This window comes from Corvus hawaiiensis, chromosome 13, assembly GCF_020740725.1.
Source record: "Corvus hawaiiensis isolate bCorHaw1 chromosome 13, bCorHaw1.pri.cur, whole genome shotgun sequence".
NCBI lineage: Eukaryota > Metazoa > Chordata > Aves > Passeriformes > Corvidae > Corvus > Corvus hawaiiensis.
In genome coordinates, this window is record NC_063225.1 from 7,002,949 (window position 1) to 7,287,604 (window position 284,656).

Genomic DNA, 284,656 nt, shown 5'->3' on the forward strand with positions numbered 1-284,656 from the left:
CACAGCTGGCCTCTCCTCTCCGGGCACTGGACTAACAGATAACAGGGATATAGGGAAAGCACCTCTTGGTGGGTTTTTGGGGCTTCTTTGGTCCAGCCAGTACCTTTTCATTTTTCCCAGCTTTCACACACTTTCTGTGTAGAAACTGCAGCTTTTTCTCTCCGTAACAAAACCCAACGGTGCCTGTAGCCTGCAGGAGGATGCTTGCAGGGGTTGCAATGTGGCTGAGATGCAGCCAAGCACCTCAGAAGCAGAGCACCTTCCTTGCACAGTTTTGTGCTTAAATAAATTCTGCCTGCTCAAACTCCAACGGGATTTAGAGTCGTGGCAGGACCAGTGTGGTTATGACGGTCAGTATTTATAGGAGTGCAAGGGATCATTGTTGCTAAAATAGCAATTGATAGTAATAGAACTGGTGTGATGAGTTATTCAGCTTTTTTTTTAACGGAGTGTTTTCCATGCCAAAAGCTCTGTTATTGCCCGTCCCTCGCAAGGGAGGAGAAGGTACAGCCACCGCACCGCGCGCGGGAGTTCCCGTTGTCTGATTTTATTACAGTTTTTGTCCTTTCGGGGAGAAGCCGCCCCGCCTGCGCGGTGCCCACCCCCTCCCCGGCCAGGACCGACCCCGCCACACCGCGCGGTGGGCGCAGGGGAGGAGACGCCACCGCGGCGAGGAGCGCAGCCGGCTGGCAGGGCGCTCGCAGGGGGCTCGCAGGGGGCGGCGGCTCCCGGCCCACCGGGCTCACCCCCGGGACGCGGCGCGGGCGCTGCGGGACGCGCGGGCCGCGGGGACGCGCCGCAAACTTTAGCGGCGGGGGGCGGCGGGGCCGAGCCCGCCCCGAGCGCCCCCTCCCCGCCCCGCCCGCCCCCTCCGCACCCTCCCCGCGCCGGCGGGGCGGGCCGGGGGCGCCGAGGGGCGGAGCGGCCCCGCCGGGCGGCGGCGGCGCCGAGCCGGGACGCGGCGCCGGGCTCCGCACCCCGCGGAGCGGCGGGGAGCGGCCCAGCCCGGCCCAGCCCCGGAGCCATGCCGCTGCCGTGCCGGGGCTGGACGCTGGCGCTGCTCACGCTGCTCGTCGGTTTCCTCATCTTCGCCGATATCTCGGAGATCGAGGAGGAGAGCGGGTAAATCCCCCGTCCCCGCGCGGAGGAAGGGGCGCGGAGCGGAGCCGTGCTGGGGACCGGCGAGGAGGCGGTGGCGGCGGCGGAGGGGGCGGGCGCCCGGACAGTTTCTTTGTCTCCGGCTCTCCCGGCTTTTGCCGTGCCCAAGTGGGAAGGGAGCGCGCTGCGCTCCCGCGCAGCTCCGCGGGGCCGGTGGCAGCCCCGGGCGGGACCGCCCCGCCGCCGGGCAGGACGGGGCAGGATGGGGCACGGAGCCGGGGGGCAGCCACGCCGGGCCGGGCAGGGCTGCGGGAACAGGTACCTCTCCCGCCAGAGACGCGGGGGTACCCGTCCGAGTAGGGATGCTGGAGCAGGTACCGGTCCCTTTAGGGATGCTGAGATACCTGTCCGGATAGGGATGCCGGAGCAGGTACCGCCCCGTTACCGACACTGAGGCACTGGTCCGGGTGAGAATGCTGGAGCAGGTACCGCTCCCATTAGAGATGTGGAGGTACTGGTCCTTTTAGAGAGGCTGAGGTACCAATCCAGGGATTCTCGATGAGGTACAGGTCTGGGTAGGGATGCTGGAGTGGGTACTCGTCTGATTAGAAATGTTGGAGCAGATCCTGGTCTGGAGAGAGGGATTTTGGCACAGGCAGTGCTCAGGTGCTGGTGGACACATGGAGCAGGTCCCTAAGTGGGCTATTGGTGTGCGTGGTCTGCTGGACAGAGATGCTGAAGCAAGTTGCAGCTCACGGGGCTTAGGTGCCACTGCTGGTCCAGATGGGTGCGGTGGAGAGGGCACCAGCTGATGGGAGTCATGGATAATGGACCAGTCTGCAGGTGGATAAGGGACCAGTCTGTGGGATGGGAGAGATTGAGCAGGGATCAGTTGGGTGGGGGTGATGGACCAGAGAGCTTAACCCATTGGTGTGTCCCTGTGGGATGCATTAGGGGCTTCATAGCCACCCCTTACTGATCACTGTCATGGTCGGTGTTTACCTGCAGGTGCCATGTGTGGCAGGGGCTAAAGCAGCCCCTCAGTCTGAGGAACAACACCCTTTCCACCCCATAAACCCCATCTCTTGAGGTCTGCTTGGAAACTTAGGGGATGAAAAGAACAAATGGAGAGAGGAGGGTCTGCATTAACTTAAGGAACTTGCTACAGCAATTAATTTTAGTAATGAGGTGTGCACTTGGGGTGCCCAAATGACACAAAGGTCTTTCTGTTTGGGACCAGCTGGTTTTGCCCACTGTGTTACACCAAAGCAAACAGCTTGATGAAATGATACATGAAATGCAGTAGTGCTTGTTTATTGTTTCATTGTTCTGTTATACTGGGTGCCACAGGCAAGAAGTGCTTAAAGATCAGTAGTCTTGTCCAGAAACATCCAGCACCAGACTGTAGGTTACCACGGTAGATGAATTGTTGCTCTGCGATGAGCTGGCACTATCTATATAATAATAAAGGAAATTAAAATCTTCTGATGCATCCTCCCCATTGGACAGGCTGCTCTGATCCCCTTGCTTTCTTCCCATCTCCTTTTCCAGCTTCTATTCTTTCTTCTGTCTCCTCACCTATCTGCTAGATCTACCCACTAGAACTTGCTGTGCCCTTCTTGAAAATCTATTCTGTTTTGTTACTTACTTGTCCTGTTTTTCACCCTGGTTCATTAGGGATTCCCAGTATTGTGTCTTTTTTCTCCTCTCTTTTCTGTACATTGTATGGAAATTGGCTGTTTGCTGGCTGCTTATCTCCAAACCCTGGCATCTGAGTTTGTTGCTGTAGTTCCTCCAAGGAAGTACTGCCAAGCGGTGCGGCGGCAGAGACGGCAACAGGGTCAGATGAGTTCTGTAGGAACAGCGAGCAGCTTGTTCCACACAGCATTCAGAAATGGTAGTGCAGGAGGGAACTGGCAGAGGAGAGGAGCACCCTGCATCCAGGGGGTGAAGGAGAGCCCTGCATCCCTTGCCCTCTGATACACATGAGCGCCAGACCTTTCACACATCAGTGCCCACATCAGCCGTGCTTCCCATGCAGGGATGAACAGAGCAAAGGTGGGATCCTGCTGTATTAATTATATATCACTTAATCATGAAGTCGGGCAAACTGAACCTTTCTCTTGCTTTGTCCTCTCCCACACACTCCCCATTGCATCTCTGGAGCGCTTTGGGTTTGATGAGCTCCTGCATCCCAAACATAGTAAGGGACCAAACAAAGCTCACCTTGTACAGAAGCCTGGCACAAAGGGCACTTCATCCTTGTGTGCTGCCATGGTGCCAGGAATGGTGAACACAATGCTCCAACCTGGCTGAAATGGATTGCTGGGGTGACATGAAAAAACAGAGTGTCTGTCTCTGCAGTAGGTCAGGGGATGACAGAGGGTTTTCAACTTTGGGAGCCACATAATAGCATTTTTTGTTAACAGGTCCTGTAGGTAAAGGGAACTGTGTGACAGCAAAAATGCACAGCAGTGTAGAGAAGGGACCCTTCCAAAGTTTTCCAGGAGCTCTCTGTGTGTCCAGGAGGGAACAGCTCCTCTCTGTGAGGTTTGGGAGATGCTGTAAATTTGTGCAGCTTTCCCCCACACCAGGAATATTCGGCTGTTGGATTGTGTGGCTCAGCATCCTCCTTCACAACCCCACAGACCTTCGCTTTGGTCAGTGCAGCAGGGAAGGAAGGAGCTGCCCAGCTGTCCCCTGGCAGGCTCGTGGCACTGAGGGGGGCTGGGAAACATAGGCAGGTGCCACTCTTTTCTTCTTTTTCCTTGGCATCAAAACACTCTCTAATTACTGTGAGGAGCGAACAGCTTGCCCACTTCCACACGTACCCTGCCCCCTGCCTGTGATTTGGATTGTCTTTGGAAGAACGTACCTCGTACGGGTGGCAGCAGGGTGGGAGGGGGCAGATTTCTCTCACCTACAAACACTGAGAAATTTCCCAAAGAAAACGCAAAATGTTCATTAGGTAAAAGGTAAGAGAGTATATTATACTACTGGCAAAAGGACAAAAAACCCAAAGCCATGCTGTTTCTCTGGACAATAAGTTCCCCGCATCGCAGGTGAAGGGAGGTAGGAGCTGAGGGCAGCTGGAGCTGCTCTGCCTGCCAAAGGCTTCTGAGAAAGATGTTTGTGCCTTACACAGTCCCATCTCACTCCTCTAGACATCCTTGTACCACCTCCCACAGCCAGGAGATGCTGAAACAAAGAGGTGTTTGGGGCAAGGATGAAAATTCAGCAGTTTGTTGCTCCTGATGCTGCGTCGCTCTTGCTTAGCCTGTTCCTGTGCTCGGGTTTTGCCCCTGCTACATCCTTGTCTGTGTCTGGACGTGTCACCTACGGGTGTGTGGCTCGGGTCTCGTGCCCGGCAGAGCTGTGGCATGCCGGTGGGATGCTGGTGGGATGCCGGTGGGATGCCGGTGGGATGCTGGTAGGATGCTGGCGGGCAGAGACACGCTCGCCCTGCTCGCCAGCCTGTGCTGCGCCGTGAAGTATTGCTGTGGTGAGTGGTCTTGGCACTTTGTTTCCAAGCAGCCACCTGGTTCCGGGCTGCTGAACTTTTCCTGCAGCCCGGTGGCGCCTGTGCTTCCATGCACCGCTCCCGCTCTTTGTCTCGCTGGAAGGAAACAAAAGACACGCTCCCGTCTGTCTTGGGGAGCGCTGATGCCATCGCAGCCATTTCTTCATCCGCACCGGGATAGGGGAGCGGGACGGACTTGTCCCCGCAGAGGAAAACAAAGGGCTTGGCATCGAGTGGGGTGATTATTGCCGGTGATGAGGAGGAAAATTCTGCTCCGGTTTAAGGGGATTCTCTTTGTTATTCTGCGCCTGCTATTGCAGTTCTGCAGGGGTCCGGCTGTGTCCTGATTGTCTGTAGAGGGAGCTGGTGACCCGCTGCCACCAGGTGACTTCTCGAATTAGCGTCCGAGCCATCTTAGGGAGCACTTGACACTTGGTAATGGGTTGGTCTTAATATGAGTCAACCTTTTCCCTGCTAGCCCAGACCACATGCCTTTCCATCCTGATTACAAGAGGAGTTATATTCTGCTCTCCCTAAGTGACGAATTGGAGGCTCTGATATTGCTGGCCTGCCTGCCTGGGAGCTTGTCAGTAAATTGGCACTTTCTCCTCATGTGCCCTTTTCTAAGGCCTGCCTTTCAAAGGCTCGGGAAGAGAGATTTTGTGTCCTTTATGGAGGCTGCTGCGCTTGCTATGAGCGGTCTGTAGCGGGCTGTAGTCGTAATGCTCCTTGTCAGGGCTGGTACATGGGGTGTAAATGTCCTGCTTACGTCTTCCAGGCTGTGATTTACTGCTCCTAGCCCAGAGTTAGTCTAAGACTTGCTCTCCACCAGAAAGTTTTGCTGGAGAAAGTGCTGCATTCTATCAACAAGAGCTTTTGTGCGCTCACACAGTGGGTGTGCACAAGCCAACAATTGTCCAGGTTGGGCTGGAGGAGGAATAGCTTTCCGCAGGACAGGAGCCCCCAGACATCCTGGAAGTATTCATATAAATGGAGCCAAAGGAGACCTTTGTACTCCTTGGGTATGGTAGGGCTCTAATAAAAGCTCCCTGACACATCAGGCTGGAAAATAAAAGCAATGTTGGAGCACTGATTTGAGTAACAAAATACTCAGGGTAGGCTTTGATTGCAAGTCTTCTGACAATAACCGGAGCACAAGCAGCCCATTTCAGGTTGGCTGTGCTCCCCATGAAACACTCCCTCACCTCCTGCTGCCCTGCAGGAGCAGGGCAGGCTGCCACAAAGACATATCCAAACCTCTGTTCTCCTGCCTGGAGCAGGCTGAAGGAGATGAATGTCCACAGCTTGTTTTCTTAAGCTGAGCTCTGAGGGAATGTCAGGAGCAGTGGTACCTGCAGGGACGGCTGGGAGCAGCAGGATGGGAAGCACTCACAGACCCCCAAGCAAGCCAGTGGAACAAAAAGAAAACCCAGTGCTGGGAGCATAACCTGAGGGATTTCAGGTGCATCTGTTGAAAAATTACTTCTCAGTCCAGTTGTGTGTAGCAGCTTGTAAGACCACCAAGGAGGGAATTTCTGAGCTTGCTGGTGAGGAGCGCTGTGGCAGGAGGATGCAAATCACCAGCCAGCCCATCTTGGATGCAGTACTGCTGTAGCCAGGCCAGTTCATGCGACCAGAGCAATGAAGACAACAAAGCAGTTCCCAGAAGTGCTTCAAGTTTCCTTTTTGTGTCCCACCTCTAACCCTGCAAGTGCACAATTGCAGTTGGGAATGCAGAGGAAGCCCTTCTGTCCCAGCAGAGAGCAAGGAGCTGCGAGTGTTGGCTCGTTTAGCGAAGGCTTGTTGAGCAGCTAACGGTGAGTTCAGCGATTCAGCCTCAGCAGTGCCGGCGCTGCTCCTCTGTGCAATGCCAGCCAAGCCCTGGGACCTCGGCCAGCAGTGACACAGCAGATCCTGCCACTGCCACCACCTCTCCCAGCCTTTCCCAGGCATCACCAGCCCCCCCAGCCTTTCCCAGGCATGGGTGAACTGAAGGGGTCAGTTTTCTCTCTCATGGCAGATGGGCTTTTGATCTTCCAGGAGAAGTATTTAACAGGAGTGCCTTTATCTTTCCTTGAGCTTTCAGGCTGTCCTAATGATAAGACAAGAGGAAATGGCCTCAAGTAGCACCAGAGGAGGTTTAGATTGGGTAGTAGGAAAAAGTTCTTCACGGAGAGGTCTGACAAGCATTGGCACTGGCTGCCCAGGGAAGTGGTGGAGTCATGATTCCTGGAGGTATTTAAAAGATGTGTAGCTGTGGCTCTTAGGAACATGGTTTTGTGCTGGACTTGGCAGTGTTGGGTTAATTGTTGCACTCCATGATCTTAAAGGATATTTTTAATCTATATGATTCTATAATTCTGTGATTCTACAGGTATTTTGCTTTTTCATCCTTGAGAATAGCATTACTTAAATACATCCACAGGCACAGTTGCTGTAAAAACCAGTTGTTCCAAACCAGACTACTTCTAATTGCCTCCTTCATTTGTTTTCCCTGGGCCTGGGTCATCCTCAGCAGCAAGAAATAAGCCCAAAGTACAACATTAGACAATAATTATTTTGCCATTTCTCTGGTTTCCATCCCCAGTTGCCTCAGGAAACAAGGAAGTTCCCTGACAAAGTAAATTCACTGGAGGTGCAGAGTTTCAGGTGTCCTCCAGCAAACACCATGGCAGAGTTGGTGTCAGCTGCTCAGTCCCTCACAATGCAATAGAAAAAGAAAGAAAAATGAAAAGAAAAAAAGTAGAGTATCTTTACAGTTCCTTTTTCTTCACATTTGTACTGTAAATCCTTGTCTTGGCAGGCAGCAGCCTTGATGGTGGTGGCAGCCTTGGGAGATGCATCTTCATCAACAGCAGCAGCACTGGCTCCAATTGGGAAGTGAAAGGGCTGAGCCAAGGCAATGGGCACAGCACTGCTGAAACCTGCCAGGGCAGTGACAGTGGTGTGGGCTGAGAGCTCTTTCCAAACTTAAGTCTGAATACTTCTTGCTACTGCAAATCAAGTCCTTGTTATTGCATGCAGAAACCCCCTGGGAATATCCCAGACAATCACAAACCCCACCCCAGGCTCATGTCTGCATGCTGAGCATGCTGTCCCTCCCTGAGCAGCGCTCTCCACAGGCAGGGCTGCTTTGAAAAGCACATTTTGTCACAGTTTTGAAGTGCTCTCAAGGCATCCTCAGTCAAACAGCATCCCAGTGGGCTCCAGGTATCACCTGTGTGTCTGGCAGCTCTGAATCCAAGGATGGTTCTTACTCTGTGACCTGACACCTCCAGCCCAGGCTTTGCCAGCACCTTCAGGAATATCAGAAGTTTATATGAAGTCTGATAAACTCACTGATACATGAATATCAGTGAGTTTATCAGAACTCATGTGTTAATTAAACTTCTTACTGCTGCCTGGATTTCCATGGTGTAGCTTTGTGAGCAGGGGAGGAGAGAGGAGGTCAAGCTCTGAAACCACTATGGGCTCTTCAATATTTGTCAACTTGACATTATGATCTGGGATCTACATCCCTCTGAAGGCCCTGGGACTGCTCCGTTGCTGGTTGTGGGGTGTAGCTCTCACCCAAGCACTCCCAGCCCTTTTTGTGTAGGCACCAGATGTTGTTTTGAGGATGCTCATACAGAAGAACTGCACCAGGAGGATGTCTCTGCCCAGGAGAGGTCCTCAGCATCCACATCAACAGTGAAAGAAGATACCACATGAGACCTTCAGTATTCCAGTATGCTGCACAGAGCACTGGGAAAAGAGATGAGAGGGCTGTAGGAGGATAAGCCCAAGGGCCCACAGCCCCATGTGATAATGTTTCGTGTTGTACCATTTCCCAAGGTATGTGGCATCCAAGATGCTGCAGGAGCCGCTGGGATTTCTGGCTTTTGGGACACAGATGCTCAGGGTGACAGGTTCTGCTGAAAGACTGATGCCCTGCTGTTTGTGTTCCCTGAGAGCTCTGCTCTGTTAGAAAAAATTATCTCAGGACAAATGTGTAGTGTAGACATGTTTTGTAAGGAGTGAAGCTTTTGTCTCAGCTACTTCCTGGGTCTTCCCTGGGCTCTTGGGGTTTTTACCTTCTCCCTTCCAGAAGGGAAATAAATTACACAAACATGCACAAAATACACAAACACACGCACTGCCCAGTCCCAAGCCCCTCACTGCATCCTTTTTGCCTGCTTCAGTGTCTGTTTCTTTGCTGGCTATTTCATTAACACAGCCAGAGAAAAAGAGCTGATGCCAGGAGTAATGTTTTAAAGATGAAGTAGGGAATAAGGTCCTGCCAGTATGGAGGGTGGGGAGAAGGGAAGTGTCTGACATTTGAGCCCTGTGAGCATGTGAATATTTTGTCCTTAGAGCAGTGATAAAACAAGAGCTTCTTGAGGTGATTGAGTCAGGACATGCTGACGTTATGGCAAATGCATGTGGATGTGAGAGCTTGCACTCCACAGGTGCGAGAGGCACTTTTCTGCTTCAGGAAAAGCACAAACTGGGCTGGGCCCAGAGCTCAAGGCAGGGACAGGGATTTGGTTATCCCAGTGCAGAGTGACCCCCAGCAGTGTCCTGGTGACAGGCTGCCACGGGCATCCCTCCCATTGCCTCGTGTCCATCCATTGTCAGAGCTGCACTGTTCCTGCTGATTTGTCACTGGTTTTGTCTCATAAGTGTTTCAGACTAATTGGCATATTCCTTATTAAGCAATAGCTGTCTGTTTGCAAACTCATGTGTCTTCACTCCATTGTGTCCTCAGCAGACACTTGCAGTGATTACACACCGTGACTTGCAGCCAGACAGAGATGTCAGGGTCAAACCCTGCTCACATTTACTCAAGAGCTGATGTGGAGCCACTGTCACCACCTGACAGGCAGGGATGCTGAGCACCCCCGACCTTCCCATCCTGTTGTGGTCCCAGGAAGGAGCCTGCAGGATGGGTGATGTTGTAGAGGTGGGGTTGGAGTGTGGGAGGAGGTGACTAAATTAACAGGGCTGCTTTGCATGGGACTGACAAATCTGCATTTCCCATGACAAATGCCATGAGCAACAGTGAGGCCATTGGCTGGTGCCTTACTGGTGCTTGCTGGAAGATGCTGCACTGCCAGGCTGGCTGCACCTCAGGTACCAGACCTGCACTGGGACCCCAGCTGGACCAGGTGGTGCTTCTGAAAGCCATAATATGGGCACACTTTCCCAAATGTGATTGTATGACTCGATAGAATTAAGCTTGGAACACTAAAAATGGCACCTGATATTTAGGAAGTTTTTGACACTTGGGCTGCCAAGCTGTGACAATATAATCAAGTGAGATTTTTTAAACACATGGAAGTGCGATTTCGAACATCTCATTGAGATGTATTGCAGGATCTTCCATCCTAGCAGACAACTGCTTTAGAAATGTCTTCCCAGTTAATCCCTTTGCTCACCTGGGGAGTGTGGGTACCACAGCTACCACTCAGCAACCACCACTTCTCTTCATCACAGTCTCCTCCACATCCTGGGATGAAAGCCTCCAAAGACACTGGTGAAATGTTACGGGAATGATCTGTAAGGGTCTGATGTCCCAGCTTCCCCCAGTGTGTTATGAGATGGGATGCAGGAAAGTGAGATAATGCTGGATCCCGGAAGAGCGGCGTTCCTGGAGGGGGGAGCAGTGCCAGGAGACTGAGTGCAGGATCTTAAGCTTCAGAAATGCATCTCTGATCCCATCGCTTCTCATCTAGCTTTGGCCTTTGTTTCTGATTTGCAAGTTGATTTACATGTGGGGCTAACCAGCCCTTCCTCTTTGAATTTGTCTCTCTTGGAACAGCAGAGCATTTGATGGTTTTGGGTGGATCTTGACCTAAACCCCACAGTAACCACTTGAGTGTCTAGTGAGAAGCCCACAAGGGGACTTAGCAATGAATGTGTCCTTTTTCCATCTTTTCAGCCACACCCTGATGTGCTGATGGAAAGCCAGGACACAAAACCCAAGGAATCCTGGTTCGTATTCTGGCCTTGGTTTCTTCTCACTTTGGGCTCCTGGGATACCTTTGCTTGTCCACCCTGCAGGGTAGGGCTGGACAGGTTGGCATTTGGAAGCCAATTATTTCTCTTTCACAGACAACTTGGAAATGTGACAGTTTTTCCCCAAAAGCCCTGAAATGCGTTTGCTGCTGTGCTGCTCTCAAGACAAACCCTGAATTTCAGGGAAGGGGAAGGGAGGGTTGAAACCTGTGTCCTGATCCATATTTCACAGCACTATGAGCATCAGCAGGAACAGATCTATAAAGTTTGGGAGGAGGAAAGCCATCTATATCTTCATTTCCAGTGGCTGGGCAGTGTATCCTTTTCCCCAGAACTGTTAGTTGCAGTGACTGGGTTGCTGGCCACAACACAGGATCCTGCAGAGGGGCTGTGAACATCCTGCTCTGCATCCCCTCCACACGTGGCTGCCTCAGGGAGAGCCCCTGGGTTGGGAGGACAGTGGGTGGTCTCCAGCCAGGCCTGGCATCATGCTCATGTGCTCCTCAGATAGAAAACAGCAATTCTGATCTTGAGGAAAACATCAGAGCAGTCTTTAAAAAGCAAAGTAAATATAGGTGGTAATTTTTTTTTTTTTTAAATAGATACAGACTGCCTTAATGGGCACAGTCTGCAGCCATCTTAGGAGACTATTGGCTGCCTCTGCTTCTTGGCCCAGTGAAACCTTTGCAGATCAATTCCCGTGGTCCCCTGGGTCCTCTCACCCAGCAAGAGCCATACCCGCTCTCAGCAGGTAAAGAGCAGCATTTTAAAGAGGACAGGTCTTCTGGAAGCTCACAGTGCCTGCTTCTGGCTTGTGGAACTCATTTTTTGGTGTTAAGGGCCAAGCTGCTTCACCCCCAGTGTCCCAGCTGTAAAACAAGGATCATAAAATGCACCTAACATAAAAGCAGGTTGTGAAAACCTAATTAGTAGGTGTTAATCTTTTGAACCCCTCAGGTAAAAATTGCAGCACTCTGAACTCTCTTCCTGAGGAATTCAGGTGGATAAATTCAGCTTAATAATCCCCCAAGGGACTATTACCTAACTTTTATGTGGAGGAGAGAGAGGAGGAGGACTTGGGTTGCCCAAGGTCAGGAAGAGGAAGAGGTTTTGTTCTACCAGGAATGAGCTTCACAAATGTGGTTAAATGGAGGAGGATTGGAACGAGATGATCTTTAAGGTCCTTTGCAACCCACATCATTCTACAGTCTATGAAGGGGGTGGTTGGGTACGGCTGAAATTTCCAGTTAGTTCCTGTCTCTTGTGCCCGCTTCCTGTGCCTGCCACAAAGGCTGGGGGGAAGCAGGACTTGGGGGTGGGCATTGAAAATACCCATGGAAAACACATTTTCTAATTTGTGAGCCTGGGAACATGGACACGTGAAGTCTGCTCTTAAGAGATCCGCTCGCCCAACGAGGCTCTGTGACCTACTTGTTCAGTCAAAGCAGCTTTGATTTCACGTGTCGAAATTGCTCGAAGCGAGACCAGACTTTCCTAGCAACAATTAAGAGAAGCATTTAAGAGGCGGGAAGCGATGAAAAGGGAAGCAAAAACCCTAAACAGGCCCATTCACAGGGGGTGAATAGAAGAGTCTTTGCATACCTGATTTGTCAGGAATTATTCATCCAAGAAAATTTGGACCTGAACCATAAGATAATTTTTCTTTTATATCCTCTGATATATGAATCAGTGTCACTTTACATCTGAGCACAGAATGTTTTTGACCTATATAATATCCTAGATAGTGGCAATGCAGCTTGAAAATCTCGGCAGAAATGAGAAAAGATGGCCAAGTCAGTAAGATGGCATTAGCACATATAGATGCAACTTATCACTGGAAAACATCCCAACAGAAGCCCAAAGAAAAATGTTTTGTAAATAATAGGATTAGGAAGCAGGTTGGTACTTTGTGGAGCTGGCTATACAATCAAACTGATAACAACTAGATTAATAAGGCAATTCAATCCAAACACAGTGTAGCACTAGAAAGCTTTTCAAAATCAATGCTATCTGTGCTATTTTAATCGAGGTTGGTCTTTGCCTTTTGAAGCAAAGAGATTTGAAGCTCCAGCTCAGGAAGGTATAATAAAATGGACTGGGTTCTTTTTAACTTGTTTTTTTTTTTTAACATGTGCTTCTTAATTAGTACCCTCCATTTCTAAATGCTTTCCTCTTCTCAGGTGGGGGAAGCGAAGGCATACAGGGGTACTGGCTTGCCTGTGTCAGTAAGGAAGTATGGCAGACCCTGGAAAATACTGTGCTTGGCTCAGTTCTGGGTGTTTTGAGCAGCTGGTTTGTCTGGCTGGGACCCACCAGTGGGCTGAGCTGAGCAGGATGGCTGGACAGGGCCACACACCCCACGACATCCTACAGCACACGCTGCCTTCCACTGTGCAAAGGGAGATTGTAGGGAAAACGCCCTGAAGTTGTAGTGTGGCACACAAAGCACCCAAAGACTGACAGTTTTGAGCATTTTAAGATTCACTAAACCAGCTCAGATCTTCAGCCAAGTATCATGTCTCAGCTTTGAGCAGTCTCCCTGTGTTGGAGAGACAAACCAGGGCTGGCACAGGGAGCAGTTTTTGCCGGCATCTCAGGTGTCCACGAGAGCATCGTGTCTGCTGCTGGCCAGCAGAGCCGTGATCCCAGTGCCATGGGAGGATGGTGAGATAGCCCTGCTCTCCTCCACCAGTGAGCTGCACCCTCTGTATTCATTAATGACAGCAGAACACTTTGTGCCTCTGTGTTGCATTGCAATATTTTTGCTTTTCACAGTGTGCGAGGGGGAAAGGGTAACCCTGACACTGTCCTTGAGGGGTTCTCAGCTGTCAGCCAGTCCCCTTCCCCACCAGGCTGCACACAGGCAGCTGGGAGAGGTGCTCTCGACTTGTCTTCCTCATGTCCAGCATCTCCAGCCCCAACACCTGCCTCAGTTCAGGAGGAGACACACGGACCTGTCGCTGGGGGCATGTAAAGCCAGACTGGATAAATACCTTCTGATGCTCTGAATCCTTCCTGCTGCAGCCACAAAACATGGATGAGGTGGGAACTAACACCTAGGGAATAGTCTTCTCTACTTCCTAATTTCCCTTTTTTCCTTTCACAGAGATTGTGAACCAGCACATATTCAGGGAAAAATAACATTTCTTTCTCTAGTCTTTGTCTGTCCTACAGCAAGTGTGAAGGAGTGTGAATCCCATTTGGAAGGCTCCTTCAGAGGAGATGTCTCTGAGCGGGTGCGTGGTTTGCACACTAATCCAGTCTGCTCCCACACCCCGCCGTGAACCCCATTAATGTGGAGGCTTGTTAAATGCCAGTAGGCTCCAGGAATGAGCCAGTCCTGCTGTTCCCTTGATGCACCAAAAAATGAAACAGCTCGCAGGCTTTCAGGTCTGTCAAAGGGAAGAGGAGAGTGCCGGAGCAGGAATCGCTCCGACTTGGCCGTGGATGGTCTCTGGCAGGAGAGAGGGAAGGGAAAGCCATCGTGGCATTTCCAAGGGTTTGATGTTATGTGGTGCAGAGGCCTGTGCTCAGCCTAATGAGGGGATTTATGTCGCATCCCTGCGAGTCTGAAAATCCTTTTTAATGGCACCAAACACGCTCACACACGCTCTTTCTTTTTTGTCTAATGCATTTGGGATTTTTTTTCAGAACTGGTAGAAATACATTCTCCTGAGATACATTTTCATTAAGGTATATATTTCTGGGTAGCAATATTTCTGCTGGAAGAGAATTTGGTTCTCTTTATGAGTGTGCTCATTGGGATATCTTTGCAATGGGAACAATAAAACAGAGCAATGAGTACATAGCAGTTAAAATGTGCCTGACTGGGAGCCCAGCTCCCTTGACATCACAAGGTGGGTGGCTTGTTCTTTGTGCCCCCTTTGAAAACGGCAAGCTAAAGCAAGAAGGGGCTCTGCAGCCAACTAGATGCAGACTGATACTTGTATGTATTTATTTTTAAGTGACGATTCACAGCTCGTGTGAATGGTGTTTCTGAAGGGGTTTGGTCCAACCTGTTCTTCAACATAGCATCACAGAGGTGCTGAAAACTTTGGCTGTTCATTCCCACGGCTCTTGCTCAGACTGGTCTGGCATCTGTCCTTGTGTGGTGGTGTCAGGCCGTGGGAGTGACACTGCTGTCACTTCAGGTCTCAGCTCCAACATGTGAATGGCTGTGGTGAGTTGGCCTTGTAGCTTCAGCCAAGTTACACCAAAGGTGGGGATAAGTGGGCTTGAAGGTTCTCACAGGGTTGGAGTGGGCTGGAATGGAGCTCTGGGTCTGGCCTGGGTCCCTGGGAGCTGGGAGAAGGTACACTATGAGGTCTCCACAAGTCACCAGGAGGCTAGTTATTCAATCTGGATAAAATAGAGATATTGGATGTTCTCAACTAAAAGCCCAGGTGAAGACAGTGTTGAGAATCCTGTCCAAATCATTCAGTTCAGTCCCTACCTGCAAAGGACAGGGAAAGTCCCTTGGCAGCCTGGAGATGGAGGAGAGCTTCTCTGTGCACTGCTAGCACCTGACTCGTAAAGAGAAGTAGAGCTGTATTTAATGCAGCTGTGGCAGCGAGACCAGATGTCTGTGATGGTGTAAGATCACACAGGTATTATTAATTGGGGTGGCTCGGGGCGTTCTTTGCCAGAATGATGACACGGTCACAGCAGGGCGGTGGTGACAATGGATGAAAAGCCCTTCAGAGGCATCAGGACATCTCCCTTCTGGATGGGGTGGGACACAGGTGGCATGGCAGCGGCAGTGTCTCTGCTCAGAGCCCTTCAGAGCAGGATCTCTTGACTGTTGAACAATGCTTGGCAAAAAGGAGCTGGATTTATAAATAATGCATTTCCTTTGTCTTGCAGGAGTTCTGGAGGCAGAGGTACAATCAGATCAGCTGTGAACAGCTTACATAGCAAATCTAATAGGTTTGTAAATTAGATTTTGTGTTCATTTGTTTTTGCTGTAAGGCAGCTATTAATCTGCTTCTCCTCTTTGCTGGATAGTGCTGTTCTTATTTGGCAAATGTATCTGTTTCTTTTCACTTCTGCTTTGCATTTTCTTAATCATTTCTCCCCTTCCTTCTTCCAGCTCAATGCAATAATCGTTTGCAAATAACCAAGGATCTGGAAGTTGCGGTGATTGAGAGAATGAGAGTTACTTATTGTGAAAATAAGTCAGTGATAGAGTTGCTATTTTCCATAGTTTTAAGTGCTATTAGAGGAGAGATCAGTGTGTTTAGGATCAGAACTCCATTCAGTTTTATTGCAGTGCATCCCTCCATGGCAGAGTCATTCCCTGGCATCCCAGCGCCATTCAGTGTCCCTCTGTGTTCTTTTTACAATGATTCCCTGTCAGCCCAGCATTGCCAAGTGGCACGTTTGAACAGCTTAGTGACACCATGCAAGAAAGAGTGATATCATTCTGTGATGATGTCACCACCCGTGATCAAAACACAGAAAATGGACAAAACCAAAAAAATCATAGTTATTCCCAGGATTGCTTTACCCTACTTCCACTATGATTTTTGACACCTTCTAGGTAAGCTTTCCAAGACATGAGTGATGCAGCAAAATGCAAGAAGCAAACAAATCCAACAGACTGGCAGCCTCTGGAGAGGTACTGTACACACACACACACCAGGACACTGGCAGCCAGCATTTATAAACACATTTCCTTGCCTTTTTGAAACATTATACAGTGTGAGCCACTGTGTGTCCTGGGGAGCTCTTTCCGTGGGCTGGAGATACAATCCCAGGAGCTGAATGCTTGTCCATGAGCCTGGGCCACCACCTCTGCCCCATCTCTCACTCTGCTCCCTCCTTGGGGTTTACATGCTTTATACAAATGCATTTATTTACAAAGCATTTCCCAGCTAGAAAAAGCCCTTTGCAGTAGAGAGGGAGATCCTCTTTAGCTGATAGCGAGTGCTTTGGCTGTGTATTTTTCAGAGTGCTCTGAAGTGTGAAGCCTTTTTCAGGGCTGCAGAGACACACACAGCTTCTTGATGAGATGCTTGGCTTTTTTTTTGGAGGGCAGCTGGCTGGAACCAAATATTTGGAGGCTCCTTCAACTCATGCAGTTTGATTTAAATGGCACAGAGGTGCTGGGGCTGATTTGCTTCTTAGAGCAGGGATTAAACTCTGGGGTCTCCCAGTGATCATCTCTGGCTGCTGCTCCTTTCTTGGTCTGGAACAGGTGATAGGGATGCCAGCCTGCCCCTCTTTAGTACAGGATGCTCACAGCCCAGTCTCACAAGCAGCACCAACAGCTCAGCTGAATTAATTTGGGTGAAGAGAGGGTTGCTCCTCTCTGACGAGGATTTTTATCTTCTCCAGGAGCTGAGCTGGCTCCTCTTTGGGATGTCCGTATGTGACCACAAGGCAACAGCGCAGCAGCCTTGGCTAGGAAGTTTCTTGGTGAATTTTGGGGGCATTGGGGTGTCTTGTCTGCAAGTGCCCATCCGTCAGCCTGTCAGTGTGTGGGTTTTTGTGCATGCCTTCCTGCAGCTCAGTGTGTAATAGTGTGTTTTCTGTGGAGCTGTGCCTGGCTGTCAGTCTGTGTTCGTGGAAGCAAGCGGGTGTTTAAGGACCTCTGTCTGCCTCCTTGAGAGTAGCAGAATACGAACAGGCTTTCAGTTCTTGTTTAGCTAATAACTACAATTTTGCTTTTCTGGTGAAGTTTGAATTCCAGCAGCCAGAGCTGAAGATGGTGATTAGAAGTGCCATTGGGATGCTAACGGATTCTGTCTCCCTCTCCCCGACTTTCTTTTCTCTAGAGCTGAAGTAGTAATAAATGACTCCTCGTCTCCAGCTGTTGTTGACAGAAGTAATGAAAGCATTAAGCACAACATTAAACCAGCCTCATCCAAATGGAGACACAACCAGACACTCTCTTTGAAGATCAGGTACTGGTAATTACCTATAGGACAAGAGACAGATTTGGTCCTCTCCGGTGCAAGCTGGCAAATTGCCTCCGTGTATCATCTAAAGAAGTCAAGGAAGAAATAAAAAGACTTATCTCCTGCTGAGCTAGGCTTCATATCTGTAAGCAATCGCTTGGAAATGAATTCCCAGCTGAACCAGCTGGCCTGGCAACGACGAAACAAGGAGCACTTGAGCCCCTGTTCCTCAGGGCAAGTGGAATTTATGTGTGCAGGTGATGGGTCACAGAGGGAAGGAGACCTTCTTCCCCAGGTAAACTTAGGGACCCTCAGTAATGATGGGCTGACTACGGGACCCTGCCCCGGGCAGGAATGAGTGGAGAGAGAGCAGGCAGCGAGATGGAGATATCCTTTTGTAAGCTGAGTGTAAGGAGAGCATCAGTCAGAGGGACAGGCCAGAGAGTGAGAGCAGCCAGGAGGCAAGAGCTCATCTTATGTCTCTCACCCAAGTTCTCTGTACCTCACCTGATAAGGCTGTTTTCTTCCCTTTCCCTCAGGAAACAGATCTTGAAGTTCCTGGATGCAGAGAAGGACATTTCAGTGCTGAAGGGGACGCTGAAGCCGGGGGACATCATCCACTACGTGTTTGACAGGGACAGCACCATGAACGTCTCACAGAACCTGTACGAGCTGCTGCCCCGCACCTCTCCCCTCAAGGGCAAGCAGTTCCCCACCTGTGCGATCGTGGGCAACTCGGGGGTGCTGCTCAGCAGCGGCTGCGGCCCCGAGATCGACGCTCACAGCTTCGTCATAAGGTACGAGGGGACTGCTCCCTGCAGCACAGAGCAGCCACGGGGGCCTCAGGGCCTTTGGAGCAGTGCAAGGGGCTGCGGTCCTGGTCACCTGGGGGAGCACGGCCTCACAGCCCCATAGAGTTCACTGATGCGAGTGTCCTGCTGCAAACCCTTCCACTCATCTATCTCCAAGTGCTCCCCATGTGTTCTTGCAAGTGCACCTCATCTCTTCTCATGGTGCACCATTAACCCCCCACAACCTCCTCTTCTCTCAGGTTTGCCCTCTTGCAAACAAACCCTAACCCCAACCCCATCCTGGGCTCTCACAAACCTGATTCTTCCCCAAATCACTTCCACCCTTGAGTACAGGATGCACCACACGATGCCCTGTGTCCCCTCTGTCCCCACCACTGCTGTCCCTGCGGCTGCACTGCCCCAAGGACCTGCAGCAGCACATCCTGAGCCCTGCTGGGACACACCAAATTCACTACTGGAGGTGTCTGAAGTGGAGAGGAGGAGCTCCTGCCCTCCCAGCCCGCTGCCCCTGTTAGCTGAGAGGCTGTGGAATCCACGAATGATTTATGTATGTGTAGACATTTGTTTTCTGGTGAGTCTATTATGAGGACAGGCCAATCCATCAGCAGCTCACAGAGGCGGTGCTGGTGTGACGTGAGAATGAGGATATGTCACCTCTGCACCCTGCTCACACCCTGCTGCTCCAGCTGCCTGGCTGCTGGCAGCTCCAGCCTGTCCACAGGGGACAGAGCATTTTCCTCAAGTGGAACGTGAGTGAGCAGAGGGATAAACTGCTTATTGTGGTCTGGCAAAGTTTAGTGAGGGGCATTCGTGTCAGGCAGCAAAATTGCAGGAGAAAAGCTTTTCTGGATGTGAGGATGGGGATTTTGAGTGACTTCTCCGCAGCCATGTGCTAGTGCAGGTCTGGCACAGACACACTTCCCACCTTAGGTTGTCTAAGCCACTCCTGGAACCTGCATCTTCCTGAGGAAGATTTGCTCCATCCAGGCAGCCTTTTCAGCAGGGTTGGCAGTGACCAGTGGTTGGGTCTGTGTCCAGGATACAGGTCCAATGTTTATTTTCAGTGAATTTACTCCTGCAATGAGTCCATCAAAGGGCCCCCATGCCAGCAGCTGGATTTTCTTCCCACCATTCCCTTAATTTCCCCGTCTGTAAAGTAGAGAAAACAGTAATAATAGCTGATTATCAAGGCAGATGGTTAGGATGCAATTCCTGCTCGTTAAATACTGTAACTTCACTGTCAAACACCACAGCAGAGCACTCAGTGTGCAAACACATGGGTACCCTCTGGTTTTTTGGATGCTGGGGGAGCATCTCTCTGCATCCCCCCGTCAGCTGGCTCCCGGTGCCATTTGCCCTGTGCCATGTGTGTGGCACAGACACAGATTACCCTCCTCAAGGAGCTGTAGGAAACCACTCTCTAACAAGGGTGATTGGTTGGCAGTTTGTCCCACAGGCCCTCAGCCCTCATGCTGGTGTGACACAGGAGCTCATGGCCCATGGCCCATGTCCACATGTACACCCTGAGAGGAGGCACCACTGAACACCACAGAAAGAGGTGTTTTTTGAGGGTCACAGGCTCCAGGCAGCCAGGCCCTGTGGTGACCATGTCCTGGCATCCCCCTCCTGCTGGTGTCATTATCACCACCGGTGCCACCAGGTCTGCTGTTTGCAGAGACTCGCCAGGAGGAGAAAAGGCATTTGGGATAATGTTACTCCAGCAGGGCTGGAATCAAGAGGCAAGCACGTTCCTTGAGTGGAAAAGGCTGTTCTGTCTCAAATCTGCCGTGGGAGCAAAGACTGGAGGTTTGTTGCTGATGTTATTTTTGAGCGGCACCAGAAGAGCTGCTGCTTGCTACAAACCACTGACGAGGCACCACAGTTATGGCTGACATTAGCCTTGTCCCAAAGGGGCACATGTGCACGTGCCATCATGCCGAGGGATGGGGGCCTGAGATGGAGACAGCTCATCATCACCGATTTATTGCTGAGAATCATTCTCCCTCCTCTTCCTCCCAAAAGCGAGGGCAGATGGGCACATTGTCACCAGCCCTGGCTTTTGGCATCACACCCCCCTCGTGCCTGTCACTGCCCTCTCTCAGTCCACTGAACAGGGCTGTTGGGTGTTTCCCCTTGCAGGTGCAACCTGGCCCCTGTCCAGGAGTACTCTCAGGACGTGGGCATGAAGACAGACCTGGTGACCATGAACCCCTCGGTGATCCAACGCGCCTTCGAGGACCTGGTGAACGAGACCTGGAGGGAGAAGCTGCTGCAGCGCCTGCACAGCCTCAATGGCAGCATCCTCTGGATCCCAGCCTTCATGGCCAAGGGGGGCAAGGAGCGAGTGGAGTGGGTGAATGAGCTCATCCTGAAGCACCACATCAACGTCAGGACTGCCTACCCCTCGCTGCGCCTGCTGCACGCTGTCCGAGGGTGAGAGCCTCTCTGGTGTGCTCTGAGCCAGGGTTTCCTGAGCTGGAGAGAGATCCATGGGTTTGTGCTGGAGGAAAACAGTGCAAGTTGTTTCTGCAGACCCTGAGGAGTGGTGCATGGTCTCTAGATAAGAACTGGAGACCACCTTGTGAACAGGGACTCCGCACTGTGCTCTTTGAGTGTGAAGGCTTTTAGCAATATCCAAGCCTCAGTCTTCCAGCTTTCCTGGGGTGTCACTGTAACTCCCCAGCCTGTGGTTAGGGCTTTCCCTGGAGAAACATGTGTGCACTGAGCTAGCAATGAGATGGTCACCTTGTGCTTGAGTGGCACATACAAGTCTCACGCAGGTCCTCAAGGCAGGGAGCTCATGTACCAGCCTGGCTGGGAGGGGAGTGATGTGCTCTGGTCCTGCTGGTCAGATTAACAGGACCAGGTGGTGGTGGTTTGCTGTGAGGGAATGAAGGGATCTTTCTGCTCTCTGCTTGCATCTTCAGGTGTACAGGAGACACAGGTGTGGTGGGGATGGGGAGGGTATAAAGAAAGAGAGCCCCAGGGTGAGACTTCCATGTAAATAACTTAGGAATGGGCTAGGTTCCTGCTTCAGTGCTTTATTTCTCTAGGAAGATTGTGATTCCTTAGGCATTTAGAGAGTTCAGGCAGACTGTGACTTTTGCTGGAGATGACTTATGACAGTAGTTGTCCTCTGATCCTGACTAGACCCTGTTAGTCTCGCAGGATGGGAATTTCCATGTGTAGCTGGTGCTCCCACTTCTAAGCCCCAGCATGAATGTTCCTTGATTTCTTTGAGCACTGCTCCCCTACACCTCTGAGCCTGAGCTCTGCGGGTCAGTGAGTCCCTGCTGAGTGTTGCCTGTCCCAGCTCAGGTTGTGTGTCAGTGCTGGGGGTGGGTAGGAGAGAGGTTTTGGGGTCATTTCCACAAGGAGCAAGCCCAAGGAGGCTCCAGGGCAGCCTGGGAGGTCTGGGAGGAGTGGAGTGGTGCCTCACAGGCAACAGTAATGAGCAAGTACCACATCTGCCCCAAGTGCCTGTGTTAGAAGCTTCTCTGGGCCAGAGAGGCATCTCATAGAAAACACTGGCTTTGAGGTAAAGAAAGAGAAGGAAATAATACCACAACTCACAGAAAGGGAAGACAGGAAGAAAAAAAAAAATCCCACAACCCAAATTCGGAGCTATTTCTAGCTGTAATTGACTTACTTTCATCTGTCAAAATAGAATTAAGCTCCTGTAATAAGCCCTCTAAATCAACAGGCTGCTAATCCTGTGCTGGCAACCATTCCCAGTACCAGAAAGTTCCCATAGGAAGCTTTGCAGAGGAGTTGGCAAGGGTTGGGCATCACTTTCCCACAGGAGAGGAGGATGCCTCCACAAGCCCAGCTGCTGAGCTTATCTTCCAACTCACAGCATCGTCCTGGCCTTTCTGTGTCACAGCCCTGCGGTCCAGCTGGACTGGCTGGCACGCTGCTTGTCCCTGTGCAGCTCCAGCAGGGCAGTGTTGGAGCCACCACTTGTGGCTGGCAGTTCCTGCCTGGCTGGAGGAGATGCAGGGATTTGGGGAGAAGCCCAGGGGTTCAGTGCTGTCTCGTGCATGGAGCAGTGCACCCGCTCTCCGCCATGGCTTGGAGCAGTGCCTTCTTTTTGCATGTGTTTTAGTGTAACCATGGACTTTACTGGGGTCCTGTGCAAGGAATGTGGGTTTGGGCTTCTCAAAACCCCCTGGGGCTCAGGGGGGATGCAACCAGTCAGACCAAGCAAGTGAAGTGAGCTGGTGGTGTTGGGGATGAATATGGCACCAGCACGTGGCTGGACAGGGGCTGATGCTGATGGCAAACTCCAAGGTCCTGGCTGGAAATACAGCCAAGACCTGTCCCTTGGGCTGGTCACCATGCTGGGGGCACTGGAGAAGGTGGCTCCTGGCAGCACTAATTCAGTTATAACCACAGAGGCCAGTGCTAATCCTCGTCAGGAATTGCCCTCTAAGCCGAGGGAGCTGTTGCCTGACCTGCCCTTCTGCTCTCACACTTATCAGCAGGAAAACAAGGATGCCTACTAATTAGCAATTAATCTAATGAAACCTGCAGCCCCCTCAGAAAGCCAGAATTGATGGGAGCACTTCAACACTGACCCAGCGTGTTGTGGCCTGGCCCAGGAGCTCGCAGAGGGATCACCTGGGGCTGGGGGGCAAAGGGCTGTGCAGTTCTGGGGGAAGGCTGGAGTCAGTGTTAACCCTTTCCTTGGTGCAGCCTCCTCAGGTTTGGACTGGGGTGGATTTGAGAGTGATTCAGGCAGAACTGAATGACCTGGGCACAGCTGAGGGAGGTGGCTGATGCTCCTGGTGCTGTATAGGAAGTCTCTCAGGTACCAGTAGGGTTGTCTTGACCATCTGCTCAGGGTAATTGACAATATGTGGTTTGGGGTGAAGGAGTCCTTCCTCAGGTCAGACTGACCAGAAGCACTAGGAGTTTGCTTATTCATCTTCTGTGACGCTGTCCAATTCCTGTAATCATCCCATATTTTTGCTTTATGAGGGATATGGTCTCCAACAACATCCTCTGTCTCCAGCTCTCTCTGTGCCAGTGCAGAGCACTACACTTTTGTTTGACAGATCTGAGATTTGTGAAACAAATACATTTTGTGGCATGTGGTGTGCAGCAGAGAGTCAATAATCCACAAAGCCCCACAGCACATCCCTCTGTGCTGCAGTGGGCTGCTGTTGCAGAGATGTCCCATCTTCTCCCTTTTTGGATAAAACTACCTTTTATCATCTACCCTGAGTTGATTTGGAAGTCACAAAGGAATGAGAAATGAGGGAGGTCTTTCAGCTAAGGCACCCCTTTATATTTTTTTTTCCCAAGGAATAGCACTTTCTACAAAGGCTGACATCTCAGCCAATTTCAATTTGGCCACAGAAGTGTTTCCTTTTCTTTCTCCACTACCAGCAAAACACATTTGTGAGCCCTTGACTCCTCCTTGAACCCCAGTATTTATTGTCCTGCTCTGCTTTCCCTCAAACCAAAACGCATTTCAGTGGCAATTGAGCCACTTTTTTTTTGTTTTCCCTATAATTTTCAGTGGGCATTTGTATAGGGTGCACTGCTGAGATAAGTAAAAAGCATTTGGTTTTGTTGTCCTTAACGGCATCATTTGAGACATCACCTTTCTAGCTGTGAGAGTGCTTTAAATGTTTGCTGATACCTTTTTGTGTTGTTGATTCTGGGTAATCAGTGCAATAGGACAGAGACTCTTCTCACACGGTTCAACTCACACCAGGAGGGGAGAGAGCCTTCAGCATTCCAATGGAGGAGCTCAGAAGGAAGCACAGTCACCCCTGGGGATGAAGAGGGGAGTTGTTTGGTGGCAGGAGCCAGCTCCTGGGGACAGTGTTGTGTGTTTCAGGGTGTGTGTGCAATTCCGTAAAATGTCTCCTGAGCGATTCATCTGGTGAGCCCCGTGCTCCTCACCTGTCTGGGGAGCAAGCAAGCCCCTTATTAGTTGCCTGTTAGTGTGTCCAAAAAGCCTTGTAATCCCTACTGCCAAGCAGCTTTCGTTAGAGAAATAACATGAAGTGCAGGAAGAGAGGGAAAATAATTGTGTCTGGAGGTTTGTCTGTCACTCCTTGCAGCGAATTCATGGGCACGTTTCACTTTGTCTAATCTGGTCTAGCATTTCTCACTGTGTCCATCACAAGGGTCTCTTGGCAGTAACCAATTCCAATCCCATAAGATTTTGTTAAGGGCTTCTTGAGAGGAAAAAAAAATTAAAAATCAATAAACCTCACAGCTCCTTGGCTTGGTCTCCCATTAGTTTTAAGATCCAAACAGCTGTGACAGTTGGCAAGCACTTGTCAGGACAGTGATGGCCTTGCCCAGGGCCCAGGGTGCCACATGCACTCAGTAGTGCAGCCTGACAGGCCACAAGGTGCATTCATCTTTGCCTTGGATGTCTGCCTGGGTCCTCACACCCAAACAGGTTCGCTGAGTTTTCAGGGCATGATGCCTTTTCCATCCATCAGCCGTGGTGGAAACCTTCACCTGGTCCCTCCTTGCCTTGTGACCCCATTATGCCACATCCATTCCATTATGCCACATCCATTCCAGCATCCTCTGCCTCACTTGCAGCCACACAGGATGTGTGCAGATGATTGTCCTGACGTGTTGCTTTGACTGAACCCTTTTGCATCCCTCCGCAGCCTCTCCTTTTCTCTAACACGTCAAACCTAAGCTCCTGCTTTTCCTTTCTGCAGCCCTCCCAGCTCAGCTTTTCTCGCCCTCTGTCTCAAGATCAGTTCTGCTGTGTCCAGCAGTGTCTGGCCAGCACCACCTACTTGTGGGTTTTCTAATCCAGCTACTTCATGCTTCCTCCCTTATGGTGTTTCATGTGTACAGGGGCTCCTCTGAAATACCTGCTCTGGGGTCCTGGGCCTCAAAGCCCTTCCCCTGTGGCCCCACAGATGGTTTAAGGACAGTGGTCCCATGCTCAGCTGAGGGAAGATGTCCAAAGGGTGTAGGGGAAGAAAACAGCCATTCACAAGTGTGTGATTGGGCTGGGATATAGGGGGAACACCCCTTTTAGCCATGTGTGGGTTAGATCTGTGCATATCCCATAAAGAAATCCTTGAGTGAGCTATTATTCTCACCCCTTCTGCACTTAAGACACGTTGAACCCAAGCTGTGGTGTGTCTGCCCTGGGGCCCCAAGAGAGTTAATTTGTTCCTGTTAATCAGGAAGATTTAGTCTTTTTCAAAAGAAGTGAAGGGGCATAGAAAGGAAAGGTGAAAGAAATAAGGTTATTCTCAATTATTTTCCTTTAGTGTTTGTTTGGAAATGCTTTAACTTGAGGGTGTTGAGTACCATGTGTGTTTGAAAGGGCATCGCAGAGCTCAGGACCTGGCAGAGAAGAGAGTTTTTTATCTGTGGCTCAGAGTTGATTTGCTTGTGCCAAGTCACCAAAACCAGAGCCAGTCCCACATGGATCCAGTCTGGACAAGGAGGCTGGGTTTGGTGTTTGGGCTTTGCCCAGCCTGCGGATAAAGCCTGACTGACACCAGATTCAGTTTTTGGAGTCAGTGTTAGCATCTGGATGGGGACATGCCCATTCCTGCTTGTCCAGCACATCTCTCATCACTGTACATGGCTCTTGGCTGTTCTGGTGGAGGTGACAGAGGAGGAGGCTCAATACCTGGACAGAAGAGGGCTGGAAGAAGCTGAATGGGGAGATAGCAGTTGCTCTCTGGGCTCCTGATCCCCCCAGCACTGGGATATGTTCTGTCCCCTGCCAGCACCAGCGGGTCCTGTCCCCACCTGCACCCACATCAGTCGGGGCACTCTCTCTGGTTATCTGTGCCTGGTTTTTCCTGGGTATTACTGGGAGCAGGATGTGTGTGGCAGACTGATAATACACTGCTGCCAGTCAAGGACTAGCAGCTCCACAACAGCTTGTGTTTATATCACACTTTTATGAATTATCTCTTTTAAAAGAGTCTGAAATTGCATTATTTCGGCTATTCTGATTTGTACCACTAAATAATGCAGCTGATACTGCTGAAATTTGATTTCTTCATTGACCTAAGTCTTCATTTCATCAGGGCAATGGATTTTCTGTTAATTTTATCCTGTGGATTAACCCTAACGTGGAGGGTACAAGTTATTTTAGGTTTTTTCAGGCATGTCAGGAGGTGATTGGTAAGCAAGAGCAGGGCCCTGCCCTCTCTAGCAGTCCTTGAATTCAGGGAGGAGTTTTGCACCCAGCATTCCAGCCCAAATCCAGGCCAGGCTCTTCTCCCCAAATTCAGTGATGCTGGAGGGGGATGAGCTCTGTCAGTGTGGTGGGGCATGTACTCCAGCTGTGCAGTGGGGAGGCTGCCACCTTCCCTGGCTCGGGTGGCAGCTGTGGCTTCCTAGGGGCAGAGTGTTGCCTTCTGAAGGATTCCCACTGGGCTTTAAGGTCCCAATACAGCAGTTTCTTTCCCTGTGGCTGCAGAGCAGCCCCCTCACAAGAGGCATACACTGATGCTCAGGCACCTGGCAGCAGTTCTGCTTAGAAGACTTCTAATCATCTCCAGTTGATGGTTAGGAGATGAGGAACAACCAGAACCACCTCCCAGCTGTAGGATGAGACACTCTGAGCTGCTCTTCTTAAGTTTCAATTCAAGAAAGTGTTAGGGCTTGTGTCTAGGCTGCCTCCTTACAAAAGATGGCCTTGAAGATCTGATGGCATTTTCCATCTGTCACTATCATGATCTGAAACCAGAGCTGTCTCAGGCAATTTTTCCCTGACAGCATCATGGTTCCTGTTCTGAGCCACATCCTGCTCAGGCTCCTGCTTATCTTGGGAGCTGCATCCACACCTGAGGGTTTATTTACAGACACAGCACCAGCTTCTGAAGGAGGTCCTTGCTGGGAGAGCAGCTCTGAGAACAGAGGTATTGGGTTTCAGGACTGCTCTTTGCTCTTCTCTTTTAATTGCTGCCTCTTCCCATAAAATGTTGCGGTTAATAGTTATGGTGATTGGTGTAGCCAATGTGAAAAATAATTACTGCCTGCTTCGAGATTATCTTTCCTCCTAATTAAAATCCTGGACCTCACATATTAAAGGTGCGCTGTTGACACAGCATCCCATGTGCGCCCAGACAACCTCATTTGGATTTACAGAATTAATTAGGTTTTATTTCCATCCCCAGCTGTTCTCTCCTGCACCAGAGTTGTGGTTGCTATCTCAGCTGGACAGTGGTGGGAGAGATAAGAGGAAGATCTTGCATAGCTCCAACACTCCCATCATAAACCAGTCATTAAAAAGTATTTCCCAGACCTCACCAGAGGATTTCCCACCTTCACCGTCCAGGAAACAAATTGCAGGAGCTGTGTTGTGGATTGGGCATTATGTGTTATGATATGTTATGTTATGTTATGTTATGTTATATGTTATGTCATGTCATCCATGTGGGTGGGTTGGGACAGCCTGGAGTCCATCACCCCTTCTCAAACCTGTGGTGAGAATTTATAATGCTGCATGAGCGAGGTTTTTGCAATACCCTGCCTGCAACAAAGGAAAATACAGATGAAAGAGCCAGGTTTTAATTTTCATTTTCATTATTAAAAAAATGAATTGTCAATGTTCCCTACCCCTATATTGCCAAGTGAGTGCTCACTAGCTGCATGTGCTGAGGTGGATATACTGGGTTGGTTGTGGTAGGGCTGTTTTTGGGTGGTGGCTTGTGCACATTTTTTGGTCTTGGTAAGGTTTTTTGTATGTGCTGGGTTGCAGAGTACAGCATGTGTCTGTAGGGTGCTTCAGTGTCTGACCCAGGTCGTTTTTCTCATTGTTAACATGCATGAAACTGGTGGTCACTCTGTGTGGAAGAGTCACTTCATCTTGCTGTCAGGGTCCTTGGACATTCATAGAGCATTTACAGCCTCAACAAAATACAAAAGTTAATATTTTGGGAGGGCAAAAGGTCGCCAGTATTTTTCTGTGTGCTCCAGCTGGTGAATTGATAAAAGGAGAGTTTTAAGGCTAAAGCAGCTGCAGGACAAACCCAGACAGTTGTCCTCCCCCAAAGCCAGCTGGTTAATACGGTTTGACAGTTCTTCCCAGGTGGCTTCCCTGCTGCATGAGGATACCCTAATTCACAGTGTTAAATGGTTGTGGTAATCTCCCATTTCCCTCTGCACACAGGGGGTCTAATGTGCTTACCCATAAACTCATCAAGGAGGCTGCTTTATGGCTACCTGTGGGAGCAGGCTGCCGTGGCACTGCAGTGAGCTCTGCTGGCTCCCCACAGCACAGCCCTGTGGCTGGGCAAGCGCAGAAAATGCTGATGCTGTGCCACTGAGATACTGCTTTTCCCCCAGTTTCTTGTTCCTTTTTCATGCTGGATGCCAGCATGAGCCAGGCAAAGACGTCCTTCCCTAAACATCATATTCATCCTTTGCTAAAGCCCGATGTGCTTGAAAACCCCTGGCTGGCACCCCAAAAAACTGTCCCTGTGCTCTTCCTGCACATGCCAGGGCAGCCACTCTGCTTCCAGAATTTGATTCACCAGAAAAGTCAATTTTTTCTCTTATCTGGCTGAGAACAAGCAAGCACGTTTTGTGCTGGGTTGCTAAATTTTAATGGCTTTCGTGAAAAACTAATTTGCAGGATTAAGGCTCAGCTCTCCCAAGGGTTCCTGCCATCTGAGCACCAGACCCTCAGGAGCCCAGCAGAAAGTGCGAATGAGGAGCAGGACACTTCCTGGGGCTCCACTGCGACAGCAGGACCCGGCTCAGGATCCCAAATGTCTGGTGAGAGCACAGAAATGCCACGTGCTCTGCTCTGCTTCCTTCTACCTTTTATCCAAGGTGCTGCCAGTCACTCACCTGAGCTCAGGCCCTTGGAAATACCTCTTAAAAGTAATCCAAGGGCTCAGACAGGCTGTGGCACAGCAGGATGTGCTTGCTGCCTGCACCAACCCTGCCTGCTCTGGGGCAGTGCTGGCATCAGACACTCTGGGGGAGGAGGGAGTGTGCCTCATGGGGACATCTTCTACCTCCCCAAACCTTTTGCTTTCTGATTTTGCTCCTCTGACAGTGTTTTCCTGCTGAGTGAACCAGATAAGTTGCCTTTGCAATAAATACGGGGCGCTGGAAACATCTTACAGGATGCTGAGGCTGCAGTAACTTTTATCAGCAGCCCAAAATACCACGGCTGATACTGTTTCTGCTCTTGCATCACTACATCCTTCCCCTGTTTGTTTTGCTCTCCCTCATAAAAACTAATGTGCTTCCCAGCAGCGAGCACAGCTGACCTCCATATCTCACATTATATATTGCAGTGTGCCGTATTGTGTGTCTGATGGACTCATGCTGCCGGGTGTGGTGATGTATCTTGGTCCAGGATCACAGCAGCAGTTGCTGGGTGTAATGGGAACTCAGCAGTGCATTTTAACTCTCTCAGCCTGGTGACCCTTTGTTCCAAGGCGGATGCTTTTCCACCCCTGTCGTGTTTGCTATCAGAGTAAAAATCTTCATCAATGAAAGTCATCAGCATGTGTTTGACTGTGCCTGCTTCAAGGGGTTGTTGGAGTCTACTTGACATGTGGGTGCTTTGGTCTGTAGTATTGATCTCTGGGGCTGATTCGAAGATAATTGTAGACTGAAGTACCGAAGGCCACTGTTGCAAGCAATTTGTTTTTCATAAAGGATTGTCGAGGCATGAGATGCTTCAGTGCCATGGCAACAAGTGTGATGTAACCAGCAGACAGAGAGCAGGAGGATGCAGTCCCTAGAGAGGCTTTCTTGGCGTGGAGAACTCTGCTAGTCAGAAACCTCTCACTTTGAATCACCAATACATCTCAGTCAGAGGCCAGAGAGAGAAAACGTGCAGGACACGAGCTCGGTGTGCAGGGTGAATAACAGGCTCCACTGTCCTTTTGCAGGTACTGGCTGACCAACAAGGTGCACATCAAGCGACCCACCACTGGCCTCCTCATGTACACCCTGGCCACCCGCTTCTGCAACCAGATCTATCTCTATGGCTTCTGGCCCTTTCCCCTGGACCAGAACCAGAACCCGGTCAAGTACCACTACTACGACAGCCTGAAGTACGGCTACACCTCGCAGGCCAGCCCGCACACCATGCCCTTGGAGTTCAAAGCCTTAAAGACGCTGCACCAGCAAGGAGCCTTGAAGCTGACTGTGGGGGAGTGCGATGGGGCCACGTAGGGTGGTCCCTGGCCACGTTCCTACACAGCCACGGGAGGAAGGGGAGGGGGCGGAAAGGACGAGTGGTGCCTGGTGGGGTTGGTCGTCTTTGTTAACGCGCAGGACAGCGACACAAATATATCTACGTGGTACCTATATATATTGACCTGAGTATTATAACTGTTCGGTGTTCACCAAGGGAGGGGCAGGAGGGATGCAGGAGCATCTGGCAAGACTGGCCTGGGCAAGACCCCTCGCCATGGGGCTTGCTGGACTCGAAGGGTGTTTGCCTTACATCTGAAAGGTGTGAAGGTGGCCTTGGTTTTTGAGGGTATGTTAGGTGATGGGTAAACGTGAGCCGTTTGTCGTGACTGGTCCGAGGTTGGTAGTTAGTTTGTTTGGCCAAGGGCGCCGGCAGCGAGGCGCGTCCTTGGCCCCGTGCTCGTGGCGGGGAGGGGAAGGGGCAGGGAGTGGGGTGGGCAGGGAAGGTTTGTTGGCGGCTCTCACAGCCCAGGGACTGCCCCGCAGGGACCAGTGCCTAGATCCATCCGAACACGGGGCACCGGGCTGGGCACGGCCTTCGGAGCAGTGAGGGAGAGGCCTCCGGGGCTGCAGCTGGGTCTCCAGGAGGTGGCAGGGAGCAGAGCTAAGCTGGTCCCAGTGACACTCACACACACGAGGGCCTCCAGAGAACGAGAGCGTCAGCGTTGAGCCGATGAGGATGCTGAACGTGTATTTCTCTTCCTTTTCTGAGGAGCAATGTGGGAAGGAGCAGAGATGCTGGAATGTGGCAGGAAGGAGCTTTGCTGCCACAAACCAGCACCATTAGTGTTGAGTGTCTCACTGTGCCACAAAGACACTCAACATCTGTCAGGGCTCGTGGAAACCATAAGTACATCCAGGTCTAATTCCTCTAATTCCCAACTGCTACCTGCTAAGCAGCCTGCCTTCTCTCCCCCTCCAAAAACTGCCGAGATATGGGTGATAGGTTTAGACCCAGCCAAGCAGAAAGACCACAGGACTTCAAGGGACTTTTTCAATCCTAAATAATTTATTTTCAGTTTCTCCCCAAAGAAGCAGCACACAGCGCTGAATTCCTGGAGTCCCGCTCTGTCAGTCCTTTCAAGCCCTAATTATCTCTCACTCTCAACAGTTAAATAGGATGTCAGATGGATCTTGATTGGATGCTTGCCTAGAAATGAACATCACAGAAATAATCTTTTCCTTTTTTCTTTTCTCCCAGACAGAAACCAAAATATAAAGAATTTGTCATAACTACATTTGCTTTTCTCTGATTTTCGGGGGTTTTGAAGGAAGCAACTAGATGGATCTGATGATTCTGTTTCATTTTCTGCCTCTGTAGCCTATTCTGTTTGTCTCCTAATTAGCACTCAGTGCAAGAATGCAGGTGAGTCCAGGGTTCAGCGAGGGCTCTTTGGGTTTAATTTGTGGGAGAGTAAATAACATTGCACAGGCAGACCTCAGGCATGCACTTCACTGCTGCCATGGCTGGGTGTCATCACCTTTGGGCCTCCTCCTGCTGCTGTGTTTTTTGAGTTACAAAGTGTGCAGTTTGGGGCTGAAATACTTGACATTGTCTCTTTAAAAGCTGAGTGCTTCAAGTGGTAAAAGGAAGAGCTCACTTTCATGTTTTGGGCTGTAGAAGCTACTGTACCCATAGGAGCCTCCAGCCTGCTAATTAGTGTCAGATGAAGATGGCTAAGATTAAGGTATAAGCAACATTATAGTGGATAAATGTGGGCTAATCTGCCACTGAGGGGATGTTTCCTTCCAGCACCAGAAAATTATTTCTTTCATGTTTTTTTTTTTAAACCTGGTGCTGCTTTTTTATTTTTTTGCGTCTTATTTTTACTTGGCTTTAGTTTCACAATAAAGCTAAACCTGGCTGTGAACCTCAGCTTAAGCTGAGATAGAAAGAGACAGAGAGTAAAACTGCCGGATGGAAGTAATCTGCAATCCCAAGGAGTTTCCCATGATTCAGGAGTGGTTCTTAAAGCCAGATAATTCCCAGGTTTGTCCCCAGCACGGGGGAGGGACAGAGCAGGGATGGAGCTGCAGGGACTGCTAAAGCCAACTGTTGTATCAAGGGGCCTGGGCCGTGGTACTGATTGCTGTTAGCAAACCTTCTTTTTAAATAAAAATAGAGGAAATGAAATAAATGTGCAGGGGTTTTATTTTTATTCTGTATTTTCATTGAATAGAAGGGCAAGAGGGGAGGCAAGACCATGAAGTGCCATGGGATTAAATGGGGAAACCCTGGGACCCCCCCTTTGCTGGTGAAGGAGAGGGGAAGGCTGGGCTTGTTTGCCCACGTGGGGTGGATGTCAGTGCTGTACCAGGGAGACATCCAAAGCCATCAGGATGTCCTCGCTGTGCCTACAGAGATTATTGAGCTGAAGCTACAGCAGCACAACAGGGGTGTGCTGGGGGCTGAAAAGGGGATGGGAGAAGGGTTTTTTTTTTCTGGTGCCCTTGAAGCAGCTGCTGCATCAAAGCACAGGCCAGTTATAAGCGAATTATTCAGGGGGATGAAATTGCTGGTGATGTTTCTATTCCCAGAATGGGTCCTGTTCCACCCCTGTTGTAAAAATGCATTAAACCATGAGCAAGACCCTGCAGCTATTGAAATCCCTGGCTGAGCTCCCATTTCACCTTGCTGCCATGCAGGCTGGTCTCTGCTGTGTTTATATGCACAAAAACAACTAGAAATTTCCCATTGCTTTAGTGTTTTGTGGGAAGCCCTCTGGTCTGGTTCTCTGAGCAGGTCCTCAGGTTGGAAACATAATTTATCATTTCAGTTTCTAGCAAATAGCTGAGACCTGGCTCCACCAAGCCCCAGCGAGCCATAAAGTCCTTGTGCTGTTCATGAGCAGCAGGAGCAGAGATTCAGATTTGCCTCCTGCAGCAGTGCTTGGGGTGGGTGGATGATATTTGGGCTATTTTGGGGCAGCCGCCAGCCCTGGAGCAGCACAGCAGCTGCCAGATGCTGTGGGGACCCAGCGGCTGCACCAAGCTGCTGCTTGATGGATTTCTTCATGCCCAATTAAGGCTCTTCTGTCATCAAGAGTGAAACAAAAGAGAGTATTGATTCTACTTAGGCAGAGATGCAGGTGCACATGTTGCACCATGGATGTGGTTAACTGCCCTAAATGGCAGCAGCAGCTCCCCTTGCTCTTCCCTCCTCATCCCACCACTCCCTCCAGCAGTGAGGCCGGTCCAAACTGGTGGTGCTGGTGGCTCTGGGATGGGGAGCTCCCTCCCACGGGTTAGGCACATTTGTGCCAAAAGGCCTCTGGATGGTAAGAAGTGACCTAAACTTGCAAAATAGAGGCAAACTTGAGTCTGCAGCTTGCTAAGCCCAGAGTTTGGGGCTGTTTCCCCAGTGTGGCTTTTTGGGGCAATGCTCTAAAAGGTGCTCCTGGCCAAACACAGTGCTCTCCTCACCGTGTGCCCCTGGGGCATTTTCCATGTACAACAGCTTGGGGATAAGGGTTGTGTGTTGCCTACTCCCCACGTCAGGGTGAGAAGCTCAGCTGTGTGAATGGCTTTTCCTTTTCACCATGGTTTGCTGGGTTACATCCCAGCCTCGGAGTCTGCCACAGCTCTGGCATGTATACATATATACACAGGGTGACATGGCTCTTGCTCTGCTGGGGGACATCATGCCCATATCTGTCCCTGGCACTGAGCACATCTCCTCTGGTCAAACTGCGGAGTCTGCAGGCTCCACTGCCAACATCCTTTATAATTAATACCTGTGCTGCCTTGTTTAAAGCTGACTGGGGTGGTTTGAGTTGCAGCAGCTCCTCTGAACTGCAGCACAGGATCCCCTGGCTGCTTCCCACACTCCCCAGCCCCTCACCCAGGCAGGGCTGCCTGAGGAACCACTTCCCTCCCAGCCCCACAGGCGAGGAATGGAGGAGGGACAGTCCCCTTCCCCCAAACTCTCCATCAGCCAGGGCTTGCTGCAGGTCGATAACCAACCCTCTGCTTCAGTCACAGCCCAGATAATTAGCGAGCAAAGTGCAAATAGTCACTGTGATTCAAATTACCTTTTAATTTCTTTTCAAGCTGCCTGAGGGGTTTCTTTAATCCTACGAAAAAAACAGATTTTCTTTTTTTTTTTTTTTTTTTGAGACACCAGTCTTGCAAACCAGAAAGACACAATATTTTGTATTCAAGGTGTAATGAAAGTTGTTTGCACTTTTACATTGCTTTTTGGATACTTCATGGGAATAACACTGAGTACTTCAGTCAGTCTCAAATGATACAAATTATTTCAGTTGATCCCAAAACAAATTAATTTTTAATTTTGTGCAAAATAGTCTCAAAAAGGTTGCACCATCTACAAATCATGACATAGATATTGGGTTTTTTATCCACCACTCCTTTTCAAAATTTAAACAATCCAATTTCATGCTAGAGAGGCTTGAAACTATGGAGATTAAAGCTTAAAGCTTTGAGAGACCCACAGGGGACAGCAGGGAAGTTGTTTGGTTTCCTCCAGAGTGCCCCTCAATGTCAGGATGTAAAACCAGGCACATAACCATGGTCACCAATGTAATGATTTGTCAAACCATACATTTTTCAACTCTTTTGGTTGCTTTAAGTTTTAAATTTTAGTTTACGAATGGTTTATTAGCACGTGTTTTCTCTAAGTGCTATCTCTTAGAGATATCACTATCTCATTTATCTCTAAGTGTTACTCTATCACCCTCAGCATCAGACAGCAGAATTTCATTTTGGGGTCACCTTTTTAGCCACATTAAACACTTTCTAGCTGTCATTGTCGTTGCCGTCATCTTCTCCTTCTCCTTCTTCTCCTTCTCCTTCTTCCCCTTCTTCTTCACTACTACTTAATCTTATTTTACTCTGTGAAAACAATTGGGCACCTACAAGCTGGCAAATCTGCTCTGCAACTCCCCTAGTGCTCATGTCCAAGTTCTACATTGGGTGATCTCACTGTGGATACCACCAGCAGCAGGGAATGGACTCCATGCCTTATTTGTGCCCCCCCAGACGGTTGCACATCTCCCACGTAGGCAAGGAAATTACTGAGAAAGGCCTTGGACAGAGGCCTGAATGATAACCAAAAAAATCATCATCCACCCAAGAGGATGGACTTCTTTCCCAGTATTAGCAACATCAAGGCATTCAACAATAAGCTCCTTTTCCAGCTGGGATAACTCCTGTCTGATGAACTCCTGTTCATCAAACCCAGCCCAATGCACGAGCAAAGCCATCACAGTCCTGTTCCCTTCACAGCCCAGCTGGAAGCAAATTCATTTGGCTGCTTAACATCCTCTCCAAGCAAATCTACCAGTGCCCCTATGAGAACCAGGATCAGCACTCACTGACCCTTCCCACTGTGGTGACTATGCAGGAGTTGAGAACAAACATGAAGTAACAACATGGATGGAAATATCTCCTGCTTGGTTAATGAAGGAATCTTCAGCCATCTCCAGGCCCCTAAAGAAGGCACAGGCAGGAGGAGGACAGACCCCGGGGATGGTCAGAGAGATGCCATCCTAAAGGAGATAACAAACTCCTTGAAGACTGCACAGTGCGCTGAATTTACTGCTCACATGCTGAAAACAGAAATGAGCTGCATATGTTGTATTGTATCCATGAGAAAAGCACAGAGTTTGAGCATGGGTTAGGAAAAAACACTGTCCTTGGAGGCCAGAAAGCAGCCAGGACCGTTGTCCCCTCTCAAAGTGCCTGGCCAGAACAAACCCACGGCACTGCTGGAGGAACGTTGCCAGCAACACAAGTTAAGTCCCCCTGTGCTGAGATGGAGGCAGGCCATCTGACACTAATCCTGTGCCTCCAGCAAACAAAGCCTCCCAGGCATTGTGAAATACCCTCAGCTATTTGCTGGCTTGGTTGCCTGGAGAAGCTGCTCCAGTGAGGGCTGATGGAGCACTCGGTGTTCTCGCACGACCCAAGCAGCAAAGGTTAAAGCACATTAGAGCAGCGTAATGAGGTTTTTAACCACTGCTCCGGAAAGCCTGATGTGCCGCTTTCTAGAAAATGTTGTAATTTAGGCTTCAGCAGGAACCACAGAGCAAGGAAAATATTATGCTTGGACCATCAGTCTTGCAGTGTCTTGCTGCACTGCTTCCAGATGAACTTGCTTAACTCGGCTTGTGTCTGGAAAGGACTTTGGATTGGAGATTGCTAGGAAGAGGAGAAGAGGCATGCTCTATTCCTGGACTGCATATTAGTGTTCCATATGGGTGCAGAGCCAAAGCATATGGACCTCCATCTGTTAGGCAGGCCTGGCCTGGCCCCATGGATGGTTTATAATGCGCGTAGATTCATCCAGATTTGGGATTCCTCCAAAGGAAGACGAGAGCCAATGACTCAAATATTGTGCAAAGCCATTGAAACTAATGGCACTAAACAACAATCATTTGTCTCCTGTTTGATTTTACTTGCTGTAAAATAATGAATTAGTTACGGGGGTGGGTGAGTATTGTGCTGTGTATGGAAGCTTTGAAGGAGACATGGTTAAAAGAAAACAAAACAAGAATCATCCTAGTGGTTCTGTATCAGCTTCCTCCAATGTATTATTCCCCAGAAAGTAAGCTGTGTCCTTCAACTTCAATAACATGGCATTTATGCTCCATCTGTGATCAGATTTAAAGAGGTTTGCAGGCATAATTCAGGCAACTTTCAATGACAAATTCAAGGAAGCTCGGGAAAGATCTCTTGAAGCTCTTCCATGACTAAAACAACTCTAGGGAAAATGAACTTTGCTCCTACAAGCTCTTTATTAACCACAAGCTCCAGACTTGGATGTTTTCTTTTCTTTTAAGACAAATAATTAGCCCCAAAAGACTCCAAGTCTTAGCATGCTGTGCTGTTTCTTGCACTGAGAAGCCAGCGTGTGGTGGGACTTGTCCTGACCTCGCTGAAATCAAGAGGCACTTACAGCCCAGCAGCACCACGATTTCATCTGCTTCTTCAGGTCACATTTCTGCTTTGAAAGATGAACCCCAGAGGCTGAATTTCAGGGACCATGCTGGAAACATTTCTGCTGAATTTTTCCTGCAGAACTGTGTGGGACACATGATTAAAGCCATGGGATGACCGCCAAGGAGATGGGCTATTGTGACAGCCCCTGGGAGAGCTCATAGCAGAAAAAAAACCCTCTCTCCACTAAATTAATTAATTGCCATGCATGTTAGCTCTGGGGTTTGGGGAAATTACCGTGGCCTGATTTCCTTCAGCACTTTTATTCCTGGCTGGAGACCAGGGGAGTTGTTGAGGTTGCTGACTTAAGACACCATAACAAATGGCTAGAAATGACTGGGCAGGCGTTGTGATTTGTAACCTGTGCGTCTCACCTGCCTCGAGCACGGGTTTCACGGCACCTTTTCTCAGGATTTTATGGAAGGGGCAATTTACAAGCATGCCAGCCTCCTCCTGGGCTTCTCAGGAGAGACCAGGAGGGCACAAATTTCTTGGACAAAAAACATCTGAGAAGCAAGGCAGCTCTGAACATTCTGTGGTTTATTTTTGGAAGAAGCAATTTCGGTAGTTGTATGTGTTAAATGAAAGGCAATTAGGGTGGAGAGAAGGTGTTGCGTGTGTGTTGGAATAGGAGCCAGTTCCGAGCCAAATGGTCTGTTAAAAATGTGGACCCCTGAGTGTGCCACAGGCCAAAGGGGGCTGGGAGGTGCTGAAGGGGTGTGTGGGTATTTATGGGTGTTTAATGCGAAACAGGGCATGGAAGCACTTGCATCTGTGATGTGCCTTTTATGGTCTTCCCAAGGTTTTAATTAAAAACACAATAAAAGCACGACTAGAGGAAACCAGGATGTTTTAACAATCATCTGTTATAAATTGTTTTGTAGGGGGGGAAAGAAAATCAAAGAACGATTGTTCGTGTAAAGGAGTTCCGGGACACTGAGTTCACATGGAGAAATAAACCCTCTGGGAAAGGTTTTCCTGTCAGGAAGCACATGCTGCACAGACAATAAAGTGCAGGGGGGCTTCCACACTGCTGTGGGCATCTGCCAAGTGGCTGTTTCCCCATCAGGTACATCTGTCTGCCAGAAACACGGTACATGCCAGAGGATTGGGAGCAGGATCACACGCCAGGAGGTGGGATGAGGAGGATGTTGGATTTGGGCTGGGATGATCTTTGGATGGCTCAGAGGAGTTTCAGTTGTAATTTCTGAGACGACAGAGCATGATGCATTTTGTGCTTAGTGACAGGCACACTAAAATCATTTTGTGCAGCACCTGTTGCCTCTGACAGAGGTGACAGCAGGAAAACATGGAACAGGATGGAGGGGAGTTAATGAGGCCCAGAGAGGCAGCTGCAGGGCACTCAGACATCATCTCTGGCTGTTTTCAAGGGATTATGAGGGTTTGGAGTTGTTCCTGGCCTTGGAAAGGATCAGAGGTTTGCTGCCTACTACTGGGGTGCCCAATCCATCTGGAGATGAATGCATCTGGACATGTCTGTGAGCTGGTCCCCTTCCTCGTGTCTCTGTGTTCACATTCTCAGTGGAGAAGGGAGCCCTGGGCCAGCCACCACAACACTCCTGGGCTTTTTCTCCATCTCTCCACGACCTTGATGCCTTTAGACTGTTTTCTCCATGTGTGCTACTTAGTTTTTTGCAAGAAGAGAACTGCCTATGCCCCCAGCTGGTCCTCACTGCTCCCACAGAAGCATTCTGGATGGGTTTTCTCTCTGCCTTCCAGAAAAATTCAATGAAAGTCCACAACAGCCATGGCTCCCAGCAGCCCCCAAGGACCACAGTTCCCTGAGCTTGTAGTTTAAATGGAGATTAGCTTCTAAAATTTAGCAAGGATCTCTGTGAAAACAGAGTCCCAAGGATAAAACAACAACCAAAAAAGGGAAGCCCATTGAATACTCATCCAATTAAGGCTTCCAACTGATCCTCATTAAACATCCGTTCCTGACATTTGACAGCACGGTTTAGATTAGAGCAGTGAAAAATCCCCTTGAAAAGGCAGATTGACATTTTGCAGAGGAGTGTTTTCATAGTAATACTAATGGCTTCAAACCCCCAGCTTACAACCTAGCATGGGAAAAAAACCCAAACCCAAAACAAGGCATATTGGCTTGGCAAGGGGGTAAGGAACAGCCAGGCTGGCTGGCAGGGAAACTCCTGGTGACCAAACTCCTGGCTGTAGTGAATGCGGGCAACCCCTGGCCTTGGCTCTCCATGTGTAGGGTCCTCAAAAGACAGCATTTAATAAGATACAGAAGCTGGGTTTTTTTGGCTGAGCTGAATATGAAATCACCATGGCAACCTTTCTTCCAAGGTGATCTGAGCCAGGTAGCAGCAGCAGGGATGAGTTAAAGGTCATCCCTGCAGAGGAAGATGGGCACTGATAAAGCACTTTAACAAGTCCCAGGGGAGGTGGCATTTAAAAGCCACTCAAAGGGCTCAGCCAGAGCCATGAAGGGAGAGAAATCCAAGAATGGCAGTGATTTGGAAAGCTCCTGGCTGAGAAGGCAGCAGCACCAGCAGTGCCCAGAGGTCACTCCCATGAGGGCACTGGACCCATGAATGTGTGTCCAGCCTCAGGCCTCCAGGACCTGGAGAAGGGCTTGTTTAGCAGCTGGGTAGGAACTGGGGAAAACCTTTGCAAGCAAAAGCTCCCGTTCCAGAGTGAAAGCAATAACACCCTCCAGCAGAGAAATAATAATTTCAAAAATCATCTAAGACTAATTGCAAACTGATTTTCACCAGGACTTATGCTTCCAAAATGCCTGAGGTTCTTCGAGAAGCATCCCCTCCCACCTCAGACGAAGGGCTCAATGTGATTTATGACAATGAGCCAATGCTATTATCCTCATGCCACAGAGAAGGAAAACAGAGGCGTGGAGGGGGGTGCTGTCATCTCCACAGCTAAATCCAGGCATTTTAAAATACAGCTTGGAGTGACAGCAGCTGCTCTGTAGTTTGGCCAAGTGCTGGAACATGACATTTTGGGCATTACAGGGTTGGGGTGGCTTGGTCTGAGCAACCCAACACAGATCAGGCAGCAAGGTAGTGGCAAGGAATTCTGTTGGAGTAATATCTGTGGGAATCTTTCTGTATGCCATCTATTTTTAATTTTACTATGTTTTTTTTCTGGTTCTCAGGGTCTCTTTTCAAGTTTTTCCCCTGTAACCACGAGGGCTAGAAACTCACAGCTTTTGTTGTATTAATGAAAGCTGAGCATGCCAAATAATCTCAGGTTCAAGAGCTGTGACTTCAAAAAGCCCACAAATAGCATGCCCTGTGAAAAAAAAAAGTAGTGCAAGCTCACAGCACCCCTTTTCCCCATTCCTGCAAAGCTCAGCTTTTACCTGGAGCTCACATCCCACTCTCACCCACAGCTTACTTTCATCTCCTCCATGGCTGCAGCTCCTGGGTCAGGACCTTCACTCTTAGAAGCCAGGGAGTAAGCCTGATGGCTGGGAGAGAAACCAGAAGATCAGGAGATCTTAAGGGCTTGTTCTTGCTGCTGTACTGGTGGGAGCAGAGACCCTGACAGCCAGAGCCTCCCACAGCAGTTTTAAGCAAGACCCAAATGGAAACTCCTGCCCCACCCTGCCCTGTGGTCTCTAAGCTGGACGCTCACATTGCAAACCCCTCCACACAAATCACACCACTGGATCTGTCCAAATCTACATGTATTTACTTGCAGGAAAAATGTCTCCCTAGCTTTGTTTTGAAAGGAGAAGATGAGGAAAGGGTGGATCTGAAATGAAGCCCAAAGAAAGGATAATGGGGGACCATGGTCTGCAGAACACGTGGAAGTTCCCGCCCTCTCCAGACCCCAGGAGTTTGCTGGCTCCTGCTGAAATTTCTGCTTCTCTGACCAAAGCCACGTGCTCACTGCTGGCCCCAGCCCTCCTGGCTGCCAACCCATCTGAACACAGCGTTACGCAAGTGCTTTGTGCCCTTCCTCTGCTCAGAAATTGGGACAAAACAAACCATTCTGCTCTGCTTGCAAGGAGGGTCAGCCTGCACCTTGCTCAGCCTTTGGAATTGCCACTGACTTGTCATCTGAGCGGCTCTAATTTGAACTAATGACTGGGAAACTCATTGCTGATTACAGGGCACTGCCAGGCTCCGGCTGCCAGCACACAAAAATCCAACTGCCCCCGCAAAGCCTGGTAGGATAATATTTCATAGCATTGCCAAAATGGACTTCAGCCGTTCATTTTGACAGCTGTAGTTGTAATCATTTATGATTAGGTTTTGCAGTGTGCTGGTAAAAGGACCACAAGGCATTTCATAAAGAAAAAAAGAAAGAATGGGCCTTGTAGGCCTCGTCTCAGGGCTGTGATAAACCAGGAGGGAGGAATGGGGAAAGGCTGTGCCAAAGGACTAAGACTGGGAATCTTCTACAGATGACAAGGAAAAGCTATCTCCCTTTGGACACCACAGTAATTATCATAAAGCTGAGCAACTGGGAAGTTCAAAACTTTGAGAGAGGGCACAAATTTGCAATTTTTAGACCACGGACTTGCGGGAGGCAGGGGACCTGTGAGCAGGAAAATCTGTGTGCTCCATCCCTTTGCCAATTCAATACCATTAATACCATTCTACCACCAGGCAGAAGAGCATTTCCACTGCAGTGTCTCAGCATTTGCCTTTTTAGGGAACGGGAAACAAAAGCCACACACTTCACAGAAGAGAAAGTGACACAAATACACATAAGGGAGGGGGAATTTGGAATGACTAAAAAGGTTCCAGCCTGTCCAACATCCGCCCACATGTTGGAGAAAAGCCCGACTGGCACCCCAGTTTGGATCCAACATACCCTGGTGCTCCTCTCCTTCTCTGTGGGGTCCACAAGACAGCTGACAGATTGGATAAACATGCCTGAAATGTGCAGTTTGGGTCATCTTGATTTTTTCCCAGTCAAGAACACCTCCAAAAATCATGTCATTCCGATGGAAAACTTCAGGCACGCAGAACTGAAAATTTCATCAGAAGTATATTTAACGGGAATTATTTCCCCAGTGGTGCTAGGCAGCCCTTAAAATGTGTGAACTTGAGGACATAATTTAGTATCTCTGCTGCAGCTCCTGATTTTCCAAAGGAGGAGAGAAACAGTAGTCCACCTTGTTAAAGCTCTTGGAGGGATTGTTGGAGAACATTAAATAAAAGCTCCCTGTTACCATTGTGCAAGGGCGTATTTGAGGTCTTGCCATTCTCTTCTGAGGTTGAATTTGCACCATAACTGGTGCTTGATGAATGTGAGCCCACGGCAAAGGCTGTCCCAGAGATATTGCAATCACCACTTCAGTGTTAATCTAAGGAGACTCACCACTTCAGAGGTGATTTTAAAGGGGAACATGAAATGAGCTGAGACTTAACACCCACACATGAAGAGGAGATAGATGTAAAAAATAAATCAGTTTCTCAGGCGGGAGGTCAGGCTAATCACCAGGTTCTGTTTGCTTGGGTGTGTTTCTGACACAGCAACCAGACCAGACTTTTGCCCATGTTAAAAATAAAAGCAAGTTAGGATGTCTGAAACTTTGAGACAGGATGCAGGGGAAATCCTTGCTCTGGTAAGTGCCTTCTGCCATGGTTTTCCTCACACGAAGAACAGGACGTGGCTGTGCCATCCCCACACTGAAGGGCAACAGCCACTCCATGGCCACTAAGCCATCCCTGACCAGAGTGTGCTCGTCTCTGCTGCCCTCCATCTTCCATGGTCAGTTCCATCAGTTTGAAGTCCCAACAGGTCATTTCCATGGTCACGTTGAATTGATACAAATGACTGCAGAATATGCAGGGCAGAAGAGACTCAGCTCGGCTCTCGGCAGAGCGTTTTGCAAAGAGGATTAGCAGCTGTGGGGGATGATTATTATCATTAATGATGTCAGAAGGGAGGCAAGCAGAGAATTCAGTATTTAGTGTTTTGACAAAAGCCACAGGGTTCGGATTTGCAGTCAAATTCTACAAAATGTTCTGCACCAAAGGCTTAAAAAACAAGTTAAATGTTTATTATACTAATAATTCTTCAGTTAACGTCAAGGCAGGTGAACAGGGGATCTAACACTTGATCCCCTGCTAAAGCTTTGGCAATTGCAAATGCTGGAAAGCCAGATGAGGCTACACAGGTTGCACAGAGGTAGCAGCACACGCTGCTGGGGACTCAAAAGGGGCTGCTAATTGCCCAAACCTGCCAGAACACTGTTTGTGCCCTGGCTCCTGACCTCCACACAGCCTGAAATCCAGCGTCATCCAGCTCTACAGCATCAAGCACACCCCAGGAGGATGTATTTGGAGCAGGCAGGATAGCACTGGCTCTCATGTGGTGCCCTTACAACCTGAGCACACCTCTTCAGAAGACTGTGATCCTCCTCTGAGCCTCATATGCCTTCAAAGAGTGCTTTTTTCTGCAGCTCCAGCTCCTGAGTCTGAGTCCATGCTCATTTTTCACTTCCAAACCCCAAACTAAAAGACCTTGCAGGTGGCAGGGTGTGCAGAGAAGTGTGTAAATAGATGTCCACTGAGACGTTCAAGTTAATTAGGAGACAACATTATATAAAACACAATAAAGCACTAATGAATAAACAAACAAGCCTCATTTGGGATCTTTTCAAATGCTTTCAAGCCAATGTTTTGACTTTTGGATGCTTGAGAGCCTGAGGAGTGGCAGAGCAGCAGCAGGGCAGAACATGGGCCTGGAAGAAATATGTGGGAAGTAAACACAGAGCTGCGATTCAGAGAGTGGAGCAGGACTCAGCATTTCATGATCCCTGGGGAGAGATCCTGGTTCACTTCTTTGTTGTGATAAAGACAACCAGCTTGGCCTAGGGCAAGACTTTTAACTTTTCCCATAGTAGAGAGCCTTGATTGTTGCTGGAAGGATCAGGTGGACAACTCCCACCAAGACGCTGGGTTCCTCACAGCCCTTTCAGCACAAACACAATACAGGCTTACAAACTGTAATTCTTTCAAACCAGCCCAGTGCACCTCAGTTTTCCCTAAAACAGGCCATGTCCCTCCTGTTCTGGATCCTCAAGGCTGGTCTCCCCCATGGCAGGGACAGTAGCAGGATGTTGTGGAGCTCGACGAATGTGACTTTCTTTATTCTGCAGTTTCAAACCTGGGAAATGTAGGTCGCTGATCTTCAGCATGACCTACATTCACAGCTCCAAATAAGCCCCTTTTGCCAGTGTTGATGCTTTCTAGCCTCAAGTTGAATCTGGAATGCACACACGAGTGCCCTGCTTTCCCTGGGTGTCCAAAGAGGGAAGTTATAACCGTGCCCAAGCAGATGTTGCTCAGACCATGCATGTCCTGCACACATGGCTGCAGCAAGGCCCTGCCTGAGCCAACAGCAAACTCAAGTCTCTGTAAAAGCATCTCCTTACTCAGGACTAGCTGTACTTATGCCCTGCAGGGGAAGGATGGACAACAAAAGGACTTTTAGCATTCCTGTTGTCTTTCTAGTGTGCTGGATGGGGCTGGCACGAGCAGAGGAAAGTGCACTCACACATGGCACTCTGGGCAGAGCCTTGGGCAGGCAGCAGCTCCAGCAATGATTGTGGAATCCCAGAATCACAGGGTGGTTTGGGTTGGGAAGGGACCTTAAAGATCCTCTCGTTCCAATCCTCCTGCCATGGGCAGGGACACCTTCCACTATCACAGGTTGCTGAGAGCCCCGTCCAGGCTGACCTTGAACACTTCCAGGGATGGTACAACCCTGTGCCAGGGCCTCAGCACCCTCACAATAAAGAATTTGTAAATCTATATCTCTGCTCTCTAATCTATACCTCTCCTCTTTAAAACCGTTCCCCATTGTCCTATTGCTATCTGCTTCTGCAAAAGGTCGGTCTCCCTCTTTTTCAGAAGCCCCTGTTAGGTACGGAAAGTCTCAATGAGGTCTCCACAGAGCCTTCTCTTCTCCAGGCTGAACAACCCCAGCTCTCTCAGCCTGTTTTTGTATAAGAGTTGCTCCAACCCTCAGATCATCTTTGTGCATCCAAAAATGTCCTGCCTTGGTTGCCACTGGCAGCAATCCTGCTGTTGTCTTCACTGGAGGCAAGTTTTTCACTCCAGGTTTCTTCTTTCTTCACATAGGTGAGGAAAAAGAACCTGTCAGATGCTTTTTGTGCATAAGGGAGTTCTTTGTATGCCTCATCTGTCTTTTACAAAAGTGCCACTTTCACTGATCCTTTCAGACCTTGTCACCACTCCATCCATCACATCACCTCTACACCTAGGACACCCAGAAAATATGAGTCATACTGACTGGATTTTGTGCACAGGGAGAAAGGAAAAGTTCTCATATGCCTGTTACTTTCCCTAAGTTTGGGAGGATATTTCAAATGGTTCTTGATTATTATTAGCAATTCCTTTCACAAGCTAAATATGAAAGAGAAGACAAAAAAATCTGAAGGAGGAGGAATGGCATGAGAAAAGGGAGAAAGAAGAGGAAGCATCCTTGTATGTTCTGGAGACAAGGCATGGAAAAAACCCATTATTCCTGGTGCCTACACGCCCTGAGGAAGGCATGTGATAGCTCACAGCGGCCACCCAGGTCACCTAGCTGAGCTTGGCGGCCTTTCAGTGACACAAAAGCATCTGAAAGGACAATGATGTTCACCCTGGGAATGTCTCCAAATCCTGGATAGCCTGGCATCAGGGACACAGCATGGCTTGAACAGCTGGGGGAACAGAAATAGCCCCAGTTCTCTCCTGAACTGTTTATTTCAAGACTGAGGCGCTTTGGACAAATCACTATCGATGCTCCTCTTCCTGCCTCCCACAGCTTTCTGAGGCTGGCCAGGGAGAGCCATATCTGTCACTGGTTTCATGCTGTTACTGGCTGATGGGGAACAGGCCAGGCACCCCGGCTGGGTTCAGGACCAGCACACTTGGCGCAGCACTGATCCCAACCCTGAGGGTCCGGCTCCGACCAGCGCAGCCTCCCAGAGCCTTTCTGAGAATCACACAGCACTCCTGCCCTTCCCCAGCTCTTCCATCGTGTCCTGTGTATGTTTGCATCCCATATATCATGCACAAATGTAGGTCATTGCAAAGACCATGCCTCAGCAAACTGTGAAATCTCAGCGTGGCCTCTTGCCTTATGTGCAAGAGGATTTTCTCACCTCCCATCACTCCGGGCTGCTGCCACACTGAGTTCTTCCTTCTCAGCGAGTCCCTGCTCCCCAGCAAGTGTCAGGAAATCTCCTGGCAGCAGTGTGGCAAACACCTTGTGACAGGGTGAACATTGCGGGCTGCAGGCTGCCTCGGGCAGGAAAAGGGGGTGAGGGGTGACAAACTCCAGCACCTCACCTGAATATCTTCTGTGCAACCACCCATCCACCACCCCCACTGCCCCTGAGACCTCTCCTAGGTGTGTCTCTCCTCTGTGCACTGGAGTGAAAGAAAAATCAGTTTGTTTTGTATACACAAGGCACTGAATTCTTGCAAGCAGTGGGGGAAGCTCCATGTTTGTGCTGGTGGCAGCAGGAGCAGGGTCCACCCTTCTGGCTTTTTACTGCTGGGTGGGCAAAGTCAAAAAATCAAAACAACATGTCCATGTACTGAGAACAAAATAAGGGCTTGTTGGCTGGGAGCTGGCAGCACAGGAAATCCTCCTTTGTGTTGTCTCAGCAGAGCCACAGCTAAACCAGCTGCATTTTTGGCAGGAACCCTTCCTCCTTCCCTCACTTGTGGTCAGTATGTGCTGCACCGAAGCCTAACGCAGGCTGGACACCAAGCTGTGACATCCTCTGGGTGCTTGGAGGTGCCACACCACATTTCCAATCACCCCAGTGACGAAAGCCAGCCAGTGGAGTGTGATGGGGAGAGAGCTGGAGCCATTGAGCCAGATGATTTAATGTATTGGCCGTGTCAAACATGCGTCACCAGGGGCTGAGCTGACCTCCACAACAGCAGGAACAGATTCTTCCCTCAGTGCTTCAAGCCAGGCTGTGTCCCCTGCACCTTCTACCTCCATCCCAACAAGGTTTCCAAGCCAGCAGAATTAGTTCTGCTAAATAAAGGTAGCTCCTAACAAGGGCTGTTGGTCTCTGACCTAGCAGCTCCTGTTTTTTGGGGAGGGTCACAGACATGGTGTACAAAAGCTCAGTGCAGCACCAAAACCACTGACTAGCTCCACACCTGCTGCACACTTGATATGTGTGAGCTGTATAAAGGTTTCCTCTGTTTGTACACATTTTTATTAGCCCTTAATAGGCTTCAATGAAGTATTTTCAGGTTCTGCACAAAAAGAAAATGCCAAAGGAAGCCTAAAATTCCATGTTCTTTATGTCCTTCCTCAGATTTCACCTTTTTAGACAGCACATCAAAACAGGAACATAACGGAGCTGCTATTACTGCTAATGCTTTTCACATTATTCGAAGTGCAGGGAACAATTTTATGGCATTAATGACAAGTTGCTACACTCGGATCCGCCACCAAACTGCAGCTCCATTCACCTTCTCTCCTCCACTTCTGTTCATCCCCACCTGTTCCCCGTCAGAAGGTGATGCACAGCCGGTTTGCTCTGCTTCCTCTGAAAATCCTATTGAAAACTCCAAACGCTCCGAGTTCCTTTCAGAAAAATAAAATAAAATGAGCAGAGGAAATGTCACCTTTCAGAGGCTTTTGCCCCAGAGCAGCAGCAGCACCTTGATGCCTCCAGCACAGGGCAAATTGCACAGCAGCTCCCTATGACGGGAGCAGACCCACCTTGTGCCCGACTGCCTGTTCTGCTGATGAAGAGCCTGGCAGGACTCCTCAGTTCTCCTTCCAAGCTTCTATGAGCCAGACTCATTAATCACCTCTCCCTTACCAAGAGAGACCTTACTACACACTCTGTGCTTGCCAGCTTCGGAGCAAAAAGAGGCAGATGCGGTTCCCAGGCTTTTGACCTGAGTTTGTGGGAGCTTTGGGTTCTGCAGCCCTCTGTGCAGGGTGGTGATGCCCTGGCTGACTTGTGGAGCCCTGGTGAAGGGATGGAGCTCTGAGAGGTCTTTCCTGTGGCTCAGGCTGCCCAGGTTGGCACAAGCTGCCAGCCCAGCCTGATGGAAAGCCAGCCAGCCGTGCAGTGATTCCAAGCCCAGCCACACAGTTAAATGGCTGAATAACCCTGCCCTGGCATGGGGGAAGGAAGTGTCATTCATTTTATGGCTCGAAGGAGCCAGGAGAAAGCATCTTCTAGGGGTAAGAAATGCACACAGCACCACTGAAGCTGCTGGAAGGTTTTGTATTGGGAAGTTCTGGACACACAGGTTCCAAAAATGACATGTTTCCCCAGAAGCACAGCCACGGTGCCATGTAGGGCAAGTACTGGGGCAGCCTCAGCATCTTTGCACTTAAAGGGGTGTGATTTGGTGAATCTGAACAACCAAGAAACTTTCAGCCCAATGCTATGTCTTTACACAAGCTGCCAGCTCTATTTTGGATCAGCAGCCTTGTGCCTTCTTCATCGGGCTTCCTCCTCCACCTGGGTCTCATGGATAATGACTGGGGTGGGAGGAGCAGCTTTAGGAAGGATAGCACTTGGCAAGTGTTTGGTCACTTGATGAGATGGGAGGGAGGAAGGGTCAGGACCAGAAAATGATAAAGGGCACAGGTGGAGCAATCACTGCAAGTGGTACAAGGTGGCTGGGAGGTGTTTTGTTAGCCACCAGCTCATGGAGACCAGCAGAGCTCCACACCTCACCAGAGAGATCTCCAGAGGCTTCCTAGAGACAGGTAAGGTAGAAAAAGTAGCTCATATTTGTTCTGAGCACACAGAAGGTGTTTTGGTTTTAAGTGAAATAATGGTGGTATCAGACACTACATTTGTACATGTACTTGTTTGCTCCTGGCACCCCTCTCCAAGTGGTTTGATAATGCTCAGGGTGAAGAGGGGATGCCTGAGACATCCAGATTTGAGACTGGAAATGGGTGAGGGATCGGTGACTTCCAGTAGTAGTGAGGTGATTGGTCACCTGTATCTGATCTTCAGGCTTGAACCCACCAAGGTGGACATCAGGACTCTTCAAATTCCTGAAGCTTAAAATACCTGGAGGTGGTGTGGCCAAAGCACTAATGTCAGCTTGGAGAGTGAGCTCTGGGTGTACTGAGCCAGTGATTTCACATGACTGAAGGGCTCTGCTATGTTCTGGTGGGTTTAGAGCAAAGAGAGCAGGAATTGACACATCTTGAGTGCTGTGTTCTGTATTTGATATCTCCTTGCGTGCACCTCGTGTGCGTGTATTCATCCTCACAGAGGCTCCTGCCTGCTTGCTCTCACACTAATGAGATATTCTCACTCATTTCTTTGTTACGCTACCTCTAATTTCCAGCTCTTTGACACAAGCAACCATTTTTCTCTAAAAGGCTGAGATCACATGGCAGGATTATAAATTTGCTCCTGAAATGCACCATTAATAAATAATAAAGTGTTTATAAATATGCAAAATAGATTATTAGTCAATTCTACAAAATCTTGGCTACAGGAGCATAAAAGTGTGCCCTGCAGCTTGTATATCTATTATAAAAAAGAGGAAGGAACTAAAAAGAAATTCAGATTCCCTTTTTAACTTCCAAGCAGTAAATGCTGAATAACTTATTTCTGATAGTGATTATGTTAAAAGCAAATCATTTGTTTCCTTGAACAGCAATGAACAATGCACTGCAAATATGTGATTTTTAAAATATTGTGTATGAGCAGAGGGACAGAGCATGTCCTTCATTTGAACAGCTCATTAAATAGAAGCTCTTCAGCAAGAGCCTTGCCCTGTCTGCGAGCATCCTGAGCAGTACCATTCTTTTATTTAAGCTTAGCAAGCTTCAGGAGTGCTAAGAGCACCTAAATATTCCTCCCTCTTAACTACAGGAGCTCAGATTGGAACGTTGAATCACAGAATCACAGAGTGGTTTGGATTGAAAGGGACCTTAAGATCATGCAGCTCGATGGGTGTGTGCGATGTGTTCTGTTGATGTATATTCGATGGGTCTGTTGAGTCAGACATGGGAAGTGGCAGCTCCTGAGGATCTCGGCATTGTTCTGGATAACACCTGCCTTTCTAGCAAGACCCATCCTCATCAGTAGGTTGTTGCAGCAATGTTTTGCCTCATTAGTCCAAAATAAACAGATTTCTTTCTCCTTTGCCACAGCTTTATCCACAAGGGCGTTGTTAATCTGTACCACAGGTAATGCACAGCGGGGATGAGAGTCAGGAAACTGGGAATTTGGTGGCAGAAATGCCACGGGAAGCTGGATGGCAAAAGGGGCAGGAGGGGAAGAAGGCCAGGGACCACTGCATTCACTGCTGAGCTCTGAAAGCATTGCTGCACCATCAGCAAGAAGAACTGGTCTGACCCCAAAAAACGTTATAATACACAGTAAAGGAAATAGGGGAAATTGCCTAAACAGACTGGAGTTTTTTCTGTTTAACTGAGAATCATCTCAGTGCCACTGGGATCTGCGCTGTAGGAGTGCTTATGCAAGGAGATGGAGAGAACCAGGTAATTTCACACACTGCCCAAAAGGCGCTACTGAGACAACTCTGCTGACAGCCACGCAAAAATGAAGTGGGGAAATGTCAAATGTTCTTGACCTGAGCTTAAACCTTTATGAATTGAGGGCAGAGGGAGAGAAATGTGTCTGTAAAGAAGAGCTTCTCTTCAGATAAATATGTTTGTATCGAGTCACAGTCTGGAAATCCGTGGAGGGGAAACAGCTGGGGGAGGCAAAGGATTTGGAAGTGATGCTTCAAGGAATTGATGACAAAGAGTTTATTTTTGCTCAGCAGCAGCACAGTGGTTATTCTGGGCTGGCATCAGAGCTGATGAGGACCAGCCACATCAACACAGGCCCCTTTAACAGACTTGTTCCCTGGCAAGAAATGCACATCTGAAACTCACAGCTGAGGATTCACTGTGAGCAGGGAAAGTGAGTCTGGAAGGGAGGCTGGCTTCTGTGATCCTACAGCCTGGAGAGAGTCTCTTTCCAACCTGGATGTAAGAGGGAATTTTGCCACAGTTATTTCACTGGCATTTAGACTTGGCAGAGGAGTCCCCAAGGATGTTCTGTGCTGCTCAGCACAGGTCAGAGAAGATGTTTAAACTGCCTCATCTGGCTTTTGGAATCGGTAAAGGTCCTGGGCAGGTATCTGGTGCTAGACTGTTGATAGGCCACAATAACAACATGTGCACTGAATTAAATTATCTACAAAGAGCCACTGCAAGAAGGCCAGAGGAGTCAGGACGAGCTGTAAGCAGGTGATGTGTTACCCTTCACAGAAAAGCCGTAAAATAAATTGTCCTGGCTGAGGTGGTGCAGTAGGTCACCTAATCCTTATCCCTCCTCATCCTTCAAACCAACAGTCCCCATCTGCACATGACAGAGCTGCCCTGGCCAGGGAATCTGAGTCTTTGTTTCACACTCAGATCAGTGGGTTCCCTCCATCACTGGGCAGGATGGATTGGGCAGTGACAGGCAACAACCAGGAGTGTGTTCTGAAGCCAAGGCTGGCAGCCTTTGAAGTCTGGCAATTAGGATTGTAACATCTTCCAAGATAGAGATTAAACATGCTGGTTGAAGCTTTGAAGCAGCTGCTCAAGCTCCTCAGGACCTGCCTTCTCCTTCCTTGTCCATATGCAGCCTAAGTGGGTTCTCCCCACAGAGCTGGGGGGAGCTGGGCTCCCCTGTGCTGCTGGTCCCCCAACGTGGAGGCAAGGGAGGGAACAAGAAGGCTGGAGACACCAGGATGAGGGGAGAGAAAAGCCTAATAAACAGCTTTATGCCTCCTAAGCCATCAAAAACTGCATCTGGATTTTTAATCCCCGTTGCTTCTTAGCTTTAAAAGCAATGGCCACGCCTTTCATGCTGCTTTCTTGAGCTGAAGAGTTGTTTTCCATGAATTACAAGTACTGTTTTGAAATATATTTGGCTCATCTAACATGCTGTGAGCAAATGGCCACGGGAGAACCGAGCCAACCTGGAGTGGGTGTCTGTTTGAAACCAGAGCTAGAAGAATTTCTGGCCTCTTCAAAATTGGTAATTGCCAGCTGATAGGGAGTTTAACTATCCTCAATGTTTCTGAGCAGCTTAGTTACAGACTACTTGGTCTTAAGCAATTAGAGCTGTTGCTGTTTCATACTCTTAATAGAGCTTGTTGTCAGGCATGATTCCCATCATCTCAGTGTTCAGCTCCTGTCTCCAATAGCATTTGCCACACATCGCTGACAATTTTGCAGTTATCAGTATCAAGGCATCCAGAGATCACTAACACTGAGACACAATGAAGACACCCCCCGCCGCCTTTCCCAGGGTTATAAATGTGAATTAGCTCTGTTCACTTAACCTCACTCTTGCACACAGACTCACTAATAAGAGCAGCAGCTTGTACGAGGGTGGTAACAGCCACCCACGGGAGAGGGGAAGCTGTGTTGTACACTGGCCCATGCAGAACTCTCCTAGATACTGCAGAAATAACCCTTTAATGGGATCCATTTAGAAAAAAAAAAAATTATGAAGACTTGCCTGAGAAAACCTTTGTTGCAGCTTTGGGCTTCCCCATGTCAAAATTCAGACAGGGTTAAGCTGAGTCTTGTCCTTGCCTCACACAGCCTCAGCTGCAATCACCTTCATCAAACTCAGCTCTTCAGCTCTTACTTAGGTAATAATTCCCCCGAAATTTTTGGTCATTTGCTCATCTTCCACTTGAGACCTCATCAGAAAGGTAAGTACCCCAGCGATTGCAGCCTCTGCCTTTTGTTCTGTGCCATCCTCACTCCTGCAGCCTGTGCTAAGAGCAGCCTGTCCTGCTTAGCCAGCATTAGGCTGGGGCTCACCTTGAACGGTCTTATACCTTCCTACACAAACCAGCTTTGCTGCTCAACAGCTGACTCAAGGCTGACAGCATTTTGTTGGGTATTTTGAATTAGACTGAGGTTTACTTTACTGGCAGGACATAATTTAAAAGGCAGAGATGGAACAGCAGCTGCCTCTTGTCTGCAGCACTGAATTACTCTTAGACTGTTCCTGAAGAGATGAAGACATCAAGGCAGAGGAATCATGTGGTACGTGGCAGAGGAGAGAGGCAGAGCTAATCCCTGCACAGGGTGCTGGACCAGTCTGTCCTGTAGCTGCTCCAGAGCCCAGGAGCATCTGCTCTCCATAACCAGGAGGAAAACAGTCCTCTGAGAACTGCTAAAATGGATCACACAGGTGCTCTCACATGCACCTCACTCCAAAATGCAACACCCCTCTCCCATTGCTGCTATAAACGTAACACACAGCACAGGGGTTTCAAGAACATGTTTAATGATGGCAGTTTCTACTGAAACACATGAAGTCCATTCAAACGCAACCAATTTTTTCTTAAAAAGAAGCTTTGGTCACAATGACAAATTCTTTTATAAAAAAAAAACTTCAAAGCAATTGCACAAAACTGAACACATGGTCCTGATACCTCCTGACACACAAACTGCAGCAGCAGAAACTCATCTAACAAGGAAAAATCTTTAACAAAAACCACAGCCTACCACCCTGCAGAGATTATACCATGTACATGGAATTAGAGGGAACAGTTATAAACAAAGTGTTTGAGTTAATTAGTGTCTATGTGTTCAAGCTTCATTAGTGCCTGTAAACTCCTACACGTAAATTTGGCCTTAAGATAAACACTAGGGGATTACAAAGTCAGTGTGCTAAACAAGTTTTTGCAGTCATCTCTGCAACTTCCAGGGAACAGAAGGGGAGAAAATGCAAATACAAAGCTATCTGTGTACTTAGTTCTGCAGGTAAGCATGGCACACTGACTTCTGGCTTCTCAAGTGTAATCTCTGGTGACAGGGCTGTGCCTGGAGCAAAGCAGCTGCAATTCTGTGCAGGGTTTTCCCTCCACATGCACAAAGGAAAAGCCTCTGACTCACACACTCTGCCTCAGCCAGGAGTCGGTGTATTCTGTAAGCAGTAAGTGAGCTACAGGCAGACAGCTGTAATAACATTTCTGTTTTCATTTTCTGTAACAAAAAATATGCCTTTAAAAATGCTCTTGAACAAAGCAAGTTTGACTATGCAACACAAACTAGCAGCAGAGACTAAAACATGTTACAGTCACAATCAGATTAAATCTGCAGTGTGAGATACACAGAACATTAAGGTAAAAAACTCATGTAGTGGTTAATGGCTATTTCTTCTCTGATGAACTCCTTCAACTACCTGAACCGAACAGTTCAAATTATTAAAACTATGTTTTAAACTGATTTCTACTATTAAAAAAATATTCATATATATATACTATTAGATGAGTCACATCAAGTGCTCTTAAAATCTTAACTAAATATAGCTATAGAATATTTAACCAGACACTTTAAATCACATACAGCAAGTTCTGTAGAGGTAAACATTGCCTCACATTTGCAACAGCAACTGAGTATCAGAAAGAGCATTCCAATTATTTTCATGACCATGAGCAACTGGTCAGGTTGACCCTTTATTTCCACCAAGCAGCTGCTGTTTTCCTATAAGCACTTTTTAGCTTATGGCACACAGTTTGGGACCTCCCCGAGGAGCCAGGAAATCCCAGCTGCCACTGAGCACCTCCATCTTCAACATCTTAAATACCTGGTCCCTGTCCACCACTGAGATTTGGCCATGTTGTGAAAACAGTGGGATTTTTTTTTATTTTTTTTAGCTACAAGCAAGGGGAGCAGAAGGCCTTTGCCAGCCTAACTCAACAAGTGACCTGAAGGTGCTGGAAAAACTGGTATCAAGAACTGACTTGCCCTCAGAAGGGAGAAGTGCCCTTCATGCATCTTTTCTTCTCATCTCTCTCCTACATAACTTGGTCTTGCCTTTCTTTTGTGCAAAGAGATGGTTTCACTCCCTGTCCCCCACTCTGAGAGTGCCTGATGCTCAGTTGAATGAGCGTGGCAGGACAGTGGACATGAATATGTTGCCATGGTGCCTGCACAGACAGGGCAGCCACCTCACCCTGTCCCCTCCTTCCACAAACACCAACAGAAACTTTTAACCTCCCTTTCTCCTCTCAGCATCGCCACTTCTCTGACTTCAAAAGGGCTTGGTCTGCCCAAGAAGTTCAATTCCAGCCTTCAAAGTCTTGCAGCCCTGAAGAAACTCAGTATTTCCTTCTGAAGCATCCAGCCTAGAGTCTGAAACCTGCTTTACCGAGGTGGGGAGAGAGCTCCAGACCTTACCCCAACCTGCAGCACCGTTCCACTCTCTGCTCTGGTTCCTACCAGCAAGAACAACCTGCCCAGCCCATCCTCACCTCGCAGCTGACATGTCAAATATTGCTTGGTAACAGTGGCACAGAATGACTCAAACTATTCCATGAATGAAAATAACAGAGCATTTTATATTGCCTTGATGACTAATATTAACACAACAGTCTGCTTTGGGATTTTTCCATGCAGGCTGAGCTGGCTGTCTGCAAAGCCTTTGCTGAGTCACAGCTAGGGAAAGCAAGCTGTGGTATGGCAGCTGCTGGGATGAACGCACAAGGCTGCTGGAAAGGAAAAAAATTCCCCTTCACCTCCTTTTACTGACTGAAGGGCCAAGGGGAACCACACAGAACTGGCGCAGGTCATGACATCATGACAAAGCAGTTTGGTTTTCTCAACAAACCTCAAATCTCAACAGGGCTTTAAAAAAAAAGATAAAAATCCCAAAAGTGGCAGCCTCCTGCAAGGCTGGTGCTTGGCCAGAAACTGCAGTCTCCTTGAGGGATTGCAAGGCTGGGAGAGAGTCAAGCAAACAGTGGGACAATCCTAAAACAATTGGAAAATATGTGTTCCCCAAGAAAAGCACAGTTCCAGCCAGCTTAAAAACCCAAAATAGAAGGTGTTAAGGAGGGCAGTAAACAGTAAGGTCTGAACTTCATCTGTGGTTACTCTAAAGGAAAACCACAAAGTAGAGAAACTAACCCAGTTAGGTTTGCCCTTTCTACCGCTGGCCCGGCTGCCTGGATGCCTGTGGTCTCCCAAACCCGACCTTTCCAGATGCAGCAATCTAATTCCCCCAGTTGTCATCCCACAGCTCTGACCTCTGCAGCACAAAGCACAGCAGGGAGCAACGGGTAAAAATGTGTCCTTGGGTTAAATGAGCTTTGTCAAGCAGGTAGTAAGGGAAAATTTCCAGTTTGACAGAGAATAAGATCACTTACATGAAGCTTCCATGAAAAATAAGACATGGTCTCTCTGCAATCCAATCATTCCACATGAGGACTTACTTTGCTTAGAAAAAGGTAATATAGATGAATTGTAGACAAATTACAGTCAGCACAGAACAGTACAAAACACTGGTTTTACTCCCAGTGGAAGGGCAGAAAATTACAAAAATATATCTTCTTTAATCCAAGATTGTTGTAGTTTAGAGCATGCCTGATTCTTCCTATTTCCCTGTGGTCTCACTTACTGAAGTTGGTCTGATCAGAGCTCCTTGGGACAATGAGAGTGTCATAGTGAAAACTTAGTGCAATTGTTGTTAAAAAAAAAAAAAAAATCAGTAGCAAGTCAAGAAAATTTCCTACATGAGTCAACGTCCCAACCCCTTCCCACCCAAAACCCTACACCAAACATAGTGTGGCATTTCAGCATGGCTTACATTTTTACCATCTTAAAGTCCTAAGTCACCTCTGTAAGGCCCAAAAATACTTCCTGATTTTTTTTTAAACACATGATCTGTTTAACAATGACCAAAGTTTAACAGTGACTGAGGTGTTGAATTAGGATTTCAGAAAATAAGTCCTTGGGGCAGCTCAGTTTAATTTTCCTTGTCTTCCTCCTTCTGCAAAACTTATTTAGACCATAAGGAGCTGCACCTTGTCATGCTTTGGTGACACTACAGCCCTCCTAAAGCAAGAGAGCCGAGTTTGCAAAGAGGAACTTTGGCCATTCCAACGCAGGAGTCGGGACACCAGGGAACCAAATGGTGCTGTTTTAGTCAGAAGATCCACAGCCTGCTGTACAAACAGCACCTCGAGGAGGTGAGGCTTGGTTTGGTTGTAATGCTGCAGAGATGAAAGCCTCCCTTTCACAGTTATGGGTTCAGCAGGTCCCTCGACAGCAGAATGACATCTTGCAGGGCACCGACGCTCCACGGAGCTGCTTTACCTGGAAAGCAGAAGAATTAGTACAGCTGGAGATTTGCAATTAAAGAGCTCACAGGCAGAGATGAGAACCCACGTGTGAAGTGGAAAAAAAAATCCCAACGGCCACAGAGGAAAAGGCAGCATCATTCACTGGGATTGCCACCAGTCCCCTCCAGCAGCTCACGTATCTGGTGGCACCGATGGGATGTTAGTGCCATGCCAGGAGAAGAGATACCAAGGGAAGACAAAAGCAGAATTAGATGAGACAAAGCCCAGACGCTGGAAGATCCTGTGGCCAGTCACTGTGCAGAGCAGAGAAGGGAATGTGCACACGGAGGCACATGGAACCCATTCTGGACCTCACAGCTTTTTCACCCCTTACCCATCAACACACATGGACCATCCTCCTTGCTATGGATGCTCCTCCTGACACCCTACTGCCTTAACTGCTTCAGGGTTAAAAAACAATCTTAATAGGAACTTACTACACTCCAGGAAAGCGGTGAGAGCCCTCCGGTAGGACTGCAGAGCAGCAGAACAGGGTGTGCTCTGCAACAGCTGTTACAGCAGCATCAGGGACCAACTGGCCTTCAAAACCCAGCAAAAATTGCTTTTTGACTATCTCTTTTTCTCCCCTGCTGTGAAACCTCTGGGAAATCCTTAACAGCAGCACCAAAGCTTTGGCAATTTGTTGTATTTATAGTCAGCTGCTGCCTGTGTTGGTGATTTGCACCCCCTTCAGATGAGGATAAATGATACCCCTCCATTTACACACAACTTGTCACTGCTGCCTGCTGGGGAAAAAAAACAAGCTGCTATAAACCCCAGTACAATTCACCTGGCATCATCCAGAATTGCCTGCAGCTTTCACTGGAAAAAAAATCCATTAGACCTGCTCCCTTGAGAGTGAACACCTCGCAGTAACAAACGGAACAATTCCATGCTCCATTCAGAGCTGCACAGGCAGTCAGGATCTGGAAAGGATGTAGTCCTAGAGAAGACACCAACAGTGTAACCCGTATTTTACAGACTCCCAAGACTCAAGTACATCAAAGGCTGAACCCTGCAACTGTGCTGAAGATGTCTCTATCCAATTCAATGCTATCAGTGCCTGAAAAAGGGATGAATCCAGAATCCAGCCCTTACATGTGGTGCATCTTTCCTCTAAAACATCCTGCACTCTCTCAAAAGCCCTTTAGACCCACGATGGTTGAATAAATATTCCTGTCCTCTTCCCTCAGCTTGCCACTGCTCCTTACACATAAATCTTTCTCCTTTCAAGAGCACTTTGGAAGATGCGTTCCTAAACTGCTTCTGCGTTCTGCTGCTGCTGCTGTTAGAGGGAAAAATGACAATCCACAGGGAAAACAAACTGAGGAATTTTACTCAGCCAACAGGAAGGACAGAGGCTTCAATCTGCCCCAAGAAAAACTTTCTATCAGTATTTATTTAGGAGCCTGACATCAGGACTAGCATTTAAATTCCAAGCTCCTTCCCCAGCTCTGGGCTGTCACATGGCACATATCGCCCTGGACAGTTGTGAAATTCCCCCAGCTGGGCTCAGCAAGCAAAGCAAAAGCAGAACTTGCTGCCTCCAACAGCTGCAAGTCAGCAGGGAGCGGAGTCACTGCTGATATCCCAGATTACTGAAGCACTTTCAAAGCCTTTCATGTACAAGGTGCCACAGAATTTATTCAGAACTTGTTTTTGGTTTCCTATTGAAGCTGACAAGAAATCCCCCAATGAGCTACACTAGAGTTAATAAGCTTAACAAGCTAACAATTTTATTTACCTTTTCAGAAACTGGTTCTCTTTGCAGCTGTTTTAATCTCTTTTCTCTTATTACACAAAACAAGCAGAGTGTTCTGTGGTGGGGGATGGACACCAGTTTGTTGGGGACATTTGCCTGTAACCTATTTTACGTCACTGCTCTCTACTCGAGTATCACTCAGTGCCAAATGATGAATCAAAGGCTTAGCTCCATCACAGAGATCACAGAACCTGTGCAAATTCCCCTTGCGTTCTTGAAAGAAAGTTCTGAAGGAGCAAAGAGGAGAGGGAAATCTTCAAATCAAGATCTATTTATGGGATGAGAAAGAGCACATTTGGAGGATGGGATTTAGCTTTCCACTAACTCATTTTTGAAGATGTGCAGCAAATCCCACCATAAAACTTGAAAAAACATCTGACATCTGGGAAATTATGACCAATACAGTTCATATGGTTCAGGAATCAACTGGACAAGGATGCTTTTCAGCCTCCAGCACAGATTGAATTGGTTATCACGAAACAAACACTCTTTCCATTGCTCAGTTTGCTTTCTTTGTGTAGCTCTATAATAATTTCAGAACAATTCCTGAACTTTTTATCCAAATGCCTCTCTCAATACTAGAGCAAATACATACAGAAACATACATATTAAACCAGTGGTTTCCATGAAGCTTTTTAAGGAGGTGTCAATGTCCAAGTGATCTGGCACCTTTACTCTGCGACAATCTTTGATTTATACTTTCCCCCTCTTGGCACACAGAAATTGTGCCTGCAGGATTAGAGAGGCCATTGACAGAGCTGCTTCCCTGCTGCTGGAATGAGGTTGCAAAGAGGGGATCTGATCCAGCACACATTCGACAGAGGCAGCAGTGGGTGGCTTTTATATGCACGGAAAGGGCTGTGTTTGGGTAAGATTTTGAAGTGGTCTCATTAGTCTGCCTTACTGGAGGAAGGTGGTTATTTCTTGTTGCTCCACTGCCCAAAGGAATCGGGGGGGGGGAGGATCTACCGGGAGCTAAAACCTTAAAGCCTCCTGAAAAAAAAAAAAGGAAAAAATAGCAACAACCTTCACCCAACAGTCCAGTTTACACTGTCTGCTGTTCTTTGATGCCTCATGTAAGACTGGAAACAAATCTGCACAAGGACAAAGCACTAAAGGAAAGAAAATTAACTGCACAAGAACAATTGGAGAGGTAAATGTGGCTTCTCCCCTGTTGCTGCTCCACACCAACTGCCTTTTAATTAGAGAGCTATTTGCATTACACAGGGAGAGACCACAGAATCTCAATTACTCCCCCAAACACAGATGCAAGTGAAAGCACAGGTCTTTCAGCAATGGGAGGGGATCTCAAACAAACCAGCCCAGAGCCTCCCACACCATGAATGCCAGTTTGGGGGTAGGGGAGGACTGGGGCAGGCATCCCAACAGAAGACCTGTTAAAAGTTTGTTCCCTGACTCACTGTGGGCAAGTCTGAGCTGCCCTTTCTGCAGCTCTATCCCTCTCCTCCCATCTGAACACAAGCACCTACAAAGAACCTCCTGATTAGTTTAATGGGATTGTCAATGGTCAAACTCAGCAACAAACTCAAAAACAAATTTGCAAAGAAGTCTCTTTACTGGAGACAGGATTTGTGAACTGTTTGGGATATACTCTCCAAGCTGCACAAAAAACCAGAGAGCTTGACACCTTTTACAGCAAATGTATCCCCAAAGAAGCTTTCCCAAAATCAGCACTGCTAAGGGGCTGCCTGTAAGATGATCTCCCCCTCTAAAGTGAGTAGCTCTGTTTGAGCTAAATAAAAGTATGCCTGAAACAGCAAGGACTGCAGAAAATGTGGAATTTAATAGCTGTTGCACTGTGGCAGAAAGGAGGAATTCCCACAGCTGAAAAGAGGACTGGGTGGCCAAGAACAGGGAGCCAGGATGAGCCGATACCTTCGGTGATAGCAGTGGAGTGCCTGCTCCAGGGAAGCAATGTCAGATAACACGAACACACCTCTCAAGAGACAAATGGTTTCCAGAAAGCTCTCTTTGTTCATCCAGTATTTTACTATTAGACATCTTGTCCTGAAGCACTGCCATGATTGAGATTCTTCTGTTCTCACTCTTTGGGAAAAAACCCCTCTGATTCCATTTCCAAAAGTTCACAGAGAAAGTAGGAGTTAAAAGGAAAAGGGTGGGAGATGTTGGCTATCTGAGCAGGTCATGGTGACTCAGATCTCTGCACTCTGGGTTTAACAAAGCTCGATCCCAAAGTACAAACTGCACAAGCTGAAATTATTAGAGCAAACACAGGGCAGCTACAGGGAACAGCAAAAGTCAGGTAAGGACTGATAGGAGTCTTCCAAATCAAGAACTAGTTGTTTACACATAAAGGCTTGACTCACACCCTTCATTGTTTCATGGCTCCCAACTATTTCCTGATTTTCACAGAGAACTAATGCAGTGATTTTGGAAACAACCAATGGAGCATACGGTGGTGCGTGGTTCAGATGTTGGCACGCATGTGCTCAGAGCAGATGTGGTGTTCCCCCTTTTCCAAAGCCAGGAGATGGGCAGTGTGAGTAAAGTCTGTAAAATCTCCAGTTAGAAGTTCTCAAGATCTGCATTTTTATAATTAGGAGAGCTTACTTCAGCCAAAGTAGGACAGATTTTAGAGTAGGCCTTGCTTGGATGAGAACACAACTCGAATAGTGTGGATGGCTTGATGCAAATAAAAATAAGAGATGCAGATACCCTGATGCCATAAATCAACAAGCAGCATCTCTGTGTGCTGAATTGTTGCCATAAATCTTCAGGCCAAGAATAGGCACCCGAAGTTTTGGGTTGTCGCACCACTTCCATCTCAAAAAGACAAACATATTTAAGGAAAGTTCGTTGCTAAGGGATAAGTGCTAACAGCATCAGTGAGGGCCCACAGTCCTCTCTGTGTCACAGACCAACACGGGAGCACGCTGGTACAAATCTCGTGCAGATTCATTCTCCTTTCTCTCCCAGGCTCATAGCAACGGCAGTGCCTGGGAAAGCAGCCCTGGATCCACGACCCTTGATCCACAGCCCTCCATCCACTGCGAGCACACAGAACAACTGCCAGCAGCTGCCCGAGAGGGGAAGTTCAGTCCGTCAAACCCTGTCAGCTATTTGGGACACGTGTATCCCGTTGTGCTGCTCTGCAGGGGAAAGAGGAGGGCAGACAGCCCGGGGGCAGTGACAGGGTTATTGCAGGAGCAGGGGAGGACAGAGCCGTTCGTGCTGGGAACAGGCCAAGGGGCTGCAAAGGAAAGGGATAATGCTTGGGGCAAAGAGGGAGACTGTGACTGCCGCATCCCTGCCAAGTTAGCACAGCAGAGAAATAAAGGAGCTGTCTCGATTAACAAGAGCTCAGTGAGCAAGTCTAACTGGATGGATGGCAGCAGTACCTGTATTTCACATCAAACACTGTTGAATCTTCATCCTCGTCGTCTTCTTCGTTCAGAGGAGCCATTTCTACCCGCTCGGCCGGGGTGGTGATTATGTCGTACTTCCTGGTCTTCTTAATCCTCTTGCCAGACCTGAAACACAGAGGTGGGAAAGATTGTCTTTATACAGTATTCCTTGGAGAGGCTGGAGCTGTTCCCACCAGCTCTGACTCTGATTCAGACCCTCCCAAGAGGAACACTGCAGAACCAGCCTCCGTCCCCTCCTGCTGCCTTTCCAAGGCCACCGTTTGTGCCTGTCTGTGGAGCAGTTTCTCGTCAGCTGCAATCCAGATCAACGTCAGTCTTTCCACTGCTGACAAACCCGAGATGCTCTGGCACCCAGGGCAGGCACACGAACGCTGCAGCCACCACATCCTCCTGCTGCCACACTCAATAAGTGAGACATGGGCTTAATCAGCTGAAGCAGCCACTGGTTTAGTGAACATGTTCAGATGAGAAAGCACAGGTTAAGCCCTGCTGAGCCACGGGAATGTTCTAGGCAGGATTAGGAGCAAGGAGGTGATGATGTCTGGGTACAAATAGCCTGCTCTCTTTCCCAACCAGGCCAAGCTCAGGATTCCCACAGCAACAACCTTGAGTCTCATCTGAGCAGTTTCAGGCTCCATGCTGTGTAGGTGCTATGAAAAATAATCAGCCATCATTCAAAGCTAACAGTACCTACCACCCCTCCTCCCACAGACACCAGCCTCACCTTCCTTTGGAAATGGAGATGCTCACACACCTGCACATCCCACGGTTTTGGGAGATCTATTTTCTAACACTTTCAATTAACAAACACTTGGTGTGTGGCTTTTCAACTTATTCTCTGCCTCTAGCTTGAACTGCATGGGTCCTTTTTTTTAATTTCACCTACTGCTTTCATGCAGACTAGGAAGGTCACACTGCTCATGCATGAATGCATTTTTGTGATTATACATTCAAGAAGGTGTTGTGTACCCAGCCAGCCTTCGGGGAGAAAAGTGGGTGGTTTTGGTTAACAAAATGCAGAATTTTCCCCTTCGCCTTTTATAAAATAAAACTCGCACCTGCCAAGCATGAGAAGGGAGCTAGTGCAGGCACAAGCAAGCAGCCCTAATTTCTGGTAATCACAGCTAGTGCTCTGAGCAGTCAGCACGTCACGAGTGCACTTTCACCAACAAGAAGCCTTGCCCTGGCATGTCATGCGAGCTGTGCTGGATTCAAAAGCACAAATTTTGCCTCAAGATGTCTTTAAAAGAGTTACACAGCCACAGGAACTGGGGTGTGAGCATTGCAGAGACATTGGGACTCCAGCCCTGAGTGTGCATCTCTACCACAATGGTCCCTTCCAAGCTTAAAGTTAAGGAAATTTAAATCAGTGATGAGCTCTGATGTGGAAATCTCAGTACCTCTACCAAGCACTGCTTTTGGGCAGTAGTCCAAGGCTGAACAAACAGGTCCCAGCCCTTGGGATGAAGCAGTTTGCATTTCCTCCCTGTTCTGAAGGCTGAGGTTGCATCAGGAGTGAGGAGAAAGTCACATCCTGGTCTAATCTTTAGAGCGATCTGTGCTGCTGTGTCACGCAGAGCACAGGGTGGTTTGTTCTGTTGAAACAAGCAATTTTATATCCAGGGCAGCAGGACTCTTAACCCAAACACTTGAAAATCCTTTTGAAACCACTTCTCTGTTACTCTGCTTCCCTGCTAAAACCTAGCAGCAAAGTGATCCAGGGAGGTCTCCTCTTGCAAGTAATGCATTGTTTTTACAAGAAATATTTACTCATGCTGGGAAGCCTAAATATAGACCAAGACTAACCTGTCAGAATTAACCAAGCACAGCTTTACCACTTTGCACTCCCATACAGGCTACAGGGGGTTTCCATGGATTCCTCTTAAGATCCTACCCGAGTATCAGGCCCACTTTACTGAGACCCATCCTCCCTCATTTCCTCCATTACAAAACATAACTTATTCCACAGACTTCATCTTAAAACAGTTAATAAAGGAGTGGTTGAAGAAATTACTGAAGAACAGATATTTTTAGAAAGGGGAAACTAGAATCCTTTTGCCTTCAGCCATTCATTAATCAGTCTATTTGGGCTACACTTTCAAGAGGACCTGGAGAAAAACTCACTGTACAGTGACCTATTAATCCCCACAACCTCACTTAATGATGGTGCTCATCCAGGATAGGGAGAAAGCTCATTTTGCTGCTGGTTTTTGGCTAAGCTGCTACAACCAGTTTGCCATTGATAAGGCAAAAAGGTCTTTCCTTGCCACCTCTTTCTCAATCCATTCCACCCCAGATTATCTAGCTAATTTGTCATTAATCTGCTTTCCAGCTGTCCGTTTTCTCATTTGCTCATTTGAACAACTCCCCCAGGCTTCATAAACACCAGAAGAATTACCCGAGCTAACTTTGCAGGAAAGCCTTGGGAGTTTCCCCACATGCACACATAATAAGGCTGCCTGTCAGGAAACTGTTTCACATTAAAACTCCTGAACCTCAGTGGGATCCCTGTAACCATCAGCAACAACAGCACAAAAATTAAAAACCATTTTACTCAGCAGGTGGGACCAGGCAACAGAGTCAGCGGAGCAGCACAGGGCAGGAACTACAGAATACAAATGTTTCATGAACTTTGGAGACCTCCTGGACAGGATCAGGACACACGAGACCTCATGGGCAAACAGACCATCTCCTTTCCAGACACATTCATTCTGTGGGGGTTTTTAAAAGCAAACAAGAAGCATGCTGGAAGCTGTGGTCAGAGTGTGGCCCTAGCACAATGACAATGCACTCCTCAAGTGGTTCAGCCAGGGTAGAAGTGGTTCTGGGTAGTTTAGCAGAGAAAACCATCTTCTACTTAACAAAATCCTGTTGCTCCTAGTGATTCAGCCACCCCCTGTAATTAGGAGAGAGTGCTACAGCTCTTGCCCAGAATTCTGAGGAAAGAAAACCCAAATTAAGTGGAAACAGGGATATTAACCTTTGACTGCAGACCCAGTGCTGAGGCACCACACACCACAGCAGGGTCTGCCTGGTCCATCCGAAATCAGACGTGCATCCCTCTCCAGACTGCAGGGAAACACAACACACAGAAACAGAACGCTGACTTTGTGTCTGTACTTTGACCGGGGGCTATTTTGATCAAGCACCAGTCATATGCAGCACTTCATCCTCCTCTCTGAAGCATCATGTGGTGGGGTAAGTGCTCAAATCAACTCACTGGTTCATTGTATTATTTACGCCTCTAATCTATTTTAGTCCACAACCCTGACATTCAAGGATTATTCTTTTCCTGACCCAGAGAGAGAGGTCTCTGCATTTCTTACCTCCTGCTAAGAGATGTAGAAGGAAGGGACCATCCCCTGGAAAAAAAAACCAAACCTCAAAAAACCCCTTATCCCCTCTAAGTAGAGTGCTTACTGGAAGTCTGATTAATCCAGTCCCTCCTAGAACTGCAGCAATGTTTTATCTGGAATGGAATTAGGACCAGTTTATTTCCTGTTAATGGACTCACTTAACAGTTAAAAAATATAAACCTCAGGAAACTCCAGGCTTCCTACCAGCTGATGAATTAGATCAGCAATATCTCATTACTGTTGATCTCTCTGGGCATCTCTGCTCTCTGGATGGTGCTGAATACAGCAAAGTTGAAGCACTTAGCCAAGTCCTCACGTGCTTTCTGGAGATGGGGCATGTAGTGACAGGACAAGGAGGAATGGCTTCCAACTAAAAGACAGCAGGTTTGAATTAGATATTAGGAAGATATTCTCTACTGTGAGGGTGGTAGTGAGGCCCTTGCACAGGTTGCCAAGAAAATCTGTGGCTGTGCCATCCCTGGAAGCGTTCCAGGCCAGGTGGGACGGGGCTTGGAGCAATCTGGTCTAGTGGAAGGTGTCCCCACCCATGCAGGGGGCTTGAAATGAGGAGATCTTTGAGGCCCCTTCCAGCCCCAACTGTGATTCCACGATTCCACAGTCAATGGTGCTGCCTGCCCATGGCTTTCAACATAGGTCACAAATATGTTTTGGGGTTGGATGTTTGGTTGATTGTGTTGGTTTTTTTTTTCCCTCTCCATTTAATGTAATTTAATCTGAGTTCTTCTTTCCTGTTGCTGGCAGAAGTCTTGTCTTTGCTGGAGTACTCTAACTGGTTATAACACAATTAATTTTAAATCAGTAAAACTCTCTGGGGTTAAGCCTTGGATGGCCTGAAGCAATTGTCCAGCTCACAGAACAAAGGGTCTTGTATGCTACGATCATATGCTTGAACCTCTCTCCTCAATCTCAGTCATTTATACCAGTTTTGCTATTACTGGAAAACTAAGCTAAAAATGGTATTTGAGGAAGAAATCAAAATTGAACAAGTGGCAAAATAACAAAGCAAGGAGATGCAAAATAAGCAGGTAGCTTCTCTCTAAAAATCTAGATATACAGCAGCTTTTCCACCCTGGATTCTGTTTGTTCAAGGGCAGGTCAAGACATGAAGCACACACTTATAGAGCAGACTTTTCTGCAACTAAAGCTTTGGGCTGCTCTCAGCTGGCCCACTGGAACAAAAGCAACTTATCAGGTTTCCCTAGAAGGCACATGGTCTACCAGCACAGTTGGCCACATCAGAAAAATTGTGTTTCCTGTGAGCTGATCCCAAGAGTTGCATTGCAATGGAATGAACCGAGCTGCACCAGGAGAGAGAAACAGGGCAGAACACTGAGGTAAAAAGGCAAAATCCAAAACACAGATCAAAGAGTGAGTTCAGCCACACACAATCTGCTGCAAGACACTGGGTTTCTTAGTAATGCGAACTACCCAACTATTTGATTGAGAATAACATGGAATTTGGTTTGTTGTGGAAATGGTTTTGGGTTGGGGGCATGCAGAGCCCGCGGGTACAGGAAAGAAAGCAAACCCAGAACCAAGCTTGCAAAAAAGAATAAATAAATAAATACTATAGCAAATTAGACCTTGACACATGCAGACAAATAGCAAAGTCTTGGCTGGCCTTCATAGACCCCAGCAGCCACAAAGAGAAAGGAAATTCAGACCACTTTGGGTGATACTGTTGGGGAAGATGAAACAGGAAAGCCTTGGAAATATGATTGCCTGACAAAAGATTTTGGGAATATGAAAACTACAGGCAACATCGAAATGAAAGCCACTTTTGAAATACCAGGTCTTAGTTACTGAACAACTGGAAAACAATGGTATGGCCGACTGAAGTAATCCCCTCTTGATGGAACAATACCCTCTGCTTGCAAACAGGTCCAAGGGTCAGAGCAGACCCTACTAGCTCAGCAGAAGGGGTCCAAAGAGTAGTTTTTAGAAGTTAAGATGTAACACTCTATGGTAATATAAGAACTCTTATAGGCTGTATGTAAATGCTATAGGATTTGTATCTTGTATTAGATTGGTTAGTGACAATTAGAATATTCAGTGCAGAAGATGATTTATTGTATTGTAACCAGGACTTCAGACATTCTCATTCTCACTCTCTCTCTTCTACTCATTCACATTCTCATTCTCTCTCTTCCACTTCCACTCATGCTCCTACTCTCTCTCTCTCTCTCTCTCACCCGTTCACTCTCTTGCTCTCTTGGGCCTGCTCAGAGCTGAGTCTACCAGCTCTGAGCAGTGCCCCAATACCCACGCCCTTTACAATAAACCGGCTGTGTCCCAAGACCTGCCTATAGAGATCTCTCGTCTCCATCCGTCACCATCTACGTCCGGCCGTCCCGACTGGACCCCAGAACCCCAGTAACCTACATGATACCACATTCTGAACTAGAGAACCATCAGATGAATTCAGAATATAACATTTCGAAAAGGAATGAAGAGGCATTTCTGAGTGTTGCCTTAAGAACTGAGCTGAAAACTGGAGAAATATATCTATTCCTGCTCAAACAAAAAAGGAAAATAATATGAACAGAAAAATATGTAAAAATGAGATGTATATGAAAAATGTATAAAATATTAATCCAATGCCTGTGATGAGTATCTGGCCACTCATTGGTTTATTTCATCTTTACAACCCATACATAAAAGGATAATTTACTTCCAGCAACCCAGAACAATTTCAAAGTGAAAGTTTAATCAAAGATCGGATTTCAGCAAAATCTCTTTAATAGGAATCCATGACTCTTCAGAAAAAAAAATAGCAATGTTTTTGACTAAGTGTGAACAAAGCTCTTATTCTGATGGAGAAAAGCTTTACATTTACTGAGAGTAAATCCTTTATCTCTTCTGCAACAGAATCTCCACTGATCTGTGTTGTCAGCTACGAGTGTGATGCTGTACAAACATACCTGTTGGTATTCTTGTCTCGTCTGCAACTGGGATAACTGTTTACAAACAAGTGCTCTGTCAGATAAAGAAACATACTCAGAAAGCCAATAGCTTAATTTTCCACTTCCCCAGCAGGTTCTACCAAAGATATACAAGACATCTCAGAGGGTTTTAACATATTTTAACATATCCTTAATGCTGCATTAACTCTGATCAGCTGTATAATGACAACTTTGGCACGGGAGAATTAATCCATCTTTCCCAAGGTGACTTTAACCTGGACCTGTTTTTGCTGATAATGGTATAGGGAAGGCCTTTAAAGGTTATACGTTTGCCCTCTTTGGCTACAAATATTCAGCCTTACGCCAGGTCTCCTTGACACAAGATCTTGCTTTATACTCTGGAGAAACTGTGGCAAAGAAAATAAACTCTCCAAGATGACACAGAACTAGGAGTAGAAACTTAGCTCAGAATGAAAAACCTTGGTTATAGACTTCCTAATTCTAGCTCATATAACCTCTACCATTTCTGCTGTTTGTCTGTGACAACATTGTACAGCTGCGAAGCAAATATATTGATTAAAAAAAAAAAAATCTCTTCAATACTTTATTGGGCTCTCCCAAACCACCTCACTTTATGAGCACATTTATTTGCGTTGCCTTTGCCAGCTGCTGCACACACTTAAGTAGAATACAGTTAAATGTCAATTTCTTCATAAAGTACCAGCCCTGATCATTTCGGTTTATAGACCATACTTTGGAATACTACCATCGAGAGCGCTGCCCTTCCTTCATGGAATTAGTTCGAAGCAGGAGAAGCAGAGCATTCAGCCATGCACAAAGGAGCTGCCTGAAGACAGAACAAGGAAGAATTTGCCAACTCCACTTGTTTAACTGCTTCTGTCACCTGAGCCATGGCTTCGCCTCCTCCCGATGCCGAGCGCCAGCTGTTCCCGTCTCTTTCCGGCTGCCCCTGCCCAGCAACCGGACACTGAGCCGTGACACTTCGCCATCTGGGCCTGCATCTCCGGCTGGGCTTTGTGTGTCTCCATGGTGAAGCACCCTATGGCTCCCTGGGCACCCATCCCAGTGACCCACCACCACCACCACCAGCCCCACGCATCCCCAAATGCTCCAGCGGAGTCTCACGCGTTTCGCTCCGTGCCCCCTCCAGTCCCGGCGCCCACCGCGGACGCACGCAGCGGGTGTACCCCACGCTGGAAAATCCCACTTGGAACCCAACTCCTGCCCTGATTTCCTGCAGGAGCGGAGGAGGGCGCGGGTCTGCCAGGCCGGCAGCCCCGCACGGCTCCCCAGGGGCTGCTGGGCCAGCCACACACGCTTGGGGCCGGGCTTTGAATGCATCATTAGCGGGCAGGTCACGCTATTATTATATAATATATGATTATATATGATTATATATAAGATACGTATTATATATATAAATAATAAAATAATAAAACAGGAGGAGCTTCCCCCCTCCGGCCCTCCGGCCGGTGCCCCCCATCGCGGGTGTCCCCCCTTGCCCCGCCGGGTCCCGGGTTGCCACGGGCGGTCCCCACCTGAAGACGCGGAGCAGGAGGCAGGCGATGAGCGCGGCCGTGAGCGCGCAGGCCCCGATGACGGCGGCTTTGAGCGCGGAGAGGTCGCGGAGCATCCCGGGCACGGGGCTGAGCCGGGCCCCGCTGTGGTTGCCGGGGCCCGGCGCGGCGGGCGGGCGGCTGCCGTTGCCCGCCGGCGGCTCCAGGCTACCGCGGGCGGCGGGCGCGGCGGGCAGGAGCAGCGGCAGCAGCAGCGAGGCCGCGAGCAGCGGCAGCGGGGCGGCGGCGGGGCGCATCCTGCCCGCTCCGGCTGCTCCGGCTCCGGCCGCACCGAGCCCCGGAAGGCAGCGCCGGCCGGCCCGGCCCCCGCCCCCCCGAGAGGCACCGCCTCCCGCCGCCGCCGCCGCCGGGGCCCCTCGGCCGGGCACGGCCGAGGCCGGGGCCTCCGCAGCCTCCGCCCCCGGAGCTTCTCGCGGCTCCGCCGCTGCCGTGGGCCGCGCTGCTGCTGGGGCCGGCGCTGCTCTCTGGCTCAGCACGACCAGCTCTTATTAGAGAGGATCCAAGGGGGCTGCGATGGTGGGGAAGGGTCGAGAGGGGCCATAGGAGGAGCAGCTGAGGGCACTTGGTTGTTCAGCCTGGAGGAGAGGAGAGGGAGCGCAGAGTTCACCGCGGGCTGCAGCTTCCTCGGGACGGGCAGCTCCGAGCTCTGTGACCAGCGACAGGACCCGAGGGAACGGCTGGAGCTGGGTCACGGGAGGTGTAGGATGGATATTAGGAAAAGGTTCTTCACCCAGAGGGTGGTGAGCATTGGAACAGGCTCCCCAGAGCAGCGGTCACGGCACCGAGCCTGACAGAGCTTAAGCAGCATTTGCACAACAGTCTCAGGCATAGGGTGGGATGGTTGGGGTGTCCTGTGCAGGGCCAGGAGTTGGACTTCGATGATCGCAGTGGGTGCCCTCCATAAAGTTCTCTGTTTCTGTGATTCCGTGGCCACTTTTAATTACAACACACAACATCGGCCCAGCTGCAAAATGATCACAGGGTTCACACTGCCATCAAATAGGGCACGGACCTCCCGAGCTGCTGGGTCAGCACAGCCCAGCTGCTACATCAACAATTTCTACATCAGATTTATGTCCTTTTGCCTTTCCACCGATCACAAGGGCTCTGCTTCCAGGGTAATGTATTTACAGATATTTCACATCTTTAAAAATGTAAGATTCATGGAAATCACAGCCCTGGTCCAGCAAACCATCCTGGGGCACTGAGCATATGAGTGGTGCCATCAGCCATGCCAGACAGGGAGCATAAATCATAGAATTATAGGAATCACAGAACATCCTGGGCTGGAAGGGAATCACAAAGATCATCCAACTCCTGGCCCTGCAGAGGACAGCCCCCAAAATCCCACCCTGTGCCTGAGAGCATTTTCCAAATGCTGCTTGAGCTCTGGCAGGCTCGGTGCTGTGACCACTGCCCTGTTCCAGTGGTTGGCCACCCTCCTCTAGATCCTCCACCATCTTCATATCCCTCCTTTGAACACTCTCTAAAAGCTTTATATTCTTCTTACATTGTAGTACCCAAAACTGCACACAGTGTTCGAGGTGAGGAGTAAATGAGGGAGCAAAGTGTCTGTGCCACAATGCTGCCAAATACAACTTATTTTTGCTTTCCATGTTCAGTATTGGCAAGAGCTTCATAGCTGCTAAATAATTGTATGTGGGGATAGGAGCACATTGGCACTGAAATGACGTGAAACAAAGAGGGGAAAGATGAAAGAGCTGATTTCTGTTCTATTAAACTCTGTACTTCAGGGCTGGCATGGCAAGGTATAATCTATAGAACGCATGACTAAGCTGTGCAGGAGATGACAGAGGTGTATTCCTGCAGGCAGTGTCCCACTCGAGAGGTGGCAGTGAAATAATGCCTGGTTCATTGGCCTCTCTGGCCAATTGGGATGCTGTATCAAATGCCACCCACTCGGTAATAAAAGCGTCCTCTGTGTTTTGCAGGAAGTTCTTTGGGATGAGGAAATTTTGACGTGGACACTGTGCAGAAGGCCCCCTAGACGGTCTGAATTGGGCATTGCTCCGGCTTTATTTCGTTGCTGACTTTTGTGCAGTTTCCTGGTTTCCAACATGGGGCCTCGGTTTATTTCTGTTCAGAAGAAAATAAATAAATCAGTAAAAATTCCATCTGGGCAGGAGGTCAGATTGGTGGTGCGGGCTATTTCCCAAACACTGGTGTGAGCGCTCCTTGCATGAGTTATTATTTGTAAACACTGACCCTGTTGCTGGCCCTGCCTGTTCTGAGATGTTTGCCAGCTGCTGCCTGGCCTCTGGCAGATCTCTCTGGCAGAGCAGTGCTTCCCCATAGGATGAGGGAAGACGTGTAAAGGACTTCCAAAACAAGAACCACCTCCCTCAGTTTGAGTGAATATATCGGAGGTGAAGAGCCATTAACATGACAGTTTTGGAGAGCATAATTTTTATCAAGCGGCTTCAGGATTTCTTGGTTTGGTTTGGTTTGGCTTTTTTGTAGGTTTATTTTTTTTCTCCTCAGATGCTTTACTGATATTTCACATGTAATTTGCCTAATTTGGGAATCATTCCTGGGTCCTGGTCTGGAATGTGGGATTGCGCAACTCTGTTCTTCAATGACATCATGTGGTTTGTTCTGAACACAGCAGTAATAAATGAGAGCAAGGGGAGTTTACCAGCCCTTCTATAATAAACATTTAATCTGAACAGTCTTTTTTTGGGGATCTGAACTAATTTGTGGGGTTTAGATTTTTCCTAGTAAGTCTTGTTTTCCATGTATATAGGACAAAGGGTCCCACTTGGATAACAAGGAAGCTACATCTTGGTTTCATCTCCCCTTTAGCAGTGGCGGCTGTGAAAGCCAGTGCTCCCAAGAGCTTTGGTAGAAGAACACAACTTTGAGAAGTCAAGAGGAAATTCAGTCAGTGAAAAAGGCAGAAAGTATTTGGTTTCCCCTCTGATGAAGCTTGTGTTTCATTCCTGACACAAACACACTCCTGGAGGAGAAGGCTCTGCGGGCTGCAGGGCTGGGAGTTGGTGTAGCTTTTCTCCCTGCTGAGCTTTCTTCCCGTTTACACCTGTTTGGTGTTGGAGCTCTCAGTAGCAATTGCACTTTCTGTAGAAGAGTCTGTGCTGGCTAAATAGAAGGAGTGAGTGTGTTTCTGTATGCAATTGCTTCTGGGAATGGCAGATTTCTGTATTTATGGATGCTTGTTGCAGGAGCAACCCTGTTTGTGGGGAAGGCTCTTCATGCACTGCTTAGCAATGCATATGAAGCTTGAGCTGCCCCTTCCTTTGTGCTCTCAGATGGCCTCCAGGCAGCACCCAGATGTATTTTTAGCTCTCAGAATAGGGAAAATTTGCAAGAAATTGTGCAGAGAAGAAATAAGCAAAGGAGTTGAAGCTGGCTCAGTCATCAGATTTAGGCAGGCTGGATTTGCAGAAATAAATGTTTCTGTGAGAGAAATGAAATGTGTACAAAATGAGGCAAACTACATTCCCAAGGATTTGTTGCAGAAGTAATACACCTTCTGGAAAAGACAAGGGTCCAGCAAAGAAGGAAATAAAATGGAACTGGTAAGATATCAGTGCTCCATGAGCACACCTCTGACATCTCAAAACCAAAAAGCCAGGCTACTAGCAGAGATACAAATTCAAGGAGCAATCACCTCTCCATCAGAGGGTGTTTGAGCTTGGATGTCAGACAAGAGAGCACAGGGTAATTGCAAGATTTAATCATTCTTCCAGTGACTTGATAGATAACCTCAACCAGCAGTGCAGTAAAACTGCAATGCCTCATCTATCACGAGTGGTCCAAGGGCTGCAAAGATGTCCTATTGCTAATTAAAGACCAGTGATGTAGAGAAACAGGAGCTTCAGATATACTTGGACAAGTCTTTGCACATTCCTAGTTAGCACATTACATTAGCCTGTTACTTCTATAACCCTCTAAACCATTTATGGCTTTTTACAGACATTAAAAGCCAGTGTTACTGCTGCAAAAGGCTTGTAATTTAAGTCTATGATAAGCAGCAGATTCCTTTAAATGAGGTTGGTACAGTCATTAAGCTGGGGTGCAGAGATTATCTCTTGAGCAGGTTCTACAATATTGCTAATACACATGACGTTGCAGTGCAGCAGTTAATCTAAAAAAAACAGGGAAAGGAAGGACAGCAGTAAACCACAAATCTTTGTTTAGTTTGGATAACAATAATCAAAGAACACAAAAGCCGATTATGATTTTGCTTCTCACTGCTTCACTGCCTATTCATGCAGTCTGTCCTGGCTGGCCTGCTGAAGTGCAACCTGAAGAAAGCTGACAAATAAGTCAAGCCTTTTTTTTTTTTTTTTAAATAATTTTCAAATGGTGTCCTTAGACTGGTTTTCTTCATTTCAGCTGCATGAAATAAACTCATCGGGGTGGTAGTAGCTAATCTTGCAGCCTCAGATGGCTTTAGAGGTTCATTGATGATGGTAAAGTGATTGCCAAGTAGCAGGACTCCATCTAGAATTGCAAGTGACTGGGATATGAAATAAACAGAACTGGATTTAACCTCTACACTATCTCCCAGTCCAGCTGAACCATCGTCAGACATGGCACTTATTTTGTCATTGCAGGAAAATAAGTCAGACCAGCTCAAAGGGGAAATTTCTGTGCTGTGATAATGTTTCTCATCCATCAGTACCTACTTACCCATGTCTTAGAAGTCCTGCACAGGCAGAAGAAGCAGGGAATCCACCTGAGCCCTTGTAGGATGCTGCTCTAACACATCGTGGCCATTGCCGCTGTGAGAGCAGCTCGGGATGTCTGTACAGCCCTCAGCAGCAGACATCCCTCTGGAGTGTGCAGCTGGTCTCCAGAATGGCTGAAGGGCCCAGAGGTGCCCTGTCACTCAGCTGTCCATCCCATGTGGAGCATCTCACCCTGGCAGTGCCTCTGGAGGGGTGATGCACTCTCCCTGTCCCACACCCTGCCTGTGATTTGGGGCTGCTGCTCCTGGGTGCTCTTCTGTAAAGCATGAACAACCCCAAAGGGCTACAGAAGAGGGAGTTGTTGGGAGCCACACATCTGGCCAAACATCTGTTTGCAGCTCCCAGGAATCCCAAACCCAGCAGAACAGGGAGCAGGGATGAGGCAGACTTTGCATCCTGGCTCTCCAACACATCCCCCTTGAAGCAGACTGTAATCCTGGTTTAACTGAGCAGTGCCTGTAACTGTCATCCCAGCACCGGCCTTTTCCCTGGAATGACAGTGATCTTGAGTTGCCTGGAATAATTCTCTGTGTGAAGCAGCTCCCCTGGAAGCTGTGAGATTAAATCCTTGTGGCATCTTGTTACGGGGATCAGCTCATAGGGGATTATAGATGCACAAGTGGCACCCACTCTCTGGGGAAAGTAGGGAAACATCTGTTAACATCTGCAGCCAGGCTTCCAAATCCCCAGCGTGAAAACCACACCTAAGACCGTCTCATGGCAAGATAGATATTGGGGGAGGGCATCCCAAAAGGTGTGCTGACAGCAGGAAATCTGTGAGTTCTCACTATGGTCTGTTGCTTTCTAAAAGGGCTGAATCCTATGGTTTGTTAGTGGAGTTTTTGTTTGGTTGTTTCTGTTGCGATTTCCAGAGAAGGATTTTTCTGTTTTTACCTTAGCATCATGAAGCCTTATCTTTGTGTGGCTGGAGGGTCTCTATGGATGAGTGAAGAAATAGTAGGATTATGACTTTACTAGTTCCAAAGATAAAAGATAAGCAATCAGGAAAGGAAGGATTATTTCTTAAATTGCTAAAAATTCGCTGTTGCTTGTTATCATCTATTTAATTCAAATATCAGAAAGACACCTGGGGTAGGAATCGAGCTGCTCAGAAGATTCAGGTATCTCATCACTTCGAGAAAACCTCACGCCTACTTCCCACTCCATTTAAAAAGCAAAGCAGAAAGGGAAAGTGTCTTGATAGTTCTCCAGTAGCAAACCTGTTTTTTTCAACTAAATTTTGACACAAGAGGAGTGGGTGTAAAATATATTTGTTTCCCTTCAAACCAACTAAATAAATGTCGCTTCTACCACACAAATTGTCACTTAAACCTGCCTTTGTGAGCTGCAGTTTCTACCCATCTCTTGGTTTTGCTTTTAAAATATTTTCAGCATCACCCCAAATACAGCTGATGATTTTTGGAAGCAGCACTTCACATGAGGTTGGCTGTGAAGAATTTGCCTGGCACTAAACATCTGCTGTCAGTGCTGTTATCAGCAGAGTGCCACAAACCCTTCCTCACCTGTGGGATGCTAATAGGTTTACTGCAGTTCAGATGAAAGATGTCTAATCCATAAGCCTATCCTGTTTCTCCCAATTTTCTTCCCCCAACCCAAACACCTGTGAAAGAATGTGGTGTTTATGAAGTTGGAGTCTGATACCACTATTTGGAGCCAAACATAACATATAATCCTCCCTAAGGATACACTGGGGTTCTACCTATGAAAATTTGCTAATTTAGTCCCTCCTCCAACTCTTGTCCCTGCCAAATCTGCCATGCCTCTAAATCCTGAGCACCAAAAACCCTATGAGCCCTTCTCCTGAGCCAGATGTACTTACTGTCTTCCAGTGTACCATAAACTTCATTTCAAATCAAGCCCCTTAAAATTTCAGTCCTAAATTCAAATCCTTACTGGTAGAGTGAACCCTGTTAGAGCATGAAGCCTCACCCAGTGCAGGGAACAGCGTGCCCATTCTCTAGGAGAAGAGCTGATAAAAAAATCAACTCATTTGAATTCAGCTCAGAAAAATTTTCTGCTTTATGTCATGCTTCCTGCCACCAGAATGCAAAGCCTTTTTAATCAGACTAAACATTCTCCAAATCCCTGGGCAGTGGGTAATAATGTCTACTTCTACAGTGTACTTCAAAGCCTCTCTTCAAAGCCTTCACTACCTGCGCAGCACCAAAATGACCTTTATTTCACAGAGAGATAAAGCCATGCTGGGCAGCAGTGCCAGCCAGGGGAGGATGCAGCGATGGCATGGGATGCTCTGCACATGGATCTGTATCAGCTTCAGTCAGTGGCAAAGTGGGAAGGGCCTGGAGGTCACAGAACAGTGAAATCATGCAGACAGCTTTTCCACAGGCAAGTGGGCTTTAGCTAATGCCAGGCAGAGTGGTGTGAACCGACAGGCAAATGTCATTCCTCTGCTCCCACCTACTCCAAATCCTTTAGCATTGGGTGCTCTGGAGCAATCTGGCATCAGGTTCTCTTGTCCCAATTCCCTGGCTGCACTCCTCCATCCTACCTATCCTCCAGAATGCCCTTCCCTGGCTGCTGGCACAGTGTCCTGAAGGGAGGGATGCCACAGCATGGCAGGGACACTTGCACAGAAGAGCTCCTCTAACTGGCTACATTTGCCCAGTTTCCCCAGGGCTTACAGATCAATGATTCATTTGCAGTTGAGAGTGTCCCTAGGAGTCCTGTCCCTGTCCTAGCCCCCTTCTCTTCCAACCAAGAGGTGCTGGGAGATGGGTTAAGGGAACTCAAGACTGCCTGCACACCGTGGCAGGTACCAAAGGCCTAAACCTTGTTTGGAATCTCTAGAATCCCTCCTTAAATCCAACCCCAAACACCTAAACCAAAGGAAAGGCAGTAGACTTCTTCACTTCTAAATTTTCACCTGCCAGCAGAGGAGCGAGCATAGATTTCAGGGAAATAGAGAGAGTTAGTTACGCTTCCCTGAATAATCCACTCTTGTCAATAGAGGTGGCTAATAGAGGCTCTGCCTGGGCATTTGGATGGAAATTAATGAATCAAGGAGACAAAGCCATGTGCAGTTTGCAGGCATGACACCAGCTCGGTGAAGGGAAACGATACATCGAGTTTTGTTAGAGAAGATTCTTGGTAGACATCTTTATTAAATGACCTGCCTCCCAGAAATGCTGAAGGACCCTTTGTTGTTTTTCTTCTGGCTCACTGTATTACATCTCTAGGGCTTCACATGGAGCATCTCCCCACACACTGCACTTTTTCGGCTTTTCACCCCGTGGTGTGATCCTAATGAGCATCACCTTTAAAGCCTATAGGCATCTGCAGAGATGAAACTTTCAGGCTGCTCAGGTCTCAGATTCACTGCACTGGGGAATTTTCACCCCAAGTTTCTAGTCTGCCCAGATTCCTTTGCATTATCTTTCAGCTTACCCTGGTGTTTGTGATCCCTTTCAACTTCATGTCACTGTCTGAATGCGTGTCATCCTTTTGTTTAATCCTTCCTTAGAGTCATCAATAAAAATGTCAGTAAAGACCAAAGACCTGATCTCTGTGATGCTCTAATAAACATAATTCTGTAACAGAATCAGTCCCTGTTTAGTATTCCTCTGTCTGCAGCCACTCAGCTGTGATTTGGTCCATGGATTACTGCATTCAGATCATCCAAAGAGGTAAATTTTGTGATATGTTATCAAGTGCTTTACCAAATCCAAAAAGGCTCACAGATTTTTAAGATCAGAAAGAAGCATGAGAACATCAAATCTGCTCCTTTCAATCCTCGGGTGAGCTTGCTAAGGTCACTTAAGGGATGCACTAAAGCATCTCTTCCAGAATGGCCAGAACTGGAGACCCCTTGAGGTGAAAAATCAAACACTTTGCTTCATTAACCACACATATTGCTTTTTTTATTTTGTTTTAAAACACTTATTGTTAACCTTAATCAGGCTTTGCTTTCTAGATGTTGGGTTTGTGTCCTTTTTTTCTCAGATTAAAGATTGCCTGGTATCCTGTTGTTTCTTGCTGTGCTTATTGATGTTTCATGCAGTGATCTTTGGTGTATTTTTCTTTTTTTTTTTTTACTAACACTGCTCTTGATTCTACAAACTCTTCACATGTGCCTGTGTGTAGAATTCAGTCTCTGTGATGAGGAGGTGCTTCTTTCATGGGGCAATTTGCAGACTTTGAACTAGAGCTTCTAATTCTCCCCATAAACAAATACCTGTCAGCTTTGGCAAGGCTCGCTGTCCTGCACATCTTGCTATTGCCTGGGGGTTCCCTGATGTACTTTAATTTTCGTGTCTCCATACATAACTCATTTTCAATCATTTCAAAGTTTAGGTAAGTTTCAAGACTATCTTTAAACAATGGTCCAGATTCTCAGCTCGTTCAAATGTGGGCAAATGCAGAGCAATTGCTTTGAAGTCAGCATTGGAAAACAGGTATAAATGTCAGGGGAGACAGCCACAATCTCTTTTGATATCTCTGGAGCAGGTCATGCAGAAATAGAATCCCAGACAATATCTGTGACCAGCTGTTCTGTTCATCCTGTGCCTCCAGTCATTCTCCACATACATCAGATCCCATCTCCCAGCTGACAAGAAAACCAACTAATCCAAAAAATGGAATTACCTAATTTTCTTCCCCATTATCTGAGGCTCATAATAGAAATGTGAAACGACCTGCTCTATTTCAGCAGCAAAAGCAAAGATGCCAGTTGACTCTCAGCTCTCAATTCTCACTACATCATATTTCCATTTGCAAAGGTCAGGGTCAAACCTGGTGGGGATTTTTGTTCAGGGAAAGCTCCCTACAGATTAAATGGGATTCTTTCAGAGTTAAAGAGGGAAGGGGGAAAAAAAGAAAGAAAGAGCTGCAGGATTTTTTTAATGGAAAAATCCTACTTCTCAGGTGGGGGCAGTTCTGCTGACAACACCAGCTGAAGACTGGGAGCATCCTGTGCCTGTGCTCCACTGTCTCATCCCATAAATTGTGGCCAGAATGACCTAGGCTTCACTCTGTCCCTTCATTTCATCCAACTAGGGCTGTGCCATGCCATTTTCCATGGGAAGGACAGTGACTTACCCACCATGATGTGGATTCAGGGATTCTCCAGAGGCATCGGTGGAGTAGAGACGGGCAGCTCCATCCTCACACTCGTACCTGTGATGGATAGTCATCCCACAGGCAATGAATCAAGAGGAGGGAAAGATATTTAAACATTTCCTTTACTTGCTCAACTTCTGAGCACAAATATACGGGTGTCTAGGTCCAGGCTTCATCTTGTGAGCTGTAAATAAGGACCTGTAAGCCATCTTAAGCTTGCAAATCTCCCTGTCAGCCTGAGAAATCAACTGACGTCATCAGCCAGACCCGGCAGAACACATTTCATAACACTCATTCCTCAGGGCTCAGAGCAGAACCGGCGCTGCCTGCGGAGCTGGGACATCACAGAGCACACAGAACAGGGAGAGCATGGACCTGTGCAGAGCTGCTGTCACCACCAAGGCCACCAGCAGAACTGGGCTGCTTCCTCTCCAGGGCTGGAGCACTGGATGAACGTGGCCAAATGCCATACAGAGCCAATGGCAGGTTCAAGGTCCTGGCATCGAGGTTGCCAAGGAAGCAAAGTCGCAGGATCTCCTCCACGACATCTGCATTGTCTCATAAGGCATCAAATATGTCAAGGACATTTCTCCCCTGGGCCATCATCTAGATTGGTGGCATGTTTGACTTGCATGGTAGTGAAGGTGAGAAGCTCTGTGCTGTGAGCTCAGTGCCACAGCAGTAGGAAATGATTTTGCTCTTGGGTTTGAGTTTCAGTGTCAGAAAAGCCCACACTTTATGACCAGACCCCTACTCCCCATTTGTGTGCCTAAAGGAGTGTCAGCCCCAGCCTGTGAATTCAGACCAGGTGGTTTGGCAGGGCCCTGCAGCAGCTTTTGATAACATGTTGCTCTCAGAACAGCTTCCTCAGCTGCACGGCTCCAGGGAGGTGATGGATGAAAGGGAGCAGCTCCCGCAGCTCCCGAGAAGTGAGGAAGGGGGCAATGAGTCAGGAGGGAGCACTGATCCACGGTGAAGCTGCTGTACAGCACATCAGGGGCTTTTTGGAGAGAGAGGCCAAGCCCTGGCTGGCAGAGTCACATCCAGACGGTAGCGGTGATGAATGGGATGTGATTCGTGCAGCAAATGTGCTCCCGTGATGGAAATCACTTTGCTGGAGGATTGATGATGCTCAGCACGGGGCAGTTCATCTCTCTCAGCTCCCTGTCCTAGATCCTGCCAGACACAGAGACCACAGCTCACCCTCCACCAGCCCCGAGCATTGCTCACGTTGTAGGAGTGACTCGAGGCATCTGCAGGGGATTGGCTTTTTGGATGGAAAATTTTCCAGATCCATTTGCTGGGAGCTTGGGCAGCGCAGCTGAAAACAGCTTTGCAGCCCCAACTGAAAGCTCCCCAGGGCTGCAGGGAGGCTGCAGAGACTATGACACGGGCTATGCAGTCTGGAGGAGATAAGCAGATTTTAAGGTATCAGAGTAGTCTAAAAGATGGTGTTTCTTACTTTCTTACTTTGGCTTGCAAATAAGAGTGGAAGTTGAAATAGGACAATTCCTTGGTGGGAAGCAGTAGGAGGAATGAAAGCTGAAGACTTCTGTGCTACCAAGTGAAATGGTGTTTGGGACCCCAGGGATAAGATGTTCCTTTTAAGATCCTACTTAATCCTGCATCAGGACTGCACTCAAGAAACGATATGAGGATGGTGATATCACCTGGGGATGGGACTCCAGTTCCCAGTGAGAAAGTGGTTAAATCCAAGCAATTTTGTAACTTTGTTTTCCCAAGTTCAGGACCATCTTGCAGAACCTCTGGGGACAACAGAAGGAATTTTTCCTGCTCGTTGGAAGCACCATTGCTGTGTGATGCAGGCCAGCTGGGGAGAACCGTGGAGCCGCATGTGGTGGGAGAGCAATGCCAGCCTGCCTCCAGCATTAAGGCTGCTGCAGCTTTCTCTCCTGCTGTATTTCAAGAGGGCTTTAGTAACTCTTGGGACCTCTTAAAACAGATTGTCTGATTCTTGGCAGTATATTTTGAGCGCCCAATTTGTTTCATGGCACAGAAGCATTTGTGGACCATGATGTTTCTATGTCAAGACGTGCTTGAGAAGGTTTTTTTTTCACCAGAAGTGGCAGGTGTTAGAATCCAGATCAAATCTCTCCACATCATTATTTTTAGGAAAGGATTTTTTTTTAATAAGACATGTTGATATGTTTTCTCTGTGTGGGATTAAAAGCACTTCAGGCTCATGCACGAAATTTTGCTTTATAAATCTGTGGGAGTGCAGATTTCCTCCACTCTTGTCCACTCTTGTTATATTGCCTTTGTGAAATGGGAATAATAAACCTTGTCTGCCTCCTGAAGGGGCAGAGAATTAACTCTTTGAAGTTTGTAAGACCATATAAATGCCTTCCTATTATTAAACTTACTACTGCTTGGGGCTTTTAAACAGCTGCCAGATTTCACTTCAGAGGAGGTTGCCTTGAACTGGTAGGTGAAGTGAACACAGTATATCAGGGTGTTATGCTGAAAAAAAGCTTTGGGATCTGTTAGATTGAAAGGGACTATATAAATATGAGTTATGTGTAGAAATAGATTTTATAACCCTATCATTCTCCTCTGGTGTACCTCTTAATCTAAGGGTTTCGCTATCTTTTATGAACACTTAACAAGACCTATATTAAGCTTCAAGCCTCTTCAGAGCACATATTTTACACGGAGTCAAGGCAGAGGGGACAGACCCATTTTTTTGCCCAGCTTACCCAGCAGGTCAGTGACGGACCCGCCTGGCCTGCTCTGGTAATTAGTAATTCATAATGACCTGCTGCACAGAAAACACTGAGAGAAATACAGGAGCTTTAGGAAAAGATGGCCTCTAACACTGTCATGTTTTGAAAGATTCACTGCCTTTTCCTCTCCTTTCAGCTTTTCTAGGAGTAGCTGAAGACTGATGGTCTCGTTTAATAAATGTAGGCTCCTGTTAAGTGGTTTTGGATTACAGGCTCAAGGGCCAGTCCCCGAGCCTGGTGTCTCTGTCTTTGATCTGCAGACACCCATTCCCATACTGTTAGGATTGCTGGGACGAAATAGTAAGTAAAAGCTTGTGATCATCCCAATTAATGCTGTTCTGGAGACACAATGGGGAAACTGAGGCATTTCTAGACTTTTCTATATTGAGAGCGCCAGAGTTTGGATTGACAGAAGATCAATCAGGAGAATGGCATATAAGCCTTTATTGAAGAAAGATGCATGAGGATTTCACTGCTCTTATCTATTTATTTTATAGTATGCATTTCTTGCTTTGTATCTTCAAAGTACTCCACAAGCATTAGCTAATTAATCTTTCTAGTGTGGCCTGTAAAATTGGTAAATATTATTCTTGCTGTAGAGCCAGATAAGTGAAAACAAGAGGACACAGTGGCTCCACTGAGCTCACCCAGAAAATTGATGTTAAGGCCAGAAGTGAAGGCTCCTGACTGTTGATGGCTGTCATCATCTCTGCTGCCATGGGTGTGCCTGTGTGTGGCACCTTTTCTAGAGGAATTAACAGGAGAGGCCTCATTTGTTGGCATCAAGATGTGCTGAGGTGCAGCACAAATTCTGATTTCCAGCCCTGTCAGCCACACAGGCTTCACCAAGCATGGGGTTCCTAGAAGGGACAAAGCAGAACATGGTCTAATGCTGTGCATTAGATGCTCAGCACCCTGTGCTCAGTTGCATTTACAGGTGCCATGTGAGTTAGAAATTACATACTCTGAGACAGCCCCTTCTTTTACAGCCGCTTTATTTACAGCTGCCAAGTAAATTGGATTTAGAAAAGGCATCTGAATTTAGGATGTTTCTTTCCACCAAACCACTGAAATTCCCAGGCAGGTGAACTGTGGACTATGAGGGTACACTGGATGTGAAACATAAACCAGTTTCCTCTACCTGTTCTCAGTTTGAGCTAAAGTTTCCCTATTAAAAATAAGCAGGCAGCACTATGCATGGAAATTATTTGCCTTTTCTGGGTAACATAAGTCGTAATTAAAAAAAAATAAATAAAAAGCACAGCCTAAGAGCTTCACACCATTTCTCCCAGTTTGATGATCAAAGGTGCTTTTTGTTCTTTCTGCTGCCCCTGTTGTTTTACACGGAGAAGATCCAGTAAACAGGGAGCGGGGCTGCCCAGGCAGCGGCAGGGAAGAGGATTAAACTCCAGGAGTGAGGCACAGACGGTACCTGGAGGTGACACATTTTGTTCTGAACATTTCATTAGCTCCCACAAGGCTGACGCCTGTTCATTAGCCACAGACATCCCAGCCCAATTGCCCATGTAGCTCTGCGAGGGATCCCATCGCTTTATCCCAACGGTGCCGCATACAAAGCAGGAAGGCTCCAGATTTCAAGCCAGCTCCTCAGTAGGAGACGTAATTAGGGACCCTGGTCCATCAATATTTCACCACATCTGCTCCTGATCTGGCTGTGGGATGTTTCTCTGTAGCTCATGTGCTGCTTAAACTTATCTCCTTGACAACTCTTTAGTTTAAACAAAGATTATTTTGGAACAGGAGCTGTCAAGAAACCCAGCAGCTCCAGAAGCTTTCTTGTTAAAATATGTTGGCTCGGCAGCACCATCTTCTGTCCTGCCCTTCAAACAGCCTGGGATGTCACACTGCGAACCGGGAGCGTGTGCCTTGGCTAGCTTGGGGCGAAGGAACAGTTTGAGTAAGACTGAGTTAATGTTTTCCGTGCTGGGAGTCGAAGCCATAAAGCAGTGATAGCACAACAGATGGGGAGCCCGAGTCCAGCTCTGCAGGGACCGGCGAGCCCTGGAATCCACCGACAAATTGCTCCCAGTCAAGTGCTTTCCTGGGTGAGGCACCTTGACTCCGGTGGTTGTACTCCTGCTCAGAGGACTTATCAAGGGCTGTGATGCCCTCGCTGCTGCCGTGGCTTCGAGGGAGCAGGAGCTCAGTGCTGCTCGGCACAATCCATCTTGCACGCTCGCCGAGCCACGCTTGCCCTGGATTTCTGCTGTTGGGTTTGCTCACCTTTGAGGCCATGACATTCTTTCTTGCCAGAGAAGTTGCTTGATGGTTGGTCTTTGCTGGTGCTGAGTGAACACCACTCAGCAAAGTGGCATTCACTCTCCACTCAGCAAAGCCCAGGGAGATCCAGGGACAAGAGAGGAGGGAGGACTCAAAGGAGCCAAGGCAGACAGTGAAAAAGCAACAACAGTGAAAAATCAGGAATTACAGAAAGAGCTGCTCCTTGTCCCACTCCTCCATAGCACATTGGGATTCAGGCAGAGATCTGTGGCATGAAGCTTAAATTAGGAGGGCAGCTACAGTCATTTCTCATATGTTCCAGCTGGCTGCTGTCTCCTCTCAGCATCCTGTGCACATACTCTGGGCTGGCAGCTGACTTTAACTCCAAAACCAGTTCTGCTTCTTCATCCCCACTCAGGCAACACCCATGTATATCACTATAGTGTGTGTAGGAGAAAGAGAGGCAATATCTGTATTTACCTTTTACTTTAGAGTATTGTTGCAGGCCCTAAGTAATTAATATCTGAGCAGCTCAGATCCTTGTGTGACAATCATCACACAAGAGAAAAGAATTCTTATGAAAAATACAACAAAGCCCTTAAATCTAAACCACAGCAGCTCTCTTGTAAGAGACACTCTGTGGCAGGATTCTGCAGCACAGCAATCAGTCTCACTTTAATATACAGATCAGGGGAATGTAAGAAATACTTGGAGAGCAGCCACAGCTTTCACAGCAGCTGCTGCTCCGTTTTTGTCGGGATTAAGTTCATTTCAATTATAGAAAGGCTTGTGATCACCTGCTAGGAGGGTTTCAGCCATTCAGGAGGCCGAGGGTGTGTATACAGCTATATTTAAATGGCAAATGCACAGCACACTCTGGTACCATCCCATTTGCAGAGCACTCTGCACACATCCCTAACTAAGTGGTTAAGTATAGATTCTTTCTTCCTTTATAGTGTGATATGAGTGGATTTTTTAAGGAGGCAATTTAAAGGAAGTGAGGAGAGGGACTAAAATGTACATCATGCTGTGCATCCCTTTGTGCTGCTGCATTGCTCAGGCTATGCCAGGAGAGGGCTAAACACCATCCCTTTTGGTGCTGCTGCAACCCTTTGCTTCTTACAAGGCAGCCATGGAATGCTCTATCCCAGCATAAGCCCACAGACCCACAGCAAACATTCAAAATGACAATTTTATTTTGCACAGACATTGATGGACAAGATGCTGAGAAACCCATGTGGAAGCTTGGAGGGAGAAGAGGAGGGGACTGGAAGCTGGGACAGAAGATGGATACCCAGGAAGTGGTCTCTGGTGGGAGGATATGCAGTTTCACATGGCCCTTCTGCCACCACTGACTGCAAAGGGCTCCTCCACGATGTGACTGGGCCCAAGCAGCCAGAGCCTCATGGGTGCAGTGTGAAAGGGAAGACGCTTACAGGGACTGTTCCAGGCTTAAGTGTGTTTCACACAGTACTTCCAGCCTGTTCCATTTCCTTCCTCGCTCCAAACCAGGTACAGCCGCAGACCTCTGCAGCTCCTGAAGTTTAATCATAAGATTTTGTCCTTCTGCACCCTTATGTGTAGGAGGTTTGCAGAACTAGCAGCAGATGGTCCCACAAGAAATTCTGGTATCCCTGTGTGACTGCATGAGAAGGCAGGCAGGGAGAGGGGCACCCATTCACCTCCCACTCCCCATCAGATCAGGTAGCTGTAAGGGATGTCACCTTGCTGAGCTGGCCAGCAAAGTCACCACTGATGCTCCCCCATCCTACTGTGTCTGTCTTGCCATCATCAGACCCCACAATCACTGTGAAAGTGGCAAAAAAGGGACAGGAACAATGAGGCCAAAGGACTTGACTGCTCAGGCAGGAGGGAAACATTTCAGGGTGACAACAGCTGTGGGAAGTGACTTCTGGTGAGGAGGTCTGGCACCTCGTGTTCTCATAGCACTGCTGGCAGGCAAGTCACAGCTCCCATTTGACCTGGGGAGCAATGTGGCTTGATTACCCTTTCAAAAATAATTTAGGAAATGGCTAATGCCAATTTTTAACAAGTGTCAGAACAACAGAAGCTTCTTAGCACTTTCCAAAGTGATGCCAGAAGGTTGCTCTCAAAGGAATTAATTTTGCCTAATTAAGTATCTTCACAGAGCTCTCCAAGTATCAAACCACAACATCAACACACAGCACTTTGCAGACTAATCGGAGTCACACTGGAATTGGCATCATGTGCTGAAGTGTCAACAGATGGAGCTGGTCACGATGGAGAAGGAGTAGGACAACAAACTTCCCTTTCCACTTCTGCCCCAAATGACACACTTCATCCCGTCTCAGCTCACCCATCTGTTAAATCCATGGAAAACACTTCCTACAGCACAGATTTACCCAGAGGGCAAGCTTGCTATGGTCATGGAGCAGGGTGGCAGAGGTCTTGAGGGAGCTGAGAGCTTTGGATTGTTTGGATGAGGTTCAGATGAACGGGGGTAGAAGCCCTGGTGGGATCTGGGGCATTGCATCTCACTCTGCACTACAGCAATGGGACCCTCATTGTTTGCACACCCCGAGCATTCAGACCTGCCCGAGGACTCCCAAATCTCCTTGTTTTGTTGTACATTGTAGCAGAGACAGCCCGGAGGGTTGAGCTGCATCCTGGAGGCAGAGGGCTGCTGCCAGCCCTGCCCTGGAGCATCCTCTTCTTGGATTGCTGATTCACACCAAAAATCAACCAATTTTCCTTCCAACCTGATTCAGTTACTGTCACTGGCTCCTTTTTTCCCTTATTAAAGCCCCTAGAAAGTGAAAACCTTGTGTTACAATCAGCTCTGTTGCTACCCCCAAGTTGCTGTTCTGAACTCCTCCTCTTTATCGAGGAGGATCTACACCTGTGGCCATGTTTTGGCAAGCTGGAGAGGTTTCTGACACTTGGAAAAGAGAACTTTTAAAAATGTTCCATATGTCAACACCTTCCATTTTATAAAACCAGGACTATTAATTACAAATCAGGTCAAATGAAAAGAAAAAAAAAAGTGGGCAATAGCAAAGTCCTCGGAGGAGTATAAATAGCCAGTTGAAATTGCTGGTGCAGCCTGGTATAACACAGCCATTCCATGCAGGCCCAATTATTTCCCCAGCTGCTCTGAAATCCTACTCACTTTGCTACCTATTATGAGCATTAACCCTATTTACAGGAAACATTTGTACACAGTGCAAACTCTGGATGAGATTGGATGTGGATGCTCCTGGAAAATCCTCCCTGCGTCAGCTGCAGTTCGCAGTGCAAACCTGGTGCCTCAGCACTGCACGGGGTCACCTGCCTGCAGACAGGAGCATCTCACCTGCTTAAAACTGTCAGATTACTGATCCCTTGCAGCAGACAACATGATTATTCCAGGGTATTTTGGCTTTTTTTTTTTTGTGAAGTGACAGGTTCTCAGAGGAATTGTTTACATGCTGGATGATTTCTGTTGACAGGGATAATCTTGCTGCAGTAGAAAAGAAAATAAAAAAATTACCTTTTCTCTTGCAAATAATACAGGAGGTGAACAAAATTGTCAGTGCTGTGTCTCTGTGTCCATGTAAATGTTATTATTTATGGCATCTCACACTGCCACAGGCCTGATCCCTGTAAATGCTGGGTAATGGAACATCTCCCATGGGTGGACAGGGGCTAAAGAGGATTTTCAGCAGGAGAGGGAGCTCTCTCTGCACCGACTGCTGGGCAACCAAAGCTTGCTGCAGGCATTAAAAATGCCAGGGAAAAGCTGTGCTCACCATTTTGTCCTCATGTGTTCTCTCATATGTTTGCAGGAATTTCACAGGCTGTTTAACTGCAGTGATTTGGGGTTATATATCTAGTGATGCTCTATAAATCTAATAGTAAAATGAGCTTCCATATGGGGTGTGCACTCATTTGGTCCAAGAAGAAATAACACACCCACTTAAACGCAATAGCTTTTGGAGGAGTTTGGCATTGGACAAGGAGAGCACACTTGTCACATCGCTTAGGGATCTGCGGGTGGGAAAATTTCCTTTATTTCAGGAAGTTTACAGAATGCTAAAAGCTGTGCAAGACTGCCACACTGATACCGAATTTCACATTAAAAAAAAAAATTAGATCAGATGAAAATATTGTTGCCCTTCTGATCTAGATACTTTTTAGGGAAGGGAAGGGAAGGGAAGGGAAGGGAAGGGAAGGGAAGGGAAGGGAAGGGAAGGGAAGGGAAGGGAAGGGAAGGGAAGGGAAGGGAAGGGAAGGGCCACGCCACCTGGCATCCTGCTCTAGTGGTCAGGGAGGTAGGAAGTAGATAGATAGATAGATAGATAGATAGATAGATAGATAGATACACAGACAGACAGACACGTCCTTACGCCCTTGAACTCTCTGAAGCCGGAGCTTACAGACACAGCGTACAGCCAGGCTCAGCCCCCCCTGCCCTGCGACTCTGGGCTCGGAGGGAGCCGGGATGTTTCGTTCGCCTCTCCTGGTGCCCCGGCCCGGCCGCTCCCGGAGGGAGCCGGGATGTTTCGTTCCCCTCTCCCGGTGCCCCGGCCCGCTCCCGGAGGGAGCCGGGATGTTTCGTTCCCCTCTCCCGGTGCCCCGGCCCGCTCCCGGAGGGAGCCGGGATGTTTCGTTCCCCTCTCCCGGTGCCCCGGCCCGCTCCCGCCGCGCGGGGGCAGCAGCAGCCGGTTTCCAGCGGGATGGGAGCAGCGCCGCATCCCGGGAATGGCTCCCGCGGCTCCGGCGGAGCTGCCCCTGCTCTGGAGTCACAGAATCACGCATGGTTTGGGTTGGAAGGAATCTTTAATGAGCTGGGACACCTTCCACTACACCAGGTTGTTCGAAACCTCATGCAGCCTGGTCTTTAATGTTTCCAGGGATGAGGCATCCACCACCTCTCTGGGCAACCTGTGCCAGTTTCTCCACCCTCGTTATAAACCCCCTTCCTTATAGCTAATCTAAATCGACTTTCCTGCAGTTTAAAACCATTCCCCCTTGTCCTATCCCGACAGGCCCTGCTAAAACGTTGGTCCCCATCTTTCCTGTGAGCCCCTTTAGGTACTGGAAGGGCGGTACTAAAGCATCCCTGAAGCCTCCTCCAGGATGAACATCCCCGCTTCGCTCTCCCTGTCTCCAGAGCAGAAGTACTTCAGTCCTGTGAGCATGTCCGTGGCCTCCTCTGGACTTGCCCCAACAGCTCCATGTCCTTCCTGTGCTCAGGACCCCAGAGCTGGAGGCAGATCTGCAGGTGGGGTTTCACCAGAGAGGAAGAGAGGGACAGAATCCCCTCCCTCCCCTGCTGCCCACGCTCCTTTGGATGGAGCCAGGGTATGTTTGGCTTTGTGGGCTGCCAGCACACATGGCTAGGTCATGTCCAGCCTCTCATGTCCAGTCTCACACCCACCAGCACCCCCAAGCCCTTCTTGGCAGGGCTGCTCTCCATACACTACAGAGAGGTGCCTTTTTATCACTCCCCCTCCGTGTGCTCCATGAGGGCCCTTGGCTGTGCTTTGCTGGGAGTGGGTGTGAGTGTGGTTGGGATTTAGCTCCAGTCACTGATAAGGCAGTGCCATGCACAACTGGCAGGGTGTTAAGGTGGATTAGGGTTTCATTTAGGGGTGTTAGAGTGGATTAGAGTTTGATTTAGGGGTGTTAAAGTAGATTAGGGTTTGATGTAGCAGGGCCCAGATTTAAGGACTCCACGCTGCTCCTGCTTGGTGGCAAAATAGGTCTCTCCTACCTCTGTCCTCCAGGATCCCCAAATGGATCTGTGGTGGCTTCGTTGTATTTTCTCTCATATTTTTTGCTTAATTTCATCCTGAATATTTAATCTGAATATCTGATGTAGTTCAATTCTCCTGGCTGTTAACACACTGAATAAGGCAGATTTCAGCAGCCCTTTCATTACTTTATTTTTCTTGTGGGTTTTTTTTTTCTTGGCAATAGGAAAGTCTCATTTCCAATTTACTGCTGTAGACAAAGCAGTACATGGCAAAGATGTATTTTCTTTTCACACTCTGTGCTGGTTTTGGCTGGGTTTCAGAGCTGACCTCTCCCTATACACCAGATGTTTGTGCCCTGTTGTGGTTGGTGCTGGACAGAAAACATTGCCAGACAAGCAGATCTTCTTTATTCTCCTTTTTAAGGAGAAAATCCTTGAAAAAAATCCTTATCCTTGGCTCAGAACAGGAAGGATTTAAGTCTACTGGTATCGATTTGATTAAGAAAGCTCAACATTTTTCCTTTTCTGTTGTTTCTTCTCTGTTGGGATATTCTCAAACACTGGGAAATTGCACAATCCAATGGCTGCTTAACTCAAAACTGCAACAATTCGCAATTGCAACAGCCTTTAGAATGAGCTCATGCCTGAAACAGTTTATTCACTGATTGAATATTTATGTTTAAAGAAGAAAGCCTACAATACATACCTTAAAGCCATGACTTACATTTCAATCTCATAAACAGATGAGGAAAACCATAGGGTTTGTTTTGTTTCATATTCACCTCTCAGCTTTGGACACAAAGTTCATGCCAGAGAAATGGCAATTCAGGAGTGATTTAATCTCTCTGTATTTCATAGTTACTTCCACGAGGCACACAGGGGACCTCAGCATTTCACAGTGACAACAGGACTGAGTTGTGGACCTGCCTGTGCAAATCTCCCCAGCCAGCAGCAGGTAAAGGTTTAGGGGCTGGAGCAGTCCCAGACCAAACTAGAAGAAGGAAATGGGACCAGTGGGCCACATATGAACCAGTTCTTTAATGGAAGTTCTAACAGAAGCTGGAGCAGCTGCGATGAAAACTGAGGCAACTCTCCCAGGAGGTCAGTGGTGTCATTAGGTACATATTTAACAGGAATAAATTCCAGTGCTGAGCCATACCACAGCATCAGAGGTGAAATCAGAGTCCCCAGGGAAACCCAGTGTCCTCTCAGCACTACTTTAATCTCTCACCCACCTTTGGTATTGACATTCATTTCTCCATGAAAGGGTTTTTGTTTACTTGGGATAATGTGTCATTCTTCCCTGGGGAGCTGGAATTTTAGCCAGGTGCAAGTCCTAGCAGAGCTTTGCCAAATGCCCCATGCACTACACCGGGTGGCACAGGGAAAACTGCAGTTCCTGGGTGGAAGAGGAGAAACCGTGGTGCTGGCATTCACCAGCACAGCCATGCTGGCAGCAGGGTAAGACTGGGGTACTGATGTTTGACCCAGCCTGCTGGGGGCTTGAGATGGAGCACAGCAGCCAAAATACAAGTTTCCCCTTTCAAGTGTTCTCAGGGGTGCTAGTTCGTCATTATATGTGTCCTGCAGTGGAATGTGCACCCATTAGCATATTCCTCCAGAATTAACCAGACAACTGGCACGTGATTCTCCATGAGCAGGAAGTAAAGCCTCATTTCCTGTAAATCTGTGTCCTGTATTACCAGACTCCACTGCAAAAAAAAAATCCCTCTCCACAGCAAGCAGAGTGTGTGATGCAATGACATGCACACTAATGAGTGGGCTGAAAGGCAGCTGCCTCCAAGCAGGATGGCAGATGGCCACGCTCACAGGCTTCCCACCCCGGCTGTCTGGAGGTCAAGTGGGAGAAGGAGTTTTCAGAAGACACACAGAAACTTCTCTTCAGTTCTAAAACACATCTTTCAGGGGTGGTTGGATGTGGCATTGGAGTTTAAAGTGGTGTAAGAGGCACTGCCAGAATGTGCAGCAGTGCATTCCCATAGGAAAGCAGGATGGCAGGGCTGGGCGGGGCTGAGCTGGCTGCTGTCTCACCTGACTCCACAGAACCTCTACCTTCTGCATCTCCCAAACATCCTCAGCCAGTCTGGAGCTGCGATGTCATCGCACCAGAACAAGCTCCTGTTGGCTGGAACCTGAGCTCTTTCCAGGCTTTGCCTTTTCTGGGGTAACACAGGAATATGTGCTATGCTTAGAAAATATGTAAATATTGAAACCAGAAGTGGGGTAACTTCTTTGTAAGAGTGAAAGAGTTGGTAGGCTCCCTCTTACAGGTTGTCTTCCTGCAGTTCCTCTAACGTACCCTGGGATGGTCATTCACCCTGGCATTAAGGCAATGCAGACAAGGCATGGGTTCTTTCTCTTCGCCTGCTGAGTTTGTGGTGCACACACTGTGTGCTGTGTGCTGGATTCGGAGAGACAAACCTCCCCAGGTCCTTGGTGCTGCTGGCTGGAGGCATCTTGCCCTCCTCTGTCCCAGTCCCCTATCTCCACTCTGTGCGTGCTAGCTCTTGTGCACAGGGAACTGATCCAGCTAAAAAGTCAAGAAGAAAGGAAAAAAATAGAGTTTGAGTCTGGATGAATCAATCAGTCTGGCTGACGGCATGGTGACTCGATAGCAAGCATCTCCACAAGAGAAGGGGCTACTTCCTCCTTGAGCAGCAGCTGATCAAGAAGCCAGCTATTGAAAACATGTTCCATGAGCACTCCTGCTTCCCTCCAGCCCCATCTGCTGTGTCCCAACCCAGCAGTGCCCCTGCTCTGCTGTTGGGTGGTTTCAGCCAGCGCTGAGCTGGCTGGAAGCTCCTGGTGAGCTGTCAGCTAAATTAATTCCTGCCCCAGCACCCTGGGTGGCTGTGTGTCACCAAGGGTGGTGAGAAGGACATCTGTCTCTTCCCTTAACACTACAATGGATTTGTGCCCAATTAAAATGACTATTAACTGTGGCCTTCATTAGTAGGACTGACAATAGAAACTTTTAATCAACTGTTTGGCTTGAGGAAGAGGCAGAGGAGGGCGGAGGATCACTTCTCCATTTACCACAGATAAATTATGAAAAAAACCCCAACCTAAAAAAAGTTCCCCATGAGTAATATGAGTGCAGTACAGCTGGATTTTAAAATTCATGATTTAGGCGTGGGAGGGAGAAAAGATATTTTAAATCCCTGCTTTCTCCGCCCAGCCAGTTAAGTTTAGCAAGGATCAGATTAAAGTGGTGACTGTTTTCCTTGTTGGCTTGAGACTTTCTGCCAGAACTGAATTTTTATGTCCCACTTATAAGGGGGCTGGAGCAGGGGAAAGGAGCTGTAATGGAAGTGCTGACACCACTTCAGCACAAGGCAGCCCTACTAATGATGCCCAAAGATCTGGGAGCTCACTTGGCAGCTCATACGGGGCTAAGCCTGACAGAAAGGCTCTTTGAAAATAACTTACTGCTCCAAAAATAAACGCAAAAAGCCCAACCTTCTACACACTGAATGGGTGGCAAAATTTCTCTCAGCTTTATGGGTGTTCCCAGGACATTGTCCAGGGCTTCCCCAGCCAGCACTGCCATGGGATGGGGTTAATTTCTTGAGGTGTGGTGGGAATTGTTGGATGTGATTTAATTACACTCTACATCTAAAATAGGAGGGAGGAAAAACTAGCTAAACTGGAATAGTCCTGGCCTTACTGTGGGTGGAGGCCAAGTAGGGTGCAAGGGTAAAGGTGTCTTATCTATGCCATGTCCTTCTGTCATGGAGAGCTACTGGCCACTAAATGTCCTCCCAGCCCCACAGCCCACCCACCCAGGACTGTCCCAGGCTGCTGTGGTCCCACTCTTGGCTTCCTCACACATTTTTCATGACTGAGATCCCTTTTGCTTGTGTGGAGTGGAAATCCGTTCCCAGGGAGGAGGAACAAAGGCTGGGCGCTTTAAGCCACCAAGCTGTGGGATTCAGGGAGTTTCTGGTGACGTCTCTGGAGGAACTGCCTTTCTCTTTTCTCCCGTTCGAATGCACGTTGTGCCACAAACCACAGGGCAGAGCAAACCCATTGCAGGTGTGGGCAGCAACCGCCCTGCTCCACACGGCACAGACCCAGGAGAGCTGGGCTACAGAAAAGAAGTTTAACACCAGGTGAAATTGCTTCAGCTAGGAAACACCACCATTTGTCTGATTTTTCCAGAAACCAAGTCCAAAATTGAGTTTAAAGCAGTCAGCTGTTTGCAGTGGGGAGAACTGTGCAAAAATCAGGAAGTTCTCAGGGTTGCTGAAGCAGAAATGCTCGTTCAAACCACAGAATCTAAAGGGAAATTTAAGGGAGCCTGGGCCTTTCAACAAGAAATCGTTCTTTATACATAATGAGTGTTTCAGCAGGGAGGTGACACTTTGCCAGCAGGACTCAGAGCACTGGGAACGCAGGGGATGCTCAGGAGCTGGGAGAGCAGTGGGGCTATCACAAGAGCGGGGAAAATGAATTCAAAATGTGTATTTCAAGCAAACTTCTGTAGTTCAGAAAAGTGTAGGGGTTACTTGAAAAGCAGGCTGTGAAGAGATGTTTTAAACCATGTTAAAGTGAAAAGCCCCAACACAGGGTTATGCTCAGCAAGGCTCCGGCACGGTGCAGCACATTGCTCACTGCCTTGCCCTCCCTTTCTGTGTAAAATGTGTTTATTTAGTGGTGGCCAGTGCTGTGTTTACCCATTCCCCTGTGACAACAGTGTCCACTGTGTGGAAACCTAGGTTGCATTAGCAAAGCTAACAAAGCTGGGGCATCTTTGCACTCCCTCCCTTGTCTGTGTTGACTGAGATGAAACCCTTTTGCTTTCTTTGTCTCAGAGCAGAACCCTGGAAATGCAGTAGAAAATTCCCTCAACTCCGTCCAGCCAAGCAGAGGCTGCCACATGGGCAGGCCCATGCCTAACCACCAGTCCTCTCTGCCACCAGATGTCTTTATGTAACCCCAGCCTCAGACCAAGATTAGCTTTCACCGGAATGCACGTTTGCAGCTATTCCAGGGAGGCTCTGCAGGAAGCCTTGTGTGCTGCTGGAGGGTTTGATTTCATTTCTCTGTACAGCTTGTAAAAGGCTTCTTGGAAACCAGATCTTTGCATTTTACTTGTGTTCACTTATCTGCTAAAAGCTGTTTCAAGTTACTCTTTCCGAACCATATTAAATTAATCCTTAGGTAAGAAGGAAACAGCAACAAGTACTGTGTATCTTTGTTGAGAACTCACCGCTTCTAATTATGTGTCCCCCTTATAAGGTTTAATATCGAGGACTACAAAATGAGGTCAACCTCTATGAAATATAATGACTTTCCCTGTGGAGCTTGCAATGAAAACAGCTTCACAACAAAGGTTTCTATTTAAGGGAGAGGAAGTTTCTATTACAAAGTAGACCCCTAACTTGGTGCAGGGGCTTAATTTTCATTGCTGGCTGCAACAAAATGAAAAGATTTGGGTTGAGGCTTTAACCAGTGCTTATCTAAGAAAAAACAGGCGAGTTAATACATGAAGATAGGGAAGAACAAAAACACGGTGGCTGCAGGAGCTGACCTAGAACCAGTCTGGCATGCAACATCTGTGATCCCTGCACCACGCCAGGGCAACCAGGAGCTGCATGCAGTGAGCAGAAAGGTAAAAGCAAGAGGAGAAGGTCTGCCTTTCTCTTTTTGTTGCAGGCTGGACACAGTTCCCCACAGGTACCTCAAGGAACAGGCAATGTGGTCTGCTCCTGTAGGAGACAAAATGAAACTTGTAAGGAGTACAGGAGCTACTTTTGAAGACTGGGAAGAGCACCGTTTAGTGCTGTGCCCTGTTGCTGGGCAGCTCCTGTGTGCCGCGGCGGCAGATCCTGCCGTGCCCAACCAGCCAGTCTGCATATCCCTGATTTTCAGAGGTGCAGTGACTCGAACTGGCTGTTTGGTGCTCCTGTAGCTATTTGCCTGGCTTTTTGGCTTGGTATTAAAAGCTAGGTAAGCACAATGCTGTCTTAATAACTAAATTCTCTTTGACACCAGAAATGGAGGTAAACATGGCCATAATTTTTAAAAAATTGCTGTTGTGCTAATAGCAGCTTAACCACTGCCAAAGTTTGCTCTTTCTTTAAAGGTATTTTTTTTTTAACTCCTGCAGCCTTGCAGGCAGGAATGTGCCAGGCAGTTGTTAAAACACGGCGCCTGCCAAGCGCAGGGCAGAGTTATTTTGGCATCAGCCCGCAGCCCGGACGAACTGGTTGCCGTGTTTGAGCCGCGTCGAGAGCAGCTCGCGAACGGCAGCCGCGGGCTGTTCAGCTCTGGATGCTCCGCTCCCCCCTTCCCTCGCAGCTCAGCTCGCTGCTTAACACTCCTGATCCCCGCAGCCGGCTGGAATAGCATGCAAATGATACTTCATTGTATTAATGCCCCGGCGCGCGGTGACGCACCGCAGCCTCCTCGCAGGAAACGCAGGCTGACCCTGGGGCGCGCTGGGAAGTGGGATGCGGATCAACCTTCTCCGCCAGCGGCGGTGCTCGCCCTTTAAGAAAAAGCCTGCAGTAATTTTCCATTACCCTGCACGGTCCTGTCTACGTGGCAAGAATTGTTTGTGGAGGCTGGAGCATCACGGGTGAGGCGCAAGCTCCAATCCGGCTGCCGTTGCTTGGCTACGCGCTCGACATGCCGGCAGCACGCCAGGCTCCTGGGAAGCACCTTTGTTCCCGAGAAGGGATTTGAGTTGTGTTTTCATGCCTAAAGCTGGGGACAAATGCTGCTTTTCTCAAGCAGCCCGGCATTACTGGGCTTTCCAAACAGCACGAGCCGGCCAAAATGCTCAGTAGTAGTAGTAATAATAATAATAATAATAATAATAATATGCGTGGAGTCCATCTCTTCCTTTGCACAAGGAAATATCTTGTAATGAGCTCGTGATGTTTGTTTGCTGTTGCACTGATCATAACAGCCACTTAATCAAGGCAGAAATACTGTTAGTGAAATCCTCCCCTTCTCTTGTTCTTTCCATCTAATAAGCCAGACGGATCGCTGTTGTTCTGCAACTTGATAAGCAGGTTATTTTCTTTTATGTAAGCTCTGGAGTCAGACAGGAGAGTTGTCTGAAATGCCTAAAATATTTCAAATGCCGCCAGCAGAATCTGCAGCAGCAGGAAGAGCAGGTCTGTGCGCTGTCCCTGCTTGCTGGGGTTTAGCTTTAAGTATGGCAGCAGTGTTAGTGCAACAGGCATTTCCACGACGTCTTGAGCACGGCTTCAGCTCCAGGATAGCTTATTTTATCTGTTTGAGGCTTGATACTGTCATTAACAAGAGTTCTGTGTTCCTGCTAGCAGCCCATGCTGCCAAGGTCTCTCCCAGCATCAGCAGCCAAACTACACTGGTAACTGTCACACAAACAAGTGTCCCACACCACAAGTCCCCCCCACTTAGGTAATGCTGCCACTTCCCATCTGCAGCAGCTCCAGGAACACTTAGGAGTTGTTCCCCAGGAGGAATGAATGAGCATATCATTTTGGGGTGTCTGGCTACCACTGGAAACCTGAGAATTGAAAAGTTTGATATAAAGTGGAACACACTGAGCATCAACCTTAGTTTTGCTTCATGGAGTATGCAGCGAGAGGGGATTTTTGTGCTGGCATTCTGGCATCCTGCATTTCACAGATGAATAAACATCACCCAACAGAGCTACACAAGGGACCACCTACCCAGCCCCACTCCTTGGGGAGCTCCACATGGATCGTGGCTTTGAGGCATCTCTCCTGGGCATAGGTACAGCCTGCCCTGCAGCTCTGTCACCCTGATGTGTGTCTCCTAACCACAACTTCTCTGAGGTTTACAATTCAGAGATGTTGGTTTCCTGCAGTTTCTCTCGCAAATTAGCAACGTTCTCTGTTTTCTGGGCTCCTTTTTGGTCCTGTTTCCTCACACCCAGCCTTTCCACCACCTCCTCTTCATCCTTGCTGCTGATGGCTCTGTTGCTACCACCCGGCAGCTCAGTCGATGCCCCGACCATCTGGGGCCCTGCACGGCGTTCCCCACCTCCGGGAGAGCCATGCAGGAAGGGTGGAGCAGGGCAGTGTTTAGCAGCTTGGCTACATGCCATCTGTCACCTGGAATATGCTTGTCCTCCATCAGCGAAGTGTGCCTTGTCTGATGGGAACGACTGAGCAGACGTTTAGGAGGGTGAGTTTCCACATCCCTACGTCAAATTTTCCCATACGGGTGACTTGATGGTTAGAAACAGCACCTTATCCACATCACACACTGCTCGGCTCTCTGCTCAGTGAACTTTTGGACTTGTTTTATCTGTCTTTGGATTGGTTTTTGTTTGTTTGTTTGGGTTTTTTAAAGTAAACTGCTGCCTCTTAGTACTAAAAAAACGTATCTAAGGAAAGATGGGTTTGGCTTTTGAAAACTGGTTGTTAGCAGTAGCCCTTTTCCTTTTTCAGTGTGTTTTCAGAAATGAAAGGCAGCACTTGAGAACTCTTTATTTTTTCGAGAAGGCACATAAACACAGAGGTGTGCAAAAGAGGGTCCCTTTCCAAAATACATCTGCTCTGTGCTGTGTCTTGCTCTAACACACCACCACAGCCGCCTTTGCTTGGGATTTGCTCCACACAGGAAAACGCGGAGGATCCTAATTGCCAGGAGGAGGAGGGTTTGCCTCCCTTGTTTGCGCTGTTAGGAATGTGGGTGAGTCACTGCCTCGTTTGAGGAATGAAACCTTCCATCCCAGCCCTTTATGCCTTTGTTTGCTTTTAGAACTGCAGTGCTGTTGAAGGTAACTCACGCTCCTGTGGCTTCTCTGAGGCTCAGGTTTAACATCTGGTTTCACGTTTTGTATTCCCTTCTTAAAAGCACAGAGATGGGACTACATCTTCCCACGTGTGCTCCAAAATCCATAGGATCCTGAAGACTTCAGGAGATCAAAGCAGGCGAACCCCCAGTCGTCTCCAGTGAGCAAAGCTGGTTTCCAGCACAACCAGTGCAGCGGGGTGTGGGTCTTGAACAGAAACGTCCCTAATTAAAATAGGCAATTTCCAACGACAAAGTTGGAACAGTCTTAGAGGTCATTTTGTGTCAGGAAGGCAAGAAAAACAGAGAAAAAAAATTACACAAAACCCAGAGCACAGTTTTCTAACTTTTCTAGCTTTAGGGACCTGTGGCCATTTTGTGAATGAATTATCTGCTTTCAAAGAATTTTAAATGCCTTAAACGATATTCCTACTTTACAAAATGAAGTCCTTACGTTATGGAGATGCTTAAGTATGAATTTCAGTTCTTTCTTTTATGCTTTGTAGTTTGAAAAAAAAATATAAAAGACTTTTCATACATAATTGTGCCATTTTCCTCAACTGCAATTTGACATCTAAACCTGATCTTTTTTCCGTATATAATAGATGGTTTCATTCTTGGGTTGTTGTTTTTGGTTTTTTTTTTCACACTTCAAGCCTGCCAGTTATTCCCAAAAGCCCAGTGTTTATATTTATTCCATAGCAAGCATGTGACTGGTGTGACTGCATAATTATATCAAAATGAATTTGAGTTCCTTTTGTTGCAAAATGTTCCAGGGCTACAGATACGTTTCGAATGCATAATAAGCTCCGGGTATAGAGGTTACAAGAGGAACTATCTGCAAAATCCTATGGATTAAGGTCATGCATGACATATTTAATTCTCCCTGCTGTGAGGTTTGATTGCAAGATAGTCTGCTCCCACTGACTTCTTAAAATGAGAAAGCTTGAAAAATTGACCAGATTCTGTCAAATTTGCGTCACTGCTAGTGGAGCTGGAGGTGTTGAAGAAACGGAGAATTGTGAGGAAAGGAAGAAGCAGAGACCAGGAGGGTCAAAATCCCTGCTGGTTCACAGCTTGGAAGTGAGGAAAGACACCAAGATGACTTTTTTTTTCTGCCACAATTTGATCCACTATAGAATTTGCTATATCAGAAGGGGCAGCTCTTCCCTCTGTTGCTGTGACTGCAGCAGTGTCTCAAGGCTGCATTTGCGACCAAGGCTCTGTTGTGCCGGCCCAAAGAATGTGTCCTTGATGGTAAAGGATGCAAAGTGAGCATGGGAGAAATGCGAGGAGCAGAATGGAGGTCATGGGGGGAGCACCTCAGTCCTACAGAAATTCACTCATATCTTTTCCCCCTGCCCCAAGATGCATGTATGATCAGGCAAAACACAGAGACTTGATGGAAGGTAAAACTGGGTAAAACTCTCTGGGGAACAGCCAGTCCCCAAGACCACTGCTCTCCTCCACATCCGCCAGGAGGTGGATCCAGTGAATTCTTTTTTAATAGAGGTGGCCATTCTTCTGCTTTTTGTTTGTTTTTTTGGTTTTTTTTCTCTCCATAAACTATTGAAAATCATCTGATGGGAATAACTTCAAGTAACTGAGTTTGTCATACAAATGGGGTGTATCCTTACAAAGAACAAACTGCCCTGGGTTTAAGTTAAGTACGGATCAGCTGCGTGGACTGATGTGGATGTAACAATTTCACCCGGTTGCAGACATGGTTAGTCACTCGTGTCCTTCATGCTGTCCGTAACTAGGGCATCACTGCTGCCTCACTGCCTGTCCCAAGGGACCTGGGTGGTGTTTGTGCAAACACCATTGGGCTGAGGAAGGGGTGGAGAAATGCGTCTCTCAGCGCTGGATATATTTAGTGAATGCAGCTGTGGGAGGCAGCAGGAACAAGAGAGCTCTTGTGTTGCCTGTGCTCTGACAGTTCACATGCCTAAATAATCTGCTAGTTTTTTACCCATATGTTTCCTCCCCCCCGCTCCACAATGTTTTTAATTTGAATGTAAAGTTACACTTCAATTTAGTCAGAATCCTTCCCGGAGCTTAAAAGTGAGATGTGTTACAGTGTCAGCCTTGGTACAGCCCTTCAGACAGGGCAACCCGCAACGTTCAGGGGCACTGGCCTTTCTCCATGGCGAGTGGGGAGATTTGACTTCATCTTTTAGGGAGGGTAGTGATAGCTCGAATATGCCTTTCATGTGCACTGCAGAGCTTTCATGGGCTGGGAGCAGGCCTGCAGCACTGGTATGGCCCCTCCCAAGCAAAGCCTGCTTCTTGCCAGGGCTGCTGAGCTGGGGTGCAGAGCCTGCTTTTGGCACGCTGGGCACTTCATTGAGCTGTACAAACTCTGCTGGTCCTCCTGGCATCCCTGGGAGTCTGATCCAATATTCGCCGGTACGTCATGGAATAAAAAAGGACGACAAAAATAGGTTTACTGACCTGCTGGGTCAAGCAGGAGCAGGTTACTGTTGCTGTGCATTAGGACTAATTTGTCCGTGTTCTCTGGCCATGTTCAGACTTGCCCCCAGAGAAAAAGTTCGAGGCTGAGAATGCCCTGTGCGTCTTCTTCCCTGGCTTGTTCAGTGGCACACAACAAACCATGAGCTGGCCTGCCTCAGGCTTTAAAGGTTTATGACAAATTAAACTGCAGAATATAAAAAAGAACTTTTTTTTTTCTTGTTTTGATGTAGTTAAGGGGTTGAAAAAACAAGACTAGTGTAGGGAAGTGATGATGGAGACGTCACTTTTAGAGGGAGACAGACTCTGCCATTGTTTTCCTAGAGCTTGTCCCACCTTAGGGTGTTTTTCCACCCACAGCAGCATTGCTGGGAGTTGTAGTGACACATCCGTTCTTTGGCAGAGAACACTCTGACCCTTCCCACTCATCCATGGACAGCATGGATTCGCTGTTCCAGTGGCAGGGACCTGATATCCGTATCAGAAATGCAGCTCCTGTGGGTGGCTTTTATGGCTCCACTACAGGCTGGCACTGATCCTGAAACACATCCAGCTTCTCTTAAAACTGTGTGGTGTACGCGTGCGGGATATAGCTGTCCCACCTTTGCTGTGATCTAAGGGAGTTTCAGTGGCTAGTTTGTCTATCGAAAGCATTTATTATTAAAGTGTAGAAAAAATGCATCCGTGAAAAAATCTGTACGAACTCGATGACCTGGGAGTCCACACCGTCTTTTCTGTCTCGAATCCCGCGGACTCCGTGCCCGGGACTGGCTTTGTTTCAGCAGTTAAATGGTTAATTGGAGAGCTAATTGGCTCTGAGCGCTCCAGCCCTTTGCAACAGATTATTGGCATGCTGGTAGGAGCAGCTCCCTTCCTTCCCTTCCCCCTTCATTATAAAAACATGTACTGTAGAGAAACCAAATACCACATGGCGCCCTGCGCTCAGCCCGTCATCGCTCCCGCTCCGTGTTCAGCACAAAAAGTCCTTTTATATTTGGGAAGCGGAGGGAGAAAATTCTGGAAAGGCAAGATCGTGGCGATAGCGGCTGAATCGGCACATCTATTTACACTGTGCAAGGGCTGGAGCCCGCAGCCCCACGTACCCCGCGCCCCGGGGGGGGCTCTGAAAACGGAGGGGGAAAGCCTGTTCCATGAAGGAGAGCGCTCCCCGTCAGGTTTAGGCTTTGCGGAGGGCTCTCGGGAGGTACCGAGGGGCTGAATGTGAAGAGAGAAAAATAAAAGATTTCCTGGGGGGTGGGGGGGAAGTTGCATTTCTGTTTTCCCGAGGAGCCGTGGGCGTTTTGAGACAGCTGTCAGCAGAGGCAGGCGCCATTTCGTGAGGCGGAATTAATGCAGCGGGAGGAGACATGTTGTGTTCGTTCAGTTTGGATTTTAAGGTTTTTCTCCTTGATTTGAAGCAAGAGGCTTATTCATCCCGCCTTTACCCTCGTTCAGTCCAAAGGCTTTAATTGTTTTAAACTTGAGGGCAAATAGTAGTGACAAGCGGGGAAAACCAGGGAAAAGGGGAAGAGTTCTCCTGAGGGGATCACAGTGTGCAAGCAAAATCGGATCTCTCTCCAGGAGACAAAAAATCTTAGAGGTGTAACATGGTCCCAAAAATGCCACCAAGGGCATAGGGAGGATAACCAGGATGACAGCGTGGCTGCGGATCCAGTCCAGGTGTGCAGGGAAAAGGGGGTACATCAGGTGCGTTTTAAATAGAGGATTTTTTCCTGCTACAAAAAAAGGTCTGACTGGTCTGTGCACACACAAAACCAGCCTTTTGTGATTTACACGAGCTGACTTGACTTCCAGGTATTGAGATGCTAGATTTTATCTAAAAGCCCACACTATTGCTAGTGATGCAGAGCTGCTCTTTTGATCAAAGGACAAAATAGGAATCGTGGCAGGAGCGGGCTCGGGGTGATCCTCTTCAGTGCAGAACTCCTGGAGCAAGCTGCAGGATTTTGTTAAGTGCCTTTGGTATGGGAGTTGACTTTTTACCACTCTGGGACCTTTCACTTGCAAAATGCATTATAAGGCTCATTTGTTTAACAAGTCTCTGGGAGCTGGAAGAGGGAGAATTAATACTGGCATTTGGGAATACAACTGGTAGTGCTGCATTTGATTTTGGTTTCATGTCATTATTTTCTGGTTTCAGAGTCAGGAAAAGCTGCTCATTTATTTTTCATGTAGCTGTATTTTTTTCCTGGCTTCTTAAGGAGGCAGAGCTCATGAAATTCTGCTGTTAAAGGCCTGGAGCTTTTGATCTGATGTGCAGTTTCAACAAATTTCTGTTCTAGAGATTCTGCACTTTGGGGGAAGCTGCAGGTTATAGAGACAAATCAGTGCATCTGCTAAAGGAAGAACTACAAAATGAGTGCAAAGGGTCTCCGTTCACATTCCTTGCTAACCCAACAATGAGCATCTCATTGCCAGCTGACCAGTCTATAATGTGTAGCTTGGAAATGTCGCAGCCTCTACTGGAATATGGCGCGGGATTGGGAATACTGCAGCAATGCAGTGCACTTGGGTGTGGGGCTGCTGACTCCCAGGAAAGTAGCCATCATTATTTTAGCTGCTCACAAAAGACTTGAAAACTTTCAGCCACAGTACTCAAATACCAACTAGGTTTGCGGGGAGTATTAGTCATATTTAAGATTCCTCCACGTTACGTGCAGTTGAATTTTGCGAGGTTTTGATCTCCTTGCGCTGGTCTAAAGGTTCCTTTTCAAGCTTGTCACCTGTGAAGATTTCTCTGAGACTGTGATTCAGAGAATTTTCTGATTACAGAAAAGCCTCTTTGCCACCTCAAGACCATTATTTTCTTGATTGCCCTATTTTACTCTGCTAAGGTTACATTCCATCTGCAGTTCAAACATAACCTGGTTGCAGTGCACCGATCACCAGCAATACACGTAGTGAAGAGCTCTAGTGTGTGACATTCATGCACATCCTTGGTTTGTTTAAGACTGTGCATTATAATGATAATATGAAGCATAAAATAGTTCCCATATATAAAAATTACTTTTCTAGCATATATTAATGTGCCTTTTGGAACCTCTTAGTTAGGTTATGTTTTCCCCTTAATTCCATATTGTTAGCAACACTTGAGTAGACTTCAACATTCCAATTTTGATTCTAATTTTCATTCTGTTCAGTGTGTGTGTATATATATATATGTATATACAAGAAGATAATCCTTTATTAATCTTTTGAGCAGAACAGTTTTCGTTTGTGCAACAAAAGTCCTGTGCCTGAATGTTCATTATCAGCACCTGATATGCTAGCCTGGAGCACAATAGCCTAATAATTAGAGTTAAAGGAAAAAAAACCAACTCAGTTATTAAAGTCACAGTGTTTCATTTTTGTGCATGTTACGATTGTGAATTATTCAAGGATTTGCCTTTAGCTCCTACATGTATGAACTTATGCTCCCCACACATTTTTTTCCCCCAAAGTGCTCTATGGTTTCCTTTGTCTTACACACTAGGTTGGAGTATTCAAATGTCCTGTTTAATTCCAGTAGCATGTGTGGCTTGTTACAAGAAAATCTGAGATAGTTTCTCAATTAAAAGCATTTTATTTTGACTTACTTGCTTCTACTTCTGTCTACCATTTGGTCTCTTCATAGTCAATATTCTGTTTTATGGAAAGATTTTAAATGTGTATTGAAGGAGAGGAATAAGAAATGGCTAGCCAATTTATATTATTTCTTTTGCCACTACTAATAAAAATATGAAAGAAAAAGAAATGTTGGGAAAATAAAAGGAATGGTGATACAATTATAGCTGTATGTGCAAAGCTACAACGTGCTTGCTCTTCCTCTTGAAATTTAGACCTTTGCTTCAGGTTCTCTTTCCCTTCTACAGAGTTGATTAGTTAATTTCAGTTGCATATTCCAAGTACTGACATACATGTTCATCCCTAAATTCACTTCATGTGCTTCCAAATCCTTAGGACAACATTTGGTTTAGACACCAAGAAAAAACTGGAGGGATTCCATGGGCCTAAATGTAATTACTCAACCCTGAATTAAAGGCATAGGCACATAACTTATATCCCACGTGTTTGGAGTAACAAGAAGAGATCAAAATCTCTGCTTTTGTCATTGAAGTAAATGTTTCTAGACTTAAGACACATTTGTAGAGAGAGATGATAAGAGTTTGGTCAGATGCATGATTAAATCTTGAAGAAAATAAATCTTGTTTTGGGCAAATAGAACCTTGTTGGGATCTTCCTCTGGGTGAAATGGCAATGAAGGTGGCAGTCAGATTTTTCAAGTGGTGATCAAGCACTGTGTGTGTCTCAGCCAAGACATCTTGTGTTTCCTCTGCTGCTTTAATTGCACAAAAAGCCATTGACCTAATTTTGTGACAGGACTGTACCAACAGTGTTTTCTAGGGCTGCCTATGTTTTCTCACAGCTCACCACCTAATACAAACTTTGACTATTAAAAAAAAGGTGCACTGTGAATGGTTTTAAGCTCAGACAAGATTGTCACCCTTAACAGCTTGGTCAGAGAGAGGGGGAGTATTTGTTTCAGCATGAAAATCTCATCTGCAACAGTTAAAGCTGGTAATTCCAGAGTTTAGGTGCCTGACATGCCCAGAGCTGCTCTAGTCCCTGGGATGCTGAGCTCTCTGAGCTGGGTAAAGCTCTGGCAGGAGCCAGTTTATAATGAATTACTGTAGGAAGAAAATATGAAAGCTCATGGGAAACATCAGCCTGACACAAGAGCTGTTTCTGTTCAGGTGGCATTCTAATCCAAGTGTGTCGGTGCATCACTACAACAAAAATTGATTGGACTGCACATCTAGCAGGTATTGACAAATATGAAGAAGTTTGTTTTGAGCTACTAACATAAGGGGTCTTTTATATATATGGTGCATTACAACAGGGTGATTCAGTGCTTTGTCAGACTGTCTATAAAATAAAAAAAAGTATATGCTTGTAAGATTTCAGAAAATAAAGGTACCATTTCTTTTCCCTGCATGTGGCAATTTACTGAATAATGCATCATTTTGTCAACTTTTATATAGCAATCAGTAAATGCCCTATGGTGCTACCTGCACATGGGAGACAAGAATGAAGATTGTTATGGAAACAGGCTTGAAACTTGCTTGAAATAAAAATTCCAGTTCTATACTTGTGGTTTTGGAAGCCTGGGCTGTTTTTCTTTTCATTCTAGAGTAGCTGTAATTTATCTTGTTCACTCTGAGTGAAATTCCTCATGTTTGCAAGGCCGGTATGAAACCCTTTGCCTCCAAAACTCCAAAGAGGTTTACCAAGAAAATGGACTTGTTGTTATAATCATCATCTAAACTTTCCAAAGTCTCCATTAGAACTCAAATGGAGAGTTAGTAAAAATAAAAATTAGAGCTTATAGTAGGGAATTTTTTTCCCCTCGATTTTGACGTGTAAACACATATTTGTGCTAAGCCCGTTTTCCCTTTTCTGGTTGTATTCCTCAAGCACTTATGCAATCAAGCTTTACTGGCTTACATTTGCAGCAAATAAATTTCAAGAATGGACAGGTAGATGCCTTTGGAAAATGAGCTTTAAATGTGCATAAGGAAGTAATCATGCTAGAATTTCAAATTATCTGAATTTTTTTTTAAAAAGTAATTTCATTATCTATATCCTCTAAAAATATAATTTTGAAGCTACATTTAAAATCCAAATATTCTGGAAATTTGGCTTAAAAATTATAAAATGTTCTAATTCTTTATGTAACAATTCCATAAGATATTGGAAAATGGGAGAACAGTATCTATTTTGAAATGTAAGATTGGGCAAGACTCCCTTAATCATGCTGATGTTTTGGGGGTTTTTTAACAAACTCTTGATAAAACAGTGACCACAAAACACTCCTGTGACTCTGCAGATTGTATTTCCAGCCAGAATGGTGACATAAAGAACACTGCTTGCAGCTTCTACCTTTTAAAGTGATTTTAAACCCTACCACTATGGCTAATTGTTGTATGGTTCCAGTCCTGCAAGTTTCCTAGCAGGGAACTTGATCAGTGCAGAGCAGTTCAAGTGTGTAAGGCAGGTCACAGCACCTGCCTTGGTGTGCTCTACCTCTGGCATTACAGTCCCTGGGAAGGTGCACTTTAGTTTCTTATTTGCTTTCAAAGGTGATTTCAGCAATAACCAAAGCTGCATAATTGTTTTTCATGTAAGGAGATATGTAATACCTTGTTAACACTTTTATAAATTCCAGTGTCTAAGCAGGGACAGGCAAAATGGTCAGTATTTTTCTACCATCTCCCAGTCCTCTTATAGAAGTTTCCCAAGCCAAGCAGAATAGTTTATTACCTAAAAGGTGACCTTGAAAAAACAGAGCATTGCATACAAGAAGCAGGGGCTAAAAAACGGGGTAAAGAAACAGATTTGTTGTTCCAAGCTCCAGTGGTTTACTTTAAGAAGCAATTAAACATATTATTATCCAATCACTCACATTGTTTAAGTTTGAAACAGTCTGGAGTTTTAAACTCTCGTAAGATTTCATCAAAATAAGGACTACTGCATCTTTCTGACTTTTTTTTATACCTCTAAGGCTGCCATTTAAGGCAATAGCTGTGTGTTAGGCATTGACCAAATACAGCATAATACCTTAACTGAGATGGTCTCTACTTCTTACATCCAGTTAAGATGGCAACAAGGGATAGCTTGAAGATGATCTGTAATAACAACATAGAACTTCAAATTTCAAACCTCCTTAAGAAAAGTGGATTTGATTTCCCAAGAAAAAATGTGTGTATATTCCCTAGTGAAGTTAATATAAAGCATAATAATTAATCCTCTCACTAGATAATAGTTGCTGGTCTGTTATTTGCTTTATTGTATAAGGAACTCATGCAAAACTGAAACAGTGAGGTGTGTCCATTGTTAAGGAGCTCTTAGATCTAAAATTTGAGCTCAGGCCACCACATCACATATACAGTAACAGTACTGATTCTTTGATGCATTGTGACTAACAAGTAAAAAATCTGCATAGGAGAGACCGTTGAATCCCACAAAATATGTTTAATCCATTTCTGACTTCCATTTCATCTTTATACTTTTTATTAATAACTTATTTTTCTTTGAAAGCAGGAATGGAAAGCTGAGTCTTGGTTAAAATTGCTTCATTTGAATAAATTGAAAAAACACTGGGGTTTGGCTTAGACTGAAAGATTTTTTTCTTTACCATATGTTTATGACACTGATAAGAATTTGTTTCTAATTATTCATGGTAATAAACCCTTTTACTGCTGCTCACAAGGTTCATCGTTCTGAACATGAGCCCCATAAAAGTGCCAGCAAACCCCTCATATTAACATAATCTCAGTTTTCAGTGTTAAATCCTAGGAACAAAAAGGGCATATGTAGAAGTTCTCTCTATGTGTGTAGATGTGTTTGCAATTATTCATTACCGGCTGGAGCAAAAGTCTGGATTTCAATTCCAGTTCCAGATTTGGAGCAGAATGAACAGCACGAGTTCATTGCTAGAACTGAGTTATATCCTTGCTGCTGCTGGGTCTTGTGACAGTAGCAAAAAGCTTTAGCTGGGATCAATACACAGTAATCATCTTCTCCAGTCACACAGGGAATGTGGTTCCATGCTTGGAAGGTGAATTTGTATCTAGCTGAGCAGTTACTGTGATTTTAATAGTGAATTACTGAGGAAGGAAACAGAAGGGCGGGGGGGGGGAGCAGATTGTTTGTTTGACCAACATGTTACAGGTTACATACAAAACCTGAAAACAGAGCCCCTGCTTGATTCAGAACAAAGTGACAACTTCTATAAACACCCAGTTTACAGGATGTTAAATGCCTCCCACAAACAGCTCGCTGTGCTCAAAGGGCATTCCATATCCTGTTTGCATATTCTCTGTCCAAGTAATCCAAACTATTCTGTTTGGCCTAGGGCCTAGGAAATTGGCATTGATTTCTTCTGAAAAGTGAGAGTTTTGGTTGAAGAAAAGTTTGGTGACAATGCACATCTCTCAGTCTTGTTTAGACTCCTGTTTTCTACTTCAAAAGGCAGATACAATGTTTAACCTTTGTCCAATATTTGCCTTTCCATTGTATTTGTGTCTCCAAAGATCTGTGGGCTACACTGTACAACAGAGAATAAACTGCTTCACCCATCTTTTGGTGTCGTCTGGTACAGAGGGCAGGTTGGGGCAGGTGGGGAAGGGACACTGGCCTGTGTGAGATCACAGTGTGCCTTTGTATGTTGTCCCTAAAGGATAATAACATGGGGCTGGCTGGGGGAAGGAAGAAAGGTTCTAGAAGAAAATAGAGTACCAGAAAGTTGGGTTCTGTGCCTCCATCTGGAATTCCAGCCACAGATGCAATCTCAGAAAATAGTTCCAAAATTAGTAATGGAAACATTAACTTGTCCCATTATTATTAGACATGTGGTTCATAAATGTGCCTGAAGTATTTGGTCTAATGATACACGAAGGAAGAAAGTGTGTCATCTGAAAGAGAAGAAATGAACTTTATAGAGGAAACTGCAGTGTAGAAATGCTGAATTTAGAAAGAAAAAAATGGTATAACTGCAGAGGCAGTAGGAATGAAAATTTTATTCCACTGTTTTGTTAGGGAAAAGAATGCAAAACAGACTTTTCCTGGTAAGGAACAGCAAAGCTGTGTGAGGGGAGCCACAGCTCTGTAGAGGGACTGTACTTGTGCTTACCTCCATGTAACTCACTTGGGGCCAAGGAACAGAGGAGGTCATGGATTCTCGTGTAAGGTTTTTTGGAGCTGCTTCAGGTCTTGGTGCCCAGGAAGCAAAAGAGGAGCACTGCATTTATTTAATGAGGATAGTAGACTTTGAGTAATTTTTTGGTTACAAATAGCAGCAATAGATTAAGGGACTTCCAAAAACATTTGTCTATAAATTACATAGGTAATTTTTAAAAGAGGATCAGTCTATTACACTAGACAGTCTGGTATAGTTAGAGAAAATCAGATAACAGTCTGAGCACACAGCTTAGGTCTTGTTCAGTTACAATCTTAAACTCTCCTGGCTGGAATCACACTACTCTTACAAAGCACAATTATGTCTAGAATGCCTGATCTCTTTTCTCCCTTTCATGTGGTTATTGCAAGTGATCACAAATACTTTTTTCTAGAAACATACTTGTGTTTTGGGAAGAAACAAGAGAAAGGCTGGAAATTGTACGTGGAATTTCTAATCTTGGGCCTTGCTGTGAAGTTTTACCATGCAAGATCGGCTGAAAATGCTGACATAAGTAGAAGTGCTGTTGCTGCACCCCACTTTCATCTGGATCCTGCCTCATTCCCCCTTTTTTGACTGCTGGTGGTTTTCCAAGGAGGACAGCATCTGGGTTCTGTCCACGAAAGCACCTTTACATACAGTTACATGTGAGCAGTTCCACTGAGAGCAAGAGGATTGGCCTTTGCAGGAATCTGAATGGGAACGAAGTTGCAGAACAGGCTTTCTGCTATCCATAGTCTCCATAGACCAGAACTTCAATAATTCTTCTTGTGAGGGGAAAAAGAAAAGGCCTTTTGCCCTTTTTCAGTGAGAAGCTGTATCAACTCTTTTGTACGACCACTGATTACTTGACTGTGACACCTGTATGTGGGTCACCACCATCCCTTCTCTGAAGATGGTAACACCTTATCCCCTTGTCTACAAGTAGTAGATATCCCCTGCTATCCTATACACGAGGTCAGCTTTTCTCTGTATTTTGAAAGGAAATACATCTCTTGGCTCAAAATCATAGGGATTGATTCTTTTCAGCTGGCCACTTCCTTGTAGCTTTTCCAGGACTCAGCTACTCAGCTCAGGAGAGAGCTGCCAAAGTCCAACTGCATGATTTCAAGTGCCAGACTGGATCCTGAGACCTTCCATAATCATTTGAAGCATTGTTAGTTTAATTCTGTCATAACTACCTTGCTTCATTACTATGAAAAAGGAAGACTTAGACAATTTGTTTCTGCTTTTAATGGAGTCATCTGGGCAAATGAAAGAAGGTGAAAGGTGCGCATAACATTCAAAGTGACTGCTGAAGTATATAAATATCAGTTCTGCCATGTTTGCTGCATGTGCTTCTTGGAGAGGAACATCATAACTGGGGCTGGGGACAGCATTCGTGGCAGTGACCAGGAATGCGAGGGATGCCTTTCCATCTTGCTGATATCTGAAGTGGTTTCCATGGCTGTAGTCAGAATAGGAGACAGTGTCATGGTGAGGTTGGCACACCAGACAACTTCTATGATGTTGGCTAACAAAAGCAGGATATCTAGTTTTATTTGGGTGTCTGTGCTGTTTCTGAGCCGCAGTAAGGAGGGATTGATGTGGCAGACGAGCAGGTGACAGGATTGTGGTGGCTCTGTGCTCCAGCCGGTCTCTGCAGCTGAGGGTGCCCAACACAGAGGTGTGAATTCCATCGGAATAGAGGGTTCGTGGCCCCACTCTCCGTGGGGTGCTTGGCGGGTGAGCCGTACCTAGGCCCGGCGCATGTCAAGGGCTGTTAACAGAGGTCGTGTTTGTGGAATGGCGGCAAACGGGGCCGTGAATTGCGGGACGCCAGCAGGCAACTCAGGGGCTGAACTCCGCTGTGTGTCAGTGCAGGCAGGCGGAGGCATGAGGGCATCTCTGGAGTGGGGTCTGGCAGCGCTCGGAGTCAGGGCTGCGCTGGGCCAGTCCAGGTAGGAGAGCCCGGCCAGGTGGGGCTGCGAGGGGGCGGCGGCCGCTCCCGCTCCCGCCTCACCCTGAGGGGCGGCTGCTGCGGCCGGCGCGCGAGGAGGCGGCGGGAGCCAATGGGGAGCGGCTGAGGCGGGGAGCGCGGGCCAATGGGATGCCGCGGCGGCGGAGCGCGCGGGGCCCGGGGTGGGGGGAGGCCAATGGGGAGCGGCGCGCGGCGCGCGCGCAGCCGAGGGCGGGGAGGGGCGGGGCTCGCGCGCGGTGCCGCCCCTTCCCCGCCGCAGTGAGGAGCGAGCGGGCGGCCATGTTGTGCGGGGGGAGGGGAGCAAGGAGTTGAGAGGAGACGGCGGAGGCTCCCTCACACACACGGCACAAGATGGCCGGGGAGCAGCCGCAGCTCCCGCCCGTCTCCCGGCGCTTTCCGCGCCGCTCGCGCCGGGGAGACCCGGCGAGCGCCCTGGGTGCCGCTCCCGGGCGCCAAACCGGGCCCGGTGCTCTGGGGGCTCCGGGGCTCCGGAGGGCGCCGAGCTGGGCTGCCGAGCGGGGCTGCCGACGGTCGGGCGGCAATGGCGCCGGGCTGCGGAGCGCTGCCCGCGCCGCTCCCTCGCCGGGCGGGCGCGGGGCCGCCCTTGACCGCGGGCAGGGAGAGCCGGGAGTAGCGCCCTGTCCTCGGGGCCCCGGGTGCCTGCCAGCGGGCTGCTCTTCGCCGGGTAAGTGCCGGAGTCTCCGGGCTCCTCATTGTCCTTTGTCCTTGGGAGGAAAAACAAAATGTCCTTGGAGCCGGGAGGGGGAGGGGGCGCTGCCTCTCCCTGCCTCCCCCCTTTCCCCCCCGCCGCTCGCTGAGGGGACCTGTGGGTACCCTTGGGGACCCCCGCCCGTGCCCGAGACCGGGCTGGGCTGAGGGGCAGCGGCGGGACAGGGGGAGCCCCGGTGATCCTCGGCGGCTGCGGGCGCTCCCCTCCTTCTCCTGCAGCACCCGGGGGACTCCGCACGCCCCGTCCCCGATGCAGCCCCGGGGGAAGCAGCGGCGGGTTTTGGCTCTTCTGTGCAGCACCGAGCACAGGGGGGGCTGCAGACCAGTTCCCCCCAGCGCAGCGTGCAAGGGGGGTATCTGCAAACCAGCTTGGAACTCCAATGCAGCAGTGGAGGGAGGGGGGAGAGGTGAAGGCTGTACGACATCATCACTGAAATGTTTCGCCCTGTGTCTGTGTAAAGAGCTTTTCTTGCCCGTCGCTGCTCGGATGAGGATATGTTTTCGTAGTTTCTAAGAACAAAGACGCCATGTCCTTTTCTCTTAAAAATAAAACTTGGAGTGGTTTTTTTGTGGGGTGTTGGCTTTTAACTCTTTGTAAACCAGTATGAGAGACACAGGCTGCGGATGAGATAGATTGGTACTTTATGAAACAATAGAGAGAAACTGACTTCACTGGAGTAACAGCAATTCAGGTGCAGAACTTTAAAATGAAACTGAGGAATTACGTGCAAATTTGATTTTGCAATTAAAACGGCAATGTAGAAACTTAAAAGCTTGAGAAAAACAAAGCTCGGTCATGCCAAGTCTGCAGTTTAAAGTTGGCAAAATACTACTAGTTGTGATTTAGACGACGCTACAAAAAGAAAAGAGAGTTACTTAAATACGAATTACACGATAAGGAAACGGATGAGTTTGTGTCTGACGTGGAAAGCTTTTAAAAAACATTTACTAGGTGTCAGGTTTGTTTTTAGTATTCAGTTTATAGGGTTTTCGGAGACCTCGCAGTTACTTCTCTTTACGAAACATTTTAATAGTTGTTTCGGTGTTCTGATAATTTAGAAGTTGTATAACACCTATTGCAAGACTTTCTAAAAATGCAAGTTTAAATGTAGTGTCTGACGTTTGTTTTGGCTTGGCTCGCATTCAGCAATTACCAATTTACGGGTAAAATTATAATTCTAACTGTATGAAAAGTCTCTGTAGCAGAGCAAGAGGTAAATACTAAGAACTTCAGTTTTAATTGGAGGTTGTGTATAGCCATATCTGCTGGATTTTAAAGGTGCAAGCTTGTGCAAGGTTATAAAACCCTGTGCAGGTTTTAAATACTGCAGTTGGAGGTAAATCTACGTTTTTCGGTACTTCCTCTGAAAATTGGAATCTGTCATTGCAACAATTGAAGTTAGCCCTTTTTTTGGAAATAGAAATACAAGTTTCAGCAACCATTGGACTTCTGTCACCTTTATGCAAAGGTTTTGGTGTCTTTATTTTAGATTTGGATTATGGTGGTTTTATAACCCCAGCAACAGTTCTGCAGTGTAGAACAGGTTCTGGCATACACACTTTGCCCTAAAGAAAGTTCTAGCTTTAGGTGGGTGTCTGCTGGATTTCTCTTAAGTATATTAGAGGATAATTTTTTGGGTAGTTTTGACTGGTTTCTTTCAACAGCTGAAAATAAAATAGCAGGTAATTGTCCAGATAATAAATCGCTTGTAATTCATAATGTGTTTTATTCAATAGTTTTGTGGTGGTTTTTTGTATTTAAGGTATAGGGGTTTGAATTTATATATCTTTTAATCCAGCATTAAAATGTTTTTAAAAATTGTGTATTTACAGAATGATTCCACACTTCTAGCATATGAAGTAGTGGTGGTGATACTTACAACTCCTGTAAAATAAAATGTTATGGCTTTTCACAAAAGGCAAGAAAAGTTGGCTAGAGGTAGTGCAAATATGGTGTTCCTTGTGTTAAAAGAGCGTAGTTTGAGATCTGATTAAAGGTTAAAGAAGCTGAAGGCTTTAATGCTGTATTCTGAAGGGCAAAAAAAGATGTTTTTTTGGGAGATGAAGTAACTTAGGACTTAAAATTCAGAGAAGCTGATGACAGAAGCCATTTTAAAATAACCTTGCTATCAGTAGAGGTTTTATTTAATTTTGCATAGCCTACTTCTAAAGACTTTAATGTGAAAAAAAAGTAAAAGGGCTGAGGGGTATTGTGTGATAAATTACTCAGTAAAAAAAAAAATCTTAAATTGGCATTTTAGCTTTAAGTCTTTCAAAATTAAAGTAATGGGAGACAGAAGACCAGACTACAGTTAGTCATGAAAAACACAGATCATGCATGTTGTATGTCAGTCACTCATCTCCAGTGGGTTTTTCTTCAGCCAGGAATGTACAACCACCCATACTTTTATTTTTAGAGTTCAGTTTGAAAGATACAGTTACTGCTAACACAAGTTTTTCCCGACTTAATAATTACCTAGCGATCGATAAATTTCAGGCATATGACTTAATCTGCTTTTCTGAAGCAAAATACTGAAAATTTCCATACTTTGTTTTTTCAGGTAGAATTTTGTGAACAAAACCGTATTTCCTGACTGGCTTCCAGAGGATTCGTTCATGCCTTATTTTTCTTAGGTAAGAATGGTTATACCTTGTGTTAATGTGCTCCTTTCCTTGTTATTTTTTTTAAACTGGAATTTGCCTTTTTGCTACTGTGCAGGTGGGAAGGAAAAGAAGTACCATTTTTATATGGAGGAGACACATTTTATAAATTGTCTGGACTTCTAAAAAGCTTTTCTTTGCAGTTAGAGGTAGACTGTCTCCAAATAACGTCGTGTTTATGTGCTGCTTGGGCATAAATTTTAGTTTACTGAGGCTATTTAATAAGTGGATTGTTTATTTTTTATAATATACGGGTATGGATAGATACACATTGTATTTGCTGGGAAAGGACAGTATTTGCATATAAACTGAAGTTTTATATGTCCTGTTTCACCTGTGAAAACCTGCATTAAACTTTGAAAATGGTTTAGGTTTGGTACTTAATGAGTTTGTAGCATTAATGTTTGGCGGTATTGTAGAATATGTATATGAAAGTAGTAACCCGAGACTTCAGGGATTTGTAGAAGAGGAGATTTTTGGGGCCTGTTTCTTGGTTTTGGGCACCCGGAGGCTAGTGCTTAACAACGATAGAATATTGGTTTTGTACTGTCAGTAAAACTTTAATTTATTCAAAGACGTCTCCTTAGGTGTTTTCAAAAAGTTTGTTAGTCAACAATGTTAGGACTTTGCTCTCTGTACCTTGTTTTCAGACAAACCTGGTTTTGTTGTTTTTTTTTTCCTTTAAAGGCTCTTACTGGATATTGTTCTTCCAAAGATTCAGATGACTGGTTGGGCAGAAGACCTTGAGCAAAATTCTGTACTGTGCGTGCCAGGTATGTAACACTGTGTTGTGGGTTTTTGTTTGTTTTTTGTTTTTTTTTTTTTTTAATTATGCTGGAAATATTTTTTTTCAAAATAAACATTAAACATTTAAGATTCAGTGTTTTACCTTGTTGAATTTATTTTCTTTCGAGCTCAGTGCATATGGAAACTTTTAGTGTATGCATACTACCGCAATGGTATTGTCTCCTGCATCTTCGAAGACTTTTATGGTCACTCATAAGTACAACTTTTTAACAGTCTGCAATGACCATGTTGACACGTGGTAAAGCCAAAGGATTGTCATCTCCTAAGGACATTGTCTAATCCAACTTCAGAAATGCTTTTCCTTAGTTCAAGGTGTTGGTTCATTAGCAGGGGACGCTCAAAAGCTTTTCCTTTTCAAGTAATTGATTATACAATAAACTTAAAAATTCTGGTTTTGGTGTAAATTGTATTCTGAAAGACTAAAGTGGGACCCAGTTGTTATGAGGTATCTTGCTCTCCTCCTTGCAGTGTAAACAAAGCAGCTTTTTAATGTTTATTATTTGTTTTTACACTTAAGATTCTGTATTTAGGATCAGAGTAACATGTTGCCTTTGAGTCAGGCTTCCACCACTCTGTAATTAAAAGTTGGGGATCCTGTTTGCCTGTCTTAACTGCTTCCTTTTTGCAGCTTCCCATGCTCATGTACTTCGGTGCATACCCAGGATGTCAAAGTGTGAGGCGTCTTCATGAAGACACATGTATCAGGATTCTCAAAAATACTCTTTGCTGATTTGCTTTTTAAAATTACATAATTTGTCATGATAACTAAAGGATAGAATTGTGAACCCCTACCTGAGTGCAGCTGTTCTTTTTGGCTTGGATGAAGCCTTCAGTCTGTTAATATAAAAGAAATTGTATACAATTTTCCATAAGATTTAGAAAAATGTCTCCTTGGGCTTAATAACTGCTTATCTGCAGTGAGTCACTGCTGATGTGCAAGGTAGAGTTCAAATTATATTTATAGAGATTGGACATGTGCCACCATCATGGATGTCCTGCAGCAAACACAGCTAACAAGCAAGGTGATATGTCAGTATGTTCCTGCAACTTCATCGTATAACTGGCTGATGGGAAGTGTGAGAACTAGAAGTTTGTGTTAGAAATGATCTCATACCTTAAGAATGACAGGGCATATCTAAAATCCCACGTGAATTTTCAGTTTAGAGGGTCAAAAATCACAGATACTGCACAGTCTATTACGATAAAGGCAAGACCAGCCTGAGTCACACAGTTCTGGTAATAGTGATGAGATTGAACCCATCAGACTCGCCTTACATTCCTAATACTAAATTCTGAAATGTTTGAATCTGCAGTTTCTAACTGACCTGCTCTTAAAAAAAGTAGAAAAATAAAAATTAAAAAATACAGTGCTCAAGAGCAGATGTTGGCTGACCTGAGAATTTTATGATAACTATGAAATTGAGCACTTTGATCTTAACGGTCTTGCATCTTTCCGGTATTGTTCTGATGCTGATTGTGCTGAATAGACATTACAATAAAAGCAGCTTTAACTGTCCATTTTGTGAACTCTTTGGAGCTGCCTTTTCTTGCAAGAGCAACTTGTTTTCATCTAACAAATGGTGGATTCACCTTTAGGTTAAGTAGACCTCAGTGGGTTAGAAGTGCGCTCCTGGGACTTGAGGGAAGTTCCAAGTTCATGGCTACGCTACAGCGTGCTCATGAGGATTGAGGGTGGTCCGGAGAATGTCTCAGGTTGGATCCTAACCTTTTCAGTAGAGGAAGCTGTTCCTCTGTGGGGATACAAACCTATATTAAGTATTCTCATAGAATTGATTTTTGTAGCATTGACAGCGTACATGGATGAACATTGGTGTGGTGATACACATCATCTTTGCCAAAATACTTGGTTAATTAAATAATAAATACAAGAGAAAATGTGGTATCAGGTGATAGCTTTTGGGTGGCTGACCTCTCCTCTTACTGTAGAAGGAGGTGCACTGTGTGAGAGCTAATGCCAATCTTTGGGGGAAGGAGCCATGGACCTATGAGGCCAAGCATGTTTTGTGTGGTGTAGGCTGTACTGTACCTCAAGTGTCTGTAATTTTAAAACAAAAAGAAGCCACAGCTATTAGCATGCCTTGAAAAAGTAAATTTATGTTTATTTTTAAATAGGGGATGGATTTTTTTTTTTAATCACCCAGGCTACAACACTTACGGCAAGTAGTTTGATTAAAAGATTTTGACATCAGATACAGGAAATAGAGCTGTTAACGTGAAAGGTTAATTTTTTTCAGCCAAGACTTGTATTTCCAAGCTCTGGTTTCTGGCTTGTGGCATTAACTTGCAGCTTTGGTGATTTATTCTGTAGTTTAAGAGTGAATGTGTTTTGGATGTTAAAATTAAGAACTCGAAATACCGTGCTATATTCTATAATAATGGGAAAATAACTCGTGTGAATGAAATGTAATACATTATCAACATCCTGGTGCTTTTTTTACAAAAGTCATTGTTTGGTTCATCCACTCACTCCAAGAAGAGAAGTGTCACTACTGCTACGTGATACCACTATGCCAAATGTAAGATTCTTTTGCACAAGTGTGCTGAGGTCAGAGAACACAACTCCAGTGGAGTCTTTGTAACACTGTCATTAGGGGAAGATGCTTTGTGGTGACAGCCGTATTAAATACCCTCATTAAAGTTTGTGTCAAACTACCGTAGCTGTGTGCTTGCTCTAGAACTAAAGAAAACAAAAACTAACTTGAAAGCAATGATGGATGTGCAGCTGTGCCGTGAATTACTGAAAACGGCTGAGGGCTGTAAATTGAGAATCTTCCAATCATTAACTTAACCTGTCTTCATATATTAGGCTGTAGTTTCTAAGTGGCCTTTTTTGAGTGAAATGATTCAAAGGGCCTAAGTAACTCTGATTCATTCCCTGATTCATTTTTCATGCCTTGGATGACTGGTGCATGCCTCATGGATGATCAGAGTCCAGCAGCCATGTTGTGTTTCTTCTGAAATGGTGGATGGGCAGTTCACAGAAGTTCTGTGCTTTTACTTAATAGCAGCTGCTTGTGCACATTCAAATACATTTTAAAATGTCATTTATATATTCTTAAACCTCTAAATTTCACATTCATTAGGATATTCTACATGCTTCTGCTGGTCTACTGCTATATTTTTTTGTCATTTCCCTTTTTAAAGGCTTTTTCCATAATAATAGTTTCAAGTAAATTACATCAACAAAGAAATTACAAACCTGTTCATCCCATATTTCTTTCTACACATCTGAGTAGCTATCAGATGGAAGAGGTTTAGAGGATTGCACAATATGCTGTTACTGGATAGGTTCATTAATTTTTATGTATTTGAGGCTATATTTCAATATAAGTAGATTCTGAGAGATCACAAAAGAAGTGGTTTTGCTTGTACATGTCAGGAGCATAAACTTGAATGGCTCATTTCATTTAGTTGAAATTTACAGTAAAAAGGGAATTCATTAGTTGTTTTAGAATTTTGGGTCTTACTTTAATCTTGCTACCTTTGCTTGAGGTAACTGTGATTAAAAAGTTACTGATACAGATTGCCAATAGGCATTTTCAAAGTCAGATTTTCACATTTGGACCTTGCCTATGCATGAGTAACTTTGAGATAAAGTAGATAATTTGCTCCAAATAAATGTTTTATGTAACTGCCCTGCATCCAGCTGATACTTCCTGTCAATAAAAAGAGCATTTTATTTCCTATTGTGAAGGGCAAGTCAGTTTGCTTAAGCGTACTTCCACTTGATGCCTGATTGATCTTCTTCAAAAATTTCGAAGAACTTTTTTTTTAATGTTGTTTCTCAATGCATTTGTGTATAGGACTGGATCTGAAATTCTTGGGTGGTTTGCAGGTTCTTTAATAACAGGTTCCATTGGGGTACTTAAATTTTTTTTTTATAAAAATACCTTTTGTAGCACATGCTGTGACCTGGGAATGCTTGGGATTTTTTTGAGTTTTCGTATGAGGGGTTTTGTAATAAAAGCTAGTGCTTGGTCTTCTAGACCTTAAGGTCTAGATCTCTTTTATTTTTAAATTTATTTTAATTCAAGTGTTTTAATATCCCATTTTTCCTACAGATGTGTTGAGGAATTGATTTACTCACTGTAAGCAAAATAGCTGCTTTTGGTTGAAGCACTGGTAAGTTGTTATTCCTAATAACATTTACTTTTTAGCTTTAAAAAACCCCCAGCAGCCACACATGGCTATAATGTTTAAGTGGCTGAAGGTTTTGGCTGAATACATTCAGAAGTTAATTAGTGTGTGGCCATGTGTGCATGTGTGTTTTAGAAAAGCTTAGTTAAGAGGACCCCAGGATCATTCCTGCTGGGCTCTTAGGAAATGAGCAGTACTTGGATAGTGCTCTCTCCCTGTCTGGCTGCAGAACAGCTTTCAGATCTGATTGTAGTTCTGGGGGCTTCTGTGATTTGACTCCAGATTTCACTGAGAACTTCTATATCACAGTTTTGCTTGTTCAGAAGGGTTTTTGGTATGCAGATGTCTGTCTCTAGAGAGGTACTACACACAATTTGGATAACAAATGGTGTGGAAAGTATAGCAGGAAGAACGTGCCCTACAAGCATCTTGTGTTGCCCTTATGCTTCTGTCAGGATCAGTGAGAGCCTTTTAGCAGACAGTACTGTCTCCTGTTCTACAATCGTTCTTTTTCTGTTCTTCATTCATAAAGCTCTGGCTTTGCACAAAACGATAAATGCTACTACAGTTTCCTGTATTTTTTTAAAATTAAACTGCTAGCTGATAGACTTGAAATCATTCCTCATATAGTCAAAACATAAAATTGGCAGGCTTGAGTAGATAAATTAATTCAGTTCTATACTGGATGAATATAGGGACAGAATTTTTTCCCATTTCCTTAACTAAAAGGAATTTGGTCTTGACCTTTTGTTGTCTCTGGCACATTTTGTGACTTTCTTGGGAGTTGCCTGTGGAAAGACACAAGTCCTTTTGTCTTCCTGTCTGCTTAAAATTCAGACTCCTTGATTGTGCATATTTAATTAGGGCATCCATTGCATTTTGTGTACATGGATTAACTTTTTTTTGTGGGAAGCTCTATTCCTGTAGCACTGTGCTTTGGAATATATGCTTTTCTTTAAGAGACAGTTTCTTGGAGCCACTTCTTTCAGTCTGACGTGCTACCTGATTGAGCAAGGCCTTCCTTAAGCTTCAGATAGCTTGGGAAAATGTTGTTCCAAGATGCAAATCCACTCATTTTAGTGGCTAGATGACAGTGAATTTTAGCTGTCCTGTGGCTGTGTTTGTTAGCAGAGCACTCCAGCAGCCACTGCCTTCTGCACTGCCTCAGGTGCTGGGAGAAGCTGGTTTTGTACTCCAAAGTCCTGTGCTTCTCATCCGCTCCATGGTGTGGAGACTAATGTAGAGCTCTTCTGAAAGGGAAAAGGAATATGTGGGGGTAAGGTGCAAACCTTGTGAGGCTGTGTTACTCTGGCCTCCTGCTGCTTCTGGGTCTTTTTCATTTTGGACCAATTTTATCACTTGAGGTTTCAGTCCTGAAGCAAAAGAAGTAGCAAAAGAGTTCATGGACTTTGAGGAATTAAGTTTTTAATGTGTGTACATGAGCTCAGTTTTGATAAGTGTGTAATCTCTGTTAAGTTCTATTGCTTTGTTCTTTCAGAAGTCTTAAGCTATTTTTCCCACTGCAGGTGTGTGTAGAGCAGCCTATTTCTTGATATGTTTCTTCTCTAGCTCTATACTATCCACTGATGTCTTCCTAGCCCCAATCACCTGCTAGAATCTCTAAACACATGACTCATGTTCCATTTTAATATTAATCTCCATGTGATTCCTACATCTTTCTATGTACATTCTTGTTTTTCCATTGGGTTGTAAATTAGCTATTGTCAGATCTGGCTTCTTGAGTAGAACTTTGGCTTTTCAGTTACATACCGAGTAATTCTTCTGTCCTTTTCTGGTTTACAGTCCCTACCTAAAGGAAGGGGTCAATGTGAAATCCTTAATTGACTTAATTGAAACTGTTGTCTACAAAAGAAGTTGCTTCAAAAAGCAGTTGTGAAAGCATTCAGATGGGTGGATCTTGATTGCATTCTCTGGTTAATGTGGTGTTTAGTTGAAGCACTGATGTTTATTTTTAATTCTTTTTTTTAAGAAGAAGGAAAATACTTGAAAAGACCAGGAGCTTTGTTAAACTTGGCATACTTTGCTTAATGCAATAAAATTTATTATTTAAAAACAATACCCACAAAAGAGTGCATGTGTGAATAAAGTCAAGTCTTATTTGGAATTAACCTTGAAATCTGACAAACCTGGCAAATAGCCTTTCTTACCTAAAAATATCCAAACCTACATGAGTTGTGCTTTTGCTGCTCTGCTTAAGGAACATCTACTGGTGGTAAAAGCAGACTTAGAGCTGTCCAGAGCACTTAGTTCCTGCTAAAGACTGTACAGAATAACATGATGGACTTAGCTGTCAATAAAGGACACCTCTGTCCTTTCCTTCAGTGTAAGAATTACCAGAGATGTCTTTGAGAATAAAACCTTGCTTTACTGAACTTTGAAGTGTAGAACTTGAGGTTTGGTTTGCTCAGAACCTCCTTCTGTCCATTCAGCTCCCTCTGTTGGACTGAATTCCCTTTCCCAAGTAGGTCACCTCAGTTGAAAGTTTAAGCCTCAGATTTCATTCTGGAAAAGTTTGTAAATGTGTTGGTGTCTTATGCATGGGTGTTGTACGTGTTTGGCTTCAGTCTCGCACTTCAAGGAATGCAGGGTTTCAATGCCCCTGAAATGGCTGAAGCCATGGGTTTGGCCATGAGGGTTGTCTTACTTCTGTGATCTTTTAATGTAGCAACAAATAATTGCAAGAAAAGTTGAAGAGAAAAACTTTGTAAACTCAGATGTTTTGTAATTGTTGCCTTGAATCTTTAGGCAGGTTGGGAATAGATGGCAAGGAGTGTCAATGTGTTGCCAGTGGTTTGAAGAAAACTTTGTCAGTACTACATGACTACCCAGGTCCCTGATTTGTCGTGACCAAAATGCAGTGCTTGGAAACAAAACCAGTAACTAGTAGATGATAGAAGCTTGAAAAATGGGTGGATGCCTAATGCATTTTACAGAAGGAATGGAAGACTCATGTCATCTAGGGAAAAAAAATGGGTTTTTCAGTATCTACCTCAAGTGTAGGATCACTGCATATGTCTTCATGGAGGAGTGTATTTTTGTAACATTATTGAAATTTCTTAGTAAAATGTGCCTTAATTCATAAGTAAACAAGTGCTGTGTAAGCTTTTAAAGCAAATGTAGATTTCACAAGTGTAGAGGCTGCTATTATTATTTTAGCCATTCCTATGGCAGCTTTTTGATGTATAATAACTTGGAGAACAAGGATGTGTTCTTAATTATAATACCTCATCAGTTCTGTTTACTGCTAATTATTTTACAAGGTTTAGAGAAGAGTTTAAGATGAACATCATGGGGTTACTTGAAAAGTTTTTGGTCCAACCCAATGTAGGTGAACCCAGTAGGGAAATTTGCCCTGAAATTGCTTTTGGCAGGTCCTGTGAGTGTCTGAGGCAGAGGGCTGACCCAGCTGGAAAGAGCCTTTTAGGGGTGACTAATACGTAACTAAATTACCTTTTTTAGAGGTGGGGAAAGTTGATGCCAGTAATTGGATTTCTGTATGTTAAGCTTATTGAAAATAACTACAGATTATTTTAATGGTCTTATTTATGGGTTTCCACTGTACTCATGTTAGTACTTCTGAGTGTTTGATTGTGACAATAATGGACAACTTTGTGGTGGTCATTTTTTTCATGTTTTGATGCCTCGGTCAAGGCATTAATTTGAAAAAATACTGAAAATTTTAATTCAAGTGCCTAAATATATTTGAAATCAGGTTAGTGAGAACTAGAAAAAAACCCAAACCAAACCCAAAGCAACCCTCAAACCAGCTTAGTGTGAGAGAAAAATACCTTTCAAAATATTTAATACCTTATCTTAACTGAGGATGAGTTGAATGTTAGAAACAAAGCATTTCTTTAAACTTGAAAGTTCAGTTTCTGAAAACTGAATGTCCTGGGGTTGAATATTCCTACAGCTACACACGTTTCACAGTGGAAAGTGAATTACCAGATCCCTTATCCCACTTTGCTGTGCAATACATTGTGTTTAAAACAAGGGAGTCTATAGAACAGCATAAAACAGGACTCATGGGTACTTGAGAAAGCCAGACTGGGGCTTGTTGCACTGCTTCCAGTGCTCTTTGCTTTGCTGTAACTGGTTATTTTGAGATGAGACTGGGGAGACTGGGATGCTGAGGCGGAGACCACTAGATGGCCCCACTAGATTTTGCTGGGCTGTGGGTAATTTCTGCATCATTTGTCAGAATCTGCCCAGGATTATCAGGGAGCAGACTGGTGGTGAAATTGGCTTTCTGACTAAAACAAGGTTAAACCTATACATATGCAAAAGAATAAATTGATGTTGGAGTGCAGATACTCAAAATCATGAAGGCATTTTAAAACCCTTTTTGCATGTCAGCCCTACAGTCAGCATTGATTTCAAAATAATGTTCTTAACAGTAACTTCCTGTACTTAAGTTTTGCATGTGAGGAGAAGTAGGGGTTTTCTTGAAGTAAATTGAACTTACATTTCTTGGAAGAAGATAGGAAGATGGGAACATTGGGTTTGTATTTATCCATGTGGATGTTGTTTGCTCAGTTTGGTTTGTCACTCACTTGTGGGCTTGGTTGCTGTTACATGATGAGTACGGTTGGAGTATGGAACAGGAGCCTTGCTAAAGGCAGCTAGTGTGACATGTGACCATTTTCATCTGATTTCTGATGTGTCCTTTCCCACCAGTAACTAAACCAGTCATTCTATTTGCTTGTGTGTTTGCTGTTGCACTCTGCACCTTTCATGAGCTGGAAAACTGGGTTAAGATGGTGGAATGTCTTGTCTCCAGTCACCATCTGTCTATAAGAAACCAGTTTTCATTGATATTGATGGATCTTTGTCTTTGAAGGAAGGAGCTTCAACAGTATTTAAAAATTTTGACTTGTTAAAAGAACCTTGGTCTTCTACTAAGCAGTGTCAGCTTCAGAGGATGGGCTAGTGCAATGAAAACGGTTGCAAGAGCAAATTTCTTAGATTTCCCACCCCAGATTTCTGTAGTAGTTTAACACTCCTGAAGAAATTTCAAATGGAATTCATGGATCCTGAAAGGGTTCTTGGACTTCTAATAATTTCTCCTGGTTTTTTTATAGTTTTGGTTAAACTTCCTGTGTTTGATTCTTGAAGTGATTGTTTGACATTGTTTCTGATAAAAGTAGATATTGTGGACTGTGTAACATGGAATGAAGCATGAGTTACATGTTTAAATTATCTTCAAGGTACAGTAGTTGAATGTCTTAGTTTAAAGCTATGATGTGTATTCCAACAGCATCTTTCTTCTAATTTTTCATAAAGAATCCATTCAGATGAAGAGTGTCAAAAGGAGTCTGCGAATGAGACACCAAGATGGCAGTTCCACTGGGGATTGAGAGGTTGAGGAAATGGACTAATGCATGAGTGCTGGGATGTCTGTCCAAGAAAAGGATGTTAAAACGTGGACTCTCATGTTATTAAACCAGAGAAGATCTGGGTTGTGATCATCCTCTCAAAATGGACTTTGCATTTGAATTAATCAGTGACTATCCAATGATGGATCTGTTTGAGGACTGGGTGGCAAAATTTTCCTTTTGGGTTGTGTTTGCATGACAGGCAAATTAATTTGGTACAAGATCTGTTGCTACCCCTTTTGAGAAAATGTAATTTTTTCAAGTGACTTTAAATAAAAGGTTTTGGTTTATTTCACACTTTGTGTTTGTCCTTTCTGGCTGAATTTTTTTTTTTATTGTGTTGATATTGAAGTGGGTTACATTTTTGGTTGCTATTAAACTGAGAAATACTTTAGCTGAGTACTGAAGGCAAGGTAAAATTTTGTGCTATACTTGATTTCAAATGTGGTTTTCATTCGCAAATTATGTTCACTTTGCCATGACTTCCAATGAATTTGTATTCGCTGGTTTGTTCATTGAGGTGCTTAGTATGAGGGGTTTTCAGTACTTGGCCTACTGTCAGGACACTGCTGCTGAACTTTGTGAAGTTATTTTAAGATGGAATTGATACCAGTTGAAGGCTGAGAAAATATCACAATAAAGGAGTACTCTAATGTTTTGTGTAACTTTTTTAGGTATGTTCTTGGGTTGTGTGTGGGTACAGAAGCTTTTCAACAGATTTCCTGGACTACAGACTTCCTGAACAGTCTCTTTGGTCTTAAAAATTGTTCTGTGCGAGTGTCCAATCTGCTTCACTGCTCTTGCATGTAGCCTTAGTGTCGTGATACTGTGCCATGTGTTTGGTGAGAAAAAACTGAGTTGTTTTTGATAGTGCTACAGATTACATGTTAACCTTTGCAAATGAATTGTAAAATTATTCTAATGCTCGAAGTCATGATTTCCTTACAGGTTTCTAGTGGATCTAATAATTTAATGGTAGCCATTTCTTCTCCATATATTTCACCTGAAACTCAAAGTTGTCTTTTGTTTTGTGCTGGAGGGCCAAGATGATAAACCTGGTGCTGAGATAACCTTGATATTATCTTTGAAAACCCAGGCAAAATCCTGTTCATTGTCTGTGTTTAACCATTTGCCTTGTTCAGACTTCTTTGGAAATACCCATTTTTGCCCTGATGAGTTGCTCATACCTGTTCCATTCAGCCATTTTAATGGTACACACTTGCTCCAGTTTGGTTTTGCCATGTGTTTTTATGGTGGAGTTGGATGCTGGGACCAACCTGAAGGGTTTCTCATTCACATGAGTGGATTTTCCTTAGTGTTACCCAGAAATGCTTGGAATGGTCTTGCATTGTGGTTTTTTCGTTCTTGCAGTTGAGGTGCAAGGAGTCTTCTGTGAATAATTGGTAAAGTGGAATTTTTTTAAATGGCTTGTGGCATTGGAGAGTTCATTGTGAAACCCCTGTGGAAAGAGGATAGGTGGTTGTAGGAGATGAATGGCAGGTCTGTGGAGGAATTAAAGGGGGACTGTGTTGGTTCTACTGGTTGAATGGTTTTGAGCTGTTGGGATGCTGTGTCATGGATGTTCCCATAGAACCCCAAAGTAGCCCATTGCCCGTTTGTCCTCTGGTGGTCCCCCAGTGGCTGATGGCTCTGTCTTATTGTGATGCTTATGAATATGCAAGATGTCCTTGTGCTTTAAGGAGTTGGTTTTGCTCGTGGAAGACAACTGGTAGTCAGTATCAAGCGGTCAGGGGCTGCTTGGATCACCTCCATTCCCTTGGTGATACATCTTCCCAATTCCAGGATGTTGTGTTTGGAGGTGTCCATTGATTGATTTGCAGTTCTGCAGCTTGGTTACTGTGCAGCTTTAAAATTAATTCGTTGTGTTAAAAATCTGTTAATGACCATGAATGGGTTAAGAAAGTGCATTAGAAATAAGCAATTCGATGGTGTTGGACTGACTTGACCGCAGTGCCTTGGCATAGCTGGTAGAAATGGTGTGGCTGTTGGATTTGAGTTGTTGGGGGAAACCACTAGGGAGGCGCTGTGGAGCTGGAGGGCAATCTCGGCTCTGTGGGGTTGGTTTGGGAGTGGGTGATGCTCCTGTCCCCCCCTGCCAGTGCCAGCACTGGGGGGCAGAGGGAACAGCTGTTGTCTGGGGATTCTGCCACCGAACTGGGGGGAAGCTAAGCTGCCCCTTGGGTGGGGTGACCCCCAGAGTGGGCTGTTGCTGCCTACATGGCTGTGAGCTCCAGTTCCATGCCTTCAAAATGGCTTGTAACAGCACCACTTCCTGTCCAGGGAGGAAGTAATTTTAGCCCAGGCACTGAAATATTTAGCAAATCTTTAAAACAAAAGGCACAAATTCCATTTCTTTCTGGCTTCCAAAGGGTGCCTGAGCCACATGGGGTTAAGGTGCCCCTTGAGCTGGGGTAGTTGGAAGGAGTCAGGGCTGTGGGGTAGCAGGCACCCTTTAGGTGGAGGCTCTCTCTTTTTTTGGTAGAAATGAAGGGGTGGGTCTATGGTACATCACCTGAGTTGTGGGGTAAATGTAGAGAGTGTCAATCAAAGGCAGAGCTCAGAGCTGGGAAGGAGCTCTAGATGGCGGCTGTGCCTTAGAGAGAGCGCGCTCAGCTCCGTGCCTTCCCCAACACTTTACGCAACTTTCCCTAACTTTCGGGCAGCCTCAGGGGGCCCCCACAGCCCCTTGCCTCTCCTAGGCACTAATCGGGGGCCGAGCGGACCTTTTTCGGGCAGAAAAGCAGCTTTTGAGGGCTCCTTTTTCGTGCCTTGCTGGAAAGAAGAAGCCGTGGAGAGAGCCCAGGTCGTTGTTTTTCCAGCTTAGAAGCCATGGCGTACCTCCATTTTTGTGCGCTCTCCTAATGAGCTTTTTCCCCCGGACATTTTTGTACTAATTACCGCTTCTTTTGCTTTATCGGCAGCATATTTTTGGGATTAGAATATATATTTTTTTTTCATTTTCTGAAATTTGTATTTTATCGGTATAATTCTAAATATTTTGGATCTAATGTTTTTCCACTACCCGAAACTAATATCGACTTGGTCCTGGCGGCGGTGCATGGATCAGGTAGGTGAGCAATTAATAATAATAATTTTTAAATTTCTGCCGTTTTGAGTACTTTGATTTTCGACCGATTTGTGCTGTATTGGGATGACGCAATAAGATACAGAGATTATTTGCATCCAGTGTTACTTTGGGAAAGTTTGCAGGATGCTCCTCTCCTATGTTTATTCTCAGGTTTTTCTTGTAAAAATGATTATTTGTTTTAAATCTCCGGTTTGCCGTGTTGATCAGTGTTGTGTATTGTTATAACAATATCATTGCAGCGTCAGGACTTTGTTCCTGATAATGAAAGCCAGTGAAACGAACTGGGACCTTACCTTTCTTTCAACTTTTGACAGTAAATACCTGGGCACAGGACTTCAAAGCAAACAGACACCCCTGACCCCCTTTTAATATTTAAGAATAAAAAGATGATGAGAAATAAGGACAAAAGCCAAGGAGAGGAGGGTTCAGTCCACAGCAATGCATCGAGGTATGACCTATCAACTTTCTTTTTTTTTTTTTTTTTTTGTAAAACCTGTGAATACCCTGTTTACTTTGACAGCCTTGGGTTACTGTCAGTGCTTAATAGAAAACATTTTACTGATTTTGCTTCCTTTTTAAGGAATGACCTTGAGATTGTTAGCATGCCACACCCTAATTTTTTTTGGTAGCAATTTCTGAAAGTTGTGTTGTGACTTAAGGGCCCATGTCCTAGGCAAAAGGTATTGTACCTTTATTCAGGGCAGCCCTTGCCCCTGTATGATGTTTTTCCAGCTTTTGAATTTCAGTTTTTAGGTTTTTTGTGCTGTGAAAAATGACCTTGTCGGTTTAGCCATTGCTGCATTGCACCATTTTACATACAAGGCAAATTTTTCTTTGAAGAATCTCAGAAGTCTAAACTTTAACTGAGGGCCATACAGAAGCCTGGTGTAGTAGTAAATTATAGTAAATAGGCACAAGAAAAAGTTACATGAATGAAAAAAAGCTTATTTTGAAATATAAACTGGAAAGTGCCTCTGTCTCGGATACCTCTTACTTCAGATTTTATTTTAGCTTGTAGAACTTTGATTCTGTTGAGGTATTTTAGAATATTTTTATACAATTTAACGAGACTTTGTCCTGCTGGTGATGGCATTTTGTATTATAAAATATACCCTGGGACTGCTCACAAGAGGCACCAGATGCTTTGCTTGTTTTGTTTAACGTATTTTTGCTCAGAGTATTTTTATTTACTTTTGTCGAGTAATGAGATTCTTTACAGATTTTTATAAACTTAACCTTGATGTGGGAAAAGTGTGAAATACTGAAAATGTTTGTTTGCTGGGAATGCAGAAGTGCAATTACCAAATCGCTCATTTTGTATTTAAAGGGTTGCCTCCTCCAAAAATTGGAAATTAAACTATATGCATTTTTGTTTTCTAGTTTGTAAATATTACTGAGTTTTGCATTTTGTTAATTTTAATTGAATCTCGGTCTGTTTCTTTTTCTCTGGTGTTGTCTTCCTGCATTTTAAACCAACATTAATAAAAAAGAACTCTGAACTGTCTGTTGTATCACATGTGCTCTATGTGATGTTCAGGTGTTTGAATAGTATTCTTGATGTCCAGTATTTAACCTTCCTTAAGCACACGAACTTGAAATAGTGTGGTAACACATATATATATTATCAAGTTACTGTAACCTTCTGTTATAAACTTGGATGCTGTTCCGGGTGTATTAAAATTGCAGTCAAATTTTAAATTCTAAAATGGATATAGGTAAGTTAGTTTAATTTGAAATTAGTATTAACTAAATTAGCCTCAGGGATATTTGAAGCATTACATGTAGCACTTCAACAGAGCTTTTCTAATAATGCCGTTTAAAAACACATCAGATTTTCATATTGTGCTTTCTTTACTGTAAATGCTGCATGCAAAATATTGTGGGAAAAGTCACCATTTATAAAAAATTATTATTCGGCTTACATAAATTTTTATGCTTTTTTAAAGTGGAGATTATCAACAAGAACAGCAACAGACATAATTTGTTGAGGAAATTTAAAGTATTTTATCAGTTTTGGAAAGGAATAGGAGCTAAAATCTGAGCTATGTAGCAGGAGTCCCACAGGGGGTTTTGTCCTTAGGGGTATGAGATTTGCATAGTGTCTCGTGTGCTTTTGGGGTTTTCATTGAAAGGTTATTTATCATAATTGATCCAGTTACATTTAACACCTGTTGTGTGAAGTTACCCTTCTCCCCCTTCACATCTTTTTTTTTTTTTTTCAAACCTGCTGTGTGTGACACCAACACACCTGAAGTGTGGGAGCAGTCGAGCACAGGATATTTGCAAGTGAACCCTGTTGAGCTTATTTGTGAGCTGTGAGTCAGCTCAATGTCATAAAATGGGCTTTACTTCCTGAGGCTGACCTGAAGTAGGGGAAATGATTTCTAGGAAGTAAAGCCACCACTTTGCTGTATTGTAACCCAGAAATGCACCGGTGTCTGCACTTCACGTGCTGGTGAGGCCAGCTTGGCATCCATGGAAGTATTTGAACATGGAAGTTGCACGGTCCTGGTGGGAGCCCTGGGTGCTGGAAGAGGTGGATATGGCTGGTGCCATTCACCTGGGCTGGAGAAAGGTGTTAAGAGTGGAAGAAAATACAGTTCTTGCACACCACTGTAGTGCCCTGAGGAATTGAGTCCCACCTTTCCAGCTCTAAGGAAATACAAAGGCCTGTGCTGAGTAAACAAAAATGCCTGAGAATTGTCCCAAAGCAGATGATTATTCTTGGGGAGAGAGATGGTGTTAACTCTTTACAGTTTGTAAGCTGAGCATTGTACTCCTGCCTTTGTAGGTGCCCAGCAACACCTGTCCTTTGTGCTTTGACAGTAAATCGAACTTGGAGCTGAGTGATTTCATGCAACTTTCCCCAACGGGGGAAAAGTTGCTCTGGGTCTGCTGCAGTTCCTGCTGACCCCCACCTGTGTGCCTGGGATTTGCATAAGTAATTGAACACAATCTGCTGTATTTTCTAGCATCCTCTGTGCTGCACGTCTGAAGGGCAGGTAGTGTGAAGGTACATCCATGGTCGGCCCTCATGGGAAGTGTAGAGGCCGGAGGTAGGCTGGGGCCCCCTTAAAGCCCAGAAGTGAGTTTTGCAGGGGTAGCAAAAATACGTAGTTTTCTTTTCCCTCGGCCTGTATCTGTTGCGTTTGCGCTCCCACCTCTGAAATACCCGGCGTGGGAACGGTTTGAGCTGCAGACCCTGCAAGGCTGGACAAACGCCGTGTCTGTATCCAGCTCTGGGCTTCTCTAGCATTAAAACATCTTTTTTGGGGGGGAAAAATAGGTTGCGGTCGGTTAGCTCCCAGGCCGTTTTCTGTGCCGAGCTGGAGCTCCGAGGTCTGAAATGGCGTGTTTTTGCTGAGCAGCCACCTCCCAGCGCAGGGCTCTGCACAGCACAACACCCTCGCCTGACGTGGCAGCCATTTTATGGAGATGTCGGTACACACGAACCAACATTTGGCGGAGCGGGGGAGGGGAGGGAAGCGATCGCGTTAAGCACAAGCTGCCCCCCTTGTGTGGCGCTGGGAGCAGGGGGCAGCCCGCTGTCGTTGGGGCAGCGGTGGGGCCGGCTGGGGCGGGCGGCGGCGGCCGGCGCTGTCACAAAATGGCTGTTCTTTGTGCCGCACTGCTCGGGCGCCGCGGGAAGCGGCTGCGGGGTTCAAAGGCCGCCCTGCGCCGGCCGCGCCGCCATTGGCTGCGCGCGCCGCGCGGGCCCCCGGGAGCGGCAGCGGGATCGGGATCAGCGCGCCGGGAGCGGGCGGCTGCCGCTGCCTCCCCCCCGCTTCCGCTCATCTGCCGGGCGTGGGCTTACAGTGCTTTCATTTTAAGGGGTTTTCATTTTAATAGTGCAAGCTATTTTGAGAAGCGACTTGAAAAGAAGCAAGGCTATTTTTGCTGCGGATTTTTTTCCCTTTTTTTTTTTTTTAACTTCAAAAGGAATTGTAGAATGCCATAGTATTCCTGGAACATCTGTCTTCTTCTTCTTCTTTTTTTTTTTTTTTTTTTTTTTTTGCGTAGAGGTACAGCTTTCAGTATCTTTAAATCACCAAAACTCACTGTTTGCTTTCAGTGTGCATTTTGCAACTGATTTTCTTTCAGCCGAGTAGAAACACTGAACACATTTCTTAAAATGTTAAATTGTGGGTTTCAAGTTTTTATCCAGTTGACGGGTTACTTTTTCGCTGTTGTGGCCATGTGCATGTGCCGAGGCTTTCAGTTTCATTTGCACCGCTGCATTCTTCAACAAGGACTTTTTTCCCCCCCCTCTTTTTAAGCTTTAACCGTTTGTGAAACTGTCCAGAGCCTTTTTTGAAAGGGAAAAATGTTTGATCAGTGCAGGACACAAAAGGAATAATGTGCAAGGAATTCATATGAATCGTGATGTAATCTCTGTGCAGCACAAAGGAGATTGTTCTTGTTTTGCTTTGTTACTTCTGTTTCACATTACCCTCGTGAAGGAAGTGTCTCATCTAATTACGCATGCACAATCCTGAGGCTTTCAACTCCTCTGTTCCCTGTTTTGTGATTGCTGCCAGAGATGGATACAGTATATACAGTGCTATAAAAAGGGCTCACAAACTGCAAGAAGCTACATTTAGCTGGAATTCATTGTCTTCTGGATTGTTCTTTTTTTAGTTAAACATCTTAAGCTAATTAACCAAATTTTATAGATTCTCTAAAATGCATGACTTTTACTGAATAAAAATTGAGAAATGGGAATAAAGAGCTCACCTGGCTAATTCTGTAACCCTGTTTCTGTGGCACAGCCTGTGCTGGGGCAGGGGCGTTGCCATGGCTGAGTGCACGTGTGTGCAGGCGTGTTCCCAGCTCAGTGAATGCCTTCAGCCAAAGGAAGGTGATGTGGCTCAGATCGCAGATTAGACCCTGTTCCCCTTTCTGTTTCACCTGCCACACACTGAGGGTAACAGTTGCCCTTATCTGCACCTTCCCCCACTTCCTCCAGTGCTGGAGACGAGCTGTGGCTCGGTGGTGGCATTTCTGAGAACGCGGATCCCGGCTGTGCCTCGGGAGCAGCGCTGGGGCTGCCATAACCACATTTGTGCATTCAAACAAACACTTCCACTGGTAGCTTTGACAGGGCTCAGAAGGAGGGCCAGCAAGGCATTGGTGTTTCATTTTAATCTCTCCAGTTTGGTACAGGGATAAACCAGTTCCTGTCTTTGTTTTCATGTTTCACTCCTCAGAAAGTTGCTCATACCGTTAACAGGTTACTGAGCTGCCAAACTTGTCTCTGATGAATTTTTATACTGGCACATCTCTTAATTCAGGTTTATCAGTGCTGGTTTGGAGGAGCAGGTGAGGGTACCAGTGGCAGATGCAGACTGGCCATGAGGTGAAGTACCTGAGACTGCAAGCAGGAGTGTAGGGACTGAAGCTTCTGATGCCATGGACTGGCTGCTTTTGAACTCAAGATGGCCAAAGTAAACCTTCTTTGGGTGGGTTTGGCAGCTTATGCTGAAGTTGCATCTCCATATGACCTGGTGGTGTGTGTATCCACTGTATTTTGTTTCATGTTGCACACAGCATGAAGGACCCAGCAGGAATTGCAATGTTAAATTAGGCTGCTAAGTTCTGGAGGTGGAAAAGGCTTCTAAATCTCTACTTGCCCCTAGCTGAAATCCAGCTCAGAAAGGAGCTGGTAATGGCTGGAGAAAGCTGCTGTTCTGCTTTATCTCTCTTCTCCTTCAAGGAAAATAAATACCAACAGCACAGCACTGGGGGAGGGGATGGCCTGGATTACCATAATTAGATAGAAGCAGCCTTCTGGCAAAGGTTGTGCTGCTCTACTGACATGGTGTCTGACATCAGTCTTTCTGGTGTGCTTTTATTAAAAGATGCGTGCTGAAATGCCATGTGAGGATGCTCTTTCAGTAGGTGCTGGTGTGTGTGTAAAGCCCACCTTCACATCCTGTAAAGAAGCCTTGAAATGAAAACAAAAAAGCCCAGAGGAAAAGTTTACCCCTAGTGACTTGCAGTGAAGCTTTTTTGTCACACTGTTAATGCCTCATTTTCTTAGACGGATTATTTTTTGGATATTATGAGCCAAGTGTTGCTGAGTCTTTCTAAATGCACAGCAGCTCATTTTACATTACAGCTTGTGCAGCACTGCTGCTAAATTATAATTTTCAGTCTCCACCTTGCTTTATATTTACCTGTGGGCTGAAATAACCTACTCCGTATTACATGTGATTTTCTGGCCTTGACTAATAGGGGTTAAAAATTAAAAAGTTTTTAACAGTGATCTCAGACTCCTTTCTGGTGTTGTGCTGGAAGTGCTGGCATGGCGTTTAATCCTGGCGTGGCTCAGTGCAGTGTGTCTGCCAAGCTCCACAGACGGGATAGGATGCTGAACACTTCATTGCTCACCAACCTTTACCCCAGCTATGAACAAGTGTGTTGCAATGTCAAGAATCCACTGACTCCAGAACACCCGACTCCTTAGGAAAAAGCTGTGTTGTAACTATTTATGTTTCTTGCAAGTGTTATTGTTGGGTATAGATGACTTAATAGAATTGCTAATATGTTAATTATAGGAGTCGTTTGCATCTCTCTCATGGGGAGGAATCTCTGTGCTTCACTACAGAGTTGTCACCAGCTGAGATTTGAATGCCATGTGCTGTCTATAAAACTTAGGCTTGGTGATGAGCCTTAAATCTCTTGGTTAAAAACAACTTTTAAAAGTCACTTGGAATAACCTCCTCAGGTTAGATCAGGCTTCCTTTTTCTGAACTGCAGGTCACCTGGAACCAGAAAGGAATTTCTGCACCATCATGTTCCTGTTAATGGGGTTTGGGTCCTAATTTCCATATACACTGCATGTCTTTAATCTCAGTGGTTTTAAAGGAAGTTTGCCAAAGAGAAAAAGCATCCACCTTTTCTGTACTAATTGTGTGTGCACGCTCCAGCCCGCATGCGTCCACACGTCCTTTGCCAGTGGGGATGCGCCTGTGTGGAAATCTCCTTTGTGCTGCCACTGAGCTTCAGCTCAGCTGTCCCCGGTGGGAATCGGCACAACGGTGGCTGGAACAGCGGAGGGCACAGGGACAGCCCTGCCCGCTGTCTGAGGAAGGTGTGCGCCCCCGGGCTCCTACTCTTCTCGTTGCCTGGGGCTGAGGAGGAGCTGGGAGCTGCCAGGAGCCAGCGGGTCCTCCCGCTGAAGTGGGATGTGGAGCCCGGAAACGCTTCGCTGCCTCCCGGGGAGGGAGAGACGGGGGCCCTTTCAAACCATGACAACTGCAATTGTTCTCCCCTTTCTGTGCAGGGAAAGGGAAGGATGCTGCCTTGGAGATTATCAATGGTGCTCCTTAATCAAGCAGACAGGTTTTGACTCCTTTTGTCCCTCTGCTGGTTTTTTTTTCTTTTTTTTTCTCTTTTCCCACTGAACATCCCAAGCATTTTCACCCTCTGGCTTAAAGATCAGAGAGTGAGAGAGCCAGCTCTCCCCATCATGAATGGATTGCTCCTTTTGCTTGCTTATGCAAGCACGACATAGTGTCTTTGTAGTGGAGAAAAAAACCCCACCAGCTTTTGGAAAGTCTTTATCATTCAGGGATAGCCCAATGTGCTTGGCTGAGCTGCAGCAGAGCGGTGAGGGATATATTTAGCTCTGCCTTTGGCATTTGGGAGTCCTGTGCTAGGGTAAGTAGAAGTGGCCAGAATAGGCTGGGAAGCCTCATAGCCCAGTTCAGGTGGATATTTTGGATAGATACCTGCTGGGTGCATAATCCATCAGATGGTACAGCAGCACCATGGCCTGGCTCTGCCTACTGCTGTGTAAATGTAATGAACACCCAACCCTGCAAGCCACGTTTGCAGGCACAGGTGGGAGAAGTGTGGATTCTCCATGAGAACTTCTCACATGCCTATTTAAGGGGAAAAAAAATAAAAGTTGCTGGTCACAAAGTGAGGTTAGGGAAATATTTTTATGCTGCTTTGAAGCATGTGTGGGTAATCGGGACGGGGCAGCCCTGTAACCATGGGAGTTTGTTGTGCCCCTTGAAAGCTAGCCCAGAGTTGGACAAACCGTATTCTGAGTATTCAGAGTTGTTTGAGACCCACTCCTAAACAATATGAGGAGCCTGGTTGTGTTTAGGATATTCTAGTTTAAGTTTCTGCTTGGAAATAGATCAGTGTTTTAAATACCATTCATAGGTATGGAGAGTAGAGGAGCAGGAGTATTTTTCTTCCTTCCCTTCCCCCCATTTCTACTTTTCCCTGCAGGAAATAAACTGGAAAAGCTCTTTCACCGAATGGCCCTTCTCAAGGCTTCTCACTTAGAAAATCTTTGCCTTGGGAGACAGGCAAGCACCAGTCATTTTTCAGTAGACTTGCAGAGGAACTCAAAAAGCTAGGAATGAATTTATCTATCTTCAGTATCACAATCTGTCCTTCACTTGGCTCTCCTGCACGCTCCATGTGCTGTGTCTGTATGGCCTTGTCTATGATTACTGCGGTAATTTGCTCATTTCCTGCCCCCCCCCCCCCCCCAACAAGGGATAGATCCCGTGCAGTTTTCACTCCTCTGTGGTACCTGTATTATCTTCTCTTTATCCAATGATCTATAGCTAGAATACATCTTGTGTTCCTCTCCCTGGCTTGTTTAGGCGAAAGGTTAAATTTAACATGGTTTAGTGCCTTTTTACAGCCACCCTGTGACTTGAGTGCACATATCAACGTTGACGGTGCTTGTTTAGACATTTCATATATGTTTATATAGAAACATAGAATGGTTTGGGTTGGAAGGGACCACAAAGATCACCTCATTCCAACCTCTCTGCCATGGGCAGGGACACCTTCCACTAGAGCAGGTTGCTCAGAGTCCTATCCAACCTGCCTTGAACACTTCCAGGGAATGGGATGTTCACAACCTCTCTGGGCAGCCTGCTCCAGTGCCTCAGCACGCTCACAGTAAGGAATTTTTTCCTAATATCTAAACCTACTTTCAGTTTAAAGCCATTCCCCTTTGTCCTGTCCCCACATGCTCTTGTGAATAGTTTCTCTTCATAATAGGGAACATCACATTTATAGATAAGATATTCAAAGGAAATGTTTAACAGCAGCACAATTGTCATGTCAGTCGGTGTGTTTGTGCCTTCTGTGGTTTGTCACCGTGCCTGTGTGTCCCACAGTTTGTGCAGGCCACTTTAGGAAGACAGACCTCTTAAAATAGTTTTAAGCTGGTGGCCTGCACCAGCTTTGCTGCTCTGTACTTTGGAGTAAATCTCAGGTTGGTTCTGCTGGTGGATGGGAGCGGCTTGGAGCAGCTGGCAGCCTGAGCTGAAGAGCTGTGGGAGCCCAGGAACCCCTCTCAGGTAGAGCTGGCTCTGCCAGACACCCCTAGTCTGGACCCTGCCGTGGTCCTGCCAAGGCCAGTGGGGCTGTGGGGACAGGGCGTGAGGCTCAGCTGACCCAGTGGCTACCCCCGGACCTCAGGCTGCTCACCCCTTTCTCAGGATCTATTAGGTTGGAAAAGACCCCTGGGATCATTGAGTCTGACCTATTACTTTTCAACTCTGCAACTTGCCTGCCACTGCCAAGTGCAGTTTATTTCCACTGTTCCCAGTTACTGGAAAGGCTTGGTCTGAACTTGGCTTAAGCCAAGCCGGCGGTGACTTGCTGTTTCTGTGGTGTGTTACCAGGAAGCCTGGCAGGTCCAGCCAGTGCTGGGAACATGGGCTGCAGGGTGAGGAGGGATGGGAGTGGGGAGGGGCTGTCCCAGCCACCTGCCCGTGGCATTTTGGTGTCAGTGAGCTGTGGATGTGCACCTGGGTGTCAGTTACCCACAGCACTCGTGAGGCTCTGGCCAACAGTGCACAGGAGTTAAACGTAACGGTTCCTGCTGTCATCCAGCCCCTGATGTTATATCCAGTCATGGGATAATCTGCCAGGATCCTTCTCCAGCTTTCATGGACTGGTTTTGCTGGTGCTGAATCCTTGCAGAGCTTGCCCAGCTCAGTGGAATGTTGCTGTTTGGATTCAAACTTGTTTAGATTCAAAACATTCACAAACAGTTCTTAAAGCTGGGAGGAGCTTTGCATGTGGGAGGTTCTTGGGTTATTAATCCTCCTTTATTCCTCTGTCTGAATTCAAGTTCTGTCCCTCAAAAGCCACATTTTAAACACTGGGGCAGAATGGTCCCAGTTAGAGCTATTCCCCGGTCAGTTCTTGGTTTCACAACTGCTTATATTTTTCAGCTGTCTCACACCTTCTGGAAACATATCTACTGTTTGTTCTTACTGAGAGCTTATAAAATGATTTGCTGTTTGCAAAGATGATCCCCTATAAAATGAAGTCATATATGAAATACTAAATGCAAAGTCTGGAGGCTTCAGGCACGTGGTAATTGCCTTTTAAACTCAGATGCCTCACTGTAAAGGGTCTTATCACTGCCTTTCAGCTACTTATTTCTTGGAAGGAACATATCCTTGGTAAGGAATGATTTAGTTTTGCTCCCCCTCAAGTCCAGGAGCAGGCTCTTAATTAAAACAGACTTACAGCCTGAAGTATTTCTTGGAAACCAGAGGAATGTATTTGGCTGAGTCTTTGCAGATCTCAACTTCTTTTAAGAGTTTCTCACTTCAAGGAAGTTACCAATGGTCCATCTGTTGCTTTCTTTTAATGTTCATGGGTGTTTTTGGAGGAGGGTGGTCTGGTTGAGTTGTGATTTTTGTGACAATTAATTATAGCTTATCCCTCACTTACAGTTTAATTGAAAGTAGGTCTTGTTTGGATGCTAACTTAAGGGCATTTAACCAGGACAAATTCCAAAAATAACTTCTGAAAAGAGGACTTAGGTCTCCAGGTACATACAGTGTTAGACCTGATTTGACATCTGATGTTGCTAATACATTATATTCTGTTGGCAGGTAGAAATGCTTTCCTGATTGTTGCAGTGACAGTTAGAAAGGATTATTTTATGGAAATAGGCCTTTCAGTTATTTTTTTAATCCGATCAACATAGAAATGAAGACAAACACATATTTTGCCTCAATAACAGGTTGTTCATTAAAAAAGAAGAATTATTTGCAACAGCCTTCAAAAGGATGTAACCACTTCTCATCTGTGTTTCTTTCCTTAGTAGGGCAAGCAGGTGTGCAGGCAAATACCTGCACATACAGATGTGTATGTCACCAGAGAAGTCTCCCTCTTTTCAAATGACACAGTTCACAGCCTGAAAAAAAAGAATTACAGTGTTCAGATAATGTTGTGGATAAAGCACGTGAATTATGGCTATCGATGTGCAGAGAGCCTGTGTCCCTGTGTCTTTGAAATAAAGCTTAGGGCTTTGAGGAACAAAGAGCTCCAGAGTGGGAGGAGGACATTAATTAGTGTTCTGCCTCTGAACAAATACTGTCAGAGCTGTCTGGCCTCAGTCTTGCCTGGGCTGTTAGAATTCCTTCCAGCTATTGCTAATAAATCTGATTGAAGGAAAAATTGTCCTCCTCTTCCTGTGTGGAACACAGGATGCCAACAGGCATGCCATCAGGCAGAGCCTGATGTTGCCACTTCTGTCATGACAGCAGAGCTTCGGATGCCTGCAGATCCCGTTCCTTTGTGGAGGCCCAGAGGGATGGTGTCCTGCCAAGCCCTGCCCATGGCCACCATCTGTCCCCAGAGCTGCTGGAGTGCCATTCCCAGGAGCGGTGTGGCACCACCACGGGTTATGGCTGTGGCACCACCATGGGTTATGTGTGTGGCACCACCACACTTTATGGCTGTGGCGGACAAGGGGGGGGGACTGTTGTAGAGCCTGCAGAACAAGGGGTGTAGTGGGACACTGTGTGTGGGGCTGCGTCTTGGGTTATCGTGGATCACCGCCATCCATGGACAGGGACAGGCAGGAGGGACTGGGCAGCCTGGAATAGCCGTAGTTCAATTTCCAGCCCTGCTTGGAGGAAGCATTATAATAACCCCGTTCCCTCAAACCCAGGCTGGGACAGTGTAACAGCAGCCATGGGTGACGGCTGCCCGCGCTCCTTGCGGAAGGGGCTCCGTTTGTGTCCCCTCAGGCTCGCACGGCCGCGCTCCCTGCGGTTCCCCTTGCCCGGGGCAGTGCCAGGAGCCTCCATCCCAGGGATCGGGCACGGCCCCGCGCTCCCAAGATGGCGGCGGAAGGGCGGCCGCGAAATGGCGGCGGCGGCGGCGCCGGAGGGCGCGCGGGTGCTGCCCCCTGCCCGCCTCCCGGCCCACAGCCGCGGATCCCGGGATTTGTCCTGTCCGGGAGCGGGCCGGGCCCGGCTCCATCCGGGCATCCCCAGCTGCCCATCCCTGTGGAGTCGGATGTAAATGTACACGTGCACATGCTTTGGTGGTGTTTGTTTTGTTTTTGTTTGGCTGGTTTTTTGTTTGGTTTTTTGTTTGTTTGGGGTTTTTTTGCCTAATTTTATTGTTTCTTCCTTGAATCGTGAGATCTGAGCAAAGCCTTTGATGTACTTTGTTACTTTTGTACAAAAGTAGAAAAAAAAAAATAAAGATCTGTTTTCCCTCTATGGAGTTTTCCTGACTCTTCTTTCATAGTGTTCTAAGTAAACCCTTAAATATCACAAACACATCCAGCTGCCAGTGAAAAGCTGACTGGGAAAGGGATGCTCCTTGTTCGAAAAGTTTGTAGCATCACTGTCACTGGATTTTTGTTTGTGACAGCGAGGTTTGAGTGCTGCCTTACCAGCGCACGTATGATATGGTGTACTGAGATTTCAGCTTGCTTTTCTGGATTTTAAAATAAAAAGAGTAGATTTTGGGAGTGATTGGGCAAAGGTATTTGAATGTTTTGGCCACCTAAAATAGTTTGGCCTCTCACTGTTTTGTTGAGGAGCCTTTATTTAAGGGGATATCCTGTGTGTTAACCCGTTTGTATATAAAGATACTAAAAAAAAGAAGAGGGAAATACACTACTTGGTCATCTGCTCTCCCATTATTGGCTTGAGAAATGCGGTCTGCACAGCACTGGTGTGATCCTTTAAACAGGAGCTGCTCCAGCCACAAGCCCATATAAGATTCTTTCTTCTGTCCTGTTGCTGAATTCATTTTTTTTGCAAGAAACATTATATTTAATATCATTCATGGTGTTATGGGTATAGCATTTGATACTGGCCTTTTCCAGAAAATGGGTATCACATTTATTTTGAACCACTGGCCACACTAGGATGCAGTGGAGAGCCGTGCTGGAGCAACTGCTTATCTTTAATACAGCCGGATGGTCTCTGGATGCTGCAGCTCCCACTCTACCTTATTCTTCCTCGCTCCAAGACAGCCACATCCTCCCAGTAGTACCTGTGCTGCTGGTACTGCTAATGCTTCTGTTCACCTACCACCAGTGCTTGTGTTCTGGTGATGAGCAGGAGATCCTAGACAGGGACTTCTGGGGCTGCACTCTCACCTGTGTTCATTGTCAGTCCTGCGAAGGAACTGCCCCTGCTGCAAAATGCCAGTGCAGGGTGTCTCTTCAGGACTGCAGGGTCCACGCTTGCATTCATGCTTTTCCAAGCCTGTTGTTGTGGCTTGGATGTGTCTCAGGTTTGCTCGCTGCATATTTCACAGCTGTGTCAGTGCAGTTAAAATGTAACCTCTTCTTTCTCTACCACTAGTCACTCGGCATCCGAAGAAGCCTCTGGCTCTGACTCTGCAAGCCAGTCTGAAAGTGAGCAGGGCAGCGAGTCAAACAGCAGCTCCGAGTCCTCTGAGAGTCAGTCTGAATCCGAAAGTGAATCAACTGGTTCCAAATCCCAACAGACCCCTCCTGAAACCAAAGAAAAACCAGCCTCTAAGAAGGAAAGGATAGCAGATGTTAAAAAGGTATTGCCCCTGCTGCTCTGCCCAGACACATTACTCCTGTACCACCACCAAAGGTCAGACAGCAGGACCTCAGTGAAGCTGTGTCCAACTTCCTGGCCACGTTGCACATGGACCGAACAGCCTCTGACCTCCAGTGTCCCCAGAGGCTGTCTGGTCTGTGTGCTGGAGCCCTGCTGGTGTCACCCTTGAGAGCAGGAGCTGCTGTGTTTGTGGAACAACCCCTGAGGCACCAGGTAGATGATGACAGGGCCGACTAGTGTGAATGAGGGGTAGGTGCCTGCCATCACTACATGATCCTGTCATTTCATCCTCTCCCTCTGTCTTTCCACTCCTCTCTCCTGTCTCTCCTCTCCCTCAGAAGTAGTAAAGCCTCCCCATGAGAAAAATAATCAGGGAGAAGGTTTTGAAGTTTGAACCACTTTGGGTTTTTTTACATCACTCTTCCTCTGAAAAAAGCATAGGGAAAAAAAAAAGAGGAAGAATGAAAAAGTGATTCCATTATTTATTAAGTCCAGAACAGTGCTTCTTTGTTGTGTTTTTTTTTCCCCTCACAGCTTCCCAGCACCTCCCTAGCAATACCCCTCAGATAGCCAGGTTTTCCCTCTACTTGCTGTCCAGCAGGAAAGGGGATTGTGGATGTTACTGCACATAGTGTCCCTCTTCATTCCCCGGGGCAGAAGCTGCAACTCAACCTGCTTTGCCTGAGGGATGGAGGCACCTGACTAACATAGGGTAGTGTGAGGTGAGAAAGAGGAGCCCAAACACCATTTGGAGACAGGAACTCAGTGAACTGAGTTCGTTTGGAAGGAGAAAATTCTGGTTAGGTCAGCTTGTTTGTTTGTTTGTTTGTGGTGTGTAACTGTCCTGTTGTTCTTAGCCATGGGTTGCACTGAGCACAGTTTGCTCCTGAGAGGGAGTTTTATGGAGAAAGTTGCTATGTGTGTAAAGGATAAGGAGGACGGACCGTGGTTCCAGCCTGCGCTCCCTATGGACCTGCTAGGGAGAAGTGAAGGATTTTGTTACCAGCTTCTCCCTCTCACAAAGCTCCAGGCTGCTGGCTCAGGTTGTGGCTAAATGCTCCAGTGTTCGGACTGCCAAGGGAGGATGAGTTTATAAGGCAGTTGTGGTAACACTATCTTAAAATTTGTGCTTTATTGCTGAAAGGTGGGCACCAAAGGAACTTTTCTCTCCCTCTGAGGGATTCAAAGAGCATGTCCCGAACAAAAAGTGTTAACATTATCCTGTGAGGAAGTGCATTCATATACAGGGTGATAATTAGTATGGATGAAACATGAAAAGGTCAGGGCACCCTCTAATAAGAAAGCCTCTCCCTTCCTTAATTTCTCTGTTAATGGGTGTCTTCCTTAGCTAGGGTCTAACCTAGGCGTGTTGATACCAGTTCCCCTTGAATAACCAATGCAATTAATTATTATATTATTGTTTATTTGGCATTTGTCTAGATACACCCATGAAGGCAAGGTTAATCTGTATTAGGTGCTATTAAGATTTGTCATGGAAGTCGCTCCCACATTCAAAACCCATGCCATTTAATAGATGAAAAGACAAGTTCTTCAAATGGTTTGGGGAGCATTTTGATTTATTCTTTCATGTGAATGTACCTCTGTACTTGCGTGCCCAACAGATACACACTGTCACAGTCTGTTCCTTATCCCATTACTCCTTTAACAGAGGCAGAAAAATTGCTGGGCTGCAGCCTTTTATCCATCATGCTCTCAATCCCAATCACTGCTGCGTCTGGCAGTGTATTTTGATTTCCTTTTCCTGCCAGTGGCTTGCAGAGATATTTGAGGACTGGAGACAGAGAGAATGAGAAGGAAATGAATAGATGTAGAGAACTAAGAGAGTAAGCTCTGCTGAGGGAGAGAGGAATTGCTGGTGTAGGATTTTGAGGGGCATGGTGGTGGTTTGTGTCTGCCGTGTAACTCTTGTTTCCTGTGTCACCAACATAACTCTGCATTCATCCCCCTCAGGGCATCCATTCTTGTCTCCCCCTTCTCCTGTCCACCTACGAGAACAGTTGCATGCTCTTATACACAGTATATTAAACTGGTGAGGTCCTCGTTTAACAGCAAAGAGCACAACCATTCCCAGCAGTGACCTCTGCACATCTGTGTGCCCTGCGCTGCCAAACCACGTTCCTGTCAGTGCATTCAGGAGAGGAACCAGCAGCCACTGCCTTGCCTTGCCAAAGGACAGGGTATCTTGCTCCATTTGCCATCCAGGCTGGGCCACAGAATTCACCTTTGAAGTTGCAGCTGGCAATGTCTCCAGGCAGCTGATGGGGCATTCCCTATGGAAAGGAATTGTGCTGGAAGCTGTTAGTGACAGAGAATTGCCCTGTTGACGTGGTAGGTCTGTTCATTCCACGTCCTCCATACCTTTGGTTGCCTCCATACCTTTGGTACCAGTGCTGCAGAGGGCTGGTTACCTCAACACTCTGTCCTCCAGCCTGAAGGAGCTGGAGAGTGATTTGTACTTTGGTGGAAAGATGGACCACTGTAAAGATGACACTGAGATAAACACATGCTGCTTTAGAATGGTGCCAAATACCCCAAAATAATAATAATCTCTTTCAGCCAGTTTTTTTAAAGTGTCCATCTACTGGTTGCTAATTCCCTAATGGTTTTCTGTTGATTTTTTTTTTAAACACCATCAAGCTTCTCTAAAATGTCAAAAATAATTGGGGTGAAGCAGGCCTTCTGATGGTCTGTTTATTTTGCAGATGTGGGAAGAATATCCTGATGTTTATGGGGTTAGGAGGTCAAACCGAAGCAGACAAGAACCGTCACGATTTAATATAAAAGATGAGGTAAGGAAAAAAAAGGATGAGGGGTCACTGAACATATAAAACCAACCAAACCCAAAGAGCAAAGGGAGGTCTCATCTGCATTGCCTTGTAAACACTGAGTCCCAGCTTGGTGCATGGATGTTGGAGCTCACAGTTGAGGTCCCAGTCCTGCATCTGGATCTGCTTGGCCTGAGACTTGTGGAGTGAGCGGGGACACTGCCTGGGCTGAGATCTGCATGCACTGATCTGATTGCTGGAATGGGGCGTAATGCAAGTCATGCTCTGCTGTAGGAACATCCTGGAGAGGAGTCTGTGTAATAAAAAAACCAGAACAAAACCAAAACGCAACACAAATCCAACCGGGAATAAAGGAAAGTTCCCAGAAACACCTCATAGCAACAAAATAGTCATTGCCTATCCTGGAATGGATCCCACTAATAAATGCATTTGTGTGTGTGCTGCTTTATGACCCATCAATTTTCTTTGGTTGAATACTGGGTAGTCTTTCATGCTTCAGTTGGAGGTGGCAGTGGTCAGAGCCTGGCAGCCAAACCTTCTAATTGTTCCTGTTTCAGAACGCTGTTGGTTTTTTTTTTTTTTGAAGATGTAGGAATTAGGTGCCACCTTCATTTGCATCTGACAGGTTTTCTGCATGGAGCATTTCATCTGCAGGTCTTCAGGAAGGTCGAGTAGCTATAGCAGAGGGGTAAGAGAACCAGAGAGAGGCTTTCGTGGAGAGCTTGGGGCTTGGGGCTGGGAATCTGAAGATAAGCAGCAGACTTTGAGCAGAGCAGGAGCCCAGTAGTGCTTTCTGATTCGGGCTGTTTGTGCTTCACCACCAAGATGTGCATTTGGATGCTCAAGGGGTCACATGCAGGTCTCCAGCTCCTTGCCCTGGTGTGTTGTTGCTGAGCCTTGTGGCACCCCAGTGCCACCAGCTGCCCCCCCAGACTCCTGTGCTGGCTGTCCCGCAGAGCAGAGGTCAGGAAGGGGCTCGGGGTGCACCATTGACATAGCTTTTGTTTTCCTTTTCAAGTTGGCAGAGGCTGGGCTGGCCGGCCGCCCCTCTGTGCGATGCCCCGGCATGCACTGTGCCGGCGACCTCACACCCACCCCAGAGCTCCGCTGCACACCCCCCTGCCCTCTTAGGGGCCCAGGTAAGTCCCTTCTTTTTTTGTTTTACAATATTACGTGGTTTTGCAAATGTTGTTTTCTTTTTCGATATCTTTATTTCCTACTACTTAAGGTACAATAAAAAAAAAATTAAAATCTGAGATGCAAAAACTTTGCTATACCACAAAATATTGTAAAAAACAAAAAAACTCCAAAGGTCCTCCAAATGACCCCCACTGCAACTTTTGTGAAGCAGCTGAAATTAAAAAAATTGGAGCACCCCCTCACCCCTCTCTCCGCAAAGAAACACTGACTGGTCCCCACAGGGCAACTCCCATCTGCAGTAGAATCCAGTGGAGGGTGTGACCTGTCAGGAGCACAGTGCTGGGGCCTCGCAGAGAGCAGGAGGAGATGGAAAGTCTTGCTTTTGGAAGACACCAAGCGAGAGGAAATAGCATAGCTCAAGTCTGCGTGGTGCTGAGCACTCCTCGCTGCTGCTGGAGGTGGCAGAAATCCAAGGCACGTCTGAAGATGGTTTTTGCCTTCGCAGGGTCAGTCCTGTCGCCAGTGACCTGTGCCTGTTGCTTGCTGCTTGGGACTTCCAGCACAGTGTCTGGGGGCTTGTAACTGCCTTCTTCCCTAATGCTTCTCTGCAGATTAGCAAAGAGCATCGTGCAGGCAGCGTGGCTCAGAGACCAGAGCAAGGATGAGCCATCCCAGCTCCCTGCACTGCCCCGTGACTCACCTGTGCGGGGGAGATGGCGCACAGGTGGAGGTGGTTCTGGTTTTGGGGCCCTTCTCAATCACCATGTCCTCTGAGAGCAGCATTCTGGGTAGGGTTATTTGTGTGTTAGAAATGGTTCCCTTCTGGGGATTTCTGGGCTCCTTGTGTAGGTGTCCGAGGTGCGATCAGGGAGGGTGATAACTCGTGATCAATACCCAGGCGTGGGCTGAGCCATTGGGGAAGTGAAAGCGCAGCTTTGCATAGGAGCACAGAGCTGCTCAGGGGCCCAGAGCTGTCTCCAGGAACAAGAGAATGTGTAAGGTTTTTAGTAAAAACACTACTTCCCCAGGCATTTTCTTTGCAGTTAATAAATCAGCTTCAGGTTTCAGCCAGGGGATGTGAGGAGTACAGAACCAAGTGCCTTTTAGAGTATTCAAATTGAAAGGGGGCAGATTTAGGTTAGATAGATAAAGGAAATTCTTCCCTCTGAGGGTGGTGAGACCCTTGCACAGGGTGTCCAGAGAAGCTGTGGCTGCCCCATCCCTGGAAGTGTTCAAAGCCAGGTTGGATGGGGCTCTGAGCAGCCTGTGATAGTGGAAGGTGTCCCTGCCTATGGCAGGGGGTTGGAACTGGATGGACTTTAAGGTCCCTTCCAACCCAAACCATTTTATCATTCCATCATTCTGTGATTCTGGGGCAGTTGAGAAATTAATGTGCCCCAACCAGACACAATATTTTTACTATAAAAAGAATAGCTTCAGATTGAATTTGGTGACAGATGTCAGTGCATTTTTTCTGTCAAAGAGACGCCTGAAGTCACGCACCAGTGTGTTCTAAAAATACAGCTGGTTTTCCTATTGGAAAAAAAAAAATCTGCTCATTTGCATTTTGGTCAATGCTTTGCCTCATGTATTTCAAATGTTACTAGTCTCACTGAGAAAGAGAAGTTCAGCAGACATAAAACTAACCGGATGAGCTGAGATTCTCCAGCTTTTCTGAAGCACTAGAGCTTGGCTTGCTCTGAAATAAGCAAGTCCTTAGTTTGACTTTAGTCTGAAATACTTACTGGCTCTGTTCAAGCAAGTCATTGTCTCTCCTAATAGGTCCAGAGGCTCACCTGGACCTCCTCTCCAAAAGGCCTGGAATCTCCATTTCTCCTGCCCTGGGCTAGTGGCAAGGACACTTGTGGATAATCTATAGGAGCAGAACTTTGAATTGTTCCGTGTTGCTCTTCTTGGTGCTACATGTGCAGCATCATTATGTTTATCCGGCTTTGCTCCACGGCAAAATGCAGTGTAATTAATTTAGTAAAAGTGTGTGCACTTTATGTGCTGGGAGAGGGAGAGAATTGATGTGAGGAGTCAGTGAGGCATGGAGAGGGAAGGCTGATCCCTTAAGCTGGAGATGGGGAAATTGTAAGTGGCCAGATCCTAGTCCAGCTGGAAGTAGTGGTGCAGGAATAAGTTAGGTAGATTTGTAGTGTTTGATAAAGGGGACCTAGGGAAGACAGGTCATCTTTCCCCTTGGCCACAGCAGCAGCACCCCAGCGGGGCAGCCTGAGCCCAGCACTGGCACTCGCGCTCTGGACCGAGCAGCGTGACCCGAGCACCTCCTGCTGGGCTGACAAAAACCCCACTGGGGACTGGGGACTGGGGACGGACTTTGCCAGTCTAGCTTGTGTCATTCAAGGAGGTAACGTTACTAAAATTCAAGTTGCATGTGATTTCCCAACCAGTCTGTTCCTGATGATGGTGGTGGTGGGCAGACAGGGCCTCAGGTGCACACTCTGGACCTGGCGTGCCCTGGCTCTCTGGCTGTCCTCTGTCCTTCCTTGAACAAGGAATTTGTCACCAGGAGACACGATGGAGCAGGGAGGAGAGGCTAAGGAGCTGCAGTATGGCACTTCCCAGCACTCCATACTGGGATGGGGAGGATGTGGGAGCGCAAGGCAGGCAGGTGACTCAGGCTGGGGACTGGCTGTGTCAGTGGAGATGGAGCTGGGCTTGACATGCATCCAAAACACACAATGGTGTCTTTGAAAAGTGTAAGAGAAGGCGGCTGAGCTGCAGTCACAAGTTACATTTTTCAAGGTGGAAGAGGGGAGGAAAAGTCGAGTCATGAAGAGATTGTCATCAGCTTTGTAGACCCAGCGACAGAGCAGGGAGAGAGTACAGGCATTAGAAAAATGGACACTAGAAGCTTGGAAAAGGGGATTTTGGCACAGAAGTGGAGTTAATTTCAAAGAGCTAAAGATTGTATTTGGTTTTCTCCCAATGTGATCTTCTCTGATGCAGGGCAGAACAGAAATCCATCTCTTTTTACTTGTGGCTTGCCAAAATACAGCAAAAGTAAACGTGCACTGAGGGACAGCTGTTAAAATCATGCCCAATTAGAATGGAAAAGCTTCAGAAAGTGGATAAGAGATTAAAAGAGAAAAGGAAAATTGAGGACTTTTGGATTCTGTGTGTCAAAACAAATCTGTGGAATGCTTGGCTTGTGTTGCAAGGGTAGGTAGGGCTCTCCATGGTGTTTGCCAGGCACTTGCTTCATGCTTGGTAAATGAGACAGGGATTTCATGCAGGCCCGTGAAACAGGTGGATGAACACGTGTTTGTAGTAAGATATGGTGCAAAAGGTGTTACTGTGCCACATGCAAATCTGACACCAAATCCAGGAAAGCTCATGGTCAGACATGGAGTCCAGTATTTTAGTGGATTTTAATGGATACACTGATGCAAGTGAGACAGGCCTTTCTATGGGTGGAAGGAAAGCTGGAAAATGGGAATGAAGGATGCACGTTGCAACTCACACCATTTCACAAGATCCTTGTGTGCACAGCTGTGTGAGCTCTGTCCAGGAGGACAGTGGGGGTGTCAGAGGATGCAAACTGTGGTGATGGACAGACCTGTCCATCATGGCCTGGAGCCAAAGCTGAATACTGTGGCAAAAAGCAGCTAGAGGCGGAAGATTTCTAGTAAGTGTGTGGCGCAAGCAAACTTAGAGGCTACTTCTGTCATTTTAATACTTCTCTAGAAATTTCACATGGGTTTCTTCAGTTTTGTCCCTGCCTATTTGTGTTTTCTGGGGGAAGATAAGAAGTCATGTTGTCTGTGTGGTGATCTGTTTACATGGTTGACTAGTTTTTATGAAAATGGGGTTGTGTACAACCAGCATAAAGAGATTATTTTAGCTATCTTGGTCTGTGGGAATTAGTGACACCCACTTTTAAAATAGTACAGCAAGTAGTTAGAATAACTCTAGATATATTTAGCCACAGAGACTTCACTGGTGGAAACTGTAGGACTAGGAGGAAGGAAAGCAGCAGGACACGGCTCTGACCCAGTTGGGTCCTTGGGACTTTTGCTGTGGCAGAAAAAACCCAACAACAAGACAGGGACACTCTTTTGATGAGAATATTGCCTTTTTATGACAATATTTTTATTTCATTCCTTGCAGGAAGTTTGTGCAATGAAGGCAGAGATCATAATGCATTTGTTGGGATAATTTCACCCATGGGTTTGCAATCCCTGGGGTGTTGCACACACTGCAGGTCTGCCTGCCGGCTGCTGCCATGGTGTCTCTTGGGCACTGGGGGTTGATGCTGAGGGGTGGATGGGTCCTGAGCTTAGGGACTCCAGGATAGGTGATGTTGTAGAGCTCTCCAGGCTTCCTGCAGAGAGTTTCCTTCCTCACATTGAGAGCAGAGCAGCAGGACTGTGCAGCTGAGGTGGTGGTGCTGGGAGGCAGCTGCTCTGCACCAAAGCGTCCTTCAGGCTGCAGGGGAAGGAGCTGGGCTCAGCCCACGGGCACGTGTTTCACTTGCATCCTTGAGAAGACAGTCCAGAGTAAAGCCTACAACCTGATTTTCTTTCTTTTCAATTAAAGGCAAGTAGCGAATCTGAAAATGAGAGCCCAAAAAGAAGACGCCAGAAGCAGTTGAAAAGAAAGTAAGTTTCTAAGGAAAGGGTTTTGAGTGGTGATGCTTTGGTTTATTTCTCAGTACAGTAGCACACTGGATTGTTTGATAGGAGCTGTCAACATGGAGAGCTTGTAAAATAAATAAATACTTCAATATTTCCAGTAATAATACTTTGGATTACTAAAATTGAAGCATGAATATGTATCTATTGATGGATGCAATTTTCCAACTTTTGTTTGTATTTTCCTACTGTGCCTGTGATGGAATCTGAATGAGTCAGGTTCACTTTCTGTTGTCAGTCATTCACTCTTCCATCAGGTTACTGATTCTCCTTCAGAGATACTTAAAACTGTTTAATCCCTTCTCCTCCCACCTTTTTGATTAACTGAGAATAAAATGCCAAATTATTATCCTCTTTTATCTTTTATAACCCTCTATTAAAACAAAAGAACTTCCATAAAGAATGCTTTGGATGTCTGAGCACTGTAAATGAGTGCACTTACAGTCATGTTTTACTGTCTTTTTCCCATCTAAGAAGTACCTTTTAGTTTTTCCAAACACTGAAGTGAAGTAGGGAACCATGAGCTGCCTGATGGAGAAAATCTAAACACAGCCACATGATCCTGCTCACTTTCTCCTGCATCTTGTTTTTTAACTCTTCATTTAGTTGTACCCATCAGTGCAGGAGGGAAGGTGATAAAGTAGAGGGAGGACTGTGGTAATATGAACCTCTCCTGGTCAAGGAGAATGATCTTTGTGGACCCTCTATGTCCCCTTGGAGAGAGGAGGGGCTCCTCCAAAAGGCATTTTGGAGCTGCAGCTTTGTTCTGAGTTGCCCCCAGAGAATGTGCTTCCTTCCACTAATGGTGCAATGTGACTTGGCTTCACACTTGGAAACTTGAATTGACAGGAGAATTTAGATGTCTGGACACTCGTTGTTCCATTTTCTGGGCTCCAAGGTGCTCGTGTAACTGTGCACATTGTGGCTCGTGCTCTGTGACAGTGAGCACTTCTCTTCAGATCCTTCCAGCCCATCTCAAAAATGCAGAGGTAGAGAAAAAAAAATCAATCAAAGCCCTTGCCCACCCAGGTTTGAGCAGTACAGCTCTGCCACCAGCACGTGTTTGCATGTGGTAAGAGCTGCTCTCACTCAAGGCAATCCGGCCTCTGTGTGAACAAAAGCCCAGGTGACTGAGACCCCCCAGGTGTTTGTTCAGGTGTTTGTGTAGAAATATCATTGCCCTTCATGACCTACATTTCTGACCACAGAATTAAATGGAAAAGAGAGGTCTCTGCCGGAGAAGAGGATGAAGATGGAGGGGAGCAAGGCACCAGTGGAGAGAGTGAGCCTGAACCGAAGAAAATTAAAGCAAGAAGGCCTGTCCAAAGGAGGTAAGGAATGGTTGGTTCAGTCTCTTTTTCTGCCTGTGCTGCATGGAGAGGAAATCCCTGTTTGTCACTAACGAATGTGTATTTTTCCTGCAATATTACCCTTGTTTACGGCCTAGTAAACCTAGGGCCTAGTTACTCCCTCATCTCCCCATCTCATGCTCCAGTGAGCAATGGAGTGTTTTCCATGATAGAGCAGATTAAATCCCTTAGGAGTCTAATGTTTGAGACTCGTGCTTCCTTAAAGACTTACTAAAGCAGGTATTTACACAAACCATGCTGTATTATGGCTTTATTAACTCTTATTTTAGAACAGTGGCCAAAACTGGTGTTAAAAAGCCCCACAAAATCCAGCGTGGGAAGAGGAAGAAACCAGACTCATCTGAAGATGATGATGATGATGAAGACGATGAGACCCCCAAGAGACAAACTCGGCGAAGAGCAGCCAAAAATGTCAGGTGTGAAGAAGAGTGGGGTTGCTTGGGGGTGAGAGCTGGCTGGGGAAGGGGGAGCACTGGGGGCCCTGACTCCCTGTGTGGTCCTGCAGAGACCCTGCTCTGCCCTGCAGAGACCTGTGGTTGAGGTGTGGCTCTTTTGACAGGTTCATGCTGGGAACATCCTGGTTTACCTCGTTTTGCCATCTGTGAAGGAGGGAATGTTTACCAGTCCCTCTTAGAGAAACGTGAGGAGGTTTGCATGATATTTGTAAAGCACTCTCAGATGAGATTAATAATTGCAAATAATAGATGAAAATGAGCAAAAGGGAGGAGCTGTGCTGGACTGGACCAATTGTCTCAGAGTGGCTGATAGGTAACGCCCTGGGACAGAGTGTTGAGACAGGGTGGAGGTAAAGCTTTATCCATTCCCCAGTGTACCTTCTCACCTTTCGGGCAGTCCCAATAAGGGACTTGCAAAGAGCCGTTCAAATGATATTTTGTGGTGGTTAAACATTCATCAAAGATGAGAAGTGCAGTTCCTAGGGCAGTGTAGGCACCCGTGCAGCCTCTGCAACCTCCATAGAATAATCTTTCCCTCAACAGTGGAGACTTTCTCGGTTATGGCCTTGCTTCTGCTGCAGAGATTGTTCCACCTTATGAATCATCTGATGTTGGCCACGGTCAGAAAAATTATATGGGCAAGATAGAGGATTAGTCTGATAAAGTGTAGCTGTTTAAGTGTCTTGGGGAAAAATAGTGAATGGATGAGTTAAGGCATGCGTGTGCTGAACGTGCACTGAACCACGGGATAAATGCTGGAGAAGGTGCTCCAGTCTGAGCCATTCTCTGTGTTGGTGGGCTGGGAAGAATTAAGGGTTTTATATCAGTTTGGTTTTGATCTTATTCAGCTACAAAGAGGATGATGATTTTGAGACGGATTCTGATGACCTGATAGAGATGACTGGGGAAGGTGCTGATGAACAACAAGACAACAGTGAAACTATTGAGAAAGTCTTGGACATCAGGCTTGGAAAAAAGGGAGGTGCGTGGCTCTGGAAGAAGCCTTTATTTCTGATGGCAATCGCACGTGCTCATGGTTTCTTTGAGCTGGTGCAATGCTTTTGTAACTTCGAAGTGGGGCCAAGGGTTGTTTCAGTGCTTTTCATCTTTTCCTCTGTGCCTCTTATTTATGTCTTGTAATATGTAATAGCTTTTGTAACATATAATATTTAAAATCCTAAAATCTCTATAGTTTATGTACTCGGCAGCTTTCATTTAGCCTGCACGCATTTTAGAGATGCAGTCATTTCTGCTTTTCTTTGCTTTGAAATATAAAACAGATCTAAGAGAGTCAGTTTTCATGGCCCCTTTGACAAAGCCATAATGAAAATAAAGCCAATGTTTTGTTCTCAAAGCCTTACAAAAATGTTTTGTAAAACTGAATGGTTGTGAACACTTTCAAGGGGCCTTTGAATTATACTTAAAGAAAAGCTACTTATGACAGCTTTAAAAAGATTCTGCTGTAGGGAAAACTTTTGTGTGCCTGCCTTACAGAGTTGCAGAATCTGTCGGATGCTCTTTGTGCTCCCGCAAAAGATGTATTACAAGAGTAACTTCCTGCTCTAATGCAGTTAATGCCCAGTGGTTGATAATGAAGGTACCAAATGCAGGCTGGTCTCTCTTGCAGCCATTGGAGCTTCCACCACGGTGTACGCGACCGAGGCCAACGGCAACCCCAGCGCTGACTTCGACCCGGAGAAGGATGAGGGGGAAGTTCAGTACCTGATCAAATGGAAGGGCTGGTCATACATCCACAGCACGTGGGAGAGCGAGGAGTCCTTGCAGCAGCAGAAAGTGAAGGGCCTGAAAAAGCTCGAAAACTTCAAGAAAAAAGAGGAGGAGATCAAGCAATGGTAGGCTTCACTCCAGGCAGTGATTTGGCCTTGGGCAAGTAATTTTCAGCCAGAGGTTTGAGGAGTCGTGACTGAAAATGTTTGATTTCTTCTTACAAAGTATGTTTCATGTGCACTCTGGTCTCTCTTTGCCTGCTGAGGAATGTCCCCCTCACAGAAATAATGTCTGCAGTGTGGATGGCTGTAAAATGGAGAGGGCAAGGCATAAGTTCACGCTGTTGCTGCTTCCTAGGCTTAAGAATTGGGAGAGCTGGTGACAAATAAATGGTGCACAGACTCACCTGGCCCAGGAGGTGCTGTGAGGGCTTGCAGCCTTACTAACTCTTGTTAATTGTGGGCATCTCTGTGTACAAGTTTTTGCATCAGTTTATGTCCAGCTTCCCCAGGAACTATAATGGGAAGCTATGGTGTATTTCCAAAGTGGTAAAGCTGGAGTAGCAGCTTCCATCTCTATTTGATTCCTGTTTTGAGACTGATTCTTGCATCAGAATAAGGCAGCGTTTAACAGGGAGGCAATCTCAACATCTATGACATTTGCTTCTCAGCAATAATTTATAATTACAGGAAATTTAAGAAACATGTCATATAGCAGTAGTTTGCTCCTGTGACTTGTCTGAATGTCAGAGCCGTGTAGGCAAGTAGATTTTCTATATGTAACATCCATGAGCACTATGACAGAAGCATTATAGTGGGTTGTTTTTTTCTTTTGGGTTATTTTGCATCTAGGCTGGGCAAGGTATCACCTGAAGATGTAGAATATTTCAACTGCCAACAAGAGCTGGCTTCAGAGCTGAACAAACAGTATCAAATAGTGGAGAGGGTAATTGGTAAGTGGAGCCAAGACTTTGGTAAAGGGGTGAAGTGGGAGTGGGAACTTTAATCCATGTGACAGCAGAAGGAGTGTGAAGCTCTCTCTTCTTCCCTGTCCTCCAGTATCCCTGAAGAAAAAACCCCCGGTATTTAGTGTATTTCATTGTGTGAAATTTAGGAATTTGGACAGTAGAAATCCAGGTTTACAGATTTGTATTTACAAGCAATACAAATAAGTGACTCTGCTTGCCTGGATTATGGGATGACGCACTTGTTTCTGAGGGGCTGCTGAAGTTCTTTGTCTTGAACCCTTTGGATGCAAGATGTTTGTTTCCAAAGCAGCAGCATGGGCGTGGCTTTTGTGAGGACCACTTTCCGGGGTGTGGTTGAGGATGGGGTTAGGCTGCAAGGCAGCTCAGGGGTGAGATTTTCATGATTAATTCATAAAAATAAAAACAGAACTTACTGAGTGCTTTGGTAATATCACAGTCATGTCAGTCAGAAGTGCCAGCACCCAGCTGCTTTGGGAATTGGTGTGGAGAGCTGTTTAACCTATTTCCAGTAGAATTCCTGTAAAAACGTGGGTGTGAGGCAGTGATCGCCTGCCCTGCTCCCTCTGCTGGCTGCCAGCATTCCAACCCTCCCTTCCCTTCTCTCTCCAAACACAGCTGTGAAGACCAGCAAGTCTGCCACGGGACATTCAGATTTCCCAGGTAAAAGAGCATTTTTTTGGTCTCTCTACACTTTTCCTATGAGTCAAGAACTGTCCTGTGGCTGTCCGGGCAGTTCAGCCTGTGAACTGCACTTGTGGTTCAGCTGCTCAACCTCAGGTGCTGAGCTTTGGGCTTTTTGGCATATTTTACAGCAAACAGTCGCAAAACATCCTCGAATGACCCCGAATACCTGTGTAAGTGGATGGGGCTGCCCTATGCTGAGTGCAGCTGGGAAGATGAGGCTCTGATCAGCAAGAAATTTCAGCACTGCATTGACAGCTTCAACAGTCGTAACAACTCCAAGACGATTCCCACCCGGGACTGCAAGGTTTGCTGGCTTCTCTTCTTTCCTTTGCTGGGTTCCTCCAGGCTGGGGGAAGATGCAAGCAGTGGGAACATGAAATTTTTTCAGGATAAATGTCAGAGAACATTTTCCCATCCTCCCACCTGTGTTTGAAGGGTTGTTTGCTGTTCTCGTATTGTACTTCAAGCAGAATGCGAACCCCTTTGAGTTTCATTTACTCTGTGCACAGTGAGAACGTTATGTCCCCCTGGGGAGTGGGAGGCTTAATTAATCCTTGCAAAGTGCTTCCTCCTCAGAAGGAGCTGCAGCAGTTTTAATATCAATTGGATGAAAAAACAGCACACCTGGGAAAAGAGGAAGCCTGCAAGATGCTGATGCAGTGAAGGAGAGGGACAGGAATAATGGGAGAAAAACCAAAAGAGGACAAAGAAGGAAGTGGAGCTTGTTCCAACTCCTGTGCATTTTGTGCAGCTTACTACACTCTTGGGGGACTCAGAGCCCTGATCATAAACCAGCAGGCAAATCACAAGAAATGCAGACAGAAGCACTGGCTAGGAAAATGTGGATGGACTTGAACCAGTGAAGAGATAGGCACTCTTTGCTGAATTCATAGATTTCATTGCTGAATTTTCAGCCTTTCAGCTACTGACTATTTGGTCTTTTTCTTTGATAGACTTATGGCAGCATGTCTTTCAGGTGTTGAAGCAGAGGCCGAGGTTTGTTGCCTTGAAGAAGCAGCCCTCGTACATCGGTGGGGAGAACCTGGAGCTGCGGGATTACCAGCTGGAGGGCCTCAACTGGCTCGCTCACTCCTGGTGCAAGTATGTACAGAGGCTGTGATGTTCATTCTGTGGCTTTTTTGTCCCAGAAGGATTTGGCACTCCTCTTTTCAAGTGAGGTCTTTACCTACCCTCCTTCTGCAGCTTGGAAGATTCCAAATATTATCATGCCTGGCTGCATTGCAGACACGAATGCAGACATGCAGACATGAATTTAAGAAACCTTGTATGAAAACAAAAAGCATTTTCCCTGTCTGGGCCTGTTCACATGCTGAATTTGTGTGAGTCTGGCACATATCAGCCCTAGATTTCCATTGACTTAATGGGAAAAAAAGGTTTCTGGCTCAGTGTGCTTTTATACTCATTGAAGTCTTTGAGAAATGTCCTTCTAAAATTAGGCCACTGATTCCCCTCTGCCTTTGCCTGTTTTCCTCCAGTTTGGAGTCATCATAGTTAATTTTTGCATGTTATTGTGCCATGTTCAGTCTGGCCGTCCCTGGGATCCACTTGGAATTGTTCAAATAACACTTTTTGCACTGCCCCTCTCTGTCCTTGTTGTGGATTGCTGTTCACGTGGAGCACAGTAAATTCAAAGTGGCAGAAACATGCATTCAGGCAGCATTTTTGTTTGTTCTCCTCTTTCTCAGGAACAACAGCGTGATCCTGGCTGATGAAATGGGACTAGGCAAGACAATTCAGACCATATCATTCCTGTCCTACCTGTTCCATCAGCACCAGCTGTACGGCCCTTTCCTGGTGGTCGTGCCCTTGTCCACCCTCACCTCCTGGCAGAGGGAGTTTGAAGTGTGGGCGCCCGAGATAAACGTGGTGGTTTACATTGGAGACCTCATGAGCAGGAACATGGTGTGTAATCAGAGAGCAAAGGGTGAGGGCTCAGGGAGAAGCACTGGGTGCAAAGCAGCAGCTTGTGTGTGATGTGTGTGACACACAGTCAGCTGGAGAGGCTGGTGGATAGTGCTGGCAGCACTGCAGGCAGCTGGAGCTGGTGTAGCTGAGCATGTGGGTGTAATTCCCTGCTGCAGGGAATTTTCTGCTTTATTTTCCCTCTTGGAGTGAGTGCAGGAGTACTGGCTTCTCTCAGAATCTGGAAGCCAGTACTGCTCTGGGCTGAAACATGCAGTGAGGAGTCCAGCAGTGTAAAAGTGCTTGTCTTCAGTGTTTGGAGCTATTCAGACAACAGAGCACACAAGTGTTGGGACTCTAGTGGTGTCCACAGTGAGGTGATGTGTTCATTAATGTCACGACAGCAAGCTGACCTTATTTTGCTACCTGTGCAAGGGCAGTTGAACAATGTGTGCACTAAAACAAGTTGTTCCTAGGGCACATTGAGTTCATCAAATGGCACCTTGGAACAACAAGGGTTTGGACTTTGTTGGAGTCTCTGGCTACAGCTACACTAAAAGAACAATTGTTAACTCTTTCCTTTTGATAACATGTGTTGAAGTCAACTTTTGTGTCCCCTCACAGATACGTGAATATGAGTGGATCCATTCTCAGTCTAAAAGATTGAAATTCAATGCACTTATCACAACATACGAGATCCTCCTGAAGGATAAGGTGAGTAATGGTCCAAGGATGTTTTTACTTAGACTTTCTCTCATTTTCAAACGGAAAGCCAGTCCTCAGCTAGTGGGTTTCACCTCTTCCCTCTGTGGTGATGGAGAACTACAGCCACTATTTGCTTTTTCTTGCCAGTAATGCACAGGGAATGTGGGGCACATGTTACAGTGTCTTCACTCTTGTACTGCACAGTTGTGCCATTCTTTTTACATGAAAGACATCTGACAGTATCCAGCAGTACCTGGATTTTTACCTGGTTTAATTTAGGCTTGTTAGGAGGACAAAACATTACACTGAACCTCTGGCCACAGTGTTAACAGTATTTACATTTTTACATCCACAAGAAATTTGTCGGCTTAGGAAATGTTCATCAGCCCTGTCAGTGTATCACTGAGTCCTAGCAGAAAACAAAAAGCTTAAAAAAAAGAAAAAAATTAAAATCAAAACTCTTGGATTATCTGAACTTTTTAGGCTTGTTAATCTGCTCTCCTGTTCTTGCTGCAGTGGGGCTAGTGCTACCCAGGGCCCCAAGGGTATGGAGAAAGTGGGGAGTAAAGAGCTGGGAAAGGACTGTGCTTTCTGGGTAAAGCAAAGGAGGATTAGAGTAGGTGTACTTGCTGCAAGACTACTGAGATACAGCAGGAGTGTGTTACAGCATGGCTAATTTCCACCGTTTCCTTTCTGGGAAGACACCTTGGTCCCCAGATTTTGTTAGCAAGAAAATCCTGCAAGCATCCAGCCGCAGGGCTGGGGCAGGACATGCTGGACAGCACACACTGCAGGGCTTTCTGCCCTTGGAGAGAGACACATGTGCAAGGTGGTGGGGCCTGTCTGACCCAGCGTCTCCTCGGCGCCTGTGTTTTTTTCCTTCTCTTCCTCCAGACTGTTCTGGGAAGCATTAACTGGGCCTTTCTAGGCGTGGACGAAGCCCATCGGTTGAAAAATGATGACTCCTTGCTGTACAAAACATTGATTGATTTTAAGTCCAACCACAGGCTGCTGATCACCGGCACCCCGCTTCAAAACTCGCTCAAGGAGCTCTGGTCCCTGCTGCACTTCATCATGCCAGAGAAGTGAGTCTCCTTCTGGGCCTTCCAAGAAATGTCTCGGTCCATTCTCATCTGTTAAATAGGCTCAAGGGAGTGCAGAATGGCAGAAATCCCTGAATTAAATCCCTGAATTAAACTCAGTGGTGTGACAGCAGTGACAGGAGAACAGACATTAGTTGGGAAAATCAAAGGTTAAATAACTAACACAAGGAGTATTTCTGGCAGCAGACTGAATGGGGAAACCTGATACATGGCTTTCAAATCTGTCTGCTGTCTTCCAGCCATCTCTAAAAAGCTAAACTCGTTTTAAGAAAATCTTCTCAGCCATTTCTGAGGTTTCCTGTACACTGTGGTTCAGGCACCCCTGCCAACCATTTCATGGCAGCTCTGGGGTGCTGTCTGGCTGATTGTGTGTCTACAGTGTAACAAATGTTTTGTTTTCTTTAAAATAAAATGAGCTATGGGCATCTCTAAGGCTAAGGCAAGCATGCCCCAAAGTTCACTAAAATGATGTTTGACTGCAAGAAGAGCTGTCCCCCAAATTCTTTTTGTTGGATCACAGAAAGAGTGAAGGAGAGGCTTGAGGTCTCCCAAGTGGAGGAGAGCGGATCTCCACATTTCAAAGGAGCTGTCAGAGGAGCCAACAATCCCAAAAGAGCCTTCAGAGCAGGGTAAAACAGTCCAGTTGTCAAAGCCCTGCCTCAGGGAGGCACCGCGGAAAGTTCAGAAACTACTGCCAGGTAAATGCCAACAGAGTAAAATAGTGGGGGACTTGGGATTTTGGGTCCTGGGAGTCAGTGTGGAGCTCAAATATAAGATGTTAGGAAGGCATCTAAGGCCAGAGAGCTTCTAGCTTTGCCAGCCATCTGTTTAGTTAACCTGAGCAGAGTGAACCTCTTGTCTTCCACTGTGTTTCCATTAAACTGATGGTCTCCTGTCTTGTGGTGGAGCAGGAGTGTATCCAATAGATGCTGTTTGGTGCCATAAGACAAGAGATATTCTGACCCTTCCTTTCTCTTCCTTTCTGTTGCCAGGTTTGAGTTCTGGGAGGATTTTGAAGAGGACCACGGGAAAGGTAGAGAGAATGGCTACCAGAGCCTCCACAAAGTCCTGGAGCCGTTTCTCCTGCGCAGAGTGAAGAAGGATGTAGAGAAATCTTTGCCAGCCAAAGTGGAGCAGATCCTCCGGGTGGAAATGTCTGCTCTGCAGAAACAGTATTACAAGTGAGTCACTGAATAAGTTACTGGGAGTGCCAGTAGAAATGGACACGTCTTTATGTGGTCCTTGGCAATATGTTCCTTCAGAGGGCAATGTGACACCATCACCTGTAGTACTGGGAGCTTCCCAGTAGGAATATGAGGTAGGGTGGTTGGTATCTTTCCTTCTGGGAGATGCTTTTATAGAGTGATACAGTTCAACTGGCCAGTTTTGCAAGACAGAGGTTATGTCTTTCCTGGGGGAGTGAAAATACGCACAAAATTGGCAGGCTGTTGAATATTAAACTGTGATAATATCAACAAGAAAGTCAGGTCAGGGTTTTTAGGGAGGAAAGAGCAGTATTCTGTAAGAGAAGTGAGGAGAGATGGAGGGCGGGAAGTAGACTGATGCCTGAATGAGCTCTTCCTGAAGGTTTTGTTCCTCCAAGACTCTGCTCTGCACTGAGTGATGATCTGGGCTTTAATTTTCCTGCCTGCAGGTGGATTTTGACAAGAAACTACAAAGCTCTTTCAAAGGGAACAAGGGGAAGCACATCTGGTTTCCTGAACATTGTGATGGAATTGAAAAAGTGCTGCAACCATTGCTACCTTATCAAACCTCCTGAGGAAAACGAGAGAGAGAATGGCCTTGAGACCCTGCAGGTGAGTGGTGTCCTTGGTCACCACCTTTTTTCCTTAGATTTCATTCTTTTGTCCTCCCAGCAGGATAATATCTGGTGAAGCTTTAGCTTCTGTGGCTTCTCCTTTAAAAATAGTCCTCACAGCTAAGCCATTTGAACCCCCAGCCCTGCACTTCCACTGTAGGCAACATTTTATGGCCTTCAAGAGCAGGAGTTGCAGGCAGTGTAAGATCTCTCTTGTGTGATGCATTGTGTGTGGCCTCTGCTGTGTAAACCCATATGATTAGATTAGAGATATACAAGAGATGCATGACCCCAAAAGGAGCAGGTCTGTGCAGGTCTCTGTGTGATGTACATAAGGGTAAGATTGGAAATGATGGTTATTTCTTCAGTCTCTGGTCAGGAGCAGTGGAAAGCTGATTCTCTTGGATAAGCTGCTGACCAGGCTGCGGGAGAGAGGCAACAGAGTGCTGATCTTCTCCCAGATGGTGAGGATGCTGGACATCTTGGCAGAGTACCTGACTATCAAACACTACCCTTTTCAGGTGAGAAACATCAGCATGGAAAACAATGTGGGTCCCCTTGAAAGTGGGAAAAAGTGGAGGGAGCTTCAGCAATGGGAGTCACTGAGTTCCCCAGAGGCTGGTGGCTGGGATTACAGGTGGCACTTACTGGTGGCAACTGGGATGTCCCTTCATTTCGGGATGGCCCCATCTCTGCAAAACTCCTCTGACAGGCCACTCCTGTGATATCACTGTCCTGTGATAAACCCTGAGGAGAGGACAGTGAGCACAGAGAGCCTGGCTGGGAGCCTGTAACGGGAGCTGTGGTGTCACCCGCTGTGTGCCTGCTCCCCGAGCATCCCCCAGCCCTTGTGACACAGCTGAGGCAGTGCAGTTATTTTTAATTGGCGGCTATTTTTAACAATTAAACGCTGCAGGCTGCAAAGGGGGCTGTAGGGCTGACAGCACTCGGGTGCAGCCCTCAGGGCTCCTTTACCTTCTTTCTTTTATCATTATTGTTGATTTTTCCAGCGCTTGGACGGCTCGATCAAGGGGGAGATCCGAAAGCAGGCGCTGGATCACTTCAACGCCGACGGCTCCGAGGTACCGCAGGCGTGGGCAGAGGGTTTGTGGCTGAGCCACAGGTTGTGTCTGACAAGAGGGGATTAGTTCAGTTCAGTTCTTTTTACAGTACCCCAGGTACTTTTAAAGACACAGATATGGCAGGTTTTGCAACTAGCCATGTTGCTTATTTTAAATCTCCCACATCCAAGGAACAGGCTGTGAGCCACATCTCCAGAAAGTCCTGAAGAAGCTGGGAAGAGCCAAAATTTAGCAATTCTCTCCCTGTTGGTCTGGAGAATGAGATGGTTGCTGAGTGATTCCAGTCTGAAGCTGGTTTTGGATATAAAATGGCAGGATTTTAAGTGCTGGCAGGCAGTGAAGTCTGATGTTGGAGGTGAAAGTCTCCAGTGTAATAGGAGAGGGCATCTGAAGCCTCTCATCTGGGCTTGCTGACTCACAGTGACTGGTGCAAGACACTTGTTTTTGTGTCAGTCAGCCCAGCTGTGAGAAATACCTTTCCTCACTCTAGAAGCCTGAGCTGGAGCAGAATTCTTGGCTCACACAGGAGTTGGGAGAGATCGTGGTTGTGGGAAAGTTAACAAAAGGAAGTGTGAGGAGGGAAGGAGCAAGAATGCCCATAGATCCCCTGTCCTGAGGGCATCTGTGGAGGTTCAGGCATCTTGGCTCTAACCTGGCACAGTCTGTTCATTGCTGATCTCATTCCTAACAGGATTCAGGCAATAAAAACCTGGTGTTTGCCTGCTGCTGTTGTAGGAATCTGGTGGGCAATGTGGTCTGACCTTCAAAAGTGACTCCAAGGTGCCCTTGCCTTGAGCTGCTTGTGTTGCTCTCCCGTGTTGATTCATGTCTGGAGTAGCACACCCTTCACCTGGGCCAGCACTGCCTAACTCTGGGTCTGGGCTCAAAGACTGGTGCTGCTCAGCCTGCATGAACAGGGTATATGGGAAGGAAATAGTTTTTCAACTTTAAAAAGCATGAGTGCAACAGAGCCTTCCCTCCATTTCCTTGTACAGTTTTTGAGTCACCATTGCCATTTTATACCCACAGTTACAAGTTGGTTAACTCATGGATACTTCTGTTTTTTCCTTCCCAGGACTTCTGTTTCTTGTTGTCAACACGAGCTGGGGGGCTGGGAATAAATTTGGCCTCTGCTGATACTGTTGTTATCTTTGACTCGGACTGGAACCCCCAAAATGATCTTCAGGCTCAGGCCCGAGCTCACCGGATCGGACAAAAGAAGCAGGTGAGAAGAGTTGCCTGGGTTGTTTTCACTGTGCCTTCAGTGTGTGCATCTAAACAGCCTCTCACCTCACCAGAGCTTCTGAAAACATGGGCTTTTTGTCCCAGTCCTTGCTCCAGAGAGTGCTGCCCAAGGGAATCTCATTTAAAAAGTAGGAGACAAAAAACCATCCCAGATTTGCCAGATCCCAAGTCTTTCTGTTGTTTTTGAACAAACCCAGAACCCAACCCATGGAATTGCACTTCTCAGCCTAGTCCTAGTGGACTTTGTTCTTTCTTGCCCTGATAAAAAGTAGAACATCCGCCTTTACTAGGGGTTATTAGATATGTGAAAAGCTTGGTGCTAGTTTGAATTTAGAGTGGTTGTTTCAGAAGATTTTTACTCTGTGCTTAGGCACACTACAAGATCTGTGTTAACCATCCTGATTTTAACTGGATCTCCTGAGATACAAAGAGAATGTGCTTGTTTTTCTTCTGAAAAAGCACATCTGTACATGAAGACACAATGCCAGCAGCCCAGTGAAAACAGCTGAGGGATGCATTGCTATATCAGCAGAGCCTGTCCAGGAAATAGCTGTGTTCTCCTTTTGCCACTCAGGTGAATATTTACCGCCTGGTCACAAAGGGGACAGTGGAGGAGGAGATCATTGAGAGAGCCAAGAAGAAAATGGTGCTGGATCATTTGGTTATCCAGCGTATGGACACCACTGGCCGGACTGTTCTGGACAACAACTCCGGGAGATCCAAGTATGTGACTGTGTCAGGAGGCAGAAATGTCTGGAACTCGTGGCATAACCAGCTTCACTTGCTGGCATTTTCCAGTATTTATTTGATAAAGTACAGGGCAGAAGGCTAATAAGTAATGGCAGCTTCCACTGATTTGGCTTCTGCAGCCATTAATTTGGACACATAGAATAAAGATGATGAGACATTAAAAATGAGTTTTAGTGTATTACTTGTTTTTCCTTCTGTCTTCCACCCAGAGATCATCCTGGTCTGAGGGAACCTGGCTGTGGAACAGCTGCATTTTGGCAGTGACCTCAGATTTTCTTCATTTCCCCCAGTAGATGGAGGTGGTTCCCATTGCAGTCTTTGTCTGTGCTAGAGCAGAAAAGAGATTAATAACAAAGCTTTTTATAGTGCTGGGTAGACAACTTACTCCTTGCTTCAATTAGGAAAAACTTCGGTATGGTTTTGTGCTGTAGCAGTTCTGAACAGCAGTTCTGAAGCTCAAAACACCTTTTCCTTCTCGTTTGTTCTTGCAGCTCAAATCCCTTCAACAAAGAGGAGCTGACAGCTATTTTGAAGTTTGGAGCTGAAGATCTTTTCAAGGAGCTTGAAGGGGAAGAGTCAGAGCCTCAGGTAGTTTGAAATTGAAATCACATAACAGTTTGTAGTGCTCTGCAGGTCTACAAGAGGGACTGTGTGGGGTTGCTCTTGCTTTGTTCTTGCCATGTGCATGAGAGCAGACAGGTGAACACGGGTTCTGGAGTAGCTGAAAGCAGAGTCTGGGGCTGGGGGACAAGGGGCTTGTGAGAGCCTTATTGTTGGGAATTAAATAGTAATGGTCACCAAGGGAGTCCCTTGGCTCCTGAGGATTGTTAGCTAGTGACAGCACAGCCTGCTGAAGGCTCCTCTCCCTGGCTCTTCTGAGCACTTGTTCAGCATCCCTTTTTTGGTGGCTCTGAGCGAGGCGGGAGTCAGCACAGTGCAGTGAACAGGTTGCTCTCTCCTGCCTCAGTGCAGCATTGCTTGATAGTTTAGCATTGAGTGTTTTGCCCAATTCTCTTAATGGTCCAAGCAGCAGAGCTTCCCCCCAGGGAAACAGTCCACAGCTCATACATCTCACTGCCTGGAAATTTTCCCCACTGTTCTGCCTTGATGGTCCTTTCCTTCTGTTCTGTCACCTAATTTGTACTTTGTTGTACCACTTGAGCTAGTTCATCCTTGACCTCTGGGATGACACCCTGCAGATATTTGCACTTTATTTAGCTCATATCAGCACACGAGTCTGTTCTCAAAGCCTCTTACTTCCTGCTGTGCTCAGCACCCTCCGCTTTATCCCTCCTTCTCCCTGACTGGCAGGAGATGGACATCGATGAGATTCTGCGTCTGGCTGAGACACGGGAGAATGAAGTGTCCACCAGTGCCACCGATGAGCTGCTCTCCCAGTTCAAGGTATGGACCCCCAAGCTCTGGAGTGGGGTGTGGGAATGTGGCTCCCTACACCCTGCCGTGGTGGTGAGGTCAGTAACAGGCAGGAACACCTCGGAGAGATCACAGAATCACAGAATGGTTTGGGTTAGAAGGGAACTTAAAGACCATCCAGTTCCAACCCCTCTGATGTAGGTATTAATTTAATTTCAATAAAGTGGTTTTGAAGGCTGTGAATAAAATGCAGAATTTACCAAATTTGGAAACAAACCCAATAATTTACAAATACTCAGCAGTACTTCTTCAACTGCACGTACTTCCTCAAATGCTGGTAGTCCAAAGACGTGGCAAGGAGCCAGGAACGTAGTGCCATAGGGATCAATTATGAAGTAGTTATGGAAGTGTTGGCAGAGTTCCTATGGAGAAGGAGTTGAGGCTTAGCAGACAACTCTGGGCTGTTCTGCCAGGGGAGGGAATTGCTAAAACTTCTCCTTTGCTTGTAAAAAGGTTGCCAACTTTGCAACCATGGAGGAGGAAGAGACAGAGCTGGATGAGCGGTCCCAGAAGGACTGGGATGATATCATTCCAGAAGAGCAGAGGAAAAAGGTGGAGGAGGAAGAAAGGCAGAAAGAATTGGAAGAAATCTACATGCTGCCTCGAATCCGGAGCTCAACTAAAAAGGTACAGCTCATCTTGAGGGGATGAGAGGCAGGAGGCGAGAGCTGGCAAAGGGAATGCTCAAGGGAAGCCTCCTTGCCATCTAAGCTTCTTTCCCTCCTCCAAAGTTGGTTGGGAATGAAGCACAGAGGTAGTACAGTGACCTCTTGTTGGCATCGTGCATTGGACCAATGGGTTGGGATGCAGTGTGAGGGCCTAGACTGGACTTGGTGTGACTCATCTCATCTTAGCAGATAAAATAAAAAGAATCCGTAGTGACCACAAAGCAAAGTATCCAATTGTACTGGGTTTTGCTGCAGATTTTGCCATTTTTTGGCCATCTCTTTTCCTTGGACTGTCTAGCTCCCTGGGTGGCTCTTGCCTAAATGTGGATCCTGAGGGGCCAAAGAGATGGTGTCTTCCCAAGTTCTTTAGGTAATGGGATCCACCCCAATCCAAAAGAAAGTTGGCTGTGCAAGGATGCTCTGCTGGGACATGGGACTTTAAGAGGGTAGAACTGTTCTTTGGGGTGAGCTGGGGAAAAACATTGAAGTGAAAAATACAGAGAAGGATCATTCATGTAGGATGAGTCCAGATTAATTTCTGACGTTGTCCTGGTTTTCAAAATAGTCTAAGGGACTGTGGCACAAACCCACAGAAATCAGTATTTTAACATCTCTTAGTAGATCAAAATGGAATTGTGAAACTGGTGGCTGTAAAGGGAGGATGACCACCAGAGCCTCAGCCAGCTGGGAGCTGCAAGGTGTGCTGCCTCTCTGGGTTGGTTACATGGGCTCCTGCATCCTCAGGAATGGATGCCGAGGTGTTTTACAGTCCATTAAATACTGCCAGTGCACGGAGGGACAGAAAAGGTTGTTAGCTGATTAGATTAGCAGTTGATAACTGTACTGCTGTTTCTCTGGCCCGTGCAGGCTCAGACAAATGACAGTGAATCGGATGCAGAAACCAAGAGGAGGCTTCAGAGATCATCTGGATCAGAAAGCGAGACTGACGACACCGACGACGAGAAGAGACCGAAGCGCAGGGGACGCCCTCGGAGTGTTAGAAAAGACACTGTGGAAGGATTTACTGATGCTGAAATCAGGAGGTCAGTGCTGGGCACAAGAGACACTTCAGAAAACAAATACAGAAATCCCATGCAGGTGGAGAAAATTCCAGACTAATCCAGGAAGTGATCACCTGTAAGCATGTCAGTGGTTAGGCGGAGCTGGTTCACTGGGACTGCTTCTGTGCCTTTTTATAATTCAGTTTGATCCCAGCTGATGACCTTAACATTCAGATCAGTGCAAATTAGACTGGGTTGTCTTTAGTCAGGCTGCTGTGGAGCTGGTACCTTCCTAAAATTAATCCGTGTTTAACTGCCCTTCCTGGGCCAAGTGCATCAAGCTAATGCCATATAACATGTGAGGTCTTAGGTGCCATGAGCGGCAGAGCTGGAGAAACCAAGGACTCTGGCTTTCCTGACATTTTTCTGGCAGTCATCCTGCTGATTTAAGCTCTAAGTGAAAGGTAGGCTCTGGCAAAAGGACCCCATGAGAAGCATTGGTGCTGTTGATCTGAGACCTGTGTGTCAGTCCCTGATGTCAGCTGGGGACTGAATTCCAGAACATTATTTTCTTCTATCTTCAAATTCTTGAGTCTTTTCCAAAGATCTTTGTCTTACAACTCTGCCCAGATGTTCAGCCAAAGATGGAAAAGAGGGGGTTGTGAGTTTTCCTTAACTCTCTCTATCTCTGAGCTGGTGTATTTTTAAGCAGGAGATATCAGGAGTTTTTGGGCTGTGAAGCTGCCCCATAATCATCTTGCAACCATGGAGCAGGAAGGATATGCTGCAATATAACAGCCATTTAGGTTATTGTGATGTAGCAGAAAGAGGCTGAAAGAATACAAAATGAAAAAAAGAAGGCAAAAAAATAACTAATTTCAAAAATAACCTGTAGTTGTAGCCATTGTGTCTGCTCCCAGCTCAAGGCAATGTTTGATTGCAGCAACTCTTGCCCTAAAGTCGTGTTAGCCACAGCAGGGATTTTCACAATAAAAATAAGACATGAAAATAAATAGCAAACCTCGTCTGCAAACCTTTGTGATGGATTGAACCACATTTGGCTCTTCTGTGATGGGTTGCTACATTTGCAGCCTGAGCTTTAAAATTACTAATGACATTGATTTAATGCCTCTTTTCTTCCTGGAAAAATGAAGTTAATAATTACCAACATGGTGTGAGCCAGTGCTTTCTTCTATTTTTTTTTTTTTTCTCTACAGTTACCACTCTCCTCTTTTTTTTTTTTTTCCCTCATCTGTCAAACACTCACCATTTATAATAATCTTGTGTTCTTCTCCAGCCAAGGTCACAAAACTCTTTGTGGGGGCTAATGGATGAGGCCTCCCAGTGCGGAGGGATGCTGAGCTGATCAGTGGGGAATGCAAGGGTGATAATGTGACAGGCTGTAATTAATATATCCAAGCAAATTTGTGATATTGGACCTACTTTTTATGGCAGTTAGTTTAGTTCTTGATTTTTTTTTTCTCCTTAGGTTTATCAAGGCTTACAAGAAGTTTGGATTGCCTCTTGAACGGTGAGTCCCATCCTGGCCCCGCTCCAGAGGGGAAGCATGGAGGCACGGGGTACTTGCGAGCACAGCCAGACACACATTGCTCTGGGTGTGTGACACAACCTCCATGGACAGCACAAGCCTTGCTGTCCTGCCATCAGGACCCCAAGCACTGCTGTACAGTCCCTGGTGTCTCTGTTGGTGGGCACTGACGAACGCTGGCCAAAAACCAGAGCTGGAGCAGCCGTGGTGCTGGGCTGTAACACAGCAGTGCCCTGCTGGCAGAGCCCGGCCCTTGGGGCATTCCCACTCTGCCCAGAAAGGAGAGGGAGCAGCTGTCAGAACAGCAAATGCTACCCAAAACTCTTGCCAAGCTTCTGTATGCATGTTAGCCTCAGGACTGAATTTGGAGCATCTTTCCATGCTCTATTGCTCCTGAAGGGAAACGAGGAGAGGCACTGTCCTCAAATGTGGATCTGCAGGGCCCTGATCCTGTGCTGGGTCTGGCAGGGTCTCAGTGCTGAGGCAGAGTTCCCTGAATGTATTGTAGGAGAAATGCAGTGTTTTTTCAGCTGGTTGTACTCTTGTCTTGTGAAACACAAGGCTTGCGTGTGAGCCGTGATGTTACTGACTTCAGGCAGGCAAAAGGGACAGCAGATGGCAGCTTTGGACCATCAAATGGAGTTAATGTAGAACTGGAAAAGCCTGAGGGAGTACTGAACAGTCATGGAGGGTCCCTGTTGTCCCCAAGATACACAGTTCTCACCTTTGCTTTGGTACTAAAAAATCCAAAGGATTGGATCAGTTTTTCTACATCTGCATTGCAGCTATTAGACCAAAAAAAGACAAAAACTTGGTTGTTTCCTGCACGCACTCAACCTGTGCATGTTTCCTACATTCATATCTGTACAGCACTGAGCTGTGAAACAATTGATTAGGAAGTGGCTGAGAAGAGATCTGCTGTATCAAACACAAAACTCTTCCTGTTTCTCAGGCTGGAGTGCATTGCCCGGGATGCTGAGCTCGTGGATAAGTCTGTGGCTGACCTGAAGCGATTAGGGGAGCTCATCCACAACAGCTGTGTGTCAGCAATGCAGGAATATGAGGAGCAGCTGAAGGAAAATCCAGGGGAAGGTAGGCAAGACGGTTGTGTGCTGCCATTAGGATGGTTTTGGGAGTGTTCCATGGAGCTGGTGAGGAAACCATTCCCATGCTGGACAGGGAGGCCACATTGTGACTTAGAAGCAATGAACAAGAACACACTTAAACCACCCCATCTCTGCCAGGCAGCTCTCACCCACAGAGAGAAGCCCCTGAGCTTTCTGCTCAGACTGGAAAGTTCCACTTGGGTCTGTTGGCTTCTGCTGGACATGAGTTTTTGTGGGGAGAGGCTGAAGTGACCAGCTTATTGAATGCTGGGCCACAAAGCAAAGCAGATCTTATTTTAACTGCTCCTGGGAGTGGAAATCAGACTGGTTCTCTGTACTCCATGCTAAAGCTGGATCCACAGTTAGCAATTCCTGGAGCTGGAATCACCACCCACTCTCTGGCTGGCTGTTCTGTGCTGTTGGTTTGGACATAGAGAGTCAGGGATGGATTTCCTGCTGGGTCTCTGCCTGTTGCAGCTGACCAAGACTGCAGAAGAAACAGCTCCAGCGTACTTAAAAGTCTTTTTAAGAAAATGACACTGGGAGGTGTTTAAATGGCAAATCTGAGTGAGTTAGTGGAAGAAAACTTATATTTTGGGCCTAATGTTTAAATAAGAGGTTGCAGGCAATGTCTTGATCACTGTCTGTGAAGCCATTTTACAAAGACACTTCCTTCTGTAAGAGCTCTCTTAATTGCTGTGTTTTATTGCTGAGCAGGGAAAGGACCTGGAAAGAGACGAGGTCCTACTATCAAGATTTCTGGTGTCCAAGTCAATGTGAAATCCATCATCCAGCATGAAGAGGAGTTTGAAATGCTGCACAAATCCATTCCCTCGGACCCAGAGGAAAGGAAGAAGTGAGTTTGGCTAAGTAGGCAATGCAGAAAGAGGCTCAGGGATTTGGATTTTGTAGTGGAAAGAGAATAGCCTGGATGTGTGGATTTGCTTTATCCTCCACAGCATTAAAAGTAGCTCGTGTTTGAAATGCCTTTAGGTACCGCCTGACGTGCCGTGTCAAAGCTGCTCATTTTGATGTAGACTGGGGAGTGGAGGAGGATTCTCGCTTGTTAGTGGGAATTTACGAGCATGGTTATGGAAACTGGGAGCTAATTAAAACAGATCCGGAGTTGAAGTTATCTGATAAGGTAGGTCGCTTTGCTTGGTGCTTCCATTGGGTCCATTGCAGTGCTCATAGAGAACATGACTCATTTACTCCAGAGACAGATGTTTGTGTTTGTAACTACTCCAAAAATCATGATAAATAATATTGAGGAATACAGTGACCTTCATGGAATGTTGCATGCTCGATGGAAAGCAGAGTTGTGTTATTTGGTGGGCAGTACCAGGTGAACCACACTGAAATGATGCAGGCAGAAAATGGCAATGCTGACATGTGTGGTTCCACGCACAGGATAGAAGAGGCTGCATTGCACAGCTGTGACTTGATGTTTCCTTGAGCATCTCACAAGAATCTGAGTGTGAATTTCTGAGTGGAAATAATTTTTCACAGATTTGACACTGCTTATGTCAAGACTGGTCCGTGTTAGCTTTGAGGATATGGTTACATGACTGGGAATGGCAGCCCAGCCAGCTGGAAAGTCTCCATCTTGTTCCTCTGTTCCTCAGTCATCCCCACAAGAACAGTTTACAGGACCATGTTGAAATGATCTGGGTTAAAAATAAGCCACCATCCATTGTGTCAGTGTGGCGGAAAGAGTGTGGAAACTGCAGCAAGCACAGGGCTGAGGAGCACCAGGAATCTGCACAGCAGCTTTGCTGCCAGCATGCAGCATTCCCCTGACATCTCTGCTGGTGCTTCTAGCAAAGATCAGGCTCTGCCTGGGAGCCCTCCGTGTGTGGAGCTCTGAAAGGCATTTTGCAATGGAAACAGCTGCCTGAGACACGCCACCCATTTTCCAGTGAAGGATGAAGCAAACCTAGGTGACAAGCTGAGATATTTCCTCCACAAAGCGTCACCTTTCAGCCTTGTTTTCCACTAAAAATTGTGCATCTGTGCCCCTGCTGTAGCAATGTCTCAGGTTACCAGAGTGACTGGGCTGCTGTGACCAAGCTATCACAAACAAATCTGATGTGTCAAGGGGAGTGGACTCAGTTTTGCAACTCAAGGTCCCAAATACAGCTTGTAAAGGGTTTTCTTCCTTCAAGAGAGCTTAGCAAGCTTAAAAGGCTTAGCAAGCCTTGGGATCCTTTAACTTCTGCAGGATTCCAGGGGGACAGATGCTTGCTTGCTAGGAGCTTTGGCTTTGGCCAGACAGGGATAGCTGTGTGAGAGGGGGAAGAAAGGCTTGAGCCTTCTTGTTCCCCCAGAGGGTGCAGCATCTGCTGCCCTTTGCTGGGCCTGGAAGGGGTGCTGCTAGTGTGTATCTCTTTTGTCAAGCTTTGTGCATGTGGATTATATATATTTCTTTTTTTCTGCTTTATCAAAGATCCTACCTGTTGAGACAGATAAGAAACCTCAGGGAAAACAGCTCCAGACCCGAGTTGATTATCTACTGAAACTGCTGAAAAAAGATCTGGACAAGAAAGAAAACATGAAAGATGGGGAAGAGGTGAGATGTGGCTGCTTGATTCTGGGGGTTTCAGGGGGAAGTGGTTGGCTGATGGCAGGAGACACCCTGTGTTCCCAAGTCACCAAACATCATCTCTGTGAAGGAATATGGACTTCTGTATTGTCTGATTGCATTGTGATATTTATCATTTAAATGATAATTAATAAGGGGCAGGTTATTACTGCACTTACTGAAGGATTTGGGCTCATCAGGCTTTCTGCCATCCTGCAGGACCTGCAGCTGTTTGCTTGATGTTCAGGAGATGGGATAGGTCCCCAGGCAGTAGCTGTGGCTATTTGCTTTCCCTGACTTGTTCTTTTTTTTTACCAGGGCAAGCTAAAGAAGAGGAAACCACGGGTAAAGAAAGAGAACAAGGCTCCCAAAGTCAAAGATGAGCATGGGAATGAACTCTCCTCTCCTCGGCACTCAGACAACCAGTCAGAAGAAGGTGAAGTCAAGGTGAGTCAGCTGGGTGGATAGTGGCTTTTCCAGGTTTCCTAGGGCTGTGCTGTTACTGCCCAACCTCACCTTGGGAAGCACTCCCAGCAAAGCCCCAGGGAGTCAGGGGCACTGAGAGGGAATTCCCACAGGACTGACAAACTCAAAAACACCCATACAGCTATCGGTGTGAAAGAAAGACCTTTCCCACCTATTCTTTTAGGTCAGTGCTTTAAGTGATTTGGGGCATCCCAGAATGGCCACAAACATCCACATACTGACTTGGGGGAAAGGTTGTCTCAGGACAAAGCCTGTTGCCCTTATAAAGGAGAGAAAGAAGAATTGTTTCCCTCTCCTTTTGGGCATGTCAGCCCGTGGTGGAGCTGGAGTTTACCAAGGTCATGCTGTTGCTTAGAAAACGTTCAGTCTTTGAGTGGTTTGGCTTGGAGTCTGAGGCTTTTTGTTCGTGTGCTGATCAGTATCTACTTCAGGGCCTGAGCGATCTGGAGCACAGCTGGCACAGGAGAGCTGCTCTGCAGCTTGCCAGCTTGTCACAGAGTGGGGCAGGTCTGGTTTTCATACCCTCTTGTCAAGTCGGGGGGATGGCAGCTGCTTGAGCAGGGCTTGCTGTCTACTTAAAGAGGTGTGAGGGTAAATCTGGATGGACCTCAAAAGTTGCCTGTGTTTTAAGGATGTTTTATGGAAGAAAATGTACATGAGGTGAGGGACTCCAACTTTGTGCTGTGACTGATGTTCTAGGAGGATGGCTTGGACAAGAGCCCAGTGAAAAAGAAACAGAAGAAGAAAGAGAACAAAGAGAACAAGGAAAAACAGACATCCTCTAAGAAGGAAAAGGAAAGCGATAAAGAGAAAAAGAAGGCAAAAGACAAGAAAGAGAAGGTATGTGGTATTCTCAGGAGCAACTTGATAGGGAAGTCCCTGAGCAGGACAAACTGTGAGACTTAGGATTCATTAAAGGCCCTGTGTGAAGAGACATCAGTGAAGCACCATGGGGTGAGGGGGTATCCCTTTTTCAGCCCTTCTGAATTGCCATAAAAAGTAGAAAAGGCAATATGTCCTACAGCCTCATGGAATGTGACCAAAATGGAAGAGGTTTTGTCAGACTGCCTTTAAAGTACAGCTGTCCCTGTGACATCGATATGGCCACAGAGCTGATGTTAAGGAAGAACAGGGAAAGAGCCTGGAGCACTCAGATCAAAGTTCTGTTCAGCTGTGATTTATCACAGGGTTCGCAGCTCCTTGTCTGTATTCCCCTTTAATTTAAACTCACCCAAATGACCCAAGTGTCCACACCATCAGGACTGTAAGTTGTCATTGTCACTGTTCAGGACTCAGCAGAATGAGTGTTTCAACATCACTGGTATGCTGGAGACTAAAATGTCTCTTGAATTTTGGGTACAACTGCCCTGAGGCTGGGTGCAAATTGGAAGGGGGGGTAAAAGCTTCCATAATAATGACCTGAAGTACCTGTCCAAGGAACAGGTATGTACTGCATGCCCAGTGTGTTTTGACACTGAGGTCATAAGTGCAAACTAGCAAGATTTGTTGCCTATGTAGGGGAAAGTTTGCTTTCCAGTGATTTTTGGTATGGCTTTGACTGCAGATAAGTCATATAAGAAAAAATTTACACAAACAGCAGGCCATGATTTGAGAACTAGTGATACCACATGAAGTTGCAGATCCTTGTAGATGTGAGACTACCCTGAGCTCTGTCCTTTTCAAGGGAGAGATAGTCTTTATTTTAACCTTTCTTCCAAATCTTCAACGCCGGTTCCTCCCCATGAGTGTGAATTTCATACTCGTGTCCAAACTGTTGGCTCTGACTTCTCTCTGCTCCCTCAGGGATGATGTAAAGCTAAACAGAGCCATTGCAACTCAACAATTGGAGATTCTGGGAGGAAAGTTGTAGGAACAGTGCCCAGGTTTAGCAACTGCCAGTAACAATAGTGTGGAGGTTGTGAGCTGGGTCACTTGGGATCCTCCATTCTGGCTCATGGTGTGATGTGTGTAATTTGTCCTTGTAAAGCCTAAAGGTGGCGAGGCCAAATCTGGAAGTAAAGGGAAGAGATCGCAAGGTCCCGTCCACATCACTGCAGGGAGCGAGCCAATCCCCATCGGAGAAGATGAGGATGATGATCTGGACCAAGAAACATTCAGCATAGTGAGTATTTTCCTCGGGACATGGGAGGGCAGTGCTGAGGGCCCAGGTTTGCTCAGATGTTTTAGGTGTTGGGGTGTGAACCCCCACCCTGAGTGCCCCACAGGGATTTCCTGATCTGAGAGCAGGGCAGGACAGCCCTGGACAAGAGCTGCCCACCAGCTGGTAGCCTGTCAGCAGAGCATGCACAAGGGCTCTCTGCTCCAGCTAGTGACTTCCAACTGCTCAGCTGGCAGCCCTGGGTTACAGAAGACCCTGCAGCCCTACATTACCTCTCCTGTAGAAGCCAAGGAGCCGTTGAAGCTCTTTCAGGCAGGGAGTTTTGAGGGTGACCTTGTAGGAGGTGTGGAACTGTGTAAATGCTCTCACACCAAACATGCCCGCAAGGCTCTTTGTAAAAATTGTCCTGTACTAGAAGTTGTGATGGCAGATTCTCCTTGGCTGAAATACCACTTCTTAAAAACAGTTCTCTCAATGTAAATCTCTGTGTTTGCTGCAGGTCCTGTGGGGTTTTTTGTCTTTTTCTTTAACTTTCCTTCTGTGATGCACAGAAGATCCAGGCAGGCAGTCAAAAAACGTGATTGTCTATCTGTGCATGGTGTTGATGTGCCCAGGCCGAAAAACATGGTGCTTTCATCTCATGTCTGCCAGTTTGGTAAAAGCAAGCATTAAAGTGACCAAAGACAGGATTGGACAGGACTGAGCTGAGCATTCCTTCAGCTGAGGTGGCTGGGTCAGTGTGTGGAGCCTTGGATACGCTTCCCTGCCTGCCATGGGATCCGTGCAGAGGCTGACCATGTGTGGTTACAGCTTGCAAAGCAAATTGTTCCCCCCTGAAAGGCAGAGACAGTGGAGGTGGGGAGACTCTTGTCTTTTCCTGATTATTGTCTGCAGCTTGTCTAACAACTTGCTATTTTATAGCTGATTTCTCCTTACCTAATGGCCAGATAAAGCTAAACCAGCTTCTTTTCGATTAACAGGGCAATGATGTAGAGCCCTCTGCCGAATTAATGACTTTTTCCTCTCTATTGCTCTTTCAAGTGCAAGGAAAGGATGAGACCAGTCAAAAAAGCGCTGAAGCAACTTGATAAGCCTGATAAGGGACTGACAGTTCAAGAACAGCTGGAGCACACGCGCAACTGCCTCCTAAAAATCGGTGATCGCATCTCTGAGTGCCTTAAAGCCTACACTGACCAGGATCACATCAAGCTGTGGAGAAGGTGAGGGAGCATTTTCTTTTCCTTGGCTGGTCTAGGATATTTTGAAATGGTAGTCGGAGGCTACTGGCTTTTTTGTGGATGGATGTGCCATTTGCCTCTTATTTAACCTGTAAAGTCTTGTGTTTTCTGGTCCACTCAGTCTACAGAATCATGGAATGGTTTTGGTTGGGAAGGACCTTAAAAATCACCCAGTTCCAAGCCCCAGCCATTGGCAGGGACACAGTTCACTAGACCAGGTTGCTCAGAGCTCCATTCTGCCTAAACCTTGAACACTTCCAGAGATCATCTTCCATGACCAGTCCCAGGCAAGGGTTTTGTCTTCAAGTTGTCCTGGCTTCATTAAAATTGATTTCAAAGCTAGATCACATAAACCACTGCAAACCTCTTCATTTTGAAGAACTTGGTTCCAGCCCTCCTGGTCATCCTGTCCTGAGCTGAGACTGTTTTCCAGAGAGGGTAGAATTAATTTGATGTTGGTTTGGAAGTGGTTGGCAGTTGAACTGCTGCTGTAGCACTTAACAGAAGATGTTCATGTCCTTCTAGGAACCTATGGATATTTGTGTCAAAATTCACAGAATTTGATGCCAGAAAACTACACAAACTCTACAAGATGGCTCATAAGAAAAGATCACAGGAAGAGGAGGTGAGAGCTGAACTGCTTTCCCTTTCTGTCCTTAAAGAGTTGCTGCACTGGAAGTGTCAATACTTTCTGCCTCTTACCATGGGTGTTCTTTGTTGTCGTTGTTGGCAGTGTGTGATTTTCTCAACATCTAAACAGTCTGATTGCATTTGCCTTCTTTTTCACATGGCATTTCTGGTCACTTTGTCCTGGGTGTTCTGACCAAGCAAAAGCATTGTTTGGTGTGGCACATGATGTTCAGTTGCCCTGTAGAGTGAAAAGCCTGGGCGTGCTGCCCTGTAGAGATCAGGTATAGAAGCACAGTTGCCAAACTGTGCCTGTCCTCCACCACGTTTGTGCTGTTCTTGGGCACACAGTTGGCTCACCAAGTCCTCAAAGAGGAAAATCCAGAGCCTGGCAGACAAGGCCATTGCTCACATAGTCCAGACCTTTGGGTGGGAGAGCAGCTGAGCTGTATCCCTGTGTTCCACCTTGCAGGAGCAAAAGAAGAAGGAGGACATGTCCAGCATGAAGAAGCCGTTCCGCCCAGAGCCTTCAGGCTCCAGCCGCGATTCCGTGATGTCCCAGTCTCACGTGCCTCACAATCCTCATTCCCAGAAGATCCACATGCCCCCTTCCCACACCCAGCAGCAGATGCATGGGCACCCACGGGACAACTATGGCCATCCAAACAAGAGGCATTTCAGCAACACAGGTGAGCGCTGGCAAGCCAGGAGAAACCTTCCCTTCTGACCTAGTGCTCCTGAACACAAATCCTTCTGGAACTTGTGACTGGTCAGGGTTAAAGGTGATGGGATAGAACATACATTACCACTGTACTTACTGCTGGCCTCGGAAATATGGTGATGTAGTGAGGAAAAGAATGTAAGAATGGGACAGAATAAGATTTGTGAGCATGATAAAGAAATAATGATAAAGAAATTCGAAGAATAAAATTGAGCCCACATAGTTTAGGGAGGAGAAAGTTAAAGGAGCATCAGTAGTTATAATTTCTTGGAGAATTCAGGGAGGTAAATGGGCTTAAACCAAAGTATCAAAGAGACTCAGAGGTGCTCTTTGCTCATGGCAGACCGAGGAGACTGGCAGAGGGATCGAAAGTTCAACTACGGTGGCAACAGCAACCAGATGTGGGGCGGGGAGCGGCACCACCAGTACGAGCAGCACTGGTACAAGGACCACCACTACGGGGACCGGCGGTCGCGGGGGGATCCCCACCGGAGCTCCGGCAACTACAGACCAAACAACCTCTCCCGCAAGAGGCCGTACGAGCAGTACAACAGCGACCGAGACCACAGAGGCCACCGAGACTACTATGACAGGTGACTGACTCCCCTCGCCTCAGACGGGCTGGGGGTGTTTGTGAGGATGCACTGACTGCAGAGCCGGGCTCGGGGAGCTGATGTCCATCCGTTTGTTTTCTCTCCGCAGGCACCACCACGATTCCAAACGGCGGCGGTCGGACGACTTCAGGCCTCAGAACTACCACCAGCAGGATTTCCGGCGGATGTCTGACCACAGGCCGCCCATGGGATACCATGGCCAAGGACCTTCGGACCACTACCGGTCCTTCCACACAGACAAACTGGGAGATTACAAACAGCCCCTCCCTCCATCTCACCCTGCAGTGTCGGACCCTCGCTCACCCCCCTCTCAGAAATCCCCCCACGATTCCAAGTCACCTCTTGATCACAGGTCACCCCTGGATAGGTCATTGGAACAGAAAAACAATCCAGATTATAACTGGAACATTCGGAAAGCATAAAGTGACTGAGAGGGGGAAGTGCACGTCTGAAATACTTGGATTGATGCGACGGTGGCTGCTTTCTCCAAGCCAGCAACGAGAAACTCCGAACATGCTGCTATCATCTGGCTGGGTCAAGGAGGATTTTGGGGGAGTGGGTGGAGGAAGATTTTCCCTAGTTCTTGATTCTGGTTTAGATTCCCATTTCCTTTCCCTTTTTTTACCATTGAACTGTTCTATCATGGAACCAGCCTTGCTGCCTCGTTCTTTGTTTTGTTTTTGTTTTCCTCAGTCCAATGGACCCAAGGGAATTTTCCCCAGCCAGTGTTTCCTCAGAAGGAGAAGGCAGATCGATGCTGCTTAGGATGGTGCACAAGGCTGTGTGCCTGCTCTGACTTGATGTTACGTGACAGATGCTGCTTTGGGGTTGGGGATAAACTGCTTGGGCTGGGATTTGTGTGTCACCAGCATGGGGCAATGGGAGGATATATTCAAGGAGGGACAGGAAAGTCCCTCAGCAGCCAAGCTTGGTTGACAGAGGGACTTATGTCCCTGCAGGATGACTCCGAAGGAGCTGGAGCCATGCTGGTGACAATCCATCATTTTCCTGGCCATGTTATCATTTCCATGTCTTTATCCATTTCAAGAAACTGGCTCTGCTTTGATTGCTGTTGTGTCCCCTGCAACAGAAGAGGTGGGGGGGAACTTCCTCCCATCTCCAGAGCTGGAACTGGCAAATCTTGACTCCGGGGATAAGCAGGAGCTGGGATATGGGAAAAAAAGGCTGACTTCCTTAGCAAAGGCTTAGTTCACTTCTAACCAGTAGGAAAGAAATTGGGGTGAGAACAGTATTTCCCAGTGGACAGGGCTCAGGAATTCATAACAAAACTCTTCTCTTCTGGCATAGGCAGCTTGGGTGGTCCAGGAACTAACAGATGCTGGCTGGGAGGTGCAAGATCAAAAGATGGCTCTGGGGATCATGGAACTCCTAATCTTCCTGCCACTAAAGTCTCTGGTCTTTGGGCAAATAATTTCTCTCTCTGCTTCATGAAGCAGTGATCACAAACCTTTAATGTAACTGAAGGATAAAGGATAGTAGAACAAAGTGAAATGGAAATGCAGTGGAGCGATCACTGTTGAGGGAATGGTCACCTTCCTGCCTCCTTTCCAGCAGTCAGCAGTGACTCTGAATTGCTAAAAGTACCTGCACTTACTGACCTTCTGTCTGTCTGAGTTGGAAATGAGCCCGAGGACTTAGCACCTCAGTTAGCAGGGAGAGAATGAGGAATTCAGGACTGATCCGCAAAAATCCTTGGAGTCAATGTCTTGGAGCCCAGCATGGCAGAGGGAAAAGAGGAATGTGCAGTCCAGTTCAGTGGGCTTCAGGGCAAACACTCCAAGTGTTCAAACCACAGCATTTGGTGCAAACCAGGCTCCGGCCTGGACACTGGTGTGGTGAGAGGGGTTGGCAGTGCACACACTGCTGGCCAGAAGCACCTTGGGTGTTTATTGTTCTGGTTGGAGTTCCCTGGAGACCACAAAGCTCTCCCAAGAGCCAGGCTGCCCCGAGCGTGGTGTCTGGGGCTGCGTCACCTCCCGGAGCTCAGATTAAAGACCAGGCTGTTCCAGGCTCCTCTTTGGTGGGGCAGAGAAGCCTCCTGTTAAGATGCCAGTATTTGACCCTAATAAGCTGTGATGTCCTTTCCCCAAAAGACTGAGGGCAGATGGGTGTTCAGGGCTGGCTTCCTGACTCCAGCCAGTGCCTTGGAAGGTGCATGCAAACTGACACTAATACTCCTCCATGCAGTATATCCCTGGAAATCTGCTGCCATCTCCTCCCGATCCCGCTGCTCTAACGGGACACACGGGAAATGTTTTGTTCCCCTTTTGTTTTTATATTGCAAGATTTCCACCAAAATCAGGGCAGTTTTGTTTCCTTAGGGGCACATGCTGCCCTGATAAAAGTGTTACACTTGTGTTTACCTGTGCAGGGTGAGGTGAAGGCAAGTCTTCCACAGTCCCTTTTGGAGGGGTGGGAGGTGTGGAGAGAGCACGTTTCCGTGGTGTTTCCCACTCAGCTGTGATTGCAGGCTGTGGTATTCAGCAAAGAGGTCCTTTCTTTTCAGAGCTATTAGCTTTTAATGTGAAAATGGAAGAAACCTCGGAGGGGCAAAGAGAATTGCTCTTTTTGTCACCACGTGGTGCTGTCACAGTGGGAAGTTCGTGCCATGCTTGTGTAGCAAAGGCAATACTGCCCAACCTGTATTAGAGTTGGTGCAGGAAAACTTTGGATCCCAGCAAGAGGCATTTTCTGTGTCGAGAGGTGGGGGTTTCTGCTTATCCCACGTTCCAGGCACGAGGTTGGTTGGGGTTTCCTTCTTGTGCAACAGCAAAAGCTTTACCCATACGCACTGGAGAGCTGTCCCCACTGTCACTTTAGCCTGGTGTTGAAGTCACATCATGTTGTCCACTCGTGGTGGGTGGGTCTTTGTTGGGTTTGGCTTTAGTGAAGCTGGAGAACGAGATTTGGGAGAAAGTCTTCTCTGAGCACACACACATAATCATGCATTTTATGTCCCCTCAGCATAGGGACCATAACCAGACACAATCATGGGGACGTCAGTGGGATCAGAGGGGACACATCCACAGCCATAAACTTCCCTGTGGTGTTTGTGTCAGCATCTGGTACAGCTCTTCTTTCCGAACAGGCTGTGGGATTCCCTCCAGCCTCTTCGCAGGAAAAAGCAGTAACTTGCTGGGATTCTATTAAAAAAAAAAAAAAAGTTTTTTAGCCTGACCTCTTTGGAAATGGTGTAAAGTTATGAGTTCACACAGTGGAAGTCCTGCAGACCAAAACCTGCTGTTGGGACAGGCAATGTGGTCCCAACCAAAATGGACGCGGAGCCGAGCGCTGAAGTCCTTGCGTGAATGGTTTGTGATCCACACAAAAATATTCTGCTTTCACCCCTTTTCTCCCCACCTCTGCCTCCCCTCCGGGGAGAGAAGGACTCTTACTGTAAAAATACGGACTTTTAAACCTGTTGACTAAAAACAGTAATTAATATTAATTTATATTTGTGAAAGAAATGCCACTGTCCTAGTGATTTCTGATGTAAATATGTTGTTTATATAGTATGTATGAAATTTTCCTACATTGTAAAACTGCTGTACTTTTGATTCTTGTATATTAAAAAGTGTTACTGAGATTTTCATAAAGGCCCCAGTGTGGTGTCTCTGGGGGGTCCTGTGGCAGGTCTGGGGGCTGTTTTGGGATGACAGGGCCCTTTCCTGCCAGCCACAGGCAAGCCACCATGGATATTTTCACTGTGCAGGAATAAGCATGTTCTGCTTGGCTGTTTTCATGCAATTTCACAGTCTGTGGTGATAGACACTTGGAAGCCTCTTCAGATGGGAATATCCACCTGATCAGAAGGAGCTGTACATTCTCTCACCCAGATTCACCAGGATTTCACAGGGATGATACTGATGTTTATGCGTTTATCCCACCTCCATGTTTTATGGATCTGTCTGAGGATGTGTAAATACCCTTTTTACCTTTTCTGGGGAGAAGTGTTGCTCCTGCTGCATTGGTGAGTTCTCCTCTGTCCCCAGCCCCTCCTGGGCAGGATGTGCCTCTCCCCAGGTGGGATGTGATGGCATCCAGTGGCTGCTTTGGTTTGGTCTTTACCCTCCACTGCTCACACTGAGGCCCACACGGCAAGACACAGAGCAGGGATTGGAACCATTTCTCCCAAGTTACAAAAGCTCATTGTAAAAAGCACTTTTCACACCTGTAGCCACTGGGTCCAGCCCTTCCCAGTCTCTCTGCTGCTGAGCCAAGTTTCAGCCAAGAGTGAAATTTCACAGCTGAGTTACGTGCTCCTGAAAAATGGATTTCCTAATGGAAAGAGTGACTGGCTGAGAGCCATGGGGCTCGGCAGGGAGAGGGGCTCGGCTGCAGGGAGGCACAGGGGCTGCAGGGACCTGGGCTGGGTGTACATGCCTGGGCACACTGGGGTGAACCTACCTGTGGCTTTTCAATTTTTTTTTTAATTTAAGCAGGCAGGTAAGGATGTGGGCACCCTGATCGGTGCCAGGTGACTCCCCAGCACAGCTCAGCTCAGCATCCCCCTGCCCCCCCCACGTCCACAGCACCACTGAGAACAGTTAAATCCTAAGGCCTTCGCAAAGCTGATGAGGAGATGACCCCTTCCCACCTGTCCGTGTCTGGCAGGTGTGGTCATTCCCACAGGAATCATTAGTAAGGACATGGTGCATGCAAAGCCGTTTTCTGGCACAGGGAGCAGGACCTCCAGCCCTGCCTCGCACCCACCACGCCAGTGAGAGGACAGGGCTGTGCTTTACACCGGAGCAGACCCTCTAGAGGGCAGCCGGTTCCCAGCAAAAAGCTGGTTTTTGGTGAAGAACAACATTCTGCAGCTGTGGATGCTCCCGGACAGCCGGTGGCCGCCCGGTCCTGGCTCACCGCGAGAACTCAGATGTGAAGCTCAGAGCCCAAGGCAGTGGCCAAAGGCCAGGGATGGGCAGGCACAGCCACAGCGGGGCTGGAAACCCACCCCAGACCCAAGTGGTGGCACTTGAGCTGTTGTACATCACAGAGTGATGGGATGGGACCCTGGATCCCCCAGGGGCTTCCCCCCTCGCCAGCCCTGAGCATGGTCTGGAGAGCAATTTGAACCTCTCCCAGGCGCCACAGGACCACCACTGCCACCACCCCCTGCCCCTGCACTGCCTGTGCCTTCCCCACTCACCTCCTGGGCATGCTTTAATGCCTTGTGTGGTTCATGGAGACAGGGCATCCTCGTGGCTCGGGTGTCACCATGCCCTCCCATCAGCACTTTGTCCCACTGGGACATGCAGGTGCTGCCTGCTCACTGTCCCAGGCTGGCGAGCAGGGGACCATTGGTGACCTCCTGGCAGAACAGTCAGTGAGGGAGACCCCTGGCCCCTGCACTCTGGGCACTTTTTACATGAATTTTCAGGTTTAGCTATTTCAGATGGCTAAACCTGAGCTCTGGTGCAAGGAGTGGCAGACGGACCGGATTTGGCTCTTTCCAAACACTTCCAGTTCTCCGGGCTCTGAAAGAGGGGAAGGTCAGGTGCCACATCTCTGGTGCTGGGCATCATTGCATGGATTTGCCCCAAAAATACGTGTTTTGAGTTGGTGCTGGTGTCCCACCCGCCCTCAGCATCTCCTTGTCCCCAGCTGCTGTGACAAGGAGTCCCTTCAGGTTTCAAAAATGGAAAATAAAACAGAAAAAAAAAGCAATTTTGTTTTTCCTCGTTAGAGGGCAGCAACAAACCCAACTGTGACAGACAGGAGAGCTGCCCAACAAAAGGGAGATGATGGAAAGGAGGAATTACCATTACTGGGATGCACACCCCAATATGCTGGGGTGAGCAGGGGAAGGGTGATGGTACCCACTTGCACTCCACTGCTGCAAATCTTCTTTCCCAGCGAGTCAAGGCTCTAATGATTTATTATGTATATTTTCCTCCCATCCCCTTTTTAATTTTCTCACTTGGCTGTAGATAATCGAACTCCGGAGTGAAATTCTCAGGACAAATCGGGACAGAAATGAGCTCTCAGAAGGTCCTTCAGGTGGAAGAAAGCTGCTTTGGAGTGAGGGCAGAAATGGGGCAGCACTTGCTTCCTGAGTGGGGAACAGCACCAGGCAACACACGGGGAACAAACCGAGACCCACTCATTTATTGTCAAAAAAACCTCAAACTTTACTTGTGTTTCTCTCAATAAATAATTTACAGTATTTACAGGCGGTGACACTCCCGTGGGTCTCAGCACAGGGAGGAGGTGGGGGGGCCTTTCAGAACGCCCCCCCTTTGCCTATGGTTTTTTTGTTTTGTTTGTTTCCAAGTATTGGGTCCTTCTTGGCCACACTTCACCTTTAACCAGAACTGGGTCAAACACAACCAAAATAAAGTGCTTCACTGTTTGCTTCTAAAACAGGGATACCCCAACCACCTCACGCCATCGGCCACCACTGGAGCGCCCACCTGGACAGAGGGAACGAGCCATGCCGTAACCAGACTTTCCTTGGATGGAAACCACCCCTAAACCACAGTGTATCGTGCTGTGGGGTGATTGTTTTATAGGAAAGGGAGGTCTTAAGGGAATTAGTGACCTGTTGGCACGCTGTGGCTGGGCCAGCTCAGGCAGCTTTCAAGCAGCACCATGTTCTCAGAGGGAGGCTGTGCACAGCTGTGGGGTAAATCGCCTCTTTGCCCAGAGACAGATTTTGGCTTTTAAAAGGTGTGTTTTGAATTTCTAGGGAAGATAAAAATTTTTTTCTCTAGAACAAAGGAAACAGAAAGTCCAAATCAGCCTGGCTGAGCATTAGTGCATTGGGAAATGAAACTGTCCAGTGCTGTGGTCCAGTGGCTGCTCCCCTCAGCACCTCCAAACTGTGATATCCTTATTTCAAAATCTCCCTAAACAGAGTATCTGGGGCATCAGCAAACAAAGCAAGGAGCAAAGTAGTAAACACATCTTTTTGTTTCTTTTCTTTCCTTAAACATTTAAAAACCAATTACATCTTTTCATCTGTACAGTCACACGAGATCAATGCCAGGGCTCTATATATTAAAGAGACAATATAAATTACATCCATTGACACAAGTTTGCATTTCTCTGCTGCTTTACAAATGGAGCTCTAGAGCTGTAAGGACACAATGAATAGTCATGTTCAGTATTTACACCAGGCTGCCTCTTGGCACCAGTTCAGACTGCCAAACCAAGCCTGTTCCCACCTCTTTTGGGGCTAGCTTGTCTCATCAGGCCCAGAGACCTCCCTTGACAGCAGGAGGTGCCCCCAAGTGTGACACATTCTGGGGCTTGTTTCTGGGAACTTCCCCCTGAGAAAAGGTGGGGGAAACCCACCAGGAGGTCTTGAAGGCGCAGACCAAAGGTGGTCTTGTTTGTTCAGCGACCGATGGGGAGAACCACAGAGGAACACGGAGTGGAGGAGATGGGCAGCACTACGTGCTGGGGGAAGAAGATTATTGATGGTTTCGAGGCAGGGAACAGACATCTGGAGGCAGCTGGGGGGGGTCCTCTGCTGCATCCCATCTCCTGGCTGAATTTCTGACATTGCCCCATTTCTGATTCAAGCCCAAAAGGGCTTAAGGTGCAACTGGTCTGCAATGGGGTTGCAAGTCGCGGCCCCAGGATGGGGAGCAGAGCAGAGACCTAGCAGCAAAAAAAAAGAGCACCATGCTCCTGCTCCATCCCAGGGCTGGGCCAGGCCGAGCCACAGGCAGGGAGGGGCTGGAGGGAGGTGCAGCTCGAGTGTCCCACTGTGCAGCCACCCTGCTGCCAGTTCTAGGGGACCAGAGAGCGAATGTTGTGAGGAACTCATCCAATGCTGGGCAGAAGTTGCAGAAACCGCTTGAATACTGGCCAGGTTTCTCCCGTTGCCATCAAGAGTTCATGGTGGGTCCAGGCAGAGACAAGGGAGACAGGACTAAAACTACTGAGTGAATCAGCCAGGTGAACTGGCTAAAATAGGGGACGCCTTTGAACCACAAAAAATGCAGGCCAAGGCTTGAGGAACGTGTCCTCCTTCCACCCAGAAGGTGCCTGGCACCAGCAGCCAAGCAAGTGGGGGATCACTGCCCACCATTTCGGCCCCTTGCACTACTTTCTGCAACAACAGGGCTGTGGGCAGAGCAGGACGTGCCAAAAAGCAGAGCCCAGCCCCAGTGAGCAGGACATCCTGCCCTGCTGTGCTGGCCAGGCTTGGTCATTCTCACTGCTCCGTGCCCTCCTCATGGGCTCTGCTCTCTGAAGACAAAGCCATGTTCACACACGCCAGTGTCACAGTCACCACGTGTTGTTGGGACTGGGGGAGCGCTACAAGGAGAGTAGCTACAAGGGCTCCCCAGCACCCACCTGGCTGGGAGCAGGAGGAGAGGGAGGTGAGGAAAGTCCAGACAAGGTACAGTCCAGCAAAAACTCCTGACCGGTCCCACTGGCAACACGTTCCTCTCAGGCAAGAGCTGGGAAGGTGGAGGACTTGCACCAAGAGAGAGACTGAGGTCTGAGGACAACCCATGTGGCTCTGATGTCCAACCTCTTGTTTTCCAGCACCTGCATCTCTCATCCCTGGTCGCCTCCTGCTCCCCTTTCCCTTCTCTCCAAGGTGTGAAGGAGCAAACCTCTATAAGAAGCACAACCAACACAAACACAGCAGTGCTACCCAGAGGGTGGGATGTGTTCCCGTGGGAGCCGTGTTACCCGGGGTCAGGTCCCGTGTCCTTTCATAGAGGTGCAGCTTGTCTTTGTTGGAGTGAAGCATCTTCACGTCCTCAAAGGCATAGTAAGCAGCCAGCATGAAGTTGACATCTCCCGTGGTGAGGAGGTCGAAGACACAGGACTGGAAGTAGAGGTCCTCCACGGGCAGCTTTTCCCTGCACTTGGCCGTGGCTGTTTCGTAGGTGAAGGCCTCGGGCGGGGCCGGCAGGCTGGGCCCCTTCCTACGGGCACGACCCTCCGTGGCCTGAGCCGAGCGGATGGTCTGGAAGTCAATCTGTTGGTTGAGTGGACAACCACGGAGGCACAGGTAGAGGCCCTGACTGTCCTGGTCCTCCACGGCGTTGACCACCTCCTCCGGCATGCGCACGGCGAAGGTGAGGTACCGCCCCACCTGCCTCACCACGATGGTGGTGCCGATGTACTTGGCCTGGATCTCAATGTGCTGGCCCGACACCTTCTCCGTGATCTTCAGGCTGTTGGCTCCGTGCTTGTCCCCTCCGTTCTTGGAGCCGTCGACAAAGGCAGCGGGGAGCTCGTCCATCTCTGCCTGGTACACTTTCTGATCCACACACTCCTGGAAGCTCTTGAAGATGATGGTGAGCTGTGGGGGAGGAAAGGAGCATGGTTACAGCCAGTGATGACCACCTGAGAGCACACAGCCACTACCAGCAGTGGGGTGGGAGGTGGAAGGGCTGGATGCTCAGTCTGCACAGGAGCATGACCTTCAGCTCATGGGCAGGTCCTTCATCCTAAGAAGAGGCCCTGACTTTTAGCCACCCAGACACAGTCATCCTGCTCCAGCAAAAAGGTGAGGACAAGACCCAGAGGCCTGTACAGATCCCAGACCCAGAGGCTTGACTGAAAGCACCGCCTGGATCTGCCTGTTATCTCCAGGCCCAACACAGGAGCTTCCTTGCAGCTGGAGCTGGGTGGAGTATCCGCACTCACAGGCCTGTGGCAGCATGCCCGTGCACGCTGCACTGCCTTGCCTCCAGGGCTGGCAGATGGCAGCAGGGATGAGCCCTGACTCCCCTGGAGGCGGTGGAGCTTCTCCTCTGACTCCCATGACATTTACATCTCAAGGGCTGGACCAATTTGTTTTCCCAACCAGCTGCAGACCAACAGGGATTTCTCCCATGGGCCCTCAAACATGTCCTGCTCCATCTCAGCCCCACAGGCACACGTGTTCAGCCTGTTCCAGTGGGGTGGCCCTTCTAGGGATGACTTCGTGGTGGCCTTGGCAGTGCTGGATTAATGGCTGGACGCGATGATCTTAAGAGGTCTTTTCCAACCTTAATGATTCTGTGATTCTATGACACAGAGCCCAACATGCCTCCTCACCCCTGGCTGGGCTCAAACACATGCCCCTTGCCAGAGGAACGACCTCACAGTGCTTGCTCTTCCCTTGCTGACCTGGCTTTTGGAGGGAAGACTTGGGGAGGAAAATGAGTATTTGCATGTACAAACAGTACAAACTACATTTCCTCTTTCAGCTCTTGCAGAGTTGCTCTTGCACCTTTCTGCCCATGAGGGAGAAGTGGCAAAGGGGACCTCCCACCATGTGGCCCCCATGAAGGGGGAGACTGAGACCTGGCCAGAGTGGGACAGGGCTGGAGAAGAGAGCAGAGAACACAAAGAGCCCCAAGGATCAAGTGCTCCCATCCTTTCCAGCAGCACAGTGCCCACAGCAGTGCTTCCCACAGCTCATGCTGCAGACCTCATGACTAATCCCTGCTCACCACAAGCCCACGAGGCAGATAAGGAGAGAAAAGGCTCAATTAAGATGGTGATCCCGCAAACCCAGCAGGTCCTGGGATCCTTAAGGACCACCTCCCTCAAGCCAGACTTCCTCGCAGGCTTCAGCAGGTTTTGATGTCTTTTAGTGGGTAAGGACTTCAGAGCATCATTAAGTATCTTTTAGGGGGTTTATCAGGGCCAGGTCAGAACCTCACTGCCAGTTCCAGCTCAGGATAAAGGGGTGACATCCAGAGCACAGAAGCAGCCCCTATCCTACACGTGCTTCTCTTCTCTCCCCACATACAGGGAGAAGCAGAATTCCCAGATATTGTGGGACAGGACATTTTCCAAAAGCAAGAGTATGCCTCCTGCTGAGCCTCCCTTTTTCTTCGGCACAAGAAGTGCCCTATTAGCTTTAGAGCTGGTGCACCAGGGGCAGCACACCAGTTCCTCAGCTCCAGGTCCCTGCTGAAGCTGAGGCTGTGACACACAAGTCCTGCTGCGTCACAGCAGCACATTTTCACTTGGGCTTTCTGTTTGCCTTGTACCTTTGGGATGTTTATTTAGTCTGTCAAAGCACCTCCAGAACAGACTGTTCCCCACAAAATGTCTTGACTTGGCTGCAAACCACAGAAACAATTACAAGCCTGGGTAGAGGGGAAGGTGGTGTGAAGAGCTCAGCTCCCTCCAGGCTTTTTCCTGCAAGCTGGAGCCTCCCTGGAGGGCAGTCCTGGGTTTGCTTGTGCCTTGGGGTTCCCCCAAAAGGTAACAGCATCATTCCTGATCTGGCTGTTCACAGCAATCTGGAGCCCCAGGGTGGGAGCCCTCTCAATTTGCAGTCCCTGGCTTGGCCATGAAGGCCCCCTGAGACGCAGCACCACAGCCTGCTCACCGTGATGGGGCTGGATGTGCTCAACAAGAAACCACAGGCCATTTCAATGAAGGCTGGGGACAAAACAAGGATGGATATCTGATGTTTAGGGCCAAACATTCACATTCAGGGAAGCTCATGCTCTGTCTTACCCTCCCCAAGGACACGTGCAAATGGGGGAAGACATGGAGGGAAGAAAGGCTGCTCTGAAGCCTCCCTGCCCTTGCCCACCTCTGCCCAGGGAAACGTGCCCAAGGCTCACCTTGCTGGTGGCGGTGGCCGAGGAGCCAGGCAGCACCGCCGTGTTGGTGACCTGCACATTCAGGTAGTTATTGTCTATGAGCGGCCAAGCCCCCTGCACCTTGCAGGTCTGGAAAGTGTCCGTGAAAGTCCTGAGGTGGGGGTCCCCAAAGAGCCCGCAGTGGGTGTAGTTGGGGGCGGCCGAGTGTTTGTGAAAGCTCTTCTCATAGTGGCAGATCTCGGGGCTGTCGGAGCGCTCCTGGCTGTCCCCGGGGGGCAATGTCCGGAGGCGGGGCTGGGACGTGGGGCCATCCTTGGAGCAGTTGTGCTGCACCATGAGATCGTCTATGCCATGCACGGCCGAGTGGTAGGCCAGGTCGCCCCTGCAGGTGCGCGCGGTGCGGCGGGTGCAGTGCGCGTAGGCCCGCAGCGCCGTGCAGAACTCCGGCGCCTCCTCCGCGCCCAGGTGGTGCGAGCCCGACGTGGCCGCCCAGAACTCAGAGTTGCACTTGAGGATCTTGCATGGAGATGTCACTGTGGGAGGGGAGAACACAAGGGGGTCAGCGCTGGCTCGCCCACGTGTGGGATGCCCAACTCTACCCCCACCCAGAGGCCGCGTCCTCCTCCCGCAGTCCAAACTTGTGACCCTGGCCTGGCCTGGCCGCGTGACGGGGCCCTGCTCGCCAGATGTGACCCTCTCACATGACCCAACTCTCATGCATCAAAGCCAAAGAAATCAACAGGATCTGCCCCGATTTAAGCCCAAAAGGGAAAGAGCATCCAGCCTTTAGATGAATGATCATGGGGGGAAACCATGGTGTGAAGAATGGGACATATTCATAAGCAGTGATAAGGGAGGATCATTAATGTGGGGGGAGATGCAATGGGGTTTTTAATGCCTTTTTAGGGTTTGACATTCTAAGCTCTGTGCTGCGTGAGTTACTGGGTGCTGTGTCCAGACTGAGCTCCACCAGCACAAAACTCTGCTTGCTCTCTTCCTTTCCTCCTTTATGGGTTTGGGGAAACCCAGCACCAGCACAACCTCTGTGCCCAGGTTAGAGCAGGACCAGTGCCATGACCCACTCTGCAGCACAGCCAGAGGCCATCCACCATCCCAAGCGCTGCTGCAGTGACGGGTGCAGCACTTGTCCCTGTCCCTGTGCCTCCGGAAAGAAGTGGGAGCCAAAAACCCTCTTTCTTGACGTCTGTGCAGCTCTGCCCAGCCCTGGGAGCCCGTTCCCCACCACAGCCTGCTGAGAGAGAACAAGAGGTGGAGGAGAAAAACCGGCACAGCAGGTGTGGGGATGCCAGCGAGCCCCCACCTCCCCTTCCCACCCGCCCTGTGTTGCCCAGGTGGAGGCGAAGCCAGAGGCTGCAGGGCCTCTGCTGGGCTCAGCCGCAGCCCTGGTGCTTCCTGGCAAGGCAGAGGAAGGCAAAGAAAATTCAGATCCTGTTTTTTCCCCCACACACAACGTCTGCTCCCTGGGGCAGTGTGGCTTCCCTGGAACAGACTTGAAAGCAGCTGTGCAAAAAGCACATGGCCATCGCTGAATGTCGCAGACACTGCTCTGCCCCTGCCAACTTGGAGTCTTGCTGGGTGAACCCAGGCTCACACTACTTAAAATTCATGGCATTTTCCTTCCTCTTCTCTTAATCGACCCCCTCGGAGCGCTTGGAAACAGGATGGTTCATGCACAAAAGGCAGCAGGAGGAGAAGACAAGCCCCACCATTTCCAGATGCTTTCATGGTGCCTTTAGCAGGCATACCCATATATTCCTGTCTCGGGGCTTGTTTAGAAGGAGCCTGGCAGGGCAACTGTGCCAAAAGCATCTCAGATTTGTTTAGAAAGAAAGTTACAAAACCCAGTATTGTTTCAGAGAAAAGAGTATGCCTGAGTTTTAAACATCACAGTGCTGGAAACCTAAACAGAGTTGGTGCTGGCAAATCAGAAAGGGAGACTTAGACTATGTAACACTGAGCCGTTCAGCTGTGAGAAACAAGCCTGTCTCCTCCCTGTTTCCAAGAAGAGTGAAGTGCAAATAGGAAATGGTGACAGGCTCCTCACAGTTTTAAAATTCATGTTTAATAAACTCAGATGCTAGCAACAGCACCGAGAACCCGGGAGCTGTTTGGTCTTGGCAGCATCCCACTTAAACCTGCAAGAAGCTCTGTGGAAAGCCTTTAACTCATCATTGACCAGAGGTGACTCAACAGCAAGGTTCTGACCTGGGACATGGGCTCATGTTTCTGCTAAGTCTTCTGCATGTATGGGTCAAATTTAAATATATTTATTATTTCATATCTCTCTCTTGTTCATCCCAGGAATGTGGTTTTCCACCAGGACTGTTATAATGGAAGGCAGGAGTCAAAACAGCACACAGGACTGTGACCAGTGCCACCACTGCTGGTTATCCCAAACCCTTGTGGCATCAGGCAATTAAAGTCACTGCTCTCCTAGTAGTTACGCTAATGTACAGCTTGAGGATGCCTTGGGGTTGCATGTGGCAGAAGGTGCTGTCACTGCAGCCCGACCTGCCCCCACAGCCCCAGGAGAAGCTGGAGGACACATCCCTGGACACGCAGGAGCCAAACACCCCACAGCTCAGTAAGGCATCAGGATGCACTACACAAAGCATCCCATCCAGCGAGCAGCTTGCACAGTCCTGGCTGCAGCACTTTGGCTGCTCCAGCCTTCAGATGCTGAATAGAGAGGATTTTTTTAGAAGGAATAAACCCACAGACTCTTGCTCTTTAAGGACTTGCTTCACTCGCTTGGATGAGGAGATGCAGGCGTGAGCTGCGGCTGCCTAGGGACAGAGTGGGCCCTGCTAAACAGCCCCCCAACACCCAGTGCTGGACACATCCTGGTGCTGAGCATCCCTCACTGCTGCCCTGCCCGGGGTCACACATGACTTTATAAGGCGCTGAATTAAAAAATCCCAACCAAACGGAGGGCAGTGAAGCAAGCCTATCTCCTTCCTCCCAGCGCCTGAAGGGGGAGCGTTCCGCTCTAAGATGTTATCACTCCACTTTTGGCACCCGTCCCCTTCTCGCTGTTTCGCTCAGGGCCCCATATAAGGCCAGATCTCCACATCCAGGTGCCCCGGCGCTGGGTGGTGTGTGAGCGGGGCCCTCCCCGGCCTGGCCTTTCCCATGGACACTGCCCCAGCCACCCTCACGGCGAACCCCGCATGCTGCTGAGGAGGGAGCACAGCTGACAAAGGCTGTGGAGCAGAGCAAACACGACCCTCACCCCTCCCAAGCAGCCTTGCCTCCTCCCCTCTGGCAGCAGCTTTGGCACAGTGGTGCAGGCTCATTTGTACCCTGGCCAAGAAACGATGTTTATTCAATTTCGCATAATCTATTTTCCATCGACTCACAATGGTTCTGTTTTTCAACCACAGATGACTTAGCATGGAAACAAATCCCTCTCAAGCAGGAACCCAGCAAGGCTCTCCTGGGATCTGTGAGACATTCCCAGGTCTGGGTGATTTCTTGTCCATGGCGAAGCAGCCCTCATCTCATAGACAGGTGACTTCAACCCCTCCAAGCCACCTCCCAACCTCCCCATGATCTTCTTTTAAGGCCTTGATGCCACTCAAACCAGGGAAAAAAATCCCCTTTGTTATCTTGAAACCAACAGTTTTGGAAAGCTAAAGCCAGAAAAAATCAGAAAACCACCTGGATTAGGACAGCCGCCCCGCCCCGTTTCTTCAGGGACACTTCCCGTGAGGACTCCTGAGGTCTGTGAGGACTGAAAAGCCACCCCGTTCCTCGGAGGGCTGTTCCAGGAGTTTATCACCTTTACAAAACACGGGTCTTGGTTCTAAGTGGATTTTATCTGACTTCATTGTAAAGACATAAAAAGAACCAGCGATTTTCTCCAAGGCAGTAAAAGGTCCGTTAGTAACGAGTGTGTTTCCCACAAAGATATTTACACACTGCAGTCAAGTCCCTTGTCAATCCTCCAGATAAGCTAAACGGTTTGCACTTTTAAGTTCTCGCTAGAAGGTGTTTGCCCAGCCCCACCATCAGATCTCCCTCCAGCAGCCTTGTTTCCTGCACAACCTACCACCCCAACAGGCAATGGGGATAAGGGACACGCTCACAACTCTCCCGAGGTCACCCCTTTCACCTCGCCGGGACACTGCAGAGAGCAGGGACACGAGATGTGACCTTTTCCTGAGCTCCTGGTTTGGAAAGCCCTGGTCCTCCATGCAACGAGCATCCCACGGACCACCAAACAGACACTCAGGGTTCTGGGGTATCACACAACCCCAGTCCCACCGCTCTGCCCCTCGTCATCAGTACACTGCATTATTTGACATCAAATTAAATGTTCAAGCATATGGATGCATATGACTTTAATAGCATTTTCTCATCAGTGCCCCCCTATTCTCCCTTCAGCTGGTGTCAAGTAACCTGAATTTCATTTACCCAAATCATGTTCTTTCGGAAAACTAGCACAAAATCAACATTTAATCTATTCTTCTGTAATTCCTGCAACAAAAAGAATACTGGAAATTAATTTCTGTAAGCAAAAGCCAATTCTTTTAAGACTCTTGAATGCACGTTCACCAGACCTGTTAATTTTAAAGTGTTCACTGCTAAGCAAGGTTTTTTAATATCCTCTTGGTTCCTAACGGGCTGGAAAGTATTTCATCACCCACATGTGATGCAAATACATCATCCCGCGTTTTTCCAAATACAGGGATTGAAGTGTAGATGTGCAAGCCTCACACATGCAGTAAAGGGCCTTTTTGGAGAACACAGTAAAACCTAATTACCTTTGGCCTCAGATCTGAGCACCCAGACTTAGGCTCCTAAACACATATTTATTTAAGTAATCTAAATAAACATATTTACGCTGACACCTCAATAGGAAAGGCACGATTCTCCAAGGTGCTAAATACCAGCAACATCTGCCAGCTCAAGGAGATGTGGGCTGCTCTGCTCACAGGCGGACAGCAGTCACCACCAGCATGAAAATGACCCCAAAATAGTAAAAAAAAAAAAAAAAAAAAAAAAAAAAAAAAAAAATCACATTGCTCCTTAAAAGCACGGCATAAGGGATTGCTTCCAGCAAGGTTTCAGGAGTCCCAAGCAAAAACTGAGGGAGTGAATACTGTGCTTTGCATCCAGCCCCTCGTGCTGTCCCTGTCCCAGGGGGTGTCTACATGAGCCATCCCACACAGTGGCCATGCTGGACCCACACCTCGGTGCCCACGAGGGTCATGAGATTAGATATAAAGAAGGCATTTTTTTACAATTAGGGTGCTGAAACGCTGGCACGGGTTGCCCAGAGAGGTGGTGGGTGCCCCATCTCCGGAGACATTCAAGAGGTCCCTGCCAATGGAACGGGGGTTGGACGGGGTGACCTTTAAAGGCCCCTTCCAACCCAAATCATTCTGTGATTCTATTTTATGACACGGATCAGCCGGCGCCTTGCCACACCAGGGAGAGAAAGGAGCGACTTGGTGCAGCCCTGATGGATGGGATGTCATGGGCAGGGACAGCTCTCCCGCAGCCCCACGGGGCACCATGGGGCGAGCAAGACCCAAGGGCCACCTGACCCAAGCCTGGTGAAAGGATTTGTGCGGGAAGGCAGCGCCGGGCTCTTCCAGCGACCTCCTTTGAACTGTTAATCAAGCACAATCTTGCAGAATAATAGCCTGCTTATTATTGCCTTGTTTGCATAACAAAGAGGCCCAATAAAACTGATTTGACTGTGCTCAGAGGGGGTGTGAAAGATCAGCTCTGAGAAAAGAGCTGCAGGAATGCAGCAAACTGCTCCAAAGCCTCAACCCAGGAAGAAAGACAATGCAATTTGCCATCAAGAAAAGCCCAATAGACCAATAAATTACCCATGTGCAAAGGGATTAGATCAGGTTTCAGTTGCACTGAAGTGGGGGGAGGACCGGGAGGAGGGAACTGAAGGAGAAAAATAAACCTGACTCTCTTAAAGAGCTGGGGCTCATATTTTGCAGGGGTGTGCGTGGGGAGGTTGGCTCGGAGGGGCCACCTTCCATGCTGGGGCCGGGTTTATGTGCTCATTTCCACCGGCAAAAGCAGCAGATGCATTAAATCCAGGCAAAGGCTCTACTTGTGTACGATAAAGTGACTCTAGGTGTACCCCAGAGCACACCTCAAGCCATGCAGCTTCGTCTAACCCAGTCCTTGTCCTGCTCAAGACGATGCTGGGGGAAGGAGAAACCAGCTCCTTGAAGTCAGAAGAGGGACACAGAAGGAGTTTTCTTGTTTCAGCCTGTGTCAGTCGCTAAAGCATCCGGAGGACCTGCCACGGCCAACTCCTTTCTGTCCTCAGTGCCGAGTTCATGGCCCCCCATCTCTCTCCTCTACAGGCGTCGCAGAGACACGGGGCAAGTACAGGCAGGAAACCAGCAGAGTCAGTGTCTTCACCGGCTACAGCACAAACTGCTGCATGCTGCCGAAGGAGCCCTTGATCGCTCCTGTCACTTAGTCAGCTCTTTTGGCTCCAGACTCAGCTTACGGCTGACCCGGCATGCTCGCCGCCAGCCAAGGCAGCTCTCCCCAGCCCCCAGCCAGCACTGCTCCTCCAGGCTCACCGCGGCATCCCTGTGCAGGGAGAAGGATGAGCAGGCACCATCGGAGAGGGCACCAGCCATGGAGCTGCCAGCCAGGGCTGTGCTGCTCTGAGAACTACCAGCAAACCTTGGGGACTTCAGGAGGCATGATGGGCTGAGAGGGGGAACCAGCGTGACAGACAACGCTGCAACGGAGTCACAGACTTTGTTCTTGAATCTTCCTCCTGGGATTTGGGCCTCAGCACTGCCTTTGCTGCAGCTGTTGAGCTTTTGCCTGCTCAGAGGAAGCAGTGCCACTGGGGGGTTCAGAAGATGCAGGTTTTGCTCCTTCAAGAGCTGGTGGATGGAGGATGAGGAGGGAGGGAAGCAATAGGGCAGTGATCTCCTCTGACTCTGCATCTGCAGAAGGGCACTAACAAAGCTGCCTGTCCAGCACAGTGTGCTTCTGGGCTGGGAAGCCATTCTGGAGCTGCACACCTGACCTCCCCCGCTGGGAGTGCACCCGGACACTTTCATCAACAGTTCCCAAGAGCTGGTAAATCTCCTCAGGCAAATGGCCCAGTTTAGAGATGAGGACACTGAAGGACATGAAGGCTTTCACCCAAGATGAGCCCCGTGGGAAGAGATGTGAATTTGCACTCTCATCCCCTGCATGAAGCATCACCCTCACCTTCCTCCTCAGCCACCACTACCCATGACCCCATCCCTCTGGAGCAGAGGTGCCTGGATAAGGTCACCTCTGCCAGCCACCCCCACTGCTGAGTGTTCCAGGTTTCCAGCAGACATCACTCTCCCCACGCCAAAGCTGTTTTCCCAGGGTGCCTTTGAAGGCAGCGCTGCCACCCACCAGTGCCCGGGGGCCCCCCAGGTGTGGCAGCGGGTCCCTCGCCCTCCTCCCCCTCAACCGGGCCGCGGCAGGGTTGGCAGGGAAACGCTTTCTGCTCACAGGTGTGGATTCCCTCTAGGAATAATCATCCCCGCTGTGCTCTTGTGAAATTTCAACCCTTCAAACGCAGAGGTAAATGAGATACAAAACGAGGAGATGGAGAAAAGCCCGGAGCACATAAATCTGGATGAGGCAAATTTATACAATTAGATGTCTGCCAAAAAATTGCGGCATCTCAATCGGAGGCGTTGGCTTGCGCAGGGTGTGGGGTGGCAGCTGCCCGGCTGGAAGGCAGCAGCCGCACAAGCCCATCAAGACACCTGACTGATGTTGGAGTCCCACCTGGGGATGCAGGGGACCTTGTGGATCCTTTCCTACAGGCTGGGCTCCCACCCAGCACCAGACTCCCTCCCCATCGCTCATACCCCATGGAAGGCACAGTATCTGTTCATCCTTCACAGCCACAGACCTTCAGAGGTTTATTTCTTTTTAAATGCTGCCTCTCCTGGACTCAGGTTTTAATTTTGAGAGGAAAAAGTAATTTTCTAACTGGAATCTGGTCCCACTGCTCCCCCACTCCTATCCCAGCACAGTGATGCTTTCTCATCACTGTGAGCTGGCAAAGTTCAGAGTCATGTCCTGCCACATGCCCTTGTCATCTCAGAAAGGGCCAGCTGGAGTGTGTCACACAGCAAGAGCAAAAGGTAGCTTGTCCAAAACTCAAAATGCCATAGATCATTACTAGGGCTTTGGGGACCAAAGTCAACAGCTGTCCAGGAAGGAGAGGAAACCAAGGGAGGAGAAAATTCTTTGGCCTCAAGTGAAGCTTGCTCTCTGCCTGACCCATAAAACCTGTACGTCAGGGACAGCTCTGCTTGCTGGGAACTGAATGGCCAAACACTTCTGGATGCTCATGCAGTGCCAAGTGGGACTTGCCACCCTTCTGAAGGACCTGCTGTCCCTGCAGCTGTGGGGACATGAGACCCTGGCCACCCCACATACCACGGCCAGGCTGTCAGACAGAGCGGCTCAGTCTGTGCCTACCAGGGCTGCGTGTGTGTCGGAGCCAGCTTGTTCTCCGCAGTGAGAGCCTGATGACTTCATCAAGGGGATGGCATCTGGTTTTGCAGTTGGCTATAATTCAATTCTCCCCCTTGCTGCAGGAATTTCAGCTGGTGGAGCAGTGATTTACTCAGCCGGGCTGCACTTGAGTGCAAAGCAATCTTGAGGCTACAATCGAACGCACTGTTATTTTGAGAGCTCACGGACAAGGGAATAAATATCCTCTTCTTTTCATCCCAGTAGCTGCCAAGTGCAGGCTACAGAGCTTTTTAAAGGCATTTAGGAGCTCTCCTCTAACAAGTACACTCTGGATGCTGTGCATGGTCAGGCAGGACCCTGCCTGCACAGCTCACTCCTGATCTGTGGCATCAGGATGGGGTTTGCTGGGACAGCCAGAAAGAGGCCAGGGCACCCCCTCACCTGCCCCACCACAGCTGCATCTCCAAGCAACCCCCATCCTCCCCAAAACCCCTTCCCCATCATCCCAGCACTCCTGCATTCCAGCAGCCCTGAGCTCACCCCAGCCCCCTTCAAACCACCTGGGACCCTGAGGCACTTTCGGTCCTGGGTTCCTACACTCCCCCTTACTCCAAGTTTGGTGTCTGCTCCATCACGAACAGCAAATCAAACCAAATCAAACTCATCCAGATGGATCAAAAGCCCTCATCTTTGACCTTTTTTGCTGTCTCACCAATGGTTATCCCTTGGGAGCAGTAGGGTTTGGCTGAAGGACTGACAGGCTGAGGAGGGGCTGGCTTGGGCCACACACCGCCCTGCCAGAGTCTACAGATGCTTTATGGGATGTGCCCATCGGGGAGCTAGAAGAGAGACCACAAAACTCATTGTCACTGGGGCCACCGCCTGGCTCTCCAGGGACAGCAGGTCAGTGCAGAGCCCGAGAAGAGCCCCCAGGTCAGGAAGTTTTTATGGTTGCCCAGCCCTGTAAGCGCTTTCATGTGCACATCCGACTCAGCACAGCTGTCCAGGCCACAGAGAAAGAAACCTCAGCTGTTCCCATGATAATCCCAAAGTTACTCTTTTTACCACCTTGTTCCCAGTAACCAAGGGCCAGGAATTTCATGATTTTCTGTGGAAAAAAGCAACTTATCCACCCCATCTACATTAAAAACAAGGCGCCTCCTTCCAGCCCCGCAACGTGCCTTGATGGAAATGGCAGAGAACTGTTCCATGTACGAGACCAGCTCCAAGCTTGCAACAAAACAGGGAAGCCAAAATATTTCCAGGTTTACGTTTGAATCCCTCCCTTCTTCTCTGCCCTGACAACATCCCGCACAGGCGCGTTCCTCCCCTGCCTCCACCTTCCCCGGGATGGGCTCTCTGTTCACAGCACTGGGGGGGTATTTTAGCAGCCTCTAAGGCCCCCATCTCAATTTTGGTTTAATGCTGCCACCACCTCTCTGCTGCTGAGACAAAAGCCATTTATTGACTACCCTGATACACTTCCAATAGGGCTGGATCCTAATCTGGAATCCACTGTGCTGCCTGGATGGACCAAGAGCAGATAACTCCAAATTTTTACGGAGGCAGGAACATTTTACAGCCAAAATGGCCAAGTTGGGAAAGCCAAAGCAAACCTGAGCCTGACACACCTGGGACAAAATCACTCAGGGCCAGATTTTGGAAGTACAAAGGGATTTCCAAGAAAACTCAGCACAGCCTGTACTGGGAGCCACAGGCATGGGTCACCCTGGAGATCAGGGTCTCAGCTGGGAGAGGACCCATGAGCATCCAACACTGGCATTTGGCACAAGCTCCAAGGAAAATTTCTGCCAAGGAAGCTGTCAGCAGTAGCCTGCTCTGCCCAGACCTCCTTCCACAACTGCCCCACAGTCACCCTGACCCACGGCCAGAGGACCCAGCCCAAGGGCACTGGACGGTGGGGGCTGCCCAGGAGGCAGCAGGGCGAAGCCATCGGTGTGAGAACAGCACAAGCGGGAATCCAGCCCGGGCTGTGAGCGTAGGGGGGTTAAGCAAATAAATAAATAGGGCAGGACTCGGCGAGGCACTCACTGATCTGACACGCCGAGCGCCCGCTTGGGCAGCCTCCAGCGGCCCTGCTCACCTGGGGCTCCCAGGAGGGGTGCGAAGCCTCCTTGGTGCCGAGAACCTGCTGGGAACCCACAAATTCCCAGGAAGCATAGGGAAAAAGGGGCAAAAGGATATGGCAGGGAATAAATCCCCCCTTTTTCCTACCTTCCCACCCAAAAAGCTTTCAAAAAAGCCCCCAGCCTGCTCCCAGCCCTGGGCACGGGGAGCCCCGTCTCCGCCTGCGCCCTGCTCCCGCGGGCTCTGGATCGCCTCGTTCTGCCAGTTCTTTGCACCTTATTTGACTGCTGAAGGGAGAATCAAACAAAGCAGCCAGCCAGATCTCCTATCAAGTTCTTTCTTGCACCGTAAATCTCACAGCCTCGACGCTTTGCAACTCAACTGCTCCGAAAAGGGCGTTAAGCAACACATATGGGAGCAGCTCCAGAGTTTCCAGAAAAAAACAGGGGGTTCAGCTTCCAGCCTGCTGGGAAGTTTCGTGGCAGTGAGGTCCAGAGAGACACCTCAGTGCTAAGGGCAGTGCTGAAAAGGGTTTCCTGGAAGAGGGCGAAGAGGGCAAAGATAGGAGGAAGGGCATAAAGCAGTTATTTATTTATTTCCTACATGTGTGTGCAAGACTACTTCACCTACGGTTATGCAAAAGAAAGGCAGAGGCGATTTAGAAGTTAATAAACTAAAAAAAAAAAGGAAGGTTTTACTATACTAAAAAGAGCGATAGGGAGATTTAAGCCTTAGAGCTTTTCTTTCTCCCTCCTGCTTTCTCTCCTTTTTTCCCCCCCTTGCAAGTGAAAAAAAAAAAAGAGGTAAAGAAACTGGAGAGTTTTGGAAGGAACAAATCCGCCTCTGTGGACTGGGTTTCCCCTCCCCCAACAAAAACAAGCACTCAGGGCTTGAAGGAATTTGCAGGCAGAGATCTGCCAAAAACATTGTGAAAAACTATGGGGGATTCATTGGAAACAGATGGCGTTTTCAGCTGTAATTCTGAAATTCTCCCCTTTTCTGACACAATACAAACAGCGGGGCCGGGGGCGGCGGGGGGGGGCCGAGCCCCGCGGCGGGTGCGAGCGGCCGGCCCGGGGGTGCCGATGCTCGCGGGACCATTTGGTTGCCATCCCACCCTCGGACAGCACAATAGCTCCCGGCCCAGCCGAAGCAAGGTTTCCGACCAAACGAGGGTGCTGAGCCCCCAGAGCCCCGGGCCGGGGGCCGCTGCGGGAGAAGGGGCGCCCGCCCGGAGCGCCCGCGCATCCCCGCCCGCCGCCCGCCCGCCCAGGTGCGCCCCGCGGCCGCGCTGCCCCCGCCGGGGCCGTGTGACCCCCGGGCCCCCCACCGTCCCCAAATCACACCGCGGAGACCCCCCCGAGCCCCTCCGCGACCGCTCCCTGGCTCTGCGCTCCCCAGGGGTTCGGAGCGAGGACCCCACCGCTCTCACGGCAGAAATTTGGCATCGGGGTGTTCATGTGTGGATGTACCCCCCGGTGTCCCCCCTTCCTTGCACGGCACCCGGGAAGGGGAGAACAAGGTAACCTGGCGCTGTCAGGAACACCTCCCGGCTGCCTTCGCCGCTTTGATTTCCACCATCTCCTTCCTTGTGGGATGAGGAGCGGGGAGACAAAGGAGATGAGGTCAAGGAAAAACACCCACCGCGACTGCTTGGGGAACGGGGATCTGGGGGGGCACGCACCAAAACTGAGCCCCACTTGCTTATTTTAAACATGTGGCAAACTGCTGCGAGGAGAGGGAGAGGGAAAGAGGCCCAGGGACAGGGGAACGAGGGCGGCGATCCAAGGGCTGCCAGAAACACAGGGAAAAAGTCTGCAAAATAAAGAGGCTGTTCCTTACCTGAAGGGAAGATGCAGAGAAAGACAGGGAGGATTTGGAAAAGTCCCAGGGCTGTGGATCCTGCCCCTCTCCCCATACCCATCCATCCAGCTCGAGCTTTAACCACTATCCTCTCCCTGGAAGAAGAGTTTAAAAAGGAAAAAAAAAAAAAAAAAGGAGAAGGGAAGAGAGGAAAGGGGGGGGGGGAGAGGAAAAAAGGGAACAATAAATCAATCAAAAGCAAGAACTGGGGGGAAAAAATTAAATCAAAAGCCCCACATGGCTCCGCGGAGCGCGGCAGGGACGGGCGGCCCCAGCTCCGGGCTCTGCACTGAAAGATTACACAGACTTTTTCTCCTTCTTCTCCTCCTCCTCCTCTCCGTCCCCTCCCATTACAACCCAGCCCCAACCATCAATCATCCCGCTGCCTCCCAATGCCTGCATCCTTCTCTGCACCTCCTCCTCCGAGCGCGCCCGCCTCCCCGGCCATACTGCGGGAAGGGGCGGGAGCGGCTGCGGCCATGCGAGGCGGGGACGGAGGGAGGGAGCGGGGGAAAGGAGCCGGAGCGAGCCAGGCGAGGGGGTTATAGCTGTGGATGGAGCCACCAAGCTCTGCCGTGCCCCGTGGGAATGGGGTGGCGGTGGTCTCACGCAGGATGGGAAGCGCGAAGGGCTCTCGATGTCTGCCCGCCGTCGCTCATCGCAAGTCGGTGGCAGTTTGGGAGAGGGGCTTCCTCCCACCCCATCGGGTCTCAACACCCACTGTGCCCTCCCTGCCCTTATCCCATGGGCCTGCCAAGATTGCCCAAAAATTAAGCAATTTGGGGTAAAGGGGCTGTCGTACAGCAGTCGGGGGAAACTGAGGCAGGGAGGCTTTAGGCAGCTGGTGCGGGGTAGGGGTTGTGACAGCGACACTTAGGTCCTCGGCTCTCTGGGGGATGGCGTCCCCCCCCCAGCACATGGGGCTCCTTCACATCTTCCCAGCCCTGGCACCTTGGCAGGTGAGTTTCACAATTCCGGGTCATTCACTGCCACCTGCACTGGCACTGGCAGCAGCGATAAAAACTCCAGGTGACTCAGAAACAGCAAGTCTCATAGATCCTTATCATTAAACTGGCACTCCTTAGATAGGGGATGCCTGTCAGGTACCCTAAATCCAGCTGCCAGCCCACCAAGGACTGATGCAGATGACTAAACAATACCTGCACTGTCTCAGGACCTCCACCACTGCCTCGTCTGCACCACCAGCCCATGTACAGACCTGGATATTCAGCTTTTGCTGGGGGAATGTCTCACCAATTATGTTGGTAGGGTTGTCTCGGGGTCTCGCTTTTAAGCCCCCCTTAGAGACTGTCTGGACAATCCCAAGCAGGCAGCAAACCTGCGAGAACCCTGCCTGCTCACAGACCATCAAATGGAGCTGCAGCTTGGAGCACACAGGCCTTTGCCTGCTGTGTTTCAAGATCCTGCTCCTTTCCACCTCCTGCAATGCCACAGCGTGCGGAGGTGAGCAGATTGGATCTGCATCCCCACCATCCCAGGAGTCTGCTCCACCCATGAGAGGGCTAGGCCAGGAGGAAGGCATCCACTTAGCTTGGATCTCTTAAAAATTCCCCTTGAGGGATGTTTTAGCCAGAGTGAACTAAGACCACTTCTGAATGAGGGTGCCCACGGGTGTAGGCTTTAATAACTTCCCTGTTTTGGATCATTAGCTCTCCTTTGATGGCATGTCCCTTTGCCATCCTGATGTTTCATCTGCTTTCTTTTGGGGTTCTTATACAATGAATAAAAGGATGCTGGTTGTTTTACACCACCCTTCTCCCAACTCTGTAAGACCATGGGTCTTTCCTCCTGCAGGTTGGTACAGGCCTGGGATACTCCTTGACATTTCTTCTAGTTATTCTTGGAAACCTCCTCTTCAGCTCATAAACATCCTTAAGGATGCTTTTTGGAGTGACAATAGCTTAAAGTCTCTAACAAGAATTTGTGATCTCATCCCTGTCACAGATTGAATCTGTGATCCAGTGCAACAAATATCCATGGAAAGAGGAAGAGAAGATGGGAATAAATACCCAAGAAGCAAAGATATCTCATAACACCTATCTATTTCTCCATGAGGGGAGTGAGCCCCCATGCCTTCAAATGAAGGAGGACCTTCTCTGGGCCTTTATCCAGGCTGCAACAGGAATTAAAACACTGAAGCTTTTCCATCTGGGACCCAGATGGGATCCAAAAATCCTGTGGCCTTGCCTGCCTAGTGGAATATCTGTCTTGGTCCTGCTGGTCCTAGAGCTGTGCTCAGACAGTGTCCACTAAAGTCAGAGGGAGCTCTGTGTGCAGAGGAGCTGCCAGAGTGGGCAGAGCTGGGCAGGAGATGAAAGCTGGCAGGCCGGATCCAGACCTGTAGCAGAGGCAGTGTGGGAGGAACGCCGACTCGAAGCACCTCTTTGTGGGGGATGTCAAACAGGGGCAAATATGTCCAAACCCTGCCAGCTGCTCCTACCACCCAAGAAGAAATGCCTGCTGATGGGATGTGTAGGCAGCTGGAGCTGCAAGGGGCCTGGGGGGAGGAGAGAGAGGGTCTGTGAGCTGGGGAGAGCCCAGGAAAAGGGGGGGAGATCCAGGGGATGGGGTTTCAGACCTCAAATCCCCTCCTCTTGCTCTCACCCTCTCCTCTTGCAATGTGACTTTTGCTTTTATTTCAAAATGAAAAACGTAATTTCTGCTGTTATCCTGACTGATGACATCCAACATGATCTGTTTAACTAAAAAAACCCATCTGAATGACGAACTTTTAAAACCCAGCTGTTAAATAGCTGCTGTGAGGCTGCTTTGATGGTTTGACCTAAAGCACCACTTTGGTATTGCCGTTTTGGGGCAGGCTGACACATTGCAACGATAGCCTGAAATCCAGTTTGAGGCATTATAGTTAAAATAAGACCCTTGATGGAAATTCTTCCTTTGGTGTAGGGAAAACTGCGCTGCCATAAAGCAACGGTCGGATGCCCCTGGCTCCAGTTTGTAAAAATTTCTCCTTGATTTTGCTTGGTTGCATCATGCATTGCAAATGGGATTGCTGTTCTTGGCACCGATCAAAGCAGCGGATTTCGCTGGAGAAAACAACAGATGTGTCCAAACCGTAACTTCAGGGAGGAAAAGGCCCCAAATAAGGTGTGTTTCTGAAATCCTGCTCCTCCTTACACATTTTTTAAATAAACTTCACCTTTCTGTTTAGCTGAACCGAAGATCTGGACTTTAAGTCGCCTACTGAATCAGAGGCTGTGTGAAATTCGGATCTCTGCCTTGCTTAATGGGGATATCTAGGCTTGGAAATGCGGAGCGACTGTGTTTCCCCCAACTTCTTTCCTTCTCAAAGCCCATCCAGGACTCCCTGTTTAGGCAGCACTGAGCCCGATGCTCCTTGCAAACAGAATGTGGGAAACCACCCACCACTGAAATGCAACCACTGCAGTGGCTCAGCTCTGGGGCACAGGCACCTCCGTGGTCATCTGCACGTTGATTCCCATGTTTGGTGTCATTGTGGAGGGGTGACATGCAAATCACAGCCTTCTCCGAGGTATTTGCAGGATGTTGGGGGAGTCACAGTTCCCATGGGACACTTAGCTGGGATCACTAGGCTGAACTTAGCTTTCCTGTGCCCTACGTCGCACCGTCCATGGCTGGGGGCTTCAGTGGGGCTGAGTGAATGTGGCTGATTTGAGCCCAGAGGTTTGCAGATGAGAGCTCCCCTTACAACCTTCCTAATGGAATCATTCACTACCTGTAATTATATGGCTAAAATAGTAAACATGGGTATTTCTGAGGGCTGCAGCTGGTAGTTAGAGGAATGGATGTCAGGGCTCCTGGTCTGCTCCTGACTCTCCCATGAACTTTCTGTCTGGCCACTTTTCACACCACTATCTGCACACTCGTGCCTTTGCCTGCTCTGCCTCAGGACACGGTGTTAAGCTCATAGCCTGTCTGGGACAAGCCATAATCACTCCTGCAGGAAGCTAATCCTGAGGTGCTCTGCAGGGGTATGTGTGTTTGGGGTGAGCAGCAAAAAGCAAGCTGCTCCTTAAAGGAGGAAGAAAGGAAGTTTGGAGTGGAAACCCCCGGGTTGTTGTCTGGAGAACAACAACTGATCCCAAAATGTTTGTGGAAATAAAAGCAAACACTTGTGCTCTGAACAATTTGCTTACTAAAGAAAGAAAACCTCTCAATAAGAACCAAATAGACCCCAACATCTTTACGCAATAACAGCCACCTCTGATGTCTGCAATTAATTTTAAAGACCTTCCTTTCACTCATAATTCAATTTTTTTATAATTTTACAATTTCCCTGGCTGACCAAGCAGACGCTGTCCCTGAGCTACGCACCCGAAGCTGACGAATACACATTTAAACACCCTTCCCTACCAATATTTCCTTGCAGGTAGGGCAGGAAAATATCCCCCCAAGATCTCCTTAGTGCCCTGCACTAAACTTTGGCAGTAGCTGGACGGGGCAGGCAGAGGGGATAGCACAGAGCTGGGCTTTGAAGAGTGACCCACTCCTGCATAGCAAAGTGCAGAGAGGACTTTGTTGGCTTATCTAAATCCTCCTTCCCACAGCTACCGCTGTGAGCATCAGCCTCACCAACCTGGCTGTGTAAAGAGGCCAGTTGTGAAAAGTGGAAAAAAATACAGCTTTGTGCCACCAGTAAATAAAGTGTAAGAACTCTTTGACCTGCATCCTTGCATCTGCAGATTAACCGATTATCAGCAGCCCCCACTGAAGTCACAGTGGGTAACCCTCTCTTCTCAAATTGCCTGCTTCAAGCCCACAGCCATAAAAATCACCTCTAAATGCTGAAAAACCACCCAGCTGTACAAGGGGAAGGGAAGATGGGCTGGTGGAAAACTTCCAGACTCACCCATGGCAGAAAGCAAAACAAGCAGGGATATTTTAAGGCAAATAGAGTTCATCACATCAACTTTTTTTTTTTTTTTGACTGGTAACATTCATTCGTGTCTCTCCCTTCCCCTTGCTTGCAAAGCCCCTGGGGTGGTGAGGCCTAATTCCTACACATGGGAGCATGTAACCATCCCTTGTTCAGCAGTGTTTGGAGGGCTGGCTGGAATTCACCGTCTGTATATTTAATTCTCTGCAGGGAGCTGGTCTTCCTGGCCCAGTCTCCTCTTTGGGGTAAATATCAAGCAATATCTCCGTAGTGTATCTTCTTCACATCTGGGCTCCTCTCTAAGCAAAAATAGAAGATGGGCTGGGAGGTTCCCAAGAGCAAGTTCAAATAGCCAATTGTCATCTCAGCAGAAAAGATGGATAAATCTGAACTGCCAAAAATTGATCAGAATCATAGAATCACAGAATGGTTTGAGTTGGAAGGGGCCTTAAAGATCATCTAGTTCTGATCCCCCTGCCTTGGGCAGGGACACCACGAAGAATTGCGGAGAACTGGGTGTTTATCAGCAGAGACAGAAGCCAGTCTGTGTAATGGGATGGTCTTTCTCTGCTGCTTTTAAAAGCTCCCAACATCTCGAGAAAGTGCAAACATAGCTTACTAATTCCCCTCCTCTGACTGACAGGTCAGCTAAGGACATCTTCTCGAACCTATTTAAAGGTATGAGATGGCATTGAGTGTTTGCAAGTCTACATCTGCCCCTTTGAGCAAGGGGTGTTTGAAGGATCTTCTGGAAAAAGCTCTGTGAAACCCAATCGTCTTTCCCAGGTCTCCTTCTGTCAGTTCCTGACAGTACTGGGCAGAAATACAACCCAACACAGGATGCCTTTCCTGTGTTCTCAGATGTGAAACGCTCAGTGACAATGTCCTCAGCTGATTTAAAACTTTGTCCTGAATATCTGGGAAAGAGACATTCCTTGTTATGTGGAAAAAAACCCCAAACCCAAACATCTGTAATCCAGCACTTCTGTGGGTATTTTGGCAAACGAAAATGGGAGGTTTTGGCGGGGGGGACCATCTTGAGTTGGCATCGGGAGTCCTCTCGCGTGTGCCTGGCACGGGGCTGGGCTGGGTTAGGGTTGGGGTTGGGCTGGGATTAAGGCTGGGACTAAGGCAGGATTGGAGTTGAGCTGGGACTGGGGTGAATTGGGCTGGTACTGGGCTAGACTGGGACTGGGCTGGGCCGGGGCTGCGGCCCCACTGGGTGGTGCTGTTATCCCTGCGCCGCCTGCGAAAGTATCCAGTTTATAAAATAAATGCAATCCAACGCCGCCTTAAACCACATGACATAACAGCAGCTTGCGAGCTCCCATTAAAATCTCAATTTGGGGAAATTGATTCTACCTCTGAGCAATTGCGATGCAATTACTCCAACAGGCAGCAATCAAGAATCACATCAAAACAACACCAAACTTTCATCTCCTGCCTCGCAACCACCACCACAACAAAAAGCACCTGTCTTGCAAATGCAGCCCGGTTTCAATAAAGATATATAATTTTTAGGGAGGGCAACGTGCACGTCCCAGAGTGGAAGCGAGCTTGGACAGGGGCTGCTCTGGCTGGTGCGCCTGAACTGTCCTGTCTGGGGGCTGTATTCTGTCCCCCCCGTCTCCTGGAGGAGGTTTTGGGCTATTTACGGACTCAGGACATCAGGAACAAAGTCGCTCCCCCTGCCCAGCCACGCTCCAGCTGCCCATCCTCTCCCTGCGCACAGATGTGCCCATCCCCTGCCATGTCCCACATCTGTCCATCTGTCACCCTTCACCTTCCTCCCCTCGGAGCTCGTAAACTCCCCAGCACCTGGCAACCAGGCGAGTTCGGGGAGAGCTTTGTGTCCCCGCTCCGGTCTCGATAACCGCGATCAGCCCCGGGATGAGCTATCCAAGGGAATGGGGGAAATATTGGGGAGGATGTTTACAGTTCTCATCAGTGGTCTGCAAGGAATTACTCGATTGACTTAGCGCAGCAGGGAGCAGCTTTAGTGGCAACCATCAGAAGGGAGGATAAATGAATAACCGCATGCACGCCAGCTAGCGCCGAGCCGGGCAAGGAGCGCTGGGCAGGGAAAATGGGAAGAATCGAGGTTCCTTATAAAAACGGCCGGGGAGGGGAGAGACAGGCGGGGACCGGGAGCCTCAACAGGTCCGGAGGAGGAAGGGCCATGCAGGGAGCCGGGGGACATGCGGCCGGGGGGGCCCCCAGCCCCCGCCCCGCTTACCTTGGCGGCCGCATCAGCCTCTCCAGCCCCGCGGGGGTCGGTGCAGGCAGCGGCGGCTTTTTTTATATTTTTTTTTTCCAGGAGGGGTAAATGAAACAAAAATTAAAAACGAAATAAAATAAAACCCAAACGAAATAAAATAACAAAAGCCCCCAAGGGTCGAAGTGGGGGTGGCGGGGGGGTGGAGGCCGAGGGGCGCGGGCAGCCCCCCGCCCTGCGGGCAGCCCCGGCGGGGTGCAGGCGGCCTCGCTCAGCGGGACGCGGGCAGCCGCATCGCCCTCCCGGAGCATGTGAGAGGCAGCGGAGGAGATAGAGCCAGATAGGGAGGTCCCCTCCCTCCTCCCTCCTTCCCTTCTTCCTCCTCCCTCCTTCCCTCCGCACACGCTGAGCAGCGTCGTTCGCAAGGAGCGGCGGAGGGAGGGAGGCGCAGCCCCGGCCCCGCGGAGGGGGGGCTGGGGGTCTCCGCTGCAACACCCCCGACCCCAGCACCCCCTCTCCGTGTGCAGGCAGCCAGGGCTGGGGGACGTGGAGGAGGATTTCAGGGTTTCCCCGGAGAGCTGGGGATGCTCCACCTGCAGCAGGGGGGAATGGAGAGAAAGTGGGATTAGGGGAGTATCCACTGTCCAGCCCCTGGGGCATGTGTAGGTGCTGAGAACATCTTTACATTGATGGGGGATTGTGACAAAGACTGGGATTGGGGATGGGAGGAGGGCCCTCAGCAGGACTGAGTGGTTGGGAAGGGATGGAGACCCCAGGCTGCCCTAAGAGCCCCTCATTGTAGTCGCCCACCCCAGCTGCCCCAGCACCCAGCATTGCCGAGAGCTGGGCAGTGTGGCAGCTTGCCCCCAAGTCTCCCCACCACCCCTGGGGTGAGCACCCATCTCCCAGAGAGGCCTGTGGGGGCTGGTTTTGGCATGCACATGTACCAGGACGATGGGACAGGTCTGGGTGCCAGGCTGTGTCAGACACACAATTAATTACTACAGCCCCAGAGCCACAAGTACTAAATATTCTGTTGCCGTAGTGCGTGGATAATAGCAGCCCTTTGCAAAGTGTTTTTTCCTCCCCTTTCTCCTCTGTGTGCAAGAGACAGCGACTGCAGAGAGCACACAGCAGCTCTCCACTGCTTGATTAAGTCAGCAGTGAAGACAAAATGTGCCTGTACAGCTCAAGCTTAAGGAGGGATTTGAGTGTGTGTAAGGTACAAATTAGAAAATGGATGTGATTTAATCACAACAAATCTAAACAGCCCTGCTACAGAAACCTTGCCATCAAAGGGGGCTTTTTCTTAAATGTGGACACAGTGAGTGTATAGTCCTGACAAAGGAACAACGTGCTTGGGCGTCAGAGTTGTTAAAGCAGGAACAGAGAGAAGACTGGGGAAAGCCTGATATATACCAGATAAGTTATCAGTTATAGAAGGGATGGCTTCCTTCCGTAATAATTATTTGCAAATCAGTCCTCAGTTCTGGATACTGTGGTGTCTGGATACTACAGCAGAGACAGAGCAGCTTCTGTCAGGCTTGGGATGCTGCACAGACCGGAAACCAGGCACATACCCTGCCTGGGAGAAGGTAAACTGCTTGTTTGGAGGAGCCCAAGTGAATGCAGCAGACAAAGAGGAGGGGGGAGAAGTGATGGCAAGCCCAGGCCTTCCTGCAGGTGTGCACAGTGGGTCGGGCGCGAGTCCCAGGCTGTAAAATACTGCACACTGGAGCGTTACTAATCCCAGCTCTTGGGGACCGTGCCCCCACGGGCTGGGGGGGCATTGCCACCGCAACCACAGCAGCTTTGGCTGTGCTGGGGAAGGGCTTCCCTGAGAAGACAAAGCACAAGACAGAAGAATGCTAATGCACAGGGCGCTGAGGTGCCTTGGTAACAGCAGCAGAGCATTGCGGCGGCAGCAAATTGGTGCTGAGCCCCATTCCTGTTGGGAACCAGGAGCCCCAAAGCGGGGAGGCTCCAGCAAAGCACAGCTGCATTCGTGGGAACTCTCAGAAGTCTCCGCTGGCCACTTCCCCCAGCTCTTATCAGCACGCCCGTTAATCTTTGGCATCACAACAGGAATTGGCACCTCCAGTTCCAGGTGCAAGGTACATGTCTTTGACCTTGCCATTTCCTCCATAAACACCCTGAGAGGTGGAGGAGCAACAACGGCCCTTCATGGGCACCTTCTGTGTGAGCTTCACCCCTGTGGTGACAGCAGCGCCCAGCTAGCAGGGCACTGCTGGGGATAACTGCAGGTCCTGGGGCAAGAGAAGGATTCAATGGAGGGTGGACTTGTCCTTGCAGGGAGACTCCAAGAGTACTGATGTAAATTTGGTCCCCCCATGTAAAGTACAGCCAGGTGAAAATTAAATCCAGCATATTCAGGTTTCCCTTTTCTTTGTCTTGTCTGGTGAATCCCCAGTTTAGTGTCTGTGACCCCTTTCTTAGTCCTGGAGATGAATTGGCCCTTCTGCCTGTGCAGGGACCTTCTTGGCCACAAACCAAACAAAGCACATAGTGCCAGTAGAGTTTGTCCTTCCAGAAATGATTAAGACAACACAAGTGAGCAGGCGGTTAAAGGAGGAGTTTGGCTGTGGGAGAAGAGGAACGGTAGCGCAAGACCCATTATCAGGAGGCAGGTGGCTGCCCTGAGAAGCAGGAGGGTTCAGGTGACCTGGGGAATATTAATGGACTGGGAAATGCCATAGATTCATGGAATGGTTTGGGCTGGAAGGGACCTAAAGTCCAGTAAATCATCCAGTTCCAGTCCCCCAACCATGGGATATGTGGCAGAGATCACAGCTCACTGACACTGATGGAAATCATCTTCAAGACTTTGTGGGCATCACGAGGCTGAGATGCAGGTGCAACCGAGAGTGCGAGACACACGAGATTTTCATCTGCCGTTTTCATCCATGCATGAGGGTTGCCTAAACCTATTATTTTGAAGGCGTTTTCCATGCTGCAGCTATCTTCCTTGACCTCTAAAAGATCTGGCTGATCCTGATCTCAAGATGAAAGATTGCCACCTCACGGGCTGTGAACACCCGTCTGTGAGATTAGACCCTGAATTATTAATACAATCAATGACTACCTCTTTTCATCCTGGAAGAGGCACAAAGGAAAGCTACGGGGGCCCTGAAAGGGAGGGAGGATTCTCGAGCAAGGGGGGAGAAGTCACCAGTGGAAATTGGTTTTCTTTGGGTGGAAACGCCTCCTGTGTCTGTTTCATTTTGGAGGCAGGAACAATGTCACCATTCAGGAGGTGACAACCCAGCTGTGTTGGTAGGGCTGATGGTGGCACTTGGAAACCTCCCATGGGGATTGTGTGTCTGAGGAAGGACATCCTTCCTTCCAGCCCTTTTTCTGCATTCAGTGCATCATGAGCTGCACTAAAATGGGGTTCCAAAGAGCCTGAGCTGCAGAGCTAAAGCATGTGGAGCCACCGAGGAGAGGAGGAGCTGGGGAGCAGGGGGATGTGTTCATCCTTCTGGTGCCACAAAGCTACCAACACCTACACACGGGTGAGACCTGACCCCCAGGCAGGTGACAGAGCCTGTTTTGTGGGGTGCATTGTGGGGTTTCCTCACCATGGGGAGGATGTGGATGTCACCTGCTGGAGTGAACCAGGGAACCAGTGGGGGATGGACTGCAGGGCTGTGTTTTTGCTTCCTGGCATTCAGTAGCCTTTCCTTTCCCCTCTTCCCTGTGAAAGCTTCAGTATGGAGGTGCTGTGACCATGTGCTGCTGGCTCTCTGTCCTGATCTTTACACTTTTCCTTGGCTTGAGCCTGACCTACCTGTTTGGGACATTTTGGTGATACTGGCTCCTTTCTCCTTTCCCTATTGCATTTGGGGGGAAGGTACCATGGCCTCGTCCTCATCAAGGACCAGAGAAAACTCCCCAGTTCTGAGCCCCACATAGAAAATGAAGCTACTTGGAAACAAAAATAAAATACTATCTTCGCTCCATTTTTCAAGAGGTTAAAAAAAAGTATTGTGCAAATGAAGCTATTCTTTCTGGGTAGATAATGCAAAGCATTGCTTCAGTGCTGGCCAAAATGTCTGAGAAACAGTTCCCCCCCCTCCTTTTCATTAAAGTTCATATTAACATTGCAAATAAGATAAGAAACGAAGTGTTCAGTTACAATTATGTAGCGCTTTGTGATCACAAACAGATTCTGTAATCCCTACTCAGGGGGTTTCAGAGCTCAATTTAGCTTATTTCAGAGTACGAAGTTGAGCTCAGCCAAGACCACTCTTCTACTCTCTATGATCCTCATCTGCACTCTAGTCACACGAGGGACCCATGGCAAGCCAAGCTGCACAGCCAAGCAACATCTCACAGATGCATCAGCTGCCCTGGCTAGGGACCAAACCTCCTTTTTGCCTATGCAGCTATTTATTAATATTCTTTTATCTATTAAACAGATGCTTGCTTCAAGCATCAAAACCTGATACTGGTTCAGCTTCAGCTGCTGATGGGCTCATTCCCAGAGATGTGAAGCTCTTCACTGTGGCTGAGAGTGAGCATTTATGGGCTCTGACCTGGTCAGTGTTATCCTGTTCTAAGTGGGGCCATGGCCCATGGGCAAATGCAGGATCCTGAGCAGGTGGAAATATTCCTCCTCCCTTACCTGTGCTTCTAAACCATCTGACCTCAGGGTATTTGCAGCAGGCATGGGAGTAGTCCTGTGGGTTCAGCATGGCCATCCTGTGTTTAAATTTAGGCATGAGTTGAAATACCTGACTGAGGGCCTTGGAGTGACATTTACAGTAGAGCAGCTCCTGTCACTTAATGGACTTAACAGAGCAATGCAATCCACACCAAATGTGAAATTCGGTGCCAGGCTCTGCATGAGAAAGCTACAGAGACAAGAGAGATGGACAGGACTCAAGTGCATCTGGACTTCTGGAGAGCAGCCCCAGCTGCTCATGGCTTCTGCTGTCATTCCTTGACTTTACGTCACAAGATGGAAAGAGCAAAGGATAGAAGGTCAGTGAGAGAGAGGAGACCCTCTCCACAAGAATAGTCCTTTGCTGTGCTACAGAGCTCTACCTCCATTTCCAGGCAGCTGTTAGAGAAACATTTTTACATCATTATGTCTCCTAGAGCGATCCACAAAGAGTAGCTTAGGGAGGCATCAGGGTTTTATGTGAATTTAGGCTGCAGTTTGCAAAGTGCTTTGGTCCTAAAATGCTGATTCGGTTTGCTGCAGACACTGGTGTGTTAGAGACAAGTCTGGTTAGAAGGTGAGTAAAAACTCACCTGCCAAGCAACTTGGAGAGCTCAGGCTTCCCCAGATAATTCAGTCCCATCAGGTGACTCATGCAGGACACCACCAGAAGAGTCTTCAGTTCAGAAGGCTGCATCTGGAGAGTGAGTGGTGAGGTAAAATTAAATTGAAATGGAGTTGGAAAGTTAAGCTAAGGATTTTGGGGTTGTTCTGGAGAGATGGTGTTAACTTCAGCATCAATCACTAGAAATACCGAGTAATGAAGGTCTGAACTCCAAAAAGCAAAGCAGCAATGTGGAGGGTCACAATGCCAGCAAAATGGCATGAGCACCTTGAAGAAGCATTAAATAATTGATACCAGTGTCTGAAGGCACCCGAGACCCTTCTCCCTGTTTCAGGCTGTGCATTGCCCACCCCAGCAGGGAGATTAGCCAAGGATCCCCAGCCCTTCAGCCCGTGTGGAGCCCCAGCGTGCAGGGCTGATGTCCCCGGGCCCCGCCGCCCTCCCCTCGCTGCCGCTGCTGGTGACTCGCTATCACTCCCTGCTCCGCTCCAGCGCCTCCTCACCGGGGGAATACAAATTGGGCAGCACTGAAGCATATGGAGGGGAAGAATGCTCAGCTGTGAATTTCGGGGATGGGTATTATACAAACCCAGCCACCAGCACGTCACCTTTTCAAAGGCTTCAAATCCGCTACAAATTGCTTCTGAATGACAATGGGAATTTCTCGCCCTTCACAAAGCCCCCCATATTAGCATCTTTATTGGAATAAACTAGCTAATTTCTGCAGTCGAAGGGCTGGCCTGGAGAATCCGTAATTCTAATTAGATGGATATTCATCAGCACCTTGATGCTTGCGGGGTGTCTAGTCCAGCGAGGGGCTGCCACCTGCCCAAGTGCAGATCAGACAAAGAGAAGGGGAGCGTTCAGTCCCTGGGGCCAGCAGCAAAGCAGGACATTGCAGGGACCGAGGGGTCCTTGTAATCCTCAATTTGTTCTTTGTGCCATTTGTTAATTCCCAGGCACAGGGTGAGGAGCCTGTACTTGCAGGAATAATGATAAATCTGTGCCCTTCACTATCTGTCAGGTCCCTGTATGGCAAATAAACTTATAGCTAAGCCAGGCTGACTGACTGTGGCCAGACTGAAACACTTTAGGAGTAGAAGGAGATTCAGTCTGTCTGTCTGTCCATCCTGAATAACTGCATAGCAGCTTGTCATTAAAATCAGCATTTATCTTGGAGAGTGGTTGTGGGATTTCTCCAAACCAAGGGCTGATGCCTTGCAGTTGGCAGTGGTGCACAGATGAAATTTCTTCTTTGTTGTTACCAATAGATTCCATAAAGAGAAATGAAAAAGAGAAGAAATAAGCAAAAATCAATAAATATAAATATCTTAGAACTAAACCTCAATGATTTTGCAGAGAAGCAGAACTTATTTCTCACTATGCACTGCAAATGTGAAGACTTGGGAGGGCTTTTCCTGGACACGCGCTCCCGGAGCATTAATTAATTGGGCATTCACAGGGCAGCACTGGCCTGGCTCATAGCCAGAATGGCTCAGAACTGTCCCAGGACTGTCCCCACAAGAAATCTTGATCTATAACCTGGGTACCAGCCATGCCGTAGTAACTGCAGTGTTATCAAGAGGGAGAATGAGTGATGTGCCTTCTTGCCTGTAGCAGGTGTCTTTAATCTCTGATCTGTTTGGCCAGAAGTGGCTCAGATCAGTTGCATTCAGTGTCTCTCAGTGTCAGCAGGGCAATATTTTCCCTTTGTTTTTATGTTAAACTCTTGGATTTAACCCATGGGGCATGGCTGTTCAGGAGCATTGAAGTCTCCATGGTGTCATTTAGGGGGGACAGATCCATCAGATTTTATTCTCTTACAAGGTCAGGCTCGATGGAGGAATGCTGAAAATGTCTCATCTCTGTGCTGAATAAACACAGCCTGAGGGCAAAGCAGGGCTAGTTTTGACACTGTCTGTCTAATTGTCAGAATAGTGAAGCCCCCCCAGATGTGCAGCATCAGAGGCAAAGCTGGTGGCTCCAGAGTCCTTGTACCTGCTGTGGCTCTCCCAGCGTGCTGTGGGCCAAGCAAAGCAGACAGCCCATGCCACGTTGCTGTCTCCATGCTTCCCCCATGGATAAATCTGTCCCCGTGGTGTATCCCGAGAGCAGCTCACTGCCCTTCACACAGAGCACCAACCACCCAGCATGCAAACCCATTCCTTTTTCTGCCTCCCACCTCTCCGGGGGTTAATGGAAACAGGAGATGGGCTGCCGAAATGCCAGTAAACAAGGCTCAGCTGCTGAGGGGAAGAAGGTCAAAGGACAAAAATGAGAACAAGTCTGTGCGCGGCCCGGCGGCTGCTGCTGCCACCTGCCCCAGCCCCAGGATGGAAATTGCTGCTTGACTCTCCCTTCCTCCTGTTGAAGGTGTCACCCTTCATCCAGGCTCTGTTTGTATTCCAATGGATTTGCCAGAGGCTTTCTTCTTCCCCTGACCAGTGGCTGAGGGTCCCATGGATGCAAATTGTCTCGTTCTGGGTTTTTCTGAGATGGAGGCACAAGGGTTCCTGCTGAGGAGGGGATTTGACCCAAAATGTGCAGAGCAGTGTGTGTTTGCTTCCCATCACCCCAAAACTGCCAGGCCACCCCCCTGCCTGATGTAACACTTTACACAGGCAGATTGCAGAGCCTAAACCATGGTGCTGCCTGCTTTGTGATCACAGATGAGCCTTGATGCAGACTTATTTATGATGGAAAAAATTGTATTTGAGAATATTTTCCCCAGCCACTGATAGGCAGCCACTGCTGGGGTGGGATGTGGGAGCCTTGATATAGGTTTTCCTATCCCTTCCCAGTGTTCCTATCCCAGGTATCAGCCATCTTTCAGCAGTGCTCTGGTGATGGGATTAACGTGCATTAGGAGGTTTTGTTCTCATCTCTCCCTGGGAGGATCAGATGCAGTGAAATATCTCATTTTGCTGGTTACTTTTTGAAAAATGTGTGGTATGTGTTAATGTTAGAAAGGCAAGGTCAAAGGAACAGGACCACAGGACACAGGGCTGGAAAAACCCTTTTAGGGCAAGGATTTTGGTCCATGTTATTGTAGCCCTGTTTGCACTGTTTTAGAAGCAGTGCAGTTGTTTACCCCCAGCACATGTGCTGCAAGGCTGTTCCTGGATCCCAACTGTTTTCTGTGAAGAAATGTGGAAGAAAAGCTGCGGATCTTATGTCACTTGTCCTTCAACAAGAGAGCAAGCCCTGTGCCAACTCAGCACAAGCTCCATCTGCTGCACCCACAGGCATTATCCTGCCTTGGGCGGTTTCTGCTCTACCCAAGAAATACAAGTTGTTGCTGATATTTATCCCAAAGTTTTTCATTGGCCATTTTGGCTGGAGGAATGTGAATTTGAGTTTGAGCAATTTCAGCAGAAATCAGCCCTGAGAGGAGATGTCAGTTTGTAAGGAGCACTGATGGCATGGTTTAGGAAGGATGTTGAGAGTAACAAACCCATCTGAAAGAAGCATCGGTGTGAGCAAGTTTTAACTCCAAAAGCCATTTAGGCAGCATCGATATGTTGCTACTGGCATCAGGTACAGCTGTTAACTGAGCCCTTTGAGGGACAAAGTGTCCCATGTGACATCCCTATCCACATACCTCCTGCATGCTTGATCTGTGACCTGTTTCTCTTGTGGGGCCAATGCCCCCAGCTTGACCTGCTTGAGTCAGAGTCATCTCAGCCTGAAACTGTTTCTCATGAGGAAGAAGAAGTGGTTTGGGATAATTTATACCTATAGTGCACTAGAAGTATAGAAGTTTACTTCTATGCTTCTAGGTACTTCTAGTTTGGTGGGTATAGTACCAAGAGCTCAAGAGAAGTCCCTGTAATGATGCCTCACATATTGCTTTGCTTGCCTTCTCCCTCCTGAAGTTCATCCTCTTTCCTGGATCTCAGTAATGGGTAGGTGTCCAAAGAGGGTTGCACCTTCCTCCAAGCAGGTGTGACACGTAGTGACAACCAGAGGTGACCACTGAGTGCCCCTGGGTCACGCACCTGCCTTATGGCTTGGAACAAGTCCCACACTGAATGGTACAAATGGGAGGGTTATGAACCCTTTCAGGAAACAGATTCACAAAGACAGGAGTGTTTTCCGAATGCTGGAATGAAATTAGTGGTAGCAGTGGCAGAAGCATTGTTTTTGTGGTGAAGAAAACATTGTGTGGCCAATGCCAATACAGCATGGCCAACTTCCTGGAAGAGTCTTCGAGCAATTTGTTTCCCTTTGGCTGCTGGCACCCTTCTCCATTCTGTTCCCTAGGGATTTTAGCTGAGCTGGTGTGTTTTCAAAAGCCAGGTCTCCAAACCCAATGTTGTTGTTGAATCAGAGGTACATTTGCCAGAAATGCCTGGACTCAAACCTGACTGTGAGCTCTCTCCAAGCCATCCTGGACCAGAGCTGTTGCCCCATCAAAGTCAGCAACCATGGATGGAGTGGGTGAGGTCCTGTGGTGGTATTGGCTGGTATTTTGGCTGCCAGGCTGGAGTGGGAAGGCACAAGTTATAGTTTAGTTCGGATGAGTCTTCTCTCCCCAAGGCATGAATGCTGCTGGCTCCAGCTCCCTCATGCTGAAAGTTTTAAAGGTTTGACATAGAATATTAGAATATCCTGAGCTGGAAGGGACCCACAAGGATCATTGAGTCCAGCTCCTGGGAGACAGGATACTTGACAGGCATCCCTGGGCATGGAAATTGGACAGACCCTTCTCCAACACTTCTTATAGAAGGGATGTACTTTGTGTGTCTTTCATGTTCGTCATCCCCACAGAACCCCAGCTACACCATGGGACCAAAATCACCTGGGGTGAACATTTCTTGAGGGGATGTGACTGGATCTGGAACACCCCAGCAAGCCACACAGTGCTTTAGGGGATGAAAAGGAGCTGATGTTCTTGTGGGGGTGGAGTGCAACCCCCCAAAACCCTCTGAAGGCAGATGGGGCACTAAAGGGCATTTATCAGGATGCTGTGATTAGCAGCCATGACTCTGCTCATGGGAGATTTCCATTTACAAAGTTAATAATGCACTGGTAGGAGGGAGAAGGCAACCAAAGGCTGACTTTTTCAACTGTTAATTATCAATGTCACACTACATTTACACTGGATTTTCCTGCTGTTGTGTTTTAATTTCATTACAGTTTTGTTTGTTAGGATAGAATCACAGAATGATTTGGGCTGGAAGGGACCTTAAAGACCATCCAGTTCCAACCCCACCAGCATGGGCAGGGCCACTTCCACTAGATCAGGTTGCTCAGGAGATAGCTGGGATGAGTTTTGAGAGAATTCCCCATGCAGAACATGGTTTTTTTCCTTTCCCTCTAACAGGCAGTTCGTGCATTGCTTGTTCATAGCAGCACATTTCTGGAAGACAAGTAATTTTCTTCCCTTTAAAAGGACCTGGGGAAAGAGGACCATCATTTCCAGGCAGAAATTTTCTGAGGAGGATATTTTTGTGCCTGGCTTAGGAGAGACACAAAAAGGTCAGAGAAAATTAAAATCACATGCTCAGAACATTTTGGGGCAGGTGTTTTTCCTAAGCCAGAATTCAGTCTTTGGAGGGTGCATCCTGGGATTTATGTTCCTCCTAACATTTCACCTGTTGCAGTAGTACTACTGAAGCACTAATGGTTCCATACCCCCAGCAGTCTGGTTTCTCTGGACTCAGCTCAACAACAGTGCTTTAAAACACTGCAATTTCTGCAGCTTGCACGATGTCTCAGACAAGCACTCCGGTCTGGCTGCTCATCGCTGCATTTCACTTGGCATGTAGGCTACGGATGAGGAATGCACAGAATTTCCTTTTCCACCCCGTCAGATCCTCTGTCTCGAGCCTGGCCCAGCCCCAAGAGCACAACGGATGCAGCTGGAGAAGGGCAGGTCCAATCTTGCTGCTAAGCCCCAGTGACACTTAACCTCCTCTGCTGTGCGATCCGCCAGCAGCTGGAGGTGGATGCGAGTAAGCGGCCAAGCATCAGCTGCAGCCTGTTGAAATAGCTCGTTTGTGAGGGGAGAGGAGTTTATTTCCCAGGCTGGAGGAGGTGAGAGAGCCTAGAGCTCCTGTGGGAGAAGAAGGAGATGGCCTTGAATCTGAATGAAGGTGTTTTCCTGATTTTGCACCTTGCTTTCTCTGTTAGTGTTGGGCTGTGTGAGCAGATAATGGGACCACAGGCTCTGCCTGCTGAGGGTTGCTGCCAGCAGCTTTGTCCCGATGGGAAAACTGACTGCAACTAATTGTAATTCCTTGGTGTCAGCTGTAGTTGGGAATCAATAGGGAGCTTTGAGCTATCAAATAAGGAGACCTGCTAATCCCTCATGTTGCTCCAGGAAAGGTGTTAGGGAGGAGCGTTCGCTCTTCGGGGCAAACACTTCTTGGTGCCACTGGTGCTCTGTGAGACAGAGAGGCTTTCCCACAGGTCTGGTGGCTTGGTCTTTGTTGCAAGGGGGGCTGTAAACACAGGATCAAATTCTGTCTTATCTCATCCTTAAAAATTATTTTTCTTGGCCTGGGATGGAACATTCACTGGCTTCTTTCCTAAAGCAGCTGTACAGCAAAGATGGGATTGAATGAACCTTTTTCCCTTGAGCTTAGAAACAACTCAGGATGGGTAGAAGGCTGCTATTGCATCACTGGTACAGAAATAACTATAATTCACACCATGTACAAAGATACCAGAGTCTGATTGCTATCAGGGATGGCTGTACTGGTCACAACTCTCTTTATTGCATCAGAAAAGCAAGTTATATCCCAAGGATGTTGCTGAGAAATGGAGAAGAGGTTTTAGTTTTGTTTGGTCTTTTCTTTTTTCTTTTCTTTTTCTGGTGGAATTATCCCAGCAAACAGTGTATAAATTGCTGGAAGAAAGTCAGACTTCAAAAGACATTAGAAAGTATTCCTCTTCCTCCCCAGACTATAGATTTCCTTTATTGGAAAAACAGTGCCTTGAAAATAGCCTGTAATAAAATTTACTGTTTAATTAGACTTCATTTAATTTATGTATTTAATTTTGCTGGAATGGTTAAAGACTACTGATGTTGAGGGAATTTCCTTTTTGTTTCTCCTATGTTATCTGAGAATTGTTAGGACTGTGAAATGTTCTCTTCTGGTTTTGCTAGGAGGTCTTCCTTAGCGGTGTAGAGGCAAGTTTGCCTAATAATGTTTATTAACTTAATCAAAATATTAACAAAGACCTCTTTTAAACAAAGTGCTGGCTAGGCACTGGAATGAAATAACTGTTAACAAAACCTATGAGTTTAAACTAGAAAGGAGCTTTCTGCATTCATCTTTGTGTTCCTAATGGTGTCATTATTTTGCTATTTAGTACCCATATAGAGCTCAACTCTCACTTGAATTTTTTGCATCAAAAAATTAAAGAGAAATGAAAGGTAATTTCTACAGAGAAGTTTTTCAGGCTTCTCTAGCCAGCAAAAAGAAATCTAAGCTTAATCCTACATATTGATGTCTCTGGCTTCTTGGCCAATTGGGTTGGATTTAGTTTAACCCAAAGCAATTGTCGGGTCATGGTGACTCTGGAAACAATTTCTTTTTTTTTTAAACTGAACCACTTTGTTCTTGTCTTTTCCCTTCTGTTGCCATAAAGCAAAAGGCTTCAGTTGTCTTTTCTCCAGAGAGATCAGCAGCAGCAGAACAAGTGCCGTGCTAATGAAATCCTGTCTTGGTTTAATCTAAGCAGGGATTTGGGATAAACTCTGTTTGTTCAGTGACCCCCCCCCAGCACAGACGTGCCCTGGGGATGGCTCAGGCTGTGGGACAGTCCTGTGGGCTGAACCCGAGGAGTACTTTGCAGTGCTGGTGTTATCCCCAGCTCCTGGTACTTTGCTGGCTATCCCAGGGATGGAGTGGAGAGGGAAAGGTAACTCTGGTCTCCTCTGTATCACTGGGAATTGTTTCATAAGGTGATCAGCCACCAAAGCAATGCCTTGGCACCCTCCTCACTGTGCTGGAGATGCTGAGCACTGATGGTGAGGAGGAGAAATGCTCCCATCCTGCTGCTTGGCAGAGCATCCCAGGGCACTGAGCCACTCGTGCAGGCTGTACATGATGTACCAAATTGTCTGCAGCAGGCAGGTAAGGGCACAGCCCCACCTGACCAGTGTGTGGTGTGGAAAAGTCCCTCCCAGCCTCTGAAGCACGTTGCAGTGATGCAGGATGTAGAAAATGGACAGCATTTGAAGTGTTTCCTTATAGGATAATCAGAGGAAGTCATTGTATTAAATATCCATTTGTGTCATTAGCCTTTTATTTGGTGCTTTGTCCAGACATCCTGTTTGCTTCCCCTTCGAAGTAATGAATATATTTCCCATGTGCCGGCTCTGATCCGAAGCTCCGATGTAAAAGCGAAGTGAGCTGAGACCAGTCTGAGACTCAGTGGGGAAGGACATCCCCAGACTCGCCTAATGTGAGGAGTTTTGGAAAATACAGAGCAGTGTTTATTGTTTGTCCTTAAACCACACTCCTGCCCTGCCCAGAGGTCCTAGTTACCTGCTCCCTGTGCTACAGGGGAGGAGTTTCTGGCATTTGGGACCTCACGCTGTTGTGGTGGGACATTGCAGCAACATCACTGGGTCATCCTGACTGGTCCAGAGATCTGCTGCAGCTCCCAGGGTTCACAGAGCAAATGCTGAGCCGTAATTCTGTACATTAGGAGGTATTAGATACAGAGTTTTGACCTCTTAGTCTGTAAACTTGGAAAGCCACAAAACTGCTCTACATCCCACTCCCTGTCACCTTCCAATTCTTGCTGAGGGAGCTCCTTCCCCGCTTCAGCTGGCAGTAGTGTCCAGCTACTTGTCTGCAGTAATTGCTTCATACCTGCTGCCTTAGCTATCCTCGGGGGTTGAACCTGGGATCTCCCCAGCTGGCAGCAAAAGCCTAAAATTCATGTCTGGGAAAAGAGGTGAAGGTTTTGTTTTTGGGGCCTGGAGGTGGGGCATGACATATCCTAATGAATGGACTATAGCCATATCCAAGGTGCATGTTAAGTACCATGAGGAATGTTGTGCCAGCACGTGGGATCCTGCCCAACAAGCAGCTGGAGGAGCTGCAGAACCCTTTCGAAGACCTGACTAGAGTAGGGAGGGCGAGAGGGAGGGAAACCAACTCTTTGTGTCTAGCCAACAAGTGCAAGCCTCTTTTGTGCCAGGCTGGGAAGGGTTAACCAGGGAAGCACAGCCCCTGAGGACCCAGGCTGTTGTTCTATGCAGATTGGCTTGTTCTTGTTTCTTCTATTGATCGAAATCACTCAGAGCTGTGCCTGTAACAAACTGCCTTAAATCATTGCAATCATAATAAGCACACCTTGGTAAATAATGCATGAGATGTCCGTAAGCCTATATTCATTAGAAGGAAGGTGCATATGGACCTTGGTAATCATCGGGGCTTGAGAGAGGGCTTGGCTGGTTGGATTGAGATGTAGTAGCTGCTAAGGATGAGCCCTGAACTGAGATGGGTTTCAGGAAGGCTCCCCAGCCCCTCAAGATGTTGGAAACATAGACAGGCTCCTTTTCACATTCATGAATTTTGCATGAGATGTTTAAAACGCCTCCAAGGTTCACAGCATAATACAGGTTGGGCGGAAGCAGGCTTGTGGCAAGTCTCCAAATAGCATAATAGCAAGGCATCACAATTAATAGTGTTTAATATATCTTAGTGACAACAAAACGCAGTGGGTAACAAGTTTTGCTGTGAAAGCCTCGTAGCCAAGTTAATGGTCTGGATATTAGAAGCCTTTGTTTTAAAATGCGAATTAAAAATGCTTAGTTTTCTATTTGTCTTGACGAGTAGTGTTGAGTGTGGAGCTTCTTTAGGGCAGTTTTGCTTGGGCTGGGGGTTGGTGTAATGCTTTGGCCAGACCCCAGGGCACGGCAGGCTGGGATGCTGTAGCCTTCATTAGAAGGTTCACAGGGCAATTTGCAGGAAAAATTGGTTGTGCAGTAATTTCCACCTCCTTTTCATTCTAGGGAGATGACTTTTTTGTTTGTGTTAAGTGGCAGTGATAAGTTTGGCTTTTGTATGGTTAGAGGAGACTGAGGAGGAGGCAGAAACATTCCTGGTTGTATCAGACAGCTGTGGATGGTGATGGGTCATTTCACTCCATTCTGGTTTCTGGCAAGTGAGTATTAAAGGGGGTGTGAGGGCATCGTGTCTCAGCGATGACTTCATTTGGCTGTCTAAACAAACAGCCGTTCCTCACCAGGTGCAAAAGGTCTTGTATTTGTTTTTTTCCTTCATGAAGGGAAAAGAAATACCTAAAGTTAAAATCGCACCAGTGGGTTGTGTCTGCTGGACAGCCCTGGTGGTCTCTGCTTCCTGCAAAGCAGTGGTGATTTCATAGGGAAAACTCACTCGTCTGTGCTCAGCCCCTGTGGGGTGCCTGCATGGACAGATGGGTGGGTTCAAAAGTCCAGAACCCCAGATTCAGACCTTGTGCTCACACTGGTTGACTCTAGGCTGTCTGTATGCAGCATGCAGGTCTGCTGGGAGCACCCACAGTGGGCTGTGTAAGGCCTGAGATTGCACAGGACATGAAGGAAAGCTGTCAGTAAGTCCTTGGAGGTTTGTGCTGGTGGAGGGGTGAGCCTCTGCTGTGCTTGATCTACCTGAGGTTGACTGGCTTCTCCTGGAACGCAGCTGTGGGAACTGATCTTGTGCGTGGTCCATGAGTCTGGCCTTGAGAAGCGCTGAACCTGTCTGGTAACTCAATTTGCAGCCCGCTTCCAGCTGTTCTCCTGCCCCATCCTTCACCGGTACTTGCAGAGAATCACAGCATGGTTTCAGCTCGAAGGGACCTTAAAATTCACCTAGTTCCACCCCTCTGCCATGGGCAAGGATACTTCCCACTAGACCAGGTTGCTCAATGCCCCATCCAACCTGGTCTCCAAAGCATCTGGATGTTTACCTCACCATGAATCAAACCTCAGCAATCCCACTTTTCTTTAAGTCAGGAAGCAAGAAATTTAGAAGTGCTGAGAAGTCTACTGTCCCTGTAAAATGTCCTCTCTGTGACTGCCAGGAGATCAGCTGGTTGGAAGGACGCTTCAGCTTCACTTCTTCCTGAACCAAACCAGAACACTTTTTAGATGCAAATAATTTAAACTTATGTCGGACCCCTACGTAGGCTGCATCTCAGATAAAATTAAAACCCCATCTCTCCTGTTGGCAGCCACTTCTTAAACTTTCATTGAACTGCTCTACCTTCATCTCCAAAGCTGTATTTTTGTCCTTGACACTGTTCCCAGAAAGCTGTTGCAAAAATTCACAGCTGGTGGCTATGCTTAAATATAAGGAAGAACAGCAAAAATTTTCCTCTCTAAAAGTACATTTCTGAGTGCCAAGCTCAGCCTTATCTCCAGGAACAGTCTGAGGAGCTTGAGATGATTTTTGAGTTCAGGGTTGTTTTTTTTCCAGAATCAATTATTTTTGCTTCTTTCTAGTGTAATTAAAGAAATAAATCCCCTAGCAGCTCAACCCACATAAAGCAGAGTTCCCTACAGAAAAGTGATGATCCTAGCTAGTTTGTAGTTAAACTATATTTTTTTTCTATATTTTTAGCTGTCTCATTTGTCACAGAGAGTTTCAGAATGACGAGAGAGAAGGGATCAGTAAATTTTCAGCTGGTCCACTTGGACTGGAGGTGAAAGATGAGCAAACCCAAGGATAAAAGGGGGGAAATATTTCCCAGCCTGCCTTCACAGCCTCAGTGCTGCTGGCCTTTGCACTGGCAATTTGTAGCCATGAAACTGTCAGTGTGGCCAAGCTCCTGGGAAGTGGAGCTGCAGCATGGACATCCGTGTGGTGTGCAGCACATCTGCTGGCTTGGCTGCTCGGGGAGGGAGGAGCGCATCAGACTCGCTTTCTTTGGTAACCTGAGCCAGGATTAGAGCCATGGCCTCCAGAGGTGAAAGGCTAACACTCTGGCCTCCCTCCCTGCCACTGAGCCCCCCTTTTTGCTTTGTTAAGGCGATGCTCTAACTTTGGGAAATCGCTCCTGCAACCCACAGCCGATGGCTGAAGGGAGAGCGCCCTGCTTGGCATGCAGGGATGACGGGCAGCCAGTGCCGGCTGCTGGGCACTTGGCTCTGTGATGGTCAGCAAACAGGCTGCAAAGAAAGCTCAGCACGATCTTGGACAAAAGGAGAGGATAATCAACTGGAAAACTTGCTGGGTTCAATCATGGGCTGGCTGCCCTCACCCCTAACCATTCCCACCCACCCCCTCCCCACCAAAGTCGTTTTCTCTAAGGTCTCGGCACAGCATGCAGAGGTATTAGGCTCATAAAGGGTTTCTTATTCACACAAAGTCCTGTGGATACCATGGAAGCTTGCACAGATTGCTTCTGGGTGAGGCCACAATGCTGGAAGTGGAAGGGGCTGGGATGTTCTTAAGGCTGGGAAATCCAGGCTGCAAAGAAGAAAAGGGGTAGTTAAAGCCCATAAATAGTTCTCCACTAATGAAATTACTGGGTGGGGAAAAGGGGAAAATAGCTCTTTTTTAAAGCAGATGAGGCAAACATGCCTCCCAACATATTTTCTGCTCATAAAACTCAGCCTGGGTTTCTAGGTAACTAGTGGAGATACCCCAGGGAGAAGTCTCTAAGGGTTTCCCACAGTTGCCAGCTTTGAGTAACCAAATGCTGGCTATCAAGTTAATTTGGCATAGAGGGTGGCTCATCCCATCCCACCTCTCCTGAGACTCACTTGTGTATGGAGCAAACCTGAAAGCCTGGGGGTCCTTCACCCACTGTTGAGATCCAACATTCACCAAGTGCAAGAGTAAGAGAGATCATTTTTATATGACCCAATCTGACCTCCTGGCTAGCTCTGCTGAAATTCCAGTTTTGTTCTCTGTCTGAGCGTTTTCCTGGCTCCTGGGACTGTGTATCCTCCCACAGAGCCATGCTCCTTGGATGGCTTATTCACCTGCTGAATCAGGATTCAGAATCTGATGGATGTTCAAAAAATTCTGATCTCACTCTGGATCTTACTGGTTTTTTCTTTATGTTGTTTGACTTCTAAATTGCTTTATTTCATTTTACTTCTAAATTGCTTTATTTCTAAGCAGCTGTTACTTTCTGGAGCTAAAATTCTCTGCTGGTCTCAGGCTCCCCTGCATTTTTGCCTATAGTCCTGCTGTGCTTTGTAACGAGGTAGTGAGTCAGGTCAGTTACCAAAGGCGTGGAAAGGTTCAGATGTTGGGATGGATATTTTTTCCTTGCTGGCCATGCTTTACTTGCAGGACCAGGCTGCAAACAGTGGCAGATAAGCAAGGAAAAGGGCTCCTTCCTTCCAGTGTGAGAGATGGAGCTGGGAGTGCCCGGTGCTTTTATTAAAATTATTTTGAATGTTTCTCCCTGACTCTGAGATATTTGGGTTTACCCCAGTTAGTGGAAATAAGCTGTCAGATCTCAGCTGAGACTTGACGTGAGCTGAGGCATTGAAAACAAATCAAACTGGACGAACATTTGGCTTACATGGGACTTTTTATATACCGGTTCCTCATCTTTACTGGGATTCAGACAAGTTAATTCAGCGTGTGAATGATTATCTGGTACAATGCTGCAGTGCAAAGCAGTTCAGGGCTCTTGCCTGTCATAAACTGAATCCTGAGTCCAGGGAAGCCTTGAATGGCAAAGAGGGGGATCCAGGTAGGTTGAATGCCCTAGTGCTGCCTTGTGCACAGGGACAATTTAAATCTGGGTAACATGTTTTATGTGCTAAAAAGAAACCATAGAGAAAGTAAAGAGTAGCTGATCATCACTGTGATATAAGAGGATCTTGGGCTGGAGAAGATACAGATTCTTTTCCTGTGAGCAGGCAGGGATGCTGGTAGGGACAAACAGAGATCCTTACCCTTGTGCTTGAATTTAGCATTACTCATATGCCCATGCAGACTGGTGGCCACACAGTGAAGGTGCCAGGCAGTGCCTATATCCTTCCCCTCATATGGGGAAAGGTGAGCTGCTGATGTGTGTGGGTAGGTTAGGAGGGCAGAGATGGCATGTGCCTGCTTCCAGAGGGCCGAGCCAGAGGCAGGATGGCTGAATATGACTGCAATGAAATCTGGTGATAAGTGGATTTAAAGAGGGTGGTTTTCTGCAGATGCAGAGGGTCAGGTGTGACTACAAAGGCTGAGAAAATTCTCAGCATCTCAGGATTAATTAACACATTCTGCCAGTCTCTGCAAAGTAGAAGGAGCTGTAAATGAAACAACAAACTTGTGCACTGGCAAGTGAAGAGATTGTTATCTTAATCAAAGTCTCAAAAAGATTGTCTGGTGAACGACCAGACGGTCCAGACCAATCTTGCCAGTCCCTGTGGCTGGCAGAGGTGCTGGGCAATCCCACCAGCTGCTCTCACCTTTCCAATGTGCCCTGTGCTGTAGCTGTTCTTCTGGGTCTTGCTCCTGCTCGTTTTGCCCTAATGGCCAATTTCTGCTTCCTGATGTGCCTGTCCTTGTCCCTGCTCCCAGACACCTGTTTTCCCATGCCAGGATAGTCTTCATTGTTCAGGGTCTGTCATTCCCTCCCAAAAGCCAAGGAATTCATGTCCTGACCTCTCTCTTGCTTTGGTACACCTGCTCTCTCTGTACTTCCTTGGCTCTTGGCTCGCCTGAGTATCCCTTTAGCACAGGCTCGCAGTTTAGTACAATCCCAGATTTCTGTTTTCTGATATCTGCCCCAAAACCATTTCTAGCTGGGCTCTAACCACTTAGGCATATTTTCTAGCTTACATGATAGTTTGAAGCCCACAGGAGCTGTTAATATCTGTTGAGGTGTTCAGCAGAGGCTGATGTGTGTGGGGAGTGGAGGACTGTACGTTCTGTACATCCCTCCCGCCCCGAAGCCATTGTTTTATCCTCAGATCTATTTTATTCTCCCCACTAGACACTTTGGGAAGACAGATATAAATTAAAAGCAAATTATGCAACCTGATACCATCAGTCAACAGACACCTATCTCTGCCCACATACCCCGAATAAATGAAACAACCGTTGTATCTGACTGCAGACTGTGGAAAAGATGAGGGAGAGGTTTGAAGGTCAAAACACTCAGATGCTGTATCCATCATGAGTTTGGGCAGATTTTGAATAGTGCTGCATCAAGCAACTGTCTCTCTCTTTGTGGTTGTGCTTGGAAGCACTGGCTGTTTCAGGTGACAACTATCGGATCAAAAAGCAGAAGCGGTGGCATGAAATTCCCTTCAGAGGGAAGATGGATGGTGTGCATTTCTGTTCAATGTACGGAGTAGCTGATGCAGTCTGGGATCTGCTTCTGCTATGGGGAGTTTTCTCTGCAGATGCACAGACCTGTGGAGAGTGCTGACAGCAGGGTGAGAGGGTGCAGGATGTCCAGTGCTCCTTTATTGTGGGAAGGGGTGCAGGATGCCACTTTTCTTTGCACTGTAACCTCCCTGCTCCCCAGGAGCTCTGCTCTACCTGTGCTGGTAATCAGGGTGGGCTGTATCTCATTCCTGCCTTCTGACCAGTGACAGATCTGGTGTCTCTGGATCCATCCCACACCTTGCACTCCATCCATCCAGGCATCCACCACTTCCTCCCAGCTGCAGTTCAACATCACCTGTGGAAATATGTTTCCCTGTTAAGTCCGTGCTTGCAAAGCTTGCAAAGACTCCAGACACGGAAACCCAAGTGCTCTGCAACCAGCTGGGTGCTGTTTATTGCCCCCAAAGCTCTCTGTAATTGCAGGAGCTGGGCAGGGCTGGGCTGCAGGCTCCTGTTTCATGGCAGACAGATGAGCACAGCAGTTATTCTCTCACACTTTCTTCCACACGAGGATTTTGTGTCTCTGCATGAGATACAGGTCTGGCTGCTCAGTGTGAGCTCACAGAGCTTGGCAGGAGCCCCTGCCCCCCTCCATCTCTGCCCAGCTTTTCCTTGTGGGTCATGGAGGGGTAAGCCCTACATTGGAGGGTTGCTCCAGCTGGTGTCCATAAAAGACATCCCACATTTTGTGTTTCTGTCCTGTTCTCCACAGAGTTGAAGAGGTAAATTTTCCTCTGCAAAGCCACTGTTCTGCTGGAGAAGGGTAAGGCCAGACCTGTCCTGATTGACTCTGCTCTCCCATGGTGGAAGGTGAGGCATAAAATGAGGCATTTGGAGGAGGCTGATGGAAGATGAAGGTGAGCCCAGAGGTTCAGCTTGAGGGGCCCATGGAGCAGAGACCTTGAAACCTGTGTCCTTGGCACTGAGGACAGCCTTCTCCATGGTGTGCTCTCCATTGCTACCTGCCAACTTCTCCAATCCTGATTTAGCTGATTACACAAGAAGCTGTCATTGTCACAGTTTCTGGAGATGGCATTCCCTTCCTCACATTTGCTTCTGTGGCTGTGCAGTGGAAGCAGGAGGGTATTTCTTCTTCAAGAAAAGCATCTAAGCTGTCTCCTTGGTATTACTGCATTTCCCAGGAGCATCCAGCTTTTGAAATGTCATTTCCCCTGGTATTAGGAGTTCTGGAAGCTGCAGGCAGCCAGGAGATCGGTATCTTTAACCATATCATGAGGACTTCTTTCGGGAAAAGGCAACTGTATAAGGAATTGTCGTGGGTGCATGAATGAAGTGTTGAAAATCAGATGAGGGGCAGAGCTTACGGGGTAAGGTGTGTCTCTGGGTGTGCTGAAAGGAAATGTTATCTCCAAATTGCTCATTAAAATCTTCATTTTAATGTCCTGATTCAGATCCTGTTTATTCCAGTGCAATCAGGAGGAGCAAAGCCCATGCCAGGGATGTGGCAGCATCCAGCCAGTACAGCAGGAGGAATTTGGGAGCAGAGGCAATCCCTGCATCTTGGACTCCTTACTGTGTTGGAGTACACAGCAGCTATAACCCGACCTCAAAATCTGCTGCATTTGAGGGACTTTTGCTGTCAGTATTGAACACGACCCCCAGCTGTTGAATCTTTGGTCTACCTGGCTCTGCCCATCGGTGAGTCAGTCCTTGGTCTGCTGCTCTGGACATCCAGTAATGCTGCGTTGGCAGATTTTCGAGGCGGTTCGCAGATAGTCATTCAAACACTGTTCAAAACCCTCATCTACTAAGTCAGTAGCAAGGCAGCTTCCAGAGCTGTGCTCTATTCCAGCCAGCTAGAAATTACACTATTTTCCAATTTCATTATTACCTCTGTTTTTTATTATAGCATCATTATAGTGAGAAAACTGGAAAGGAAGTGGGGATTGTACAATGCAGGAAATAGTGAATTAATACCTCTACCATATGATGGAACCGTGCAGAGCTATGACTGTGTCAGGAAAATATAAAGCAAATAAAGATCATGCTGGCTGGGTGAGGATGGGACCTTTCCACTTGCTCAGAGGAGTATTAAGTTGCAAAAAGAATTATTTCTCAGAAGTGCAAGATCTGCCTTTTCTCTTCTCATGCACGTGCTCTTGCTTTTGATTAAAGCCATCGTAGGGATATTGAATATGGAGAGGGAAAAGAAGCTTTTATGGTATGTAGATGGGCTTTAGCACATCAGCAAAAGAAAGCTGATTTATCGCCTGAGAAATCGTGTCAGGGCATTTTAAGGAGGGGGCTACGTATGGTTATAACAAAGAATTGTCTATTCCTTATCATGTGCTTCCCCAGTGCTAAATCCTGAGGAGGGTTTATTGGCTCTTGAGCATTTGTAACGACTGGCTTTGGTGGGCTGGGGTCTGAATAGGAAAGTGCAGCTTGTGACAGCCAGGAATGTGGAGGGGTTTGTCTTTTTTATTCTGACAGAGTAGGCAGTTCTAAACAGTGCAAAACATCTTTTTATTCTTCTCCCTGACACTTTTTGAATCACATTTGTATTTTCAGGCTCACTGACCTTACACTGACATACACAAATCAGGCAAATAACCTGCTATTTGCTGTGTCCCCCTGAAATTTCTGTTGGAACATTGAAACTCCACTGCTATAATACATGGAAATGGCTTTGCCTGCAGTTTCTGCGGATGCTCAGCTAAAAGCCTTTGTAAAATGTATCCCTTAAAAACCCCATTTTGTTTATAGCAACATCGGCAGGTAATTAAATACGCATATGTATCATTTTTATTTTGACACTGCCTTTGGAGAAGTGCAGGGATTAGTTGGGGTAACCAGCTCTGCACACAACCCGTGGTGCAGTTGTCAGACCTCAGCAAATGTGCTTTTATAACAGCTTGTTACTCCCCTCGCTGAGCTGCAAAGAGATGCAGCTTTTAGAAACAATTTCTTATTTATGTCTCTTATGATCATTCCAAACGCCTGACAGCGCCGGGATGAAGATGCCACTTAGCTGAGTAAATGCCTTCGGAAGAGCTGCAGGCACAGTGATAGCGAAGGGGAGAGCACAAGTATCAGTTGGGAAGCATCAATGGGTGAGGAACTATGAATTTTAAAGGATAAAATCCGGATTATACGTTTCTAGAGGCTCTTGAAGGTTTAAACTCTTTACAGCTTGTTGAGAGCAGAATGATCTCTGACTTCCTGCGGGGAGGCCAGCACCGGGGTGGAAGGATGCAGCTGTGTTACTGGCATGGAGCAGCTGGACAAGGCTGGGAGGGATGCAAAGAGGGATTTTACATCACCTGAAAACGCAGGGAGGAGGTGGAAGGGAGTGACCTAACCTTCGATGAGTGCCTGGAAAGGCAACAGCTCTTGGGCACCTTCCTGCTGCGAGCGGGATCAGCACGGCGGGCTGGGGCAACCCCCAGCGATGCTTTCAAAGTCCAAGAGTTATATAGGAAAATTATGGGATGTGAAATAAAGTACTAGGTGATCGATGAAAAACATACGTTTATTGAGATGTAACAGTCAATTGCATGGCTGTTAAACAGCTATAACTGCGTATTAAATAATCAGTTCAGCTGGTATTTATTTAATATAATCGCAGCCTATTAAACCTGATTTAAGTACAGAGTTAAGTGTCTCTGGGACACACAGCTGAAAATGGTGCCAGGAACATTTTATGTTGCCTGAAACCCTTTGTGGAAAACTCCCGCAAACACAGGCTCTGCTGAAATATCCTTTGCTTGATGGGGGAAAAAAGATGAGATTCTTAATTTTGACCTGGACTGTGGGAGAATTATCTGCAACTTTCACCTAGACCCAGACCTAATGTGGATGCCTAATTTCTGCAGATCAAAAATATTTGGAGTAACTTTTTGGAACTGTTCCTTTCCAGATTTTTGCATGGTTTATTTTGCTTTACTTGCACATCTTTGCTCCCCTGATTGCCTGATACTTATGCAGTTATTCACACCAGCACAAAGTGAGTCCAAAGTAAATGTAAAATGCTGCTAAATCAACACGGGATTTACTCTGACCTGGCTGGGCTTACAAATGGGAGATGTGAACTAGGAGCGGCTCACGCTCTGGAAATGCGAGGTCGGAGGACCCGAGGGAATGTGTGGTCCTCAGCTCCCAACAACTTCCCTTTTTGTTTCCACCAGCTCCCGGGGGTTTGTGCCCATCTCACGGGCTCGGGCCATCGGTGTGGTTTATTCGATGTGTGTTTAAGTGCTGCTGTAAAGGGAGCTGGTGCCAAAGACCTCGGAGCGAGCACACAGCAATACCTGGGATGAAAGTTATATCTGTTGCTTCATGGAATTGCTGCTATAGATATTCTGGGTTTGGGTCAAAGTTTTCCCATTTTTGCTTATTTTATGCCTCTTCTTTCTTCTTTTTAGTGACAAATGAAACCAAGTGAAGACTCTTGTCTTTCAAAATAAATATCCAGACCGAATACCACATAAACTGCATATGGTGTGCATTACAGATTTATTTTCATGAGAGCTTGCAAAGAAAAACTGCTGAAGTCAGGGCAGACCCTCATTCATTAACCCACGATGCCAGGGCTGTCTGTGGTGTTTTATGTGCAGATTATTTGTGTTTCTTTTACAGGTCTTTGTCTCTTTCTCTGGCTTCCTGTACCAATATGTCATTTCACTGTTCCCGGGGTGTGGAAGTGCTGTGGAGAGCTGATGGCAATTTATTCTTCCCATCAGAGATGTCTTCCCTGATTGTGCCAAACACAAGAGGAGAGGAGGTGAGTGAAACCGCGCCGGGCGTGATCCTGCCTCCCAAAATCTCTCCTGTCTTGCAGCAGGGGTAGAAAGGAGCCAGGATTGCGCTAAGCGGGCAGATCCCGGTTCCTGTGGAACCTGAATGTCTCTGTGTAATGAATGCTGCCGCCGCAATGCCCGTTCCCCTCCCTCCGGCTAATTATCCCGTGTTTAACACCCAGACAAAACCCCGCTGCACCTGCACCGCCTCGGGAAGCACAATGCCGGCACAGCCAACAAAGCGGCGTGGCAGGGACCCCACCGCCATCCCTTGCAAGCACTACTTAGAAAAAGGATAAGAGAAAAGGGGAGGGAAAAAAAAAAAAAAAAAAAAGAAAAAAAAAGAGGAGGAGGAGATTCGCTCGCTTGGACTTTTTCACTGTTGGAGAGAATGGGTGAAAGCCCCACAAAAGCGGCTTAATAAAGAGGAGAAGGAGAACAAGGCGAGAGGGGAAGTGCAGGGCAGGCTGAAAGGAAGGAGAGCTTTCCAGGTTGTATTGTTCCCTCCGCCCTCCAGAGATCCTTAGTCAGCGTCTCAAAAGCCGTCGATGACATCAAGTTGATTGGTTTTGCCGCGGCGTTAAAAGTAGGGTTGAGAATCAATGTGTCCCTGTTCCACACGGGACCCACTTGTCAGGAGGACAAAACGGGTCTCATTCATGGCACTACAAAGCGGGGAGCTCTGCTTTGATGTGGTGGTGGATGGCCCCTTCACCTGTTCCTTTCCTTGGGAGGAGCTGGGCGAGGTATTTTTGTCTGCCTTTTTGGCCAAGATCTTCCTAAAAATCGCTGCAGTTCAGCAATAGGTGAAGCTATTAATTTTTTAAAAAAATACAAAAAATTATCTAATGAGAAGAATATAAATAATTTTTTACCTTCCATCCAAAAGTGTGGACTTGTTTCTCCCTGGTCCATACACATATGAAAGGAAACCTTATGTAGAACCCGTTTTTATTTAACGGATGGGTCAGGTGATTATTTGGCTCAATTTTAGGACACAACTCTTAGAAAATATTGCTGCTTTGCCATAAGTAGTGTTTAAGACACAGATGTGCCACATGGGGAGACTCAGGCTCCCACGCTGATGTGGGGCAGCTCAGGAGGGAGCAAAGTGGGGTGCATTGCTCACAGTCACCTGAGGGACAACCTGAACTGCTACGATTTTTTGTGTGATAGATAAGCTGTGCTGCAGGAGGGAAACCAGACAGGGCATGGTTAAAAATCTGTCATGAGATTGCTGAAAGAGTGAGTGTTGAGGATGGCCATAGACCTCAGGAGATTCTTACTTCCATGCCAGCGTGGCCATATCGGTAATCATCTTTTCTTGTTATTATCAGTACGGGATGGAAATAATGGAGCCCACACAGCCCAGATGAGGTCCCAGGTCTGTTGTGCAAGGTATTTCTCCTCGGCTGAGTTAGCACTCCCTGACCCACAGTTTGGTGCAGAATTCCTGAGGGAGCTCTTACAGGGCAGAGTCTGTTCCCTGTGAATGAGCTCACTGATGTAAGGATTCACTGCTGCTTGTGCTTAGGAGCTCTGGGACACCCTGAGCACACCCACATCACCTTCACAGCATCCCCAGGAATGCCAGGCATGGTGGATACGGGTGGGTACATGGTGGATACATGGTGGGACTGACCAGTTGTGGGGTGATGCTGTCAGCGGGCTCTGGCATCTGGGACTGCAGGGCAGCCAATTAGCAGATTGCTCATAACAGCAGCAGTACAGTCATTAGGGCTTCAGGCATAACATGGCAGATCTCAAAACATGAGCAGAATACAATCAGGCTTAAGTAGGATAGTGATCAGAAGGTCAGTCCTGACAAGAATCCCTAGGAGTCTAATATGCTGGACATAAATTAGTATCATTAGCACAAACACCTCAAAAATGGGAAGTAAATTACTTCAGATACTCAAGACAGATGATATCCACGCACCAGGCACAGCCAGAGAGCCCATCTCTCAGGGTAGTGCCAGTTCTTCCCTCTCCTATGGGCTGGATAGCAGCAGGGAGATGGGACTACTGCTTGATGCTGATGTGAGTTCCCTGAACCTCCTGGAAAGCAGAGAAGAGAAGGGGCAAAGAAAAGCAATTTTCACCTGGGAACAGATAATTTTTCTGGAAGTACTGCTTCAATTCATCCAGAACATGAGCAGCAGAGAGGAAAACTAGTTCACTAACCCAGTCTCCTGCTGTGTCCTCCTAGAGTGATAAAAATATGGCTGGAAATTGTCTGTACTGTTTATTACTTTGAAGTCAAATGTGCGCCAGTTATTTTCAGAAACATGGTAGAAGAAATGCTTTCTGGCTGGCTCTGAGTTGCAAGGTCATGTGACAAATTTCCCTTTCCCTGTCCCCCTGCTTTTATACACACATGGAAATGCCGACATGGATATTTTCACGTATATATTAAAAGTAGACCAAACCTTGATGTGCTGTTTGGAGATGTGTGGCACAGAAATAAATCACAGAGGAGAGCAAGGGAGGAACATGTGCTGCTGCCTGGCAGCTTGGGTTTGCTCAGAGCTGCACAACCGAGCAAGACATGGCTCTGGAAGAGACAGGTGGATGCAGATCAAACCATGTGAGCCTGTGGGTTTGACAGGGGGTTTAAAGCATGTTTAGGGAGTAGCTGGAGGGGTTCTGCACAATGCTGACAGCTTCAAGTGGGGAGAGAATTCATGGCAAGGAGAGGGGAGAGGAAAGCTGGTTTCTTTGGTTTTCACGGCTACAAGGTTTAAGAGGGGCTGCAGCCTTGGGGGACTTCATGGAAGTGGTGGAGGAGATGACACAGAAAGCAACTGGGCCAGCCTCCTGCCTCCTACAACCACTTGAAAGTGTCCCAGGACATCAGCTCCAAGCAGCCAAGCAAAGTAAATCCAGACTTTAAAGAAAGCACAAGGTTAAAGAAGATTATGGAGCTCTTTTGTTTCCTGCATGTCAGATTGCTGTTATTTGCTTTCTGACCCTTGTGATTAGATAAAAGGAAAAAAGCCCTTGGAAAGGTGACTTAGGTGTACCCAGGGCCATGGAAATCAGAGCTGCTGTTCTCACCAGCATGAGATACTAGACCTAGTGCTTAGCAGAGGGCACCAGGGACTAATCCCCTGCCTGCTGCCACTAAGAGCAAGGCAGGTCTGCATGGGGCACCCCACAATTCCCAGGTCTCCACCTTTCCCTCAAAAAGCTGGGCTGTCCTGTCTGTCACACGGGGGCAAGGCTAATTGCATGCCCCGAGTGCTAGAGAACAGCTATGAGCAAAGCTCCCCGGGAGTACTGCCTGCTCGTTACACTCATTATCATTATCCCTGCCTTTCCAAACGGGATGGATGGACGGACAGCCACACGGCCTCGAGAGGACTTTGTGCACAGACCTGTGCACTGATAGAGAGGAGAGCTGTAACGGGGAGGAGGGCAGGGCCTGGGGTTGTCTTGATTGAGTGTTAATGGGTCCCAACTGGGAGATAGGCTCAGCTGGGTGCCAATTACCCTAATTGATAAGAAGCTCTGATGGGAGCCTTGGAGGACGCTGGCTCCTCACCGAACTTACTAAAGGGAGGCTGGAAAAGGAAATAGCTGTTGTTGGAAAGGGGGAAGGTTTGAGTTATTGATTTCTTTTTTTGTTGTTATTTGTTTGGTTTTTTTGTCATGATTTGGAAACATGTTATGAGGCAAGTGGAAGAATTCAAAAATAGAACCAAGTGATGTGTTGTGGGTTGAGGTTGCAATGAAACAAGCAAAAATACCCAGAAGAAAGTTTCCCAACAGCAGGTAAGGGAGCCTTGGCAGGGCTTCCTGATGGGTGTCTGCTTGTTCAACTACTTGTAAGGAAAAACCAGAGCTGCGTCTTTCTTCTTCTGCTGTGATGCTTTCCCAACGAATGAGTGGGGCTGGGAGGGGGGAGTGTGTGGAAGCACAGGCTGTGAGGAAATGATGCTGTGGCTCTGGTTCCCCCATTGCTGGGTCACAGCTGTGAGATGCAGAGCTGTCTGCAGGGCTTGCAGGGGCTGGTGTGATGGAAGGTGGGGTCTTGGGGGGCCTGCAGTAGGATATGGCTCATCCCTGTGTTAGGATGAGGGTGTCTCTCTGAGCTTGGGGTAGCTCTGTACTCGCTGCTCTATCAGACTCTGTCAGTGTTGTGTGGGGAAAAGGGGTCAGTGAGAGCAGCTTTTTGTTCTGTGTCTCTGGGCCTGCTGGCAATGCTGATGTGAGTGATGGCTTTTGCCTGATGGTTTCCTTCCTCCTGGGACCTGGTTATTACCGTTGGAATAGATGGAAATAGGAACTTGTGGTTGTCTTGGAGTCAGAGTTAACCCTTTGTAAATAAGAAGGAAACTGAGGCATGGAGTGGTTCTGTACCAAATGCAGTCCCACAAGCTTAAATTAGTCTGCCAGGTAAATCTAGACTGTAAACACACAAGCACATCTGGTGGCGAAGATTCTTTGCTGTTTGTTTTGCTCCTGGTTTGCTGGGAATACCTGAAACTTTTCCTTTGCCTGCCAAACTGCTCCATGGCCCTGAGTCTCTACTGAGAGCTGGCACTTTTGGTGTCTCAGTCAGAGCCCTTTACATCCTTCCCACAAAGGGTTTTCCTTTCCTGTAGGAGGAAGGAGAGCAGCAGGCATTGTATGGCCTTGCTGCAGTGCCAAACACTGGTAATAACCTCATTAGAGGATCCCCTCTTCCTCTTTCTTCTTCTTTAGGACCATAAAGCACTTGCAGATGTGAAGGCAGCTTCCAAGCATGGCTCACCTGCTCTTTGCAGGGCTTTGGCTTGATGCAACTCCAGGGAGCTCTTTAGAAAGCCCTGTAAAACTATCAAAGGGATGACTGGATGCTTTTAAACCCTTGGATAGGGTTTTCTGGCCCAGGCTTTGTTAAAGCTTTGTTTCTCTATGATCAGCCAAGGTAGCTGGGCAGACCAAAGGTGTGGTTTCCCCAGCACTGTGTCCCTGAGGCTGTGTTCTCATTAGTACTGGCTTTGTGCATTGCACTGGTCAGTGATGCTCCTGATCTACATCATCTTTGCCATGTGCAGGACTTGCACTGGTTTTACACTTGCATGCTGAGGGAGCTGGTTGCTATTTACCACAACATAGGCACCCAAGCTGTCAGAATTAATCTGCCAATATTTTTTGGAGCTCAAAAAATGCATTTTTGTTGAAATAGTGCATGACATTTTTTTTTTTAATTGTGTCTTTGAGCTATAACTGCACAACAAATTTTGGATTTAATGTGGCTTTTCTGAATCAGAGCCTTAGATGATCAATATTAAGGCTTTCGGAAAGAGGTTCAGAAGGGGGCAAGTAAGGAGTGATTCTCCTCATTTTATTCTCTCAGGTGCTGTTAAGCAAACAATGCTGGCCATAACCACATGAATTTTATCTGTCTCTGCTGGTGAAAAAGGAAAAGCACCGCAGACATCAGGGACAGCGGCACAGCCTCGTCCCCAAGTGTGTGCTGCTGACTTATCAGCTTTAAAATTGCTGACGAATGACAAGCTCCTGTAATGATCTAGTTCAGAGGGTACCTTCTTGGAGAAACACAGGGATGCTCCTGGCAGGGTCATTACTGGAAGTCGTTAATCACTGATTTGATATTCAAAGCTGATGGCAAAGTCAAAGCAGGTCAGCATGCTAATGGCCATCAGCGGTGGCAACGACCAATTTCCACAGAATTATTGTCAGTGCAGGCAGCAATAAGCAGCTCAGAAAAGGCAATCTTTTATTTTTAAATGGGAGCTAGTATGGGGTGGGCTGTAGGGGCAGAATGAACTGCTGCCTGACAGGAGGCAGATTTGCTCCTAATTGGGAGAGGCAAGCAGTCAGGAGAGGTACGGCTGTAACTCCAGGGACAAGCAACATTTCCCATCTGAGACCATCTGCTGTCATTTTTGACAGAGGAATTAAACAAGGTAATGGTTCTGGATAATGTGAGGGAGCTGGTGTGTGTCATGGATGAGCATTGGTTGGGGGTGAGTCTGTCCTAGGGACTGGAGAGCAGCCCTGCCCCAGTGTGGGAGACGGGCAGAGGTGTGTGTTGTCCAGTTTAAAGGTGGAAAATAAATGCTGGCAGTGCTTGAAGTCATTGCTCAGCCCTTGGCTGGGAGCACACTGTCCAGGAAGAAAACAAAAATGTCCTTCTGTATGTACAGCTGTTTCTGGCAGCCCTAAAGACACCCCAGGAGCAGCTAAGGCAGGTTTTGGTGTGTTTTCCCCTAATCCCAAGGGGTGCTATGGAGGTGCCATCTGGAGCACAATTGCTGTGAACTGTCGGTTTGCCAACACGAACAATTTGTTTTTATTTGCATCCCATAGTTTCCGGCTCTGTTAAAATAGCTGAGTCATTTTTCCACGGATGTGATTTTTTAAAAAGTATTTTGGTGTTTTTCTTTCTGTTTCAAACATCTTAGCGAGTGGCTTTCTGTCAGAAGTTTTCATTTGCTTTTTTTTTAAAGGAGAGCACTGGTTCTCACTGGGAGCCAGTGCGGTGCTGCCGGGCCATGCTTCAGAGCAGTGATGGGTTCTTACTCCCGTGCTTGTGGGTGAGGGACTGTTGTGCTACTGGTTGTGGAAAATTGGAGCAAAAAGTCTGTCCCTGCCCTACAAATCTCCCGAACTCCATCCTGTTATCTCAGACATTTTTCCTTGGAAGAGAAAGATTCCAGCATCATGTTAGGCGTTGCTCATGACTGAATTCTTGACTTGATGTATGTGAGTTCAAGAAATCTCAAAGTTATTTCTCTGTAAAAGCACATGAGGTGTGAGAGCAATAGCTCTGGAAGTGGAGAGAGCAGGACAAGCACTGTTTGATCACCCTGACCTTTGCCAAAAGGCAGTTTCCATCTGGGAATGAGGCAGGAGCTTCCCCAGCCCTCACTTCTCTGCCCTTGTGCTCAAGTGGCCTTTAGCTGGCGCAAGTTTTACTGAAGTGGACACATGTGTACTAGGAATTGGACTTGAGACCAGCAATTAATTTCACATAATACCTTTGTTGTCCCTGACTTGGACCAGATTTGAACTACTGACCTGGAGATGAAAGTCACCATAGTCTCCTAATGGTCCCCTGAGGCAGGTGGGTGAGCAGCTTTCTTGCTGGTTGTGCTAAGAACCCATGGCCAGGCTGTTCCCTGCCTCCCTCCGGTTTAACCCTCTCCCAACCATCTTCCTCCTCCCCACCTCCTCCAGCTCTCTGCCTGCTGAGCATGATCAGGATAAAAGGAAGAGCAATGAGAGCCATATGTGGAGCCTTTTAATCCCTCTGCTGTGGCCTGTGGTGAGCCTGGCTGGGGGTGAGTTGTGCAAATCCTGGGGTCTTCTTGGTTGCTTGAGCATCCAGACGTGGCTTTCAGGGCACTGCATCAAGTGGAAATGCGTTTGCTGGGGAAGAAATGGGAGTGTTCAGGAGTAGAAGACCTGTAACTGGTATCCAGTTATAGAGCACAAGGCTGCATCTGATTCCTTTCATCTTCATGTGGCCCTTGTGCACCTTTACTCTGCTCTGGTCCCTTGCATCTCCCCATGTGGTGACAATGACTGGTGGGATGTACTGGAAAGCAAATTCCCAGCATCTCTGGTGCTGCAAACACATGGAATTACCCTTTCCCATAATATCATCTATAATCCTTTTCCTGATGTAGACTAGGAAAGCCCCTCTGACCTTGCATCTTTCAGACAAGATGCAAGATCATCCATTTTCTTGTCCTTTGTGCTGCTGAGCCGTAAACCTGAAACTCCAGAAGCCAGCGTAAGACTGACGTGCCCTCAGGTGGGGAGGTAAATTGAGCGTGGTTAAGTTTCACTCTGTAGCCAGAGGTTTATAGCTGAAGCTCTCTTGCCTCGAGGACCTTCAGAAACAGTGCTTGATATGTATTTCTGAAAGGGGATTAGCCAAACCTGAAAGTATTTCTGAACAGCTCCACCTGAACAGGGCAGGCAGGGAGTGCCTGTCTCATGTCTCTCACCTTGTCTCTGGCCTGTCTCCTTGGCTCCTTTTGATATCCCAGGGCTCCTGGTCTGGCCCTGACTTGGCTGTGATGCCCTGACTGGGATCTAGGCTGGGTAAGGAGCAAAACAGAGAGCTCTTCCCATCTGATGGCCAAGCACTGTGAATTATCTGTAGCTGCCATCCTGTTCCCAGCAATCTACAGCAGCCACTGGGATGAGAAGTAACCCCTCAGTACTGGTGGTTGGTCTTGTTCCCACTTGCAGCAGAGGCGCCACAGTTTGGGCTGCATCCCCAGTGAGAGCTGGATCTGCACAGTGCCGAGTCTTGTCGCTGTGGTTGCATAGTGGGGAGATGGGCTTCTCTGAGGTGTGTTTTATGAAGCCTAAAAGCCATGTGAGAGGAAGGAAAAGTGAACTACACCCTGCTAAAATATCCTGATGTGGTGCTACCCATGAAGTGCCCTGCTGTAGTCTGGTGAGCACCAAGAAGTGACAGGCGTGCTCTGGCAGCAGTGAGGTTTGTGCAGCAGAGAACTCCCACCCTGGAATGCAAAGGATTTTATGGGAACTAATAAATTAAACCTCGTGTATTGACTCTAAAAATGTGGTGGTAATGAACCAGCCTGGATTTACAGATAAGGGGACAGAGCACAGAGTAATGTGCTTGTTTCCCTGCGCTTGCAGGACCTTCCATCAGTGTGGGTGGGATGACATCCAGGAGTCTGTCTCTCCTGCTCAATGGGCTTTCCTTCAGGCTCTTGCTCCTTGCCACAATGCACCCAAATGTTCTCTTCCAAAATCCTCCCTCTGATTCTCATGTAGCAGTACATGGGGTACTTGTGACTAGTCTTGGACGGGTTCTTCAGAACAACAGGCTTGTTTTTAACTTGGCATTCTCGGTCCAGAACAAAAAAAAAGTTCTGGAAATCAGAAAAATGCTGATGACTCCATAGTCCCACTGTCTCTGTTTTCCAGAGCTGTGGCTGCTTGGCCATCCCCCTTTCAAGGGCTGGCTGCCAGATTAGTGACAGAGTTCCTGAGGAGGGGGAACACGTTTCTGCAGGTCCCACGCTGAGGAGCGCGCAGGCAGGCGGGAGCTCTGTGAGCCTTCCACAGCTCCTCTCCAGCTGACATGGAAACACGAGAGGCACCCTTTCCCCAGCTAATATTTTTTTTTTCTCAGTCCTCTCTTTCACAGATGTCTTAAGGACCTTACTAAGTCTCGCATTCAGGCTCTTGGCCCTGACGAAGCAGAAGCTGCCTGCAGGCAGCTTTTGGACAGCTGGATGAAGACATCACTCGTCAAGCATCAGCCCTCTCCAGGTAACAAATCTCTTGCTCCTGCTTTGCAGGAATGTCTCAGTCACAGGCTCACACCTGAGGCTGTCAGCCTTCAAAGCCTCTCTCCCGGGCTGACCCCCTCCCTGCTCCTGGGACAAGGGAGGGTGAGTGGTGCATACACGTGCTGCTCTGGGGCTTGGCCTCCTGAGCCGGAGCGGGCTCCAGTCCCAGCCAAGCACCTCCCAGTTCACCCAGGGCTGTGGGGAAATCTCAGTGCAGGCAAGAAGGAATCTTGTCCTGTAGGAAGGGAAAAAGCTTCTGCTTCCACCTTGGAAAGGTTCATTGGGATCCAGCACTGTCCCCCTCTGTGAGCTCCCTGCAGACCCCTAATCCTTCCTGTCACCTCCCATCCACCCAGCTGGGATGTTCCACTCAGCCCCCGCTGCTACCCCAGTCTTCTCCTCCCCCCTGCCATATAACAATGATATTAATAATAACGAAGACTTTAATTTTTTTTCCTCTGGGACCACAGAGTGAAATGGGAGCTCACGAGGAAGGATTTACGTGAATGTGAAGGATGTTAGTTCAGGAGGTTGGTCCTGGTCAGTGAATTAGTGTCCCTTAGCGTCTTGCTACAGGGAGATGATGAGATGACAACTTGGTCATCCTGCTGTCATATAGGAGAAAAGTGTATTTGGAGTAGGAGTGAAGGCTGACAGTCCTGGGAGGGACTATGCCTTCTCTACACTGCTTGGCAGCAGGAGATAGGGCCAGTTGTGGAGGCTGTGACTGAACAGCCTGTTCAGATACAGGTTTGGGGTGTAGGGCCATGTCCAGTGAATTTTGGCTAGTGTGCTCCCTAAGGGATCAGGCAGCAAGGTCATATTCCCCTTGTGCAACAACATGAATGTGGTACCAAGAGAGTATTTTGCCTTAGAAATCGTGTGCAGAGGATGTGATGACCTTGTTCTGCTTCCTGTGTATCCATAGGGCTTTTGGATTGCGTAGTGTGAAAAGCAAACTTTGAGTACTGCCATCTGCCTCGTGTGCTGGGCTGTGCATGGGGAATGGGCTCTTTGAAGCACTGTAAACTTCTTTTGCTAGGGAAACCTCTCGTAGGACCAACAGGAAATATTTCTGCAGTCTTTGCCATGTGTCCCAAAGCATGAATTGCCTCCAGCACATGGGGAGGGTGCTGAAAATAGCAGCATCTAGACCTTCTTTGGAAAAAAACCTATATATATACACATATATAAAGAAATGGACACATGGTAGGCAGCAGGAGAAAGGCAGTGATGGAGCCCTTCCAGGGAAAACAACTCTGTTATGGGTTGTGGAGTAAACACAGATGTCTGGAATTGCAAGTAGCCGGAGGGAGCGGAGCAGAGCCATTGCGTGGTTTGCTGGAGAGGGTTTGCCTCGGGGGCAGGCTGGTGGATGCTGGCTGCAGGGTGAGACAGCAAATCCCTGCTTGGGAATGAGCTCTGGGAGAGGCATGGCAGCCCTGGCAGTCTCACCAGGTGTCCTGGCCTCTCAGCTGCACGGGTGTGGGCTTGACTTTTTGTTAAGGACAGGGAATCTATGGAACAGGAAAAATGCCATCAACTTGGCCAAAGTCATTGTTGGGTGTTTTTATCAGAGTGAAGAGTCAAAGTTTGATTTCCCATGTGTCACTGGGCAATACCACTTTTGCTCACAGCTTTAAACCACGAGAAAGGGGACCCTGAAAATCAAATACATTGTGGGTGAGAACTGGGAATGTGCCCTGAGAGGGGAACAGAGAGGAACTATCCTTCTCAGACAAATCTGAGTCCCGCACTGAGCTACTGCTGGGTGGAAAAATCGTTTATATTTCAGTTACTTAGATATGGAAAACAAAAGGAAGGAAAAAACAACAATTATTTAAAAAGAAAAGTAATGAATCTGTGACAAATAGCTGATCCACTTATTCCCTTCTGAGAGAGCAGTCTGGGAGGAGCACCATGAGGGGCTGTAAGGGCACGGCGTAGCTCTCCCTCCTCTGCTCTGTGATCTTCCAGCTCTGAGGTTTTGGCCAGCAGAAGTCTATCCATCACTTTTTAGGAATTCTCCATCACTATTTCTTGCATCCATTGTAGCGACTGAAAAAGAAGGGAAAATAAATCTTGAAAACTACAGATGAGAAATGTTACAAGGGCATCATCCTTTGGTTAGGCATGTACTTGGAGATATTTTAGCAAGGTTTCCTTTTGAAACTGAATTTGACTGTATTTCTTAGGGAAGGGAGACCAGAGCTGCAGCTGCAGAAGTGCTGTGCAATGAGACCTGGAGCAGCTCAACTCCCTGCAGTGCAAAGGGACCTGGATTCTGACCTCACCCGGGCTGCAGGCAGTTGCAGGAGGAATAAAAAATAAATCTGGGCTTGTTGACATGAATAATATGATGTCTTTACATCCTGACCTAATTGTATTAATTCTTCATGGCAAATATCATATGGAAGTGGCTGATTAGGAGCTAGCAATGAGAGTGGTATTGGCCATCTGGTACGCTCGGTTTGGAAGGACAAAAAAAAATCAGGATGAAACAAAACTGAAACACATGAGTCTTTCAGATAATGAATTAGCCAGATTCATTAAATTTTGGTTCAGATTTGTCTCTGCTGACACTTGTGTATGGGCAAGGCACAAGGCGGTCTAGGAGGAAAGTGATCCCTGCAAGCTGATGGTGTGCAGTGAATTGTGGTTCTTTTGCAAGTAAGAACCCATAAGAAGCAGTGGTATCAGCTCTATTTTACCTGAGCTACTCACAGGTTTGCTTTTGTTAACCTCATTTTAAGTTTCTATGAGCTTTACCCTGGGAGTGCAGCTCATTCATGACCAAAATTAATTAAAATCAACCTGGTTTTCCTTCTGTGAGTCAAAGTAGAGAAGGGAAATGGATCTTTTTCTTATGTCTTACCTTGTTAAAAGCATCTGAGCTTTGTCTGGCAAGGCAGTCATATAAATCCTTCCCTTTAAACTCTGCTCACCTCTGGCTGCACAGTGACAGGCAGCTCAGAGACAAAAGACCTGTCTGTGATTTTGCTCTTGTTGATTTTTAAAAAATTCTTTTCCTTTCCCTGCAGCCCTGGGAAAAGGTGGTATGATGGAAAGGCACTCTGCACTGACCTGAGGAATGCTGCAGCTTCTCCTGGGGTTTGGCAGCAAAGATCTCCCATGAGGTCTCCTGAGGCTGAGGGTCTTCTGGGGTGTGCGCGCTTACTGAGTGAGATTTGGCTTCACACACCAAGATATTGGGGATTTTGCTGAAAAATTTTGTTGTTGTTGTTGGAATTAGTCAGGAGAATCCCAGGGTAGTTTGGAAAACAGGGTGGGAAGCTTAAAATGAGTACTGGAGGGCTCCAGGGGGATGACAAAGTGGCTGGGTTCCTTGGCTGGGTGGGGAGAGCAGCCAGGGAACCTGGGGTTGAGTCAGAGGTTTCCATCTGTGTAAGGGTTGGCCAGAGGTGAGCTTGAACTCACTGCTCGGCCAAATGTCCTTGCTGCACTGGTCACTGAAAGACCTGGGTGTGCCAAAAGTTTGCTGTGCTCTGCAGCGCTTCCTCCTGGAAGGCTTTGGGGAAAAAAGTTTAATTTATTTTTTGTTACCAGGGAATTTCCTGTGCTGCACCTGTGAGGGCTGGAAACAAGTGAGTGGTGGCATGTTTGTTTGGATGAGAGGGTGCTGGAATGGGTGGAGGAAAGGGGATAAAATCTCTTGGCTGAGACTCCAGAGACCATGCCTGTATGTTTCAAACCCAGAACTCTGCTAATCCCATGCTAAACCTCTGGAATCAAGGAGGTCTTGAAGGCAACGTTAAGGATGGTAAAAAAGGGTGGATACATTTCTCAAGCAATTGAATCTGAAATACTATTCAAGGACAATAGCACCATGAATTGGCAGGAGAGCCCTGATCCCTTGGTGCCAGGTATGGTTACAGGGAGGAGCCGAGTGCCTTTGTCTTTATTCCATATTTATTAGGTGCCTAATGAGCTTTGGTTTGGTTTTTAATTGAAGCCAGCCCTTCTTCCCCCACTCCTCCCCAATAATTAATGATCAACACCATAATCCAACCTGCCTGCCCGACAGACAAGGAGTGCTCTACAACTGTGGCCTTTTTAACAGGCTCCTTATTAAACATTCTTACTGGATAAACAAGCTGAGGGGAGGCTGTGGGGGTCATGTATTTCCCAAACACTCCAGAGTTGCCAAAGCCCTGGACCAAAGTGTGTGTGCTCAGAGCTCTGAGAGGCGTTTGTCAGTGGCTTTACTGACAGATGCTCCTAATTGTGTGTGCCTTTCTCTGAGGGGTGAGTCATGGGCTGCTGAGAGCAGCAAGAGGTTCCAGAGTAACTCTGAGCAGTAGGTGGACATGATTATTGCAAGAAGCCCTAAATTTGTGGTGTTCTTGGAGGAGCCAGGTTCCTGGGACACAGCCATCACCTTGCCTCCCTTGTTAAAGATTGCACTTGATGATCTTAAAGGTCTTTTCCAACTTCAGTGATTCTATTTAGGCAGGTGCTGGAGGATCCAACCTGATGATGTTGCAGGATAAAGGTTTATGTGCTGTGGGCTTGGACTGTGCAGACATCCCCTTCCCTGGAGGAAGGACCTTCCCAGTCCTGCTCCAACTTGACTAGATGGGGTCTTTTGCTGGATTTATTTCAATTATGATTATAATGATGGATTTCAGACTTCTGTAGATACTAGAGCTGGTTCCAGGGAAGTATTTCATGGCTGTGGCTGCTCATGGAGACCTGGGCATGGTGACCCCACTATGTCTCACTTGGAATGCAGGAGTTACTCTTCTCCAAGGTGCAGGGCTGCTGCTGGAAATCATGCAGTTGAGCACTGAAGTGTGACTGTTGTCAGCTAGGAGTTGGAGTGAGACTCTCCTATTTATTTTGCTTAAGGACACAATCAGATGGGAATCACTCTTGATCATTGATAAAATCTCTCCGGGTTTGGAGCCAGTGACCTGCAGGTCAAAGGCTTTGTGGCCTCTTCAGTCCCTGGAGAATTGAGGCTGTTGAATGCCAGGTACACCTGGCTGTCTGTGACTGCTGCTTTGGGAGCCAAGTGTGCAGCTCCTGTGTGTCCCCTCATTGTCACACTTCAGCTTTTCACTATTTTTTGAGGCTAACAAAGTGGGATGGGAACTAGCAAAGCCTGCAGCTTGAGGTGCATGAGAGCAGGTTCTTTCCTCCCTCACCTTCTTCCCAAATTGTTGTGGCTTGTGTAAAGCTCTACCTAATGGTGGATCAGCCCATCGCCTCCTGCAGTCCCTCTCGGAGATCATCTCATTAAATACAGGCCATGGATCCTCAGCATTCACTGCCAGCCTTTTTCTTGTGTAGCTCCTATCTATGAACCTGTGATTTTGTGCCTTGAGGTAGCACCTTGGTGATACCATGCCCAAGGGGGGAAGGTAAGTGAGGCCAAATTTGTATTTGATTCCATTTTTTGGCTGGATGGTGTGATGTAATGAGCAGTAGGTTGTTGTGTCCACACTGCTGCTTTCAGCAGCAGCTCTAGGATCACTCTGTTTCCCAGAGAAGTGGCTCTTTATTTCTCCTATGGACTCCTGGTGTTTGTTCATTACTAATCTAAAAATAAACAGCATTTTGCTTGGAAGCAAGTCTTTGCCAGCTGACTATGGGGAACCTAAAATATACTGAACTCTGATTCATCAGGGCATGATAAGATTTGATCCCTTTATAACTGGTATGTGGAGGACTGCTTTATAAATAATATTATCATGTGATTAATATGACATGGAAGTTATAATTAATAGCAACGTCCCATGTGATGGGAAAAGTGGATGCAACCCTATCTGAAACATGTTGAGGCAATAAAGCAAGTGTTAAAAGTACACCTGGCATGGCACTGCATTTAACAAATGCTACAGAACAAATCACAAATAAAAATACAAGCTTCCATTGATGAAAAAATTGGGATAATGATAATGAGTAAGTGACCTCAGCTGCAATGGATGGCACTGTGCAAATACACATAATTATGCAAGTGATTTGCTTAGCATTGATGGTGTCTGTTATGAGGTGAAACCATCCTGGAGCACTGTGGGAAGGTCCATGCAAAGCACAGCAGGGCCAGCACTTGCTCACTTCCTTTAGAGCTTCGCTGAGCTTTGGGTAGCCCCTGCAACTGCTCAGCCTCTGGGGGTCTGGAATGGTTTCTGCTACCTGCATCTTCCACATATTTGCTGAGATCAAGGCAGAGAGAACTCCTACCTCCAGGGATCACCAGAGTAGGCAAATATGTACTTGTATTTATTTGGTTTAAACAAAAGCAACCACGTCATACCAACCTCAATATATGTTTGTTCATTTGCTCCAGTGTTAGCAGGACCCAAATGTATTGTTTTCAAAACATCCTTGCTTCTCTCCAGCAGTTTTACTGCTTCCAAATATGTTCTGTGCCCCTGCTCAGCAGTAGGTAGTTATTTAAAACAATACATTTCTCTTCTGTGCAGTGCTTTCTCAGAGGTCTTGGCTTGTTCAGGCTTTAACTGGGCTTTAGCATGCAAATTTAACGTGTCATTGTGGCATACTTAGGAATAATTAATATAGAGGGGTTACTTGTAAAATGGTGCTGGGGACAGATTTGAGGCCAACCCCAGCAGTGGTTTTCCTTTAAATGCTCAAACTGATGACGGGTTTGATGTGAGAGTGTCAAGTGACATTTACTAGTGGGAGGAGGCCAGGAGTATTTATATTTTGGATGTGTGTGGTGGGAGGTTTTTAGTTTTTTTTTTTTTCCCCCCCTCTTCACTTTTTTCTGTTCCCAAATTTTGCAGCTGTGCTTTGATTTACGTGAAGCGGACAAAGCTGCAAGTTTACAGTGTTCCAGTTCCTTCCCTTGTCAGGGACCAGAATGGCAATTCCAGCAACCCCCTGGGAAATGGGCTGGGATATTGTACATGTGACATGAAGGCAGATGAACTTATCAAATCTTGGCTAAGATATGGCAAATATTGATGTGTCTGCTATAGCATGAAGGCTCTGTTAAACTGGTCACAGAAGGCTGGAAATACCGTGTGGGTGCAAGGGTCAGGTCTTTTGCTATCCACAAAAGCTGGCTGACCCTTGTTCTCTGCAGTCCCCTTCTGGAAGCACAGTGTAAAATATTTGTGATTTTTTTTTTTTCCTTGTAAAATGTAAAAAAAAAAAAAATGGAAAGCTGCAAATTCCCTTTTAAACCTGGAGGGATAGGCAAGCCCTCCTGTTTTGGGATGCAAATGGACTTGTTACAGAAAAGGACTGGGAACAAACCTTCCCTGAAACAGCTGGGGCTGATCCCCATCAGAGTCAGGATGCAGGACCAGATGGTCAGCTCTCCTGTGACAATTCTATTTTTTATTTACATGAAAACACACTTTTAGTTGGGGAAAGAAACCCGTAGCCAATTCTGCTGTGAAGAAATGTAAAGAAAATGAAAACCTTCTCTTTTCTGAGAAGTTCCCTGCCTGTTTGAAGGATGTATCAATAGGAATATCGAGTAAGGAGATCAAGACAGGAAGGCATCAGCTCTTTTTTGGCTTTCAGGGACCAGCAGAAATACAGAGAAAAATTGCTGGTAGTTGATATATTGACTGGTTTTCATTATAACTTCAGTGTTTCTTTCAGCTGAAAGAGAGGATATGATATGTCTTGATTAAATGAAATGTCATCTCAGTGTTGAATTAATTACGTAGAACATGGGCAAGGACTTGGTATTGTATTAATTTGGCTGCTCCAGAGAAAACATCAATAGGCTGTTTGTGGATGACAACTTCATACTCTGTCAGCTTCTGCCTAGGATCTCACAGCTCCTTGCAGGTTCAGGTGTGTTAAGCTTGGTAGAGGCAGTGAAATCATTAAAATTTCCCATTTTGTATAATCTAGAGCAGCACTAAGACAACCTGCAGGCTTTTCCTCTGCAGTTCAAAGCAACGGGACTTTGTTTGCCAGAGGTGTGGAGGACTGGACTCTAAATAAACCACTGAAAGCATTTCTGGTCCCTACCAACTTGCACAGGGCTGGTCTCAGAGATGGAAAGAGAAGACCAGATTTCCGTGTTATTCAGTACTGAAGATTTTAAATGAGTATTGGGTTGTTCCCTGCCTGGTGGCTGATTAAGAACCGGCCACAGCCAGGGGTTGGCAAAGATCAAGATCAGTTTTACAAGCAGAGATTGACTCAAGTGAGTTGTCACAGTCTGCTTTTCTGGGAAAAGGCAATTATAACTCAGGAAGTTCTGATGTGAAAATTATTTTGGCAGATATACTCCTTTTTTAGTAGCTCATGCATGCAAAAGCAGTGGTGAAGATAAGGTGATGGGAAAGGTGAATCAAAGCAAAAGCCTCTTTGTGTGGGATCATGTTTTGTTTCAGACATGTGCTTAAAGAAAATTTAAAGATATTCCCTGGATTTGCCACCATATTTATTAGGTAATTTCAGGCTTGAGGAGAGGATTCCTGGAACTTTGTGAAAGGGCTTAAAACCTGCCTTTATGAAAGACCCCATGGGCAGAGATACAATGACTGCTCTACCCACAACATCCCAGCCCTGATCTGGGTTACACTTGGGGCAGGGCAGGATAATAGTGGTGGTTCACTGCCTGCTCAACCCTTCACCCTCCCATAGAGATGGCTAAAAAGGTTCTGTTCCGTATCAAAGTGCAGAGCCCTCCCCTCCAGGTAGTGTCTCAAATCACAGCCATCGTTACTGGCAGTTGCTGTGGGAGGCTTTATAGCACAGACGTTGTTTTATGGTTATTATTTATTTTTATGGTTCATTGGATCAAGGCCCCCAGTTTGCTTCATAGCTCTCCAATGTCAACAATTATCAGGCAGCTGCTAATTGGGGCTGGGTCAGAAAATCAGCAGCCTCCTATTGCTGAAAATCTCCGTGGGTGACATTTCTGACACCTCCAAAATCAATGGCAACAAGCCCAATGACACTGAGAGAACCAGGAACATATCCTGCTCTCCCATACCCATCTGCAGTGACAGGTCTGCAGACTCTGAATGAAACCTGATTTCCACGCTGATAAAAGCTAATGAAGCATGGAGGAGCATCATTAAGCCATAAGCAGTTTTTGCATTAGAGACTGGATGCAAGGAGGGATCCATTGGGTTTTTTGTTAGTGGTTGTATAACTGAGTGAGACTCTTCTGGAGAGTTCAACCTTTGGATAAGGATGAGAGAAAAGGAGAGACAGACAAAAGACAAGGGGAGAAGAAATAATGATGGCGTCCTTAGAAGAAAAAGGAAAGGGTAAAAGGATTAACTTTTTGGACAACATTTCTTAAATTTCAAATTCTTGCAAAAGTAGCGAAAAATGGAAAATCAAATGTAGACTAGCCATAATTTGGTTCCAAACCTCCACCTCCTCAATGACCAAAAGAAAGGTCAGACATAATTTTTGGTCTCAAAACTTTAAGATTTTTAAGTTTTGGTTGAGTTTAAACCTTTAAGTGAAGGTAACCTTTTAAGCTAAATTTAGTTTTGTATGCATTTTCTATGAGGCAAAATTTAAAAACCAGCATTTTCCACATGCTCTAAGAGTGGCAGAGATCAAAATGTGCTCCATGATCCTGGCTGTCCTTGGTGCCACCTGTCCCATGGCTTCCAGGTGGCAGATCCTGCAAACTTCGTGACAGCTGGAGTGTAGGAGGGACAGGAGTTGGATACATCCGACCTATTTATTCCACAGGCTTGGATAGCAGGTCATGGACATTTCTCTGAGCTGAGCAAACAATTGACATATGTGCACTGAGAACAATTTAAAAATGTGCATTTGGTAGATTTTAAATAATAAGACACTGATGTTTTGTGCTGTTTTTCTGAGAAACCACTAAATCTGTCGCGCTCTGCTCATGTGCCGTGCAGGGAAGTCGCAACTCCCCGCCCAAGCTGATTCCCCAGCCCTATATTTCACCTTCCTTTTGATGGCTCATTCATTTCAAGCCTTCAGATAATAGGCCATTATTCTCAGAGTTCCTATTATATTTTATTAATGGGGGGGGGGGCGGGGGGGGGGAGTTATTGTCACAAACTCTGAAAGATTTGCACTTGGAGCACTCATGGCTCTTGAAAAGAGAGCAATTCATTCAGCTGCCTTGCTTGATGGGTGTAGATCTCATCTCTTCCCCTACTTTTCCAGGTCCTACCAGCCTTTGCGAGCCATGGGGACAGGTCCCCTCCCAGGGTGGTGGCAGGAGCAGCAGTTTGGTCTGCCAGGAGTTATCCAGAGTGGGATTGCTGCCAGCTGCAGTGCAGGTTACGGGCATGGAGGCTGGGTTAGTGCTGGTGGCTGCAGCCCAGAGGAGCTGAGTTCTCCTCTCGCATCTGTGCATGTGGGTGTGTGTACACATACAGACAGCCAGAACAAGCCTGTTCCTGTTTGGGAGATCAGTGTCAAAAGTGTATTTTGTAAGAGCTGGCCAGGCTCCTGTTTCCACATTACTAACCAAAAGCAGTTAGATGTTTTTTTGGGTGCCTCTGCTTTTCCAAATCCCTTCATGGCTCTGTCACTCCCTTTAGAAATGGAAAGGACGTGCTCCAGAGCCTCTGTGGAGGCATGTCAGCAACTCATCCCATTTGGTGGTGCTGGGCATCACATAATAGGGTGTCCAAGGTATGACTGCAGCAAGAAGGGAAAGAAAAGCCTGTGCTGGGGGTGGGGACCAGCTTGCAGAAAGGTTTCTGCTCCCCTGGTGCTCACAAGAAAGGGATGAGTACAGACACGTTGGATCCAGCTGTGTCTCTCCCTTTGTCTCTGTACGAATTGTACCTTCTCCAACCCTTCAGAAACATAGGACAAGGATGGGTTTTTTTTACCCCGAAGTGCCTGAACACCTGAGGCTGAAAATTCCCTTCTGTCCTCTGCCTCTCCTTTTTCTCCTTCCTTTGTTATCCTTGGTGGAGGGTCAGCTGCTAATTGCAGTGTCCTGCATGTGTCCATCATTGTCCAGTGAAAAGCATCTTCTGGGGGTATTTTAAACACCATTATACAGCTGGGAGGGGCAAAGAACTAAGGTGTGCTGGAGGAAAGTGGCTTTGTGGCTCGTCTGCCTCTGCTAGCTAGAGAGAGGAAGGGGAGTATGGCTTGCTCCAGTCTGTGCATTAACCTGTCCTGCTGCCTCTGGAGTCACAGCATCTGGGGAGAGGGGGACACAAACAGCAAGAGGTGGCCCTGAGGGGAAATAAGACACCTGTGGTGGGAATCTGCTTTTAGTTACTAGCTATTGCCTGACTGGTTTGGGTTTTTTTCTTGTCTTAGACATATTTTTTCTCCAGCTCACTTTTCTGTCAGACCCAGAACAAATGGTGTTTAATCTGCAGATACAGCCCACAGCTGGGATAAATGTATGCATTCCTGCACCTTTGACTAGCTTTAGGTATTTGTCTGGGGGACCAAAAGTGCTTCCATATTCTTGGATAAGGGTTGTGTGTTTTATGCAAAGGAGGAATATAAATAGCTACCTATTACAGCAGTAGCAGCTGGTCATATTAGACTTGTTTGTATCCTAAGTGGTCTGTTGCAGTCACCAAGGTGCTGGTTTAGAGCCTGAAAGAGGATGCTGCAGTCTGGTCTGTGGCAGCAGGAGCACAGGTGGGCTGTATGAATCCCCCATGGCCATGCTCTGGGGTGGTGGGTGCTGGAAAATTCCTGTCCTGACACCCAGTCCATGCTTTGAGCTACAGGGGGTTCTGCCTTTACCTTATGGTGAAGTGGGGAATCACCACCCCTGGAAACGAGCAAAAACCATGTAGATCTTCTGCTTGGGAATGTGGGTGAGTGGTGAATGTGGCAGTGCTGGGTTAATGGTTGGACTTGATGATCCTAGAGGTCTTTTCCGGCCTAAATGATTCTGTGATTATTAATGCAAAGGCTTCACTGTCATAAACCAACACTGACAAATTGATATCTGATATGGAAGGATTTGAAGATGATCTTTCCTAGAAGAAACTCTCCCAAACGTCATTACTGATGGAGTTGGAAATAGAAATGGGATTTCTTGACTCCCTGTTCAGTCTGCAACCAACAGATTCAACCGTTGAAAGAAATCAATTGGGAAGTGAGTGGGTGCTTTGCTATTTTAGCTGTTCATTTTCAGTGTTTTTTTGTCCTTTTAAATCATGAGCTTCAAATATTCGTGGTTGGCTACGAATGGTATAGTCTGGTTTTCAAAGCTGCTGAGCTGTTAAGAACATTTTGAAAATTAGAATAAGAATGTTGGATGCTCAAATATATCCTCAGGAGCCCAGGTTTAAGCATCTGGGTTTGTATACTTTGTTTTTATTATCTGCACCTTTAAAAAGAGGAAAGCAATTACCATTGCTGCTCACCACTATCATTAATCCAAGCAATATGAAGATAGTTTGTTATGAATCAGTCAATTAATTCTGTTTGTTAATTCACTCTGTTGCAAAATATCAGGCTAAAGAAATTTTCTATACATTAACACAATAAATCTTAATTTGTTACTGCTGTTTTCTGAGTAACCCACAGGCATCAGAAATCAGATTCACTTATTTTTTCCATTTTCTCTGGTTAAGTCCAATTCTTATGCAGTTTCTTCCGTCTCTCTGCTGATTCTTCAGTTTTTAAGATCCCATCACTTCTAGGGATGAGGTTCAAATGTCTTTTTTGGGAAGAGCTGGTTTGCATCCTGAACTCAGGAGCAAGTGTTGCAGGTCCCAATTTGCAAAAAAGGAACTGCTAATACTAATTATTTTTGTTGCCTGTTTATCTCTTGATAGTTCCTACAATCCAATTAAAATCATTGCTGTTCCTTGCAGGTGGCATGGACCTTCATTTGAATTTCAGGAGACATGAACAACAGCAGCAGCTTGTGAAGACAATGCTTCTGTGAAAGGTAAATTCACTTTTGAAAATTCACCATGAAATTCACTTTTGTTCCAAAAAATAAAATGAAAAGAATTGCAGAAACTGTGGAGCGATCACAAGCCTCCAGCAGTGAAGATTTAAGATGGTAAATACTGTAAACCTTTTAATAACCCTTATATCATGACTTCATTTTAAAGAAATTGAATTAATTAGGTCTTGAATTACCAATAATTTGTGAGAAAGCTGTCAAGAGAAAGCACATCTAAAAAATGTGCTTTTAGAAAAAACAAAATGTGCTTTAGAAAAAAGACAGGGTTTTTTTTTTTTGTTTTTGTTTTTTTTTTTTTAAATCACTGTCCACTTTCAAATGGCTCCCTAAGAAAATTATCTTTAAATGGCTGAGGGCAATTGGCATAATTATTTAAAGTTGGGCTGGAGAGCTGCAGGCTGCATGTGGGTCCTAGCAGTGAAATGAGAGGTAACGGAGTGGCTGAGCTGTGAGACAGAGATTGCTCTAATGGAAGGCGTCATTGTGACACTGCATGAACTTAATATTTAGCCAGTGACGTTTACACTCCACAAGAACCCAAGGGAGGCAATTAGGAGGGCTGGAGAAGGAGGGAATAATTTTACTTGTCAGGTTTGTAAGTGGGCAGCTCTCTGAGTGTGTGAGTACTTGTGTGTGTGTGTGTGTGTGTGTGTGTGTGTGAAATATCCAGAAACTAATGAAATAGAGAGGCTTGGTGGGGACTGTCAAGCCTGTGGTTAGAGGTGGGGAAGGAGCTCTTTCCAAACCCACAAGATTTATTTCTGGAACTGGTGGGTAGGTGGGAGGCAAAGTTAGCAGGCTTTACCCTTCAGGGCTTTCATCTGCTTTAAATTCAGTTGAAAATATTGCCAATTGTAGCAGCAGGCAGGCAAGGTACCCATGTACATCTTACAGGTGACTTTATTACGTTTTTATTTAAAATTTTTTCTCTGATTTTTTTTTTTTCTCCCCCTCAATTTCTCGGGGTGTGACTAAGGAGCCCTAGGTAGGGAAGACTCCAAATTCAGTGCTTGCACCCAATGGTGCAGTACTGCCCAGAACTGACCTGGCAAACCAGAGGTTTCCTTTTGGGCTGGAAAATTAAACGGTGCTAAGCTGGTGTTAAGAGCTGTACAAAAATGGTCCTTTCTCCAGGAGCTTGCTGATACCAGAACTGCTGCAGTGTTCCTGTGCTCACAGGAAGGTTTGGCTGAAGTCTGATCTCAGCTTTGTGATCAGCTTGGTCTTCAGTGAGTGATGAACCCTAGATCTTTCATTTCATTGTGGTGTGGATCTACAGTGTTTTATATCCAAGGCAGATAAAGCTGATGAGTGTCACCAAAACTCCACATCCAGAGTCCTTTTTATTGTCAAATTATTAATGATTTTCCATTTGGACATGTGGGGGTGACATTTTTTTTATTCCCCCTCCCCAAACAAACCCTTCACCCTATTTCAGTGCTCACTTGAGGCATGTCTATGTTCCTTGCTGTGCAAGAGGGCACTGGGGACAGGACCTTGGATATAAACAAGATTTCAAACAGCCTGAACCATCTGAGGTCCCTCCCTGATTGTTTCTAGGACAAGCCCCTACTGCAGGGGCTGGGAGGGATTTCAAAGTAGTGGCCAAACATCTCAGGAGCTTGGTTCTGGTGCCCTGAACCAAACACCAGCGATGGGTCCAGGTGTTATTGCTTCTCCTCAGCACCCACGTAGGCACCTGCCCTGCCTCTGCCTGCCAGAAATTATTGTCCAAAACCAGTTCATAGAATCACAGAATATCCTGAGTTGGAAGGGACCCACAAGCTGTTGGTGTGAATACGTGGATCAACTGCTGCAGCAAAGCAAATTTATCATCAAGCAGTGCTTTGAGCTAACACACTTCTGTGGCTCTGAGGCAGTTATTTTGGGGGGAATATATATGAACTAGAGCTTGAAAACTTGGCTTGAGCCGAGGGCAGAGAAGACGCCTCACTTAGCCTGAGGAATGCTTTTGACAGAGACACATTGTCGCCACATCTCTTGGCTGGGAATAAGTTGTACCTTTCCTGCAAATGGAAATATTTCTCTGAAGTCCAACAGCTGCAGGAACAGCAACTTGTCTCTTGATCACGTTTTCAGTTTTAAAACCCATTTCTAGTCCAGCAGTGAGGAAAAAACCCAAAGCTCATTCAAATTAGCTTTTTAATGGAAAAAGTCACATTAAATCTAAACCAATTTCATGATCTTGTCTGAGTCATGACTTTTTAAAGGCTGGGGGCTGAGGCTGCAGTTAACATTGCCTTAGCAATGCTCAGTGCTTATCTGTGAGTAGAAAGGTAATGGTGGGGAAGGGCTTGTGGTGTTCTTTTTCTAAGGGCCTGATCACTTAGCTATCTAATTTGGGAAGCAGGACTATCTCTGGCTGACTCTTATCACCCTTTCAGCAAGGCAGATAGCAGCCAGCACATTACTCACTGTTACCCCGTGGATATCTGGTGTCTGAGTATGTGTTACAAAACGTGGCAGCCAGAACAGTGAAACCTCTCAGTGCTGGGCACAGGGAGGTGACTTCAGCCGCATATGGTACGAGGTGGATGGATTTGTCCTCTGCACTTGTCCTCATCCCCTGACAGAGCCTTGGTGGCTCTGCTCTGTTGCCACTCAGTTACTTCTCCTGGGGATTGAAGGTTGGGGAGGGGATATACTGTGATATGGGAAACTTTCCTTACTTGCTTTATAACTGCAATAATAATAATGGGTGACTTTATTTATAGTTAGAGAAGAACTTTCATTTTTTCCTATCTCCTGCTGTCTTCTCCCTGACAGCTGGTTGTGAGGCAACAGGGAGGGATTTAACCTCTTACTGGTACTTTGCAGCTTTGTCTTCCCCACAGGGTTTCAATGTGGGTAGCTTGTGTGGGAATTTTTTTGTTTTCTGTTTTGCAGATGGAAAATAGAGACATGCAGTTCAGAGGTGTTAGTAGGGAATCTTCTGACTTGAAACAAAACCCTCAAACCGCTCTAAAATAATTTTGGCAAGTTATCTCAATGCCTTCTGATGGACCTTATGGATTTTCAGATGCTTGTGATGTATAAAAGTAAAAATGGTCACTGCAGAGGTTGGAAAGTCTGGAGAGCCATGGGTAGAGCCACAAGGCTGGATTGGCAGGAAGGAGGCCAAGGTTGCACTTGTTCATTGTGAGGTGTGACACATCCCACACTGACCAGGGTGACTGAGAAGCACCTGTGGCTTTGTTTCATCATCCTTAAATCTATCCCAGTGCAAACTGGCCCTTTAACAAGAACCCACTGGCATGTGTGTAGAGGGGAGCAGAGACAGAAAGGAAGTAATATTGAGTCACAGCAGTCAAGAAGGATCAAAGATTGGCTATTTTTGACACACAAAAGGGTAAGTGATGCTGAACTCTCTCTAGACTGATTCCAGCTGAACACAAAGCATTTTAACCTCTTAATCCTCACTTCTGAGTTAGAGCCCAGACACTGAGGGCTTTGTGGCTTTTTGGAGATTCTCTTCTGCGTGTGACCCTCGTCCCAAGCAAATAACACACACCCCTGGCTGCTGCACAGTGTGTGTCAAGTGTTGAGCATGGTGTCAATCCTGCAAGCTCTGGATTTTTGCCTTCCTCACTGACCATGAGTGGAATTCATGGGAATTCTTACTGAGAAAAGCAATCAGGTTGGATGAGGCTTCGAGCAACCTGGTCTAGTGGAAAGTGTCCCTGCCCATGGCAGAGGGGTTGGAATGAGATAATCTTTAAGGTCACTTCCAACCTAAACCACTCTGTGATCTATGAACTGTGGATGTAATACCTCGTTTCCCATTTTGATTTGTGAAGGTGGAACCCCAGTTTCACCTCTCTGTCCCGAGGATAGCCCTAACCTCCTTGAGTTTCCCCTCAGAGAAGCTGTTCCTGGTCTCTCCTTTGCCGTCTTCCCGCCTTGGCCATTCACTTATCCCCTCCCCAAATCCTGAAACGTTCCTCCATGCTTCCCAGCACATGGACTGGTGTTGTCTATGAATTCATATCCACTGACTGTAGGTATGAAAGCACTATTTTGGTTTGAGCCTTGTTTGTATTATTTTTGGTTTACGTATTTGGGCTTGACGTAAAACCCAGCGGAGAGACTCTTACTTAGCCATGGCCATTTCTGCATTCGCTGCAGATGAGCGTGGTGCTCCAGGGAACCAGTTTTATTCCAGGCTTTGCCAGTGATTCATTTCTGGATGCTGCCTGCGTGATTCCCTCTGGGCCTCAGTTTCCTGTTCTGTAAAATGGAGATAATACCCTTTCATGGCACAGGGCTGCTTTGAAGCCTTTACAAAATTACTCTGATGTGTTTGGATGAAAGTTTCTATAAAGCAGATTTTAAAAACCATGCAGCTCTCATTGAGGGGTTTGTATGGAGTGATCAGGACCCCAGAATTACTTCCCAGGATGAATGTGTCTGTGTTGAACCCTCAGACAATGCTGAACACTGAAACAATATTCATGTAACTCTTCTAAAAGCATCCACTGTTGGTGCCCATGGCAGGGTTTGCTGCTATTCATTCTTTTTGTTTATTTTATGTAAATCCTTTTTCCTTCTCATTGAAAACACAAACAAAAAAAGGGATGACCAAAAAAAAAGAATTTTGCTCTGTAGGCCCCATAAAATTGATTCATCTTGAAGAAGTTTTTAGCAGGACCAACCCTCTCTGCCTATCTGTGTGATTTTAAAAGAAACTCTCCTCTTTCTACTGACTGTCATATTATGGGCAGAAAAAATACCCTGAAAGCAGAAATGAAAGAGATGCAGAATTTTTGTCTCCTTGCCTTTCTTGCTCCAGTCCCTTTATGTGCTCTCCCACTGCCCCCTCCTCCATCGCCCTCCCTCCTGCTCTGCCTCAGTTCCCATTGAAATGTCAAATGCAGCAGTTGTCTGCGAGTGAAAGAGGGGCTCCCTGGTGGGAACACGCTGCCCTTCTAACCTGAAGGCCTCGACTGTTCTCTTCTCCCCTTTTTGGTGTTTCCCATCCCACTTTCTCAGCAGATGTTGTGTGGGGCAGCACAGGCTGTAAAGGAATGAGTTTCTTTTCACCTGGCCATGTGAATGGGCTGGCACAGAAACCCTGGCTTATTCTCTCAGACTCTGGCAACAGCTTACACAGAAAGAGATTGTTTCGAAGAGCTGTCTCTTTTCTTTCTTTTTTTTTTTTTTAGACTAAGATAGGAAAAAAAGGCTGAGAGACGCTGGCTGTATTTTAAGCTTCCTCCTTGGGTGCCAAAGGAGTCCTTGGAGTTTGCTGCTACTTTTGTTCCTTTTATAGTTTCCATTCAAGCCCCAGGCTTTCAGCTCCCCTTTGTCTTAGTCCTACTTTTCCCAAGCAGTTGACATGAGAATTACTTCAGAAAGATGGTGGAGGTTCATCCAGGAGCGTTGACCCATTTTAGTCCAGGGCTGTAGTTTTTGACTCTTTGGTGGAAACTTGGAAAAGAGTGACATGTCCCATGCTTCTGCAGGGAAAATATTTAGTTTCAGATGACTTCTGTCTGAAAACATGTGACAACGGTGTGCAAAATTGCACAAACTCGATCCTAGTATTGAGTTTTGCCATGTGCTACTTGAGATTGGAGAGGCACCTTAAAGGTGGAAGAAATAGGAGGTGAGTTTTCACCTTTTCTCTCTTTATTTTGGCTCCCTGTTTATCTGTTTAACGTGGCTGGTTGTTTTCTGTAGCCTGCTCTCTCTCCCTTGCCAGGACCTTGGGCATCTTAGAGTTGGTCAATTGAACCACACCAGAAAGGAACCCAGAAGAGATGTTCCCTCCCCTGCATGGATGTCTTTGCTTGGCACCTCCAGAGCACTGTCACTTATACAGCTCACTTTTGGCTATGTCTCTGTGCTCTGAGCCCAACTCATTATATCTAAACTTTATATATATTCAAGAGCAAATTATGTACACGGCTTGTGAATAATTTGATTGCCGGCGTGAGAAATGCACACACTGCTGATCCTGAGAAATGGAGCTGTCGTTTGCTGATTTAATGAGTAAATAATGAGTTATTCTGAAATACTGTAGGGATATTATGCCAGTGGTTCTCTTTGGGTCTTTATACACATTTTAACTCCAGTTGGTTTTTTTGTTGTGTGTGCGTGTGGTTTTTTTTAAAAATCTGAAGTTTATTTTTGCAGTGGTGCTTGGAAAGCTGTAAATGATCCACAGGGAATTAACAGACAAAAGTCCCTGGCTCTGCTCCACCCTATTGAAGTTGATGGCAAAGCTCCCATTGAATTCAGTGGAAGTAACAACTAGGCCCTGTGAGAGTAAACAATAAATCAGTTTTATAATCACAATATTTCTCTATGTCCTGTTCTTAGTGCTTTATGTGGTTGAGGTGTTAGGTGGCTGTAAGATGATGAAAGGCACAGACAAATCACAAAGATCTCAGGTGAAATACAGGTTTGTGAAGGTGAAATTTCTAAATTGAAAGTTTTGGGTGGACTTCACCTTTCAGGCAGTATTTTGGAAACCTCCATTCCAATTGTGTTAACAAGAATTCATTGTGAGAGGTTGAACTGCCTCTCCATCCATCATGTAGCCAGCAGGTGTAGGAGAACATTTTCCCTTTCCAGTTTGTAAAAAGTGCAGTTTTTAGAGATGTGGGACTGTAGGAATCAGCAAATTGAACCTCCTGCCTGGACAAGTGGACATGTCACAAATCCCATTCAAAAACTAAGCAGGAGGAGATGGATAATCTCCTGTCAGATATCCTGCAAGTGTGGTGCCTGTAGTTAAAAGTTTGCAGAAGCTTTCATCCCTGTGTCTGCTCTGGCACATCTCAGAGTTAAAATTATTCTGTTAAATAATGGGAAGGTATAAATAGCTCAGAGGCTTAGTTCTTGTTCAGCCTGTTCCATCAGTGGCCTCCAAGCAATTTCATTAAGGAAACAAATACCAGTATCTTACCTTTTACATGGGGGAACCCATGAATCCATGGCACGGCCAGATATTCAAGGATAGAGTTCAGTCTTATCCTAAGTCCTGGTCTAGCATCTTATCCCCTGCCTTTTAAAGGCTTTATCCCTAAAACGTGTCTTGAGCTAAGGGCTCCGTATTGTAAAGTTTTCCTATTGATTCCTTCCCTGGAATTTGTGCCTTTTGGAGGAGAATGGGGCGTTGCTAATTGCTTCAGCTGTTCTTGACTCTTACGGGGCACTTTGGCAGAACTGTGTAGCCTGAGTGCTTGTGCTTTGTAAAATAACCCTTTGGCCTTGCAGAATGGGAGGATTTACAGGTTTAGCCTTCTTGATTTGTTTTGAATTATTTTGTACGAGCTATTAATGGAGGGTACAACAGAGCTGAAGGTAAGGCAAGGTTGTTGCTAGACTATCTGAAGATGAGAGCCATGGAAATAAAGTGCTATTGTTGCTCTTCAAGCAATGACACTGACTGAAATAAAAGACATCTGGCTAAGAAATAGCAGCCAGCTTCCAGGGAGCATCCATGGTGTACCTCAGCTTGCCATGAATGCTAGCCCTGCTAGGCAACCAGGAAAGGGATCTACAGGCAGCCATGAGCCAGGCCAAAGAGAGAAAAAGAAAAAAAGTCTAACTCTGAGAAAAAGGGGTGCATTCTTCCTAATTGTGCTTTGGAATGGAAGTCCTTTTATTCTTGTCTTTTGTTGCATTTTTTCTCTTCCTTTTCATGCCCCAGCAGCACGCTGTGCTTCTCAGTGCTAGAAAGTGTTGGGTGGCCATACCCCACCCTTCCAGCTCTGCCTGGCCTCCAGGTGGGTTTGGGGCTCGTTGTGGGAGAGCTGCAGCACCTCTGCATGTTCATCTCACAGTGTGTGCCCAGGGAGCTGGGTCAGACTGCAGCGTTGGCCGTGACCCTTGGGAAGGGAGGGTGAAACCTGCCTGAAACTGCTGAAGAACAGAGTCTGGCTATGGTTGATGGCAGAATTGCAGTTTCACCTAAGGATAAACATCCAGCCAAAATTGACAGGATTTTTTGACGTGGCTGGTGGCTAACATCAAGTTCAAAATGTTTTGAATGAAGTACAACTATGTGTATTTAGTTATCATCAAGAGCTGGAATTGAGGGACTAGATTTAATATGTTCATAATGAAATAGCCAGATATATCTGAGCAGTGTTTTGAAGAAGGCAGTGGTGGACAGGAAGAGGTGTGAAATAAGATGCCCAGGGTTAGGCAAGAAGTCAGTGGCAGAGAGAATTGAACGTGACTCTCCCCTGCCCAGGCTGTCACCCTCACTTCTAGGCCATCTTTTCTCTCAGCAGTTTGTGCTAGTAGACTAAACCTCACTCAAAATCAAAGTGTGAGGGACAATAGAAAGTGGGAGGTTGCTCAGGAGAGAGAGAAATGTCTTTAGGCAAGAGCTGAGAGGAGCTGGGGCAGCACAGGGCAGCAGGGCAAGAGCAGTGGCAGCACCAGTGAAAAATGCTCTGAGGTCTTAAGGAAGCAGGACCAGGAGCTGTCTGGGTGAGGAGAGAAGTTCCCCATGGTGATGGTTTCACCTCACACACACATTTCTTGTTGTCTGTTTTGTCTTTGATGTTTCCCTGTTCTCACTTTATTATTAGATGTGCACTGGCAGCAAATGGGTTCTCAAGCATTTATCAAAATTCTTGACTTGAATAATCAAAATTTATCGTATATGCCTCCCATCTTTAAACACTGAAGCTGTGATACCTTCTGGAGATCCAGAGGTGCTGGAATTAACCTGAGACATCCCCTCCCTTTCAGCACAGGCTCAGGGTTGAAATGCAGGGAAGGCTGCTGGCGGGGCCAGCTGTAGCTCAGGCAGCAGCCTCAAGAGGGAGAGAAGGCTTTCTCACAGGCTTTTATGACCAATGTTGAAAGGGAAATGCCTTTAGAGAAGAAAAGGCTGGGCTTTCTGGCTGTACAAAACTCAGCCCTGCAAATCTGTTCTGTGGCTTTGTTTTCCCTGATGCTCCTCTTCTACCTAATCCTTCCCTTTGCTCCTGCTGATAGCTGGGGATTACTTTTCTCAACCTGAGGACTTTAAAGCTTAGCCTGGGATGAGGAGTCTCACCTAAACAGATTCAAGTCTGCACCTTTTCTCCTCTGTCAGAGATGCATCATCCCTGTGTATGACAGGACAAATAGCCTGGACAGGAGGGGAACGAACTGATTATTTCCCTTGAACTGAGGGATGCCCTGGCACTGTGTGGTTGATCACTGGACAAGGGCAGCACAATTGGACAAATGACCAATATAATAGCTAACAAATGGAAAACACCACTGCCAGCAAAGGAGCTGGCTATTTAAAGGCAGCAAGAGGTTTGCAGCACCAGCCCTAGCAACAAGGACAAAAGTTATTCCAAACACATGAGACAAAGCCACCACGAACCCACTGTAGCATGCTGTTAATAGGAAAGGGGCCTTCATTAATTTCTTAAAGGGTGATGCCAAAACATCAGAAGAAATTTGTGGTGCACATAAAGAAGCAGCACGTAGTACTGTATCTAATTGCCAGAGTAATTATTTTCTGCTATGCAAATTACCAGGAGCAAATCCACTGCAGTACATCTATGTGTATTTAATTATCATCAAGAGCTGGAGTTGAGGGACTAGATTTAATATGTTCATAATGAAATAGCCAGAATTTGTGTGTGTATTTGCAGAGAACTCGTTATTTTACCACAGCTGGATTTGTTTATTTTAAATAAATCATTATGGCAGATACAGTTTCTGCGTGCTCACCCATTTGCTGATTTATCGTAAAAATTGCGGTTTCATTTATATGGGTGGTTTCTATCAAACGCACATCACCCCTCTTGCTTGCAAGCTTCATGTTTCTGTAGGATTTAAGGAGTAGTTCAATGCAAAGAAAAGCCATTTTGCCCACGGATAAACCAAGACTGGAGGAATAGAAGGAATTAGGACAACCTGGATGGGTTAAGATTTTGTAATTTTTTGGGTCCTCATACTTACAAGCTTGTTGTGGTTTAAAACCAGGACAAGGATGAAAACTGGAATTCTAGCAACACCCATTTGTAAGCCAAACCTCTTATTGTTCAATGTCTATTTGATGGTGTGCATGAGGCAAGTTAATGCTTTTGGTTTCTAGGCAATATTTAATATTTTCTCATCATAGCAAGAAACAATAGAAGTGTATGCAGGATGCAGGATTACCATTCTGAACCTGAGATGGCTCTTCCCCTCCTAAGCTTCAGACTTTCTGGGCCAGAGCTTTACTAAAGATATTGGGATATCATTTCAAGGCTCAAGTTATAAGAAAAATATTAAAACTGGGAAGAAATGCTTTTGCCACTTTGTCATGTTTTAGTGGTTTTCTGTTAATGGAGCTCTTGGAAAAAAAAAAAGGACCTGAAAGCCAGCAGTGTAGGTGGCTGCCTGGCCAAGAAAAATCATGTTGTGTAGTCCCCAGGAGCAGTGTGTGTGACCTGATCCTGTTAAAAAGTTGGAATCTACAGCTCTGGAGGAGATGCTCCATATCAGTCCAAGCTCCAGCCAGGAAAAGTGTTCGGTAAGGACAAATTTATTTCCTGTGTCTCCTGCCTTGTAGCTTTGTTCACCTTGATCTGGCAACAGCAACCTGGATGCAGTTGGCTTCTGCTTAACACCCAATTGTTTGTTGTGGTCACTGTTTCAAGAAGCAGGAGGGAGGCTCCAGGCTGTCCCGTTCTTGACGTGCCAGGGGAGTGCCAGGTGAAAACGCACGGTTGCAATGCAATTAGAAACACAAACCATTGCCAAGCCTTTGTGTTCCTTTGTTTCCTCTTGCGGGTACCAACTCAAGTTACGAAACACAATAAGCCAGGGGTAACAAAGGGTCACGAAGGTACCGTGCTGTGTCACCGGTAGTGGGTTGGGGCCAGCTTCTGGTGACATTTCTCTGATGGTGCCCACAGGACCCTTTTTCACAGTGTCCCCGAGCTGGTTTGTGCATAATTGATGGGTACCCTGAGGTTCTGCCTCCCCCTCCTCCCCAGGACGTCCTTTTCTGTGTTAGTTTATTTTTTAAATAATTAACAGACTTTTTGACTGCCTGTCTATCTGTCCCGCTGGAATTCCTCTCCAGCTGCTCGCACCCCTTTCCACCGCCCCTCCCTTTCCTCCCCAGCACGCTTTTCCTTTCACTGTATCTTAAAGGGGTGTCTCTTATTTTTGCTTTGTGCGATGGAACTGCTGAGCACTTTTTGAATGAGATGCCCTTTGCTGCCTGCTGGTGTCCTGAAATCTTTCCTGCCCAGATTCCCTCTCTCCTTCCCATTGAAGGGAACCTTTGATGCAGGGTAACTCTTGCCTGATGGCACCTTCTCTCCCTCTGAACCACAGCTATAAATTTCCTGTCCCTGTAGCATGAAGGGGTGGGTGCAGCTGGGGATGGACAGGGGACCCCGTTCCCACCCTGTTTGTCCCCTCCTGTGGCTGGTGGTGGCTGCTGTGGTCTGACCCAAGCGTGAGTCGGTGTGGCTGATGTGGACATGAGGTTATTCTAGCAACACTCTGTGCACCTTCTGAAGGTATTGGCAGCAAGGACAAGAGCCTGTTCCCTCTCTCTTCCCAGAGCATCCATTTCACTGTGGTGCCAAGCAGCAGAGAAGCTGTGGTGCATCTTAATGCTACTGCAAAAATCAGCTCTGGAAGGTGTTGGCTTCCCTTCTGCTGCCATGATTGCCTCTGTTCCCAGAGGAAAGTCCTCTGAGCAGAAGAAGAGAAGCCTCAAAGCACAATGGAGCTGCTGGAGATATTTGCTCTATGTTTTGGGCTTTGTAAAAGTGGTCTGCAGCAGGGGTGGATGATGTGGCCCTGGTGGAAATGGTGGATTTTTGTGTAAAAGCCTGAGATCCCAGGGCAGTGCTGGTTTCTGGGCACGTATTTGGGAGTGAGAAATGCTGATACTAGGCTTGTTGAACTTGAACTTCTTTTCGTTGTCGACAGAAGAGTTTGTCAGGTTGTTCCTCTTGACCTCTTATGATGACCATCTACCCATTTTAATCGCTTAATAAATAAACTTGCTGCCCATCTCTGCTTGCCTGGGCTTGCTGCTCTCCAGATCCCCATTTTAACTGACACACAGCTTGCGGCGTGGCTGGAGGCTGTGCCAATAACTCACATATTCCAGGCATGGTAGGCAGATAGGCCCCCTCCCTCCAACACCATCATTCCAAGCAAACATCAGTCAAGCATCCGGCTTTGATGTGGGTCCTGGGCTTGCAGCCTCAAAAGAGGAATCTTTGGAGCCCTGTTTGCGCTGTTTCTTGTGCCAGAAATTGCAGCAATGTCATAAGAGCCAAGCAACTGGGTGCTCAGCATGGCAGAGGGAATATTTTTCAGCTCCTCAGCAGACACGGTTGTGCTGGAGAATAATCAAGAGCAGCCTGAGCTCGGCAGGGATTTGAGCTTTGAAAATAGTAATAATAATCAGGGATGGGGAATGGGTGATAGGGCTGCTGTTGGACCATCTGAGGCACTTGTCAGAGGACATTAGCCCTGCAATTAGGAGAACCTGGGGAGGAGGGAAGGGAAGACAGCAAGAGCAGTGCTGCAGCAGGGAGGGCTTTGTGTCAGCATACAAAGCTTTTTTCTCAGCAGGGCTGCTGGGATTTGCTCAGGTCTCCTCCCAGATAAATTAACTCAGTACAACACCTGCTCCTTTAATATGGCCAGGCTAACTCCACTGAAGACCTGGCCTTTCTTTCTCTCTTGCTCTCTTTTTTAAAATTTTCTTCCTTTTTTTTTTTTTTTTTAATGACATTGAAGCAGACTGTGAACTCCCTTGTCCTGTTTTCTTCCACCCCTAAACCACCCTTTCTCATGGAGGGTGAGAATGTTTTCCCCCATAAGAAGGACTGGGGGAAAAAAACCCCAAAAACAGTTGAAAGATTTAAAACAAAACCCCACCAAAAAGAAAAAAAAAAAAGAAAAAAGCCCAAGCTGGCAAGAGGTGAAGGGTATGTAATTGCTATTCCTTCTGCAGCCCACGAAAGCTGCATGTTTTAACCATCTGAGGACAGCAGGGAATTTTTCTCTTCCAAGAGAGTCAAATGTGGGGTTTGCATTTTCTTTCTTTTCAGGAGGGGTGTGGGGTTAAAGAGGTGGGCTTCATTTTGCTTGGGATTAGCTAAAGCCCTTTCCACTTTCATGTTGGCAACATGAAGTTTCGTCAGCCCTCTGATCCTGCCCTGAATAAAAATATAGCATTACTGTCAAACTGCAGAGCAGAGAGCTCGAACTTAACTGGATTAAAGCACATTTGAGGCAGCATTCTTGGCTTCATGGAGGGATGTGTGAGGGCTCCTGTGCTCCCAAATTCAGCTCGAGCATAAGGGAGTTCTATTCGTGCTGCTGACTGAAGAACCTCAGAATTTTCTTCCAGGATGTTTGACTTGATGCACAGCTCTCCCCTCACTGCAATTCCGTGTATTTATCCTTGACAATGCCCCATTGGCAGCAGGCCCCCTCGTCAGTGGGGTGCACCTCGTATTCATGGAGATGTATGCACGAGTTTAATTGCAAATAAATGCCACATTTGCTTATAGCTTGGTGTTTGCCTTTCCCATATGAACAAACATCCCTGGCTGCTCTGCTCTGTCCCGCACACACCCTTGAGAACAGTTTCACAGCCTGTTTGCTGCCCTTGGCACTTGATTTGCTCTTTGGACACTTTTCTTGCCAGATTTTGCAGGTTTTTTCTGACCTCTGCTGATGGTCCAACGTGTTGTGGTTTAATAGTGTGTTTTACAAGGAAGCAGAAGCCTCGGACCATCTACTCCTGCCTTGTTGTGTGTTGTGCCTCCCATCTTGGTGAGCGCCTGCAAGCTTGGATGTATCCCCATATGTCCGGTAATGAGCATGGGCTAATTGCCTAGGCAGATAGAAAAATAGATAGGTAATTTGTAGCTATTTAATTTTACATTAGGTGGAGGGATGTAGGGGCAGAGGCTAATGTTGTTGGCATTCCTTTTCAGGGTTGTTAACCAGATATGTTGCCTCTGGGGCATAACAATGCCTCCCTCAGTAGAGCTCTAATACTTTTATTACGTTCTTATTAATTTAGCAATGGCCTAAAGTCTGTAAGGCACCTTCCAAGGCATGATCCCTGCCCTGAGGACCTTACAGACTAATTCCAAAGCATGATACAACCAGGGATTACTCAGTGAGGGCAAGGGCCTAATGGAGTAAGAAATGGTTTGTATTAGATAAATGGATAAGGATGAATCAGTGCAAGAGTTAATCACGTTGTTCCTTACAGGCACATGGGGATAAAGCAGCTCCTTAGGAGATCTGTGGTGTCTTTCAAGCAGGGAGCATAGCTGAAGGTGTCTCCTGTCTCCCAGATCCATATGGATGGCTGCTCTGGGAAGCAACGCGCTCCACAGCAAGAAGCTATGTGAGTAAATGGTCTGTCAACAAAAACCTTGGTTGTAACCTCCAAAACTGGCCATGTCCTGTCTCCCAGAAACACCAACAGCTCTCACTCCATCTCCCCTCTCGGCCCTTTAGGGGCAGAGGGCTGGGGGAGGTTTTTTATTCGGAGTGAAATCGTAAAGCTCTGCCTTTTTGCCACAGATTTCAGTTCTTGGGAAGCCACAAACTGATGGTCCCAAACAAAAGAGCTGTGCAGGAGGTTGGGGAAAGGGCCGGAGGCGAGCGGGGGCTGGAAAAGGGTTTATGCTCAGGGGTGGCCAAAGAGCTCCCCTGCTCCCCCCAGCACCTGTCCTCCCTGTCTGAAGCCTGTAAGCTGCCCAGCATGGCCAGAGGCTCGTGGGACAGATGGGTCTGCAACAGCTGAGGGAGCTCAGGGCAGGCGGGATGAAAGCGAGACGAGGAGCCCTCCCCTCAGAGCCTCGGCAGCGCGGGCTGGTGTGAGCCAGTGGGGAACATTTGGTGTCCATGTGGCATCTGGCAGCAGAGCTTGCTTCTCTGGCATTTCCTCTGGTGAAAGGAAGAGCAAAGCAATTCCTTTCCAAGCAGCTGCTCCGTTCCACTGGGAGGGAACAGCATCCTCCTCCTGCTCCCTGCCCTGGCCCTTTGGCAGGGTGCTGCATCCCAGCCCCCTAAATTAACACCCCCAGCCCCAGGTAAACATCCTTTACACTCATTTACTCTCTCATATTTTTTTACTACTGAGAAAAGGAAACCTCTCTGCATCACTTACTTTAAGAACGAGTTGCTGTGGCAACTGGACGCTGCACTCAAAGTGCTCAGCTCTGTCTTCTTGACATCATTGTTTGACTTTGAGTTGCTGGAGCAACAGATCTCTGGGAAGAACCAGTGAGGCTGAGGTTTCTCTTTCTTTCTTCCTCCACATTGCTTTGCTTTGGGGCCCGAGAGCACCAGCAATGGTTTGCTTTTCGCTGAAGACACGCACACACTGTTAACATATGATGGGAAGATGTCAGGCAGTGTTAGAAGAAATGGGGGTAAGGTCAAAGGCTCGTTACAATGGGGGAATTCCTACAAAACTGCAAAAATGCAGAAGAGAATGAATGAGCCGTTATGTGTCCCAAGATCAGAGGGTTAGAGGAGTGCCTCCAGCACACTCAGTGTCAGGCATTTACCCTGCAGTATTTTTCTGTTGGTGGTTCTGAGCCCCAGATTTTCCCAAAGCAGACACGTAGCTGGGGTGATAAGCAGAGAATGTGAAATGCCATCAGCTATAACTGTATAAGTCAATACCACAATGTAGCTCCTTCATTTCCTCTTAATGAAATATTAGACTTACAGCTTCCTTCCAAAAACTTTTTTCTTGCTGTCAGTGTTGTCTCTGGCCAAAGAACAGCTGTGTAACCCATCCTACATAACTTTCTTCTGCAGTGGGGTGCAGGAGGGCACATGGGACAGCTGTTTACTTAATTATGGCTCTCTAAAAGCTGCATGTCCTCCATGGTAATTGTTCAGGGCTCTGGCTGTAGCCACACAGGGTGGTTGAGGGAGCTGCCGATTGGGTGCATCAACGTCACCCTGTGCCAGCAGCACAGAGGAACCATGTCCCCATTGGCACAGGGGCATCTTGGTGGTGCACTGGGACTTCAAGAACCAGAATAATGTCGTTTGCCAAAATGCTTACAGTCAGGAATGCTCACCTTCATTTTCCCAGAGCGGGACTCTCTGCTGGGTTTATGCACTGTGGTGGCTGACAACATCCAGGTCCTACCTCAGCATTTTGGGTGAACAGACACCATGGTCCTGCACAGAGCTCTTGGTGAAATGTGGCTGCTTTTCATAGAATCATAGACTCCTAGAATGGTTTGAGTTGGAAAGGACCTTTAAGATCATCTAGTTCCACCCCCATTGGCACGGGGTTTCCTCTGGGATTAGTATTTGCAGAGCTTGAGGTGACAACAGCTACTGTCTCGTAGCCTGATGCTGAATTCACAGTTCTTTAGGTCTGAGTTTTGAATTTCTCCCTGGCAGGAGGCTGACCAGGTGTGGTGTAAAGGCCAGGGCAAGAGGGAGGCTGGAGGTGTGATGATGGATGCACTGGAATAAACTTTTGGCATTATGCATTAAATCAGTAATAAGTGAAATGTCAAAGCAGGGATTTTTTGGCAAACATTTTAACCTTAAAACCTTAGCGATAAACTACTGCACTTTTAGCAGGATAAGCGTTTCCTTGATTACCTGATAACAAAACCATAGGATTTCTATTTGTATCAGAAAATTAGGAGAGGCCTTAAGTGATACTGTTGGATGGGCTAGGATGTGTGAAATTTAAAGTGCAGTTTTTAATTGAAAGGGATTTGAAGTTAAATGTTAATTCTGAAAACTAAATTTGAGAAGTAGTAATAAAAATATTAAATCTGTTGGTGTCAAGATAAAGGTAAAGGCAACTGTCATTAAAAGGTACTTAGACTCATAGAATCATTAAGGTTGGAAAAGACCTCTAGGGTCATCAAGTCCCACTGTTAACCCAGCACTGCCGAGTCCATCACTAAACAATGTCCCTCAGTGCCACAAAATTACTTAAAAACCTGAGATTTTCTTGTTCTGGGAATTCCTGCTAATCTGTCTGTCCAGCTCATACCAGATTTCCCTATATATACAAAAGTGCAAGCTTTTTCACAATGAAGTTATGGTTTCAGTATTACACCCTCAATGCCCACAAAATACACAGAATTCAAATTAACAAATATACATGCCTCAAAGTCTACACAATGTCAGCCACAAATATGCAGGCAAGAATGCTGGTTGCTAGAACTTGGAGTTAGCTATTAGTGAACATTTGTATGGTGCTCAGATAATTTGTTCTTAAATGCCACACATGTACCACATGGTTCAGATGTGGTTTGAGGAGCTATAAAATGGGATTTCAGACTGGTTCTGTCCCTACTCTTAAAGCCATGGCTCAATTAGGGCTCAGATGCATCTCAGCTCTAGGGCTGCCATCCTGAGTCAGGGATTTGTGACTAGCTGGGGTTTGTGGGAGCTTAAAGGCAAGGATGCAGCTGCTTATTAGTGAACTTGTTCACGTGCCAGTCTGCAGTGAAATGTACTTGAAATAACCTATCCTAGATGCCTCTATGAGGATGATGGCCCTGATGATTTAGCTATTTTGGTTCCAGCTTAAATTATTCATGTATTTGAAAACACTCATGAATTATTTGTGTTTTTGCTAAATATATAATTTAAAACCCCAAATCCTTCCGACAAAATATAATATTTATTTATTTCTCACTGCTCTGATGTGCTGCCCCTAACCTGAGACAGTCCTTCAGCCAGCAGCTCGTGGGGAGATACAGAGTCAGGGCACAGTGAAGGCATCAGCATCCCTGCCTTGATCTGTGCCAACAGGGAATCAGCCCCTGTTGCAGCAAGAAAAAGGAAGACTTGTATAAAACTCAGACTGAGCCCCAACTTGTTTTCTTTAATTCTGGCCACTGGGTTTTGGGGAATGATCACTATCTTGCACACGTGGGTTTAGGATTTAGAGGCTGCTTTCACAAGTTGACGCACCTGGACTTAAGGTGCCCAGCAGTGGATCAAAGGAGCTTGATCCCTGTGATGGAAACTCCTGATCTGGTACAAATTCACCACCTGGTTCAAGTGCATTCAACAGCTTTGTAACATACCTTGATCCTGAGAACCTTTATGCCAAGCCCAGAGCTGTGTGTCAGCTTCACACTGCCATAATGTGGCCAGCTAACTTAGAGCTGGAGCACATCATATCACGTGCTCAGGCTAATTCAGCAAAAATGTGTTTGTGCTTGAGCCAGATCGAATCTGTCCTGCCACGAAACCTCAGAGTACAGCAGATGTGATATTAATAGATGTGGAACCACAGCCTGAGCCTCTCCCCCTCCCCAAACATCTGCAGAGAGGGGGGACGGCAGCGCTGGGAGGAGGCATCCTGCAGGGACAGCACTTCTGCTCTCGTTTAACTGTGTGAACTTCCCAGAGCTTCCATTAATTTTACAGAAAGCACTTTGGCATAACTGACAAAAAAACCTTGTCCCTTCACCTCAGGGGATTTGTTTCTTCCAGGGAAAGTTTGAGTACCTGCTCTCTAATGAAGCATCTTAATACACTGTGTAGTTTTTCTCTTTTTTCTTTTCCTTCACAGCTCTTTCACTGCAGTAAAACTGCTTTATCTAGCCACAGTATCAGTAGTTTTTTAACCTCTTTGGGCTTCATATTATCTTAAAGATCTTGATTTCACCTGGGCATGAACTGCCCAGTGCCACTGCTGAGCCCTTGAGAAATGTCCTTTCCATTTATGTGCTTCTGAGAGACCAAGATCTGTGTTTTTCCCTAGCAAAAAAAGAAAAAAAAGGCTCAAAGCCTCATGGTTTTCCATGAGATTCCCTGGTCTTTTTTTCTACTGCATTGACAGTACATTCCACCAGAAATCTTTCATTTTCGTGGCTTCTGTCATAAGAATTTAGATTTTCCCCCCTCCCTATTAGCTGATTAATGTGCTTTCATTTTGTCTAAAGTGTGTGTGTGAGTGTGTGTGCGTGTCCTCAACAAAAGCCTTTTCTCTCTTCATCTCTGTGTTCTGGGACTGAGGCCAAGTTGTGATTGTAATAATGTAATCTCTCCTGAATACTTGAAGTGATGGGAAAAAATGAGATTTTTGAAAATGAAATAGATTAATCTATACAGCTAGAGGGGGAAAATCATGCATTTTAATTAGCTCTTGAGAGTAATTTTCCTTAAAGTAGTACAAGCCAGGTGTGCAAAAGTATTCTCCTGCCTTAAGAGTCTTGTTTCTCCTTCTGGAGTCCTTGGAAAAGATGGTGACAAGTGACAAGTTCATTTGGAATGCTTCTGTTGAAGGGATGGAACATAAGGTAACTTGATGGGACCTGATTTTTTAGAGGTTGTACTTAAGGATGTATCTGAAAATCAAGCTCCTCTCCCCCTAAAAATGCCTCAAACCCTGAAGCAGCTGCTCACTTCAGCTTGCAGGAAGACTCTGGTTTTTTGTGTGCTTGTGCACACAGGGGAACAGTGATTTATCAAGTTGTTTTATTTAACTTTTGTTCAGGATGAGATCATTCCCTAAAAGGTGTTCACAGTTTATTCCCTTGCTGGCTGGGGCTGCTGGCTGTTCTGCAGGCAGGAGGGCAGGGAAAGAGGGTGTTTTTCGTGAGGCACGGGCTCGGGGCTGTATTGGAAGAGAAAAGCTGAGCTGCTGTAACTCACTGTGTACCTGCTCCTGCTCTGCCTACAGGGAAATGAAAATCTCTGCTCCACGGCCTGGTGGCTGTGCCTGTCCTCACAGTCTGGGCTGGTGGGACATCCAGGCAGTGTCTGGTGAACACCTTCTATACAGCCAACATACTCAGTGACTTTTGATTGTCAGACAATGATCTTCATAACCCTTTGTTGTGAAGCCACCTTAAATATTCACCCTAATTTCCTTTTCTGTTAATGGTGAAGGAGCAGTTTTCTAATGGTACAGAAAATAAAGTGTCGTGACTGGGGCTGGAGAAGCATTTGATTCATTGATGAAGATGTTTATTCATAGAATCATGGAATAGTTTGGTTTGGAAGAGACTTTAAAGATCATCCAGTTCCAACCCCACTGCCATGGGCAGGGCCAACTTCCACTAGACCAGGTTGCTCAAAGCCCCATCCAACCTGGCCTTGAACATTTCCAGGGATGAGACAGTTTGGGCAATTTTTGGCTGATTGAGTCTGTTTTTTTCTCAGAACCACCCCCATTTCTCCTGTTCCAGCTGCATAACAAAAATCTCCCATCCTGGAGTGCTAACAAGCTCCTCTACCTCCTCTTTCAGCCTTGGTCTATAACCAGCTGCAAAGGACACATGATTTCAGAGAATGTGCTGTTTTACCTCAGTCTGAGTTTTATATCCCAGCCAGGCATACTGAAATTTTTCAAACTTCCTTTTCAATCAGTCACTTTGGCATCGTAATGGCTTGGGTTGCTCTTTTCTTAAGTCTGTTTTAATTCTTTACCTTTGTATTTTAGCAGCAAGTTGCCTTGAATTTACAGTTCCTGTTGAATTCCTCTATGAATAGCACCTAGGTTTCCTACTCTGCAGCTGCAAACAAGGTTTAAAAGCTTTTGGGATTTCTTGGCAGCTAATAACTCCCAGACTCCAACATAGTTCATTTTCAAAATGTTTCTCATGCCTCAATCTGGACAGCGTTATGCAGGTCAGGGAATCCTGTCAGACTGGGGGCCAGGGGAGGATGTTCCATCAAAAGCTTTTTTGGCAAATTGAAAAAAAAAAAAAAAAAAAAGGCCAAAAGGACCTTTAGGAATACTGCTTAATATCCTTTCCATCCAAAATAGGAAAAGCACCTGTAACTGATGCCAAGCACAGGACAAAATAAATAAAAAAAATTCCCCAAGCAAAGACCTCCAACTGGAAATATTTCCTGAATGATCTCACTGAGAATCCCGTAAGTGGCTGGATCAGTTTTTGGGAAAAGGGAACATGGGCTTGAGCTCCATACTGAAAGACAAGAAAAAACTTCAGGGGAGAAAAAATAGCCAAACCCAGATGCAAGCTGTCAGAGGTGCTGGGATTTTTTTCATTCCTGATTGGGACCTTTTGACATTTGCATGGAAAATGTCACAGGAATACAGCAAGACTTGAGGTGAGGAAATGGGTCTAAAAATTGACACAAAATGATGCTTGTAGCTTTTAGCTTGTGCCCACCCTGGTACAGAGGCAGAGCTGAGCAGGGGCAGAGCTTGAAGGAGGAATATTGTCTTTACAGACCTGTATCAGCGCAGGAGGGATGTGGCAGGTGATGGGTTGAGCAGCAGAGGACTTGTTTAGTGTCACCTTGGACTTGAGCTGTTCATTCAGCTGTGCTCTGTGGTAAATGTGGATAGTTTTGGTGACAGAACACTTCTAGGCTCATGCCCTCAGCTAAATTTCAGGCTCCTCATTATTACAGACTGGCACTTTTAGCAAGAACATCGAGCTCATCACCAAGTTGGGGTTTGTCCTTAACTCTGAGTGGATCTTTGCTTGCGTCGGACCTAGAGTCAGATATTGTCTCTCCTTTTTAATGATGTGTCTGCAATTAGTATTTGTTTTAGATTTAATCAGTCAGTGCCTGTCAGCTAAAACCTCAATAACTATGATCTTGTTGTCAGGGAGGAAGGAAATTAAACCTCAGGAGGTCATATCAAAGCTGTGAGTCCGCTCTCAGTGTATTGGGGATCCTGGGCAGGACTGAGTGTATTTAGGGGCATGACCCAGAGGAAAATGCACAAGGTTTTTTCTCTGTATATTTGAGCCAAACTGAGGCACTAAGACACATTTGGGTGGGTATTTTCACTTAGCAAAAATACCTGCTCAGAGCTGGATTTCACTCTTCAGAATTTCTGTGGTTCATGCTCTGCTTCACTTCTGCTCTTCTTCATTTATCACTCCAAAGAAGTTAAACTGGATGTATCCTGAGGCACCAAGTCCACCCATCTTTGCTTCCAGCTGCACTGGAAACGTTACAAGGCATTTTCTTTTAGAGGTTAAGAAATATAAGATGACTGGATACAGATGAGATGTTTTCAACCTGTAAATTGCAAATGAATAGGAGAGGCCTCCCTCCTATTTTAACTGCCAGGAAAAAGAATCCTGAAATCTTTCTTTTCCATTGCAACATAGACTCATGAGATAGAAGAGATTGAGACCTGCCAAAGTAAATCCTCATTGAGAGCCTGCTTGGAGCTTTGGAAAAGATTTGAAGAACTTATCTGAGTTGAATTAATTTGCCTGATCCTAGTGATAATTTGGCTGGAGGTGTTCGCTCCCCTCAGATATGCTGCAGGCTGCATGCTGTAGTACTTAGGCACAGATTTAACAAGAACAGAGAGTCTCAGGGAACTTCCACACCACCATGTGAACGCCTTCAGCTCGCCAGACTGATGCACTTCATCAAAGTGGACTTTTCTGTCACAATATGGTTGCTGGATGTGAGGTACAAGCCTGCAACTGCAGGTCTGCTTAGAAGGAGAAGTAATGCATGTGCCATATGGTAGAAATTGATGTCTGGTAATAGATGTTTCATATATTCCAAGAACAACATTTGCTCCAAATGAAAATTCATACTCTTTAACTCTTTTTTAACCTACAGCTTGTTTTTTGAGTTGAGCTTTCTGCTCAACTTAAGGTTCTGCTTTCTCTTAGACTCCTCAGCATCTGTCACAAGTACTACACCCTTCCTCCACAAATACTCTCTGTGGGCTCAGCTTCACATGTCCCTTTATCCCAGGTGGCCTGCTGGGAGGGCTATGCAGTGCTGACAGCTTTTAATGAGCTGCAGAAACCCAGGGCAGAGAGGGCTGCTTTCCACAGGGGAGGGCAAGCTTATCTCTTAATTTCCAATCTCAAAAATACTCTGGGGGTGCTGGGAGATGAAGGGCTTGTGTGTGTAAGTGTAAAAGCTAATTACAGCAGGGTTTCTGGCAAGTGAAGATGATGGAAACACCATGACAGAACCATCCCTTGGCAAAGGTCTGGTTAGAGGGGGCATTTCTGTCTCAAGCTCAGTGTGCTCCAGGACTGTGCCATCTCACTGAATGCTTATTTAGGGGAAACAGAGGGAAGAGGCTCCAGCATTATTGAATAGCTCAGTACTTAAGTGAATTTGGAGTTTCATGGTCTGATGCTTCATTTAAAAATATATATATATTTTTAATAAATTATAGTATTTAGTTGTAAAACAATTAGTTACTTATTGGAGTCTAAAGGAAACAAAAAGAAAAATTACTAAACAATTTGTAAGCCTCAGAGTAAGGCTGAATCTTATTTTCAGGAGAGATGTGATCCTTAAGTACTTCATAAGAATGACCCTGGTAAGTTCTCTTCACATAATTTAAACCTGCCTTGGTTCAGCAATAACAATGCTTCATTCTTTTTGGATATCTTCAGTGAAAATCATCTCTAAATCATCCTTGAGGAACAAACGTGGAAATGCAGTAATGTCTGGGGTAGAGGGTGAACAGTGTTCAAATAATGCTGGCACTGCTCAGCACTGAACTTTCCTGGACTGGAAATTAACAAAAATACCATGTTTCTCTGAAGCTTTTAGGGGCATGCAAGGTACCAGAATATGCTTAGTGGATTTAGGAATAACCATGCAAGCCCTGACTGTAGGACTGCCTGCGGTCTCCTCAGAGCTTCATACAGGGATTTATCAAGGGGCAAGTGTTCCCCACTGCTCCCTGACCTCTCCAAGCTTGTCCAGGAGAAAAGGGCATCTACCAAACCCTCATCCTAGGATCTGTAGGATACATGGAGATATGGATATCTTCAGAAACAGCTGGGCTCTTGGGTATATGATAGGCAAGCAGAGGTCTTCACCTAGGCACAATAGTCCTTTGGCTGCTCCACACACGACATTAAACACATCTAATGTAACATATAAAATACAAAATAATTATGTATATAGTTTGTATATGTCTTGGACACAGTTATACTTTTCTCCCTGGCACGTTTGCTTTTCTTCCTCCCCGTATATGACTCTGATCAAGCCGTGCAACTTGAAGTGCATTTGGGTGGGTCTTGTGAGGCCTTTTCATTCTGGTGGGGCAAAGGACCATGTGGTTCAGAGTCCCATCAAATAGAGTGGCAGAAGTTGTATCTGGTGAAGTCCAGGGGGTCACATCATCGGTTCAAAATGAGGGAACAAAAACAGAGCAGAGAATTGCAGCCAATGTGCTGGGAAAGACTCCAACAAAAGAGCAAAGCTGCTTTTTTGTGCGGACAAGACGTGTTAACTGGACAATGGAGTGAAGAAACACCAGGAAACAGAGACCTTTGACAGACTTTATCCAGCGTTGTCTCCTTTCTGCTGGACTGGCATGTGTCTGTTCTGGCTGGTGCCAAGAGAAGGTGCAGGGCAGGTGCTGGGCTTCTGTGACAACCTTGAAGACTGTAAATGTCGGTACTTTGATACACAGATCACATATGGCAACAGAGGGAGGTTTTCAAGTCTCCTTTCCCATCATTTAATGACACTCCGGCTGCAGCAAAGAGAACAGAGTCCTGGGCCTCTTCCCACGTCTGGATGTTTTGCTGGAACAATATCTGTGATGCACAGACCCAGCTTTTTCCCCAGGTATGAGGGGGAAGAGGAACTTAGGGAGAGATGAGACTGCTGGTAGGAAAGAGAAAGCCTGCATATATTTTGCATTGTGATCATTTAAGCAGCCCACGCTTACTCAGGTTATAGTTTTTGGCTTCTCAATTTTAATATGATGGAAGGGTGCCTAGAACGATGGATGATCTCCTTTAGTGGAAGAATGCTTTGTGTAACTGGTAGTCATAAAGTCATATCTAAATCTCCAACAAACTGAAAGGTGCTTTTATCTGCCTGAAGAAGATGATGTTGGTTTAAGTATTTTTTTTTTTTCTGACCGTACTGTTTCCTATCAATACAAAATCTCTACAGAGAAGGAGGCTGTGCAGAGAGCTTATGCTGAAATACAGTTCTGTGGGAGATATTTCACGTTCTCCTGAAGCTAGGCAGGACTACCATCCAGAAATGAGGCAGCTGCTGAAAATACCCACTCCTCAAAACACCAGTTGGTGTGTCCTTCTGCAACCACTCTCTGATTTCTACCTTGATTTAACCAGTCAGCTCAGTCAGTGCTGGCAGGCTGCATTTTCCTCTCACTTTTCTCAGCCCTGGGAAGAGATGAGTATCTGCCTGACAGTGGCACAGGGAAGAGGAGGTTCCAGGACTCACAGCTTGCAGATGCAGAGATAAAGATGAGAGGACATCTGGTCTCACCCGCAGCCTGTGAGACAGGCTCTTGGCAGAGGTTTCTGAAGTGGCTTGAAGTGGGGAGGAGGGAGGGGCTGCTGGGGATCATACGCCCTTCTTTTGAAAACGCAGGAGGGTCCTGGGGAGAGGGCTGGGTGGGAGAAGCTGCCAGATGTGAAGGGATGCTTGGCCAAAGGAAAACTTCCAAAGGCTGAACCTGATTTTCAGGTGTGCAGAGGTGTTCCCATGCAAAGCTTTCAGACTGGTCTCCCTCCTCAACATTGCTCCCAATCAGAATGATTTTCAAGTCAATGGTACACTGCCCCACCCTCAGCCCCCACAACTCGCACATATCAACCGAAGATATACAAGTTTTGGCTTTTTTTCAGGTTCTTGTTATTTAAAGAAAGAATAATCTCAAATAAGCAAAAAC

The 284,656-nt window shown here is 47.1% G+C and overlaps 4 protein-coding genes and 1 long non-coding RNA gene across 14 annotated transcripts; 3 read left to right on the forward strand and 2 right to left on the reverse strand.

Moving 5' to 3' along the window:
* The first annotated feature begins 955 nt into the window (after window positions 1-955).
* ST8SIA2 (ST8 alpha-N-acetyl-neuraminide alpha-2,8-sialyltransferase 2) lies at window positions 956-30,616 on the forward strand. 2 transcript variants are annotated; one of them, XM_048317877.1, is made up of 7 exons: window positions 956-1,122; window positions 15,479-15,541; window positions 17,392-17,520; window positions 18,054-18,311; window positions 20,466-20,759; window positions 28,918-29,060; window positions 30,194-30,283. In XM_048317877.1, the coding sequence occupies exons 1-7, from the start codon at window positions 1,025-1,027 to the stop codon at window positions 30,202-30,204; spliced, it is 996 nt and encodes a 331-aa protein (XP_048173834.1). In that variant the 5' UTR covers window positions 956-1,024; the 3' UTR covers window positions 30,205-30,283. The 2 variants fall into 2 exon arrangements, with proteins under 2 accessions (XP_048173834.1, XP_048173833.1); XM_048317876.1 differs by lacking the exon at window positions 28,918-29,060 and having other exon boundaries at window positions 960-1,122; window positions 30,194-30,616.
* A 23,117-nt stretch (window positions 30,617-53,733) lies between these two features.
* Window positions 53,734-70,907, reverse strand: FAM174B (family with sequence similarity 174 member B). 2 transcript variants are annotated; one of them, XM_048317814.1, is made up of 3 exons: window positions 70,604-70,907; window positions 62,738-62,869; window positions 53,734-57,569 (listed from the first exon to the last, which is right to left on the reverse strand). In XM_048317814.1, exons 1-3 carry the CDS (start codon window positions 70,876-70,878, stop codon window positions 57,566-57,568), a joined length of 411 nt encoding a protein of 136 aa, XP_048173771.1. In that variant the 5' UTR covers window positions 70,879-70,907; the 3' UTR covers window positions 53,734-57,565. The 2 variants fall into 2 exon arrangements, with proteins under 2 accessions (XP_048173771.1, XP_048173770.1); XM_048317813.1 differs by lacking the exon at window positions 70,604-70,907 and adding an exon at window positions 69,949-70,412.
* Window positions 70,908-99,101: 28,194 nt separating this feature from the next.
* CHD2 (chromodomain helicase DNA binding protein 2) lies at window positions 99,102-184,038 on the forward strand. Of its 8 annotated transcripts, none has more exons than XM_048317556.1 (43): window positions 113,373-113,811; window positions 116,417-116,489; window positions 117,204-117,289; window positions 121,406-121,466; window positions 126,786-129,969; window positions 130,301-130,434; window positions 143,597-143,804; window positions 146,548-146,634; window positions 152,335-152,396; window positions 153,638-153,760; window positions 154,069-154,215; window positions 155,103-155,236; window positions 155,882-156,107; window positions 156,834-156,934; window positions 157,586-157,630; window positions 157,783-157,958; window positions 158,631-158,755; window positions 159,361-159,577; window positions 160,202-160,291; window positions 161,177-161,367; window positions 162,378-162,566; window positions 163,040-163,202; window positions 163,573-163,725; window positions 164,215-164,286; window positions 165,362-165,511; window positions 166,106-166,254; window positions 166,773-166,869; window positions 167,593-167,685; window positions 168,169-168,342; window positions 169,251-169,426; window positions 170,874-170,915; window positions 171,886-172,025; window positions 172,757-172,895; window positions 173,033-173,183; window positions 174,486-174,608; window positions 174,939-175,067; window positions 175,806-175,946; window positions 177,094-177,228; window positions 178,267-178,445; window positions 178,989-179,088; window positions 179,563-179,779; window positions 180,155-180,404; window positions 180,514-184,038. In XM_048317556.1, the coding sequence occupies exons 6-43, from the start codon at window positions 130,373-130,375 to the stop codon at window positions 180,845-180,847; spliced, it is 5,490 nt and encodes a 1,829-aa protein (XP_048173513.1). In that variant the 5' UTR covers window positions 113,373-113,811; window positions 116,417-116,489; window positions 117,204-117,289; window positions 121,406-121,466; window positions 126,786-129,969; window positions 130,301-130,372; the 3' UTR covers window positions 180,848-184,038. The 8 variants fall into 8 exon arrangements, with proteins under 8 accessions (XP_048173514.1, XP_048173515.1, XP_048173516.1 ...); XM_048317555.1 differs by having other exon boundaries at window positions 126,786-129,965; XM_048317557.1 differs by lacking the exon at window positions 113,373-113,811 and adding an exon at window positions 99,102-99,345 and having other exon boundaries at window positions 126,786-130,434.
* A 2,517-nt stretch (window positions 184,039-186,555) lies between these two features.
* RGMA (repulsive guidance molecule BMP co-receptor a) lies at window positions 186,556-211,833 on the reverse strand. Its single transcript, XM_048317885.1, has 4 exons — window positions 211,549-211,833; window positions 204,392-204,507; window positions 191,990-192,501; window positions 186,556-189,720 (listed from the first exon to the last, which is right to left on the reverse strand). The coding sequence occupies exons 1-4, from the start codon at window positions 211,560-211,562 to the stop codon at window positions 189,025-189,027; spliced, it is 1,338 nt and encodes a 445-aa protein (XP_048173842.1). The 5' UTR covers window positions 211,563-211,833; the 3' UTR covers window positions 186,556-189,024.
* Window positions 211,834-236,683: 24,850 nt separating this feature from the next.
* Window positions 236,684-259,030, forward strand: LOC125332862. Its single transcript, XR_007206642.1, has 3 exons — window positions 236,684-236,879; window positions 246,029-246,168; window positions 258,953-259,030. It is a non-coding gene; the product is annotated as an uncharacterized LOC125332862 (long non-coding RNA).
* Window positions 259,031-284,656: the final 25,626 nt, after the last annotated feature.

Bases quoted from the DNA above. Each gene is read 5' to 3' on its own strand.
- ST8SIA2 (XM_048317876.1), top strand. From the start codon at position 1,025: ATGCCGCTGCCGTGCCGGGGCTGGACGCTGGCGCTGCTCACGCTGCTC. The intron at 17,521-18,053 runs GTACTGGTAATT...CCTTTCCCTCAG, and splicing joins ACACTCTCTTTGAAGATCAG to GAAACAGATCTTGAAGTTCC. The intron at 20,760-30,193 runs GTGAGAGCCTCT...GTCCTTTTGCAG, and splicing joins CTGCTGCACGCTGTCCGAGG to GTACTGGCTGACCAACAAGG.
- FAM174B (XM_048317813.1), bottom strand. From the start codon at position 70,409: ATGATGCATTCAAAGCCCGGCCCCAAGCGTGTGTGGCTGGCCCAGCAG. The intron at 62,870-69,948 runs GTGACAGAAGCA...TCTGTGTTTCAG, and splicing joins GAGGCGAAGCCATGGCTCAG to GTCTGGCAAGAGGATTAAGA.
- CHD2 (XM_048317557.1), top strand. From the start codon at position 130,373: ATGATGAGAAATAAGGACAAAAGCCAAGGAGAGGAGGGTTCAGTCCAC. The intron at 156,935-157,585 runs GTAAGTGGAGCC...CTCCAAACACAG, and splicing joins AATAGTGGAGAGGGTAATTG to CTGTGAAGACCAGCAAGTCT. The intron at 166,255-166,772 runs GTATGTGACTGT...TTGTTCTTGCAG, and splicing joins AACAACTCCGGGAGATCCAA to CTCAAATCCCTTCAACAAAG.
- RGMA (XM_048317885.1), bottom strand. The intron at 192,502-204,391 runs GTAAGGAACAGC...CCCCTCCCACAG, and splicing joins TCTCTGCATCTTCCCTTCAG to TGACATCTCCATGCAAGATC. The intron at 189,721-191,989 runs GTGAGCCTTGGG...CCTCCCCCACAG, and splicing joins CGGCCACCGCCACCAGCAAG to CTCACCATCATCTTCAAGAG.